Source organism: Papio anubis, chromosome 4 (assembly GCF_008728515.1).
Source record: "Papio anubis isolate 15944 chromosome 4, Panubis1.0, whole genome shotgun sequence".
NCBI lineage: Eukaryota > Metazoa > Chordata > Mammalia > Primates > Cercopithecidae > Papio > Papio anubis.
This window is the reverse complement of record NC_044979.1, coordinates 99,796,223-100,013,207: the sequence shown is the minus strand read 5'-3', so window position 1 is coordinate 100,013,207 and position 216,985 is coordinate 99,796,223. Positions and strand designations below refer to the sequence as shown.

Here is a 216,985-nt window from a genome sequence, read left to right as displayed (position 1 = left end):
GTTTTTCCTTATATTATTTTGGCTAAATTTTATAAGGTATATAATCTTTTACAAAATGCCATGTGCTTTCCTTGCCACATACAATAATAGTCAAGGTTTTTGGTTTTGTATCATAATCTTTAAAGAAAACTAAGCAGCCTACTAAAGTTAATTGATTCTTACATTAAGACTGTGCAGTAAATCAACTCACTCCTTGGATTTTTTTTCCTAATGCTTTATTGCTATGGCAATAATATCTTCAAAACTGTTAACTCTTTACTTCTTACCTGTTTTCCTCAGCTAGTGAGTGTTCAATGGTTATCTAATATTTCTTTTTTAGGGGGTGGGGTTATTTTATTTTTTTAAAGTTAATATGTAGTACATTTTTTTTTTACAGTTCAATAAATTTTGGTATATTCAGAGTTGTGCAACCATCAACACAATTATTGTTAGAATATTTCATCACCTCAAAAAGACATGCCCGTGCCCATTAGCAGTTACTCCTCACCTTCCCTTACTTCCCCAGCCCTAAGCAATCACCAGTCTACTTTCTCTATGGATTTGCCTAGTCTGGACATTGTCTAGTACTTCTTTTTTTTTTTTTTTTTTTTTGAGACGGAGTCCGCTCTGTCACCCAGGCTGGAGTGCAGTGGCGTGATCTCGTCTCACTGCAAGCTCCGCCTCCCTGGTTCACGCCATTCTCCTGCCTCAGCCTCCCGAGTAGCTGGGACTACAGGCCCCCGCCACCAGGCTGGCTAATTTTTTGTATTTTTAGTAGAGACGGGGTTTCACCGTGTTGGCCAGGATAGTCTTGATCTCCTGACCTCGTGATCTGCCCCTCTCGGCCTCCAAAAGTGCTGGGATTACAGGCATGAGCCACCGCGCCCGGCCTGTCTAGTACTTCTTAAAACTCAGTCCCTTCTTTGTATACAGGGTAAGGCTAAACAGATTATCTGATAAATTCATTTGATGGTAAGATAATTTCCACCTTTAATTTTTATTTTAATATGATAGGTGCTTTTTGAAATTCAAAGGTGAACAAGACACTGATTGCAGCTCTACAGGATCTAGAACCAGCAGTACAAGGGATATAATAAAAATAGTAAAAACCCAGGGCTAGGTTTATGATTAGGGGTAGAAAGTCCATGAAAAGGAAAGTGAAAAATAATCAGGAATTTAAATACTAAAATATTTTCATGTATCTAGATTATTCCCAATTCTCTTAAAGTCAGGCGATTCATCTGACATGAAATAAACTAATATTTTTCCATGGTTCATGGAAAATACAAGGATGCCTCAAACAAAATATTCTTTCTCTAGAGTCAGAGAAATTTCATACATGGAATCACTGGGGATTTTTGTTTTGTTTGAAACTAACAAAACAAACTCTGTCTCCCAGGCTGGAGTGCAATAGTGCAGTTATACCTCCATTCCAACTTCTGGGCTCAAATAATCTGCAGGCACGCGCCACCACGCCGGGCTACTTTTAAAATTTTTTGTAGAGATGGGGGTCTGGCTATGTTACCCATGCTGATCTCAAATTCCTGACCTCAAAAGGTCCTCCCACCTTGCTTTCCAAAGTGCTGAAATAACAGTTGTGAGCTACCATACCTGGCCAGGAATCCTTTAATCACTCATAGCATGAACGAAGACCTCCTTTAACTGAACGCCAATCTACAGCAATTTAAGCAGACTTTGTTTAGTTCTCTGAAGAATTAGAAAATTGCAACTTTTGTTTAAAGTTTTATATTATTAATATTTTAAGTGAGCAGTGGTCTTGCAATTGCAGATACAAGAGAATCAACTTTTACAATTCTGGATAAGCCTTCAACTGTTAAAAAGTAGCTTCAGATGTCACTAGAATATTAAAAAGCCCAATTTAAAAACTGCATAAAATGAAGTGGGCCTTTTCCACACATATAAACTAGAAAAAAAAAAAAAAAAAGAAAGAGTTCGGTTGAAATTCCCAAGTCTGACTCCTCTAGGCGGCTCTTGGATGATAACTAGACCAGGTCTCAGCAATTCCCCTTTAAATTATCCATACAATTGGCTAAACCCACAGATGACTCCTAGAGGTGTAGGAATGAGTGTGAAGCATACATATTTGGTTTTAAAGCTAGGTCTAAAACATTCATGAACTCTATCTTATTTAAAATGTATTAGGAGTCATTCATTAAGATGACATATTTGAATTATTGAACTTATAAACCCATCACCCAATAATAATGAATAGGACCTTACAACTTCCCTTTGCCAAAATACAATTTATGGTTCTCTAAATTATATATTTAAAGGGCTTGATGGATCATTTCATTTCTAAAAATAATTTAAAAATAGATGTTAACAACCTAAAACCTATTTGTGTTGCTTAATATGAACAGTAATTCTGTAAATTGATTTAAGGACATTCTAAAGGTCTATTACTATGGTAACCAAATTCAGAAAACTAACCTCCTAAACACAGTTGTCACAGGATTAAGGCAGGTGGCTGACTAATCTTGACTAGTGCTTTTCTTTCTCATCTTTCCGTGGCTTCTCTGTCAGCTTCTTTGTTTGGTTCTCATAAGATTATACATAAAGCAATTATGCAGGCTTTCTTACCCATACATAAGTGCCTCATTCACACAGCACTGTCTGTGGTTCATTCCCGTGAGGTTTGCCCAGTGACAGGTCTTTTTTCCTCCTCCCATTATTATACACTGAAAGAAGTACTAAGTGGAAAATACCTCTATATGCAATGTGTTAAAGGCATTTCGCAATTACACCTACGGCACTTAAGCTCCTCAAAATCTATGCATAGGGTTCTTTAGTCAATCAATAACACTGTTTAGAAGACAAGGCAAAATTGTCATATATAATTTTTTAATGGTCTAGGTTTGGGTAACCCTCATTTATGACTATTTAAGAAAATATTTTTAATAAAAGGAAGTTTTGAGAGAGATGGCCATCTTTTAAACTTGCTTACATTTCCTAATATGTCAGATCCGTGTATTTTTTTGTATAACCTTTGGTTACCCTGACAGCAACATATAATCAATGTCTACTTATATTACCTCTATACTTTATTTCCTTGCTTGTTTCCGACATCTTGAGAGGAGAGGCTATGATGTTCCTTTTATTTTTTATTTTTTTGAGACGGAGTCATGCTCTGTTGCCAGGCTGGAGTGCAGTGGCATGGTCTCGGCTCACTGCAAACTCCGCCTCCTGGGTTGAAGCGATTCTCCTGCCTCAGCATCCCAAGTAACTGGGATTACAGGAACATGCCACCACGCCTGGCTAATTTTTGCATTTTTAGTAGAGACGGGGTTTCACCATGTTGGCCAGGCTGGTCTTGAACTCCTGACCTCGTCATCCACCCACCTCAGCCTCCCAAAGTGCTGGGATTACAGGCGTGAGCCACCGCGCCCGGCCCCCTTTTTTATTCTTGTAGCAAGAGTGCAATTTTTGGTACATGTGTCAGATAAATGTTTCTTACTGATATGTTGAAGAGGTTCTACAAATAGACTGTGCATTTGTATTTCCTAAATAATGGGTCTAGTTGAGTCTACACCAGGACATTTGGTTCCTTGGAGGCAATAAGATTTGTGCTCCTAGACTTTCACATCTGCCTATGAAGGAAAAACTGCTATAGGACTTGCTGTTCTATTGTGAACAACTAGAAAATGGAGCAAAATGCACGAAACAATTGTCAGACATTGGACAACAGGCACAGCATTTGTTTCCTTTCTCTTGTGATCCTCAAGAGATGGGAAACAAATGAGACAAACAACCACCCATCTTTCTGCTTGGAGGCAAAGAGAAGGGACAGTGATATGGTTTGGCTGTGTCTCCACTCAAATCTCAACTTGAATTGTATCTCCCAGAATTCCCACCTGTTGTGGGAGGGACACAGGGGGAGGTAATTGAATCATGGGGGCCAGTCTTTCCCTTGCTATTCTCATTACAGTGAATAAGCCTCATGAGATCTGAAGGGTTTATCAGAGGTTTCTGCTTTTGCTTCTTCCTCATTCTTCTCTTGCCGCCACCAGGTAAGAAGTGCCTTTCACCTCCCATCTTTCACCTCCCATCTGTGGCCTCCCCAGCCATGTGAACTGTAAGTCCAATTAAACCTCTTTTTCTTCCCAATTTCAGGCATATCTTTATCAGCAGCATGAAAACGAACTAATAAAGTAAATTGGTACCTATAGAGTGGGGCGTTGCTGAAAATACACCTGAAAATGTGGAAGTAACTTTGGAACTGGGTAACAAGCAGAGGTTGGAACAGTTTGGAGGGTTCAGAAGAAGATAGGAAAATGTGGGAAAGTTTGGAACTTCCTAGAGACTTGTTGAATGGCTTTGACAAAATGCTGATAGTGATATGAACAATAAGGTCCAGGCTGAGGTGGTCTCAGATGGAGATGAGGAACTTGTTGGGAACTGGAGCAAAGGTGACTCTTGTTATGTTTTAGCAAAGAGACTGGCAGCATTTTGCCCCTGCCCTAGAGATCTGTGGAACTTTGAACTTGAGAGAGATGATTTAGGGTATCTGGCAGAAGAAATTTCTAAGCAGCAAAGCATTCAAAATGTGACTTGGGTGCTGTTAAAAGCATTCTGTTTTAAAAGGGAAACAGCATAAAGTTCAGAAAATTTGCAGCCTGACAATGCAGTAGAAAAGAAAAATCCATTTTCTGAGGAGAAATTCAAGCCTGCTGCAGAAATTTGCATAAGTAGCAAGGAGCCTAATGTTAATGCCCCAGACCATGGGGAAAATGTCTCCTGGCCATGCCAGAGACCTTCATGGCAGCCCCTCCCATCCCAGGCCAGGAGGCCCAGGAGGAAAAAGTGATTTTGTGGGTCGGGTCCAGGGTCCCCATGTTGTATGCAGCCTAGGAACTTGGTACCGTGTGTCCCAGCCACTGCAGCTGTGGCTGAAAGGGGACAATGTACAGCTCGGGCTGTGGCTTCAGAGGGTGGAAGCCCTGGCTTTGGCAGCTTCCACATCGTGTTGAGCACTAGAACAAGGCCCAACACCAACACTCTTTAAAGCAACACAAAAAATAAGTTAATCACTCAACAACATAAAATTCACAAAGCCTGACATCTGAATTGTAAGACTGGCACAGAAACAGGAGATCAATCAATCATCAATAACAGACTAAAAATGGACAGAAATTATGAAGTTAGCATACGTGGTCTTTAAAACAGCTATTAAAATATTATAAATATGATCAGGGATTTAAAGAAAAATACATATGAAAGGAATGTGTAATATAAAAAGAACCAAACTGGCGGCCAGGCACGGTGGCTCACGCCTGTAATCCCAGCACTTTGGGAGGCCGAGGCGGGTGGATCACGAGGTCAGGAGATCGAGACCATCCTGGCTAACACAGTGAAACCCCATCTCTACTAAAAAAAAATACAAAAAATTAGCTGGGCATGGTGGTGGGCGCCTGTAGTCCCAGCTACTCGGGAGGCTGAGACAGGATAATGGCGTGAACCCGGGAGGCAGAGCTTGCAGTGAGCCGAGATCATGCCACTGCACTACAGCCTGGGTGACAGAGCAAGACTCCACCTCAAAAAAAAAAAAAAAAAAAAAGAAAAGAACCAAACTGAGCTTCAAAAAGGAAAAATACATTACTGCTATAAAAATTTCACAGATGATAGCAGATTAGAGGCTACAGGAGAAAATATAACTAAATTTGAACAAATACCAAGCAAAATTATTCAAAATAAAGCACAGAGAGCAGAGACTAAAAGCAGAAGAGCAGACTCTCAGTGATGTATGGAACAATATGAAGTGGCCTAACATATGTGTAATCAGAGTTCCTGAATTTGTGAGGGGAAGGATGCACTGGATAAAATATTTGAAGAAATAATGGCCCAAAATTTAAGGGGAATGATAAACCTACAGATCCTAGAAACTCAATAAAGCCTAGGTGGGATAAACACAGAAAAGAACATACCAAGATACATCATAATCATACTCCTCAAAGCCTGAAATAAAGAGAAAAATCTTAAAAGTAGCCATAGGAAAAAAGATATAAGCAGGGGAAGAAAAGTAATCAAATACAAACTTTTCTTCAGAAATTATGCAAGCCTTATGGCAGTGTCTTATGAAAACTGAATGGTTCCTTTAAAGTGCTGAAAGAAAAATGTTCTCAACCAAAAAATTACATACTCAGCAAAAATATCTTTCAAAACTAGAAATGAATCAGTGAGGTGAGAAGACAACCCACAGAATGGGAGAAAATATTTCCAAACTATCCACCTGACAAGGAATTAATACTCAGAATATACAAGGAATTCAAATATCTCAACAGCAAAACAAATAAACAAACAAATAATCCAATTTAAAAATGAGCAAATAATCTGAATAGATATTTTTAAAAAGAAGACATACAGATGGCCAATAAGTATATGAAAATATGCTCAACATCTCTAATCATTAGGGAAATGCAAATCAAAATCACAATGAGGTATCATCTCACCCCAGTTAGAATGGCTGGTATCAAAAAGACAAAAAAATAACAAATACAGGCAGAAATGCAGAGAAAAGGGAACTCTTCTATACTGTTGATGGGAATGTAAATTAGTACAGCCATTATGGAGAAGAGTACAGGAGTTTCTCAAAAAAACTAAAAAAGAATCACCATATGATCCAGCAATCTCACTATTGGATGTATATCCAAAGGATTAAATCAGTGTCTCAAAGAGATATCTGCACCCCCAAGTTTATTGCAGCACTGTTCACAATAGCCAAGATGTAGAATCACCTTAAGTGTCCATCAACAGATTAATGGATCAAGAAAATGTGGTAGGGGTTGTGCACAGTGGTTCACACCTGTAATCCCAGCATTTTGGAAGTCTGAGGGGGGTGGATTGCTTGAGCACAGGAGTTTAAGACCAGCCTGGACAACATGGCAAACCCCATTTCTACAAAATATAGAAAACTTAGCCAGGCATGGTGGCACAAGCCTGTAGTCCCAGCTACTAGGGAGGGTGAAGTGGGAGGATCACTTGAACCTGGGAGGCCCAGGCTGCAGTGAACCATGAATGTGCCACTGTACTCCACCTGGGAAACAGAGTGAAACCCAGTCTCAAAAACAAAAAATTGTTGCTTATAGGAGGCTATCCTTTGCACTGTAGAATGTTCAACAGCATTCCTGGTCTTTATAAACTAGATGCTAGTAGAGACTTCCTCGGCCTCTGCCATTGTGACAACCAAAAATGTCTCCAGACATTGCCAAATGTCCCCTGGGTACAAAATTGCCCCTATTTGAGAAACACTGATTAAAACACTCCAATTAAAATTTTTTAAAAGTCATATTGAATGAAAAGCAAGATCCAATTACATTCTATCTACAAAATCCCACTATAAAGACAAACATAGTTTAAAAGTAAAAGGATGAAAAAATGTACTATGCAACCACTAATCAGGAGGGTGACTTTGTTAGTATTAGACTAAGTAGACTTCAGGACAATAAATATTATCAGAGAGAAAAAAGAGACATTTTAAAATAATTCATAGCAATTCTAAGTATGTATATACTTCATAACACACCCTCAAAATACAAGATGCAAAAACTGACAGAACTAAAAGAAATAGAAAGATCCACAAATACAGTTCAAGGCTACAGCAATCCTCTCTTAGTAACTGATAGAACAAATATGGAAAAAAAAAATCTATAAGGAATAGAAGACTTGAACAATGCTATCAACAAACTTGATCTAATTGATTTTTATAAAACAGTACCCTCAACAACAGCAGAATACACAGGTTTTTCACACACACACGGAAAATTGGTCTATAGCTGGGCCATAAAACAAAAATACCCATGGGGAAAAGAAATATGAGAACTTAGAAAATATGAAAATGAAGTGAAATAAAATGAATGAAAATGAAAATACAACATGTGGTATGATGAAAATGGCTTCCTAAAAGATATCTACATCCTAATTTCTGAAATTTGTGATGTTATCTTATATGGCAATAAAAAGGACTTTATGGATATGATTAAGTTAACGATCTTGAGACGGGAAGATTATCCTAGATTAGCAGCCAGTCCCTAAATGCAATCATAGGTATCCTTATGAGGGAGACACAGGCAGATTTGATCACAGAGAGTTTTGAAAGCTATGTGAAGACAGAACAGAAAGAGAGATTAGAAGATGCTGGCCTAGAAGATTGCAGTGATGTGGCTACAAGCCAAGGAATGCTGGCAGCCACCAAATGCTGACAGAAGCAAGGAACAGATTCTCCCCTAGAGCCTCTGGATGGTGCCAGATCCTGTCAATACATTGAGTCCATCCCAGTAACACTGATTTCAGACATCTGACTTCCATAACTGTGAGGAAATGTTTGTGTTGTTTTAAGCCACCAAGTTTGTGGTAATTTGTTACAGCAACCAGAAGAAACTGATACATAACATATCAAATTTGGAGGATGATGCTAAAGCAGTGCTTAGAGGGGAATTTATACCTTTATATACTTATATAAAGTTTATTTTTAAAGGCAAAGGTTTATTCCTACATATACTTTGAAAAGACAAAGAATCTAAGATCAATAATCTAAGTTCAAAGAAGCTAGAAAAAGAAAAGCAAATTAAACTCAAAGTAAATAAAAGAAAGTTTAAACAATAGAGAAAATCAATGAAACTGAAAATTGGTTCCTCAAAAAGATCAAAGGAATCAATAAATCTCTACTGGACTAATCCTTAAAAAGAAAAAGACACAAATTACCTGGAGAAATGCAGAGGAGGAGACACTGCTACAGATGCTATGAATAATAAAGGGATAATAAAGAAATACTATAAATTATTTTTCCAATAAATTCACCAACTCACATGTAATGGACAATTTCTTTGAAAGACATAATTTATTGAAATTGACTTGAGGACAAAGGAAAAACCTGAATAACCATATATCAATTAAGAAATTTATTCATAATTTAAGATATTTTCACAATCAAAACTGCATTCCAGGTTGATGAAGTCATTGGCAAATTCTATCAAATACTCAAGGAAGGAAAAATACCAGTCCTACAAATACTCAGAAAACAGAAGAGATGGGCACACTTACCAGCTTATATTATGAAGTCAGTATCACCTATATACCAAAACCAAAAAAGAATACTACATATCAATCTATATGCCAATATCTCTCATAAAAATAGGTACAAAAATGTTTTGCAAAATATTAGCATATTCAACCTAGAAATATATAAGAAAGATAATGCAGCATAACCAAATTGAGATTTATCCCCCAAATGCAGTTAAACATTTAAAAATCGATTACTGTATTTTACCATATTTACAGGATAGAGGATAAAAAGCATTTGATCATCTTAATAGATGCAGAAAAAGCAGCCGACAAAATTCAACACTGATTCATCATTAAAAACAAACGAAAAAACAAAACTCTCAGCAAAGTAGGAAAATAAGGAAACTTCCTCAACATGATAAATGGTATCTATAAAAAAACTCTACAAATAATATCATACTTAGTGGTGAATCACTGAACTTGTTTGTTCTCACTGTTCCTCTTTAGCATTAAGTAGGTCCTAGCAAATGCGATAAGATATGGAAAAGAATTAAAAGGCTTGAAAAGGAATAACTAAATAGATTGAAAAGGAATAACTAAAAATGTATTTTTAGTCAACATGATTGAGTACAGAGAAAATTCTAATGAATGATGAAAAAGTTAATAGAATTCGTAAGCATATTTAGTAAAGTTGTAGGATATAAGATCCATATACAAAAACGAATTGTATTTTTATATTCTAGCAATGAACAATTGACAAATAAAATTTAAAATGATTAGTTACAATAACACCCCAAAACATGAAATAACTATTAAATAAAATATGTCCAAGACCTGTATGCTGAAAACTCTAAATATTTGCTGAGAAAACTTACAGACAACCTAAAAAAATGGAGAAATATATCATGTTCATAGATTGGAAGACTCAATATTATTAAGATGTAAATTCTCAAATTGGTCTATAGATTGAATGTGATTCCAGTCAGCATTTTGTATAGGAATTGGCAAGCTGATTCTAAAATTTATGACCAAGTGCAGAGTACCTAGAATAGCCAAAACAGTTCTGAAAAAGAACAAAGTTGGAAGACTTAAGCTGCCTGACTTAAAGACTTAATATAAATCTACAGTAATCAAGAGAGTGTAGTATTGGTGTAAGAATAAATACATAGCCAGGCACGGTGGCTCACGCCTGTAATCCCAGCACTTTCGGAGGCCGAGGTGGGCAGATCGCCTGAGGTCAGGAGTTCGAGACCAGCCTGACCAACATGGAGAAACCCCTTCTCCACTAAAAATACAAAATTAACTAGGTGTGGTGGCACATGCCTGTAATCCCAGCTACTTGGGAGGCTGAGGCAGGAGAATCACTTGAACCCAGAGGGTGGAGGTTGCAGTGAGCCAAGATTATGCCATTGCACTGCAGCCTGGGCAACAAGAGTGAAACTCTGGCTCAAAAAAAAAAAAAAAGGATAATTATATAGACCAATAGAATGGAAGAGACAGTTGAGAAATATACCTACATTTATATGGCCAATTGACTTTTGTCAATAGCAAGGTAAATCCTGGGAGAGAACAAATGGTGCTGGAATGATTGAATAATCACATAAATAAACTTGGAATTTTACCTCTCTTTATTCAAAAATTTACTTGAAATGGACCATGGTCTTAACATAAGAGCTAAAAATCTATACATCTCTGGATGTAAACATAGAAGAAAATCTTTGCAACCTTGGAGTAGGCAAAATTTCTTAGATAGGACATAAAAAGTATTAACTATAAAAGAAAAAATATTGATAAATTGAGCATAACAAAATTAAAATCTTCTCTTCAAAAGACACCACTAATAAAATGAAATGGTGAGCCATATGCTGAAAGAATATATTTGTAATACATAAATATGATAAAGAACTTGTATCCAGATATAAGGAATTCTTAAAATGTAATAATAATACTAATTAAGAATACAAAACTTTTTAAACAGGCAAGACACTTAAACACTTCCCAAAAGAACATATATTAATGGCTAAGAAGTATAGGAAAAGTTGCTCACCATCATTAATCAGCAAAGAAATATAGGCTGGACATGGTGGTTCATGCCTGTAATCCCAGCACTTTGAGAGGCTGAGGCAAGTGGCTCATGAGGTCAAGAGATCAAGATTATCCTGGCCAACATGGTGAAACCCCATCTCTACTAAAGATACAAAAATTAGCTATGCATGGTGGTGTGCACCTATAGTCCCAGCTACTCAGGAGGCTGAGGCAGGAGAATTGCTTGAACCCAGGAGGCAGAGGTTGCAGTGAGCCAAGATCGCACCACTGCATTCCAGCCTGGAGACACAGTGAGACTGTGTCTCAAAAAAAAAAAAAAAAAAAAAAGAAAGAAAGAAAGAAAGAAAGAGAAAAAAAAGGCAATATAAATGAAAACCACCAGGAGATGCCAATACACATTTGTGAGAATGGATAAAATTTAGACGACTGACAATAGCAACTGTTGATAAGGATGTGGAGCAACTGGAACTCTCATATATTTCTGATATAATGTAAAATGGTAAAAAACCACTTTGGAATACAGTTTGGCAACTTTTTATAAATTTAACTATACACCTGACATATGACTCACCCACTTCACTCTTAAGTATTAGGTTGGTTGGTGCAAAAGTAATTGAGGTTTTTGCCATTTTAAAAACAGTAATGGCAAAAACTGCAATTACTTTTGCACCAACCTAATGTTTACCCTAGAGAAATGAAAACCTACACTTACATAAAACTTGTAGACAAATATTATTAGCAGCTTTATTCATAATTGTTCCAAACTGAAAACACTATTAGTATCTGTGGTCATCACTGAGTGTACCCTCCAGACCTGTTCAGCAGACAGCCTCTAGCTATAATCTCCTTCTGCCTCAGCTGCAGAGTAACCTCTGTAGAGAGCATGTCCTTCTCAGGGCAGAAGAGAAAAAAGGAAATCTGTTATACTCTTATTTCTTAGCTCTTAAGTCTCTGAATATGACTATATACTCTTATTTCTTAGCTCTTAAGTCTCTGAATATGACTAGATGGAATATAAATGACTGTGTAACAGTTGCAAGTCATTTAAGACATTTTTTCTTCCTTGCAAGCTAGCTCACGGAAATCTTATAATTTACTCAAAGTTAAACCTCACATAATTGATAGAGGCCAATGATTAAAGCCCTTATTGATATTTCGTGGTGTTCCCTGCATTTGTTGGACGGTTCTGTTCTCTTATCTCTATTTATGCAGCTCAAATAATAGTAGGGACTGTCTCTTGGATACAAAGCAGAGACAAAATAAATGTATTGCTGCTGGTTTTTCTTTTTTTAGACGGAGTTCTCACCCAGGCTGGAGTGCAATGGCACGATCTTGGCTGACTGAAACCTCCGACTCCCTGGTTCAAGCTATTCTCCTGCCTCAGCCTCCCGAGTAGCTGGGATTACAGGCACGCACCACCACACACAGCTAATATTTGCATTTTCAGTAGAGCTGGGGTTTCACCATGTTGGCCAGGATGGTCTTGATCTTCTGACCTCGTGATCCACCCACCTCGGTCTCCCAAAGTGCTGGGATTACAGGCGTGAGCCACCAGGTCCAGTCATCGTTACTGTTTAATAAGCGTTCATAGTGCCATATAATAAGGTTCTCCATGCAGACCCTGGGGAAAGCAGGTGTCTTTCAATCTCAATGTGTTCCTGGGCTCCTGGCCTCACAGCTCCTGTGGCTGTGTAGGGACAAACCAACAGGCTTCAAAGATTTCAGGCCAGGCAGGCAGGTTGGCAGTATCCCCTATCTGTGTATTGAGCATATGGCTGCCTCCAAGGGAGCACCGTGGGGTGCAAGTGCCATCCTTTACACCACAAATGACATATACTGGCTACAGGAAGGCATAGGATTGCATTTGCCTTTCTAGTAGTGGTGTACTCTTAAACTAGACATTTAAAACTGACTCTGGCTGGGCACAGTGGCTCACGTCTATAATCTTAACACTTTAGAAGGCTGAGGCAAGAGGATCATTTGAGTCCAGGAGCTTGAAACCAGCCTGGGCAACATAGTGAGACACCATTTCTACAAAAATATTTTTAAAAGTAGCTAGGCATGGTGGCGCATGCCTGTAGTATCATCTACTCAGGAGGCTGAGGTAGGAGGATCACTTGAGCCTAGGAGGTAGAGGCTGCAGTGAGCCACTTCCCTTGAGGCTGGGTGACAGAGCAAGATCCCATCTCAAAACAAACAAAAAATAAAACAGCGACTCTCAGACGTTTTTTAAAAAAAATTATTTTTATTTTAAGTTCTGGGGTATATGTGCAGGATGCGCATATTTGTTATATAGGTAAACAGGTGTCACGGTGGTTTGCTGCACCTATCAACCCATCACTTAGGTATTAAGTCCAGCATACATTAGCTATTTTTCCTAACGCTCTCCCTACCCACACCCCCACGGACTTTCAGACTTTAATGTGCAAGAGAAACAACTAAAGAGCTTGACAAAATGCGGGTTCCCTGGCTCCAGCCCCAAAGACTCTAAATTCCATAGATGTGGGCTGGAACCCAGGAATAAGCCCGCTAGAAATTTCTAATATTGATTATTTAGACTCATTGGCTACAGTTTTCTTGGCTAAACTAAATGAACAATAAAGTACCTTTGTGCTCCAAGAGTCTATGAACCAGTACTCTATTCTGCAGTACCTACACCAACTTCCTCAGCCCTTTCCCACTATCCGTTCACTCATATGTCAGACTGTAAGCACAGGCTCAGCATATAAAGGGCGTGGTTTAAAAAAGTCTCCCCAGCACCCAGACTCCCTGTTCTGCTCCCTGGTGGCATCTACTATTACAGTTTCTTACCTACTCTTCCAAAGATATTCTATGCATTTACAAAAATAAGTACAGACTATATATTTTTTTTTCCCCACAAATAACACACACAACGTTCTGCACCTAGCTTATTTTTCTTTAGTTAGTATAGGTTGGAAATAGTTTTGTATTAGCACATAAAGATCATTCTCCTTTTTTAAAGGAAGCTGGATAGTAGAGGCAGGCGGATTGCCTGAGCTCAGGAGTTTGAGACCGGCCTGGGCAACATGGTGAAACCCCATCTCTACTAAAAATCAAAAAAATTAGCGAGGCTGGTGGCGCGGGTCTGTAGTCTCAGCTACTTTGGGAGGCTGAGGTACGAGAATCACTTGCACCCGGGAGACGGGAGGCAGGAGGTGGAGGTTGCAGTGAGCCGAGATCTTGCCACTGCATTCCAGCCTGGGCGACAGAGCAAGACTCAAAATGTTTTGATTTTTGTTAATCTGGCTGGTGGAAGATGCTACCCCACATGTTTGATTTGCAGTTAAGAGAGCCTGAATATCTTTTCATGTGCCAGGGTAGAATTGCATTTATTTTCCTGTGAACCATGTCTTCACATCTTTTGAGACAGTCTTTTCTTATTTACTTATAAAAGATGGAGTTGACGCTGGCATCAACACACACACAGACACACACACACACACACACACACACGTCCCTGTACATAAATGAACCCAGATATGGAATCTTGGCTTTGCTACGTGCTGTGTGACCTTGGACAAGTTACTTAACCTCTCTAGGCCACAATGTCCAGGTACCTGGGACAGGGTCTGGCTTACCAACATGGTACAGGACGGCACTTTTTAAACCAGGGACTTGACTTGGACGTGCGAGTCAACAAGGTACGGGACACATTGCTCCCCTGGGAAATCTCGCTTGGGCGCCGAGGCCCGGACGTAGCAACCAAACGTCGGGAAGAGGCGCCGAAAGGATGCTGGGCCTGGCTCCTTAAAGCCCAGGTTCTCCCTTTTGAGAGCCACAACCAAGAAATAAAAATCTAGCAAAGAGGGGGCCACTTTCTGCAGCGAGATCCGCCCTCTCGGCCGCTCCTCCCGCTCCCAGGCCCCCTCCCTACTCCGCGGAGAGCAGCGCCGCGGCCCCTGCAGCCAGACGCGCGGGGTGCGGTGGGGCCCCGGGGGCCGGGGTGGGGGAGGTGGAGGGTGGGCCCCGCGGTCACGTGAGTCGGGCCAGCTGCTGCGGGGGGCGGCGGGCCCCAGCGCCTGGAGTCTGGGTAGGGGGAAGCGCCCGGCGGCCGCCTCCGCCACTGCAGCTGCAGCCCCCGATGTCGCCGCAGTAATCCGGCCCCGGCAGCACCCGCACCCTCGGCGGCCGCAGCCTCAGCACCGCAGAGCAAAGAGCGGAGCCCGGAGCCCGGATCTCGCTGCCCCAGGTGAGCCGCGTCTCGGAGCGCAGGGCATTTGCAGCGCTGCTTCCCCAGCGGTTTCACCCCCACCCGCCATCGCCACCTCCCGCGCCTCATCTCCTCCCGCTGTCCCTCCGAACCCGCGGGTAGCGTTAACCCAGGCCGATTCTCGGTGCTGGCCCGGGCGGGCTGGGAGCCTGGGCGGGTGGTCAGAGGAGAGGTGGCCTCGGCCTGAAGCCGGGGTGACTCGGCTCGGGGACTGCGGGGGTGCAGGGGAGGGATGCCCGCCCCGGGCTCCCGCACCGCAGCCGGGTTCCCCGCGCTGCTCTTCCTGGGTTTCCTTTTCCTGGCAGCCAACCTGCTGCCCGCTGGGATGTGCCCGTGCGCCCCTGGCCTCGCCACCCTCGGGTCCGGGGCGAGCCAGGCACCTTCCCCGAGGTGCCGTACCTGCTGCGCGGGCCGGCGCCGCGAACATGGCTGCCAGGAGACGCCCGTCGCCTTCGGCCCGGCTCTGCCCGCGCGTCCAGCTGGCCCGCGGCCGCTGCACAGTGTCCCGGGACAGCCCTCCCAGCTAGGCCAACGCGCGCTGGCCGCAGCTGGGTTCTTCGCGGGCCGAGCGTGGGACTTGACACAACTTCCCTCGAGCCGCACCCGGGCGTTTTCTCCGCGGGGCGCCGGGCGGGGCTGCCGAGAGGTCGGCGCGTGTTCCCGGGATAGGGATTGTCCGGCTTGGTGGGCCTCTGCCTCCTCGGCTCGCTCTTGAGGCGTCGAGTATTTGGCGACCTCACTCGTGAGGGCCGAGAGGAATGTGGTCTGCAAAGCAGGAGGGGCGCCTGAACTTTAGAGAAATGAGGAGAACTCGGATTTGGGAATAAAAATGTCCATGAAAACATCGAAGGAAACTGTTATCTGCCTTGACTCAAAGCTGACCTTGTAGGGTTCTGTTAAATAACGTGGTTTTTCTGGATTTCCTGTCTGATTCTAGCTTGCAAGTGCTTTGACTTACGCTCGCGTCCTGCAGCCCGGTGGGGTGCGTGCGTGCGTGTATGTGTGCGCGTGTTGTGTTCTCAGCCTGGTTAGAAGATGCATCAGTTGCAGAGGAGACCTATGCTAATTCAAAATGGCAGCATGAAAAATCAGGCCAGACGGAAGCAGCACAGACCACAGCCATCAGCCGCCCCCTGATTTAAGCCTCCGGGAGGGAATTAGTGTGAGTCAAGGCTCATCCGGGTACAGAGTAGGGCGTGATTCTTGGAGCTGGCTAGATTTTAAGGTGCTGCAGGGTCCTGGGAGATGTTAAGTGGTAAGTTTGGATAGCTGTAATTATTTTTCCTAACTTATCAAAAGCTGATACAAAACCTAGTTAAAACTCTACGGTTTGGGTCTGATTGTCTCCAGGCTCAACTAAAGTTGACTCTGTGGCTGCTGATGTCTTTTTGATGCACAACCTGGAGGTTGTTTGATACCTACAAGCTCTTAAAAGAGATGGGTGCACATTATAAACATCATCCAAGAGCAGTGCACATAACAAATACCAGGTTCTTAGAGCGTGTTTCATTGGAAGAACTGATTTAGTGACACGAGCAAGCACCCAGGCATGAGGAAATGGGAAATTCTTGAGAGGTGACTCATTTTAGAATTTTTTTTTTTAAACAGCCTGCCTTTCCCTTTTCACTTCCGTGCTGCCAGCCATCTTGTCTTTTGGTAGGAGGAGATGCATGAGGAGGCAAATGCTTCAGGGATAATGGAAAAGAGGAGGATGAGCTAAGGTCAGGGGGCAGAGCTGGAGGCAGCCTGAAGGAGCATGCTGTCAACCCCCTTTTTACAGCAGGAAGGCTGAGGCCAGCAGGGCGAATGGACGCCAAGGTCATATAGCTGGCTGGCAACTGGCAGTGAGGACCCAAATCCAGGTCTCATAACTCCCCAGGGTTCCACATGCTACCTTTTAGAGCCTGGGGGAGAAGAGCAAGTCTCATTATTAGGAAGGCAAACTTCGAGCAATGGGAAACCAAACTATAATATGAATTACAAAGTCTATAGGTGTTTAAAGTCAATGACAACACCTTAATTTCTTAATTCAAGACTTTTAACTTCTTAAGCTATACCTACCTCATGTTCACATTTTCTAGTGGTGAAACTGTTTCTATAGTTAAGAGCCAAAAACATTATTTTAGTAAAGTCTTCGAGGCGAGAAGTACATTTTTTGATTAAAAATTTAGTTGCTTGTGTTTGTGGAGAACCATTAGACCAGTTTATTTTGAAAAGGAACCAAAGTGGGCCATGCATTTCATTTTTTTTGACTGTTTCTAATTTTAAGTAAAAGTAAATAACAAGCCTATTTTAAACATAACTTTGAAGCAGTGAAGACAGGCTTTTCCTGTGATTTGCGTTTGACTTTTCTGAGTCATGAGTCAGTGACCTTAGATCTACTAAAGCAGAGCTAGAAATTGTGCATGGGTTAGTGTGAAGAGGTGGTGAAGGTATGGAAAATGTTTCTTCTGGGCATCTGAACCTTCACAGCCAGTGATGTGCAGAGGGAGAAGGTGGCAAGAGGCAGGGAACAGGGAGAATGTCTTGAGGCAGTGGAGCAGATAGGAGCTAGGTATGAATATATATGTAGAAGTGAAGACAGATGCTGATGCGACGTGTGCCATTTAGAAAAATAATTTGAATTAGAGGATGAATGTGAAGATATGCCAAAGATATTTAAAATAACAAGTTGTAAAAATACAGAAATGCATGCAATTTGTGTCTGTTGAAGAATAATAAGAAACAGATAAACAAAAGTTATTTTTTTTAATCCATTTTCATTAGAGAGTCTAGATCTGTGCTGTTTCATCTGGTAGCCACCAGCCTCATGTGGCTGTTGAGCACTTGAAATGCAGCTAGTTTGTATTGAGATACGCTGAGTGTGAAATACACACACAATTTCAAAAATTTAATATGAAGAAAGGATTTAAAATATCTCATAATTTTATATTGATTTTATATTGAAGTAGTATGTTGGATATATTGGGTAAAATACATTACTAAAAATAATTCCACCAGTTTCTCTTTACTTTTAAAAATGTGGCTACTAGAATATATAAAATTGCAAATATGGTTCGCATCTGTCTTGCTCTTTCTTTCTTTCTCTGTCTCTTTCTCTTTCTTTCTCTTTCTTTCGTTTGAGACAGGGCCTCCCTCCATCACCCAGGCTACAGTACAGTGGCACAATCTCGGCTCACTGCAACCTCTGTCTCCCAGGTTCAAGCGATTCTCTTGCCTTAGACTCCTGAGTAGCTGACATAACTGCACAGTGCATTGGAAAGTAACTTCCCCATTCTGACACGTCTGTGTTCACATATCCAAATGAGATGAATGCATCCCAGTACAGAGAGAGGGCCCTGGGACCTAGCTCTGGTCCCACCTGTAATTAGGAGTTTGGCCTTGAGCACACCACTTATCAGTCTCCTTCCCTTTTATTTTATTTTATTTTTATTTTTATTTATTTATTTTTTGAGACAGAGTCTCACTCTGTTGCCCAGGCTGGAGTGCAGTGGCCTGATCTCAGTTCACTGTAACCTCTGTTCCCCCAGTTCAAGTGATTTCTTCTGCTTCAGTCTCCTGAGTAGCTGGGATTACAGGCGTGCACCACCATGCCCAGCTAATTTTTGTACATTTTAGTAGAAATGGGTTTCACCATGTTGGTCAGGCTTGTCTCAAACTCCTGACCTTGTGATCTGCCTGCCTCAGCCTCCCAAAGTCTTGGGATTACAGGCATGAGCCACCGCGCCCAGCCTGGTCTCCTTCCTTTTAAAATGAGATGAACAAGAGCTGTCTACCAACTTCACTGGTCACGTTTAATTTGTTAGATTTAGCCAAATTACCCAAAGCTACTTTCCCCACACAAGTCAAGACTAGATATTATCAAATTTTTAAATCTTTGTTCACCTTATGTATTTAAATGGCACCTTATTTTAATTTGTAATTCCTTTTTTTTTTTTTGAGACAGAGTCTAGCTCTGTTGCCCAGGCTGGAGTACAGTGGTGCTATCTTGGCTCACTGCAATCTCCGCCCCAGGTTCAAGCAATTCTCCTGTCCCAACCTCTGGGATTACAGGCGTCTGCCACCACGCCCAACCTCAAGACCTCAGCCTCCCAAAGTGCTGGGATTACAGGTGTGAGCCCCCCCGCCCGGCCCTTTAATTTATAATTCTTTAATTGTGAGTGAGAGAAATATTTCTAGTAAATATTTTGGCTGTTTATATTTATTATTTTTTTAACTGGTGCTTATATATTTTGCATATTTTTCCTTTGGGGTGGTCATCTTTTTCTTATTGATATGTAAGAGCTCTATATATATTAAGGGAAATTATCTCTTTTTCATGTATAATGCAGATGTATTTCCCAGTTTCTCATTAAAAAAATTTTATCCCACAAGAAATTTTAAGTTATTTTATAATTAAGTCTATATTTTCCTTGGTGAATTGAGTTTATGTTTTTGCTTGCTAATGTTATTTTAAAAATTTATCCATATGATTTATATTTTTGTGGTTTTAATTGTAAAAATTTAAAATTCTAAACTATAATAATTTATTTTGGCTTAGGAGTGAATTGGGGATCTCAACAGATTTCTTTCTTTTTTTTTTTTTTCTTTTTTTTTTTTAAGAGACAGTCTCATTCTGTCGCCCAGGCTGAAGTGCAGTGGTGCGATCTCAGCTCACTGCAATCTCCGCCTCCTGGGTTCGAGTGATTCTTGTGTCTCACCTTCCCGAGTAGCTTGGATTACAGGTGTGCGCCACCTGTAATCTGATTTTTGATTTTTGATTTCTGACTGATTTTTGTATTTTTAGTAGAGATAAGGTTATGCCATGTTGGCCAGGCTGCTTTTAAACTTCTGGCCTCAAGCAACCCACCCACCTCGGACTCCCAAAGTGCTGCGACTACAGGCGTGAGCCACTGCGCCTGGCCCATCTCAACAGATTTCATTCTTCCTTTCCCCATCCTGTTATAGTCAGTTATTCTGGCAACACTTATTCATCTCAGTTTCAAATTCAGTCTTCATCATATGCTAATTTCCTACATTATATGACTATATTTCAGGACTTTCTACTTCTGATTCTATCAGTAACAAACTGTCTTAATACTGAAACTTTATAATATAGTTTAATTCCATGCAAGTCTAGTAATTCCTCGTTAATTTTCATTTCTGAAACTTGGCTAATCCCACATATCCTTTGCAGATGGACCTCAAGATCATTTTTGTCAGATTTTCTCCAAAAGCCCTATTTATATGTTGATAGCTGTCATATTGACTCCACAGATTAATTTAGGGAGGGCTGACTCTTTTACATAACACTGAATTGTTCTAGCAAAGAACAGGAACATTCTCTGTACTTTAAATCTTCTGCCATGTCACCATAAAGTCTTAAGAGTTTTCTTCATTGAGGATTTGTGCATCTCTGTCTAGTAAACTGACATAAAATGGTAGAATCCCTATAAAGAAAACTATAGAACTCTAATGATGAACTTATAAAAAACTTCACACCAAAGAAGAGACACTGCAGGGCGCGGTGGCTCACACCTGTAATCCCAGCACTTTGGGAGGCTGAGGTGGGCGGATCGTGAGGTCAGGAGTTCGAGACCAGCCTGGCCAATATGGTGAAACCCCGTCTCTACTGAAAATACAAAAATTAGCTGGGCCTGGGGGTGCATGCCTGTAATCCGAGCTACTTGGGAGGCTGAGGCAGGAGAATTGCTTGAACCTGGGAGGTGGAGATTGTGGTGAGCCGAGATTGCCATTGCACTCCAGCCTGGGCAACAGGATGAGACTCCGTCTAAAAAAAAAAAAAAAAAGAAGAAGAAGAGACACTTCGACACTTCTTGCTCTTGATCGGGAAGATAGAGTCAGGGCAGCCTGGTGTTTAAGAGCATTTTGGAGTCTGAATTTTCACTCCACTACTTATTACTGCTTATTTGTTATACAACCCTGAGCAAAGTACTTCACCATGTCACCAGTTTTCGTTTTCTTTTTTTTTTTTTTTTGAGACAGGGTTTCGCTCTGTTGTCCAGGCTGGAGTGCATTGGCATATTCATGGGTCACTGCCGCCTGAGCTCAGTCTGTCCTCTCACCTCAGCCTTCTGAGTAGCTGGAACCACAAGTGTGCACCACTAAACCTGACTAATTTATTTTTATTTTTTTTGTAGAGATAGGGTCTCCCTGGGTTGCCCAGAATGGTCTTGAACTCCTGGACCCAACTGATCCTGCTGCCTCAGCCTCCCAAACTACTGTGATTACAGGCATGGGCTGTAGCACCTGGCCACTTCACCATTTGTAGCTTCCATTTTCTCAGCTGTAAAATGGAGATAATATCTGTGTGATGGGTTATTGTGAGGATTAAGTGATTACACACACACACATATGTATATATATGACTTAGCATGTTATTAAGCACATAGTGAATGCTTAACGTTCTAACATAAAATTTTAGATGTTATGATGGTGATTATTTTAGCTACCCCTGTCAAATGAATCTATAAATTCAGTATAATTCCAATCATAGACCCAGAGGAACACTGGAAACACTTTGTCAATATTTTAAAAGTTTGATTTGGGAAACAAACCAATGGAAGAGCCCATAAGTGTGGAAAAGAGTCAGTGGGGGTGAGCTAGAGTATTGCCTGCTTTGTATCAGAGCATATCAGCCACAGGCCTCCAAGACTTTGTGCCTAGCCTGTACTAGTGACAGGCATGTCCTTTCCCGCCATTCTTTGCCTCCTTTCTACCCTCACTCCCATACCTACCCGCAATCTGAGCCTTCTATGGAATGTTCTACTCAACATCTCTTAGGCATGGTTATGAAGCTCTCATAGGTGGAAGGGATGGCAAAGACCACATACTCTCATGAATTTTTTTTGTGATAGGTGAGGTTCTTTATGTCCAAGAAGGTAAGAAGCAATGTATGTGTTAGTCACATCTACCTGTCTTCCTTTCCTCAGAAGCTCCCAGTGTCATGAGGGCCCTCACCCAATCTTGTATGGGGCTGAAGGGAACTGGGTGGAATGTCAGTTCACTCAGTCAGTCTAGTGGGTAGGGAGCCTGGGGCCTCCCAACTGGAACTTCACCTGAAGCTGGGAGAAAGAGCTTGAGATGGTTCATGATCCCTTCTTCTGGTCTTAATGATTATGTATTTAACCTAAATCTCCCAGTGCTTAATTTACTCCCCTGTCAGCTAGGCATCTTTGAAAGCTCTCAGAAGCATTTCGGATCAATATCCTAAGTTGGGTTACTACCTTTCTCTGTTGGTTGTATACATAGACAACTCTTCATCCAAAAGATAAAAACCTTGAGACATCTTAGCTCCATTTTCCCTGCAGTTGAATATAGTGCTTGTAGGTGGTTAGGGACTCAAAATATATGTTAGTAACTCATCTGGCTTAAAAATCCTAACTAAAATTATGTAGTGATCAAAAGCTTTTCTGAGTGTCTTTTTCACCTCTTTCTTAAGGGAAAGCTTTAGTGTATTTTTTTTTTTTTTAATTGCACTTAGCAGTGCCCTAATGACCTGGAAGAATTAGTGAAATGTCTTAAAGTGTTCTTCTTAAGCACTGAAATGATCAGATTTTAGAAAATAATTAAAAGACCAATAAAGCAATATGAGTTGCTGTGAAGAATTTGAAAACTATATAACTAGATAAAGTAAAATTTAAAGTTTCTATCTCCTTATCCCCATCTTTACTCTCACTCTCAATTCTCAGTTAGATATTAATCCTTCTGGGTCTTTTAAAATCTATCCATCCATCTATGTGCCTATCTTTCTATCTACCTACCTATACTTATATTTACATAAATGTATATGCACGCATATATAGCTATATACATAATCATGTATTCATAGATGTATATAGATTCCTTTTTGATAATAAAATGGTTTACATTTGATAATGATAAAACACAACAAATAGCTCTAGAATTAATGGACATTATTAATGGACTTTTACAAAGTAGTTTTAAATTCCACTTTGCTAGACATAAAGTAACCCTTTGTTTTTGGACCAGGAAAATTTACTTCTTATTACCTTATTTCTTCTGTAGGAAATGAATGTTTGGCTAATTTTTTAGTGATGGAGAGTTAAATGGCTAACGACCATTTTAAGGATGACTGGGAAATTTTTTTTTTTAAACCCCAGTTTACAGAGTTAACAAAGTACATATCAAATCACATTAATGGGAAAAGATCAGAATAGACAATGCACTGTTTTGATGGGAGAGGAAGACAGATGGTGGGAATAGGAAGGTCATAATTCAAAGCAACCTTGCCAAATTAGTGGACACAATGGCAGCAATGTCAAAAATAAGAACAGAAGGAAATGAAAGGACCCGAGATGTGGCTTGCTCAGTACCTCCCTATTTCCCACAGAGAATGCTTTTGGCAGCTAACCACAGCCTGCCTATTTCAAACACATCCTTCATCCTTTGTGTCCATCATCATTACAGTCCTAGAACCCTGTTCTTTATGATCAAGTTAAAGGAACAAACCTTTCTTGAATTTATCTCTATTCCAGACACTCTACATATATTATCTCATGTAATCCTCATAACTGTACATGGTTGACATGGCACCATTGTACAGATAAGGAGCTTAGTAAGTAGAGGAGTAACCCTGGAATCTGGGTCTATCTGACTTTTTAAAAAAGCCATAATATAACCTCTTAGAGTGATTATCCTGACTGCATAGGTCTAGCCTGTAGGGATAATCTTATGCAAATCATTTTCTTCCTTTCTTTATTTTTCTATGAAAGAAGGAAAATTGTTTTCCAACCTGCCATGTATAGGAAAATATCTTTCTTACAGTGAACTTGATCTAACTATATTTTTCTAATTTGGTTAGCTTGAGTAAAAATGAATCCTACGTAAGTTATCTGTTCCTTAATGCATTTTTTAAAAAAAGTATCCAAGAATGGATGCCATTCAATTAATCTCTCCTCTTTCCTTCACTTACAAAATCCATAAAAGAGTTCTTACATGACAGATGTGCATGAAGACTGCTTTTTTTTTTTTTTTTTGTGACGGAGTCTCGCTCTGTCGCCCAGGCTGGAGTGCAGTGGCCGGATCTCAGCTCACTGCAAGCTCCGCCTCCTGGGTTTACGCCATTCTCCTGCCTCAGCCTCCCGAGTAGCTGGGACTACAGGCGCCTGCCACCTCGCCCGGCTAGTTTTTTGTATTTTTTAGTAGAGACGGGGTTTCACTGTGTTAGCCAGGATGGTCTCGATCTCCTGACCTCGTGATCCGCCCGTCTCGGCCTCCCAAAGTGCTGGGATTACAGGCTTGAGCCACCGCGCCCGGCCGAAGACTGCATTTTTAAAAAGTGGGATCATATTTTAAATGCACACAGAGGTGGGTAGAGAATCGCTGGGTATGGTGAAGTTCTTGTAGGTGGTCCTTGAATTCGCGTGTGTCCCAGCATTGAATGTGCACAGTATAATGAGGCATGTATCTACACTATTATTTTTCAACTATGTAAGGACTCCTGTCATTGCATGCATACAGATTCATTAAAAGTGTTACTAAATTCATAACGTATATTCATCATGTATTTTCCCCAGCAAATTACAATGACTTTATGTGGAAATGTTCATGAATTTTTTTTTTCTTTTTTTTCTTTTTGAGATGGAATCCTGCTCTGTCCCCCAGGCTGGAGTGCAGTGGCGTGATCTCGGCTCACCACAACCTCCGCCTCCTGGATTCAAGCCATTCTCCTGCCTCAGCCTCCCGAGTAGCTGGGACTACAGGTGCCCACTACCATGCCTGGCTAATTTTTTGTATTTTTAGTAGAGACAGGGTTTCACCATGTTGGTCAGGCTGGTCTCAAACTCCTGACCTCGTGACCCACCTGCCTTGGCCTCCCAAAGTGCTGGGATTACAGGCGTGAGCCACCGCACCCGGCTGAAAATTTTTGACGTTAAAAAATTGGGAGCCAGGTGCGGTGGTTCACGCCTGTAATCCCAGCACTTTGGGAGGCTGAGGCGGGTGGATCACGAGGTCAGGAGATCGAGACCATCCTGGCTAACATGGTGAAACCCCATCTCTACTAAAAATACAAAAAAAATTAGCCAAGTGTGGTGGCGGGCTCCTGTAGTCTCAGCTACTCGAGAGGCTGAGGCAGGAGAATGGCGTGAACCCAGGAGGCGGAGCTTGCAGTGAGCCGAGATCGCGCCACTGCACTCCAGCCTGGGGGACAGAGCAAGACTCCGTCTCAAAAAAAAAAAAAAAAAAAAATTGGGAAACATCATATAAAAATATTTTGCATTATAGGTAAATTCTGAAGTGACTTGAATACTTTTGTAAAATAATTAGTTACCTATGAATAAATGTAGATTTTGAAGCACAACATTCCATTTAACTCTATATTTCCCCAGTTACTAATCTGCCATATGAATCACGACAGTAAATTAGACATTTTGCTTTAATTCATATTTCTCATTATGACTGTATCTTGCAAATGAGGCAAAATCAGATGTGGCCAAAAGGTACAATTGGTTTGTTTGCCATGGCTGAGCTATGAGGTTCTCCCAGAGTCTCTGCCCTATTGCAGGGCCATACTTTTTAGCTGCAATTAATTGGATAACAGATTATTTTCATGCAACTCTTTCTTTTCTTTTTTTAAAAAATATTTTCATTACAAATTCGACATTTTCATGTGGAAAATTTGAAAATGTCTGAATACATAGAGATTAAGAAATTGCTGGGGAGGCACAGTGACTCACACCTGTAATCCCAGCACTTTAGGAGGCCGAGGCAGGTGGATCATGAGATCAGGAGATCGAGACCAACCTGGTGAACATGGTGAAACCCCTTCTCTAGTAAAAATACAAAAAAAAATTAGCCGGATGTGGTGGTGGGTGCCTGTGGTCCCAGCTACTCGGGAGGCTTAGACAGGAGAATGGCGTGAACCTGGGAGATGGAGCTTGCAGTGAGCCAAGATCGCACCACTGCACTCCAGCCTGGGTGACAGGGCGAGACTCTGTCTCAAAAAAAAAAAAAAAAAAAAAAAAAAAAAGAAATTGCCCAGAATTCTGCAATCCAGAGATATTATTATTCTTAAAATTTTAATTGCACTTTTTGTTTAAAAAATCTTACTTATTTTTGAGACAAGGTCTCACTGTGTTGCCCCACGCTGGAGTGCAGTGGTGCGATCTCAGCTCACTGCAACCTCTGCTTCCCAGGCTCAAGTGATCCTCCCACCTCAACCTCTTGAGTAGCTGGGACTACAGGTGTGTGCCACCATGCTCAGCTAATTAATTTTTTTTTTCTTTTGTAGAGATGGGGTCTCCCTATATTGCCCACGCTAATCTTGAACTCCTAGGCTCAAGCGATCCTCCTGCCTTGGCTTCCCGAAGTGCTGAGATTACAGGCATGAGCCACTAAACTTGGCCTGCATTTATTTAAAATCTTTTTGCAATTTATCTAGATAATGTGCACAATTTCAATGATACCATGTATACATTTGTGTGACCTCTTTTCATTTCATCAGCTTTTCTCTATGTATTTATGTATTTCTCAGCTTTCCATGATATATATAGGTAGCCAATTGCATATTATAAATACGTGTTGGTTTTTTTTTTTTTTATTCTTACGGTCATCTAAATGGCTCTCTTTGGTGTGTCGGTGGGGGAAAGGGAGTGTACCGTTAAGTAGTCCATTAATTTGTCAAGTTATGGTCAAGTTGAGTAGTCATTAATTTCCTAGAATTTTGGTTTTTCAATTTTTAAGTAGAGGCTGTTTTCATTTTCCTACCTCTAATCACCTAAATTGCAGTGTTTTGGGGACAGAATACCAAACTAGTTTGTGATAATTTCCGCCATTAAGAAAAAAGTATTCAAAGGACAGTTCTTACCAGTTTTAGTGAATTAGAAATACTCAGTGGATATGATACACCAGTCTGAACTGACTGGATCAGAATCACCTGGGCGTTTGTTAAAAAATATCCTTCCTGTGATCTCAGGTTGGACCTACTGAATCAGAATCTCTGAGGAGGGGGTGTCTAGCCAAATCTGCCATTTTCACAAACTCCCCAGACCACTGTGATGCTTGGCCAAATAGCATGGATTGAACCACAGCGTGGGAGGACCTTGTTGAAAGGAGATTTTGCTGATTTTTTTCCCTCATTGAAGACAAAATATGCATATCCCCTTTCCCTTCAGCTGCTCAGCATACATCTATTGAGATCTTATTATGTGCCAGTCTCTGTGTTAGTGCCAGGGAAATAAGGATATACTTGAGTCCTTGCCCTCATGAGACTGGAAGTCCTATGAGAAGAGACTGATGTTTTAAAACTTGAGGAAAAGAAATGAAGCAAAGGTAAAGGGAACTGGACTCTTCTCTTCCCCTAGTGCCTGAACGTACCATGCCAAACTAAATTCCCTCCCCATTCTTCGTGCCCCAGGATTCCTTCCTCAGGGAGGTACCTGAGCCCTCAAGTTACATGTAGAAACTCCAAGGAAACATTTGTTGTATCAGTCTAGTGCTATTTCTAACCTTAAAGAACTTTAAACACCTTGTGTGCTTTGCTTTTCACAAGTTATTTATTATAGAAAATTCAAAGCATCTACAAAAGAGAACAGCAAAGCAAACCCTATGTACTCATCACCCAGTTTTAACAATTTTTACTTCATAGCTGTCTTGTTTCATCTGAGCTCTCACCCTATTGCCCCACTCTGCGTTACTTCTATTCCATTATTTCACATGGAAATATCTGAGCCTAAATCTCTAAAAGAAATGGACTCTTTTTATAGATATAACCACAGCACCACCAGGATCATATCTAAGACATTAACAATCATTCTTTAAGTATCATCAAATGTGGCATCAGTGTTCATATTACCCCATTGTGTTATAAAATGTCTGTATAGTTTATTAAATCAGGATCCAAATAAGGTATGTTCATTGCAATTGGTTGATACATCTCTTAGGTAACTCCATCTCTTAATCTTTTTTTCTTGTGTGTATGTTTGCTGTTGTTGTTGTTGAAGAAATCAGTTTTGTCCTATAGAGTTGTCCGTAGTCTGGATTTTGCTGATCATATTCCCATGGTGTCATTTGTATTTGTTATAAATCGATGGTTAGATCTAGAGATTTGCCCTGTTAAGTACATTTTAGTTACACTTTGGGACATGAGTGTGTCTTCTATGCCAGGTGAAAACCGTTGGTGAGAGGTTGAAGGAGCATAGTAAGGATTGGTGCAAACCTGGCAAATGCATCATGAGTGAGTAGTAGCAGGGAGGAGAGTCAACACTGAGTGCCCGCTGTATATAGCCACACTACTAGGTGCTTTCTGCATGCTTCATATAAATCCAAGTGCCATGTTGTGTATGGGGGGTTAATTCCATTTCTATACGAGGAAACTCTGGTTCAGAGTTAGAGGAGTCAGGATGGGTACTAGGGCCTGGTATTTCTAAAGTGTGTCATCCTCTTGTACCTATACACATGGGGCTGCAGGACTAAGCAGGCAGTATCAGTGAGTGCAGTTACACAAAGGTGATGAGAGGTGGCCCTTTCATTGGCCTCTGTGTCAGAGAGTGGAGGGGACAATAGGAAATACAGGCCCTGGATAGAGGAGCCACTACCGAACTCCCGTCTTGGCGTCATGCGGGAATATGGATTCGGTGTTGCCAGATCTTTGAGTTTTTAGCAGAAGCCACATATCTGAGTGTCTATAGGAAATCTCTAGATCTTAAAATATTAGCTGCTAATTCAGATTTCTAAAAACACAATCTAATGCAGCACTCTGGGCCAAACCGACCAAATCTGCAGTCTGTCACCCCTGTTCAACACCACGCTGCTGGGAAGTATGTCAGCTGCAGGCTGGCACTGAAGACCACAGAGTTAACTGTCAGAAGTAGATATTGCCCTTGAAATTGGAGAAAGAGACTGTTAAGCAGCTCTTAAAAGACGTGAAATGACAATGAAGCAAATCTTCAAAAGGTGAAGAGGAAAGTGTCTGAAGTCTGAACAGAGAGTGTGACAAAAGGACCGCTTTCATCACGTATCCTTCTCTTGTTCTCACAGTGATTGAGTCCTTGCTGTGTCCCAAATGGTATTCTGAGCACTTTGTAAGTAGGTACAAGCATTATCTCATTTAAATCTCACTGCAACCCTGGGAAGAATGAACTACCTATCATTATCCCTGTTTTATAAAAGCTTGGAGAAGTGACAGGGCTGAGATTTGAACCCAGGTGGGCTTCAAAGCCTGCTTACTCACTTAATAGCCCATACAGTTATTCTTCCATTACATGGTTCCTCATTCAAGGCATTGAATATTAGGAGCTGGAATTCCCTGACTGTGGAGTCCCAAAGCTTTATGCTCTACTCTCATGAGCTTTCAGTGAAACACTTAGTAAAAATCTTTCTTTCTTTTGGCCAGAGCTTGATGAGTCTGAGCTAATTTATATAGATGACTTTCATCAGCTGGCATTTACATCCCAGTTTTTAATTAGATAATTCCTTTCCCAAACACTTCATTTATTCCTATTTCAATAGAAGGTTTACAACAGAAAAATCAATTTATAAATGAGTATCATTTGTCCTATTTTCAGTTCAGCAGGAATGCCAATCATTTAAAAATGAATTTATTAATGAAGAGTATAATAAAATAATTTCTCCTTTGCTTTTCTGGAAGGTGGTAATTCACGGACATTGAATTTAAATGTATTCAGTCTGCTCAATAAAGCTGGCAGTGTGGAGAATAGGGAAGCCTAGCTGGATATTTGAGTTTCATTCTTTACATAAGTAAAGGCAGTTTGTCATCGGTACTTACAGGACGCGTAATAAACCAATAGCTTATATAGACAGTTGTTTTCTTTTTCTTAGGCAGCTCAAGGCTTTCTTTTTAATGGGTAAGGTAACTGATGAGGGATACTGTGTGCATCACTGAGATAAAGGGGCAGGGCGGGCTGGCAGTCATGCAAAAGAACCCTTGCCTTGGCTCAGAGCATTCGCGCCTTCAATAACTACTCACTGAACTTGAGGACAAAGACCTTTTCTCCCACACAGCTTCCTCCCTCCTCAGCTAGACATTCTGTATGCGGTCTCCTAGTTACGGGAGTACAGTACTCCAGTCCCTCAAGCCTGAACTTGGGCCTCCTGCCACCAGTCAGAGGATGAATGTTGGTACACGCAGCTCCTTTGCAGTAAGCTCCAGGGAAGCACTACTATCTTGTTCCCAAGAGGAAGTCATGAATCCTGAAAGAAGTTTGTTAAGGAGGACAATGGTGGTTAGAAAGTAAGCTTAGGGATGCTTTACCATAGCCAATAGCACAGTAGCTAAAGCTGGATGGTCTAATATGGTAGCCTCTGGCCACATGTGGCTCTTTAATTTTCTAATTTTTATTTCTAATTGTGGTGAAATGCACATAGCATAAAATTTACCATCTTAATCATTTTTATATTGTTGCACAACTGATCTCCAGAGCTTTTTCATCTTGCAAAACTGAAATCTGTACCCAGATTGTAAACAACGCATTCCCTTCTGCCCAGCCCTTGGCAACCACCATTCTACTTTCCATTTCTATGAGTTTTACTATTCTAGGTGCCTTACATAAGTTTTTTCATGACTGGCTTATCTCACTTAGCCTAATATTGGCTGTTTAATTTGAAATTATTAAAAATTTGGTTCCTTCATTGCACTAGCCACATTTCAAGTACCAGATAGCCCATCTGGCTGGTGGCTACTGTATTGGACGGTGCAGATAGAGACTATTTCCATCATCTCAGAAAATTCTCCTGGACAGCGTTGGTCTAAAGGAAAGCTGGTGGCTCGCACTGAGAACCGATTGGAGGAGGGACTAGGAGAAAAAGTGGCAGATATTTTTTCATGCTCTGCCAACGTAAATAATCTGACTTCTTTTCTCTACCACAAAAATGATACCAGCTACATGATACCTTTACATTTACAACTTCCATCCTTATCCTAAACTTCAGTCTTCAATATCTCCTCTCCTCCCATAGCATGCAACATTAATCAGTTGGCAAACACACAGAACATAAATGTATAGTACAAACTACAGACAAATGCACTTTAAAATACTCTTAACAAAGGCTTCTTAGGAAATGCCTGTCAGCCTACCCATCTATGGGAGTTAAATTGGAGTGTTTCATTAATTAGAACTGTCAGTGTATTGCTAACCTGGCAAGAATCCTAATGGGTATTTGCCACAAAGAAGCCTTATTCAGCAGACCTGCCCTTTTAGCCTGTTGCTTTTAAGTTTTTTCCTTAAGACTCACAGTAAGAAATGTTACATCTCAACTTAATACCTATAGACACTTATATGTGCATGTGTATGTACCCAAACTTGAAATTACAGTTTCTTGCATCAGTACTTACCCTTACTGTGTGAGATGCATAAATTCTTTCTAAAAATGCTTTTCTAAAAAAACTTGCTCCTATCCGCTAAATTGATTTCGTAAACCACAAAAAGGCCACAACATACAGTTAGGAAAATACTGCTTTGGACACACCCGCATCCAGTTTCAGGCCTATAGCGTAACACTGAAACCCCACTCCCATTTCTGGGTCCCCATGGCTCAGAAAGCAGCTTCAGAATTATGCCTCAAAACAAGTAAGTTTTTTAAGAAGCCATCAATTATGGCTTTATTTCTGGACAAACTGTTCACTGATTTTAACACCGGTTTAAGTAGAATGTAGTTATGATGGAAAACCCCATATCAAATGCTTATATTCTACTTTTCAAAGCTGAATTAAATAAGTTTTCTCATGTTCTAAGTTTTTGTATTTGTGTATGTGATTGGGAGTTAATTGAATTTTAGACTCTTTTTTTTTTCTTTGTGAAGGAGAATATACATTTCATAACATTGTATGAGGTTATAAAGGAAAAGGAGAAAAATCTTAAAGCCAGTTTCTGTGTCATACATTAATAATTTAACAGTTTTTAAGAATCATGTAGGCTGGGTACGGTGGCTCACGCCTGTAATCCCAGTACTTTGGGAGGCCAAGGCAGACGGATCATGGTGTCAAGAGTTTGAAACCAGCCTGGCCAACATGGTGAAACCCCGTCTCTACTAAAAATACAAAAATTAGCTGGGCATGGTGGTGTGCACCTGTAATCCCAGCTACTCAGGAGGCTGAGGCAGGAGAATTGCTTGAACCCAGGAGGTGGAGGTTGCAGTAAGCCTAGATCACACCACTGCACTCCAGCCTGGGTGACAGAGCAAAACTCTGTCTCAAAAAAAAAAAAAAAAAAAAAAAGAATCATGTAAACAAATATTTAAAAATCCATGTTTTATGTAATATATAAATGATGTAACTTGTCAGATTTTTTTTTTTCTTTTTAGTGTGAATATCTGGTATGTTACCCAACATTTTGACAAATAATAGGAAGATAATTGAGTTCCTTTGAACCACTTTCAGAAGGGTTTCATCTCAGGTTCATGAGAGCTCTGGCTTCCAGATTGGCCAGTTTTTCTTTTCCCACATGGACAACTGTAGGAGGCCAACTCACTTTTTGTGTGAAACATAGTAATGAAACTTTGTGTGCTCTCTGAGCAACTCTGAGTTGGGCAGGGTGTAAAAAAGGTAAAATAAAGTATCAGAGAACAATGCCAAATAAAATAATTCATCCTAGCTATAACTCATATAAGAATTTGCCCCTTTTGAAATTTCAGTTGTATTAGGACATACAAGCAGAACTAAAATTTTTCTTTAAAATAAAATTCCTAAATTGCTTTTCTTTCCTGGGTTTACTTTAAAAATCATTTCTGGGATTATATCAATAAAAATACTTACAGGAAAGTTGGAAATTAGAGGAAAAGATGAAAAAGCAAAGAATATTTCATTGCTGGGCTCCCACTGTTAATATTTTGAGTACATTTCCTGGGCAAGTGTTTGGGCATAGTCTTTTTCTACGTATATTTTAAATAATTAAGATAATTTATCTTGTCCCCTCAAATCATTTCTTCATGCAATTAAAAACTCTTCACAAACATATATTTAATGGGTTTATAGTATTCTACCCGATAGATGTAGCAGACATTTTCAGCCAATTCTCTGATGCTGGACAAGTAAGTTTCAGGTTTTCACCTGTATGAATACCACTATGTGAACACTTACGCATACCCCTTGCCCATATTCCTGATCGTTTCCTTAGGGTAAGTACATAGAAATGAAATTACTTATTCTGTTTTCATCATTTCCATCTGCTTTGTGGTTTCCTTCCTATCACAGGCAACTTCTTTGACATTGTCTGTATGCAATTGTCAATCTAAAACCTGGCTTAAAAGCCTTCAGTGCTTTACTGTGTGTTGTGAAATAGACACCAAAGTCCTTGATGTGACCTTCAAGGCTCAGTGTGGACCTGCCCATCTACTCGCCTCTCTAGGCCTCTTCCCTCCTTTCTCTGGACTCAGTTGCATCAGCTTTTTAATTTCTTGGCTCTGTACCTTTTCCCTAGTTGCAGGACCTTCAGGCCTACGTATCCTCTCTCTGAAGCATTCTCCCTCCATTCACCTGTCTTTTGTGGAATAGAAAGTGAGACTTCTGCTTAGAGGAGGTGGGTGGAGATTTGAAGAACAGTGAAGGTGTCAAAAATTCATTTAGGAAATAGAGGAATTGGCCAGACAAATACACAAAGGATTCCCAAACAGTAATGAGGGCCACTCTCATGGTGTTTTCAGAGTCAGGATATGAGATTCACACCAAGAGAAGTGTAATTGGCATCTAGAACTATGATCACCTTTAACTTACACAATCTAAGTCAGCCTGGTGAGTTCCGTAGCTGCTTCCTAATGTTTGTTTTCTTCAGTCTTCCGGAAGTGTCCCACCTCCTCTTTGCTAATTCAATTTACGTGGATGATAGCACATTTTATCCTTAGAATAAGAGGACTTCACAAATAAGTACTTCTGAGATCACTGGAAGGCTTAATATGAAAATCTTCATTTCTGGGTTTCTTTGGGACACTGTATCACTGTTCTGTCCAATGGAGTTTCCACTAGCTACATGTGGCTATTTAAATGAAAATTAATTAAAGTTTTGAATAAAATGGAAAACTCTGCTCCTTCGTCGTTCTAACTACACTTCCTAGCTGCCTGAGGCTAGTGGTCACCACATTGAAAAATCTTTTGGAATTTTCTACAGAAAATTTTCTTTTCGGAAAAGTCATCTCTGGCCGGCGCGGTGGCTCAAGCCTGTAATCCCAGCACTTTGGGAGGCCGAGACGGGCGGATCACGAGGTCAGGAGATCGAGACCATCCTGGCTAACACAGTGAAACCCCGTCTCTACTAAAAAATACAAAAAACTAGCCGGGCGAGGTGGCAGCGCCTGTAGTCCCAGCTACTCGGGAGGCTGAGGCAGGAGAATGGCGTGAACCCGGGAGGCGGAGCTTGCAGTGAGCCGAGATCGCGCCACTGCACTCCAGCCTGGGCGACAGAGCGAGACTCCGTCTCAAAAAAAAAAAAGAAAAGTCATCTCTGAAGCTACTCAGTGCGCACATGGTGATTCAGGAAAAATTAATGGACAGTTAGCCTGGGCTAGTTTGCTCCTAGATGTGATGTACAGTTTGCTGGTTCATCTAGCTTTTTAATTATTAAAACAGACGTTGAAATTCTGCTCCCTGCTGGCATTCCCAGTCGTTCACAAAATTCAGTGGAAAAGCTGGCCTCCCTTGGCCCACATACCCCTAGGCTTCTGTTGCCTATATCCTCCTCATGATCATACGACCCAGATGACTTGCTGACTAAGCAGGTGCCTTGGCCGAATAATAGGTGCTTGCCCAAAACCCCGTGGGTTTTATTTATATTCTATAGATAAATCTCATAAATGCAAAATTGGTGGATTTCTACCATTTTTAAGGATCAAATAAAGTAAGGTTCTGCTCCTAGGCAAGACACCAGCTCTTTTGAAATGGCCCAATGATGGGGAGAAAAGGAGCATATAAGATACTCGAGGCATCACACAAGAGAAAATGCATCCTTTCCCCATCTTATCTTCCTCTGGGTCTGCTTCACTTTATTTGTCTCCACCAGCAATTCCCCCAGTGATCAGATTCTAGTAGCACTCTATAAAGGCATTTGATTTCATAATTATTCTAGGTCTTTCTTGTGCATACACATTCTTTGTTTATCTCTCTCTACTCCTCCAGTCTGAAGATAAAGCCGTTTTTGTGAAAATGGGAAAGGTTAAGGGGAGAAAGAACTGGAGCCTCTTTATCTTTCTGGCTTTTCTTTCCCAGAGGGAAGGGGTGATATTTTTACTGAGCTAGGAGGGAATTATTTTCAGAATTGTGGGGGGTCCCCCATTTCTCTGCACTCTGGGGAGGGGCCTACCATAAACAATGCAGGGAAGAACTCTTGAGTGTGCATGTAGACATTAACCTGAAGTAGACTGGATATAGAAACAGCAATACAGTCCCGTACAAAGAGGTTTCTAAACATAGAATATTGATGACTCTGCAATTTGATAATTGCTCTAATTAGGAATGAGGCAAGTAGATTTTGATTGGTTTGCTTAACAGAAAATTTTAGATACAGTTCTATTTTAACAGTCAAACCCAAAATAAAGTTTTGTGGTTTTTTTTTTTTTTGAGACAGGGTCTCACTCTGTGCCCAGGCTGGAGTACAGGGGTGTGATCTCCACTCACTGCAGCCTCAGCCTCAACCTCTCCAGGCTCAAATGATCCTCCCACCTCAGCCTCCCAAGTAGCTGGGACTACAGGTGCACGTCACCACACCCGGCTAATTTTTGTATTTTTTATAGATACAGGGTCTCTCCATGTTGCCCAGGCTGGTCTCAAACTTCTAGGCTCAAGTGATCTGTCTGCTTTGGCCTCCCAAAGTGCTGGGATTACCGGCATGAGCCACCACACCCAGCCAGCAAATAAAGTATCCTATACTTATGCGGCCTCCACAGTTTGCAAAATATCTTCTCAAGCATCATTTTGTTTGATACTCATGATAAACCTGTGGGCTGGAGCAAAACATTTGCAAAAGGGAAACCTAGGCTCAGAGAGGTAAAGTAACTTAAGCAGGTCACACAGCTAGTGGGTGGTGGAGCTGAGTTTTGAATCCCATTCTAGTGCTTCTCTGAAAACATTGCTTTACTTCTCACTTATATTTCAGACTTCCAAAACACATGGAAAAGTTGGATAATTGATGATACAAATACAATAGTTGGTACACTAGATAATGTTTCTTGAGTACCTGTAATGCCAGAGGTTGGGGAAAGGGCTACTATGGTTGGATGGCATGAGTCCTGCCTTCAGGGAGCTTTCTTTGAAACAGGTGAAGAAATATACAAGCAACAAATGTACATTATTTTTAGAACAAAATGGATGTATTAGTGCTTGTGGATGCTGAATAAATGAGAGTCCTTTATAGAAGTCTTTATGAGAGAAAGGGGTTTGAATCAGATCCTGAAGGATATGTACAAAGACTAAGGGAAGGGCATTCAAACCAGGTGCAGAGGCATGGCGGGAGAAAAGAGAGATGTTAGAGAGTCAGCTTCAGTATGGTGGACTATTAATAAACAAGAAAAGAACACTTGTTTATCACTTATTTAAAATCTACTCTGCACAAGACATAGTGTAGAGCTGCGGTTCCAGCGGTGTGCAAAAGAGAAAGGTCCTTGCTTTCATATTGCTTTGATTTTGCTGGGAGAGGCTAAATATTGATTGTTGGTAATAAAATAAGCATTTCAGATTATGATAATTACTTTGAAGGAAAAGGACAGGATTCTATGAGAGTGTATAGTACAGCAACACAAATGAGAGTACTAGAGTGATATTTGAGCTGGTACGAGAAAGAGCAGGAGTTAACCAGGCAGATAGTTTTGGTACAGGAAGCAGGGAAGGGAATGGTTAGGACAAAGGGTGGAACATGTGCAGAGGTCTGGCGGGCACTGGAAGAACTAGAAAAAGGCATATGTGCCGGCATTGTGAGAGTGGAGGGGTGAGTGGTAGAAGATGGGGCTGGGAAGGGGGAACAAACTTGATCATATTTTGGTCTTTATTCCAAGAGCCTTGGGAAACTGCTGAAGTATTTTAAGCAGGAATGACGTGATCAAATCTTCCTTCTAAAAGGATCACTTTGGCTGCAGTGTGGAGAATGTTTTGGAGTGGGGAGTAATAGAGGTTTTGAAGCAACCCCTCAGGAGGTTACCATAGTGGTCCAGGCTGGAGATGATGGTGGTTTGGTGCAGGGTGGTGGCAGTGGAGGTGGAGAGGAGTGGGAGGTTTCCATAGAGATTTAGGAGACAGAATGTACAGGACTTGGTGACATATTAGATAATGGAGAAGCAAATGGCAAGGATGGTTACCTTGGCTACCAAGATAAAGAACCTTGAAAAGGGAAGAAGACGAAATCAGCCTCAGATATCAGGCAGGCAGTTGGGTCTGTAGGTCAGAGGCTTAAGATGAGAACCCGGCTGCAATTAAATGTGTAAGTCATCAGCGTGTAACTGACAAGGGAAGCTCTGAGCATGGATGCATTTTCCCAGCTAGAAAAGAGCATTAAATGAGGAAAGAAGGATGAAGCAGTGAGAATGTGCACTGGCCAGGTAGAACAAGCCAGTCCAGGAGCAGCTGGGGAGGTGGACAGAAAACCAAAAGGTGTTTGAGTGTTATGTCATCGAGGTGGAATAAAACTACTAAAAACAACAAAGCAGGGTATCTTTCAATTGATCTCTAGACCCATTTCCACATCACACCCCAAATCTGTTATGTGGTGGCTATGCATCTCTGGATCTGAGGCACTTGTGTAGTTAGTATTAAGGTATGTTTATTTATTATTTTATTACTGCGAACAGATTGCAGTGTGTGTATATGTGGTGTGTGTCTGTGTCTTCTGCCTAGAACAATAACCTCCTTTCCTTTCTCCCACGTCACTGCACTTTTGGCTGCCGCCGTGGTTTGTTGCAAATCTGAGCTCATTTAATCCCACAGAGTATTAAACAATATCTGGTCTTGGTGGCTCTGTCATTCCACTGCAGGCGCCCCACCTTCATTTGGCAGCTGGGATCTTTTAATGAGCTAGCTGTGCACAGTCGAATAGTAAAACCCTTTTAGCTGGTGAAATATGTTTGAAGAACTCACTGTTGCAATGTTCCATGTGAGGCCTGCTTCCACTCTCGCTGGCATTCTCTTTTCAGGATGGCTGCAGCTCCTCCAAGTTACTGTTTTGTGGCCTTCCCTCCACGTGCTAAGGATGGTCTGGTGGTATTTGGGAAAAATTCAGCCCGACCCAGAGATGAAGTGCAAGAGGTTGTGTATTTCTCAGCTGCTGATCACGAACAGGAGAGCAAGGTTGAGGTACGTCGTGCATTGCGGTCTCGTGAGTCACACTTACTCTCTTTTCTCTTTTCTTGGAAGCTTGCTCACAAGTCAGAGCTGTCATGTCAGTTCTGCTGATTCCTGTTTCCATGCAGGTTTGCTCATAGCCTTGAAAACTAGGTCATGGGAGAGCTCTATGCTCACTCCTATGGCCGTTGTTTTGTAATTAAGTAAAATATGTACATAGTTCTAAAGTGAAATCTAAAAAACAAGATTTATTCACAGAAGTCTGACTTCTATCCTTGTCCCCTTTACTCCATGATCTTTTCCCCTATAGGTAATCAAGTTTTGGAAGATCTTGGTTTATCCTTCCATTTGCAAAATTACACATATATATGTAATAAATCACATACACATGTGTGTATTCATCCTGGTCCCTTTCCTCCTTTCTTTGATTAACAGCAGCATGCCATGTATACTTTTCTCTACTTTGCATTTTGTTTCATTTTTATTTTACTATTTTATTTTCTTCAATCAGCTTTCTAAAGTTGAATCTCTACTTTGTATTTTTCAACTCAAAACATATTCTGGAGATCACTCCCTACAGTACATGCAGGTCATAATTCCTCATTTAGAACTGCGTGGTGTTTCATTCTATGGATGTTATCATAGTTAACCAGCCCCATATTGCTGCTGGACATTTGGGTTGTTTTCAGGCTATTGCTATTACAAACAACACTGAAGTGGATAACAGCCTTATGCATCTGTCATAGTGTCTGGCCTCAGTTTATATATTTTTATCATGATAAAACATTATCCATTAATTCTTATTTTGAGTCTTTTAAAAATACTATTTTTGTCAGTATTTCTTTGGGATACATGCCTAGAAATGAAATTGCTGGGTCACAGGTAAATAAAAATGTAGTTTTATTAAATATTATCAAATTTCCTTCCATAGGTGGTGTACCATTTTGCATTCACATCAGCACTGTATGACAATGCCTGTTTCTTCGTATTCCCAGAATGTGTTGTCAAACTTTCACGATGGCTATTTTATGTTAATTGTACTTTCTGCCATTTTACTAAATTCTTTTATTGGTTGTGTCAGCTTTTATCATTGATTCTCTTGGGGTTTCCAGGTATATTGTTATATCACCTGCACATAGAGACTGTTTAGTTGTTCTTCTGTCTTTAATTGTTTTCTTGTTTTATTGCTTTGGCTTAATATCTCAGGTTTTATGTTAAGTAGTAGTAGAAATAGTGGTTGTCCTTGGCTCTGCACCTGACCTGAGTGGGGCTGTCTCTAGTGCTTCCCTATTAAGTAAGCTGGTGATTTTGGGATTGAGATTTATGTAGTTTTATGTGCCATTGCACCTGGCTTATGTTAAAAAGTATACGTAAGCCGGGTACAGTGACACATGCCTGTCGTCCCAGATACCCTGGAGGCTGAGGTGGGAGGATCACTTGAGCCCAGGAAGTTGAGAGTAGCCTGGACAACATGGTGAGACCCCATCTCTTTTAAAAAAAAAAAAGTATACATGAATTTCTATTTTGAGTATTTCTAAAAATAACAACTCAGGAATAGATATTAAATTTTGTTAGGTATCTTTTCAGTACTCATGGAGATAATCACTTATTTTTTTCTTTATATTTATGTGACAAATTGAACCATCTTTGCATTCAAGGCATAACCTTCTTGGTTATATTTTATTTATAAGTATATTTACCTGTGTGTGTTTCTCTGTGTGTGTGTGTTTAGATGGTAATTTGAAATGAAAATCTGCAGAAAATAAATTAGGGCTAGTAAATGAAGAAGCTCTTTTCACTGCATAACCTCTCTTCTTTGGTGCTCTGTGCTTCACAAAATAAACTGATTTTTCTGATGTTTGTGCTTGGTTTCAAATAGGCATTCATCAATTTGTATTTTCTTTTTTTTTCTTAAACTCTTCCATTATGTCCAATGTGTATTTTATTTTCTTATCTAAATCTTAAATCACTGGCTCTGTTTCAGTTCTTTAAAAGCAGTAATCAGCACCAAAGAGGAACAGAACTCTATGAGGGGCTGCTTATTTTACATGAATTTAACAAAGGCACTGAAATGAACAGACAGGTGGGCAGGACTTCACATGGGCTGTCTGGATGATCCGGTGGCAGACTGTCTCCTACTGGGCTTTCACCAGACCCACTTTCCTCTCTTACTGAGCCACTAACTTAATAAAAACCCCTGAAACTTTAGTGGAACTTTCCTTTCCTACAGTTGAAGAAGAGTGCTAGGTTCCCTGGTAAGCATGTTAGGTTTTAAATGGGTATTCATCAGTGAGTGAATGTTCACGTTATTTGGGTTCAAATATTTCTCTCTTTTCCTGGAATAGAGTGGACTCTGTGTGGATAAAGTTTGCTGGTTTGAGTTGTTACTGACCTTCCCTGTCTGTCCTTCCTGAACATTTCTACCCTTTTTTTCCTGAGAGACATACAAACTAAAATAATCTTTGATTTTTACATGGGCAGATTTAAGTTCCCAAAGGTGGCTGCACCAAATCCCATCCCACGTGCCCTTCTTCCAGTGCAAAGGGCACTCCTCCCATGAAGAGGGAAAGGTGAGTCTACGCCCTTCACTCTCACTGTGAATCTTTGAGGGCTTGTGATTGCTCTGACCAGTGGAGCATGGTGGAAGTGATGCTCTGTGACTTCCAGGGCTGGGCCATAAAAGGATACAGCCTCTCTCTCTCTCTCTCTCTCAGTCTCTCACTCACTCTCTCTCTCTCTCTCTCACTCTCTCATTCCTCTCTCTCTCTCTCTCGCTCCTCTCTCTATCGTTCCTCGGTCTCTCAGATGATTCCAGGCCCCAGACACTGGAGTGGAGACGCATTATCCCTGCTATTTGCTGTTCAAATCCATGAGCGTTAAAAAAGTTGTTTTATACCACTAAATTTTGGGGTAATTTGTTAAGTAGCCGTAGTAACTTCAAAAATCACACAAAGCAATTTATAAACATGTCTGAAATGAATATTTCAAAACATTTTGTTTTCTTTTTTGGTGGATAGGCTACATAACTCTTATTTTACTCTCATGGTTACAATTATTTTAAGGGCGAGGCTAGATTTCTTTTGCTAGTTAACCAATAGTATATGATTACTCAGATATGTTTAGGTTAAATTCTATCCCCTTCCATAAGTACAGTGTGATATATACCATAATTAGCCTCTAAGGCAGCTCTGACCTCTCTTCTGAGTTCCATACCTGTGTTTTGAGCTTCCTCTTTGCATTCCCACTTGCATATTCTGCAGGTGAAATAACCTCACAGGTAAGAAAGCAAATTCATTTCCCCCAGCTCATATATCCCTGTTGCTCTAACAGCACCATTGTCGGCCACGTTTATGCTAGAAGCCCACAGGAAACATTGACCCTCACTTCCCCCTGTCCCCATCCCCAGTGCACAGGGACATCTGTCACTGAGTCCCGCTGCCCCCTCTCTTGTGTGTCCATCTCCTCCCCGCTGCCCCTGTCTCGTTCAGACTGAGTCCATCTCTCTTCTGCTACAATCTTCTTATTCGTCCCTGGGCCTCTTTCTCCTGTTTCTTCTCCGTACAGGGTTACCAAAATTTTCTTCCCAGAACATAGCTCCATCACTCCCTTGCTGAAAAGTATTTCGTATTGTTTAAAGGATGAGAGTCCAAGCTGATTTGTATGCCATTCAGAACTCTTCCCAACTGGCACCCTGCTCTCTTTTCCTTTCTTTTATTCTCTTTCTTTCTTTTCTATTTTAAATTAATAGACTATTTTTAGAGCAGTTTTATGTTTACAGAAAAATGAACGGAAGGCACAGAGTTCCCAAACAGCCCCTTACCCTGCCCCCAGTTTCCCCTGCTAGTAACGTCTGGCATCAGTGTGGTACATTTGCTACAATTGATGGGCCAGTATTGACACAGTATATATATATATATTGTTTTTTGAGACAGAATCTAGCTTTGTCACCCAGGCTAGAATGCAGTGGCATGATCTCGGCTCACTGCAACCTCCAGCTCCGGGGTTCAAGCGATGCTCTTGCTTCAGCCTTCCAAGTAGCTGGGATTACAGGTGCCCACCATCATGCCTGGCTAATTTTTGTATTTTTAGTAGAAACGGGATTTCACCATGTTGGCCAGGCTGTCTTGAACTCCTGACCTCAAGTGATCCACCCGCCTTGGCCTCCCAAAGTGCTGGGATTATGGGTGTGAGCCACCGAGCCCGGCCTGATACAGTAGTATTAACTAAAGTTCATAGTTTATACTCTTTGTGTTATATATCCTGTGGGTGTACCTATATGTATAATGACAAGCCATTGTAGAATCATAGAAAATACTTTTGCTACCCTAGAGGTTCTGCGCTCCACCAATTCACCCACCTTCCCCAGCCCCCAGAAATCACTGATCTTACTGTGTCCATGATTTTGCCTTTCCTAAAATGTCACATAGTTGGAATCATTCAGTGCGTAGCCTTTTCCGATTGGCTTTTTTAACTTAGTGATGTGCGTTTAAGGTTTCTTCCTGTCTTTTCCAAGCTTGATGACACATTTCTTTTTATCACTGAACAATATTCCATTGTCTGGATATACCAGGTTATTTTCCCATTCACTTAGTTCATTCTAAAGTTTGGCAATTATGGACATAGGTGCTGTAAATATTTGTGTGCAGTCTTTTGTGTAGACATAAGTTTTTAACTCATTTGGCTAAAGACATTTTAAAATGCAGTTTTTCATTTTGAATAGGTAATCATATATTTACGTGGTTCAAAGATTGAATGATATTTAAAAGGTTCACAGTAAGAAGTCTTCCTCCCTTGTCTCCATCCTGTATAACTTTTTATTAATTTCATGCATATCCTTCCAGTATTTTATGCAAACACACAAAAAACTGAATATCTGGCCTTATTTTTGTGTGTGAATGCAGCACCTTATGTACACTACTGTTAAACATGATTTTTTAATATGTAACTTTGAACTTACAGAAAAGATCTGCACTTTCCTAGTTTCACTTAATAACATTTTCTAAAGATTTTTCTATATCTAGAGATTGTCCTTATTTTTTCTTACAGGTACATAGTAATCCATTGTGGAGATATACCGTAGTTTATTTAATTAGCGCTCTATTGGTGGATGCTTGGGTTCTTTCCAGTATTTTGCTAGTCCAGAAAGTGCAGCTGTGAAGAACCTTGTACATAAGTCATTTTGTGCATGTGTAGAGATAGCCATTGGATGTACTTCCAAATGTAGCATCATTGGGTCATAGAGTAAAGCTTTTATAAGAATTGACCTCCATAAGTGTTGTATGATTTCCTGCTTACTTTTCTATTCTCATTCTTAGCTGAGCCCTCTCAGCTTGTACTCTAGGCCCCAGCTACACTGAACTGCTTGCCATTTCTTGAGCAAATAACACACTTGCCATTTTTCTGTGCTTTTGCTCTTTCTGTCCTTTGCTGAGAAGATCCTTCTTCTTCCCTCCTCTCATCTACTTGGTAGACTTCCGTTTATCCTTCCAGGCCTCAACACCAATATCCCCTCCTCCCTTTAACCTGACACTCCACTATGCATGTCAGTTGAAATTTACAACCACCTGAAACTAGGAGGATGAGTTCTGGCCCAGGAGAGAGGGGTCCTAGGTTTGTGTTTTGCCTCTCCCTTTATAGGGTCTTGGGCCTTCGAGCCTCTCTGAAACTCAGTTTCCTTATTTGCCAGATAGAGATTATAATACCCCCCTCTGCCTGCATTACAGGCTTTAGTGAGACACACGTGAGCTGATGCATGAAAGCACTTTGTAAAGCTTTAAGGAGAACATTGGGAAGAAGGATTTTTTTTTTTTTTTTTTTAAAAGAATGAACTAGTGTTGAGAATTGCTGTGACTCCAGGTCTCAGTTCCAAAACTATCTTTAGCACATCACATACTGCTGAATCTGCTTTTCAAACTTACTCTTACCCCTTTAGTTCCCTTACAGTTACATCTGTCTCCATCTCCTATACTTGTCCCAAGTACAGAATGATGGGTTCTCTCCATATTTAGGTCTAGGAGCCACAATTACTATCACGTAACTTTTATACAAGCAACTATTAAAATACAGACTTTTAAACTATGAAGAGTAAGAACTTTTCATAAAAACCCATCTATTCCTCAGCTATTTCATGACATTTTATTTTATTTATTTATTTTATTTTATGTTTGAGACGGAGTCTCACTCTGTCACCCAGGCTGGAGTGCAGTGGCACAATCTCAGTTCACTGCAACCTCTGCCTCCTGGGTTCAAGCAATTCTCATGCCTCAGCCTCCCAAGTAGCTGAGATTACAGGCATGTACCACCATAGCCAGCTGTTTTTTGTATTTTTGATAGAGACAGGGTTTCATCATGTTGGCCAGGCTGGTCTCAAACTCCTGAGCTCAAGTGATCCACCCACCTTGGCCTCCCAAAGCGTTGGGATTACAGGCGTGAGCCTCCACGCCCAGTCCAGTTCATGACATTTTAAACACATATCCTGAGGTTTCCCTAGAAACCTCATACTTGAGTGTTGAGGTCCCAGGAAATCATTTTCTGAGAATATAACCCTCTATTATATAATTTAGTATGTAATAATTTAATTATATAAATTATTTAATAATTATATAATTTAATTACATATACATAATTATATTATTTAATAATTATATTGTTTAATAATTATATGAAACTAATTATATAATAGATGGTTATATTTTCAGAAAATGATTTCCTGGGACCTCGACACTCTCAAGTATGACGTTTCTGGGGAAACCTCTGGACACATGCAAAAATCATGCAAAAAATCGTGTGGACTCCTCATTCTTCCACTCACCCACCTGCCAACTGATCCTCCTTTCCAGGTGGCTCTCCCTTCAACTTGTCCACTTAGCCACCCTCTATCCCCCTGTCAGTCAATCCCATCCAGCCATCATCTCCATATATCAAATTCACTGTACTTAAGACTAGAAGAGTAAGAAATAAGATCCTCCAGCACAGAGTTCCTCAGTTTCCGAAATTACACTGGATATTTTTTTTCAGCTGCAGTTTGCAGATTGGAACATCCTAATTTTATATTCTTTAGTCTTTCCCTTGTGTATTCTGGGCTTTTAATAACGTCTCTTTTGGTTGCAGGGTAGGATGGGTAAATAGGTATCAATATTTGAAAGCGCCTCTGTCCTCCCTGAGGATGCATCAGAGAACTCATCTCAACTTGACCCCAAGTCCTGCCCTCTCTCTAGGTAGACGTGTTGAAGAAGGAGAGGAATAACTTCCTGGATTATGGTGTGCAGGTGTGTGTGTGTGTGTGTGTGTGTGTGTGTATGTGTTTGTGTGTGCCTGTGTATGCATGCATGCTAATGGATGATACAGGTCCATTCTTACATGGTTGAACCTTCTATTTAGGAAAAAAAATGGATCCAACATTAGACTTCTTTTCCAGAAAAACAGTGGGATTTTGGCTAAGGTTTACATTACTTATACTTGGTGTCCAAGAGGCTAATTATACCAGAATTTATGGAGACAGAATTCTTTATAACAAAGTTAGATTTGACACATAATATTTTTTAAAAGAGTCTTTCTTTGTTAATAAATATTGTCTTCATTATTTCCTTTTTAAAGTCTTTATCATTTCCTCATTTTTTTTCAAATTAGCTTAAATTTTTGTCTGTTTTCCACTACATGAAATACTGTATGGATTCAGTGTCATCAATGAGTTTATATAACTTTCATGATTTGTGTCCATTTCCCTATCATTGGCTCCATTTACAGGCCTGGCCCTGATTCATGTTGTTGTGCCGTATTGTCATTATCCAGATAAAACATGTATTTGTGGTGTGTGGGGTATGTGCTACTTGGGGTGAAAGCTGGGTAAATTCTAAGTATTTCTTACAATAGGAAAGTACAAGTCATTCTACGTCCAAGGGGCTGGCTCACTTCACTGACCACTGAACAGGTGCACTATTCTTTTCCTTCTTCCTTCCTTCCTTCCTTCCTTCCTTCCTTCCTTCCTTCCTTCCTTCCTTCACTGGACAGATTTGCACCCTTCCTTCCTTCCTTCCTTCCTTCCTTCCTTCCTTCCTTCCTTCCTTCCTTCCTTCCTTCCTTCCTTCCTCCCTCCCTCCCTCCCTCCCTCCCTCTGTCCCTTCTGCCTCCCTCCCTCTGTCCCTCCTGCCTCCCTCCCTCTGTCCCTCCTGCCTCCCTCCCTACTCCCTCCCTCCTTCCCTCCCTCTCCCCGCCACCTTTCTTTCTTTCTTCCTTCCTTTCTTTCTTTTTTTGTTTTCTTCTAGCCAGCTCCAGAATCTGGAGTCCCCAGTCTTATATGGAGTCAGAAGTGTCTCCCTCACTTCCAAGAGAGCATGGCTTAGCAGAGGACTTCCTTCCATAATGTCCCCTTTCCCAAATGCATTTCTGATCTCAGACCTTTGCATTGTTCCTCCCCAAAGATCTTATGCTTCAGTGAAATAAAAAACAGTTCTTCTAAAGTATGGTTGAGGATGTTGTCCTCTGATCTCAGCACCTTCTTTTGTCTTTATTTAAACGTATATGAACCTTAAGAATACATTTCCTAAAACCAGTCAAACAGCAGGCAAGACACTGGGGTAAAAAAATAAAATAAAAACAAACACGCAGGGCATGGTGGCACACACCTCTTGTCCTAGCTACTTGGGAGGCTTAGAGGGGAGGATCGCTTGAGCCCAGGTGTTGGGAGGACAGCCTAGGCAACATAGTAAAAGTTCATCTCCAAAACAAACAAAAAATACACACACACACACACACACTCACATATGTAATTAAAAATAAATTAAAAACCCTCAGTGATCATTATCAATGCTCCTTTAGAGCTACAAATTTTTAAAAGCTACAAACATCTCTCCAAAGCATCCCATTTTCCTTGCCATCTTCCCCCACCCTGAGAAGTTTGGCTGACTCATCACCTCATCTCACAGTGGTTTTTGCTGGTGGTGCCAGGGTTGTGTTCACCATCTGAGTACAGTACGAAAGGCACAATGGTTGTGTTTCATTAATTGAAACGTCTATTGTGTGAGTGTCTCTGTTTCCCCTTTCACTGGGTGGTATCCAGAAATAGTGTGTGTTGGAATGTGGATGGGGTGAAGTGACGGCATAAAGCTGATCTTGCTTTTCATTTCCAACGTAATCACACAAAATAGTGAAGGGCTTGCTCTGCAGAATTGTTTTTGTCTTTGGCTCTAGGGTCTTTTCGAGGCTCATGTTTTCTATCCTCCAACCTAACCTGGCGGGTGGTCCCTGAGAGAGTGGCAAGCTCAGGACAGGCGGATCCTTGGGAACCCCCTGATTAGCACTGGGCATGCTGACATTTAGAAGTATGCTTCTGCACACTCCTGCTCTGGGCATTCTTATATTGTTATGTGACTTGGGCACCCAGAGGTCACACTAACTGACAGATTTGTTTTATGAAAGGCTGGGTGGGAGTGGCCGTGGGGCAGAAAGATCAATTGCTCATCTCTTTCCACAGTTCACTTTAATAACCAAAGCTGAGACCAGAACCATCTCTGTAAAGATCCATCTTTTAAGTGGTGAAGACTTTCCTTTTTTCTTTTTCTTTTCTAATAGAAATTAAGCTAGGAATTTTGACTTGGGGAACTAAATTGTTTTTGCCACACAGAAAGAAGATGTCAGGTGCTTTTTGGCTATTTGTACCTGGAGAAACCTCTTTTGCTTCCTCAAATCTGACTTCTCTGGCTCATTAATAATGTGGCAGTTGTAAAGGTGGGTGGATTTTATATTTAAAAATGACTGTGGAGTTCATGTTCTAGATGGCTGACTTTACCGAGTTTAGCTAATTAAATTTTGCGTAAGTGTTCCTGATTTTGTGAGATTTGCTCCCAAAGTGGGATTTTAAGTAGCCAGTCTATCTACATGAGACAAGTGTGTTTACCCCTCCCCCAGCTCACCTGGTTGTGATTAGCCAGATTTAAAACGTAATGGAGCAGGTGTGAATGGCTGTCATAGAAGAGCCCTTATGAGGCCCATGCTCTGTGGCCTGTGACAAAGATGCAGCAAGGGGCATGTGTTCCAGGCTCGGGGCCTGGCTGCCTGGCTGCCTGGCTTTCGGTCTGGTGCTTAGGAGGGCTGATTGGGCCCATCTGGCTACTTGGGGATCCCCTTCCTTCCTCACCATTCTGAGTTTGGCCTGAAAAGCAAGTTAGCTGCATATATTCTGAACTCCTACGAAGACCATCTGGTCTTTTTGATTCAGTTGTCAACATTTTTTTAATCAGGCAGTCCGTATTAAGCCCTTGCAGTTCTGTGCCTTAATGACATCATGGCAGCTCCCCCACATGGCACAGCAGACACCTCTCTGGACTATGGAGACCCTTGGCATGCCCCTTCCTCTCTTAAGTCCTTAGCCACCTTGATGGCTGGCCCGTTTTTTAAAGTCCACTCAGATTTCTCCCACTTGATCCAGCCTCTAGAGGACCATGCGGATGTGTTCCTCATTTCTTTGAACTTTTACCTTCTATGCTCCCTTAGATCTTTGTAGTTTCTCCATCCATCCACTCAGCCACCCATCCAAAAAAAGGCTTATTGATGCCTGATAGGTACCAGACTTGGGGTATGTCAGTGAATTAAATACCAAGATATCCCCTTTCCTTCTTGGGGCTTACACTCTAGCTGGGGGAGATAGTATACATAAACAGTACATGCAATAAGTCCGTCAGTTCTATAGTATTTCAGAAGGGGATAAATGTAATGGAACAGGAAAGAGGAAAAGCAGAGCAGGATTGGGTGGATCAGAAGAGCAAAGCAGGAGGCAGTGGCAAGATGCTGCAGGAAGGAAGCAGGCAGGCCTTGGAGACCCTGAAGCTGGCCTGGGCTCATAGGAATTTGTGTGCATGCCTTTGCCTTCCTCCCCAACCAAAAGGACAGGGCCTGGGCCTCCTCACTGATTTCTGCTTGCAACATTTAGCACAAAATGCTTTGCGTGTTGTTGGTGCTCTGTAAATAATTGAGAAAATAGAAATGAGTGTGTAAAAATGAATTTGAGGAAAAATAAACCATTTCCTAATTTTTACTTCTTTTCCTGCCCTTTTAAAAACCTGTATAATAAATCTGTGCTTAAGAAGCTGAGATTAGTTTCCCATTTACTTGTTGCTTTCAAGACAAAAGTTGTCACTGGCACAGGGGTTTTGGAAAGTGTTGGTCAATACCTGGACTACTTTTTGACATAAAGTGCAATGTTAAGATGTAAACGTCAATTCCATTTCAGAAGAGCACAGAGGAGCAGTTTGATTACTGCTGTGGCCAACTTTGTGCTCTACAAGCATCATTATTTTTTTTTTGAATAACTTACTTTTGGGAACGGCATAGGGGACAAATCGTGAGTATATTTTATTGTCAGTTTGCCATGAAAAATTCAAGAGTCTCTTGAAAACCTCTGGATATAATTAGCTTTCAGTTTGCAAATATTTATTGAGTTAAATGACATTATCCCAGTGCAGAGCAACACCTAACATGAATTGTGCAGAGCCAAAGTCACCTGACCAACGTGTGTGCCACACGGGTTTCAGCTCTTACATGAGGTTTAGCAATTATGGGAAGTCAATACAGAATAGCTTTGTGGGCTGCATTCAGTCGATATAGCTGGGTCTTGAGTTAAAAAAAGAAAGATCTAAGACTGCTGTTGCTTTCAGCTGCCCAGTTTAAAACGTAAATGACTCCTGCAGCTGATAAAATTCTCCCTTGAGAGCGCCAGAGCACTGTGTAACTTAGAGACTTGAATTCAATACAGCATCCACCACACAAAGAGTGTGTCATAGGCTCATAGAATGTCAGAGTCAGGAGGCCCCTATGGGGAAGCTAGTTTGCAGGTTCCTCTGCCGTGGGTCACAATGTGGGGAGGGAAAAGGGAAGCACAGGAGGGCGAGACTCTGAGGGTTACCCACACCCTGGTCCCAGGCCTCTTCCTCCCTTTGCCTGGACATACTTGGCCTGATTTTATTGTGCTTATGATTCTGTGTAAGAGTTTGTATGAAGAAAGTGTTCTGAGGTTAAAAATACTTGGGAAGAAATAGTTTGACTCAAATTAGCTCCCTCATTTTCCAGGTAAAGCCACCGCAGCCTGGAGAAGGTAAGATGCCCCACTAAGTTGCATGTTCTGCAGTTCTGAGAGCAGCTGGAGATGCACCTCCGTGGGACTGTTTCCTTCTGTGTCCACCTTCTTTGTCTTAGTGTGAGGATCAAATGGGACAGACAGGAAAGCCCACAGTGTAATGCAGTAGTTAAATGCAAATGTTATGATCCTTTTCTGTTTTCCACCACTAGAGCAACCATGTAAGTTATCAAACTGTGTTACAGGAAACCCCGATGGTCCTTGCAGGGGGACTCAGGGTTCTGCTTTCTTTAGACAAAGATCTTCCCTTTTATCTGCTTTCTATCTTAGGCTTCTAGATAAAGTTTCTTTTGAAGGTAGGGCTCGTAAATAGCTGTGTTCAATATTGGTGAATGCTGGCAGCCGCCTGTGCCTGTTGAAATGGGCAGGCTTAGGATGTTCAGGATGATGACTGGCTGAATAGCTGGTTCAAGATGATTGCCCTATTACGTGAGCACCAGGAATAGATTGGCATGAGCCACACAGACTGAAACTCACCATGGAGACTTTTGAGCTGCGTTGTGAAGATTTAAGAATCAGGGTATTCCCAAGGCCTTTTATTTTTTGGCTCTGTTTGTAACTGATACGATGGTACAGTATAAGTACCCAGGTGGAAATGAGGTAGTACCTGACAGGTGATGCCGTTTTCTTTCCTGTGTTTGTTTTTCAGTGCACTTACATTTCAATCGACCAAGTTCCGAGGACCCATGCCATAATGATAAGCAGACCCGCCTGGCTCTGGGGGGCAGAAATGGGAGCCAATGAACATGGAGTGTGCATAGCCAATGAAGCCGTCAACACCAGAGAGCCAGCTGCCGAGATAGAAGCCTTGCTGGGGATGGATCTGGTCAGGTACTGCACGGTGATTCTTTGAAACAACTTCCCAGAAAAGGCTGGAAATGGGGACAGGATGTATTTCTTCCTAAACTTTGCATTTTTTAACATAATCCTTCCAAAGATGGTGTGTGCCTTTTGATAGAAACTTTAAGATGATGGGGTAAATGAATGGATTACAATGGATTCAATACATGGAATGTTGGAATGTTATTTAACAATAAAAAAATAATCAAGTGGCTGGGCATGGTGGCTCATGCCTGTAATCCCAGCACTTTGGAAGGCCAAAGCAGGTGGATCACCTGAGGTCAGGAGTTTGAGACCAGCCTGGCCAACATGGTGAAACTCCATCTCTATGAAAAATACAAAAATTAACCGAGCGTGGTGCTGGGCGCCAATATCCCAGCTACTCAGGAGGCTGTGGCAGGAGAATTGCTGGAACCCGGAAGATGGAGGTTGCAGTGAGCCGAGATCACGTCATTGCACTCCAGCCTAGGCAACAACAGCAAGACTCCATCGAAAAAAAAAAAAAGAATCAAGTACAGATACACACTAAAGCATAATGATCATGAAAACATTATACCGAGAGAGAAGCCAGACACAAAAGGTCACATATTATATGATTCTATTTATATGAAATATACAGAATAGGCAAATCCATAGAGGCAGGAAGTTAGATTAGTGGTTGCCTGGGGTTTGGATGTGGGTGAGAGAATGGGGAGTGATTCCTAATGGGCATGAGCTTTCTTTTGTGGGTATTGAAAGTGTTCTAAACCTTAGAGTGTGGTGATGGCTGCACAACTTTGTGAGTATACTAAAAACCACTGAACTGTATAGTTTAAATGGATGGATTTTATAGTACTTGAAATATATAATATATATATAAATATGAAAAACCATAAACCAGAAAAGAAAAATTGAACAGAGATCACTTCCCTCCTTTCCTCTCTATGTCTCAGTTGTTTTTTCCTCCTTTTTCTCCTCTCCCAGCCGCTATACAGCAGAAGGAACCTGCTGTGCGAGCTGGATAGGGCAGGAATCTTTGTCTGTACACTCCTGTGTTATAAGCACTGAGAACTGTGTGCCTGGCCTGTAATGAGTGATCAATAACTGAATTTTGAATGAATGACTAAAGTAGAAGGTAGGCTGGAACAAAGCAACATTCTGAAATGCCTTGTTTTGTCCCTGAAATAGTGAATTGAAATAAAATCATGACATAGTTGAAAGAAGATTGGGCTGGGAGCTGGAGTTCTTGGCTTTCAGTGTGGATGTACCGAGTTACATCACCTCTCTGGGCCACAGTTTCCTCATTTTTTCAATATGAGGTCTAGACTGGATGACTTCCGAAGAACTCCCAAAGCTAACATCCTAGAAAAAGGAATGGGGTTGGACTTTGGTTTTGCAGGGGAAATGGCACATTTAGACAGCGGCCTCAGAAACTCACTCCTCTGCCACCTGATGGAGAGGTTTGCCAGGGACACCCTTTTGGCAGCACAGTGACTTCCTGCCTTTCTTACCTTTCCTTACCATTCCTCATTCTTATAAACTCAGCAAGAGCAGCTTCCCTGAGCTGGGGAAAAGGCAGAAAAAGCCAGTTTTTAAAAATCAGTTATTTATAGCTAGTCTTCTCTTGATTCGCAAAATGAAATGTATAGAATACCAAGAAGTTTTGAGCTTATGTTTTGACAGCTCTCCAGTATTTTTTATTGTATTTGCAGTATGGGACTTATAGAACAGGCAAAATTACCATTTTAATAGTTGATTTCTAAGGGACAGTGGAAGAGGATTTTTTGTCTTTCTTCAGAGCCCCTGATGTATCTTTTTAAGATTATCAACCAATAAAGCAACAGGAGTTTACTGAATTCTACTTTGTGCTAGACTCTGTGGGCACATGAAGCAGCTCAAAGCTTCAAAGGGATTTTAGTCTGGTTGCAGGAAGAAGAAAATTGAACAATGGAAATTGTAAGAGTAATATAAGAAGATAGTGGGAGAGAGGTAACTCAAAGTAATCTGAGATTTGATGCCACGTGAATGGCACAGAATTCCATGGTGTGGCCTTCAGCAAACACTGCAGGATGTTCACAGATTATCACAGACTGGTCATATTTGTGAATGCTTTGAGGGGGAGGTTCATTTGACCTGAAGCTACAAGGCTGAGGGAGGTAGACAGAGAAGATAGTTTGTCACAGACTTGGCATTGTGATAATTAGCAAGGTCCGGAGTAGATGACAGGATGAGAGTTTAACCTTCACCATATAACTTTAACTCCATCTTGGGCTAGCCATGTCCAGCTATTGCAATAAAAAGGGTGTGAAGAGGACCTGTCACTGGTAGATTCTTCAGGGTGGGGATGGACAACTGGAGAGTGAGCAAGGTGGTGAAGAGCTTCATTGAATGACAGAACAGCTCTCAGGAGACCCGAAGTGGGTAGCTCCATTCTGCACCTTAAGTGGATCTTTGAGTTCAGGGTCTGGTTTCATCTTTAAAGCAGCTATGATCAGTTCAGCCAAGCATAGCCAGATTTTGAAGGGTCATTTCATACCAACAAAATCTTAAAAGTAACTCATGCTCATTACCCAGCATTCTCTCTCTCTCTTTTTTAGACAAGTCTTGCTCTGTTTCCCAGGAGTGCAGTGGTATGATCTCGGCTGACTGCAACCTCTGCCTCCCAGGTTCAAGCGATTCTCCTGCCTCAGCCTCCTGAGTAGATGGGATTACAGCTGTATGCCACCACACCCAGCTAATTTTTGTATTTTTAGTAGGGACAGAATTTCACCGTGTTGACCAGGCTGGTCTCGAACTTCTGACCTCACGTGATCCGCCTGCCTCAGCCTCCCAGAGTTCTGGGATTACAGGCATGGACCACCACATCCAGCCCCAGATTTCCTTTTTAATGATTTAATTCCTGTATTAATTTTTAAGAAACTCCAGATGATATTGATACTGCAGGTCGAAAAACCACAGTTTGAATGGCAAGTTCTAGGGTAGTGGTTCTCAAAGTGTGGCTGGTGAACAAGCATCGCCTGGGAACTTGCTAGAAATGTAAATTCTGGGTCCCTACTTCACACCGAGGGGCCAACAACCTGTTTTAACAAGTTCTCCAGCTGGTGCTGATGCATGGTTATGGTGAGAACCACTGCTCCAGGGGAAACTTTCTGTCAGTTGGTTGCATTCTCTTAATTTGGGGCTCAGTGCCTCCCTAGGTATTGCTGTATAAGGAACCACTACTTTCTCTGGCCTTGCTTGCACTCTGCGCCTAGTGCCAGTTCCTCCCTGGACAGCTCCTATGAGAGCAGGCTATATCCATTTCATGTGCTCTTTCAAGGGCCTGCTAGACTGTGGTTAATTATTCAATGAATACAGCACTTACCCCTATACTTATCCTGGTACTTTGTACTTTCCAGCAGCATGTGAAATCCAACCTCAGCTCAAAGAGACATAAGGGAATGACAGTAGTAATGTAATAGGCAGTGATTTTAAGATAAAGGTATAATTTGTGTATGTTTCCTAGAGGCTTATGGGAATGTAAGCGTTAGGCAATACTGTTTTTATAATGTGTTTTCAGTGACATTTATCTGAAAGCTAAGCTTCATCTGTTATTTTTGATTCACTGTTCTCTGACCACTAGTCCCTTTCTCCTGAGGAAGAGGCACATAAAGACACGTACACATTTTTGCATGTTTCATGAAGTTGGTTCCAAGTAATGAGTAGCCAGTAGAAGCTAACATAAAAGTGGGAATTTGGCCAGGTACACTGGCTTGTGCCTGTAATCTCAGTGTCACATGATCCTTAGGGTGTTGCTTTTCCAGCCAGAAACCTCTGTGGCTGGTGGCACCTTTGCCTGAGTTTTGGTCAGGCTGCTGGGTTTTTTCTACCACTTGACCCGGCACGCTGTACTCAGCTCACGCTACTGGCCTGGATATCATGCCTTCCAAGGGCAAGCCAGGCGCAGAGGGATAAGGGGTATGTGAGCAAGCATGGGGTCCAGCCACTGCACACAGCCAGGTGTGCCAGCTACAGCAGGATGGGCAGTTCTAGGCATCGGCACAGGCGCTGGCACAGGCGCTAGCTCTGTGCGAGGCTGCAGCTGGACCAGGCATACTGCAAATGGCTTCCACTGCAGTCACCAAGGAACATGGTGGTGCCTGGCAGCTTGGAAATGCCAGGAACTGCAGAGCCCCAAAGAGGGTGTCACAGCCCTGGCTCGGGGAGCCCCTAGGTCTGGACTCCCCAAAAGACTGCAGCTCTTCTCTCCTTGTCATCACCTGCAATGTGGCAAATGGTGGGGGATGGAAGCATGCTTCAGCACTGTTTGTATTATAGCTCTTTCAGTTCCACCATTTGGCAGGTCCCAAGTTCTTGTCCCATGTTCAGGAAGAATGAGATACATGGACAGCTGGAGAGTGAGCAAGGTGGTGAGGAGCTTCATTGAGTGACAGAACAGCTCTCAGGAGACCCAAAGTGGATAGCTCCATTCTGCAGGCAGGTCATCCTGACGAGTATCCAGCTCTCAGCAGAGAGGAGACCTGTAGTGGGTAGCTCCCTTCCACAGGCAGGTCATCCCAATGAGTCAAGGAGGCCCAAAGTTGGTAGCTCCTTCCTACAGCTGGTAATCCCAGTGTCTGTGTGAGTCTGGCTGAGTCTGGGGTTTTTATGGGCTCAGAAAGGAGGAAGTGCTTGCTGATCGGGTCATGGGCAGGCCCGGAAAAAGCACCATAAGTTCTCACTCTGAGCTGCGTACTCCACCCGGAACTGGCAGTCCAGGCTTCAGGCCGTTCCTGGCTTGAGGGTGGGGTTTCACTGGAGACCTGCTCTTTTCCCAGGAACCTGTCTGCCTCCTGCCATTAACATGCCATCCATGGTGCCTAGATTTTTCATCCTGGGGGGCACTGGCAGGCTCACACTGAGCTGCCCTCAGCCCTCCCAACCTCCCTCCCGTGCTTATTGGTGCCCAAAGTCTGGAGAAGCCCAGGGCGGCAGGGGGCTGGTATATCAACACCACCTGAGCATGTGCACACCCAGCCAGGTTGCGATAGCACCTGGGCTCAGCCACAACTGTGCTGTGCACTGGAGCAGGCGCTGGGAGCAGGAAGAGGTCAGGGAGCAGGAAGCAGGTACTTCCAAGCCTATAGGGGCAAGGGCTTCCTGGGCTCCTGACAGCACAGGGATGCCCAGGTCCAGAGCAGCTGCAGCTGTGCCTGGGAGCATGGGGCTCCCACCCTGCCAACTCGGTAGGGGTCGGGACTCCCACCAGCCTCACAAAGCACGCAACCCAGGCCCCGCCTCCCCATTGCAGCTGGCATCTTCACAGTGGCTCCTCCAGATGGGCCACCACTGCTATCACCAGCACTGTAGGAGGCGAGTCATGAGGATCACTTGAGCCCAGGAGTTCAACACCAGCCTGGGCAACATGGCAAAAGCCTGTTTCTACAAAACAAATGCAAAATGTAGCTGGTTGCACTGTTGCATGCTTGTAGTCCCAACTACTTGAGAGGATGAGGCGGGAGGATTGCTGAGTCCATGAGGTCAGGGCTGCAGTGAACTAGGATTGCACTACTGCACTCCAGCCTGGGTGACAGGTTGAGACCCTGTCTAAAAGAAGGAAAAAAAGGGCCTGACATGGTGGCTTATGCCCTGTAATCTTAGCACTCTGGGAGGCCGAAGCAGGAGGATTGCTTGAGCCCAGGAGTTCAAGACCAGCCTCAGCAACATGGTAAAATCCTCTGTCTACAAAATATACAAAATTAACCCAGTATGGTGACCCATGCCTGTGGTCCCAGCTACTTGGGAGACTGAGGTGGGAGGTTTCCTTGAACCCAAGTGGGGAGGTTGCAGTGAGCTGAGATCATGCCACTGCACTCCAGCCTGGGTCACAGAACAAGACTCTATCTCCAAAAAAAAAAAAAAAAAGAAAGAAAAAAGGGAAGGAAAGAAAGGGGAATTTATTTTCTGGATGTTAGGGTGCATTTTTTCTTTTCTTTTTTTTTTTTTTTTTGACAGACTCTTGCTCTGTCACCCAGGCTGGAGTACAGTGGCACCATCTCGGCTCAGTGCAACCTCTGTCTCCTGGGTTCACGCCATTCTCCTGCCTCAGCCTCCCGAGTAGCTGGGACTAACCACCACACCCAGCTAATGTTTTGTATTTTTAGTAGAGACAGGGTTTCACCGTGTTAGCCAGGATGGTGTCGATCTCTTGACCTCTTGATCCGCCCTCCTCGGCCTCCCAAAGTGCTGGGATTACAGGCGTGAACCACCACACCCAGCCTAGGGTGCCACTTATAATCCAAGGTCTGTCAGACATGATAGGTCTGGGCCTCAACATGGATGAGAACTAGGAAGCATTTGGAACCTGTTTGTCAGAAGTATGCTGGTAAATGTTTAATAACCAGCCTGGTGGAGGGAAGGGGCAGCGCTGTTTGAGTCCTTTTTCAATTTCCTTAGTGTAAGTACTCCCACCGTAATGGGTTTCAAGCTACCAACAGTTTCACAACTGGCTCAAAATCTCTAAAATTTAACCATCTGCTCTCCAAGCTGGTAGCAACTGGCTCCAGCAGATTGCTGCCTTCTTTGAGTGTTTCTTGCCCTTTCTTCCCTTTGCATAACTACTTTATTCTTTTTTTTCCTGCACACTGACTTTTGCTACTCCCATTTGTGTTTAACAATGGCACTAAAACCTAGTCAATTCCAATATTTCAGAACATCTTATAATTTTGGACACATTCCATCAGACCTTCAGCATGTTAAAAATGACAAAAGTCCTTGACAAAAGGCCAGTGTGAAAATTTGGAAAGGTCTGTAATTTGTCTTTAGGTTGTTGGTGAATGTGAGGACCCAGGTGATTTAAAAGGAGGCTCAGTCACCATTTGTAGGCAGGAGGAACCTGTGTAATCAGAGTTACTATTTCCTGAACACTATGGTAAGACATGCTTTGCACATATTATTTCATTTAACTCTCACAGTCACCCAGTGAAGTAGGTCTCCTCCCTTTGAGAAGTGAGGACACTGGAGCTTAGGAGGATTAAAGGAGTTGCCCAAGGCCCCAGAGCTAGAAGGCGGCTAAGCCAGGGATCCCAGGGCTTGCTAACCTCAGAGAGGCCACTCCTCTATGTGGTGGAACACATTTTACTTCAACTGTCAATGACACAGGAATTTCAGGACACTGAGAGATGGAGATAAGTCAAAAAGTTTCACACGCTCTTTCCCTAGATCACTTTCACATCCATCACCTGTGTTATTACTCGTCTTAGTCCATTTGGGCTGCTACAACAAACATACCATAGCCTAGGGGGTTTAAACTACACAAATTTATTTTTCACATTCCTAGAGACTGGGAAATCTGAGATCAAGGCGCCGGCAGACCCAGTGTCTGGGGAGAGTCTGCTTGCTGGTTTGCAGACGGCCATCTTCCCCTGTATCCTCACATGGCAGAGAACAGAGAAAGAGGATGTGTTCTGGTGGCTCTTCTTTTAAGGACACTAATCCCATCATGGTGCCTCCACCCCTCATGACCTCGTCACCTCCCAAAGGTCCCGCCTGCCATACCATCCCACTGGGGATTAGGCTTAACATATGAATTTTTGGGGAAACCAGGGGGACAAGCAATCACTTCACAGCATTACCTTCCTGCTTCCAGCCCTCCGGCTGAAGGCTGGGAATTTCCAATTTCCAAAAGGTCCTGACCCCAGAAGGGCCTGGCAGACTGCTTGATTGTGGGGTGGAGGAAGATTATTTGCACCTGAGTCCGGTAAGAATACCAGGCCCATCTCTCCAAGGGGACAGTGTTGCCTCTTTTTATTACTTTTCCCAAGTCAGTGATTATATGTCCATGGCAAATCTAGTTTTACCTGATTTGAGATAGAAAGGGACAGGGGTCTCCTAATCCATGGAGGCACAGATGTTGAAAAGATAAGCAGTTTCTAAACAAAGGGGCTTTAAGCAGGGGAAGTACAGGTGTGACCCATCTTTCTCAGTGAGATGTGTTAACTTTTCAGGAACGGGCAGGGTGAGCTTGACATACCTGTGAGAAGGTCATGGGCTCCCAAGGAAAGATTGTCCCATAAAACTAGGAATTGAATTCAGGAACATCTAATTCCCAGGCCCAGAACAAGCTGGACAAAGCACACACTTTGGAAGGATTTGAACTGCACAGAAGATAGATGTTACAGTGGGACTCTAACCTTGGCCCATTGAGTTTCTTCCCCTTCCCTGTCCTGGTCCTGCCCATGCGGAAGGGTAGCAGCCAAAGTGAAATTAGGCATGGGGCCAGAGAGCACTGCCCTCTTCTGGAATCACATGAATCTGCCCCATGTAGGAGGTGAGACTGCTGGGAATGGCTTTAACATAGGCCTCTGGATGCCGTGTGACTTGCAGCCCCAGGTCTCTCTGGCATCTCTTCTGCACCCAGTGCCATGGGATTCATCTGCATTTCTCAGTTGCAGAGGGCGATGGTGTAACCCTGGTGTTATTCACGGCCCTTGTCCTATGGAGCAGTAGCTCTGTCCTCATCGCACGGTAGGAAGAGCAGGTGGGAATAATCAGGTGGGACAAAGGGGTATCTCTGACCCACGGTCCTGGCACAAGGGATAGGAGGGTGAAATCAGAATTAGGTCTGTGGATAGTGCTGAGGTCCTGTTGCCAACTCTGCCAGAGGACATCAAAGTCAGCATGGGAGGGCAAGTGCACGTGCTAGGGCCTCAGTGTGGAATGCACACAGGCAGAACATCAGAAGAGTGCACTAGAAATCAAAAAAGATAAGTCACAAGCTCCGAAGACGGGGCTGTTACAGCTGACTGTGTATTCACATGCTCCTACCACATGTTTGCACGGGCAAGTTGGGGCCCTGCAAAGGCCCTGGGAACAGGATTCTGCCTGGAATGTCTGCATGAGGCATTGTGACCAGGGGGCTACCAGGGACCTGTGGAAAGGAGGAAGGAGGCCTTTGAGTGTGCACAGCTTGGGCTTCCAAGAGGCACTCACAGCACCTTTGTTTGTTCTGGAGCCTCAAGATGAGTGCCTGCTTCTGTTCCTTCTCTTTGGAGGAGATGACATTGACCAAAGGAAAAGTCAGCTGAATTCAATCTTCTAATGGGTTTATTCTTTTATCCCTCTCCTAAGGTTTTAGGGTTCAGCTCTGTAAATCACTGCCTTGTAACCGAGTCTTGCTACATAAGCTTAAAATGAGAAATGTCAAATGAATTGTCATGTAATTATTTGACTACAAACACAAGCCTGTTATAATATTCAGCCTATAGATTAGTTGTATTAGCTTTTCTTCTCCCTGGCAGCATAGTGAAATATCCCTTTAGGAAGCATCAAATTAGATAAATTTGAATAGTTGTTACTTTTCAAGTTGAAAATTCACCAAGAACTGGCTTGTACCACCATTGTAGTAGTGCCATTGCCCGGGTTCTAAGACTCCTGTGTTCCTGCCACCGGAATTATAATTCAAATGAACAGATGAATAAATGGACACTTCCTGAGTACATGGCATGTACCATCCTCTTTCATAGCAGCCATAGAGGGAGGTGGTATTGTTTTCAATCTGCAGATGAGAAAAATCAAGGTTTGGAAAGGTCACATTACTGAAGATCATAATGCCAGTGAGTAGCAGAGCCAGAACTAGAAGCTGCGTCCATTTATCTCTGAGTCATGTTTCTCTGCCACAGTGTTCTACCTCCAGAAATTTACTGATCACTTTCCTGCTCACAGGCACTAGCACTGCATATTTTCATGGATGTTATCTCATAAACCTACTCTTATAGCAACTAAATGATGTGGGCATTCATTTTATAGATGACATAAGACTGAAGTTCAAAATATATAACCTGCCCAAGGTCACACAGAGGGAAGTACTGTGCAAGAGAAAATGAGGAAGAAGCAAAAGCGGGAACCCCTGATAAACCCATCAGATCTTGTGAGACTTATTCACTATCACGAGAATAGCATGGGAAAGACCGGCCCCCCAATTCCTTTTGGGTCCCTCCCACAATAAGTGAGAAATCTGGGAGATATAATTCAAGTTGAGATTTGGGTGGGGACACAGCCAAACCATATCAGTGCCCTCTTTAAAGGGTTTATTAATTGGAAAGGCTGGAGGGAGATGGATGTCTCACTTCAAAGGGAATACATATTCTTTTGATGACTGAAGCTGTAAGCCATACCAATAGACGTAGGCTGATAGGTAGGAGGAGATATATGTAGAAAAGACTGATTATGTCTCAACCAGTTGCCCATTCCTAGTAAGGTCTCTGAGACAGAGACAGAGGACAATGTCCTCTCTGGACACAGGATAATGTCTGGCATTTGAACACTTTTAATAAGTAAGCAAAATCCCTGGTGTAGAATAATAGAGATCAAGGCCGGACTTGGCCTTGATTTCCTTTTGCCCAGGTTAGAGTCAGGAGGGAGTACATGCCACAGAGAGGTGGTTGTGTAAGGGCTAGAGCTGAGCCGGCCAGCTCTGTGGGAGACACAGTCAGAAGAGGGGAAGACAGGCAGGTGCCCAGGAAGGCCTTTCAGGTTTGATTTGTCTGTCAATGGAAGGGAAATGGCGAAAGACAGAAAACACCCCTATGATTTATTCTTTCTTTCTTTCTTTCTTTCTTTTTTTTTTTTTTTGAGACAGGGTCTCACTCTGATGCCCAGACTAGAGTGTGGTGGCATGATCATGGCTCACTGCAGCTACCCTCGAGCCTGGCAGCCAAGCTCAGTACCACCTCAGCCTTCCAAGTGGCTGAGAGACTGCCAAGGTGTGTCCCATGCATGCCTGGCTAATTAAAAAAATTTTTTGAGGAAGAGGTCTCACTATATTTACCCAGGCTGATCTTGAACTCCTGAGCTCAAGCAATCCTCCTGCCACTCCCAAACTGCTAGGATTATAGGCATGAACCACTGCGCCTGGCTATCCCATTTGGTTTTTAAAGCAAATATGTGAGAAGTGTATTCTGAGATACAGTGCAGTTAATCAGTTTGCTTATTGTTCTGCAGACTTAGCATGTTTACACATGTTGGCATGCTTCATAACTCGGCCTTGCCCAGTCTTTGGTTACTCTAGTAACAATCCTGTGGTATGAAATGACTGAAGTATAGTTCTGGTTTCCTTCCTGCAGGCTTGGTTTAGAAAGAGGGGAAACAGCTAAAGAAGCCTTAGATGTCATTGTCTCCTTATTGGAAGAACACGGACAAGGTGGGAATTACTATGAAGATGCAAACTCCTGCCACAGCTTCCAAAGTGCATATCTGATTGTGGATCGTGATGAAGCCTGGGTGCTCGAGACCGTAGGGAAGTACTGGGCTGCCGAGAAAGTCACAGGTGAGCAGGTGTGGATGGTGGAGAGTTCTGAGGACAGGGAAGGCCACAGAGATGGGGGTGGCCTGCACGTACAGTGTCAGACCTGGAGGAAAGATGTGCTGTTGCGGGTCCTCTCTGTGTGAGACTGTCATGCTTTGGCATGCCTCTCATTTCTGGGTACCTCCAAGAAGAGAACCTGGAGTCTCCTGAACCTGGAGTGAAGCAGTCTTCTAACATTTCGTATTTTCTGTTTGCTTTCTGGGAAGAGCCTGCTTTTGACTACCAGGAATTCCATGACTTAAACTATTACTCTATTAATTGGCCAAGAGAATGGTGACTCTTCTTGTGTAATAGGCCAACAAGTCCCTTCCCTGAACAGTAACCCCTTGTCACCCCCAACCCTGTAGATCTTTGTGCTTGCCATGGTTCTCTAAAATAGGAGTTTAGATCTGTGTGAGGACCGGTGTGTGCTGCTCTGGGATTTCTCTGTGAGTGAAGTTCATCTCTCTCACAGTGAGACAGTGTTTCTAGAAGAGCAGAGGATTAGATGGTCCACCCAGAAGGATTTAGTGCCTGTAAAATTGCTGCTCTGCGGCCCTTGCAGCATCTTGCTTCTAACACAGCCCTGGGGAAGGAAGTGTTAGGGGTGGGAGCGGTAGTTTTGTATCCCCACCTCAGCATCCTCATTTTCTGGACAGGATGAGATCCCAGAATGGGTTAAAGGGCTTCCAAGAGGACTAAGTAGTCCTAAGAGGGAATTGACCCGAGCAGCTCCTTGGGACTGGGTGGTGACCACATGGCGTGTGCACTGCCATTCTTCCCTCCTATGCTGGTGGTGGAGGAGTAGGTTACAACACTCTTCTTTCGTTGAACCTATTCTTGGCCTATGTATTTTTCTTAACTAAATTTACCAGGAAGTCTCTTCCAAGTAATCCAAAATGATGTTGGGGATGAAACTTGTGTGCCATCCCTATCTTAGGGGTGAATTGAACCAAATTTGACCCGAGTTAGAAGCAGAAGATCTATCACAGTAGATGGGAATCAAGCCTGTTTTCTGTGCACAAAGTTAGTTCAGTGTTCAGGGCTTCTCTGGATGATGGGTACATTGTACTCTATACAAAATTGCCCCAGTGAGGCAGTGAATCTAGACTGTGGCTTCCTGGCCAAGCTGTATGAAGGCTGTGTCTGTCTGGAGGTGGGGGTGGCCTCTTTCTATCTCACAAGGGTGCAGAATGGGCTAGTGGTGTCCGTCAGCAATCATGGAGAGTTTCTCCACCTCATATGCCCAGCATGTACCCACCCACCAGGGTGTGTACCTACTCGCCCAGCTCTTAAAGTATTTCTAGAACTAAGGCAGCCAGTGCAGCTCACCAGGTCTCCAACTCTCCTGCAATGCAGGAACTTAAAACTCCTTGATAAAAATCCCTCCTGAAATGAAGTCTTACTATTGAATGGTTCCATCAAGAGTGCTAGTAATCCATGCTTCAAAGCAGTCATATTGCTTTTAAGTTGAACCTAACACTTTTTGATCTATGACTACATTTCAAAAGCCGAGCGTCTCTTCACAATGTAGCTTTAAAAATTACACACAATGAATTCTGCCGTTAGTTAACTAAATATTTAAATAAAGAAGAACCCCAGCCATTTCTTGGACTCATTGACTTCATGTCGTCTGATCCCAGCAGCGGTGTGATGGATTGCAGTAAGATTTAATGCACTCTGTCTCCCAAAGGCTAACATTCTTGAAAGCAAATGCCTGCTATAAATCTGCCCACTGGGAAACTAATATCTGTAGAGTCACTTTCAAGAGTATTTTTTTAATAGCTTAGTATGAATGATGTCAAAATTACTTGTTTAGGCCAAAACTGATTTTTATTTTTAATTGTTTATAATTGTACTTGTATGGTCCTCTCTGAAAAGATAAATGACAAAGGACCAATGCCCACCAGCCAGGAATGCTTATTTTGGAAGTGTAAATCAGTGAAGCAAAACATACTGTAAGAACTTAGTCCAGCACTGATCCTGCCTCTAAGAACTGGTTTTCAGGCAGTGATGGCTTTCCTGTAGCTTGTAGTTTAGGTTCTTTATCTCACTTCATTCTCCAAGAATTTGGAAAATCAGCATGCTCCCTGGAAGCAGCAAACAGGAATGGCCCTTTTAAGCTAGCGCTGATAACTTCCTAGTGTTTGTGCCCTAGACAGCATCTTGAAGCTGGAAGGCTGAGTTGTCCTGTGTGCATTTGCAGCTCAGGCTTCGAAGAAGACATAGCAAGCCGGCCAGCTGGTAGGAGAGTTTCTGGTCTAAGCCCTCATTCATCAAAGTGGAATATACTCAGAATGCAGGCATTTGTGATTCTAGACTTATTTAGTCACAATTCTATTTTTATAAGAAAAAATTTCCCATAGATTTTTCAAACACATACACACACGCACACACACACTTTATCTCACACACACACACGTGCGCACGCACATGTACCCAGACATACATATATTCATGAATATATTCAGTTATTTTAAAAAGATTCGTTATCATTGCCATGTGGTTTTCTAAATGTTGAGACCTGAAAAAAAAGTTGAATAAAGTATTTGATTTGTATTTTTTTTAAAAAAAACCATATATATTTGGGCAAGGAGTGGGGATGTAAAGTGTTTTTTCAGGGAGGGGGCTTTCTATAGATGCGATAGAGCATTGCTGTAGAGGAACAGCCTCTCTATTATAGAGGACACTCTTATGGATGGCCAAGTCTTGTTAGCTCAGTACCTCTTTCAAAGCACCTGTCCCTTTTTTTGTGTGTAACTAATGAATGCTTGGGGCTTATTTAGCCAAAATGAAGAGCCTTACATATTTCCTCTTGATTATGCTTTTAAGATGGGTAAAGTGACTGTTGCTCATTTAAAATGTGATAATGCCCAGTCAAGACTGGTCAGACCTTTTAGGAGGTCTCCTAGAAAGAGGCTCAATGATTGTCTGCTTCTCTCTTCAAAAATTAAACGGATTCCTCCCTGTGGTTAAAGTCAGTGTTTCAGGGAAAGGATTCCCTATAAATTTCCATTTCTTGATTAAGTCTTTATAAGTATATTTTTAACTAATGGGGCTTTGCACTCTCTGCAGAGGGAGTGAGGTGCATTTGCAATCGGCTTTCGCTCACCACTAAGATGGATGCAGAGCATCCGGAACTCAGGAGTTACGCTCAGAGCCAAGGTTGGTGGACAGGAGAGGGCGAGTTCAATTTTTCCGAAGTCTTTTCTCCAGTTGAGGATCATCTAGACTGCGGTGCTGGCAAAGACAGCTTAGAAAAACAAGAAGGTGAGTTAGTCTCTCCCTCACAATTCTCCTTCTCATAACCCTTTCTCTTGCAGCTGTTTCTGAGAACTTGTCTGAGCTTAGAAGGGTGAACAAAGAGGAATACAGAATAGCCCTTGTATGTAAAGACCAGCTTGTGCTAAAAGTCCCTGATGTGCAGGCAAGAAAACAACTTGTATTTATTTTTACATGGTGCTTCCTCATCCCTGGAGGTTTCTTGCTCCTACCCATGTTGTTCTCCTTTAATCTCTGATGTCATTGTGTTGCCTTTTGTAGTACTTATTGCAGCCATCCTCTTACATCACTATGATGAGTTATATATTTGACTCATCTTCCCCTGCTGCACTAGCCTGCTGGGTCTTAAGGGCAGAGGTGTTGTCTCTTACTCATCTAAGGGCCCCCTGTATAGTTTTTTGTTCCATGGACACTTGATGAGTTGAATTGTTGCCACTCCATCTGCCAACTAGTTACTAACTTTATTTATTTATTTATTTATTTATTTATTTATTTATTTATTGAGACAGGGTGTCACTCTGTTGCCTAAGCTCAAGTGTGTTGGCACAATCTCGACTCACTGCAGCCTCCACCTCCTGAACTCACGTGATCCTCCCTCAGCTGCACCCCTGCTGCCATCCCAGTAGCTGGGACTACAAGCATGTGCCACCATTTCTGGCTAATTTTTTTTTTTTTGTAGAGACAGGGTCTCATGTTGTTGCCCAAGCTGGTCTGACACTCCTGGGCTCCAGGGATTTGCCCGCCTTGGCCTCCCAAAGCGCTGAGATTACAGGCCTAAGCCACCACACCCAGCCCCTAGTTATTAACTTAATCAGAATCCATATTTAGGTATATGTATGGTGACTAGATAGCTTCTTTCTTTTGTGCCTATGCGGAAATCCTTCCAAAAAACCCGCAACAGTCATTCTATATTTGTTGGTGATGCATGTATTTTATAAGCCAAAGTTTTGGATCATTTAGAACAGGGGTCAGCAAACTATGACCTGTTGGCAGCTGCCTGTTTGGAAAATAAAACTTTATTGGACTGTAGCCACACCCATTTATTTATATATTGTTTGGGGCGGCTTTGTCACTATAATGGCAGAGTTGAGCAGGTGCAACAGGAAAGTTTCAACAGAAATTGTATGGCCCATAAACCTGAAATATTTACTGTCAGGCCAGGTGCATGCTTATAATAACAGTACTTTGGGAGGCTGAGGCAGAGGATCACTTGAGGCTAGGAGTTCAGTTTGAGACCAACCTGGGTAACTCAGCAAGACCTCATCTCTCCAAAGAAATGAACAAAATTAGCCAGACATGATGATGCGTGTCTATAGTTCCGGCTCCTCAGGGGGCTGCGGTGGGAAGATTTTTTAAGCCCCGGGGTTCAAGGCTGCAGCGGGCTGTGATTGCACCACCTCACTCCAGCCTGGGTGACAGAGTGAGACCCTGTCTCTTTAAAAAAAAAAACAAAAGGAAGGAAAATGTTTCCTGGCTCTTAATCTAGAACACTTTTAGGACTTTTGCTATAGTACTTATGTAATATATTCTGGGTAGGAAGGTAAGAAAATATTCACTTTTAAATGGGAGCTTTAAAAAAATCAAAATTGTTTTAATTTAAAAAATCTAGCTGGATGAAAGATATTAAATAATGTTGCCAAAACATCAGCTGTAAATCTGATAAAGCCTTTAGGTCTAGCTACTAATTTACAGGAAATACAGAGGATAGAGGAACAAATACGCTATTTAATATAATAATTGCCAAGACCAGCTCGGTCGGGGAGAGCCTAACCCAATGGCGCCAGAAGAATTAAAGACACACACACACAGAAATATAGAAGTGTGGAGTGGGAAATCAGGAGTCTCACAGCCTTCAGAGCTTTGAACAGAGATTTACCCATGAATTTATTGACAGCAAGCCAGTGATAAGCATTGTTTCTATAGATTATAGATAAACTAAAAGTATTAGATTAACTAAAAGTATTCCTTACGGGAAACAAAGGGATGGGCTGAAATAAAGGGATGGGTCCGGCTAGTTATCTGCAGCAGGAGCATGTCCTTAAGGCACAGATCGCTCGTGCTATTGCTTGTGGTTTAAGAACACCTTTAAGCGGTTTTCCGCCCAGGGTGGCCCAGGTGTTCCTTGCCCTGATTCCCGTAAACCCACAACCTTGCAGCGTGGGCGCCATGGCCATCACAAACATGTCACAGTGCTACAGAGATTTTGTTTATGGCCAGTTTTGGGGCCAGTTTATGGCTAGATTTCAGGGGGCCTGTTCCCAACAAATAATGCCATGAGGATGCCATCTGCAAAGCTTACACTGTGCGCAGCTACAGGAAAGATGACTCTGACAACTAAGATGCAAGCTGAGTGGGTGCAGTGGCTCATGCCTGCAATCCAAGCACTTTGGGAGGCCCATGGAGGGTGGATCACTTGAGGCCAGGAGTTCAAGAGCAGCCTGGCCAACATGGTGAAACCTCATCTCTACCAAAAAAATACAAAAATTAGCCAGGCGTGGTGGTGCATGCCTATAGTCCCAGCTACTGGGGAGGCTGAGGTGGGCGAATCACTTGAACCTGGGAGGTGGAGGTTGCGGTGAGCCGAGATTGCACCATTGCACTCCAGCTGGGGGGACAGAGCCAGACTCCGTCTCAAAAAAAAAAGATGCAAGGGGAAAAAACAAGAGGCAGACGTTTCCAATTCTGATTGATTCCAATTCAAATCAATAGGCTCATTTATAAGACAATGAGGAAATCTGAACACTGGACAGTTGAAGCAATCAAGGATTTGTTGTTAATATTTCTAGGTATGACATGTAAGTAGAGATTTATAAAGAGGATGTGAATGTGCCAACAAACCTTCTCTCCATGTGATGCTTCAGTTCCATCATGGTGAACACAGACTGAAATAGTGTTTTAACAAATTATAACCCAGGGGAAGTTGTAGAAATGGGATCTCATGTAATCAAGGATTTGTTTATCTGTTTATCTGTGGTCACAGCCAACAGTCCTAATGGCTCTGAATATTCTAAATGCCTCTCTGTGCGTATATTTCCCACTGCAGAGAGGACATTCTCCAAATAGAGTATTGACTCTGACCAGCAAGAGTTTATGGGAGCGAGCTTGGTGGACTGTGCCTAGTAGATTGTGCATACTTTCTTGTGGATGTCTATTGAGTTATTGTACTGATTGAGGTACAGCTAAATGCTGTAACAAAGACACCCCACATTAACGTGGCTTAAAGAAAATAGTAGGTTATTTCTCTCCCATTTTACAGTTCAGGTATATATGACCAGGCCATGGCTGGTTACTGTGACTCAACACAGGAATTCCATTTGTGGTCCACTTGTTTGCATCTCCTAGTTGGCAGGAAGGGAGAAAATACAAACAAAAGGCAAACATACCTTGTTTTTAGGTGTGATGAGGAATTGCACACATTGTTTCTGCTTGCCTCCTATTGATCAACATTTATCACATGGCCACATATAGTCACAAGGGAAGTGGGGAAATAGACTCTGTAGTTTGGTAATTACAGTCCCAGATATAATTTCAGAGTTTTTATTACTAAAAAGAGAACAGAGTGAATGGATTTTAGTTAGTGGCCCGCCACAGTTTTGTGTTGTATCTGCTCTTTCCATTTGTCTGTCTTTCGTGTTTTTGCAGAAAGCATCACAGTACAGACTATGATGAACACCTTACGGGACAAAGCCAGTGGAGTGTGCATAGACTCCGAGTCTTTCCTCACCACAGCCAGTGGAGTGTCTGTCCTGCCGCAGAATAGAAGCGCTCCGTGCATTCACTACTTCACTGGGACCCCCGATCCTTCCAGGTTTGTCCGAGGCCTGGTCACATAGGGAGAACATGACTGCTTCCCTTGAAAGCTCATTCAGCAAGTGCGTAGTAAGTGCCTGACCATGTCCTCCCCTTGGATAACAAAGTCACATTTTTCAGTCAGCCTCATTGTGGGCAGTGTAGCACCAAGGGGTTTGATTAAGTGAATTCCTTGGTTTTAGTCATGTAGTATTTATGACAGTCAGGGAATCTAGTAGTTCTTTTAAATTTATTAGGTTGGTGCAAAAGTAATTGTGGTCCTTACCATTACTTTTGCACCAACCTAATATCAAATATTTACTGAGTGTATATCATGGGCTAAGCATTGTGTGGTACATGAGGGATACAGAAATGAACAAAACACAGTGAGACAGAGAGATGTGGGAATGCTCATGATTTATCAGAACAACCAGTTCTTGTGAGTTAGAGAATAAAACAGTTCAGAGGCAATACAGATGGAAGTAACTTCACGTGTACTGGCCCCTCTTTAAGACATTGTGGTTTAGGGGGTTGCTTTCTGCCCTTGTACTTCAGCAAAAAGGCAGCATTACACGGGGATAAAGAACGCAGCCTCTAGAATGGCCTGCCAGGATTTTGAATCCAACCTCTGCCCCATAGTAGCTGAATAAGTTATTTCACCTCTCTAAGCTTCAGTTTCTGTATTTGTACAATGGGGATAATACCAGCTCCTACCTTTACATGCTTGTTGGGAGGATTAAATGAGATAATCCAAGTCAATACACAGTAGATTTTACGATTATTTATGAAGACAATCTCTGATCTCCCAGGCAGACAGCAGCACCTCTCCCCAGGAACATTCTGTCATGTATATCAGGAATCACGTCATCAGTAGCTTAGAACCAGCTGTCCAGTGGTTTCTAGATCTGTTCATTGCTAGAATCACTTGGAGGAGTTTTCAAAAAATACAGGTTCCTTGACTGAAACCTACTGTATGAGAATCTTTGAGGTGGACCTAGGAATCTGTCAGGTAAGTCTGGATCCTCAGCCTGGAAGGCTCTAGAAGGCTGCCTATTCCAGTAGGTTCTCTGGTGGTTTTTTGGGTGTTCCATTGGCTGATCGTCATTATCACTGTCTGAAAGTCAGCTTGTTAAACCTTTGAATCTGCTTCCAGGGTATTTGCTGGTATTACATTTCATTCGTTTTGCAGCTGAAAATATTTATTCTCCTTTTACTGTTTCAGGAATATAAGACAATGATTGCATCTTGCTAGGGACTGATTCTTAGATGCCTCAGGGGAAAAGTGAAGCGCCTCTTGTGACTCTTTGGCCTCATTTTTAAACTACTGCCAACGTCAATAGATCTTTCTAACCAGACCTGACTGGGGAACTCAGTATTAGCTGTTCTTAGTTTTTCATTCACTCATTCATTCAACAAACGCTAAGCACCTACTGTGTACCAAATATTATGTTTGTTGTATACCATGGATGAAGTGTGTACAAGGAAAATGGTGGCACAAATGAGATGATGAAGGGGAAAGCTTCACAGAGGACGGAGCTCTTGAGCACTGGGCGTTGTGGGAAGAGTAGGGGTTCGTTAGGTAAAAAGCAGGAAGAGCAGTCTGGGTGGAGAGGACGGCACGTGCAAAGGCAGAGAGGCATGAAACCACATGACCACGGGCTAGAGCCGTGCGTCCTCCCAGAGATGGTGCTGGTCACTAGGTGCCCATTGCTCCTCTACCCCCAGCCCCTCTGTGAAACAAACCCAGCACCCTCCCGTGGCACCCCTGTCAGCCTTTGTCAGTGAGCCTCAACTGCTCGACGCTGCTCCTGGCAGCCTCTCAGGAGGCTCCTCCTGTGTGAGTCCAGTTGCTATTCTCTTGATTTTGTCTCCTAGTTCTGAATCCTTGGGCTCCATGGCTGTACCTTCTACCCACTTTTTGGCCCAGCGGATTTGGGGCTCCGTCTTCCCCTTGTGTCTGGGCCTCCCTCCTCCTGAACTGTGACCTAGTTTGCTCCCCTAATGCTAGTGGCTCAATAGCCCCTTGTGAGGACCCTGCTGGGTGACAGGGGTACATACAGATATTTGGAGTTCTATTTTCAGGTGTCTGGAATGCTCTGCGAAAGTATTTGGGCATGGCTTTTTAGGGAACAGGAGCCTTTCAAAGAGTGGGTTGAGCTGAACCAACTCCTGTTGTTCCTGATGTCTCAGATACTGGCTCTAACTGTGCTCAGGAGACAGGGCCTTGTGAGCCCAGGATACTGATGTAAAGGAACTCTACTTCCTAGGCTGAAGGACACAGCCTAATCCAGTTGTAACAATGGCTGGGCAATAGCCTTCTGATAGTTAAAATGAAAAAATTTTAAGTGCTTTTAAAAGAAAATTATTCATGGTTAAATTAATTTCAAAGACCTTGTGTTATAGAAGATTAAGACCCTTCTGGAAGACATTCATTATTATCTTCCATGGTAAAAGAGCTGCATTTCCTACCGTGACTGTAGAACTGTCATACGTTGTTATTCTTTCTATTCAACATTTCAGTGTTTCTCTGTAATTGAGCATGCTCGACTTACTGTGTTTTGTCAGCAAGAAACATAATTACCTTTTCTTAGATTTTTAGGCAAGAAAATTAGGGAGATTTTGGCTTCTGTTAATGCTAAAAATGTTAGAAATCGCTTCATAGTAGCGGACTTGGAAAAGAACCACACTTTAGTCTTTACCCTTCCCAGTTAATGTTAAAACCAAAAAACATGATCTTCCTGTTGTCTGCCTGCCTGGACACTTCTCTGTCCTTTTCTCACTGTATTAATTATAGATCTTTTCCTTGAAATGATTTGCGCTCACATCCTCTTTTCCCCTCCCCTCCCTCCCTCCTTCCCTCCCTCCTACTATGTGCTAGGTACTATGTAAGGTTGAGAGGTGGAAGGAGATGCTGAAGGCAGAGTTTGAATGCTTGAGGGAGATGCAGAAGTTCTTCACTTAATAATATTGAGAAGGCAAATTCCATCACATCAACACTGTGCGGAGTCAGTGTGTGCCACAGTCATTCAAAGAGTGACACCGATTGGCTTTAGTGTACTGGTTCTGACCTTTGGAAACCATTTCCTAGGAAGCCAGCACTTGTTAAGGCTTCATTGATGTGAAGAATTGGAGGGGGGAGGAGTAGAGAAGTACCTTAGCATTGTGAGACAGTGTGAAATTCGGAGTCTTACAGTGTGCTGGAACCACGGAGAGCTGATTGTGAAGAGAGCCTCTCTTCCCAACTCCACATGTGGTGATGTCATTGGCCCCTTGAAATGGGCCACAGTGGGGGTATTTACACTACAGAAATTGGCAAATGCCATAAATCTGAGCTAATTTTTTCAGAGATGTAGTTGTTAGACCAGTACACCACTGAGAGGCCCCCACATGCAGGAAAATACACAAATAAATACTCAAAATACAGGCCAGGTGTGGCCGCTCACGCCTGTAATCCCAGCACTTTGGGAGGCTAAGGTGGGTGGATCGCTTGAGGTCAGGAATTCCAGACCAGCCTGGCCAACATGGCAAAACCCTGTCTCTACTAAAAAAAAAAATACAAAAATTAGCCAGGCGTGGTGGCGCGCGCCTGTAATCCCAGCTACTCTGGAGGCTGAGGCAGGAGAATCACTTGAACCTGGGAGGCAAATGGTGCAGTGAGCTGAGATTGAGCCACTGCACTCCAGCCTGGGTGACAAAGTGAGACTCTGTCTCAAAAATAAAATAAAATAAATACTCAAGATACAGGATGGGTAAACCAGAAGGCGGGGAGAACGTAGAAGTTCTAAGAAAATAGCGTGTCTGAGCCACTTTAACTAGTGGCAGGGTGCTGGAGAGATGCCAGGACATTCCCCTCCACCCCACCTCCTTACTTATGTTTGCGTTTTCTTTGTTTCTTCCTCTTCTCCTCTCAGTGTACTCATCTTTTTTTCTCTTTTTTGAGATGGAGTCTCACTCTGTTACCTAGGCTGGAGTGCAGTGGCGCGATCTTGGCTCACTGCAACCTCCGCCTCCTGGGTTCAAACAATTCTCCTGCTTCAGCCTCCTGAGTAGCTGGGACTATAGGCACCCACTACCACACCCGGCTAATTTTTTATTTTTAGTAGAGATGGGGTTTCACCATGTTGGCCAGGCTGGTCTCGAAGTCCTGACCTCAGGTGATCCACCTGCCTCTGCCTCCCAAAGTGCTGGGCCACTGTACTAATCTTGAGAAGTTAAATTGAGAAGTTAAAATGGCCAAGACATTACCATCTAGATAATTCAAATGTCAGAAACAGCTTTTTATTACTGGAGCAAACATTATGAGCCTTGGTCAGCATGACTGATGCAGCCTTTGGAGCCACGTGGGGCACAGCCTGCACAGATAGACACAGAGCTGAAGGCCCTAGGCTACGTGGTGGCTACCCCTCCAATTCCATTCTGAATTCTTCCAACACCAGTCGTCTCCTCTCTCTGTCCTACACGTCTGACTTTTCGAAACTTCCCAGAGCCTCTGAATCCAGCCCACCATCCTTAAGGCTGTTCAGTGCTTCAAAAGTACTGGTTCTCTTTCCCTTTAAAATGGAAACTCCCTTCATGGATTAGTTCTGCTTTCAGCCAGGTGTGACTTTAAACGTTTTTTTTTTTTTTTGGTTTATTTTAATTTTTGTGGGCACATAGAAAGTGTGTATGTTTATGGGACCCAGGTGTGACTTTGACTCTATGATTAAAGTCTCTCACAGTGAAGCTGGAATAAACATAGATGAACCACTCTGAGGGGCACCTGCGTTTTTGAGAGAAACTTGGTATTGCAGGTTTATTTGAGATTGGTTCAAATGTAGGCAGCTTCCTCTGAACAGGGGTTTATGTGTTGTTCTTTCTGTGCTAACTCTCCTCGGTAGATTTGCCAGGAACTCCAGGTCACAGGATCAGCCTGTTTGTTGTTTAGAGAATTTCTGCATCTTCAGTAAGAGCAGAGCCATGTTTGAGGACAACACTGTTGGCTAGCCACTGATATTAAATTATAAATTCTAAAGCACAAGAAGTATTTTATTTTTCTGCAGTAGTGCAAGGTGTATGGAAAAACTAACAGAAGAATATAAGAGTGAGAGGTAGTGGGGAAAACTGACCTTGCATTTAGATCTGAATTTACTTCTAGATCTGCCACTTAGTAGGAATGTGATTTTGGACAAAGCACTTAGCTTCTGTGAGCCTCAGTCATCTCATATGTAAAATGGGACAGAAATGTTTGCCCTTCTTTGTTCACTGCTGTATCCCTAGTACCTAGAACAGCATCTGGTACTCCGCCAGGACTCAACACATATTTGCTGAATGAATGAATGAATGAATAAGAGTACCATGAGAATTGAATGCAGATGCTTTGAGAATTATGCTGTGCTATAAAATGTTAGAGATTTTCATGATAATATTGCTGTTCTTCCAAAATGAGAAAACAAATGATTGGAAAATAGTTTTTTTGCATTGGCATGCTGCCTCCCTCACAAGGCTTTAGAGGGAAAAAGGGACAGATGAGGGAACGGTGTGTCCAGTGGAGTATGTTTCTTGGCTGTGCCTCACATTGTCACTCAAGGCTAAAATTCTGCAGATCTCTGCAACGGAGCTTGCAAGGCCACGCTGTGCATCGTGTCATGGGACTGTGTGCCTCAGCCCTTAGATTCGTCTTCGTGAGAGCTGAAGGCTGAAGGGAGGCTTCCTTTAGTGTTGCTCGTGGTCTCATTAGTTTAACTGCACCTCACAAGGTCCCTTTAAAGTAGCTCAGCCAGCTCTGAACCTCCTCATGAACTGGTTGCTGGGCTACGCCTCGCCATTGGAAGCACTCTGTCCTTTTGGGCCCATCAGCTTGTATTCCTGTCACACCACACCACAGAAGGCTGAGTGACTGGGGCAAATTCCCAACCCAGGGTTTGGTGACTTTTCCAAAGGTCGGTCTGAGAGTCAGCCCTGAGGACAGAGGCGGAATCAGCCTTCTGGAGCCTTTTCAGTTGTGTTCCGCATCCAAGCCGTCCGCGGGACACTCGGGGGCATCCCATGCGTGTGATGAAGTGGGCCTCATCCTGGTCAGGTGGGCTGGGCACGGTTGGGTGTATCTGCTAATTGTACGTGGTAGAGACAGTGGGTGTATCTGTTAACGGGCTTTTATTAATTCAAGTAGCATTTAAGAAGCTACCATCTGTGGCTCACCTGTGGGAAAATGTCAGAGTATCTCCTTACCTATTTGGAATTCTAAGTGTGTTTTTCTGTAAAGATTGCCAAGAAATCAAAACGTTTGGGAACCACTGAGTTACCCCCGTTCCCCTTTTCTGGGTACATAGACACAAATGATAAAACCTGAATTATAGATAATTTCCACATCCTGGTTTAAACAAATATTAATATTGCAATTATTATCAGCAATAATTTTTGTTAATATTTCATGTAGTTATTATTTTTTAGATATCCTTATTTATTTATTCAATCTCAAGCTTTTAACCACCTCAATACATTTAGGCTTTATATTTTTTATTAGTTGAATATACTAAACTTTGAAAAAATCTTTGGAGAGCTTTGGCTGCTTTAGAATATTTTGGGAACCTCCTCATATTTATTATGTATTCTTTTTAAACTAAAATGGCTAGATGAGAGGGACAAACTTATGGTATCTCTTCTCTTAGAAAAGCCACCAGACACCCTCATTGATTAACTTCTCCATTCCAGTGAGCTTGGGGTGGGTTTAAGGTGACATCACATAGGGCATTCTGAGTTTTTACTAGGCATTTATCCTCTATTGGATACAGAAGACCGTGACTGTGGTCAGCATGAGCTTACTGAAGCTGGCATCACCAGTTTACAAGCTTCATGACAGAAATAGAAATAAACTAGTTGAAGTTGGGAGGGACTGTTGAGATCACTGTAGTCAGACGAGAGCCACAGAGGGAAAACCATGGGCCCACAGTGGGTCGGAGGCAGAGCGGGGACTCACACCCCCCTTCCAAGTCCCAGCCCAGTTACCTGCCCTGCCCTGCGGGAGGTGGCTCCGCCCAGCGGTGCTGCCAGGCTGTTCCCTTCCCTCACTTCTTGGCATGGCTTTCCCAAGGGGTTCTGTGTCAGAAGAGACCTGAGATGCGCAGTAAGGGAAGCACTGAGGTTTTAGGGGTGAAATGGCAGGTTTCCTGATAAAGATACCGCTCCCATTGGGTTTGGAGTGGGCTTTGGAGTGGCATGGGGATTGAATGAAGTAGCATTGCATGGTGCCTGCTCAGTGGGCTCCGCTGGAGGGCGTGGTCGCAGTTCCCTTGGCTGCCAGGTGTTGAGCCTGCACCAGCCCCACTGTGAAGCCTACCAGCCCAGGTGGGAGTCTTGGCTCTGCCCAGTTCTGCCCAGCGCAGGGCCCTGGAGCTGAGAAGATGAGAACCAAGCTGACTGGGCTGCTGGGCGGGAGCCGCGGGCCTGTCCACCACTGAAGGGTCTCTGTGCCAGCCAAGGAGGCTGATGCTGCTGGTGTGACATGCACTGACTTCCCAGGAAACCCCTAGTGCTGTCTGGTCCTGAAGGGTAGGATGCCTGCCTATTGTGAGGCAGTCCTGCTGTCAGAGCCCAGAGGTAGCCTGGAGGCAGCTGGTTGTGGATGACTAGGCGTGCTCTCTCCTGGCCCTCCTCCTCCCCACTGCTCCATTGCCCTCTTTCAGTGAGCGCTCCATCTGCAGCCCTTTTGCAGAATCAACTGACTCACCAATTAGAGAATTCAATTTCATGTAGTCAAAATTGGTTTAAACAGTTTTAGGTTTTGCAATAATTCCTTTTTCATATTCAACAGCCATTCATTCAACACTCAGTGGAGGGGTGGAGCAATCATTTATTTTCAAGGGCTGTAGGAAGTGGAAGTGTGTGTTCCTTCTGTGCAAGGATAGTTCCCCTGTGTCTTTAGGGGGGACTTCTTTTGATGATGGCTGGGGAGGGAAGGTTCTTGGCAGGGCTTGACTTTGAGCAGGTGGGCGCAGCCTGGCATGCCTTGTGCTTCCCAGTGGATTGGAGGATGGGCCCAGTCTCCAATTATATTTACGTCACCTATAGAGAACAGCAGAGTACTTGACACTAGTCCTCAACTAGTACCACTCAGTTTACCAACTTGGGGTACGAAGGTCTTACTGCTTTTAATACTGAAATTAAATTAGTCTGGGCCCCAATTTTGCATATTGTGATCAGTGTCTTTCTTTTCTCACTTGAGACTCCTGTCCCATGGCAACATCAGAAAGCTAACCTAAGAGGGTACATCTCATTACTGTTGTGTTTTTAGTAGTGCTCTTCAGACTTGGATATGTCATGAATCCACAGGGATCTTATTAAAAATGCGGATTCTGATTCAGCAGGACAGGGTGGGGCCTGAGGTTCTGTAGCCAATACTGTTGCTGCAAGTCCAAGAACAAAATTGGGTAGCAAGGGTTACTGGCTTCCAGTCCCTTTTCAGGTCATGGCATACCTGAATATAGTTTTTGTTTGTTTGTTTTGTTTGTTTTTGAGACAGAGTCTCGCTCAGTCACCCAGGCTGGAGTGCAATGGCATGATCTCGGCTCACTGTAGCCTCTGCCTCCCAGGTTCCAGCGATTCTCCCATCTCAACCTCCTGAGTAGCTGGGATTACAGGAGCACTGCACCACATCTGGCTAATTTTTAAAAAATTTTTAATAGAAACGGGGTTTTACCATGTTGGCCAGGCTAGTCTCGAACTCCTGACCTCAAGTGATCTGCCTTCCCCAGCCTGCCAAAATGCTGGGATTACAGGTGTGAGCCACCACACCTGGCCCATACCTGAAAATATTAATACCTGTGTGGCACACTGGCAAGGCTGCCTTGGCTTCCTCAAGCCCCAGATGCCCCAGGGCTGAGGGAATCAACATCATAGCTCACCTCTAGCCCACTTGAGGTACCCAGGATGAGCCACAGTGCACCTGTTGAGAGGAGAAAAAAATGTCCAAATCTGACAAATCTAGCCTGTACATATGGGGCACGTATGGGGAGTTCCTTCTCTCCTGCTGTTATTGCAGGTGCTGCCGCATGGTACAGCTGAAAACAGGCAATCCTTGGGACCCAGAGGTGCCCATGCCTGCCGGGTGCAGCCCTCTCATCCAGCAGTGTTTCCTCTGGGTGTAGGGAGGGTGGGATAAGGCTGTCTCCCCGGTGTTACAGTCAGCTGTATTGGCCCCTCACCCTGTTGGCCTGGGATCCCAGGCCACAGCTGTTTATATGCGTGGCTCTCGTGTGTGTGTGTGTGTGGTGATGTGTCCTAGACTTGCACAAGTACACACACATGCAGGCATGCGCACAGCCATTTTCCTGAAGATAACATCCATCCTGCTTGAGAACTGAATTGAAGAGAGCCAGAGGGCATTAGCTACCTGCTGTGCCCTGTGCTAGCTCTCTCACACAACCGGACTTCTGTGTGGTGCGCACCCTCCAAGGCCTCTTCTGTCATCTTTCTTACTCTGTGCCCTCCTTGGGTCTGTCAGAGATAGTCCATAGATTTTTCAGTAAGGTAGAACCTCAGAAGAAACTAAAAACAAATCCAAACCAAAAGACCCTTCCTTTCCTAGAGGCTGCTTCTCAGACCACGGTTTAAAAAATAAAAAAATAAAAAAAAAGGCAAACCTCTTGCTCAGCTAGATGGCTCCTTGCACCGTGTCTCAGAACACTGTTTGCCTCACTTTTTATTGCTAAAAGAGTCCTCTCAAATGGTTCAGAACAAAGGAAGTCTGTTTTGATGTCTCTTTACTGTAAGTAGAGGAATTTGCAGCTTGTAAATGACTGCTAGTTTTACTAAAATAGCGACTAAAACATGCAGTTATGTCTCTCCTGGCTCCCACCCACCCACTCATCACCCACACCCACCACCCACCACCCACCCACCCATCACCCACACCCATCACCCACCACCCACCCAGCCATCACCCACACCCACCACCCACCACCCACCCACCCATCACCCACACCCATCACCCACCACCTCCCACAAGTTGGCTTGGGCAATGTTTGCTGAATAAAAGGATAGTCTCTGGCTGTTCCTGGGCCCTAACCTCTGCCTGGCTGAAGTGCCTCTCCTTCCTCTCCAGATCCATATTCAAGCCTTTCATCTTTGTGGATGACGTAAAACTTGTCCCCAAAACACAGTCTCCCTGTTTTGGGGATGACGACCCTGCCAAAAAGGAGCCTCGGTTCCAGGAGAAGCCAGACCGCCGGCATGAGCTGTACAAAGCCCACGAGTGGGCACGTGCCATCCTCGAAAGTGATCAGGTGAGCTTGCACGAGGGCCACGGAGGCGGAGGCGGGCGGGCGAGGTCAGCGAGGAAGGAGGCAGGGAAGCAGATGACAAGCGAGACCCCCCCCCACCCATCCAGTGTGGCCAGGCTCCTCCCAGAGGCCAGGTTCCTGGGGCCTTTCCTAGAAAGCTGGTGTTCATTTTCCTGCCCAGGCTCTTGAAACCAAATTAAGACAAAGCTTCTCCTTCTCACGTTACTCTGGAACTCAGCAGGCTGAGTATCTTACTTACATTTACTGTTTACATAGGAATAATAGGAATATGCAGTACAGTAGGGATAACTGTTACATACTGTGTAAAATTATTTATGTACTTTCAGGGGTAAAAAGTTGTATTTGCTGGCAACATTTTATTTAAAGATACAATGATATGTTGTTTCAAAAAAGTTCTGGAGATGGCTGGTGGTGCTGGTCATACAACATTGTGAATGAGTTTAATGCACTGAACTGTACGTTTTAAAGTTTTTAAATGGTAAATTTTATGTTATAATACAAAAGTAATATTATAGTCCAAACTCAGTTTTATAAAATATTCTTTTATTTTTTTTTTTTGTATTTTTAGTAGGGACAGGGTTTCACCATGTTGGCCAGGCTGGTCTTGAACTCCTGAGCTCAAGCGATCCGCCTGCTTCTGCCTCCCAAAGTGCTGGGATTACAAGCATGAGCCTCCACGCCCAGCCTCATATTCCTAGTTTTAAAAAAGAAGTAGTAATCCTTCAAAGTGCAGCTCTCCCCAGTCTCATGCCTTTTGTTAATAAAGTGATAAGTCATCAGTTCAAACAAGAAAACCCCCCAAAGCACGTTCCACAGCACCCAGTGTGTCCACAGCAGCCACCCCTGATGGACTTGATATAAAATTCAAGCCTGTATTTTGCTGAAGAGAGGAAGAAGGAATGTGTTTGTTAGACACTCATCAGTTTTCCTGAACTATTTATGTAACCGCTTTTAATAGGTAGGTCCAAATTGGCCTGAAGGGCCCAAAAGGAGGACTTTTTGTATAAATTGGTGCTGTGGATGGGGTGAGCCTCTTGCATTTGACATGGTGGACTATAGAAAAAGGGTATCAAGAGGGAAACCCAAGCAGTCCATCCAGATGAATGCAGACAGCATCTCTGAGAAGGGCTGTCTCACTTTTCTGAGAGCTTGGCCTGCTCTTCCACAGAAGAGACCATTAGACTCGTAAAGGTCGCCCAGGTATTTTACATCTCTTCTCCCCACCAGCCTGCAAAGCCTGGCAGAAGATCGCAAGCATGCATGCTGCCACTGCATTCAACTGCGCTTTCTCCAGGGCTGTCCACAGTAGCTCCTGACGGTGCTTATGTTCTTGGTGGATGGCCGTAAGCCCCCCGTAGATGAAAACTGTCGCTGTGTGGTGGATATTTGGTTAATTTGAATGAAGAGGTAGAAAGGGCTGTGTGTTCACAGAGATGAGACTGCTGAGGCTGGTGGGTTTTGAAATTTAGAAACGACTCTCAGGTGGAGTCACGGGACGCTGCGTGGCGCAGTGGTGGGCGGGTGGTGAGAGCAGCTTCTCAGTTCTGGGACTCGTGGGGCAAATGGAAGCTTTCACTATCATCTGCTGTAAATGAGTGAGTCCCATGGAAGAAGTGAACTCACCATCTCAGAAAAAGAGTGAACAGGGGAGAGACATGGCACCTGTTTATTCATTGATCCATGTTTTTTTTTTTTTTTTTCATTCAATGAACATTTTTTGAGAGTGCCCTCCCAGTCACTGGAGGATAGAAATGAGCCCGGTTCCCATCCAAGGGACCACAGCTGCAGAGGCAAGCCAGCACAAGGTGGGAGACAGCGCCCATGGCAGGGGGAACGGTGTGGCACTGTGCGGGGAAGAGGAGAGGCTTTGCAAGGAGACTGAAGATGGGTGCACGTCGACCAAGCGCTGAGGAAGGGGACGGCCCTCCAGAGGGCAGGGCCACCTGTGCAGGGGCGAGACAGCATCAGAGGCCAGAGGGCTGCAGTGAATTCAGTCCAGCTGAGGAGTAGGGAGATGCAGGGGAAGCATTCCCTCAGTGTCACTCTGGGATCTGAGCTTTGTCCTAAAGGCAGCAGGAAGCTGTGCAAGTGTTCTAAGTCAGGCAGTGACATAACCACACTGGCATTCTAGAACAATCCCTGCAGCAGTCGTGTGAGAAACGGAGTGTGAGGAGGACAGGACCTTGAGCAGGAAGCCAGCTGGCCCCCTAGAGGCTTTCAGTGTCTGCTGCAATGCCCCCCGCTGTTTTGCTGACACCTAAAGCCATCGTGTCCTTCCTCAGGAGCAAGGTCGCAAGCTGAGGAGCACCATGCTGGAGCTGGAGAAGCAAGGCCTGGAAGCCATGGAAGAAATCCTGACCAGCTCCGGGCCCCTGGACCCTGCAGAAGTGGGGGACCTTTTCTATGACTGTGTTGACACAGAGATTAAGTTCTTTAAGTGAAGTAAGCGCTCCCTTTCCCCTTCTTATTTAAGACTTCCCACCTTACTAAATTACCAGCAAAACAAACCACTCTCCTGTTTGAGTAAAATGAGAAAGTTAAGATGTGGCCTCCTTTTCCGAAGCCAGATCAAACTGTTACCTTGTGTTCCGCCTTGAATCTCACAGTGTCCCCTTCTGCAATGTAGGTCTCCTTCCCGTGCAGTGTAACATGTATCCCGTTGCCTGTTGTTCGGTTGTGTGACTAATTGTGGATTTTAAGCTGCTATTATTGTATTTCAGTGGCAATGGACACATTAGCCTTTTACAAGAGGACTAGAGTTCATCAAGCCTTGAAAGGCAGGCTCCACAGTGCCGAGTTCGCGGGAAAAGCAAATTCTTTTGAAGTCTTAGTCTTTCCCTCAGTAGCGATTTCTTTCAGGTTAACAAGAGGCATTTGTGCACACACACAGGGCTCTCGTGTGTGTTGCCCAGGGGAACCTCCCTGCCTCCCGTGAGTGCATGCCTATGGTGCACAGTGTCTCCACAGGTGTCTTCCGGGGGACAGGACCAGTGGGAAGGAAGAAAGGGACCCCTCTCCAGTCCTGGCTCCTTCCTACATCCTGGGCTTCTGAAGAAGCTGTCTTCCCATTTTCCGTGCACTGTGCTTACGTGTGGTGGACTGCAGAGCTGCTTCCACGCACAGGAGAGCTGATCATTTATTAGCTAGAACCTATTCACTTCTGAGATTCAGAGGTAGCCATGCTGGTGGCCTTCTGAATCCCTGCATGGATGTCCCAGGAGGCAGCTCTCCCTACACAGCAGCACAACCACCGCAGGATTCCTTGTGTAGAAATGATTCCCAGTCTAGTTACCAACAGCTAGTCCAGGAGTGATTGAATGGCCTTATGGCACAGTTCCACCCACAGAGCGGTGACTCACTCTGCTCACGAGGGAAAGAAAAAGAGGAACTCTTGACTATTTAGATTCTAGTTAAATAGCTGGAATCCTAGCAGTCACTACGTTATCTCAGCAGAGAGACTTTAATTAAACTGATTTGTTTCCAATGTCGGGTTCACTTAAAGGATTTGACTTACCATCAGAGCATAGAAAAGCATGCAAGGAAGACCAGATGGGCTTAGCACTGGGAAGACAGAGGGCAAGGAGGTAACAGATGGATATAGAAGCATTTCTCTGCAGGATACCAGTTCAGGCCCCACCCTTCCTGCCAAGCCCATTACATCCCACAAATCCAAATACAAAGCAGCTGACTTCCCTGGATCTTCCCCCAACTCCTCACACCTCTCATGTCCCAGGAGCTGCCTTCATTCAGGCGGGTAGCTGCACTGGGCGCGGGGTGGTGGTGGGGAGCTTACGGCCACCTATTCAAGCTCTCAGCCACTCCTGAAATGGGCAGAGATGATGAACAGAAGTGTACGTAAATACAGCAGCTAGTGGGAGAGCACCGGTGGGGCCTAATCCTGCCGCCTCATTCTTGGCAGGAATCTGCAAATGGAAACATTGTGAGTATCAGCAATCTGGGAAGTGACAGGGTTAATAACTCCTTCCCAGAAGCTGTATCATGAGATTTTGAGGGAACCCAGCCCCGTTACATGGATGTGAACAGTGAGGCTCAGAGGTTTTATCAGAACCCATTCTTTTTTTCTACCACCTCTCCAAGAGCATGAGTATAGGAGTGCCATGAGCTTTTTGCTCAGCAGTTTTGTAAACTCTGTATATAAAATCATTAACCACACATTGTGGGCGATGGGAAGATGATTTCAGCTGACAGAGTTAATGGCAACCAATAATGGTGGCCTGTAGCTGCTAAGAGCTTCACGCAGGTTTGGCCTGGGCTTTCACTGTTGGTGAATTTAGACTGTCCTTTTAGGTGGGGCGGCTATTCTAAAAGTGTCTTTCTATCACTGTTAAGCGGGGGGAAGTGAGGTTCAAGGGTGACGTAGGTCCCTCTCCCCTCCCAAGTCCATGTTCCAAGTGGCTATGTAAAGCAAGATGATGCAGAAAGCCGCTCTAAATTTCACTGCGTGATTTCACCTTCGCCTACTATGAAATGTCTCATCAGTTTAATATGTCTGAGATAACCAAGGTGATTCAGAATTTGACCGAAAGAAGTCTAGTGAGAATTAATTACATAGAAGCCTCGTTTCATTTCTATGGGCCAAAGGCCATGGATAACCCTACCCGCTTTGTGTCATTACCCATTGGGAAACACAATGGCTACTTCTGTTAGGGGACATGGACCTTGGTCAAGCTTCTTAAAGATTTAAGGCAGCCCTAATTGAGGGCTGTCTTGGCTAATGCTAATACTCTACACCACAATTGTGATGTCCTAGTCCTACCACTAGAGGGCATGGCACAGCCTGGCAAAAGTAAAAAGGGGCGTGGCAGCTCCCATCAGGTCTGGAGGTGGTCTCTAAGTGCGGTGGACAGTTGTGCATTGGAATGGGTGGAGAAAGAGAAGAAGAGAGCAGAGAATCTGCTGATGTGGCTGCGCTTACTTTTAGGGATTTTATGTACTTATATTAACAGCTGGAAATAGGTTGTTGGGTTTCGAGCGGGCTGTTATGGTGAGGAATGTTCATTTTTAAATGTTCCCAACAGATTTTGCTTTGGAAAAATGCTTGTTACATGAATAATTTGTTGACCAGGGATTGTTTTTCTGAAGGCAGTATGGGCAACATGAATATTCAAGATGAAATGCAAAAATTATGTTTAAGGGTCACAGTGTATAAGTAGCTTCCTAGGAGACCCTTTGTGTATCTTTTCAGACTGGGGTGGGGGCTGAGCATGCTTGTGCAGAAAGAAGCCATGGCCAGAAAGGACAGAATCTCTCCCCCACTCCCTTGCCCTATAACCAAACATAAGCTAGCTAGTCTTGTCTAATAGATGGGATTGACTATAGGTGAAAATAGCCCTCATATTCAAGGACAGAAGCTCTGGCAGGAGTAAATTAGCAAAGCAGAAATAGTACCCTTTCATTCTTGGAGGTGCTTTGAAACTTTAGGTAGAATAAAGATATAATTGAAATTATGGAGATTCCTTGGTGCCCAATAACATAAGACCCGGTGTTATTAGAACGAGTCTTTCTTATAAACTAACAGAGCAGGTATTTGCCCATTAGATCTTAGCTGTGGGGATCCTTACTACTGGGTGAATCATTAGGTATACAAAATAATCATCAACCAGGCAAATTACTTTGCTTCCTAGCTGATGTCATCCCACATTGGTACAGGTGTTATACAGGTCTGGCTGGTTCTGCAGGGAAGCCGGGTGGTACCAGTGTGTCTGTCATGAAACCACTAACTGCATTGCTGACTGAAGAGCCCTCTGTCGTTTATTGAGGAAGGTCTTCAGTTGAGCTCTCAGCCTTAGGAAGGAAGCACGTGGAGGAGGGAGGGAGGAGGCGCCCTCGCTGGGCATGCCCCGTGGAGGGCCAGGAGTGGCAGGTCATGTGCACGTGCTGTTGCAGCACAAGCTTATGCTTCCCGTAGCCGTGGCTTTTCATTCTGCACAGTCCCAGGTCCCAGGTCCCAGCTCCCCTCTTATGGTTTCTGTCATAATGTGCTTTATCTGATTGACTCCAAACATGCCCAAATGTCACCTGCAGATTTCTCGTGGGAACCAATATGTACATGTTTGCAATTATGTTGTGAGAATTTAAATGTGTTAGACGGAAAATGCTATTGGCAGGGAATAATAAAAAAAAAAAAAAAAAAAAAAAGAAAATCATTCTGTTTCCTGCAGTGGGAACTGCCCATGTAGTCTTAACAGTCTTTTGTACAAATATCTACAAAGCAGATAATATCCCTATCCAGTGCTTGCCCTTGGAATTGTCTCTAAATGCATCAAGCATACAATAAAAAAAACCCTGAAATTAACATCCAGTGGAGTGGCCTCTTCTGTTTTGTGTCTCATAAATAAATGTGGGCCTCAGTCACAACATAGAAGATGTATGAGAAGAGATATATTTTTCTGGCTGGAATATTCAGTAAACAGTCAGTTCAGCAGTTTCTTGCATTATGTAATGTTCTGTGGGTAAATTCAGTCTTTAAATATAAAACCACAACAAAGTATCACCTCACACCCATCAGGATAGCTACTATCAAAAACAACAACAACAACAACAACAACAAAAAAAAAACCACAACCAGAAAATAACAAATGTGGGTGAGGATGTGGAGAAATTGGAACCCTTATGCACTGTTGGTGGGAATGTAAAACAGTGCATCCATCGTGGGAAACAGTATGGAGTTGCTCAAAAAACTAAAAATAGAACTACCCTGTAATCGGGCAGTCCCACTTCTGGGTATACACAACAGAGCTGAAAGTAGGGTCTGGAAGAGAGGGTTGCACACCTATGTTCATAGTAGCACTATTCACAGTGCGAAAATCTGGAAGCAACTCAAGTATCCACAGATGGAAGAATGGAGAAACAAAATGTGCTATATCCATACAATGGAATATTATTCATCCTTTAAAAAAATGGAAGCAGATTCTGACATGCTACGACATGGATGAACCTTAAGGATGTTATGCTCTGTGAAATCAACCAGTCATGAATATTATATGGTTTCATTTCGATGAGGTACCTAGAGCAGTCAAAATCATAGGGACAGAAATTAGAAGGGTGGTTGCTCGGGCTGGTGTGGGGGAGAAATTGGGAGTTACTGTTTAATGAGTATAGTGTTTCAGAAAGTTTCGCAAGATGAGTTATGGAGAGGGATGGTGGTGACGGTTGTACAACAATATGAATGTACACAACACAAATGAATTAAACACTAAACATGGTAAGGATGGTAGACTTTATGTGTATTTTACCACAGTTACTAGAATGGAAGTCTAGATCATCAGAGTGGCTGGTACTCTCTGTACCAGGCATCTTGATTCCAAGGCGTTAGCAATGCCACAACAGGAGAGGATGCCACTTAGGGAAAAAGCCAGCTCTCTCCACTCCTGTGACCCAGAAATGCCAGCTTGCTTTCCATGACTCTCTCTCCACTGTGACAGGCAAAACGCAACTGAATGTCTGGCTCGTGAAGATAGGACTTAGTCACCTGCAGTGAGTGACCTGTTTCAAGGTCAGGGTAGATGACTGCTCTGTTTACATGACAAGGAACTGCTAATTCTGAAATTTTATTCCCAGTTCTCTTTTCATAAACATTGTACCCTCCTGCACAGCTCTGGGTGACAGAGCCTGTATTCCTTTGCCGGGGCTGCCGTCACAAAGTACCACAAACTGGGCAGCCTAACCAGGAGAAATTTCCTGCTTCCCAGTTCTGGAGCGCAGACGTCCCAGGAATAAGGCGTCTGCAGGGTTGGTTCCTTTTGAGGGCCGTGAGAGAGAGTGTGTTTCATGTCTCTTGCCACCTTCTGGTGGCTTGCTGGCAATCTTCAGCACTTTGGGGCCCACAGAAGCAGCATCCTGATTATCTCTGGCTTCATCTTCATGTGGCGTTCTCCCTGTGTCTATGTCTGTGTCCAATTTCTTCATTTTATAAGGACACCAGTCATATTGCATCAGGGGCCCACGCGGATCCAGTATGACCTCATCTTAACTAACGGAATCTGCAATGGGCCTATTTCTAAATAAGGTCACATTGTGAGGTACTGGGGCTTAGGACTTCAACATATTGATTTTGTGGGGACACAATTCAACCCATAACAGAATGGGTGGATGGAGGATGCTGAAGCCTCCCGGGGCACCGTCTGAGAATTTGGAACTTGCTTCTGGAGTCCACAGCCCTTCCCATTAACTTGCTCCCTCTCTAGGAACCATGTCTCCCACACTTAACTCCATAAAAGGCGCTTACACTTCTAGCTACTTCACCACTGCCACACTCAATGTGACTTTGAAGTTCATCATCCACTTTGTAGACTGTCTTCGGCCCTTACTTTTTCTTCCCCACTCAGACCGGCCCTTTTGGCCATGAAAGAGCCAATCTGTACCTCCACCAATAAAAGCGATAAAACAGCCCCTTAACTAATTCTGATGCAAAGTATGTAGTAACCGGCTTTGAAATTAGTTTCTAGATGAGATTTATTTCAGGAACATCTATGAATTTTAATGACTGCTCTCTCATTGTTATCCAGCAGCAGAGTTAGTGAAGTGTGGTCTGAGCGGCTCAGCAAATACTGAATGGAGTGAGTGCCTGGGATGCAGCCAGCAGAGCCCTGTTTGTGCCCAAGCACGGAATCAGCAAACTGACTGCTCCCCGGGGTGCAGGGTGTGCAGTCACTGGCTCCGTTGTGATCCAAGGGCTGGGCTTGCCCATGTGTATTAATTACATCATTGAATCTTCACCAGTATACACTCGGATACATATTTATGTTCCCTTTTGACAAAAGAGGAAGCTGAGGCACAGACTGTAAGAGGCAACATGTAAGAGGCAAAATGGAGATTCAGATCCTGGTTTGCCCTCCAAGCACTATCTCTGAGATAGCTTGCCTAGCAGATAAATCTCACCTCCCCTGAACCCTGTTCCCAAAGGTCCACCTTAAAATGCTACGGGGGGATTCAAGACAATTCTATTCCTACAGGAGGCTTTTTTGAGGGGTTTGCTGAGGTGGGAGTGGGGCTAAGTGCACCTAGGGTGAAGGTTGTTCTATTTCAACACAATTTAGCAGAATTTATAAGCAATACTCCGCCCATTCTATGTTAATCAAACTGAATATAGTGTTACCTACTTTTTAAAAAATGCACCTGAGAAATTTTTTTTTTCTTGCTTGGTTTTTCCAAATATCAGTTAGGCTAGTTATAGCTCAAGAAAGAAAGGCCCTGTTATCTAACACAGTATGTTACAGCAAGCACTATATCCATATAAATATCTATTTTTTTCCTGTCATTCTTAGAACTTCAACTTCTCCTGATCCTTAAAAATGTCTGGTTTAGATTAATATTGGTGAACATTGATGGGTTTTAACAAGGAAACGACTGGAAGCATTTCCACTTACTAAAGTTTATTAAGTACAAAGAAATTAATCTGCAGAAGGAGACATCAATAAAAATAAAATACAGGTGAAACATTGGAGGAGTCACAGACTGCAGTGTCAGTGAGAATATATGACAATGGTGGGGACGGTATGACCTAGATGTCTCTAAGTATGAGTTTACAGTCAAGGGGTTAAACCTTTACACCGCCAAAGGAACTCCGTGCACCAGCATGAGCTCCAAGGGTTGTGAATTCAGTGATAGGTCTCAAGGGGAGATGGGATGCCACATTCCTGAGATTTCTCCCTAATTGCCATTTTTGGTTTCTGCTCCTTCCTCCCCTCTGTCCTTTTTTTTTTTTTTTTTCTTTTTTGAATTAGGGTCTCGCTCTGTTGCCCAGGCTGGAGTGCAGTAGCACCATCTCAGCTCACTGCAACCTCTGCCTCCAGGGTTCAAGTGATTCTTGTGCCTGAGCCTCCCAAATTGCTGGGATTACAGGTGTGAGCCACCACGCCCAGCTAATTTTTTGTATTTGAGTAGAGACAGGGTTTCACCATGTAGGCCAGGCTGGCCTTGAACTCCTGACCTCAAGTAATCCACCCACCTCGGCCTCCCAAAGTGCTGGGATTACATGCGTGAGCCACTGCTCCCGGCCCCCTCTGTCCTTAAATAGTGTTATTTTAATTTCCATCCCAGCCACAGGGGACACGAATGCCTAAACACCTCATTAGGGCAGGCAGTCTACTCTGAAGGTGGAATTGCCTTTGTTTAGGGTCTTCTTAATCAGGATCATTAAAACTTTTATAATTATTTTATACAACTGTGAGGGCGGTAGAGTGGACAATGTTATAATAATACATTCTGGCTTTTTGGAAATCTTCCAGAACCAATAAAACAAATTAGTTATGCCCAGAGCTGATGACCTGCAACAACTTCTTTTCTATTGATTTAGCTGTTACAGTTTTGGCTTGATTCATTCCCCCAGAGACGGGAATTTGACCCTGGCTCACTTGCTTCCATCTGGAATGAGAAAGCACAGCACTGCGGCAGGACACCACCTGGGTCTTTACTCCAGACAACAGTGGGGCAGATGCAGTCATGTTTGCCCACACCCTCCTGACCGGCTGCCTTTCTGGATGGCTTGGTCTGGACACGATATCCTTCGGGGGTGAATGTGTGTGTGGGGTTTTGCAAAGCAAATTTCTTTTTCACTGGCTTCCCTCCCCTCCCTGCCTGATTTCCTTTAAAGGGCAGCTATTTTGAGCACAGCCCAGGGATCAGTCTGTTTCCTTCTATTTTTTCTCCTTCCTCTGTCACAGTCTTCCCCGACCAAGGATGGGGAACATCAGGGATCAGGCACACACTTCCCCTCCCTGCAGGATCAAGAAGAGGGAGTGAAGAGCAGGCCCAGCCCGGCCTGCCCTTTTCCATATTCAGAGTGGCTGAGCTTGCACACATCTCCCCACGGACAGGTGCTCACCACAAGGGGATGAATGTGGAGTTGTCAGGCAGGGTTCTCCTTTAGCTCAGAAGGGAGCTAGGTTTTGCCCGATGGGTGGCTCCAAGGGTCCTAAGAAGGGGGCGGTGAGGCACCAGGTATTTGTGGCGGGTATTTCACACGATGTTTCATTCTACACTTTTTCATGTCATATTTTCCATGAAGTCCACACTTGAAGCCAGGGCAGAAGGGGAGACCTCTGAGATACAATGGGTAGTTTAGCATAATGATGAGTTGTGTATGTTTTTAATCTGCAGGGAAGAAATAGCAAAATCTCGTAAAGCTGGCTACCGGGATGGGACTGGGAACTTGGAGGGAACAGAAGGAAAGTGACGGAGACTTGGGCACTAGGGACACTGTAAACAGTAGGAGCATTGGCTACTTGGAGGATTATTCAGTTACAAAAGGGGCCCTGTGGTCGGCATCTGAGGGGCCAAGCCCACTCTTGCCTTTACTTTGTGATATATTTACATTAAGCAGAAAAAAAAAAAAAAAAATCCCTGTACTGCAAAATGAAAGCGAGACATGGCATCTCGTTCCCTGGAGGCTGCACGGCACTGTCTGGGTGTGGGGAACACACTGTTTCCTCTGAGCTGCGTCATTGATAAGGCATTGTTTGGTTTGATTTTGCAGTTAGTGTGATGAGAATATAAAATCATGCCAATAAGAAGCCGTTGTGGATATTTATAACTTTGGGGCTACCTGCAAACGAAGGACTCTCTACAAACGGTTCAGAATCTAGGAAGGGCCAGCCTGCAAGCGTATTCACAGTCATGGAGTGGGCACTAGGTGGAGGGACAGGGCTCTATCTGAGCTGACAGACAAATGCCAAGATGCAGTGTAAAAAAACGGAAAAATGAGGGGTGTTTTAAAAAATATTACTGAAATAAAAGTCCATTAAAATACTGCTTTAAAGCCCGTGCAAACCACATATTTACAATAAATAAATTCTCAATTCCAAGCCTGTATGCCAACTGAATTACAGCTTGAGCATGGAGTGGGCGGGGTCTGACATGTTCTGCAACCTGGAACCCCAGGACCTTGGCTTCATCTGTCTTCTCACCGAAGAGTCTTCAGAGATAACTGTGGAAATGTAACAGAACATTACCAGGTGGAGTTAGAAGACTCTTGCACATGAAAGCCCTCCTCCTCCACCTCCCCCAAACAGGCTGGGCACCGCAGCTTCTCATTCATGCAAGGCTGTCAAGTTTGGGGAGATGCTTATGCAAAGAGCTGCTTTTTACCCAAGGGGCTGTGGGTGGAAATGTGATGAAATGGGATATATAGTTGATGGTATGTGAGGACCTAATACTGTCTTATAAGCATTTATAGAACCGATCATCAGCAATTCACTTGACAGAAAGCTCAGGGAAATCAAAAAACGTGCTGAAGATCCCAAGTCAAGGCAGTGGAAAAGCAAGAAACAGATTTAGGCATTCAGACTTCCAGCCCAGGGCTCCCACCCATCATGCACTGACCACTCTATCCATGCAAAAGAGCAGTCCCTGGGGTATTGTTTGCAATGTCTAGAACCCAGTGATTTCTCTGGGTGATTGTTTTGTGTCTCACTGCAAGAAAATGAATTAAGATGGTATCCAGTGAGATATAAGGATCTTTTTGACTGTGGAACGCCCAAAGGAGACATTACAATCCACCTTGACTAGACTGGCAGGCGGAGATCAAAACCACCAGACTCAGGTGATCTGGGTGCACGCCTGCCATGAAGCTGGGAACCAGATCCTGCACAATGTCTGACACATTGGTAGTGAGGAGGATTCTTGTCCCTGGAGATTCTAACATGCCAGGAAAAGCAGTGAGGCCTTATGGAAGAAGCACTGGACAAGAGGTCAGAAGGTCTGGGCATTGTGACATGGGCAAGTTCTTCAAATTTCTAGAGCAGTTTTCTATAAAAATGGCATTAAAGGTATCTCTCCAGCTTCCATCACAGGGTTATTAAAAGGACTAGATGATATAACTTATGCAAGCTAACTGAAAAATGTAAAGAGCCATACAAATATGAAGGAACATGATTATGATTATTACTGTATTTTCCTGATGACGGGAATAGTATAATCATTGTAGAAAACTTGGAAATTGCACAAATGCAAAAAGAAGAAAGTAGAAATCAGCCATAATCTTCCAGAGTGAATGCCTATTAACGTTTTTTCTCCATTTTTATTGTGGTAAAATATAAATAACATAAAATTTACACTAGTAACTTTTTTTGCGGGGGAGGGGGACAGAGTTTCACTCTTGTTGCCCAGGCTGGAATGCAATGGTATGATCTCGGCTCACTGCAACCTCTGCCCATGGGTTCAAGCAATTCTCCTGCCTCAGCCTCCCAGGTAGCTGATATTACAGGCATGCGCCACCATGCCTGGCTAATTTTGTATTTTTAATAGAGATGGGGTTTCTCCATGTTGGTCAGGCTGGTCTCGAACTCCCAATCTCAGGTGATCCAACTGCCTTGGCCTCCCAAAGTGCTAGGATTACAAGCATGAGCCACCACACCCAGCTGACTAGTAATCATTTTTAAGTGTCTAATTTAGGAGTATTAAATACATTCATAATGTTGCACAACCAATCATCAGTACCCACTTTTGTTTAACTCTTTTCATCTTGTAAAACTGAGACTCTGTACCCATTAAACAATATCTCTCAATTTTCTTTTTCCCTCTAATCTCTGGCAAGCACCAGTCTACTTTCTGTCTCTACTACCGTAAGTACTTATGTAAATGGAAGCATATAGTGTTTGTCTTTTGTGAGTGGCTTATTTCACTTAGAATAATGTTCTCAAAGTTCATCCATATTGAAGCATATTTTAGAACTTCCTACTTTTTAAGCTGGATAATATTCCACTGTACATGTGTATATCACATTTTGTTTATCCATTCATTTATCTATGATACTTGAGTTGCTTCTATATTTTATTTATTTTATTTTACTTTTCCAAGTTCAGGTCAGATGGGTAATGTGCCAAGGTTGTAACAAGGTTCAGAGGTGGCACATCTCACATATGCACATGAATACCCAATCATCGCGCTCATGAACTACAAAAGGATCAAGCTGCTTCTACATTTTAGCTACTGTAAATAATGCTGCTATGAACATGGGTGTACAAATACCTCTTCCAGGCTCTGCTTTAGATTCTTTTGGGTATATACCCAGAAGTGGAAGTGCCAGATCATATGGTAATTCTGTTTTTTATTTTTTGAGGAACTGCCATACTGTTTTCCACAGCAGCTGTACCATTTCACATTCTCACCAACAGTGCATAAGGGTTCCATTTTCTCCACATCTTTGCCACCACTTGTAATTTTGTTTTGTTTTGATAGCAGACATCTTGATGTGTATGAGGTGTTGTCTCATTGTAATTTTGATTTGTATTTCTCTAATGATTAGTGATGCTGAGCAACTTTTCCTATGCTCATTGGCCATTTGTTTATCTTCTTTGGAGAAACGTCTATTCAAGTCCATTGCTCATTTTTAAATTAGGTTATTTGTTTTCTTGTTGTTGAGTTTCATAAGTTCTCTACATATTATGGATATTAATCTCTTATCAGATATATGATATGCAAATATGTCCTCCCATTCTGTGGGTTGCCTTTTCTTTTTTATATTGTCTTTGATATGCAAATTTTAAAGATTTTCACAAAGTCCAGTTTGCTTATTTTTTCTTCTGTTGCCTATGTCTTTAGTGTCATATCCAAGAAATCACTGTCAAATCTAATGTCATGAAGTTTTTGCCCTGTGTTTTCTCCTAAGAGTTTTACAGTTTCGTGTCCTACATTTAGGTCTTTGATTCATTTTGAGTAAATTTTTGCATATGGTATTAGTAGGGGTCCAACTTCATTCTTCTACATGGGGATGTCCAGTGTTCCTAGCATCATTTGTTGAAAATACTACCCTTTTCCTATTGAATGGTCTTGGCATGCTTGTTAAAATCATTTGACCATATATGCAAGGGTTTATTTCTTTTTATTCTATTTATTTATTGCTTTTTATTCTATCCCATTGGTCTATATGTCTGTCTTTACACCAGTACCACACTGTTTCAATTATTATAGTTTTGAAATAGGAAGTATGAGTCCCCTAGATTCTTCTTCTTTTTCAAGATTGTTGTGGCTATCTCAAGGAGTTCCTTGAGATTCCATATGAATTTTAGGATTCTTCTTTTAGGATTCTGGGTTTTTCTATTTCTGAAGACAATGTCATTGAGATTTTGGTAGGGTTTATACTGAATCTGTAGATTGCTCTGGGTAATACTGACATCTTAACAATATTAAGTCTTCTAACCCATGAACATGGGATGTGTTTGCATTTATTTATGTCTTATTTAATTTGTTTCAGCCGTGTTTTATAGTTTTCATTATACAAGTCTTTCACCTCTTTGGTTAACTGCTAAGTATTTCATTCTTTTCTATGCTATTATAAATGGAATTGTTCCTGTAATTTTCTTTTCAGATTGCTCATTGTTAGTATGTAGAAATACAACCGTATTTTTGTATATTGACTTCATATCCTGCTACTTTGCTGAGTATTTCTAACAGCTTTTTTCTGGTGAAATCTTTAGGGTTTTCTACATATAACAACATATCATCTGCAAACAGAGATAATTTTACTTCTTGCTTTCCAATTTGGATGCCTTTTATTTTTTTTGTTGCCCAACTGCTCTGGATAGACTTCCAGTACTTTGCTGAATAGAAGCGATGAAAGCAGGCATCCTTGCCTTGTTCCTGATCTTAAAGCAAAAGCTTTCAGTCTTTCACCATTGAGCATGTTCACTGTAGATTCTTCATATATGGCTTTTATTATGCTAAGGGAGTTTCCTTCTATTCCTAGTTTATTGAGAATGTTTTTAATCATGAAAAGGTCTTCAATTTTGTCAAATGCTTTTTCTGCATCGATTGAGATGATCATGTGTTTTTTCCCTTCATCCTATTAATGCCATATATTGCATTAACTGATTTTTATATATTGAATAATCTTTGCCATGCAGGAATAAATCCAACTTGGTCACGGTATATAATCCTTTTAATATACTACTGGATTTGATTTGCTAGTATTTTGTTGAGAATTTCTGCATCAATGTTTATAAGGGATATTGGTCTGTAGTTTTCTTGTAGTGTCTTTGTCTGGCTTTGGTATTAGGATAATGCTGGTCTCATAGAATAGATAAAAAATGTTCCCTCCTCTTCAATTTTGTGGAACTATTTTAGAGGGATTGGGTTAGTTTCTTGAACGTTTGGTAGAATTCACCAATGAAGCCATGAAGTCCAGAGCTTTTCTTTTTTGGGAGACATTTGATTAATGGTTAAATGTCCTTACTAGTTATAAGTCTATTCAGATTTTCTATTTCTTTTTTTTGGTGGGCACATAGTAGGTGTATATATTTATGGGGTACATGAGATGTTTTGATACAGGTATGCAATGAGTGATCATCACATCATGGAAAATGGGGTATACATCCCCTTAAGCATTTATCCTTTGTGTTACAGACAATCCAATTATACTCTTTGAGTTATTTTAAACTGCACCGTTAAATTATTATTGACTATAGTCACCTGTTGTGCTATCAAATAGTAGGTCTTATTTATTCTTTCTATTTTTTTATACCAATTAACCATCCCCAACTCTACTCCCCCACTAGTTTGTAACCATCCTTCTACTCTCTATCTTCTTTTTCTTTTCTTTTCTTTTTCTTTCTTTCTTTTTTGAGACAGGGTCTCACTCTGTCACCTGGGCTGTAGTGCAATGGTGCAATCCATAGCTCACTGCAGCCTCAAACTCCTGGGCTAAAGTAATCTTCTCTCCTCAGTCTCCCAAGTAGCTAGACTACAGCCACGCACCACCATGTCTGGCTAATTAAATTTTTTTTTTTTTTTTTTTTGTAGAGACAGGGTTCACTATGTTGTCTAGGCTGGCTCAGACTCCTGGCCTCAAGCAATTCTCCCACCTTAACCTCCCAAAGTGCTGTGATTACATGTGTGAGCCACCATGCCCAGCCAGACTTTCTATTTCATTGAGATTTGGTCTTGGTAGGTTTTGTAATTTTAGAAATGTGTCCATTATATCTAGGTTATCCAACTTTTTGGCATAAAATTATGTATAATACTGTCTTATAATCCTTTTTATTTCAGTTGGATTAGTAGTAATATATCCACTTTCATTTCTGATTTTAGCAATTTGAGTCTTCTCTATTTTTTCCTTAGTCTATCTAACTAAAGGTTTGTCAGTTTTGTTAATCTTTTCAATAACCAACTTTTGGCTTTGTTGATTTTCTGTATTTTTTTCTATTCTCTATTTCACTGATCTCTGTTCTAATTTTCTTCATTTCCTTCCTTCTTGCCAACTTTAGGTTTGGTTTGTTCTTCTTTTTCTAGTTCTTTACATTGTAAAATTAGGTTGCTGATTTGATAACTGTCTTGTTTTTTAATGTAACAATTTATAGCTATAAATCTCCCTCTTAGCGCTGCTTTCATGTTCCATAAATTTTGGTGTGTTGTATGTTCATTTTAATTAATCTCCAGGTGTTTTATAGTTTCCTTTCTGATTTATTCCTTGTTCCATTGGTTGTTTAAGAGTGTAGTGTTTAATTTCTACAAATTTCTGTATTTTCCAGTTTTACTTGTGTTCTAGATTTATAATTTTATTCCACTGTGTTAGGAAAGATATTTTGTCTGATATCTATCTTTTGTTTTTGTTTTTTAAGATGGAGTTTCACTCTTGTTGCCCAGGCTAGAGTGCAATGGCACAGTCTCAGCTCACTGCAACCTCTGCCTCCTGGGTTCAAGCAATTCTCCCGCCTCAGCCTCCCAAGTAGCTGGGACTACAGGTGCCCGCCACCATGCCCGGGTATTTTTTGTATTTTAGTAGAGACAGGGTTTCACCATGTTGGCCAGGCTGATCTGGTACTCCTGACCTCAGGTGATCCACCCCGCTAGGCCTCTCAAAGTGCTGGGATTACAGGCATGAGCCACCGTGCCTGGCCTGATATCTATCTTTTAAAATCATTTAAGACACTTAATTTGTGACCTAACAAATGATCTCTCCTGGCAAATGTCTCAGGTGCATTTAAGAAGAATGTATATACTGCTGTGTTGGGTAGAGTGTACTGTATATGTCTGTTATATACAGCTTTTTTGTGTTCTCTATTTCTTTCCTTATCTCCTGTCTGGTTGTTTCACCCATTATTGGGAGTAGAATATTTGATTCTTCAACTATTATTATAGGTCTATTTCTCACTTTATTTCTGTCAGTTTTGTTTCATGCATTTTGATGGTCTGTTATTAGGTGAACTAATATCTGTAATTGTTATGTCTTCTTGCTCTGTTGAACCTTGTATTAACATATAATGTCCTTTCTGTTTCTTGCAAACTTTTTCATTTAATATCTATTTTGCCTGATGTTAGTAGATCCACCCCTGCTCTCTTTTGATCACAGTAGGAATATATCTTTCCATCCTTTCACTTTCAACCTATGTGTTTTATAGCTAAACTGAGTCTCTTGTAAACAGCATACTGCTAGATCAGATTTTTAAAAATGCATTCTGCCAATCTCTATCTTTTGATTGGAAAGTTTAATCCATTTACATTTGAAGCAATTACTGACAAGGAGGGATTTACTCTGTCATTTTGCTACTTGTTTTCTATATAGTTTTTTTGTACCTCATACTCTTTCTTTTCTGTTTAGTTGACTTTTTTTGTAGTGAAATGTTTAAATTTGTTTCTCATTTCCTCTTGTATATATTTATAGCTATTTTCTGTGTTGTTACCATGGTGTCTTAGTCTTTTCAGGCTGCTATAACACTGAGTAATTTATGAAAACAGCAGAAATTTATTTCTTAAATTTGTAGAGGCTGGGAAGTCCAAGATCAAGGCACCAGCAGATATGGTGTCTTGTGAGGGCTCGCTGTCTGCTTCATACATGGTGCCTTCAAACTACAACTTCACATGGTGAAAGGGATGAACAAGCTCCCTTAAGCCTATTTTATAAGGGCACTAATCTCATTCATGAGGGCTCTGCCCTGATGATTTATCATCTCCCCAAAGGCCCAACCTTTTAATACTGTCACATTAGGGTTTAGGTTTTAGCGTATGAATTTTGAGGGACACAAACTTTCAGGCCATAGCCCATAGGAATTACACTTAACATCCTAAAGTTATAACACTATAATTTGATTTTATAGTAGCTTAGATTCAATAACATACAAAATATCTGCTTCTTTACAGCTCTGTCACCACTCCTTTTAGTTGTTGATGTGAACAAATTACATCTTTATATATTGTGTGCCCCAAAACATAAATTAATAAGTCTTTTAAATACACTAGTCTCTTAAATTATGTATAACCCTAAATATATAGTTACAAACCAAAGTTACAATAACACTAGCTTTTAAACTAAAAAATTTAAAAATGTTTTATCTTTAAATCATGTAGAAAACAAAAAAGTATAGTTACAAACTGTTGTTACAATAATATTAGCTTTTATACTTGGCCATATAGTTATCTTTAGTGAGGTCATTGTTTCTTCCTACAGCTTCAAGTTACTGTCTCATGTCCTTTCATTTGAGCCTTTAGGACTCCCTTGTGTATTCTTGCAAGGCAGGTCTAGTGGTAACAAACTCCCTCAGCTTTTGTTTATCTGTGAATATCTTAATTTCTCCCTCACTTTTTAAGAATGGTTTTGCCAGATACAAAATTATTGCTTGACAGTTTTTTTCTTTTAGCATTTGGACTATATGGGCTCACTACTTTCTGGCCTTCAAAGTTCAGATGATAAATTTACTGACAGTCTTACTGAGGATCCCTTGTATGTGAGGAGTCACTTCTCTCTTGCTGCTTTCAAGATTTTCTCTTTGCCTTTTGAAAATTTGATTATGGTGTTTCTTTGGTGTGGCTTTTTAGTTCATCTTACTTTACTGAGCATCTTGGATGTTTATATTCATGCCTTTCAACAGATTTGGGGAGTTTTGATCTATTATTTCTTCAGAGAGTCTTTTTTACCCTTTCACTTTCCTTTCTCCTTCTAGAACTCCCACAATAAGCGTGTTAGTCTGCTTGATGGTCTCCTGCAGGTCTCTTAGGCTTTGTTCACTTTTAATTCTTTTTCCTTTATGTTCTTCTGACTCAATAATTTCAGTTGTCCTATCTTCAAGTTTGTTGATTCTTTCATCTGCCTGCTCAAGTCTGCCTTTTACTCCCTCTAGTAAACTTTTCATTTCATTTGTTGTATTTTTCAGCTCTAGAATGTTTTTTTCCTCTTTATTGATACTTCCATTTTGTTCATACATCATTTTCTTTACTTTCTCCACATTTTCCTTTAGTTCTTTGAGCATCTTTAAGACAGTTGTTTTAAAGTCTTTGTCTAGTAGATCTCCCCTCAGGTCTTTTTTAAGAGCAGTCTCTATTGATGTATTTTTTTTTTTCCTTTGAATGGGCCATACTCTCCTGTTTCTTTGTATGATGTGATTTTTGTTGTTGTTGAAAACTCTACATTTTAATCTAATAATGTAGTAACTCTAGATATCAATTCTCTCTCTCCCCCAGGGTTTGCTGGTTTTTCTTATTGTTTTTGTTCGTTTTATTTTTTTGATTGTTGTAGGCTGTCTCTGTGCTAAGAATCAGCCTGAGGTGTAATCTTAAGGTCTTCTTGGTCTTTTCTGAGCTCGTGCCTTTCCTTGGGCATATGTGGTCACTTTCTAATTTTCATCATATATGTAGTAGCCTTTGAATGTTCATCTTTAATGTTTAGCTCCCAAATGGGAAAAAGAAGAGAAAGGACAGGAGGAACAAAATGGTCACCAGCCCTTGAAATCCCCAGGAGGTCACTTCAGCCAGAGGGAAAGGGATTTACAACAATAAGAGGAGGTACAACAATAAGAGGAGGTGCAACAATGGCTGCCCATCTCTTTATTTGTACCTCTGTGATCAGAAGCAGCAATAAGCAATCAGAGAACAGATTCCCCAGTATCTGGAGGACAGGGATTTTTTTTGTGCCCACCTTGGCTCCGCAAGCTGTGTGCAAGCGGCTCCAGGAACACGTGCCCAGTTGCCTGCCATGGGCTGGGGGGTGGAGGATGAGTAGTTACTATTGTACTAAGAGCACAATTTACTGTCCAAGCTTTCACCTGGAAGTTGCAAGCCTTTAATGAATCCTAGAGTTCCAAAATACATGAGACAAATTACATCAGACAGATTCTGCCAATGCAATTGTTGTCCACAGATTCCTGGTGCTTTCTCCTCTGCCATCTTCTCAGAATGCTCTCTACCTGTTAACAATATTGTGTATATTCTTCCTGTCTTTTTTCCTATGTATATATACTTCTTCCTTAACTACAATCATATGCACAGTTTTGAACCTGTGATTATCTGAGAATCGTTACTGCAATTCTTACATAATCTGTGGTTAGAAAAGGGTAATACTTATCTGCTAGAGGATGTACTTTTTCCTCTGAGGAACTCATCCTAGCTTCCAGGAACCTAGCCTCTTCCTTCTCAGGTCACTTTCCTTGATGTTCCACACAGCTGCAGAATTGCCTGGTTTAACTGCAAGTGACTCTGTAGTCTGTCACATATGATTCAGAAATGGGGGGACTATTGTTCGACTGAATACATGTTTTCAAAGAAACAAAGGACTTTTAAAGATGTGCAGGGAGACGTCGTGTCCAGGTTAGGAAATATTTCTGTTTAAGATGCCCTGGGTGAGACTAAAGGTGTTTCTTCAAGGACTGTCTTATCACAAAAGCAGCTGTCTGGCTTCCCTTCTAGTTCTGTTCATTTCTTGTAGGTACTAGTACTTGAATTGTGACTAAATTTGGCCAAAATCAATTATAACATTGGTGGGGGAAAAAAAACTCCAAGTGTGCTAAAAGAAACCATGTATTCTATAGATGAGAGAGAATGTTGAATTATATTTTATACATGTTATTCAGTTTTTCTCACAGGCCATCATAACTGAGGAAGAATGAGAAGTGATTGGCATGATTGTTGTAGAATGTCAGAGTTGCTAAACTTGCTTCTGTATGTAGTGGTGATTCCAGGGAAGCCCTGCCTTTTGTCACACTTCAGACTTTGAAATGGTGAGTGTTTCATTCTAGCTTGGAACAAAGGTCCACCAAATGGCTTTCCCTGAGGAAAAGGAGTCTGAGGAAAAATATAAAACTGTTAAGGAGAAAGCATACCCTTACCATTTCTGTGCCCCCTAAGGATAATTCCTGGTTTTACATTCAGAGACATGAGTCTTCTGTTACCTGAGAATTTCTGCCTTTGATGTCATCAGAGCTCTGCCCGACTGCCTCTGCTTGGAGCCAGGGACCAGGTGTCCGGCCTGAAGGAAAAAAGAACAATCTCATTATCTATTGGCCCAGGGACTGGGTGTGCATGCTTCACAGAGAAACTTTCTCTAAACCAGCACCTAAAGCAATGAAACCTTCAGGATCCTGGCCCTAGACTGTTTCCACCACTACCATCTTCTACGTCAAAGACGATGGATGCAGAAGAGTCATGTCTAATACACTGAGAAGAGAACAAATTATTAAGGCCCATCATCTAAATGCATGTTAGAACTTCTTTACCAAAATATACCATCTCCAGGGATGCTCATCCATTATCCACAATGTGCCCAGCAATACTAGGGCTGGATAAAAAAGTAAAAGGTGAGTAACTGCTGACATAAAATCAGGCCTCCCATCCATGAGGATCCAAATCATTCTCTCAAGTGTATTGTGCTTAAGTATTACACAAGTTACATATGAATATATTCTTATAGTTAAGAATTCAAATAGTAAAGAAGATAATGGAAAAAAACCCCCAAAGTTCCTCTTCTCTTCTTGTTCCTCCCCCAGTCCCAATTTTCTATCCCAGAGTCACCATGGCTAAAATCTTGGTGCTTATCTCTTCAATTTTTGTTTCTTTTTGGTATTTCCATACATACATCTGTATATATACAGATACATGTTTTGGTTGGTCTACCCAAGTTTAAATCCCCATTCCTAGGTGTTCCAGAACTCTCCCTTCAATTGGTTACTCCAAATGGTGTTTCCTCTGCTGCACTGGTAGGACACCTATCTATTCTGTTTCTGTCATGAACTAGGCATTAAATAATCATGTCCCAAAGTCTCCAGGACAATCCAGATTGCTGTGCTATTTAAAAAGCAACCTGAAAAGCATGAATGTTCATTATAGATTATTTATAATAGTGAACAATTAATGACCTGTGTTCAACACAGGATTTTAGGTAATGTAGGGTTCAGTATTACATGATGGAGTACTAAGCACCTGTTTTTTTATTATTTTATTTTTCATTTCATTTTATTTTTGAGACAAGGTCTCCCTCTGTCTCCCAGGATGAAATGCAGTGATATGATCATGACTCACTGCAGCCTCAACCTTCCGGACTCAAGTGATCCTTCCACCTCAGCCTCCTGTGTAGTTGGGATCACAGGTGTGCATCACCACACTCAGCTAGCTTTTAAAATTTTTTGTAGAGACAAGGTCTCACTATGTTTCCCAGGCTGGTCTCAAACTTCTGGACTTGAGTGATCCTCCCGCCTTTGCCTCCTAAAGTTCTGGGATTACAGGCACGAGCTACTGCACCCTGCAGGAAACTGAATATTTACAAAGACTCATTTTGGAGAAATGAATTTGTGTAAATAGAATGGTAACTATTTTAAAAATTCATTGAGAAATACACAATAATATTCTGAAATGTTTCCTTCTAAGTGGTAGAATCATCATTTAAAAAAAAAACCTCTCTCTCTTTTTTTTTTTTGAGACAGTCTTGCCACAGGCTGGAGTGCAGTGGTGCTATCTCAACTCACTGCAACCTCCGCCTCCCAGGTTCAAGCAATTCTGATTCCTCAGCCTCCTGAGTAGCTAGGACTACAGGCACTTGCCACCATGCCTGGCTAATTTTTTTAAATATTTTTAGTAAAGACAAGGTTTCGCCATGCTTGCCAGGCTTGTCTCGTACTCCTGGGCTCAAGTGATCCTCCCACCTTGGCCTCCGAAAGTGCTGAGATTATAGGCATGAACCACCATGCCTGGTCAAAAAACTCTCTTAAAAAACATTTTTTCGACTTTTCTACAACATACATAATATATGTCATTATAAAAACCTTTTAAGGTAAGGTACAATTTTTTAAATTGGACTATCATGATGAAGGGTCTCTAAAACTTGTAACACATTAATCAAATGGGCACTGTAACTTTCATTAAAACTTTTTAAATTAATGAGTGCACTTGTTCTAGAATAAAGATATTTTAGAGCAAAACATATAGTAACTGCTAGATTTTTAGCTAGTTTATTAACTGAACAAAAAGTAAAAAAATAAAAATAAAAAAAGAAGAAAACACTAATATACAGCCCTTTGTCTAATTCCATAAGAGAGGGTAGACTTGGAAATGATTCTTCTTAGATTTAAGAAATTCCTGTCCACTACAGAAAGACCTTCTAGGCCAAGGGTCTGCAATCTTGGCTTTATTGACATTTGGGCTATATAATTCTCTGTTGTGGGGGTGGTCCTGTGTATTGTAGGATGTTTAACAGCATCCCCAGTCTCTATGCACTAGACACCAGTAGCACACCCTAGCCCCCTGCTCATGGCCACTTGTAACAACCCAAAAATGACTCCAGACATTGCCAAATGTCTCCTGGGAGGCAAAATTTCCCCTGTTTGGGAACCACTAGGCATAAAATAGGCTTCAACATAGGTTAGCAATTCCCACTGGTTTTCTTTCTTTTCTTTTTTTTTTTTTTGAGACAGGGTCTTGCTCGGGAGTGCAGTAGCATGATCTCAGCTTACTGCACCCTCTGCCTCCCAGGCTCAAGCAACCCTGTCACCTCAGCCTCCTGAGTAGCTGGGACTACAGGTGCACACCACCACACCTGGCTAATTTTTTATATTTTTGGTAGTAAAAAATGGGGTTTCAAATAGAAAAATAGAAACATGTAAATAGAAACATGGGGTTTTGCCATGTTGGCCAGGATGGTCTTGAACTCCTGAGCTCAAGCGATCCGCCCACCTCAGCCTTCCAAAGCGTTCGGATTATAGGCATGAGCCATCGCACCTGGCTCTTCCCACTGGTTTTCATAAATATGACAAGAAACAATATCAGAGGGTTTAAAGGGGAATCAGTTTCTCCCTAAAACAGAAAGGCAAACTCTATCTTGTAAAAAACAAACAAACAAACAAAAAAATCACTGCTGCTAGAAGTGAGTAACTGGGACTTAGTCAGGGTTTGTCAGAGTGCTTTTAGTCCAAATATTCCCTTAAAGGGATTTTCCCTTATGAGATGCCACCAGAATCTCAGAATTCAAAAGCAGAGTCATTCTGCTGAAGTACTCCTTCACATGGGCTCCCTTCCCACAGAAGGGCTTTGCAGATTCACCAGATCAGGGGTTTTCACACTTGGGATACTGTAACTCATCAGGAGAAATATCGTTTACTTCTCTCCTCAATCTCAAGCACCTACTGCACTTAAGAGCAGGTTCAGTGGACACTGCTTCTGTCTCGTGTCCACAGATGGTTCCTCTTCCCTCCCATTCATAACCACCCAGAATAACCACCAGCCCTGGGCTGCAATTCCTGCAAGCCAGGGAGGGGGCTTTGAAGCAGACCTAACTGTCAGCTCTGGGCCAACACCGTCTGACTAAGCTATGGGCTGCCCTGGCATCAGAGTGGAGAGGCAGTGCAACGTGGTGCAAGGAGTGCTGGACCCCGAGGCAGAAAACCTGGACTCTAGCCCCAGCTTTGCCACCAGCTGTAAACAGGAGCAGGCCACTTTACTTCTGCCTTGGCTCCTCTAGCTATACAGGAAGGAGTTGGGCTGGCTGACCTCAAAGGGCCTTTCTTGTTCTTACATTGGAGGCTTCTCATGATCTCTAAGTGAAGGAAATGACAAGTGTGATTGGAAATGATCATTCTAGTATCTTCTAGGTTTACACCTTAGAGACCGCGTATCTGGCCTTTCCTCTCATCCCCCACTGTTGCTATCATTGTTCTGGCTGGTATGAGAGCCTCCATCACTCCTTCCTCAACCTCCTCTCCTCATAGAGAACTGAGCCCCCTCAGTCTCTGAGAGAGGTCACCCTACGTACCAGCAGACCTCACTTCCTGTCCACAGGTGCTCGGGCCAGAGGTGAGCTAATCATATTCTCTCTCCCGACAACTTGCAATTTAAAAATTAGATTTCAAGATCGTTAAGAGCAATGTACATGTATTATAAAAACTTGAACTAATTAGTAAAGAAAATGGAAATCACTCGACATTTCACCATTGAGTGCTAACCACTTTTAATATTTTGGTGTACAGGCTGGGCGCAGTGGCTCACACCTGTAATCCCAGCACTTTGGGAGGCTGAGGCAGGCACATCACTTGAGGCCAGGAGTTGGAAACCAGCCTGACCAATGTGGCGAAACCCTAAAATACAAAAGTTAGCTGGGCATGGTGGTGCATGCCTGTAGTCCCAGCTACTCAAGAGGCTGAGGCAGGAGAATTGCTTGAACCTGGGAAGCGGAGGCTGCATTGAGACAAGATCACACCATTGTACTCCAGCCAGGGCAACAGAGTGAGATCTAATCTCTAAATAAATGAATAAGTAAATAAATAAAATATTTTGGTGTGCATATTTCTAGTCTCTTCTCTCTTCTATTTGATCTTCTCCCTTTCTACACAGATATACAAATTTATTTATTTTTAACAAAATGTAGATTTTATTTTATATACTTTTTTGTATACATTTTTTGGTATTGTTTTTATGTAACAAAGTGTTTTTACGTAAAAAGGTAAACATTTTCCCATGTCACTAAATATTTGATAGCACCATTTTTTAATGGTTACATAGCGTTCCATTGTATGGCTCTGCCTGCATTTATTTAACCCGAATACTGGAGATGTGTGCTATTTCCAAATTTTTTATTATGTAAATGGTTCACCAATGCATATATAAGTGAACGTTTTAATTTATTAATTCAACAAATACGTAAGGAGTGTCTGTGTGCCTCACTTTATTCTGAGAGCTGGAAATAAGCCAGTGAATAAAAACTGCTGCAGTCACTGCCATTCAGGGCCTTACACTGTACTGTGGAGGCAGACAAGTAACAGGTAAATAATGTCTGGAGGTGATAAATGCTTTGAAGACAATTAAAAAACAGTGTAAAGAGAATAAAAAGTGATAGGGCAGGAAGAGCTTCTATCTTATACAGGGTAGTCAGGGGAGACCTCTCTGATAAGTTACTGCCATGGATTGAATTGTGTTTCTCCAAAATTCATATGTGGAAGCCCTAGCCCCAGTGTGATGGTATTTGGAGGTGTGGCTTTTGGCAGGTCATTAGGTGTAAGTGAGGTCATGAGGATGCGACCATCATGATGGGATTAGTGCCCTTATAAAATAGGACACCAGGAAGCTTGTGTGGCACCAAGTGTGCACACAGTGAGAAAGTAGCCCTCTGCAAGCCAGGAGGAGAGCCCTCCCCAGAAACTAAATTGACATGCACCTTGATCTTGGACTTCTCAGCCTCCAGAACCATGAGAAAATAAACTTCTGTTGTTTGTGCCACCCAGTCTACAGTATTTTGTTATGGCAGCCTGAGCTAAGACAGGTACCATTTGATCAAAGATCAAGAGAAAGTAGGGAGACAGTCATGTGGATATTTGGAGAAACTATACCAAAAAGTACATAAAATAAAATCTAAATTTTGTAAAAAATAGTTTGTATATTTATGTAGAACAGAAGTTGATCAAATAAAGAGAGAAAAGACCAGAAATATGTACACCAATGTATTAAAAGTGGTTATCGTCACTCAGAATCAGATATCAGAAGGAACAGCAAATGCAGAGCCCAGGAGCAAAAATGTGCTTGGAATGTTCTGGCAGGTGTTGTTAGAGCACAATGAGGTAGGAGGAGAGTGGTGAAAGGGGAGGGAGGCAGTTCACGTAGGTCTTATGAGCTATGATAGGAATTTCCAATTGACTTGAGGCGAGATGGGGATTCCCTGGAGGATTCTGAGCAGAGGGTAGTGACTGGACTTGGGCTGTAGACAAATCACGTGGGCTACAGTGTGAAGCAGTGGAGCCTGTTAGCAGGTTCCAGCAACAATTCGGGTGAGGAATAACAGTGGCTTAGGGCAGAATGGGAGTGGCAGAGGAGGAGAGAGTGATCAGATTCTGGATGCATTTCAAGGACAGACACCCGAGTTCGCTGGTAAGTTGGATGCAGGAGTAGAAGAGAGAAGTCAAAGACAACTCTGAAGTGTGTGGTGTAACAAAAAACTGAGAAGGAGTCAGTGTGCAACGGAAGGAGAAACGAGACAGCTGTCATAAAATCTAAATGAAGAAGTGTTTCAGAAAGAGGGAGTGACGGGCTGAGGCTAGAGCCTCTGACACTGTAGTTGGCAACATGGAGATCCACTGGTGGCCTTGGTAAGAGCGCTTACCATGGTGCAGAGGGGAGAAAGCCTGGGAGGACTTGGCTCCAGAGAGGACAGGGGGCGGGGAAGTGGAGACAGTGTTGGCTAAGAGAAGAGCAGAAAAATGGTTCAGGGACCAGAGTAAGTCCAGGGAGATACTCTGTAGACATTACAGCACATTCATGGGTCACCTTCCACCATGACTGGAAGCTCCTGGAGTCTTCCCAAGAAGCAAATGCTGGCATTGTGCTTTCTGTACAGCCTGCAGAACTGTGAGCCAATTAAACCTCTTTTCTTATAAATTACCCAGTTTTAAGTATTTCTTTATAACAATGTGAGAACAAACTCACACAAGGTTCATCCATGTTGTAGCAATGTATCAGTGCTTCCATCCTATTTTTTGTTGAATCATATTGTATGGCCACACCACATTTTGCTCCTGTGTTCATCAGTTATTTCCACCTTTTAGCTATTGTGCATAGTGCTGCTATGAATATTTATGTATAAGTTCTTGTTTGAACACTAGTTTTAAATTCTTTGTAGCCTATACCCGGGAGTGGAACTGATGGCTCATAATGGTAATTGTATGTTTCACTTATTGAGGAACCTAATGCATTTTAAAAACATTAGGAAAAATAAAACAAAACTAGGCTGGGCGCAGTGGCTTATACCTGTAATCCCAACACTTTGGGAGGCCGAGGCAGGAGGATCACTTGAGGTCAGGAGTTCAAGACCAGCCTGGCCAACAGGATGAAACCCTGTCTGTACTAAAAATACAAAAATTAGCCGGGTGTGGTAGTGCATGTGCTACTTGGGAGACTGAGGCAGGAGAATCACTCGAGCCCAGGAGGCAGAGGTTGCAGTGAGCTAAGATTGCGCCACTGCACTCCAGCCTGGGTGACAGAGTGAGACTGTCTCAAAAAAATGAAACAAAACAAAACACACACACACACACACACACACACACAACAAAAAACTAAACAAAGCCATTCAGTCAATGGAAGAAAACAGCAAACACTTGCAGAGTGGAGACAGTGATGATGGCTAGTGGAAGAGCTAAGCATGTGTGCTCACGTGTGTGTGTCAGAGAGACAGCAAACAAGCAGGCAGGGACAGAGTGCACACAGGCGACCACAGTGCGCGAGAACACACTCATCTGATGGAAACAACACTGTGTCCCAGACCACAAAGAACTCATCTTGGGGAGCCAGGTCAACAGTGAGCAAGAAGAAAACTGGTAAGGAGAAATGTAATCAGACAGGCATACGCCAGATCTGATTCACACTAATATAATTATCAAGGTTCTGCATTAGGGCTCACAGGGATGACAGGAACATGCATATTTAATTTCGCTGGGAGGCTGGTGGAGTACTTCGTGTCCACTGATGCCGCATCAATCTAAAACAGTATCTTAATTTTGAAATTGCACTTGCCCTTTCAAGTCTGTGCAATGTCAGTTCATTTAATAGGCTTTTTAAAAACCTGCTCCTTTGTAAACATCAGGAGATTATTTTTGGTGCACAGACTGCCAACTGCACCCTCCTGGCAAGCTGTGTGCGGTGAGGGGGTATAGCTTTTCTTCTCTTCTTGAGGGTGCCAGTGAGCACCATGGGCATAAAATGCAGCTAGCTGTAGATTAGAACTGACTGAATCTGAAGGTTGAGGGCCCCCACAGCACATTACTGAGAAAGACTGAAGAGCAGAAAGAGGTTTTTAGGAATCTGTTTTCTGGAATGTTTTAGGGCAGATCAGCAAAACATGACCAGCAGACCAAATCCAGCCCACACCTGTTTTTGTAAATAAAGTTTTATTGGAACACAGCCATGCCCATTCATTTATGTATTGTTTGTGGCTACTGATTGATTTAATAATCAGCAGAATTGAGTAGTTACAATCGAGACCTGCATTACTTCAAATATGTATTCTCTGGTCCTTTACAGCAAATGTTTGCTGACCTCTGGTTTAGGGTATAGGTTACAATTAAAAAGCCTTCAGGGCCAAGTGGGTGCAAGGGAAAGCTGTGGGGCTTATGGCATGAACGTGGCCAGTCAGCAAACCCTACCTCAGGGGAAGGAAAGGAGCCTGAATGAGCCAGTAGCTGGGATTCTGTATATGTGCACAGTTATTTCAATACTGCCGATAAGTATAATGAATTAAATTAAGAAAAACAGTATACATTCTTGATTTACAACTTGGTGACAGTATAATAAAAGGAATTCCTTACTTCCCCCCTCAGCTGTCTGTCTAGGTCACCAAGGTCAAATCCCATTTATTAAATGCTTGCGTGGACCTGGATGTCTGGGAGGTACTGAGTTGACCCTGTTCATTGGCAGCTTATAGCCTCCCGTCACACAGACTAGACCTACTTCACACACCCCAGCTGACATCATGGCCATGTCCTTCATTGTTCTATATTTCCATCTCCAAACTAATGGCCAGCAAATCAAGTCCTTGCCCTTGCTCCACCCCATCAGTCCCAGACCTGTATACCCTGCGCTCCACCTGCCACATGGCATTTCCCCCTTGTAGCCCTCTAGCCACCTCCCCTCACCATGAATGATAGGAATCCCATCACCTCCCCCGAAACCTCCAGTTCCTTCTTGGTGTCACATCCTCTATCCAGCCCAAGGCAGGCACTCCTGGGACCCCGGCTCCTCCACCTTTCTTGATCCTATCTGGGCCTGGTTCTCCAAACCCTGATCACTCTGAAGACCTCCTCCATCCATCCTCCCCTCGCACAAACTCTTTTTATTTTTTATTTTTTAAGATGGAATTTTGCTCTTGTTGCCCAAGCTGGAGTGTAATGGCACGATCTTGGCTCACTACGACCTCTGCCTCTCAGGTTCAAGCGATTCTCCTGCCTCAGCCTCCCGAGTAGCTGGGATTACAGGTGTGCGCCACCACACCCGGCTAACTTTGTATTTTTTTAGAGATGGGGTTTCACCATGTTGACCAGGCTGGTCTCGAACTCCTGACCTCAGGTGATCCTCCCGCCTCGGCCTCCCAGCACAGGCTCTTATAATGGCTGGCTAACAGGTTCCCTGACCCTGGTCTCTACCTCCTCTGATCAAGCCACTGGTTAACTGTCTCAACCTGCATCTCATTATGTCTGTTTTCAGAGTTCACCACGGCCAAATGGAACTGGCCCTGGTTCAGACAGATGTGGGTTCAAAATTCCTGGCTCTGGCTTTAATCTGCTGTGAGGCTTTAGACAAGTCACTTGGCCTTTTCCCTGTCTGGAAACTCTCTGCATTAAGGACAAATGATAAAGTATGCAAAGCACCTAGAACAGTGCCAGGCACAAACATCCACAGCATCCGCCGCAGGGTCCATGACGGCCCTGGAATTGTCGTCTAGTGTTTTCACTGACAGTTCTTCCCTGCTTACAGGTTCACGCTCCAATGCCTTAGGCGGGACACAGACTATTAGAAGGCACATTTATCTCCTTGTCCTCGCAGGTTCATGTGCAGGCAGCCCCGTGCAGCCTGGCTCCTTCTGGCCCACTCTGAGATCTGGCTGCCTGTTGATGAAGGGGGTCCCTTGGCTCTGCTCTCCCTGCCACGTGGAAAGTCCCGTGAGGCACACTCTGTGACCACAGGGGGCCAGGCTCAGTTTCCTCATGTGTGAGTCCTGCTGCCTGAGGGAGTAAAGGAGCCTAATTCCGGGTGCAGTATTAGGAGGTCTGCTGCTGGGGAACCTAAGGTATGTCCTCCAATAAGAACACGAACACTTAGGTTTTTATCAAGCTGATTCCTGTGCATATTTCACAAGATGGGAAAAGCGGTGTTGTATATGGACACATACACAACACTCCCAACCTTGCACCTCCGGCAGCCTGTATGGTCTTACCCAGCCAGGCACCTTGGGACATATGGTTTGTACATGCACCAAGCACAATCACGCTCTCTCCTGGGTCTGTCCTGTCCTCAGCCTGGATGCCTTCCCACCCACATGGAACTGTGACCCTCTCTCTCTGACTTTCAAGCCCCCAGCATCCACCTGCACCCCCATGCCCACTGAAGTGCCCTTGGCACTCTAAACAATCACTGATTAAGACACTCTTATGGGGTCTAATTCTCATCTATCTCAGGAGTGTGTGTGGTGGGTGCGTGGTGGAGGAGACCTTGTTTCTTACACTCTGCAGCCTCTGGTGCCTGTAGGGTGCCTGCTGTATGACAGGAGGTTCATGTGAGCATGCTGAACTGAGCAGGGATGGGAGATGGACACAGCACTTGTCTTCCTCCATTGCTGGCTCTTCATGTTCTATTTAACCTTCGGTGGGTGGGATTTACCTCCATCCTCCTTCACACTGCTCCCTTTCTCTCTCTCTCAACTCAGAGCAGTTGGTATTTACATATTATTACAAAGGGCACACAAGGTTGTATCTCTAAATGCACAGCCACACAGGCCAGCAGAGAGATGCCCCAGTGGACCCAGAGATGAACATCCACATGAGCACAAGGCAGGCCCGTGTTCCCCCCACCCGAGCACAGGGCAGGCCCACTTTCCCCTGACCAGAGCACAGGGCAGGCCCGTGTTCCCCACACCTGAGCGAAGGGCAGGCCCGTGTTCCCCACACCTGAGCGCAGGGCCGGCCCGTGTTCCCCCCACCTGAGCGCAGGGCAGGCCCGTGTTCCCCGCACCTGAGCGCAGGGCAGGCCCGTGTTCCCCGCACCTGAGCGCAGGGCAGGCCCGTGTTCCCCCCACCTGAGCGCAGGGCAGGCCCGTGTTCCCCGCACCTGAGCGCAGGGCAGGCCCGTGTTCCCCCGCACCTGAGCGCAGGGCAGGCCCGTGTTCCCGGCACCTCAGCGCAGGGCAGGCCCGTGTTCCCCCCACCTGAGCGCAGGGCAGGCCCGTGTTCCCCGCACCTGAGCGCAGGGCAGGCCCGTGTTCCCCGCACCTGAGCGCAGGGCAGGCCCGTGTTCCCCCGCACCTGAGCGCAGGGCAGGCCCGTGTTCCCCGCACCTGAGCGCAGGGCAGGCCCGTGTTCCCCCCACCTGAGCACAGGGCAGGCCTGCGCCCCCTCCACCTGAGCACAGGGCCCTGGGTTCCCTCCACCTGAGCACAGGGCAGGCCTGCATTCCCTCTGCTCTGCAGGAAGCTGAGTTCTGCAGAAGGGACTTCACTAAGGTCCCTCTTAAAGGAGATGGGCAAAGAGCCTGGCTCATGATTCCTGGTCTCAGGCTAACCCTGGACACTGATTTTCCATCTGGGGCCACAGAGGTCTGGAATAGGGGTTTACTTAGGATGTGGGGTGGGAATGCATTTGACACTCACTCCATAATGTTGACTCTGGCTCCTTCCCAATCTCTTTGGCCCAGTACCAGACAAGAATTGGCTCCTCCACCTCATCACCTCATTTTCTCTGTCTCTCTCTTTTTTTTTTGGATACAGAGTCTCACTCTGTCACCAACACTGGAGTGTAGTGGCACGATCACAGCTCACTGCAGCCTCCAACTCCTGGGCTCTTCCCACCTCAGGCTCCCAAGAAGCTGGGACTACAGGTGTGCACTACCACACCTGGCTAATATTTTGTAGACATGGAATCTTGCTATGTTTACAAGGCTGGTCTTAAACTCCTGGCCTCATGTGATCCTCCTGCCTCAGCCTCCCAAAGTGCTGGGGTTACAGACATGAGTGACCATGCCTGGCTTATCTCTCTACTCTTAAGGTTGAACAGTTAAGCTGGGTTAAATGTCCTCTCTTAAAGTCTGACCACACAATGAAATCAGGAGGAGGTAGGCCCTTACTGGGCTATTATTCTCAACCTTGGCTGTACGTTGGAATCACCTGGCAGCTTTTAAAAATCCTGACACCTCGATATTCTGATTATATGGTTTAGATGTAGCCTGGCCTTCAGGATTTATAAAAGCTCCTTAGGTCATTCTAATATATAGCCAAGGTTGAGAACCATTGACCTAAGGACATTCTCCATGTCATGATTTGCCAGAGTTCTGTATTAGGGGTTTTCAGGTTCTTCCTCAGCGGTTGATGCAAAATATCCTATTTTGCTGTTGTCTGGGTTTGTTAGTTTCCCTTATCAAACGCTCCAGAGAGAAGAGGGATGAGTGGTAAGTTTAGGCATCCAAATCTGATGCCAAACAGTTACCCTTGGGGTTCTGTAAAAATCTCTAAATGAATACTTAGGTATCAGGAGAAATCAATGTCCTGAAAGTTCCAGAACTATGCACAGCACTACATCCTTGCAGCAGTACAGTGAAATCATGATGTCATCCTTTAGACAGTCTGTGACCAACTGATGCACAGCAGGCGCCTAATTTTGAAGGGTCGGGAAATGCCAGGAGTCTTATCCAGGTGGTACTTACTTCTGGGGATCTTGCTGGGGTAAATCTTCTGGCATGGTTTATATTCATCCGGAGGGGGAAAGTCTTCCACAGAATGGAACGTGAATTTAGACTCAAAGTCATCTGCACACATGTGAAATGGAAAGAGTTACTCAGGTTACTGTCACGACCCAAGCTTTGATCATTTCCAGGAGCACAGAGATTACTCTGACTGCATCCACCATTTTCTGTTTGCCTGCTCAGTGCAAGGATTTTAACGATAGGGCCATTCTCCCTAAGACATCTATTCACCTCTCAAGTTTTACTGGTTGGTTGGGATGGAGGGAAGCTGGAAGAGGGAAATCCAGTCACTCCCTGTCACCCACCCGAACATACTCCAACCAATAACACCTTAAGGAGGCTGCTAAAGGGGTGGAAGTGGCACGGAGCTCTCCAGGGTCCAGAATCAGAGGTGGGGACCCTGGTGCCAACAAGGAACTGGCAAAGCCCCAGCAGTCACCTGAGAAGCTCCTGGGAGGGTTTCGAGGGGAGGGAGAAATGGGCAGAATGACTGGGGAATGGAGGAGCATGGCCTGTGTCTAGGGTGGGACCTGAGCTCCACAAAGCAAACAGCTTCTGCTCTGAGATCTGTTGGCAGGAGGGGAGGGCTCCTGTGACCCTTTCATGGGCTGAGCCCCTGCTTTGTGATCTGGGCCTCTGTCGGACACTAGCCCAGCACACAGAAGGGATCCAAAGATTCCATGGCCGTGATCACATCTGACCCCAGGTGACTTTCCTTCCTACCTCCATACTTGTACTCGAAACGTCCCTCTGCCTGGTGGGCCTTCTATGTATTCTTTCTCTTTATCCATATCATTCTACTCTTTCAGGCTTATGCACTGATTTCTCCATAGACACACAGACATACACACACACACACACAGTTTAAATGTTGCTTCTCTTCCCTTTCTCTAATCTGAATTAGAAGGCTAGAGAGTGAGCCTTGAAACTATGCAGAAAGCCTTGAAAGGAACCCTATTTAACAGAACCTGTGGGCTGGCTGGTGCTGGAGGGAGCCTGTGTTCATGAAAGAAGCATGTACCCTGAGATGGCAGCACTGTGGCCAGCAAACTCTCTCTCCAGAGGTTGGGAGAATCACATTCCTACTGGCAGCCAAACCAGCAGAGGGTGCACCCCACTTACCGATGATGTGCAGGCTTCCATTTCGCAGCTGACCTCCAGGCTGCTGCGTCGGGGTCCAGGCTGTGACCTGCTGGCTCTTGCTTGAAAGCTCTGTGGTGGGTGATCTCGCAGGGGGTGCTGGAGGTGGATTTAGCTTTCCCCCACCGGCCCCTTACAGAGAAGATGATGGTGTATTCAGACACACGGATGGGCACGGTGGATGCTATAACTTTATATGAGATGTTAGGCATTTCCATCTTCAGATGTAATGTGATGTAGTGAGTAAAAGGGCAACCTCTGGAGCCAACCTGTTTGGCACCGAATTGCAGTTCTCCCATTGGGATAAGTAACATAGCCTCTTTGTGTTTTAGTTTCCTCATCTGTAAGATGGGAGTAGTAATAGTACACCCACTTCCCAGGGTTATTGAGAAGATTCAATGAGTCGAATTTAAGTTGAGTGGCATGTAGTAAGTCGTCAATAAATGTTAGCTGCTGCAATAATATTAATGATGGTGATAACCTTCATCATCGGGTACAGCCCAAAGCAGGGAAATCACTGGAGAGTGGTAAGAACAGGAAGGGCTCACTGTAGAAGAGGCCCAGAGGGAGGCTTGAAGAGGGAGCGGTCAGGGGCTTGTTTTGCCCCTGTGTCCCTGCTCGCACTGGTTCTCCAGCACTGCAAATGCTCGTTTCTCCTTCCGGTCCACCTAAATCTTACGTGCCCACCAGGGCCTAACTTGAATCCAACCTACTTCCTCCAGCCTTCTCTGATCATGCCTGAGAAAGGCTCACTATCTCCTTTGCCAATACTTTCCTGTATGGTTCATCTGGTAACAAAAAAATCTGCTATCCTGGCACATCAATGCAGGGGGTCCACTCCTGCTTATTTCTTCAGTGGCACTGCACACATCACTTTGCTTCTTGAAATGATGACAATAACATTATTACTATCTGTGCTAAGATGTTCACAATTACTACCTCTCTCTTTTCCCCCCAAGTTGGGCTAAAGTAGAAATTGCCCTTATTTTGAACATGGACCAACCAAGTTTCACATCCAAAGATGCAAAGAAGAAGGCCAGATATGTATCTCCATCCTGGCCTGGGGCTCACTACTCTGGAGCAGATGAAGGGGCCCCAGCTGCAGCAGGCATTCTCAGTCACCAGCCGCCATCCTCGCGTCTCATGTCCCTTCATCTGCCCGTCTTCCTTTCTCCCTCCCAACTGCCTTCCTTTCCCTTTCTGGTCTTCCCTTTCTGGGCACAAGGATCTATGAGGAATTTACTTGCTCCCACATGCAGGATAAAAGGACTGCAGCCCCTCTTCTGGGTGAACAGCTGCCCCACTGTGTGGTAAGGAAATAATGCTGCTGGAGCTGAAGTTACATGCAAGCCCTTTATGCAAATATCTCATTTCATATTCTTAATAATCCTATGTGAAAGGTGTTATTAGTAGGCCCATTTGTCAAATAAAAAAAATTCAGTATTAAAAAAAACAAACCCAAGTGGTGTGAGTTTCCACAGGAGTGGGTGGGGAACCCAGGATTTGAATTCATAGCCCTCTGAATCAAAAGCCTTGTTTTTGTTGGCCAGGCGCAGTGGCTCACACGTAATCCCAGCACCTTGGGAGGCCGAGGTGGGCTGATCACTTGAAGTCAGGAGTTCAAGACCAGCCTGGCCAACATGGTGAAACCCTGTCTCTACTAAAAATACAAAAACTAGCCAGGCGTGGTGGTGCACGCCTGTAACCCCAGCTGCTCGGAAGGTTGAGGCATGAGAATCACTTTAACCTGGGAGGTGAAGGTTGCAGTGAGCTGAGATCCTGCCACTGCACTCCAGCCTGGGTGGCAGAGTGAACTGTGTCTCAAAAAAAAAAAAAAAAAAAATCTTTGTTTTTTTTTCATCACATCATAAACATTTGAAAATAACAAATATCAAAAGGGGCTTACGAGTACAAATGCTGGCCCTCATGGTGACCAGTCAATTGAAAAGAAAATGACTAAAATCTTACCTCTTGTAATCAAGAGGCTTAAAAATATCCTTGCTCTTTGCACCAGGAATTCCCTTTAAGAAACCAATACTTTTAGAAAAATATCAAAAATGTGGACTAAAATTTCTACGAAAGTATTTCTTGCAATATTATGCATAATAACAAAAAATGGAATCAACTTAGATATCTAACATGAGGAATATGGAATATACTGAAGGTCATTCTTCTAAAGACATTTTAACAATTGGATAAAATTGTTTTTAATATAATATTAAATTAAAAACAGAGCACAAAACTGTATGTGAAAGATGGTACTAACCATGTAAACATGTACATATATTCAGAAAAAAGAATTAAAGAAACCTATCCAAATGGCAGTTTTCATCTCTGGGTGATGTTATTATGGGTGATTTAATTACTTAATTTACTTAGAGACAGCAGCATCTGGCTCTGTGATCCAAGTTGGAGTACAATGGCACAGTCAAAGCTCACCACAGCCTTGAACACCTAGATTCAAACCATCCTCCTGCCTTAGCCTCCCAAGTAGCTGGTACTATAGGTGTCTGCCACCATGCCCACCCAATTTTTTATTTTTATTTTCTGTAGAGATGGGGTTTCGCTATGTTACCCAGGCTGGCCTATAACTCCTGACCTCAAGCCATCTTCATGCATGGGCCTCCCAAAGCAGTGGGATTACGGGTGTGAGCCATCCGTACCTGGTTAATTTCAATTTCCTTCTATTTGCTCTGCAACAAGCTTGAATTATTTTTAATTCAAGAAAACACTTTTAAGAAGCTTTCTGCATCGAAAGATTTTCTAAAAGACACAGGAATATGTGTGTTGTGGTGTGCATGTGGATGTGTGTGTTATGAGTGTGCATATGTTTGAGTGTGTCTGCGTGCGTGGATGTGGGTGTGTCTGTGGACGTGTGGAGGTACTTCCCATTCACAGGGGCACTAAAACTGAATGAAGCCTCCTACTAGAGGGACCAAGGAAATCAGCCATGGGACATGCACACTCAATTCAAATAATCTGTGCTGCATATGTGAAGGAAACATTTTTACTATTTGGCTCAAAATACAGGCCCTCAGTTTTCTTGAGTCAGCTGGAGAACCTGCGAAAACTAAGGCAGAGTGGGAATCCAGTTTACTGAGGGCCGGTGAAGATTCTGGAAAACGCCGGCAAATATAAAAGGAGGCCTGGTTCTGGAAACAAGCCGCACTCATGCCCTGTCCACCTCAGGGAGGAGATCTGGAGTTGGAGGATGGTAGTAAGAATAAATAATCCCTCTCAAGCTCACTGTTGCCAGGCCCTGTTCCAAGCACCTCCAACCTAAAAACTCACTTAATGCTTAATAACAAGCCCAGGAGATAGCAACTATTGCTATCTATCCCCATTTTACAGATGAAGAGAAGGGAGAACAGAGAGGCCAAGTGGTTGCCCAGGGCCACAGAGCTAGAAGGGCAGGGGATCAAGGCCAGGATCCCTTGGTTACAGGCAGCATGATTTTGGGCAAATCTCCCTGCCTCCCTCACCCCTGGTGTCCATCTCTGAAATGAATACCTCCAACAATAAAGTCCTGTGCAACGACAAGATTTTATTGCGCTCCACCAGGGGCAATGGGCCAGGGAGCGCTCCTTACCTGGTCGGCCGTGCCTCTTCTTCTGCAGGAACGTCTGGGAGCCCGGAGGGGCAGGCGGGGCGGGCAAGGCCTGCGCACTGACCTTCTGCGGTGGGGCCTGGAAGCTGGGGGATTTGGGGGGTAGCGGGGGTGGGGCTTCACTGCTGTAATTAGCTCCTGGCAAAGGGGGCGCGGGCAAAGAAGCCCTCGGGGAGCACGAAGCGTAAGTGGGGAGCGGGGGCGGCAGGGGTGGCGGGGCTGGAGGCTCCTGCACATCTTGCGCAGGGCTGGCGGGCTCCGCTTTGAGCCCAGGATACCCGAAAGGTGGGAGGAGAGGGAGCGGGGGCGGGATGGGCGGGAGGTGCAAGGGAGCTAGCTGAGGCTTCACTGCCTTGTCACTAAGAACCGAGGCCGGGGGCAGCGGGGATGGCGTTGGGGGAGGTGGCGGAGGTGGAGGTGGTGGCGCACAGGGGACAGGGGGTGCAACCACCGGGAGGTTCCCTTTGGTCAGTGGGCCAGGTGGGGACACAAGCGGAGTTTTGATGGGGGAGGAAGAGGGAAGGGGCGGGGGTAAGGGTGGCGGCGGAGGGGGTGGGGTGGGAGGGGGCGGGGCAGGCACGTTGGGGCGAGGCGGGGCTGTTCTGGCAGCGCCATGCGCCTCGGAGGTATTGCCTAGCCTGGGAGAGGCAGGCGGGATAAGCGGGCCGCTGATGGTTTTGTTGGGAAGCCTGGGAGAGGGCGCGCGGGAGCCAGGGCCCTGCCCTGTCTTGCCACCTGGAAGTGAAACAGATTCTGGGTTAGCTCGGCAATAAAGAAGGAGAAAGCCCCCGCAGGTAGGCGGCACTCAGGACACTCAAGCCTGCCCGCAGTGAGCTGCACTGTAGACCGCTTTTTCTGCACGTGTCCACTGAGAGGCCTCAGGTACCGCAGCTGTCACACAGAAGGACCAACTGGACCAGCTCCAAGGTCCTTGCCAGCATTAATGACAAGCCCAGGTCAGGCCTCCCGCCCTCCTATCCATTGCCACCTCTGCTGTCATCTGCCTTGGGCCCCTAGTATCCAAGCCGAGGGCCAGGACTGCCCGGGTGTCTTTTGCCCTTCCTAATCAAGGCCCCACTCACACTCATTCACTGACACCTGCTAGGTCCATCAGCCCTTATGCTCTAATTTGGACCCTCAGGTGTACCAACCAGCACTCCTGGCTAGGGAGGTTTTCTTCACTCCCAGCATTCTGTGAACAATGACTTTCTTCGTTTCTGTGTTGAGAGCAGAAAATTCATGATTCCCTGAATACATAAGATAAGACTGGAGGGAGACATTTGCCCTTGACAACCCAGGTCCAATGACCTTGAACCTCGCAGTTCTATGGCCTCTGAAAGTTCAAAACCTCCTTTCCGAAAGACTTACGCTAATTCCCAAGGGTTTTGGCTTTCTCAGCCTATAGATCCTTCATTGCATCTGCCCCAGCTTGAAATTCAATTCCTCTTTTAAATTCAACAACAACGATTTGCTCTTGTAAGCATTTGCGTTTGGTTCTCATGGAAGACTCTAGTGGAGCATGCCCCAGGAGAGGCCTCTATACTCTGCACAATCTTGCACCATTTTGCTAGTTCTCACCCTTTTTCGTTCTGCCTCTCTCTAATAAGAAAAAGTTCCTGTCGCTGTTTACTGCCTTGAAGTTCTGCAATTACTGCTTAGAGATGTCCTTGGAGTATCACTGTCTACTCAGGAAGCAGATTAAAATATTTCTTCCAGATTTAGTGCTCTTTTTATAAGAATTCTGGGGAGTATGTTTTCCCCTATATTTTATAATCACCATGACAACATGTGGACAACACTTGAAAAATGATGTTTTCTCACACCCACTACTTCCTGGGTGCTGCAGCATGGGACCTGCAGCTTTCATTTCAGATTAGAAACCCCAGCATCTGTTGGGGGTTCTGATCTTTGCAGTACTTGAGTCTCCTGTGTGTTTACCTCAATCAGGTGCTAAGTCATACACTTAAAGTACTGGATTTCAAAAGCCAGGCCAATCAAAGCACAGCCTAGCAGAGGTGACTCAGGGGAAGCTAAGTAGGCAAGACCTTGGTATCTGGCTTTCCAAATATGAGCCCCTCTGGCTATAATGTGACAGTCACCTAGACCATAATATTCCAACCACATTATGGAATGGCTGTTCTTAAGGTAGGGTGAGGATGGTATTGCAGGTGTCAGCTCAGGCATTCCTGCCTAGAAGTTCTCAAACCTGTTTCCACATAATACATAAAGATGACGAGGAGAACCTAGGCAGCTGCCTAAACAAGGCAGAGCCTACCTACATGCCCAGTGGCTCAATGAAATTGAAAGGGATAATAAAAGTTTGCAAAACAGAGCAAAACCTACCCTTAAATAGCCTATCTAAACCTTTTAAGTAACCGAGGACACCATGTCTCAAAGATTCAAAAACCCTTAAAGTGAGTCAGTTAAAAGTAGGGGATCCTGTGCTGATGAAGCCACCAACCACATGAGAAATGTGGGCATACTCATTTTTATCCTAACATGCACAGCAGAAGCGAGGGCGGGCAAATCCCTGCCCAGCTTCTATTCATGCCCCTCAGGGAGAAAGGTGAGACTGCAGGGGAGAGAGGGGCTGACGGTGTAAGTGCAGGCAAGTGAAGGAGGCAGACCTGGGCTGACAGAGAGCTCCGAGGGAGTTGAGGGAAGTAAGGGAGGAGGCTGTCCTTCACAATGGAAATGCAAGCCCTAGAAATCCAAAGAAAACACAAAGGAGGCCAGGAGGTGGCGGAAAGGCCAGCTTGAGGGCATCAGGGATGCTGTGCCCATAGGAAAGGATTCAGCTTTTATAACCTGCAGGTTTATCAAAAGATGAAATATTTCTTCTTCCTCAAATCTGAATGTTTTCCAGAAGACCCTGGACATCTCATTACGTATTCTATTCAACCCAGAAATAATGTTTACTCATCATATCTTATTGTAATTCTCACTCCCTTGGAGCTCTAAGCTGGGGCTGCATTATGACTCCAGGGTCCGTAGGCACTTTTGCCTTTGTGGGCCTCTTCTCCATTAAAAATATATTTATATTCATGACTGCATTGGTACAAAGACAAATACATTCTTTGACCCTAAAAGGTCATATATTTTCTTCTGATTTTAAAAGAAATTTAAATATTTTCATGAGTCCCTAGAAGTACCATGAGCCCATGACACTGTGCTATGGTCCCTATTGAATGTCAGCCACCACACTACCATTCACACATGCTAGTCAGCAAGTATTTACTGAGCACCTGCCATGCGCCAGGCATTTCTATGGCAGTGAACAAAACATAGTCCCTGCCTTCATGGAGCTTAGCTTTAGATGGCTAAGACAGACAATAAACAGATAAACCAGTGGATACATGATATGTCAGATGGTGCTAAGTAATACAAGAAAAGTAAATTAAGGAAAAGGAGATATAGAATGAAAGGATGGAACTGAACCTTTATATGGGATGATAAGTGAAGACCTCACGGACACTTTGATCAGCTGCCACCTGAGGAGAGACCTGCAGGAAGGGAGAGACTGAGTCACATGGACACCTGCAGATGAGCCTTTCAGGCCAAGAGAGAGTCAGTGCAAGCGCCCAGTGGCAGCAACATGTTGGTGTGTGAAGAGCAGCAAGGAGAACAGCGTGAGTGGAGGGGACGGCATGAACCACCAAGAAAGGTAGGCCAGAAGCTCAGAGAGGGAGCAAAGGCTCAAGTCCCTTCCTCTGGTGAGAAGGGGGCTGCCGGGAAAGTGCTGGGAGCAGGGAGCCACGACCTGCCTTGCCTTGACATGGTACTCAGTCCATGTGTTTATCTAGTGGCTTTCTCCTTGAGTTTCCATCCTGAAACAGGCATCATTAGTCACTTCTTTATGGACCTCCATCTCTAAAGAGATAAATTCTTGTCTTCCCTATTACAGCAGCTCAAACATCTGACACTTATGTCCTACTGGAGACAAGCAGACCAGCAGGACTCCTGCTGGCTATTTTTGGCTGCTTCCTATGAAAACCTGACTGGGGCCTATTTCTCCCATCTTCTCTGAAGAGAAACTGGTGGAAGCCTTCTATTCCAAAGGATATTTGTTTGATAGCACTCAGAAATTTTGAAAAAGAAGAGGGCACTGAAGAATATCCACTGTCTTTATTGAGGAAGACCTTGTGCTCTACCTTTCCTGCTAACCCCTCAGCAAAAATGACGAAATGAACATGGCCCTTGAGAAGGTTCAAGTTGGATCTCAAAATATCCTAGCATCTTTTTCTTTGCTGGACTTTTATTGGTGAGTGAGGCAGCATAAGCATCCCATAACATTAAACAGTCACAGAGGCCACTAAAAAAGTTAGCAAAGTCACATAATGGAACATCCAGTACCAGGAATGTTTGGGCCTTTGTATTTGCTGTATTTATGGTATTCCTGGAGTTTATTCAGCTTGGTGGTTAAAGAGAACAAGAATAGGAAAAACAGGTGTTTTTTTTTTTTTTCCTCAGAGTAAATTTGTATTTGTTCAATTTTAATGCAATACTTTCAAAACTTCTGATGCCCACTGAAACAAAAGTCACAAAAAACAAACAAACAAACAAACAAACAAAAAACCTCTGATGCACACTGGAAAAAAAAAAGAGGTAGACTGATTACAGATACGACCTTCATTACCCACTTATGCTTGATTCCATAATCTTTGAAATATGATTTTACAGTTCCTCACATCAAGAGGCAAAGTCTATTTCTCCATCCTTGTGACTTGTTTTGGCTAAGAGAATGTGATAGGAAGTGATACTTCTTAGACTTCCAAGTTACATCCTAGCAATACTTCCAAGCCTAAGCCTCAAGAGGCTTTATTTATACTTCTGTCTTCTCTCTTGGAACCCTGCTGCTGGCATGAAAACGAGGCCCGGACAGCCTGCTGGATACTGAGAGACCATGTGGATAGAGGTGAGTCAGGCCAGTGGTTATAGCTGAGGCCCCAGAGGTTGGAAAAATATGAGAAATATAAGATTAGCAAAGCTACCTACATGACCTGCAGTTCTTTATAGATGCAAGAGGGAGCCCAGCCGAGACTACTCTAAGCTGCTAACCCACAGAATTGTAGGCTAAAAAACGATTGTTTAAAGCTTTTAAGTTTTAGGGTGTTTTGTTACACAGCAGTACCTAACTGATATGAAAACTGAATCATTACAACTCATGCATTGCTAGTGCATCCACAGTGATGTCACTATGAGGTTCTATTACAATTTAGACCTGTCGATATACACTTTGCAGTCTGGGCTACCATCACGCCATCACTAAGTATTACACATTATTACAAGTCATTTTTCAACTATTACAATGGAATAATTTAAACAGGATGATGATGTAAAAGATTTCTCAAGAACCATTTTGTACTTTGGAAGTTTCCAGTGCTTAAGGTCCCAAGAACATGATCTTCTATTCTATCATGACTGTTCAGTAAAACCATTGTTGCTTACTGGCATGTGTAGATTGCCCTGATGGTTCCACAAGTTAAGGAGATACAGACCACAAGGGAGCCAGAATGAATTCTTCCTTACCTGCTACATCCCGCTGGCCTGCTGGTCGCAATACAGGAAAGCCACCAGCAAACAGATCTCCCAGGGTGGGAGGTGTGCTCGCACCTCGTGTGTTTGCAGAACCTCCCCCTTCTTTGTTGGTTCCTTTAGAACCTTTAGAGAGAAGACACAAATAGGCAAGGACTTGAGAGCAGAGCTGAGCAGCCAGGTCTCATTTCAGACCATGGTCTAACACTGGTCTACCACTGCCCTTGTCCGCCTTCCCATTCTCCCACCTCCAATGTCATCCTTTCACTCAGCATCTTCTCCAGGCACCCTCTGCCTTGATACCCTGTAGACTCACATGCCCTGCCCTCTCCAGTTCTACCAAAGAACTAACCATTTGTGCCCAACTCCCCTGAAAAGTGACCAAAACAAAGGGACCTGAACACTGCCATTTTGTAGATGCTAACAGAGCAACTGGCAGCACCTTTGAATTAGAAAACCCAAACGTGGTAGATGTAGAGCTGCTCTTATTTTCAACCTGGCTATGGAGGACTAGACAAAGAAAACCCACAGATTTAATTCAGTCAGTCATTTTAACTTCTTGTCCACAGAGCGCTGACCAGAGCAGCAAGCAAGAGGTAAAGCCTGCAATGATTGTGCCTTGGCAGTTTCCTTCCTGTCTCTCCAGCCCTCACGCCCCCAGCCCCTCATGCCTCCCTGAACCTTTTCATCTATGGAACGGAAAGATCATGGGCCCCTGAGGAAAGGTATCACTAACTCCAGCCTTCCAGACATGTGTGGTTACTAACTACAGAAAATGAGAAGATACTCAGCTTAGACAAGAATTCCTGGCAGAAAATATTTACAACCTGAAGCTAATATGCACAGAGAAATTAGGGCACAGTGCCCACTGGTGGAGGAAAGTGGCCAGATTATTCTAAGTGTTAATATTATACATTACTTACTCATGAGAATGATTAGGAAGTGAGTGTTTCGATGAAATTGATTTACCTGTTAATTAGCCTTAACCAATTAGATCATGGGTTTAACCAGAAACTAATTTTTAATGTACTCCATGTTGAAAATATTTCTTTAAAAATTTGTCTATCCTGTGTGTTGACATTTATAATTGCAGATAGGAGATATAATTATATTTTTAGGACTATCTTTAAGAATTACCATCATGCATATCATAGCAGAACATAGGAAGACATAACAACACCTTACATTACAGGGGGAGTATCCCTTATCCAAAATGCTTGGGACCAAGTATTTCAGATTTTTTTTTTGAAATATTTACATATTCATAATGCGATATCTTGGGGAATGGGACCCAAGTCTAAACATGAAATTTATTTGTTTCATATATACCTTTACACATAGCCTGAAGGTAATTTCATGCAATATTTTAAAATAATTTTGTGCATAAAACAAAGCTTGCATTCATGGAGCCATCAGAAAGCAAAGGTGTCACCATCTCATCCTCCCAAGTTGTCAATCTGTGGTTTGTCCATCACCATCATTCCTGACAGTGACTTTCTATGCTACCAATAAGCAATCATTTTCCTACACTTCTTCACACATAAGAACTTAGCAGTTAAAAATATGGCATACCATTAACATAGCAAAAAAATAATGTGTTCAAGGTAACTAAGCAACACAGTAGTATCACCAGAAAACCCAGATCAGCTGTTAGACAACAGCAGCAACAAACAAAGGCAGGCTTTCAGTCTCCTGCAATGCTGTGTTTTGATTAAAGGTTACTGTACACTGGATCTCATTGTTTTAGGTGAGAAGAAACATCAGAAACCACTGAGAGACCAGGAAGTAGGTCCTCTAGATTTGAGGAAGCATTCTGCTAGCTGTCTTTTAAAAATGTTTCCTCCAGAGTCATCTGCCTCATTAAAAATGGTTTTTGTCTCAGAAGCCTCTCTCTGATTTTGTAAACTGACATGATTTCTTGTTCTGTTATGAATGTACGCCGCTCTTGTCCTTCAATAAACTCATCATACGTTTCCACCATGTCACCTGGAGGCACGTTTTCTTCAGGGTTAACAACGTCATCTTCATCATCCATGTGAGGCATCATGTCGATATTCAAAAAGTTTCAGATTTGGGATTTTTGGATTAGGGATGCTCGACCTGTACTAAAAAGTTCTGCATATATTATTTCAACTTCCAACAATCTTGACCAAGACAAAAAAGGAGCCAGGTATTGTCTCCCCATTTCACAGATGACCAAACAGCCTCAAAGAGGCTTCCCGATTTGTCTGGTTGCAGAACCAGAACTCAATGTGGGTCATCTGACCTGAGCACAGGACTCAATTTACTCTGTCACATTCTAGCAGACAGCGAGCTTCAGTCATATCCTCTGAAACAGAATTCTTAATACATCTTTCTCCTTGTGAAAAGTGAAGCAAAAATTTGGCATTTTAAAAAAAATGTTGAGCCCTTCACTTTCTATCACTGAGTTTGAGGACCATGTTGACACAGGGTGAGTGATCTTTAAATGTTACCCTACAAAGAATACACAAAACGTGGTGTGTCCATACAATTAAATATTCAATGATAAAAGGAGTGAAGTACTGATACATGCTCCAACATCTATGAAGCTTGAAAACATTATGCTAAGTGAAGGAAGCCAGCCACGAAAGGCCATGTATTGTATGATTCCATTTCTTTGAAATATCAGAATAGGCAAATCCAGAGAGACAGAAAGTAGATTAGGTTGGCAAGGGCTGGGGACTAATGGGGAATGACTTACTAATGGGTATGAGATTTCCTTTAGCGGTGGTGTAAATGTTCTGGAACTAGATAGAGGTGATTGTTGCAACAACATTGTGAATATAATAATTGGCACCAATTGAACACTTTAAAATGGTTAAAATGATGGATTTTATGTTATGTGTATTTTATCATAATTTTTAAAAAGTTGTCCCATTGCAGAGTTCTTTTTAGCTTTTGAAAAGGATGGAAGATATGCTCTAAACCATTTGCAGATTTGGAGGGAAAGCTCTCGTTCTCTCGCCCACTTGGCCTGTCCAATGAGCAGGTCTGAGATGGCTCTGTATGTGTCCTGGGAAGCAGCTGTGGCCCCAGCCAGGGGTGTCTGGCTGTGTCTCACATGCCTGTCCTGTCCTTGGCTCACAGGAGGCCTGGCTGGGCTGCTCACTTACTCTCGATCTGCGGGGCGCTGCGGTCGTTGATCTGCGTGACTTTGCGCAGGCGAGTTCCTTGCTGGATATCAGCCAACAGCGCACTCCGGCCTTTTGGATCTGCCCTTCGCAAGCTGGAGGTGTCTGTGCTTACCTGTAAGGGAGTAAGAAGGATTTGACTCTAATAGCATTTTCAGATAAACAAAATGTCCCGTCTGCTGTCAGTTTCTCCTCTTGCAGTTCTCTGTCTTCCCCGTCCCATTCCCAAGGCTGATCTCGGGTTACCTACGGGAGAGACACTTTTGGGTCCTGCTCACACCTCTTTAACTGGTGACCTAGAAGGGACTCTTTATTTTAGATGACCCAGTCCCAAGTGCCTATCTTGTGCACAAGCTCCTGGAGGTCTTAGAGAGCCCTAAATCATAGCCCCTCCTTCCTCTCTCTTACACTCCCCACCCCAGGGCTTCTGTCCGTGAGTACCTGGCCCCTGCTCTCAGGTTTTGAATGATCATCCTGCTTGGTGCCCCAGGTCCCCTCCTGGACCAAATCCTTGGCTGATTCCCCACTTGACGATGGGAGTTGCTCCTGTGCCCCGTCATCCCCTGGATGTTCTCCAGAGCAGGACTGAAGTCTTGCTCAGTCCTTAGTAACTCACATCTTCCTTGCTATTGGGTCCTAGATGGCTCATGCTGGGCCCATGGTGCCTCTTAAGGGAAGCAGAATCATGCTCTAGGAGCTGGCTTTGAATGGGGGATGGTGGCCTTCATGTGATCATGGAGCAGATGGCAGAACTGGGGAGCTCAGGGGAAACTGGGACCCATAGAGGTCAGAAAGTTGTGGAGAAAGGGAATGCAGAAGATGACAGTGAATGTCTGGTGACTACCTTCTGTGCCTGGGTGTGTTACATTAGTCCTCACAAAACCTTGTGAGTTTGCCTCATCTTACAGATGAGGAAACTGAGACTAAGAAATCATCTGTTTGAGGGTGCAGGGCTGGGGTTCAAACCCAGATGAGCTGAATCCCAAAGGCCATGTGCTTTTCACTTTGCAACACTGTGACTACCAAGGACACATGCTCTTTTATTAGGATAAGTGTCTAATGGACTGCTAAATGCTTCATAAATATATTTGCAAGAAAAACTTTTGTCCTAATTCTGCAAGTAGGCCTGAGATACAACTGCTTCACTTCAGCTGTAGCTTTAGCTGACATGGTGGAGGTTTCCATGGGTTATTAGAGCCAGGGAACACCAGAAAGAACATTGGGGAGGTTGGTGGCAAATAAAGGTGGGAAGGGGTTGCCCTGGAAGCCACAGCCAGGAGGATTCTCCACAGTTAGAAGGTTCATACCAACCACGTGACCTTAAAAATGGCTGATCATTTCTCAAAGCAAGAAATACTTGTTAGTCTTACTGTATGGGGATACCATGTATCTTTGGGTTTCAGCTTAAATATCACCACTTCAGAGGCCTTTTCTGACCCAAAATCTAAATAAGGCCATTCACTGTTTTCTCTGAGTGTACCATATTCCTTTTTCCTCTGTCACATTTATCATAGGGTATAAGTTTATATTATCATTGTGGAAAATTTCAATTTGTGATTATGAGTTGAATGTTCATCCATCCCAAGGACTCCATATCAGGAAAAAAGATTCTGTCTGTTTTGTTCACAAAAATATCCCCAAAGAGTAGAATTGGATCTGGTTCAATAACTACTGTATGAATGAATGAATAAGTGACTTGAGTGAGCGAATGAATGCACTAGACCCAGGGTATCAGAGCTGTCTTTGCTCTTAAAGGCATATGCACGCACCAGGCACAGAGGCATAACTATAGTGAGTTAAGCCACTGTGCAACGCGCAGCACAGGACTGGGCAGCCATGCTGGTTCCCCAGAGAGGAAGGCCACCAAGAGTCCAGAAATGACCATGTTCTTCAGGCTGAGCAGGCTTCAAGGAAGACATGAGACCTTGGAGGGTCCCTGGAGTATAAATAGTATTTATAAATCCTTGCTATTGCCATTTTCTGTTTAAAAAAGGACAAACCAGGTTGGCTGACTAGAAACTCATGGGCTCTCTTGTGTCACAGACTAGAAGCAGAGGCAGTTGTGGTTTTGGCTAAAATGTGCTGAGTCCACATTTTCACTGGTGAACTCCACTGCGTGGGTTATGAACCTTATGCAGGCTTTGAAGGGCATAGGCTTCAAAGTCTGATTCTTGTCCCCTGGAAACAAGCTTTTGAACCCTTAAGAGGGACTTATGAACGATGGTCAACAAGAAAGTGGTGAGCAAGGAGCCTCAATCCTGATTCATTGGAGATTTTATTTATTTATTTATTTTAGAAAGGCAGGGCATTTCCCATACAATATGCTTTTAAAAACCCCATATAAACCATTAATATCATGAGTTCATTTTAAGCTGCAAAATTTTAACATTTTTAAAGTTTCCTCTCATTTTATTTATAAATAATGAATGACAAATTAAGGGACCAAAGGAATATCACGACTGTAGCTAAGAGGGTATGAAAATTTTTGTGTGAATTTGACATTACAACTTCAGGTATGCATTATGGTCAGGGATTTTGGGGAAAAAAGCATGCTTTGTAATTTTCCTTCTAGGTATAAGAAGATAACCCACCGAATTATAATAATATTCATGGCCCAACTCAGAGCAGCCTTGGGGAAGGCAAGGGTGAGATTGGTGGGTTCTTTGTTTTAAAAAAGCAACTGGAATGATGAGCAAATCCATCCCTTACTAGCCCTTGGGGATTGGAGGGGAGGGTCATGTCATCCAATTTAGACTGTTTATTACCAAAATGTATCCCCCACCCCTTGACCTTGCCTAGGCCAGGCATTTCAGGTGAGGGCTATGAAGAATGTTGCATGTCCTTAAGATGAAGATTTTAACTTTGGACATGTCTCAATAAGTTCTTGATAATTCTACAGGGCAGATTTGTTAGTAAACATCTTCCAAGTCAGCAGGAGGACATGGCAAGTCACAGTGTGTTTATTTACACGGTGCAGTTCAACCCTGTGGGCTAAATTTAACATTCCCTCTGACTTCTTGGCTGTCTTCTGCTCCAGCGTCAGCCCTGATGAACGCCCTGATGATCTCCCGCTAGAGGGCTCTCTCACCTGATCTTTTTTTGTTTGTTTGAAACGGAGTCTCTCTCAGTCGCCCAGGCTGGAGTGCAGTGGCGCTATCTCGGCTCACTGCAAGCTCCGCCTCCCGGGTTCACTCCATTCTCCTGCCTCAGCCACCGTGGTGCCCGCCACCACGCCCGGCTAACTTTTTGTATTTTTTTAGTAGAGACAGAGTTTCATCGAGCCAGGATGGTCTCGATCTCCTGACCTTGTGATCCGCCTGCCTCAGCCTCCCAAAGTGCTGGGATTACAGGCGTGAGCCATCGCACCCGGCCTCACCTGATCTTAATATGGTGTTCACCAGTCCTTTCCTCTCCTGTGTGGCAGGAAGGAATTAACAATTCTGTGGCAAAAGTGACCATATACAGTATATTTAGACTTAATTGGTTTTGCACAAAAGGACATATCCATTTGCATATTGAAGACCACATTACACAAAGCCAGTCATTTCTACTTCATCTGCAATATTTATTGACAATTCAACCATCATTTGCTGTCTTAAGAAACCTCCTGCCACCCCAAGAATTCTTGTTACTGTGGTTACAGGATGCAGAAACAGGAAAGAAAGGATTTTCAAATATTCACTGAACATTTCATGTTGCGCAAATCCTGATCATAGGCAACTTCACTAAAAACACAGTCAAGGGAGAGAAAGCCATTCCTGGACACTTTTCCCATGGCAAAACTATGCACCAAAAACTAAAACACACACAGACAAAACAAAACAAAAAAGAAACCAACAAAACATTACTTCCAAGTTCACTCTTATTTTGTCTCATTAACATGGTGCTTAAGTAGTGACAATTTGTTGGGTTTCACACAAAGCTTTTGTTGACTCAATTCTACAGCAAGCTTCAAAAGAGATAGCCCAGAATCCCCAAAAGATGAACCATCATAGAATAGACGTGCACCTTAGCTCATCCCCTTGGTTATAAAGGATGAAAGCTTGAAGTGTGCCTGTGAGATTAGAAATACAAAAATTGAACAACAGTCCTAACAAAGCCAAGGATAGAATAAAAAAATAGTGAGGGGCCTTTTCTCTCACCTTGATACATTATAAAAGCTTTCCCATGTCCATTTGTCATTCCAACAAATGAGTCAACTGCCTTATGGCATAGTTTGGGGAAGGGAGATGACAGTCCAGCCCAGATCAAAACTTTGACATACACATTTCCTGCTATTTGTCACCCTGTCACCATATGCCATCCTCACCTTTCCAATACTCGTAACTGTGAAAAATGCTAATAAAAATCTTAGCTGGTCGATTCTAATCTAGCAGGTCATTTCTCTCAACAAGGATCTAAACCCTATCATTTTAATACAATTTCAGCCTTGTAGTCTTCTAAAGGTAGCTTCTCCAATGTGGCCATTAAACCTAAAATTAGTGTTCAGGTTTCCAGGCATATAAGCCTGCTCATCACCCCAGCCCTCAGCCTACCCCGTCTCCTGAAACTTGGGGGCAGACAGACATCAGCAGCCAGGGTATTTGCAGTTAGTTACCAAGTCTGAATCCCAAGGACAGCCAGAATGGCAATGTCTCCCTTCTACTGTTGCCATCTTTATGTAGGAGAACACAGAGAACCTGGAATCCAAAAGAGAGACATGAAATATTTGCTTAAAAAACTAACTTTTTCCTGTCAGGTCTGACACAATGTTCCCTGCACCCCATATGTGCACAAGTCAAGTTGTTCTAGAATGAGGTACATTGAGATCTAACAGTTCCAAGTCTCATTTTTAGAAACCCAAATATCCAATTCCAATCCATGCTCAAAAAGAATGTACCTGCTAACCTTCTTTTCTAAAGCCTGATTTTTTTTTTTTTTTTTTTTTTTTTGAGATGGAGTGTCACTCTGTTGCCCAGGTTGGAGTGCAGTGGCATGATCTTGGCTCACTGCAACCTCCCTCTCCCGGGTTCAAGCAATTCTTCTGCCTCAGCCTCCAGAGTAGCTGGGATTACAGCAGGTGCATGCCACCATGCCCAGCTAATTTTTGTATTGTTAGTAGAGATGGGGTTTTGCCATGTTGGCCAAGGTCTGGTACCTTAAACGATACTGTGTACAGACCTGTGACTGTTACCTAGAGTACAGAACTGATTCACCCTGTGCCCCTTTGCTTCCTTGGAGGTAAAGCAGAACGAGGGGGTCTTTTGTTGGGGCTATGAGTTATGAGTCTGGTCCTTTTCTTTACATCCATAAAACAAGCCTACCCATCAAGGTTATCTCATCCGCTTTCATGACTTGGTTATTATCTGCGGCTGTCACCTCCTCGCTTAGGGATGTAAAGGTCACCTCATACTCATCCCTTTTCCTTATTCTTAACAGTTAGTCCATTGCAAACTCCTGTTGTTTTTCCTGATTTCTCAGAAATCTGTCACCTCTTCTCCATCGCTGCCATGATGTCTTAATGCAGGCATTCATCACCTCTGGATTCCCTTACATGGTTTTCACGTCTCCTTGCCCTCCTCCACACAGCAGTCAGAGTAATCTTTATAAAAGATGTATCATTAATTGTGTCATTCATTGCTGGATCCATTTGAATTGAATCCTGAGGATTCAAATCCCCTCACGTTGCATAAGGCCCTTAGTGACCAGCCCAGACTTTCCATTCCTTGAGCCTTCCACCACACTGGTGCTCACCTCCAAACTTCGGCTTGAGTTGATCTCTGCTCTTTTTACACTTGTCTCTTGGCTGTCTCCCAAGAGGCGTCTTGATCTTGGAAGGTCAGATGAAGAGCCCTATCTGTGTTCCTAGAGCAACATGCTTACCCTTAGCAGAGCATCTGCTACCCGGATCATGTTATTCCACTCAAAATCTGCAATGACTTTCCATCTCACCCAGTGGAAAAAAATCAGAGGCCTCATTAGTATTGCTTGCTGAGCTTGCTCGGATTTCCACGGGGTACCATGAGTTTATGTATAAATGCCAGCTTTTTCCTCCCCAAACCAGTGTTATCAAGCAGTTTTATTGTGTGTCTATCCCTTCCTAACTACAAACTGCACATCTGGCAATACATTGTAGTACTAATTTTTAGCAACAATGAGAATTTTGATTCCAGTATTAATTCTAAGTCTCTTTAGTAGGGAATAATCAGAAAAATATAAGAATAAATGTTAGGGATGGAAAGAGTAGAAATGAAGAAACATGGAGAAAGAGAGATTTGGGACATGTGTAAATTAGGCAGATACAGACAGTTTTCAGAGGCAGGGATTAGAGAGTCAACTACCCCATAACTATCAATTCAAAAGGACATCAAACATATAAATGGTGGATCAGACACTAGACAAAAACATGTCTTTAAATGTACATGATGATTACTTTAACTGATAAAAGTAGTTCACAGAAACTGCTGGAAAGAAGGGGCTTGAAAAGACGGTAAATAGGAATCAGTAAAGCGAACCCCTTGAATATTAATGTAACCCAATATTATTTAAGATTTGAGTGCTAACTCTGTGCTACACATGGTGTTAAGAGTGGGGATACAGGTGGGGCACAGTGGCTCACGCCTGTAATCCCAGCACTTTGGGAGGCCGAGGCGGGCGGATCACCTGAGATTGGGAGTTCAAGACCAGTCTGACCAACATGGAGAAACCCTGTCTCTACTAAAAATACAAAATTAGCCAGGTGTGGTGGCGCATGCCTGTAATGCCAGCTACATGGGAGGTGGAGGCAGGAGAATCTCTTGAACCCGGGAGGCAGAGGATGCAGTGAGCCGAGACTGCACCATTGCACTCCAGTCTGGGCAACAAGAGTGAAACTCCGTCTCAAAAAAAGAAAAAAAAAAAAAAAAAGAGTGGTGATGCAGCATGGGTAAGATTGCCAGGATGTTTTGCTTGGGGTGGAGGGGTGTATGTACATGTGTGTGCATGTGTGCACATACCCCGCATAATGACTTATCAGTCAGTAATGCACCACACATACGACAGTGGCCCTATAACAGTATAATACCATATTGTTACCATACCTTTCCTATGTTTAGATATGGTTAGATACACAAATACTTACCATTGCGTTACAGTTGCCTACAGGATTCATTCAGTACAGTAACATGCCATACAGGTTTGTAGCCTAGAGCAACAGGCCATACCACATAACCTAGGTGTGCAGTAGGATCTACCATCCAGGTTTGTGTGAGTACACTCTATGATGTTCACATGATGACAAAATCACCTAACAATGTATATGCTTTAGAACATATCCCCTTTGTTAATCGACATATCATTGTATATATGTGCATATACACACACATATATGTACATATATTTTATATATTTGTGTATGTACATATATATACACACACACTTCTCATTATTTATTTTCTAGACCCAGAGCCTCCTAGCTGGTCTCCAAAACTGGACTCTCATCTCTCTTTGAGACAGCCTTCAAATGATCGTTTTTAAAGTGCTAATTGACTCCTCTATCCCAAAATGCTTCAATGGCCCACTAGTCTCTACCGAATCAAGGAATTCAGCCATACTGTCCCAAGATATCTTTCCTTGGCCAGTTGGAGCCTCATTCCAGCTGCTCTGGGTTTATCCTGTGTCTCTTCTTTCCCACTTCCAAGCCCGTCCTCTTCTGGGGATGCCCCACACCCGGCTCTGCCATATCTGCCAAACCTTTCATCTCCCCGTGAAGCTGTTGACATCAAATACAGTTTACTTTAGAAAATGTATTTTTTGAACTTTCTCAACTAAACTTTTCCTTGTGTGATCTGCTTTTCCACTGCCGAGGCACATCGTTTTTAATTCTCTGCAGCACTGCTCTCATCTTGCCCAGTATTATAGCTTCTACATATTGGTCTTGCTCCTTATTTTTGAGTGCAAAAACTAAGCCACTCCACTTTCTCCTACTAGTGAATCCAGTTAAAAACAAAAACTGTGGGAGCAACCTATCAGTATTTGTTGACATGAACTCTATAGAAACCTTAGTCTCCGGATCTTTGACTCTGCTTCCCCTAACATTTATCTGCTCCCACAAAGCAAGCAGGTATGGGAAGAGAAGTGATTGTTTTTTGAGGTCACATTTCAGCCCTGATTCTTCCTAATGTCTTCACCCTTTTTATCCTTTGGCCACTGTGTCCCTAGAGATGTGAATTCAATTCCGCACCATTCTCTCCTTTTCAATGATGCCAATATTCTCAGGCTTTTAAGAATAAATTTTAAATTATGAGAAAATTTGATCTTCAAACCTAAGTTGGAACTAGAAAGAACAATCTCATGAACTCAAAAGAAAAAAAAAGATGGGGGGCTAGAGCAAGGAGTCAAGGGCATGGCACCAGGAATAACTAATAAATAATACATAGTTGTAACACTGTCAGGTTTCATATCTTCTATTTCTTCTAGACAAAAAGTACTATCAAAAAGAAACATGCCCCCGCCCGGCAGATTAATCTCCAAACTAATGAAATAACATTATTGTTGTTATTTCCAACTCGTCGTGCTACTGACCCTCGGTCTCTGTTAAGGGCTTCTCCCCATTCATCCAGGCTTGAAACCTCAAAGGTCCCTATGGCTCCTTCTTCTCTTTCTCATTTGAAATAATCAATCTTTTACAGAGGCCCAGCTCCTTCTCTCTACTTAACAGTGCACACAGCAGTGACTTTGGCATTTGGGTAAGGGAATTAACAAGAGGGCTGCAACATGCAATGGGTGACAATGACAATAGCAATAATAAAAAGAAATGGGAAGGCATTTGTATGTGCCAGGCACTGTCCCAACCGCTTTGCATGTATTAATTCATTTCAAAGGCCCTGAACAACCCTATAATGTAGGTACTAGTTATGAGTATTATGTCCAGTCTACAGATGAGGCACGAGGGTGAAGCAGACCATCCGCTGCTACCAAGTACAGAGCGGAGCAGTGAGTACAGGCAAGTTTGACTCTCTTCATCACAACACAGCCTCTTATACCCAGCAAATACAAGACAGGCCTGCAGCTGGGAGGAGGGTGGAGTGGTCCCACTGCTCTCTGGCTCAAGGACAGGGTAGATGTTGCCTTGCAAGCAGTGTGAGAGCCAGAGCAGGAAGGAGTGGGCAGGAAAGGGGCATTAGAAAAGGAAAAGGGAGGATGGGTTGAAACAGACAGTGAGTGGAGCGTCGAAGAAGGCTGGGGTCAAAGGAGCTAAGTGCTAGGCTTTTGCCAGAGCCAGAAAGGACGGCCAAGGCTGAATGACAGGCTCTGAGACGAGCCTGGTGAGTGCATTAAATGCCAGCAGCCACCTTGGCAGGGGGACTGAGAGGACTTAAAATGGAAAGTGCACGGAGTAACCCTACGCTGTGTGGCTGATACCCTCAACTGTAAATAAGCTGTACCTGAAACTCCTTTGTCAGGTAACAGAGAACCTCTTATGGGCCAGCCCTGCTGATCCACCTCTCTCTTCTGAGTGTTGGGCCTCTTCTCTCCTTGCTTGTCTCCCTATTGGCTGCAGGGCAACAGGGTCTTTGGCATATGGCCTCCCTTTGTTGACTCTAAAATAATAGTGGTTATGAACACTACTCACATATGAAAGGAGACAAAGGTAACAAAAATAACTAAGCAAGGGAAAATTCCAAAATTTCTAGAAAGTTCAAGATGTTTCCACAATATTCTCTATTATAGATGATAATGTAAGTGAATCTAGACTTCCTTTTCTTTTTTTCGAGACAGAGTCTTGCTCTGTCACGCAGGCTGGAGTGCAGTGGCATGACTTTGGTTTACTGCAACCTCCACCTCCCTGGTTCAAGCAATTCTCCTGCCTCAGCCTCCCAAGTAGCTGGGATTACAGGCATGTGCCATCACACCTGGCTAATTTTTGTGTTTTTAGTAGACACGGGGTTTCACCATGTTGGCCAGGCTGGTCTTGAACTCCTGACCTCAGGTGATCCGCCTGCCTCAGCCTCCCAAAGTGCTAGGATTACAGGCGTGAGCCACCACGCCCAGCCTAGACTTCCTTTTCTTACTGTCAGTTTCTAGGACCTTTGCATGAAAAGTCCAGACACCTCTGGGTCCAGACTTGGATTGAATCCTAGAGAAACAATGACTCACAGCTAGCCCAAGGACAATACTGAAAGGGTCTCATTGCTGGATTTGATGAAATTCTCATCCATTCCAGAACCTTTTTCCAAATCTTTCTGGGTTGGGCCCCTAGGTCACCAGACGGGGCTGCTGAGCATATGTGTTCTATAACTGTGTCATCCCTGGGCCTCACTCCAGTTCTAGGCCCTGTCAATGAAGAGTAGAGGCCTTTCCTTCCCTGTCTGCACCCAACAAGTCCTTCTTTGGTTTGCAGTGATCCTCCATACCCCTAGCGTCTCTGTGGTTCATGCGCTCAACATTCCTGGCTCTTCTCTGAGCCACTTCTTCCTGCTAGTTGCACTGCCAAAGCATATTTATCCACTCATTATTAAGAAGGCAGTGTGGTACAGTGGAAAGAGCTGAGTTCAGGGGTCTGTTCCTCAATTTACTATTCTGTTCTGGCTGTCTGTATTTCAGGAAGCATCTGGGTCCAGTCTGCCAGTGGCCAAGTGTGCTTCGTGGAGTAAGTCACCCCTAAAGACACCCGAGACAGCCCCTCTTTGCAGTTAAAAATGAGGGCTCCAGAGTCCCATCATCTTGGCTGGGATTCTGGGTCTACCATTTATTGTGGCAAAACTTAGGCAGGTTACTTGACTTTTGAAGCCTCAGTTTCCTCATCTATAAAATTTGGGAGAGAGTAATAACTACCACATAAGTTGTAGTGCAGATTAAAGGAGGTAATCCCTATAATGAGCTTAAAACAGAGCTTTGGACCTGGTAATTACTCAATAAATGTTAGCTGTTAATATCAGTTCCCTCTAATAATTTTCAGCAGACTCCACCTTTTCCTGTTTTAAAGCTTGCATTCCCTGGAATAAAGCCAGAGATCCAATAAAAAGAAATCCCCAGATGACAGCTGTGTAGCAGGTCTAGAAAACAGCCAGTTTAAATTAGGAAAGAATGGAACACATTCTGAGCAAGAGAACGTCTAAGAAGTTGGGTGATACTGGGCATCAAGGGAAGAAAGAATATGGTTCCCTTTCCCCAACTACTCGTAAAAATAAAGAGAATCTGAAATGTGGGAAAAAGAGAAAGTTGGCCAAGAAAGACATTGATTCTGAATAACTTAATAGAGTAAGAAACGAGTTACCATATCTTAACCCATTAAAACGTTGAGAGTATTTCAGTCACGAAGAGAGAGAAACGCAATCATACAATCCTATTTGTTTCCTTACAGACAGTATTTGTTCTTCATAATCCTAAAAGTATTGTCTTTCAGAGATTTTCAACTTTTAGAGACACTTGTAGAGACAAAGCAGGAAACACTGAATATGATTACACAACTGAAGGCAAACGTTATCCTTAGCTATGAAGAACAGACAGAGTCCAGCAATATGTAGAAATAATAATAAACTGCAACTAAGTGGGGCTTATTCTGGGAATACAATATAATAAAATTTGGTTCAAAATCAATCAATAAAATCTACCATATTAATAGTCTAAAGAAGAAAAATCACATGATCACATCAATTGATACAGAAAAAGCATCTGACAAAATTCAACATCCATTCATGATAAAAACTCTTAGCAAACTAGGAATAAAAGGGAACTTCGACAACCTGATTTAAAAAAAAAAAAAAAACTATAGCTAACATTACACTTAGTGGTAAAACATTTTCTCCCAAGATCAGGAACAAAGCAGAGACATTCACTCTCACCACTCTTACTAACCATCATAATAGAAATTCTAGCAAATGCGAATAAATAAATGGCATAACAGATTGGGAAAGAGGAAATAAAAATTGTACCTCTTCTCAGAAAACATTATTTTCTATGTAGGAACCTCCTAGAATTGATAAGTGAGTTTAGCCAGGTCATAAGATACCAGGTCAGTACACAAAACTATATTCTGTACCAGCAAAAAACTGGAAATCAAAATTTTAAAAATATCTTAAAATAGCTCCAAGTACAAAGGAAATACTTATGTATAAATCTAACAAAACATGCACAGCATATGGATTCTTAAAACCAAAAAAATGCTAATGAAAGAAAGTAGACCTAAATAAATGAAGAGAGATGCTATGTTCATGAATTGGATAACTCAACACAGGAAAGACGTCAGTTCTTCCCAGGTTAATCTGTAAATTCAATGCAATTCCAATCAAAATCCTAGTAAGATTTTAAAATAGATATAGACATACTAACTCTAAAATTTACCTGGAAAGGCGAAGGAACTAGAATCATCAAAACGATTTTGCAAAAGAAGAGTAAAGTTGGATAACTCACATTACCTGATTTTAGGACTTCCTATAAACTACAATAATCGAGATGGTATGGTCTGGTTATGATAGAGAAATAGAGATGTATGTTCATATGAAAACGTATGCATGAATGTTTAGATCAACTTTATTTATAATAGATCAAAACTGAAAACAACCAAAATGTCCTTCAGGAGGTGAATGGATTAATAAGCTGAGGACTACTACCCAGCAATGGAATAATAATGATAATAAAGGAAGAGCAGTGGCTGCCATGGATTAGGGGTGGAAGGAAGGTGTGATTACAAATGGGTGGCACGATGGAGTTTTTAGGGGTGATGGAATTGCATTGTGTCCTGATGGTGGTGGTAGTTACATAAATCTATGCATTTGTCGCAATTTATATAGTTGTTACCCTCCCCTGCAAAAGTCAGTCTTACTATATGTTAATTTCAAAATAAACAAATAAAAACAAACAAAATTAAAAATACAGTTGAGAAAAATTGGGACATGGAAGATAGAAAAGAGATGTAGCAAAGGGGAGAGACACCACAACCTCATTTCACAAAACAGAGGGTGAAAGAATGCTGTCAAAAGCTGACCAAAAGCAACAGAGGCTTCAGTGTATTATTTAAAGTTACAAAGGTAACCACAAAAGGAAGTAAAAATAGTGCCACAAGGACAAAAAAAAATAAGGAGGAAGGTGGGGAGGAAGAGAAGAGGGGTGATTCAAGGAAGCTAAATCCTCATCACTCATAGTAGTGAGTCAACAGATGATGGCTCAGTGTGATAAATAAAGAAATAACAGGGTTGGCATATTGTTTAGAGATTGCAACTTAAACTCAACACACTGCAATAAGCTTATTATCTCTCCCACTCCCTGGCCAAAACAGTGAGCCCCATTAACAGACACAAACTACACTTGCAACGTTGCTCCTTTCACTACCGTCTTTGCACAGCTCATTTTTAAACCATGGACACATAAAAATTTGATATGCCCACTGGGCCACTTGCTCAGTTCTAATTTCTTTTCATTTTCAGGACAGAGTTGATAATATATCCCCAGGCCAACAAATAACCAGGCCTTTACCAGCCCAAGTGACTATCCTTGCCGACTATCCCATGTCTCATTGACCTTTTATCATTTCTCGGCCCTACAGTATCTTTTATCATATGAGAAAGTTTAGACATCTGGAAACAACCATGTCTGACATTTTCCCTAGGAAAAAGAAGGAGCATCTCCCCCAGCCTCATCTTGAACTCAAGTTGAGTTGTCTAATGGTCTAGTGTGTGTGTGTGTGTGTGTGTGTGTGTGTGAGGCCTTCACAGAATAAGGTAAGTGGGCCAGGAGGTGCTGCCAGCAAGGAAGCTAAATGAATGTGTTCTGGGAAGAATATAACCCCTGAATTATATGCCCCAGAGGACCCATGGACACCATGGAGTGTCAGAAAGACCTCCTCTCCCATGTCAGCAACCACGCCAGGCCTTCCTGCCACTGCATGGCTGAATTACTGCAAAACACTTCCAGATAAATCTTCCCCAAACACCATCAGTCCCTCTTCTGAGGAAGAATGGACAATGACTCTGTCTGACTCAAATATATCTTTTCCATGAAGTATGTTCTGAAAACTCTGGTGACTCTTTCTTCATTTACCTGATTTTCCCCAAATAACGATGACAACAACATCAGTGTCCTATAATTGCAAACATTTGCAGCTTATAAGTCTGTCGCTAGATATGATGACATGTGAGTCTCCCAACAACCCTGAGGGGTAAATGTCAGTTCCTTCATTTTTCACCACATAAGCTCAGTGACCCTGCACGCCGGGCATTTTCAATCCGTATTTGTTTGACTTTCTTCTTCTATGAAGCACAACCTTTCTGGTCTAAGTTCCCTACAAAAACAGACTCAAGCTGCTGCTCTTTAGAGGACAAATATCCATAATAAAGAAACAATAAACAGGCAATATATTACTAAATAAATAAATGGCAAATAGAAAGTAGTATAAACTACTATGCTAACAGGTCACAGCAAAGAGAAAACAAAGGAAAGGAGGCAGGAATGCAGGACTAAGACTGTGCAGTACCCCGCCACCACCCCTTTTGCCCTGTATATTTAAGAAAAATCTCTCTTGTAAAGTTACATTTCTCTTCCTAAGAAAATATTTGTTACATCCATATGTTCATGGACAAAAGGTCAAATATAAGCAAATATAGTAAATGAGTGCTTCCATACCACAATTTGCAAGTAAAGTATGAACTCTTCCATTCCCCCCAGAATCACCAAACTGAGGGTATTGTTCCAACTCACACAACAAACATTCACTGAGAATCTCCTATGGGCAGGGACAGAGTAGGGGGAATTCAGACACTTCTATATATTACTTCCACGGTGACGCTCAGGAATGAGCTGAAACACCTAGAATCTACTCGGTCTACCTCTGGGCTTTGCTGGCATTTATGCGACATAGATAAGTCATTTAAGAATAAGCTGAGTGTGCAGCCCCAGGCCTGCATTTCCAACTGGCTGCTGAACATCTCCATGTAAATATCCCACTAGTACCGCAATCTTAACACATCCAAAACCAAACTCATAATCGCTGCCCCATCCCCACCCCTCCCCGCCATGCACAAACACAATCCTGTGCACCTCTTGCTCCTCTCCTGATACGGAGCTCAATAATATCTTTCAAGTCAATCAGACCTAAAAGCAACAACTCCCTGTATCAATAATTTGTCAATTTTACCACCTGTCAACCCCGCCTTCTCATGTATCTCTGATTCCTACCATCCTTTCTAGTTCTACTACAATTTCTTGTGTTCACTCTCTTTACTTCTCATCCATACCACTTAAACCATGGCTCCAATCTTAGCCATGGGAGTAGATCATCCTCCAGGGATTATCTTAGTCTGTTTGTGTTGCTATAAATGAATACCTGAGCCTGGATAATTGGTGAAGAAAAGAGAGGTTTATTTGGCTTACAGTCCTGCAGGCTGTGCAAGAAGCATGGTGCTAGCATCTGCTTCTGGTAGGGGCTTCAGGCTGATTCCACTTATGGTAGAAGGCAAAGTGGAGCCAGTGTGTCCAGATCACATGGTAAGAGAGGAAAGAAGAGAGACAGGGGGAGGCACCAGGTTCTTTTTAACAACCAGCTTTGGAGGGAACTAATACGGCAAGAACAAACTCATGGGGAGCTATCCCCATGACCCAACCCAACCACCATCCATTAGGCCCCACCTCCAGCACTGGGGATCACATTTCACAATGAGGTTTGGGGAGACAAGTATCCAGACTATAGTAGGTGTATAAGTGGGAGGTTTGACAGTCGTGGATTTAAATGGTCTCCTAATGGGACTCTTGCTTTCAAAACTTTTCCTTACAAACTTTCATGTTGTTTCTCCAATTTGGTTCTCTAGATACAGATCAGACATCCACAGACTTAGGTCAGAATTCACTAAGCATGGAGTTGAAGGCCTTCCAGAATCCAACCACAGTCCATGTTTCTACCCACCTATACACTATAGATGCCAACCACACATGCCTATACAGTTGGTGTCTGTCCTGTCCACGCAGCTGGTTTCTCAAGGCCAATTCTCAGGCATTCCCTCTACCTGACACAGCCTTCTCCAATTCTGTTTATTGAAATCACACTCAGCTTCCAAGGCCCAGCTACGAAGGCTCTCTCAGGGAGCCCTAAATTAATCTGAGTCAGAATTAACTATTCCCTTCTGTGCATTTCCACTCTTATAAACTTGTGTAAAATGGCCGTGCATTTTAACAGTTTAACCCAGACAAGCAGATATCAGCTGGGGCTTCCCGAGTCCTTGAGACTGAGAGGAAACTGGCTCAGACCTCCTGTTTGACGCCCTCAGGAAGTACAACGCCTGCCAAAGACTTCTGCAGTTTCAGGGGAGCTTGTGTCTCAGGGTCATATTTGCTTCCAGGTTCCCACTTTCATACATCCTGTCTCTGCTGTATTCCTCATGCCTCAGAAATGCAGCTCAGAACCTTCTGGGATAGTCCCCACACCCAAATAAAGCAAAGAAACCCCAAAACACTCACATAAAACATTCCTGATAAGCACAGTAGATGTTATGGAAATGTGTTAGAGAACAGAAAGGTTCTCCCTCCCAAGCCTCATCAATACCCTCACACTGGGCACCGGGCATCCCTGGCCCTCAAATGGCCTTTGATCTTCCCAACATGGAACATCACCTGGTCCAGCGATCCTTTACTCCTGAACCTCAAACCAGTGTTCTGGATCTTCTCTCTCAGCTCCCTGCTCAACCGTCTTCTCCCTCTGCCCAGCCTCTTATGCATGGAGAAAATTCTTCCCCTTGTCTCAAGTGGTGTGCTTTATCCATTCTTACCACTACCTTGTTCCTGCCCTCAAGTTCCAGCCCTACCCCCATAGTTCATGAAGATATTTCCCCAAAGACAGCTCCTCAAAGAAGTGCCAGCTGCAGGCATCCTAGTTTCACATCTTGACATGTATCTGTCTTCCCCAAGAAAGTTCCTTGAGGCAGGAATTTTGTCTCAATCAACCCTGCCAGTACTGAGCATAATGTCTTAAACATAATAAGCACTCTTAAAACTTCATTAAAATAAAATAGGTTCTTCAATGTGAAAAATACAGTGGGAACTGAAAATAAAAACAAGTATTTTTGTCATGAGAATCACAGAAGGGGCCCGCTGGTATAATTGAAGTGTGACTCATACAATATACCCTCCTTAATGACGCTCTTTGTATATTAATAAAATGGGGCCACCTCAAACTCTCCCTGAAAAATACAGTAGCATCTGTTTAAGTGAATGCCAGCAATTCTCAAAAGGAGCAGAAATAAGTGGAAGGTCATGACAGCTGCAATGAATCAAAATAAAAATGTAGGCTTTCATTGTTCTTAATCATCATCGAAAAGTCTTTATGGCAATTATGACAGGCAGAGAATTTTGCTTAATGGAACAGACCAGCTATCGGAGGAAGTACATTGTAACAGAATAAGGGGGGTATATTTTTAGTTCACTTCTCTCGACTGTATTTTTGTCTTGCACCTCCTAAAATTAGGCCTGCTGATTGAGGCTATATGTAATGAGAGTGGTGTGGGCTGATGTAACCATTGCTCTGAACCTAAGATATATCCCTATATACTGTCCTTCTTTTGTGCTGATGAGTCTCTGCCTCCTTGGTGTTTCAGTGAAGTTAACCCACACCCTATGGAAGAGGCTACAGCCTTGTTGAGGGTGGGGTGAGGGGAGAAGCCATTTAAAGATCACGAAGCATCTGGAAGTCATAAGACTCTCTGGAATAGAATATCAATGTAGTTTAACAAACATCATCAACTGCCTTTGATGTGTCAGCTACTATTCTGATCTCTAGTATATTCCATTTCACTTTAAGAACCAAAAATACTTGTACTGGCAGAAAATATGGCTATGTAATATGAGAAAATATGGCTATGTAATGTGACTGTAAGACACCATAAAAATTAATACATAAACATTGTAAAGAAATCACATTAAAATGCCAATAATCTCTGGTACTCACTCTGTTCATTTTGTGTAACAATAGGTTCATGCTGCAACAACTATGAAAAGGAGAGTTTTAAAGATGATGAATCTTTAAAAAATACAGAATGTAAGTCTTGATGTGCACAGTGGGAGAGGCTGTGCATGTGTGGGGGCAGTGGGTGTACAGGAACTCTCTGTACTTTTTGCTCAATTTTGCTATGAACCTAAAACGCTCTAAAAAAGTCCATTTAAAAATTAAATCACATATACACACAGAGATATATTCAATGTTTACACAGAATAGTTTAAAGAAAATCATACTATTAAAGTTCCACAGTCACCAACGTCCCTGGGAGAAGTCATTGGGTAGAAGGTGGGAGAATGTGGAAACCCCAGGTAATACCAACGGCCAACAGCAGCTGGGCCACAGGAAGCAGAGCTCTGAAAAGTGTGTCTTTTCCTTGAAATGGTGGACACCTGCACTGAGCTTTCTGGTTTATTTTGTCAAAAAATAAATCTGTAGAAAAAAAAAATCTGTAGAAGCCAAGTACTATGGAAAGGGTGTAGGAAAATTCTGCAGGAGAATTTTTAAAATCACTGTCTCAACTTTTTGTGGAATGAATTGGGGCATAATCTACTAAAAATCAAGAAAAATAAATTCATCGATTTATATTTTCCAAAAGAATCAGGGACATATTACCACGATTCTTTTTAAGAGAAACGACTTAGTTTATCTTCTGAAATGCCAGATTATGGGGGAGCAAAGTTTAACTACCCTACGTTGCAGGTTGGGGACAAGGTGAGGTCAGGGAGGTGGTTAGGGTGCAAGGTGAGGGAGGTGTGTGAGTGCCCAGTGAGCGCCCCAGCACTGTCTGCTCTGTGCTTCACGCTGGTGAGGAGGGCAGCCATTTTCACCCGATCCCTTAATCACCAAGGTCTCTTATCACCCAGTTCCCCCAAGCCTACATTCTTTGCTACGGTGAATATATATTACTTCCTATTATCTCTTCATATGTCTTATCTGAGGGCAGAGACAAATAAGGCTCCACTGATTTGGGTCTCCCACAGCTTAGCATAGTGATTTGCAAAAAGTAGACATTAGAGTAACTTGTGCCTATTGACTGATGGATTTTGAGATTTGCTAATAAAATATGACAAGAGTGAAAAAATATTTATTCCTTAAACTTTCCATGTTGCCCAGAAGGTTCTTACATGACATGTACTCTACCCCACCAACCTTCTCTCTAAGGGTATCATCCCATTTTTGATGAAGAGTCATTGATCTGACAAGGTAAAATCAATAAAAACAAATAAGAATGATAATAAAATGCAAGTTCGGTTTTTAAAGAGATAACTAGAAAGTTTTTTATGGTCTTTCTTTTGAGACAGGGTCTCATTCTGTCGTCCAGGCTAGTGTGCAGTGGCAAGATCACAGATCACGGCAGGCTCAAGCAATCCTGGGCTCCAGCAATCCTCCTGCTTTAGACTCCTGTGTAGCTGGGACAACAGACACCATGCCTCCATGCTCAGCTAAGTTTTTTTTTTTTTTTTAAATTTTTGTAGAGACCAGATCTCTTTTTGTTGCTCATGCTATTCTCGAACTCCTGGGCTCAAGCAATCCTCCAGCCTTGGTTTCCCAAAGTGCTGGGATTACAGGTGTGAGACACTGTGCCTGGCCTGAAGATTTTTACTTCTCAGAATTTTAAAGTAAGAAGGAAACTTAAAGTACTTACTACATATGACCAATATTTAGGAGGAAATACCATAGTTTTTAAGGATAGATTAGGGAGATATACAACAGGGAACAGAATGCAAAGGCATGAACAAAGGAAGAAGAAAAGCTATGTATAAAAACCCCTATATATATGAATAAAGGTGGGAGATATGTAGGGTGGGGTAGGTATACAATGGAAAAGGAGAGAATAGCAGTCTGTGAAGAAGATAGCTATGTCTCTGTCTATAGTCCTATCTACGTATATACATACATATCTAAGAAACACACAAAAGTCATGTTGAGAGACATAGAGTTGCCAGATAAAATACAGAATTCACAGTTAAATCTGAATTTCAGATAAACAACAAATAACTGACTTAGTGTGAGTTTGCTACACACTTATACGAAAACAATTATATGTCGTTTAATTGAAATTCAAGTTTAACAGGGTGTCCTGTACTTTGATTTGCTCACTCTGGCAACAGAAACAAAGTAATAAAGGGACAGTAGAGTGAGAAAAAAATGGAGACAAAGAAAGGGCAGGAGTGAAATGATTTGTAAAAGGTGGGTTAACCTTCACTTCTTGTGGTTTCTTTGGTACATGTTTGCAACTATCAGCCTACACTAACAACCCCTGAGGCTAACACTGGGTCTGCTCGTCCACTCCAGCCATAACTGAGCCCCATCACTCCAGCACGAATCAATGAGAACAACAGTGGCCCCCAAAAGGGAGCCAACAGCTGCTGCATGGCATGCGAGAGGGACAATTTCTTTTGTGATTACTGAAAGACTGTCCTATAATGAATGCCGAGACCATCCAAGGTTGCAAGGAATTGACACAATTCTCCATATAAGCTTCTAGAAATAGCAGTTATCTGTCTATCGATTCTAAATGCGTTGCTACTGCAGCACACTCAGCAATTTATGTCATTAGAAGCAAAGCCCTAAAAGGCTCCTTCTAATCAGAGATTCTGCATTTTTTCTAAACAGTAGACAGAACAAGACAAAACAAAGCAAGTACGACCAAAACAAAACAGCACAGACACTTGGGGGAAAGAAAGTGCATTCACATTCATGTATGAGCATGGGGTGAAGATCCAAGTGCAGATTCTGTCCAGGAACGCTGAATTCTGCCTCAAGAGAAATAGGTTTACCCCTAAAAGCCTTTCCTCAGGTTAACGGCGGCATCTCAGAGGATGGAAGCTGGGACTTCATAGAGCTGAGGGAGCCTCAGGTGGTTTCTGCACACGCTTGTTAAGAAAGACACTGTGCATTAGTTTGTTAGGGCTGACAGAACAAAGTACAAAGACTGAGCAGCTTAAACCACAGACACTTATTTTTTCAGAGTCCTGGAGGTTAGAAGGTCAAGATCAAGGTGTTGGCTGGCTGGTTTCTTCTGAGAGCCTCTCCCCTTGAGAAGATAGCTGTCTTTTCCCTGTGTCTTCACATGGTCTTTCCTGTATGTGTGTCTTTGTCTTATTTCCCTCTTGTTATAAGCACACCAGATGTATTGGATTAGGTCCCATCCATATGACTTTACTTTATCTTCTATTTTTTTTAAATTTTTATTTAATTAACTAAGTTTTTTTATTTTTAGTTTTGGGGTACATGTGCGGGATGTGTAGGTTTGTTACATACATAAATGTGTGCCACGGTGGTTTGCTGCACCTATCAACTCATCACCTAGGTATTAAGCCCAGCATGCATTAGCTGTTTTTCCTAATACCCTCCCTCCTCCCACCTACCCCTGACAGGCCCCAGTGCGTGTGTTCCCCTCCCTGTGTCCATGTGCTCTCGTTGTTCAGCTCCCACTTAATAATTCTCGTTGTTCAGCTCCCACTTAATAAGTGAGAACATGAGGTTTTTGGTTTTCTGTTTCTGCATTAGTTCACTGAGGATAATGGCTTCCAGCTCCATCCATGTCCCTACAAAAGACATAATCTCATTTCTTTTTATGGCTGTGTAGTATTTCATGGTGTATATGTACCACATTTTCTTTATCCTCTCTATCACTGATGGGCATTTGAATTGATTCCATGTCCTTGCTAATTGTGAATACGACTTCACTTTATCTTAATTACCAGGAAGGGGAACATCACACACCGGGGCCTATCATGGGGAGGGGGGAGGGGTTAGGGATTGCATTGGGAGTTATACTTGATGTAAATGACGAGTTGATGGGTGCTGACGAGTTGATGAGTGCAGCACACCAACATGGCACAAGTATACATGTGTAACAAACCTGCACGTTATGCACATGTACCCTAGAACTTAAAGTATAATAATAATAATAATAATAATAATAATAAATCTTAATTTTTAAAGGTCCTCTCTCCAAATACATTCTGAGGCACTGGGGGTTAGGATTTCAACACTGGAATTTGGCCAGAGAGACAGAATTCAGTCCACAAGAGGCTGAGTCTACGACCAAGTCACAGGCTGCGGAGCCATCACCCACCTCCCTCTACGGGGTGCCTCTGACATTTATCAAAGAAATGTGGTAATTGTGAACAAGCGACCTGACCCAGGTAACTTCTGCTGCAGGGGAGTCTGTACAACTCAGTGGAAGGGAGTTCATCATCTGTTAAATAGGACTTCTCAATTTGGCTCTGACCCATTTTAAGAGTGTGTCAAAGTCAAACAAGTGTTAACTGTAGTCCACCTGCTGGCATGTACTGCTATCCATAATAAAACATTAATACTGATCATCAGTGGTGGATGCTAATAGTGCATATCAAAATGCCACACTCCATATTTTAGCTTTCAATTTCATCCTACTTGGGATTAAAGAATCAAGCCACAGCTGAAAATGCTTTTGAGGGCCTTATAATAGCATTCTATAAATACAGAGAAAATTCTGGGAAAAGTGCATCTTTTGTGCAACCTTTTAAATTCTTCTTACATTAATGCCAGCAGCAGCAGGTGGCTCGGCTGTGTAACATGAGCTTTGGTGTCACCGGTGAACCCATGAAAGGATGTGCTCTTCTCACTGAGTGCGTATTTCCTGAGCAGCTCCAAAGACCGGGTGCCTCACTGATTCATGCTGCTGATGCCGGGAAGGGCACGGCAAGTGCAGTCCCCTTCCTTAGGGAGTTTACCAGCGTGCAGTGAAGACAGGTGATAAATAAATCGTCTGAAGTGTAATGGTGTTTAAACTTCGTGAGATCCCTATCAGACATAAACGCTGCAATGAAATGCGAGCTTTTGTTTTACCGGTTCACATTAATTCCAAAGCCAGGAAAACAGTAGTAAAGGAAAAAACAGCATTGCTATGCCCAACCACACCACCACCAGTGAACACTTGGATGGTCCTTATTCTCTACTAAGCTCTTTATATGTATTAATTAAATTAGTCTTCACATCAGCCATAATGAGATAGGTAGTATTTTAATAGAGAATGAAACTAGGGCACAGAAGATTTAAGTATTTGCTCAACCAAGGCCACAGAACTTCTGGGATGGGAACACAGGGGTCTGACTCAGGAATCTTAATCACCATGCTCTAAAAGAGCCTCTAAAAGAAGCGGCTACACCAGCCATGCAGGGCCCCTGTGTGAGAAACACTGTCAGAGAAGGCCATTGCTACTGGCCCTGTTGCTAGTTTCCTAATACTGGCTGCCCTGGGGCTTTAGGGGATGCACTGTGGTGGAGGGGAAAGAGGGCAGGGGATGGAGTCCTGTGGACTCTGAGCAAGCACTGGACCTCACTGTGCCTGTTTCTTCCCCTGTGAACCTGTCCCTGTGAGAAGCATAGCCATAGCAGATGCTGTGGGTCTCCCATGCACACCTGCTCAGCCTATTCCAGAGGATGACTTCAGCTCCCCTCTGGGCTAGCTGCCCACTGGACTCCGCCAGGGGAACTCCTAGAGGAGAATGCACACCCCTGCAGGACAGATGGGGAAAGTGCCTGAGAGTCACAAGAGTTGGTGGAACGACTTGAGGCAGGCTCTGCAGTCTCTCAGGGGTTCAGCCCCAGTTCCCCGTACACCCATTACTGGTTTTCCTCCCTCTTCTATTTCACTTCCTCACTCTCTTATCAGGACATCCAGGAATCACCTCCCAAACAAACTACTTGCCCCCAAAGTCTTGTCTCAGAATCTACTTTTAGGGGAACCCAATATTAGACCTTACCTATCTCATGAAGGTGTTGAAAGATCCAGTGATATTCTATGGGGAGATGTTTTTTAATTTGTCACACTGCTGACAACAAAATGTTAGAGGATTACTATTATGAGTAAGAACAGGAAGGTATGATTATAATTGCTGTGGAAATGTCTCCCTGTCAATAAGTGACTTTGGACACACACTCCTTCTTTTTTCTAAACTTGTCCTCCCAACCTGAAACTCAGCCATCATCACTGGGTCTATGTCAGAAATCCTGAGTTCAAGGTAGGGGGCAACTACATTTGGCAGCAAAGAGAACAAGAGGTTTAGCGAAATGAACCTGTTTCTTGGGAAGGGGACAGCATGCAAGAAGTTCCAGCGGGTTGGGTGGCCCTAGGGCTACTGCTCCAGGTGTCAAAGCAGTGAATCAGGGAATTGAATGGTACGATGATTCTTGTTGGTCTTGATTCTCTTGGTGTCTGGCTCTGAATCTGATGTGGTATGGTCATGGCACCTTCCACTTTTGGCCAGCCTTTCCCTGTTTTACACTTGAGAACCCAGCCTTTGAAGAACATGTTTAAAGCTTTAGGCTGGGCATGGTGGTTCACGCCTATACTTTGGGAGGCCAAGGCAGGAGGATTGCTTGATGCCAGGAGTTTGAGACCAGCCTGGGTAACAAAGCAAGACCCTGTCTCTACAAAATAAATAAAAAATAAATAAAAAATAAACTAGCTAGGCATGGTGTTGTATGCCTGTAGTCTCAGCTATTTGGGAGACTGAGGCAGGAGGGCTGCTTGAGTCCAGTAGTTGGAGGCTGCAGTGACCCATGATTGTAGTACCACTGTACTGCAGCCTGGGTAACAGAGCAAGACTCTCATCTCAAAAATTAAAAATTAAAAATTAAAAAATTAAAACAAGTAAAAATTAAAATAAAATAAGTTTTAGAGGAGCGTTTCTCTTCAGGCATTGCCTAGCAACACTTAAAATGAAACAAAAGCAACATGAAGCAAAAAAGAAAATCAATAGCACGCTCAAACCTCTCCCTATAGGACTTTCCCCACTGTGGGGCCTGAAGGGTGAAAGGCACAGAAATCCAAGGTTACCAAGAGGGCATTGATGAGGCAGATGTGAAAGAAGCTCAGCTCTTGGGGCACCCATCCAGTCAGCCCAGCCTGCACCAGCATGCGGCCCTGCAGCTGGTCTTGCCAATAGCCCTCACCATCAGTGCCAGCATGCAGCAGGAAGGAACGACATTGAACTTCATAAAGTCCACCGAGCCTTCCAGGTCCACTGCTTGACAATTGCTTTTATCTAAGCCAAACAGGCCAAGCCTGTTTGGAAATTTTGTGTGCCTGGAACACAAAAGTATACTGTTACTTTGAACATAAGTCAATGGTGAGGAGGGAGTGGTCTTGTATGACCCTGGTGAGGAGGAGCAGCCAGAGTTTTTCCTAGATGAGGGTCAGGATTTGATGATTCTATCGAAAAGATTTGGTCAAAAAAAGAGGAGAAGGTGGGCTAAAAAGTGACAACCCCAATAATGTAAAGAGAAGCTGATGTGTGACTTTGCTTGTGGCCGAGCCAAGGAGAACATCGCAGACACCAGGAAGTGAGCTTCACATTCTGCTCTGCAGAGCCCTGGGAAAAGAGGGGTTCAATCTCCATCCCCCACCTCCAGTTTCAGTACCCTCCTGAGGACAGTCTCTCCTGGCACAGAAGCAGAAGGCGACATGGCCAACAAGGTTGGCCTGGCAGGAGTATAATATGACACGGGAGGGTTTGCTGTATTTCCAGAGAGGACAGTGCGAAACTCAGTGAGACTGAACCCCATCCCAAGATGCCGGGGACTGTGGGAGAGGGGACTGCCACTGATATAACTGAACACTTAGTATGTTCCAGGATCTGCGCTGATGCTTTAAAGCATCATTGCAGTGAATTCCTTTACAACCCCATAAAGGTATTATTATTTCCATTTCACAGATGAGGAAAGTGAGGTTCAAAGGAATTGGCCCAGATATCAGAGATGACTAAACTCGGGAGCCAGGTCCACCTGACACACAGGCCTGTGGCCTTGTCTTTCCAGCTCAGGCATCCCTCCAACACATGGGGAAGGTGAGTGTGTGCCAGGTAGGGCATGGTGCTCTCTGGCCCTTTGGAATCATGTTTATTGGTGAGTCTCCATTGTCCCTATTTCAATCCTCACTTTCTGTAGTGGTTCTCAATGGGGTGAGCAGGGGTGGCATGTTCTCCTGTGTGAGTCTGAATCTCTGTGGTGGCCTGTGAGGTCTGAAGAAGTCCCCGGGTACCCATGTTGTGGCATCTTGAATCACTGATGGGGCGCTGCCCTGCCCTGTATAACCACAAAGAACCAGACCTGCTGTGTTCTTCCAGCTCAGGAGAGGCCCTGGAGTTTGGCTCCTAAACCTTCTCTTCCATTCTCCTTCAAACTCCTAATTCAAGACTCCTAAACTTTCTCTTCCGTTTTCCTTCATACTCCAAAGTCATGGCTCCTGAACTTTCTTCCATTATCCTTTATACTCCAAAGTCAGTCTCTCTAATTTTACATCAACCATTGCATTTGGTTTTTCCTTTTAGGAATTACCTATTAATAAAAATGTACTTTTTTAGAATAAAAGCTAGATGAAGTTATGGGGAACAAGCATGGTGCCTCCTCATGAAATGAAGTTTCACATTCATGGGAAAACATGCTCCTTTTAAATGTAACTATCTAAGCAAGCATTAGTAAACAGACATGGTTTCTGATGACCCAAAAGGCATATGAACGAGTCTTGAGACATTTTACATTTCCAATTATTCTTTTATCCCTAAAGACATACCCTTCCCTCTGACAAAAATCAACCCCCAAAAGCAACTCAGAAGAAAATACAAACAATTGCTCTGATGATGCTAAGCCCTTAAATAATTATTCCACCTCTGTCTTAGATTTTATTTCCTAGAAAACTCCATCATCTGACATGTTTCTGTTCTAGAACATACATTGACCTATGCTAAGGTCTAGCACAACCAAAGACCGCTTTTCCCTTTGTCTCTTAATAGTTCAGATGATGGTCTTTAACAAATATGTATATATAAAGAAATACACACACGTGCGTGTACATACACACACAAATTTGTTTTTTTAAAGCCGCAACACACACTTTGTATGCTGTCTCTATGACCAGAGGCTTTTCTCTTAGAGTTGGCTTTAAGGCTCCTTCCCCCTCACCACCTTCTGAAATTCTTCAACAATACAGTCACGAGAGGCATTTAGTCAGACTACAGAACACTGAAGGTGAAAATTCTTCCATATCTGGTGACCTTGGCATCAAGAAGAGTTGCCAACTGGCAACTTTTGATTCGATAATTGCCCCAATGTCCTCTGTGCTTTGTGGGAGAAAACACCAGCTAGTGATAGATGTCCTTGTACCAGGGCAGAGAACAGTAAATGCAACAGTTTCACAAAATATTGTTTGATATCTGGTGTTCCCATTTGGTCTGTGGTTTATTTACATAAAAAGTAGCAAGGAAGATTATGATGGCAAGTCCCATAGCTTCTCTGACATTCCTGTTGTTTGTATCCATTTGTGTTCTTAGGAGAAAAGACCCAAACCATTGCATATGTCAACTCAATGATTAGGGCAGGAGAGCTTAAAAACAAAACAAAACAATAAAACCTTAATGTTAATCCCTAGAAAAACAGGAGCCAGATTGGGCTAGGTTGGGGTCAAGATAAGGGGAATAAATCACAGTGACATATAGAATTTCAAGCAGATGACTTATGAACTTTTATTTTTTAAAATTAAAAAGCATATAACATTTGATCTCAAATGCCCACCTGAATTAGTGAAAGCATGCTACATAACTCCTTCCTTGGTCCTGCCAAATCACTTATATTTTGCACTAAATGTGAGGTTGTTGATGTCCACTAAAGTTTTTTACTATGAAAAATTGTTAGCATACATGATGGGAGTAGTACAATTGAGCCTCCAGGCATCATCATCCAACTTCAACCATTATCAACTCCAGCCCATCTTGTTATGTCTTTCCACAACCCACGTTCCCCTTCCAAATCCCTGCTTATTAAAAACATATCCAACACTGTACAAAATCACCCACAAATATTTCAGTGTACAGCTGTAGAAGAAAAGAGCTCTTAAAATATAACAAGCATATTATTAAATAAAATTAGCTGTAAAATTATCTACAATTCCTTTATATAAACCAGTATCCCATCAGTGTTCAAATTTCCCCGGGCAGTAGAGTTTTAAATGAATGTTTGGCTCAGGTAGAGAAAGACCAACCCACAGCACTAGAATCTCAGCATCCCAAAGCTGCCACAAGGCCTAAAGAACTTCTTTCTCTGCTTTGGAGAGAGGCTTGGGGCCAGGTGATCCAGAATTCTTGCACGAGCATCACGATTAAACCTTCTAGGGAAACACATGTCCCTCCCTTCCCTCTTGGTCTGCTATTGGTGAAGCTGCTTGTGAAATGATGAACCAAATGGCAGCTGAGAAAACAAAGTCCCCTCCAAATGTTTAAAATGTTTGAATGGAACTGCCATCTCACTGGAGTGGATGCTCAGGATGCCCCCGCATCTTTGTGTATTTGTTGCTAGCTTTAGCAGTCACAGTCCTACAGCTGCACTCATGTAGGTCTAATCTGTGGCTGCTTCCAGGTACCTCCTGCTACACCCGTGGGCCCAGGTCCACTCAACTCAGCAAAAGAGGAGAGAAGACAAACCATTCCACTCCTCAGAATCATGCTGCAGGAGCAAGTACTGGCCCCATGGACTTGGAACCCCAGATGACCTAGAAATGGTAACATCTGCACACTGCTTGGAATCAAAACAATCCCCCAAAATGAAGGCCTCAGAAGCAGCCTCTGAGGCAAAGGTTTTCCTCTGACCTTCACCTGCCCTCTTGTCGCTCAGTCCCACTCTCCCCCAAGGCTAACCACAGAAACTAGAACCCCTCTTCCCCAAGTTGGGTCATAGAAACCAGAGCCCCTTTTCCCCAAAGCCAGCCATAAATCTAAAAATACTACTCTAACTCTCCACCACCTTCAGTGTAAAAACTGGCCATAAATAAACTATCTGACCTATTTGGTTTGATTGTAGGTCATAAGACCTCATTCCAGAGAGGGTCTTGTCCCACACCCAGAAGGAAGGAACGCAGCTCAGGGAGGCCGAAAGAGTCTAGACAGTCACGCCTTGCTGGGTTTCCCCTGTTCAATCTGTTAGCATTGGAGCTATCCTCTTTGTCTAACCATATCTCCACACAGCTGTCAATAGGCTGTTCAACCTAAACATAAAAACAGATAATTTCCGCTACATCATTGGGTCTTTATTCCGAAGACTCCCAGGTACACATTAATAAAATTGATATGCCTTTTCTCCTATTAATTGACCTCTTTTCAGTGATTTTTAACAAACCTTCAGAGGGCAAAGGAAAAACTTTCCCTTCGTCTCACACCACCTATTTTTGGGCTCTTTTCAGACTGCTGGCCTGACTTTCCACATGGATAACTCAGGTTCTCAATTTTGATCTTGGCTTCTAGTGTCTGACCTCCTGCCCTGTACAGACCACAAGGACTTTTGACCTGAACGTGTCAGTCCAAGATCTGGTTATTTATCCAGTTGTTTTCCAGTCCCCAAAATGAAAGTAGGTACTATCTACTAAGGAGGCTCTTGGCAAGCAACAGCTGCTACTGCTATCTTATGGGGTCCTCACAATAACTCTATGCCTGCTATACTCCTGCTCAGGGCATTAAAGATGCATTGTGAGCAAAATAGACAAAAACAATCCCTCTATGAAGTTTCCATTCTAGGAGCAGTGTACTCTAGGAAGTGGCAATTATTAGTCTCATTCACAAACGAGGAAACCGAGGCTTAGAGTTATTAAGTAATTTGCTTGACATCCTATGGCTAGGAAATGGCACAGCTGAAATTCTGCTTCCAAGGTGTATGACTCTAAAATCCACATGTTTTGTTTTAAACACACCAGGCTGCAACATTACATGATCCTTACTAAAGCTGACAGCTTAGTGCAATTCTCCTGCCTCAGCCTCCCGAGTAGCTGGGATTGCAGGTGCGCACCACCACGCCCCACAAATTCTTGTATTTTTGGTAGAGATGGGGTTTCACCATACTGGCCAGGCTGGTCTCAAACTCCTGACCTCAGGTCATCCACCTGCCTGGGCCTCCCAAAATGTTGGGATTACAGGCATGAGCCAACGTGCCTGGCTACCATTTTGTTTTAAATACTTTATGTGGTACAGGTGGAATCCTGCTTTAACCAACTTGAAAACACATTCAAACTCCTCTATTGTGAACAGACCTTATTAAAATGGAAATCTATTGCTAGCATGTACAAAGTGGGTACACTGTATTCCTTTCTGTGAATTTAAAAAAAATCTTCATGCAAAGCAAAAGGCACAGGATCTATTCTCTTTGAAAACAATGAGTTGGAATGAGAAAGGCTGTGCCAAAAGATACTTTATGGCTTTTAAAATAATACCCAAGTATTAAAATTTTGCTGTCCCTGTATTTGTTACTTCTGATATAACAGCATTTGCTTTATAAAATATTCTTACTAAAATTTGAATGCATTGAGTGTGTTCTTTTATAATTTTATTTTTTCTTTAAAAAATAACTTTCATATCACAGCCAGGTCCAATGTTGATGGTGTTCTCATACAACACAACACAGAATGTCGTTCTGGCTTTCAAAGCTTAATCTCACGGCAAATGGAAAATCGTGGTTGGTTAGCTCATAACAGGTTTGCCTGGTGAGTTACAATGTCTGCACTAAACTCACTAGATCAGGAAGAAAGGCTAGGAACTGAGTCCCTACTACGTCCTTCGGACTGAGCTAGGCACAGACTCTCTGTCTTCAGATCTCTCATTAGCTGCTTTGTGACATTGGCCCCAAGATCCTCCCTCATCCCTCACCCGACTCTGGTCTGTTTAGGAGAGAGCTCACAACATTACCTAGGCACATCTAATGTCTGATATGCAGAGAAGCAAGCTTAGGGATGAAAGGTGACTAATTCAGAGGGCAAGAGGGCTCTTTAAACATGAGACTTCAGGATCCCATATTCAGGAAATACTTAATGAAGAGGCAACATATGGTACAAAGTTTTAGTCTAGGAATAAGAAGCCAATTCTATGCTCATCTTTTTCATGACCAAGCAGTGACCAATGTCACGCCCTGGTTTCTCTGGATTCAGGTTCTAAACTCTTCAGAGGCAGACACTTCGTAATTTTGTGTGGCCAAAGCTCAGTTAAATTTGCATGATAGCCTGATCAAGGTTAAGAACACAGTCTGCTGTCACTGAGTTACAGGGGCACCCACCGTCCCCACTATGTGGCCCGCACTGCTAGCAGCAGACCCTGTCCTTCTGAGCTCATCTGCCATTGGCTGTAAACCAAGACAAAACAAAGCCGAGTTCCTTTGCACTGCATCTTCTTTCTTCATGCCGATTCTCTATCAGCATCTCTCTAAACCATGAGTTTTATTCCGAGGACAATGTGCAATATGTTTTTTTTTTTTTTCCTATTAAAAGGGCGGAAGAACCAAAAAGCGAGCGGGGGAAACAATGGAACCACAGAGAAAAAAAAAGGAAAGAAAACAGAATCTCAGGAGGCAGCTTAGAAGAAATGTGGAAGCTCTGGCCAAGGTATGGGGAGCCGAATCCATTAACTTCCTGGCTTTTTGATTCAGAGAAGTAGAAGTAATCCCTGAGAAGGTCTGCATCGAAGGACTTTTGGCTTAGTGTTTCAGAGCACAGCCGGGAGCTGTTCTGCCAGAGTCCCAACAATAGCCCTGCCCAGTGAGTGACTTGCCCCCAGTGCCTCAGTTAGCTCATCCTTAAAATGAGAACAACAGTACCTGCCTCAAAGGGTTACTGTGAAGAATAACTCAATTACTATGTGCTAGCCCATAGGCCAATGCAAAGGTCATAGTAAATGCTACATAAGTGTTCACTGCCTAGTCATCAGTACCACTTATTGAACCTGTTCATGCAGCTGGAGGCAGTCGAGCACACAGCAGTTAGGCTCAATGGTCAGAAAGGCAGGGGAGGAATTCATCCTCCACCCAGGACTGGCTGTGTGACACAGGCACATAAGTACACTTTCTGTGCCTCAGTTCTCTCATCCTTAAAATGGCACTACTGGTACCTACCTCATTGGATTGTTGTACATATTTAGATAATTTAGACAATCCATGTTAAGTGCTTAACACAATGCTTGGGGCACAATAGCTACTTAGTGGATGCCTGTTAATATGAAGCATTATTGTTACAGGATCCAACTCAGCCAATGGGTAAGTGATAATTCATTCCTTTTTAAAAACCTTTTCTTCTAATTATAAAAGAAGCAAATGTTCCATGTAAACATCTGAGGAGATGCAGATTCATACAAAAAAGAAAATAAAAATCACCCAACCCTTTTCCACCCCAGATACCCAGTGATGACACATGTATTCCGTGTCCTTTACAGCCTTTATGTGAGTGCATAGGCGAGCATGTGCACACAGTTTTGTTTTACATAATTGGAACTACACTGTCTACATGTATCCTGTTTTTCTCACTTCATGTTACCTGTCCTTTTATTAAACAATCTAGGAAACATGACTTCCTGGCTGCCAAGGCAGCCCTCCACTGCAGAGATGTGGTGTGTTGGCTTGGCAGCCAGGAAGTCACGTTGCAGAGTCCAGCACCACCAGATGTGGAGCTCAGCATGGGCCACCCCTCCTCACTCCACCTTATGACAGCTTTTCCACCCCGGGCAGGGCTGGTTATCTAACCACCAGCAACAACCTGACGTGGGTGGAGTTTTTTTTCCCCTTCTATGACAAGAAAGGTTAAAGAAGGAAAGAGCAGTTTGGGGGAAGAAGTAAGGGGCTCCAAAGATCCCAGCCTCCCATCGATGGTGGCCTTTGCAAGCACAGCAGTGTACAGATGAAAAGACAAACCTGGTGGAGGGAGGAACGGTTCACTGGCAGTTTTCTAGGCATCACTAGTTACCCTGGAATCTTAAAAGATTTCCAAGGCAAAGAGCCAGAAGATTTGGGTGTAACAGAAAGCTCCAGTTAGGAATCATTGCTCCACAGACAAACCCCAGGGTCACCCTTTGGCGTTGTACCCCGTGTCACCTTCCTGCCATAACCCTCAGCTCAGATGCCGCCTGCGAGCGGCTTGGCTTATGCTCCAGGCTCCTATGAAACTCGACAAAGGCCCTTAACAAGCACTCACAGGCTTTTCTTGCCAAGTCCTGGGCATTATGAGTCTGTAATCACTGCCTCTTGCACACCACTGCAAGCCCTCTCCTCTTTGTTCCTGCCACCCCTCCTACCTCACAGCTGTGAAAAAAGAAACACATTTAAATACCATCCTGAATGGCCCTTTGGAAGTATGAGTGGCAGGTCCTGCCACACCTCTTTCTCTTCCAGACCAAGGCAACCTGCTGCCAACACTGGCTCCTTTTTCACTAAAGCCATGTTCCTGCTCCTGGTGCTAACCATCAAAGAAGAGAGGGAAAATCAAGTTTTTAAAATTGCTTAAAGACAGAGGTATCATTTTGCAAACTGTTAAGCAGCAATCAAATGTCAATACTATCCTAACAGCTTGGCCTGATGCAAAAGGCTTCTCCTTATTCCAGTGGCCACTATCAGTTCCTGGTAAGCTTCCCCAATCCCTCATTAGTGACACTAATCAAAGTACCAGAGTGTCAGGGGAACCTAAGTGAGTGACAGTGTGTAAGAATTTTTAAGCCTTTCATTATTCCAAATGCGCCAGCAGACATGCAAATTACGTTTTCCAGAATATGGCATAATATGCAATTCTACTAAGCACTCTTCCACCTAGCGACCCTCCGCCCCTGCATTTTTTTTTTTTTTTTAACAACAGCAAACACAAAATTCCAAAAAAAGCTCTCATGGGACTTCAGAGAGCACTCCATTTTCTTTCACAGATTGGCATGCTTTTCTACACCGCATGCACCCCAGCATGCTAAAGACGGTGGGAAAACCTTCCAATATATGTCACAGCTTATATTTCCTACTGGAAAGCCTACTTTGCCAAGGAATCATGCAATCCTTAGACTACAAGGAGAAAAATCATGCCACCGAATTTCCTGAAAGCAAAGACTCTGGCAAACAGGAACAAGGGAGGAAAACAACTAGGGGTGCGATAAGCTCCTCACTGTAATCTCCCTTCAGCATCCTATGAAACATCACTCCCGAAACGGGCAGGCAGAAATATACGGCACCTAAGTGTCTTCCTACTTAGAGCGTTGCTTTTCATGGTAAAAAGTGATTATCAAGCCAGTTTCCTCTTTGTATTTAAATAATAAGACATGGCCTGCCCTAGGTGAACTGTTTCTTCCTTAGGATATTGAAACTTGAATGGCAACATTAAAAAATAATGGTATAAAAATCCACATTCTACTTTATAAATAAACACAAATGCTGTAGCCATAAACCCTACTGTCAGGCTTTGCCTGGGCAACCCAACTGCAAAGAATTTCTCAGCTGGTCGGTGACATGTAGGGAGAGTGCACCACTCACGGTTAGGGACCGTGGCAAGAAAACAGAAATCACAGGCCCCCGAGGGGCTTCTTTGCTCATCTTGGAGTCTACCAAGGGGTCAAAGTACAGTTGAAATCAAAAGTTCAGTAAAATTCTGACGCATTTCAAATATCAAATCCATTCTATTTCCTTTAGATATATTTTTAGGTTACATCTTATAAGTAAAGCAACAGTAATAATTTAAATTTAAGTGGACCAACACACCATGTGGGCAATTTTGACACTGATAATGGATTTTATTTTTTATTACTATTTTTTTGAGCCAGGCTGGAGTGCAGTGGTGTGATCTTGGTTCACTGCAACCTCCGCCTCTTGGGTTCAAGCGATTCTCCTGCCTCAGCCTCCTAAGTAGCTGGGGTTACAGGTACTCGCCACCATACCTGGCTAATTTTTGTATTTTTTAGTAGAGATGGGGTTTCACCATGTTAGCCAGGCTGGTCTCGAACTCCTGACCTCAAGTGATCTACCTGCCTTGGCCTCCCAAAGTGCTGGGATTACAGGCTTGAGCCACTGTGCCAGACAATATTGAATTTTAAAGAGATAAGACAAAGGAGCTCAAAAACTGGGGAACCAGAAGCAAGAAATGAGGGAAAGGAGACAAAGAGAGCCGTCTGGCTTTGCTTTAAGCCTGCTTCACAGCTTCAGCAGGCCCCATCAGCTCTTCTCTCCGTTCCACACTCTTGAAAAAAGAAAAGATGCTCATCAGGGATGGAGATGGGGAGGAGCAGGAAGGGGTGAGGGGAGAGGTAGAAGGCTGAAACTAAAAAACGTTTAGCCTAATTTCCCCCTAACCTACTCCCCAGGTCTTCCAGAGCTGGCGTGAAGTTTGCATTTCCTTACAGAGGATCAGACATTCACACAAAATGATCCCCATCTTACAAAGATTACATATAATAAAACCTGACATGCTGGTCTATGCACACTGACAAAGGCTCTCTTGACCAGAGAATCCTGACCTCCTAACCAAAATTTAATTAAGCTTCCAAAGCTTCTCCCAGGCCCACCTGTGCACTCCCTTGTAAAATCCAGTTTTGACAAAACCCCCTGCTAAGTCGGTTTAGCAAGGACCACCCCATCTCGATATGTGATCACCCTTGATATACAATCAGGTGCCTCATCCCTAACCAACCCCCAGGGTATGTCTGATCACCCTGGCTTGTCTTCAGTAAGAGTCTTGTTAGCTCCATTCACCCAGAATCCCCTTTAGCCCTGATGTTTCTTTTTAGTATATTTACTGACCCCACCCTGCTCCTGGGCTATATATTCCCTCTTGCCCATGTTGTATTCGGAGTTGAGCCCAATCTCTCTCCCCTACTGCAAAATCCTATCCACCTGTTATGACGGTCCTAAACAAAGTCTTTCTTACCATGCTTTCTACCTTTGAATATACTTTTTTCTTTCACAACATAGATGTTTAGAGTTCTGTACACTGATTATAAAAAGTTTTAACTCCATTTCTTAACCCAATTTACACAAATAATTGTTCATTCATTCATGTATTCATTTATTCAGAGAGTTGAGTACTTATTTCGAGCCAGGCATGAGTGACACAAAACATGAAATATAGACCCCACTCAAATTTTTAAAAAAGTTAAAAACTACTACCTGCTCTGAAGCAGGGGGTTTGCAGATATAAAAGCCAGCAGCGTAGGAGGAAGGGACACCTGAGCTGGGATGAATGGGAAGAGCCTTTCTGGGCTCTCAATGACTACGCAGAAGACTTAAGTAGGAGACTCCAGGACAGAGGCACAGGAGGAGGTCTTAGAGACAGGCAGGGGCCAGACCATGCAGGATGGAGTGGGCCACAGCTCAGCAGGGTCCAGGAAGTTCCGGAGAGGAGAAGCAGAGGATGTGCGTGTGCAAGATCTCTGGCTACTGCGGTGGGTGGGTGGTGGGTAGTGGGAATGGGAGGCTGAATGAGCCCAGCTGACTGCGGGACAGGTGTTGGCAAATTTTTCTTGGAAGGGGCCAGGCTGTAAATATTTTAGGCATATTTGGGCCAAAAGGCAAAAAATCTAGAATACGATGTATATACTCATATAACAAAAGAGAAAACAAACTTCCACAAAATATTTACTGACAAAACTCAGAACATAGTAATAATAATTGAGGAAAATTTTTAAAATTCAAGCCTACTAGTGAGAAGAATGGAATTCTTTGAGGAATAACATTTTGCTTAATTGGTGTTCGCTGCTGTAGCATAAAAACAGTCATAGACAAAATGCATGAGTGTGGCTGTGCTCCAATAACACATTTATGGATTGAAATGTGAATTTCATATACTTTTCATGTGTCACAAAGTATTACTTTCCTTTTAATTTTTTTTCCAGCCATTTGAAAATGTAAAAACCAGTTTTAGCTGGAGGATGATAAAAAACAGGTGGTGAGCTGGCTGTGGCCCAGAGGCCCTGGTTTGCCAGCCTCTGTTGCAGAAGGTCCCATATTCTGCATGTGTCTGATTGCTTGCTCATGAGGTCATTCATTCTGGGCAGATTACCACAGGGTGACGCTCTGTGCGCCTCCTTGTATCCAGCAGAGGCTTGTGATAGGAGGTCATTCCATTACACGTGACGGTAAGTTTGATGCATTTTAAAGAGACGTTTTCCCCTTTGCAGTAAGAAGCATCTATGGGTGATACTTCTGACCCTGAGAACATCTTTTTCCCCCACAACCTTTCACTCTGGTTTTAGCTTTCATGGATGATCCTTGTCTGAATCAATCATGACACTGGAAGTTACAAATCAATTTGGATATGATTTTTTTTTTCTCTTTTAACCTTTTAAATTGTCCAGTACCACAAATAGAAAAGCACATAAAATAATTTTGTGTAGTTTAACATGTTTCTATAAAGTGATACTGTATGTCATCGCCACCTATGTCAAGAATTAGAGTCTTGCCAGCACTCTAGAAGCACCCAGGGCCTTTCTGATCCTGAGTCCCCCACTCTCCTCCCAAAGGGTGCCATCTCCTGATTTTACGGTGATCCCTTTCTTGGTTTTCCTCATAATTCTACCAGCTTGTCTTGCATTCCTAAACACTGTAGTTTATTTTTTTTTCTGTTTTGGAGCTTTATATACATGGGATCATACAGCATGTATTCTCTTGTCAGGTGGCTATTCCTCCATGTTGTTGCATGTATTGTTGATTCATTTTCACTGCTGTATATTACTTTATAGCATGACCATAACACACATTTTATCAATCCATTCTGCCGTTGATGGACACGGGGGGTTGTTTCCAGTTTTGTGCTATTCATGCTGCTACAAACGTTCTTAACATGTCTTTTGGGTCATGCAGGCACACACTTCTCTTGGATATCTACCTAAGATGCACATGTTTAACTGTGGTAGGTGCTGTCAAATTGTTTTCCAAAGGGTTTATATCAATTTACACTCCCACCAGCAGTGTATGAGAGTTTCCATCACTCTGCATCCTTGCCAACATTTATCATTTTCTTCTTTATAATTCTGAATGATTTTAATGGCTGCTTCATATACCACTGAGAGAATATATAATACATTATTGAATCTCCTATCATAAAAAATATGGGTTGTTTTTTGTTTCTTTCTTTTTGGTTATTATTACAAGTAATACTTTCATTAATCTTCTATAGCTATATATTTCTGTATATCTATGATTAGTTACTTAAATAAAAATTACCTGAAGTGAAGCCACATCAAGAAAATTACTTGAAGTGAAACTAGGTCCGTTTTTTACTGACAAATTGTATCTTAGGGCATTTCACCAAGTTTTGCTTCCACCAAAAGTTATAAGTGCCTAGTTCCTAATACTCCAGCCAACATTTAAAAATTATCGCACTAAACTGATAGATAAAAATGGTTTTTCATTATTTTAATTTGTTCTTATTAAACTGTAGTGAGGTTAATATATTTGTATTTCTTCAATCTAACCATATCCTGTACCCATCTTTGCATTCATCATTTCCATAGTAATCTGTAAGAGCTCTTTATATGCTAAAGACGTTAATTATTTGCCTTTAACATGTATTGTAAGTATACATGTTATTTTTCTACATAAATGTAGAAAATATGTTTTAAGAAAATATTAAAATTTACGTGATTATTTTACTCCTAAATTGACCTGTTCTTCAGAAAGAGAGAGAGAAATGAAGGAGAGAATGCAAAAAATTTAACCAAAGGTAGAATTATTTTTTATTACGTGTTTAAGCATCTTTAAAGAAGGAATTCCCTAATGAAATATTAAATGTTCTTGTCAGCATTATCGAATTCTCTTCTGATCTTTGTTATTTATCACATATATTAAGTACTTGATTTCATTATGCACAAAATATGTTTTTTGTTGGTTTGTTTGTTTTGAGACGGAGTCTCATTTTGTCGCCCAGGCTGGAGTGCAGTGGCACCATCTCGGCTCACTGCAAGCTCCACCTCCCGGGTTCACACCATTCTCCTGCCTTAGCCTCCCGGGTAGCTGGGACTACAGGTGCCCGCCACCATGCCCCGCTAATTTTTTTGTATTTTTAGTAGAGATGGGGTTTCACCGTGTTAGTCAGGATGCTGGATCTCCTGACCTCGTGATGTGCCCGCCTTGGCCTCCCAAAGTGCTGGGATTACAGGCGTGAGCCACCACGCCCAGACAAAATGTGTGTTGTTTCTAATCCATCATTTTATACCTACTTTTCCATATTAGCATAGATGTAAATTGTTTTTTTTTTTTTTTTTTTTGACAGGTATCTCACTCTGTCGCCCAGGCTGGAGTGCAGTGGTGCAATCTTGGCTTACTGAAAACTCCGCCTCCCAGGTTCAAGTAATTCTCCCTGCCACAGCCTCCTGAGTAGCCGGGATTACAGGCGCCTGCCATCACACTCGGCTAACTTTTGTATTTTTTAGTAGAGATGGGGTTTCACCATGTTGGCCAGGCTGGTCTTGAATTCCTGACCTCAGGACATCTGCCCACCTTGGCTTCCCAAAGTGCTGGGATAACAGGCGTAAGCCACTGTGCCTCGCCAGATGTAAGTTTTAATTACCATCACTGCATAATGCAATTTTTAATTAACAGTATGACATAATACATTTCATTTATTTCTTGTAAGTCATTTAAGATGTATTTTTTCACTAGAATAAATAGCATTGCTTGACATATCCTTTGCATAAATTCTTTTTGGCATTTTTAGGGTTAAATTCTTAAATCAGTCTCAAAAATAAAACTACCTGATTATCAGGGGAAAAACTATGATACATACACATTTACTGTTTTCTTAGAGAAGACTCCAGAAAGACCTGTTTAACTTTTACTGAGTCCTAGACATTTGTCTGTCACCAGCAATGTTTAAAAAGGATTATTTTCTCAAACCTCCAATAACATGGGTTTTGTTCAGTTTATTTACTCTGGCTAAATTTATGGGTACATCATGTATTTGCAGTTATTCTAAGTTGTACTTCTTCAGTGCTTGCAAGATCCATATGATAGCTTCATGTGTGTTTACTTACAAATCATCACTTTGCGGCACTGACCTTGAATTTGATTTTGGGTCAAATTCAGCAGTGAAACTTCAATACTTATTCCTATTCTTTGTTTATATTGGTCAGAAAGCTCTCAAATGTAATTTATACTATGTGCTTTCTTTTTACTCTCTTGCAGGGCAAGTGCCAAGGTCCAGGCAGGTCTACGCCCTTGGCACCTCAGATAGGGTCGGAATACAAAACTAACGTCACATGGGGTGACATCTCAGGCATACTCTCACTCTCACCAGGGCCTGTGGTCATGCAGCAGGGGCCACAGGCTCTCCCTTCATAGCCAACACTCCTCAGGGTCATGTCATCTGCGCATCTGAGGGAGGGCTGCACCTGGTGAGGAGGAAGGCAGGGAGGTTCTGTTCCTGGCTTCTGCTGACTTGGCTCACACCATCCCTAAACAGCCCTGTCTCTGCGTGCCGTACCGTCATCTCGTTCATTTTTCCACTGAAAACAGAAGCTGTGGAGCTGGTGCGAGACGTCCCTCACTGAAGTGGTGTGAGGAATGGAGAATGAGTGTGAGAAGTGCTCCTGGTTTTCTTTAGAGGAAAAGTTTGCTGTAAGCATTAAGCACTAGCATTTTTCTGAAACTGTGTGTGTGTGGTGGTGATTTTTGCCCCACAAGGGGACATCTGGCAATATATAGGGCCATTTTTTTTACTGCCACAATTGTGGAGGGGTGCTACTGGCATCTAGTGGGTAGAGACCAGGGATGTTGCTAAATATCCTACAATGCATAGGATAGCTCAAACAACAAAAAAAAATCTGACCCCAAATGTCAGTGGTGCCAAGGCTGAGAATCCATGTTCCAAAACAAAATGACCACCCTCAGTGGCCCCCTTCTAGATCCAAACCAAACTATGAAACCAAGAGAAAGCGTTCAGCAACACAAACTGAAATAGCCTTGATTCAATCTTGTGTAGATAGGGAAACTTCATGTAAGGATTTTATATTTCGTTGTGGCATTTCCTATTACACCTAGCTTACTAGAGCCTAGTACAAGGGGATGGAAGCTCAAGCTATCATCATCACCATCCAGATTCCACACTGGAACTTGACTTCACAATGCCTCACTGGCTGTGCACTTTGGCATGGCCCCTCACGTAAGGTTTCCAGTGAGACAGAAAATCACTCAGACTCGTGAGCCTGTACCAAGCAGCAGGCATGAGAAGGGAAATGAGGTAGACATCAGTAGACCAATGAGGTGGAGGTGGAAGCTGCTGAAGAATGGGGAGAGAAATGGCTGAGCCAGGCTGGTTTGGAATCAGACTCTAAACTGCCAGATCCAGCTACCTAAGATGCCACCTGCCACAGGGAAGGTAGGCAGAGCTGCTTCTGAACATTTAAAACCTTCTGCTCAAGTGTATTCAAGCAGTTTATGCTCCACAGCAAATCAATCAGAAAAAAAGGTCTTACCGGGGGTGCTGATGGTGGGGGAGGGGGAGGAGCCCCCAGAGGCGGGGGAGGTGGAGGCAGAGGAGGTGGTGGCGGCGGTGGCACTGGCATGTGTCACGGTGTTGATATCTCCTGCTTATGAATGGTCCCAAGAGAGTGGCTTCTGCTCTGAAAAAGAGAAAAAGGATGGCTTTAAACTTGGATTTCTTTACTTATATGCAGGAAATGCATATCTTGCAGATATATGCATATTATAGGCAGCTTGATTCTTTCACCTGTTCATTCATTCATTCATTCATTCACTTGTTCATTAATTTATTCATGGAGTGCCCACTGTGAGGCAAGCCTTGTGCTGAGTGCTGGAGATTGACAAAAGCAGCCAGATTCTAGAGACAATTAGGTGTTAAAACTGATAGAATTTAGCTATTTGTGTCGCAACACAAATAGAATATATACATATATATGTATATATATAGCAATTCTTCATTCCATAATAATTTTTCCAGATAACTGACTTCTACCTCTTTAGCATTAAATTTTTAGTTTTATCATTTTCAATCATTCTGCATAGACTCCCATTTTCCTAAGCAGAGCAAATAGAATGAAATGTAACCTTTTCTGAATGTCACAGGCTCCACATGAACTCAGGACGCCAGCTTCGAGCAAGGCTTAGGGCGTTAGTCATTTTCCTGCCTCTTTCTCTTCTGTCAGCTCTTACTTTCCCTGCTATTCCTGTGTCATCATTTCTACACAGCCATCTGGATGAGGATGGGCCACCCCTCTCCTCTGCCTAGACTTTCTATCTGGTATTTGCTATGCAGGGGGCTTTTTGGCATGATTCTACAAACATGATTCTGTTTCAAATAGTTAATATTATAGGAGGTCTGATCTCCAGATAAATGTGTGGAGCCTGTATGTGTGCATGCATGTGTGTGTATGTGGGTGTGTGTCTTAGAACCCATAGCAAGGCACATTGCAAGGACTTAAAATCTGTATTAAAGAAAAACCCCATTAGTTTACAAGAATTGGAAAAACCTATATAAGAACCTAAAAGCAATCAAAGCAGAAACTGAAATAAATCTCACACTTGGGCAGGGGTGATTTTGTGTTCCTGCTGTCCCTTTAGTCACTGGAGGACCAGAACAAAGCCTGTCCCTCTGTTATTTCATCTTTAAAATCCTGTGGCATTTATATTTTTTCATGTTAATATTCTTGTCTCCACAGAGGCCAAAAGCATTTATGTAATGTGATGTTTTCTTGTTAGCATAGTCCACTGAATTTTGCTCACCTAATATGTTAGTTTTTATCTTTTTATCAATGGCAATCATGTGACACACTAATCACACTTATTTCTATAATAATCTTCTAAGGTCAGGGCTTCAACGCCCTAGCATACCCCTTTTTATAGGTAAAGAAAAGGATGTTCAGAGACATTAACTCTTTTGCTCAAAGTCACCTATACTATAACTAAGCCTTGGGATTGGAACCAAGGCTTAACAGGTTCTAAAGTCCAAGAACATCAGATTTATCATTTTAACCCCTTTTAAGTACACAATTCAGTGGCATTAAGTGCATTCACAATGCTGTGCAACCAGCACCACTATCCATTTCCAGAACTTTTTCATCATGCCAAACAGAAACTCTGTACCCAAAAAACAATAACTCCCCACTGTCTCCTCCCCTCAGCCCCCAGTAACTTCTGTTCTACTTTCTGTCTCTATGAATTTGTCTAGTCTAGGTACCTCATATATGTGGAACCATACAATATTTGTCCGTTTGAGTCTGGCTTATTTCATTTAGCATAATCTTTTCAACCTTCATTCATGTTGTAGCATGGATCAGAAATTCATTCTGAATTATTCCATTGTACATATACACCACATTTAGTTGAACCATTCATCTATTGGTGAGTGCCTGGGTTGCTTTCACCTTTGGGGTGTTGTGAGAAATGCTGCTATGAACATTGGTGTACAAATATCTCTTCAAGACCTTGCTTTTCATTCTTTTCAGCGTATATGCAAGAGCGGAATTGCTGGATCTTATGGTACCATCTTTTTTCCCAGCAGGGTTAATCTAAAATTGTATAAAAATTGCAAATGGCATAAAATATGTGTCAGTACAACTTTTTTGGGGAAAGAGTCCATCATAGTTTTCCTAAGAGTTCCAAGGAGGTACATAAGCTGATTGTTGTACACAACTACACTTTTCTTACGAAGTATTTCAGGTTCCTTGAAAAAAGGAGCCTGATCATCACTGTGTTACTGCCTCATTCCTTGATATTAAAACAAGAATGGAAAGACAGAAAAAGAAAATACTCATCAGAGTCCACACCATAAAACCGTAGTGAAATTGAGCAGAGATCTCATGGGGTAGTACGTGTTTCTTTCAGGTAACATCTATGTTATTTTATTACTAAAACTAAACTAATGGTGTACTAAGCTAATACACACAATGACATAGGGTCAGACACAGTTAGCATTTTACAGGCTGATGCTAAGGCAACTTGGATGCAGGCCCACAATTTAGTTGGAACAAGCATAAATTATCAGATATTTGTATTTTAACAGTTTCTTTTACAGGAGGCACTGGGTCTATTTTTTTATGATCTTTTATTCAACGGCAAAATATTTTCAGTCAAAAATTTATAGCAAGGATTAAAGAGTTGGTTGAAGTATTAACAGAACAAGAGAATATAGAGAGGTCTCATTATATAAGGATCTCATCTTTTAACTAAGACACATGACAGGAGACAGAAATGCTTCCCCTGGTGAAAAACCAGAAAGGGTAGGGAAGAATAACCTTTAAAAACTGAAATACCACTTACCTAAGGGTTTTGTCATTTACTTAAGAAAAAATAACTGTATAGAGAGACTTTAAGGAGAACTGCGGCAGAGCTATTCCTTTAATCCCTCAGCACATGGCTAGATTACATCTCCCAGTCTCCCTTGCAGTTAGGTGTGACCACAGACTGAGTTCTGCTTAATGCAATGAAGGTCGAAGTGATGTGCTATTACTTCTGGGCTGGTTCAGAAAGACCTTCTGCCCATGACTTTTCTCTTTCTCCACCCATTGACTGGTAGCAAAGGTCCTATGTGTTGGCAGAGTCACAAGATGAAAGGAGTCCGGGACCCTGACTCACCTGTAAGACCACCTGCCAAACACCTGATTAGACTTTACAAATGTGAAAAATAAACTCCCATTGTGTTAAGCCATGAAGATTTTTGAGTTAATTTGTTTTATCCACTAATATTGAACCTATCCAATATAGGAACTAAACAAAATACAGTCAATTCTCATTATTCACTATAGTTATGTTTAGAAAGTTGTCATGAACACAGAGTGTGATGATTACTTTTATGTGTCAACTTAATTGGGCTAAGGGCTGCCCATCTGGCTGGTAGAACATCATTTCTGGGTGTACCTGTAAAGGTGTTTCCAAAGCGGGTTAGCATTTGAATCTGTAGATGGAGTAAAGGTCTCCCTCACCATTGTGGGTGGGAGCCATCTAATCCATTGAGGGCCCGGATAGAACAAGACAACCCATGGCCAACGGCACTAGGAGTCATGTCTGAACAAATCCTATTGAACACTTGTATTTTCTCCATAAGGCACAACGCAGCCTTCTTGGGCTTAAGAATACTAGGCAGCGCTTCAAGCACTTTGCTGGAGGCCATTTTAAACTGCAAAACCACCAACAGTAAGTACAAAATTTGGAAAAAAACGTGGCATTACACAGACTGCGAGAGGGACACTTGTTTATAGGATGAGAGCTGAAGCAAGAAGGCAATGTCCTATTATTTCAACTCAGCTGGGAATATGCTTGTCAGTGTCTACAGTTTTTCACCACTTTTCACATGCCTGGGAATGGCCACAAAAGCACCGTGAGTACTGATTTTGGAGTTGTAAATATACTTTAGTGAGTACACGTAGGTGAATTTGCAAATGTAGAATCTGCAAGTAATAAGGATTGGCTGTATACCTTTTTGACTCTCCCACCCAGTAGGTGCTCAGCACTGCACTGGGGACTTGTAAGAAGTTTTATGTAATTCTCTCAACAACCGTGTGGTAGACGCTGATATTTCCATATGACAAATAATCCAACTTTGCCTCAGAGAACTATGCAATTTCTACTAAATTTCAGAAAGATCAGCAGAGCTGAGTTTAAAGCCCTGGTTTTTCTGATCTAAAACCCCATTTCTTTTTTTTTTTTTTGAGACAGAGTCTCGTCACCCAGGCTGGAGTGCAATAGCGTGATCTCGGCTCACTGCAACCTCCACCTCCTGGGTTCAAGCGATCCTCCCACCTCAGCCTCCCAAGTAGCTAGGACTATAGGCACACACCGCCACCCCTGGCTAATTTTTGTATTTTTTGTATAGACGGAGTTTTGCCATTAAAACCTCATTTCTACTGCACTGCATTACTTTATTAGCTTGATATGATTCAGGTCAAGTTACATCCCTGCTTCCATTTTGCAAAGATTTAAAAATATTTTTGAGACCATTAAATGAAAGAAACCCCATAAAGGTGACTGTAATTCTTCTGCTTGCTCCTCCCTCACCTGAGCAGCCTTGGTTTCTATCTAGTTTTATCTTCAGGAATGTGGGAATGCTTAGGTGCCACCCAGATGCCGCCTTGCTGAAGTTACAGGGAAGAATTTTTCAAAATCCAGGATTGGAGGATAGTTTTATATGTAGTGTTTGATGGCTGTGAATGGCTTTTTTTTTTTTTTTTTTCAGATACAATAATTAAGCAATTATCTAAAGAAGTATATGTTAAAATCTGACAGTTGAGAATGCTGAGCTCCAGGAAGTCAGGGGCTGCACCCAAGAGCTCTTCAAGGCTTTGTGTTCTCTCAACCCATTTAAAAATGTTGTTTTGCTCTGAAATGTATTTAAAATGTTTAGGATTTAAAAGGCCAGATTCTCAAAGGCTTTCATACTTTCTCCCAGTTCATGAACTATCTGAAAAACAGCATTGAAATGCACATACAAACACCATTAGAGGGTGGTGAGGGAAACAGAACTGACAACGACTTCCATGGGAGGCCCAAATACAGGAGCTGGTCTCAGAACCAGACGGCCCTGGGTTCTGCTTCCACCTTTCCCTTTTCCTGGCTGTGTGGTCTTGGTCAGGTCCCTTTACCTTACTGGGTCTCCTTTTCTTCATTTGTAAATTAGGAGCTATAATGCTTAATTCTCTTTGTTGTCACTATTAAAACAAACACTGTATATGAAGACACAGTACACGTCCTGACACATACATGGAAGTGATACTTATCATCATAACTACGTTAAAAGCAGGAGTCAGTTCAGGCCCGGTGGCTCATGACTGTAATCCTATCACTTTGGGAGGCCGAGGCGGATGGATCACTTGAGGTCAGGAGTTCCAAACCAGCCTGGCCAACATGGTGAAACCCCATCTCTACTAACAACAACAACAAAAGGTGTGGTGGCAGGCTCCTATAATCCCAGCTACTTGGGAGGCTGGCTGAGGTGGGAGAGTGGCTTGAATTAGGGAGGCAGATTTTCAGTGAGCCTAGATTGCGCCACTGCACCCCAGCCTGGGCAACAGAGCGAGACTCTGTCTCAAAAAAAAAAAAAAAAGCAGGAGTCAGATAAATGCCCCAGGAGAGGTAGAGAGTGCTAAGGGATAGCATCATCCATTCAAACTTAAGGAGGAGGCACAATAAAGAAACACTTGGTAGAAGTGATCTTATTTTTCACCAGGCAGAGAGGTGAATAGAGGAGTCTGTTCTAGTAAGCAGGAGCAGCAAATACTCAGAGATTCGGAAGTGGGAGAACACAAGCAGCTTGGGAGGCTCTGCATGTGTCGGGGAGAAGAGGAAAAGGTTGCCATGATGGAGGCTCTTCAATGACACTCGGCTATCCTGCAAGCGTCTTCTGCCTTGGGCCGGGGTGCTCATCTGTCTTGTGGTTGCCCACCGTCTTTTGAACATTTACCCTATGCTGGAGGAATTTTCCACATTGTGAGTCTCACCTCCTCCAGCCAGAAGCAGGAACTCCTTCCCCAGCATCCCTTGCCAGTAGGGAGCAGGCTGTGACCACCCACTCAGAGGTGGGCTAGATAACAGGTGAAAGGGCACGGATGGGACATGGCTACAGGACGCGAGCCTGGGTCTGCAGTGGGAGCCCCTGTCAGCATGGATTGGGTGATATTGCATGGGAATACGAGCCCAGTATTGGCCAGAACCCCCTACTTCCCTCTTCCAAAAGCCCCATATCTATCTAGATTTTCGCACAAAGTTCAATTTTGAAATCTGAGTATATAATTTAAAAAGCATTTTTAAAAGCCAGTGGGCCACAGAGCACAGAGCACATCTGCAGGTCGCAGAGGACCTGCATGGCAACCTTTTTAGCGGGAGCTATTCCAGGGTGAGGGTACGGGCGCCCTACTTGATCCCTTTCTTTCCCTACATGATCAGCCTGTCTGTACCCTTCAGAAGTGATGTGGACTGAGCTTGCCTCTCTTTTAATAAAAATTTATATATGTCTGTGTTCCAACCACACTTTGTGAGTTATTTCAGAAAGAAAGAACTCATGGTAAGCAATTTTACACACTAGTTGCTCTCGTCAAACTCTTTTTTTTTTCCCAAGAGTAGCCTGTGAGAGTACAGCTGTTCACACACAGAAAGTGTGCTTACATTTTAAAACATAAACAAGAAAGATTACTGCTACTGCCTGACAAAAGCATGTGGGCTGGGTGCAGTGGCTCATACCTGTAATCCCAGGACTTTGGGAGGCCGAGATGGGTAGATAGCTTGAGCCCAGGAGTTCAAGATCAGCCTGGGCAACATGGCAAAACCCCATCTCTACAAAAAATACAAAAAAAATTAGCCAAGTGTGGTGGTGCACACCTGTAGTCCCGGCTACTCAGGAGGCTGAGATGGGAAGATCACCTGAGCCTGGGGAAGTCAAGGCTGCAGTAAGCTGTGATTGTACGACTACAGTCCAGCCTGGGCGACAGAGTGAGGCCCCATCTCAAAACAATAATAATAATAAAATAACACATTTGACTAGGAATATGCAAAGAAGGTACTCTGTGCAATCCTAACTTTGTATGTTTTGACACTGTTCCTCTTTCAAAGAAACACATCCCTTGTTTCTTTGGTTATAAAATGGGGCAGAGGGAGAAGAATAAAGATTTCTCACTTCTGAATGAATGAAGGCTAATAAACCCCATGACACAATATATATCTCATATTATGATCTCAGTAGGGTCCTGCTACCTCTAAGGGTCCATCATTCATCTATTAAAGGTACCTTGTGGCCAGGAAATAGCAGCCCACAAGCCTACATGCAAACGAGATACAAATAAAGGGGTTCTCAACGTAAATGTAGTAAAGTTTCTAAAGCTGTAAGTAAAATAATAAAATAATTTTAGTTTTTAAACTTCTCTCCAGGTGATGATGAGAACGATTTATGATGGTCACTTTCTGTTGTCACTTTCTTGTCACTTAATGAGCAAATTCTCTGGCCACATCTCTCTCCTTGGACTTCCAACCTATGAGATCTCATGCCCCACCTACCACTTCTGTCAGTTAAGACTGTCCTCTTTTTGGCCAAATGGAAGTTGCTGCTCTCACTCTTCTCAATGATATAAAAAATCTGTAAATATTTAGCTTTTGATAACAGTGAAGCAAATTAGCCCTGACACAGCCCTTACTATGTATCAGGCACTGTCCTTAGAGCATTTCATATATTAGCCCTTTTCTAGGCACCACGACACCCCAATGAAATAGATACCATTATTATCTCCATTCTCCAGATGAGGCAATTGAAGGAAGGAGAGGTCAAGGAACTTGCCCAAGGTCACACAGTCTCAGTAGTGGAGGAGTTGGTACTCAAACCCAGAGTGTCAGGCTCCAGAGGCCAGGCTCTTAAGCACCATACTAAGTAAGGTCACTTGTATACAAATGACTTTCATGGTTTTTGCAATAGCCGCATACCACCTAAACTCATATTTATTCAACATTTACTATATATCAAGTCATGCTTTCAGTTAAATAAGTTTATTTTGGAAAATAAACTTTATTATCATAAATGGAAAACCAATACCACTTGGTTTGTAATAATGGGAAGTAATAATAAGAATAAATGGAAAGTAATAATAAGAATAAATACAGGATCTCAGGAAGAATAAACACTTGGAAGGTAATAAAAAGAAAGAAAGTAATAATAAGAATAAACACAGCCATTATTTAAAAATGTTTATATACTCTCTAAACTCATCTCCAGTTTCCCCAGCAACACCTAAACCAGGCTTTGGGGAACAGTGATCTAGGTGGTATTTACCAAACTCCAGTCGAGGGTGAGTCACCGGAGATCTTGTTAAAATGCAGATTCTGGTTCAGCTGATTCAGTAGGTCTGAGTTGGGGCCTGGGATTCTGCATTTCTAACAAGCTTCTGGGTAAGGCCAACACTGTGCATGTGGGGCCACGCTGAACAGCTCTCCAATGTGGAAGGTTGTAAGAAAGGCACCATCTCCGCACAGACCTACTGAAGCAGAATCTCTGGGAGCATCTTATCTACAGGGGGGTTTTATGCTCGCTAAAGTTTGAAGAACCCTGCTCTAGAACATCAAGGATGATGAAAGCATTCTGTCTCCCATTGAGTCAGAAGTTGTGGCCTCTACTGAAAAGGCTCATTTTCACGTAGATTCATTTAATTTCAGCAGGCTGGGTCCATGCAAATAGCTACTGTACTTGGAATTGATTATGACATACAAAGTGAAAGGGAAACCATCGCTCTCACACAGGCGATATGAAGGACTTCTGACACCTGAGAAACACCAGCCCAGACATTGGCTCCAGAATCTGAATTGGCTCAGCCCTAACTGGGTATTATAGTTAATTATCTGCTGAAGTGTTGAAAAGATTAATGTGGGTTTGTGAATGTGAATTCTAAAATGGAAACATACTTTAACCACATCTAATATGAAACCTAGTATGTCGCACATTCTAAGAAGAGCTCATAAATTGGTTTTCTTTTATAGGACTCTTATTGAAATGCAGATTTGTTCCCAGATCATTCATTGAATTCATTCTAATTTTTGAATAGTATTTGGTGAAAGGAAAAATGAAGATATTAATGATATTTATCACTGACTCAGGCATTTAAATTAGGGCTGAGTTCCATAAAAATTGTTATAAGTGTGGCTTCCAAGGGTGAAAGGAGAAAATATTGATTTCCTGTCTTTCTTTTCTTTCATCCTTGAATTAATTAAGATAAGAACTGGGCTTATTAAAAATACATAATATTAGTCACACATTCACGAGTAAGCTTCATTTTATATAACAGTTATGCTTCTAAAATAGGGTATCTCTGAGTTTTGGAAAATCAAGGTAAGCCTTAAGCATAAATAAGGAGCTTAATATTTTTTTCCTTCAACTTTTAAGTTCTGGGGTACATGTGCAGGGTGTGCAGGTTACACAGGAAAACACATGCCATAGTGGTTTGCTGCACTGATCAATCCATCATCTAGGTATTAAGCCCAGTATGCATTAGCTAAAGGGAGTTTATTGTTCAACAGAAACTTACAATTAGTATCATAAAATAATGAGCCATCTTACAAAATGAATGAGCACCTCTTTATGTTATGATGCTAGATTTTATACTAATGGTGTTTTTTTACTTTCTTAAGGCTAAGGTGGTAACTTTTCACGTTGTACGTACTCCAAAAATGCTATTATTCCAAAAATCATTGAGGAAATAATGTGCAGATGGGAGGTGGTATGGCGTACAAGAAGAAACAAATCCTTTCTTTCCAAGTTTTGGGTGTGACTTTAGATTAGTTTAAGTACTTTAACCTTATTCCTACTGCTCCAGGACAAGCAGATTCTGATGCCCTGGCTCCCTCGTCCAGTTTGAAGTTAGGCTAAAAACTCAAACAGCCTGCAGCAAGGAGCCTCCCTCACCTCAGCTACCAGGCAGATTCCTTCCTGAGGCAGCCAGTACATCACTGACAGCCAAGTCTCACAAATCGACTGGCAGGTGTCACCTCTCAGTGTCCATGACATCACTCCCAGATTTAACACGTACTCCTCTCTAGACTACTTACTATGAAGTCAAACTCCACATCTCATCCTCCACTGCGTTCTGGGCCTTCTCCATTTTACCCACATCCCACTGTTGACATTTTCTTATGTCCTTTTTTTTTTTTTTTAAAGAAAAATACATCTCTAAGTCTTTGCCCATGGTATTCAGGCTGCAGGTCAGGGCCTTCACCATCTGGAAAATACCTACTAACCTGCAAAACTGTGTTCAGGTGCCAGCTTCTCTGCATTGACTTTCTTCTCCCTTTGGGAGGGCTAACTGCCCGTATAGCACTTTGCACTTTGGTCACACTTCTATTATGGTACTAGGCACTCTGGCAATTTTCTTCTTTTTCATTTTTGTTTTGCTTTGTTTGAGACGGAGTTTCGCTCTGTCACCCAAGCTGGAGTGCAGTGGCATGATCTCGGCACACTGCAAGCTCTGCCCCACCAGGGCCAAGCAATTCTCATGCCTCAGCCTCCAGAATAGCTGGGATCACAGGCATGGGCCACCATGCCCGGCCCTATTTTCCTTTTATATGTCTCTGTGTCCCCCTTCACTGGACCATGGGCTCCTCAAAGGTTCAAAGATAGGGACTATGTCTTTGGGATATTGGTATTGCCAAGGCCAAAAGTAATGCTGAATGCCAAATACCATTGCCTTGGTGTATTAGTCTGTTCTCGCGTTGCTATAAAGAAATGCCTGAAACAGGAATTTATAAAGAACAGAGGTTTAATTGGCTCACAGTTCCGCAGGCTATACAGGAAGCAAAAAGGCATCTGCTCCTGGGGAGGCCTCAGGGAACATTTACTCATGGCAGAAGGTAAAGTGGGAGCAGTGTCTTAAATGGCAGAAGCAGGACTGGGGTGGGGGTGCCACACACTTTTAAACAACCAGATCTCGTGAGAACTCACCATCATGAGAGCAATGATGAGGGGATGGCGCTAAACCATTCATGAGAAACCGCCCACGATCCAATTACCTCTCACCAGGCCCCACCTCCAACACTGGGGATTACAATTCGACAGGAGATTTGGACAGGGATACAAAAATCCTAACCATATCAGTTGGTACTGAGATTTTTTTTATCAAGGCAATGGCATATAATTGGCAGGAATCAGGCTCCCGCAAAAGATGGAGACAAACCTTGTTAGCAGAACATTAAGAAAGTTCTATGTGAATCTAGAAATGAGATATCATCCTAATGATTGTTAAAGAAAAATATTACAAACTAAAAGAGGGAAGAGAAGTGTCAACGTTTCTGTCCAATGGCAGACCTCAATATCGGCGTGGGAATAACATATATTCTGAATGTTGGGTTCTCCCAGGAGATGGAGGTTGCAGTGAGCCAAAATCATGCCACCACACTCCAGCCTGGGTGACAGAGTAAGACTCAATCTAAAAAAAAAAAAAAGGAATCTTTGGTTCTCAAAGCTTACAGCGCTCACTAGAAAAGCCTTTGCTGGCATGATGGAAAGCAAGGCAATCAAAGAGAAATCATTTGATAGTTGGAAAACTGGTCTCTAGTTCTGGCTTTAATTCCCATCTATTTCTTCATCAAGAAAAAGGTAGAGTGTTTATTCTTTCCTAAGTTGTATAAATATGAGGAGCAAAGGAGTATTGCTTTAAGACAAATATTAAAGAAATTAAAAATTGCATATGATCCTCTCCAAAAAACAAAGTTCTTCCAAATGTAATTTTTTCAAGTAAGGATATGGTGGCTTCTTGGAAATGGAAGTGGTCTTACTAAAGGGCAGCAGAGAGGAGGCAGCTTGCTTTTAGATTTCTAGATTTAAAAACCCACTTTTCAAAATAAAGTTCAAGAAGGTCTTCCAGTTTTAAGATGGTAAAAATATCTGTTTCTTCCCTTTCTTGGAAATCATCTCAAGATAATAAAGAAAAAGAAAATTTTCTTTGATAAAACTGTATCTCCATAACTCTGCACTTTAATGAATGAGACAGGATGGTTCATTGCCCAGGATGGTCTAATACAGGGTGTGGATATGCTGTAGAGGATACATTTGTGGCTGTAAGCCTCAGACAAAGCCTGCAGAGCACTGCTCTCCAAAGTGGGAAGCATTAGCTCCTTGGAGAAGAAAACTCATCAACTCTTGTTTAGAATAACAGAAAAGGGTGTGTAGGATGGCAGCAGGACTGATCTTAGACCCTAGACCCACCAGGGAGCAGGGAAGATGGCAAAGGCAAGGCGTTTCTATAGGAGCATTCTAGGAATGAGGTAGGCCAAGAAGACAGTGAGTCTTGGGCAACCTTAAAGCTACCCACCTCTATTGACTGGGGAATGGAAGGTCCAAAATTATTTGCAGGCACAGATACAAATGTGCATTTCAATGAGTCTTAGAACACACATACTTCTCTCTCTCTCTGTCATAAGGAGTTCCTCCCTAAGCCAAAAAGAATTCTTGCTGGTCTGGAACTTGCCATGGTCATTTCCTCAAGTAAATCGGAAAATAGTTGGTCCAAGAAGAGTTCATCTCATTTTAAGATGAATAATGAAAAAGAGAATCAATATAAGATCTACACAAAAAAAAGAAACTAAGAAAAAAGTAGGGAAAGGAATAGGAAAAGAATGATGATAAGTGAAGAACATTTACTAGAAAAAATACTGCTGTAAAGCAGATGAATGCTGTGACAGGAAATACAATTATTAACTCAAAGGATTGAATGAAATAATTAACCTTTGAAACAAGGACTCAAAGAAAAGAGATAAGGACTCTGAGAATATCTAGCAAAATAATAGAGGATGAAAAATATCATGGCAGAAGTAAAAGAGAAAAATGAAGAACACACTAGAAGAAGCCCAAAGAAAACAGGTATTGTTGAAAACACACTGAGTACCATGGAGGATTGAGACAAATGAGCAGAATGAAATGTAAATGGACAAAGAATTTAAAAGGATTAGAGAGAAATTGCTAGATATGGAAGACAAATGAAAAAGATAACTGGTTTTCCTGAGTAAAAGACATAAACAAATGGAAGAGAATAAATATTCGAACACATAATACCAAGCATATAATTTAAGAAAGCTTTTCAAAACGAAGATTTAATTCTATACATTTAAAGGTACAAGGCAAGGCACAGTGGCTCATGCCTGTAATCACCACACTTTGGGAGGCCAAGGTGAGAGAATCACTTGCACCAGGAGTTCATGAGCCTGGGAAACACAGGGAGACCCTGTCTCTACAGAAAAATTAAAAAATTAGTGGGCATGGTGGCATGTGTCTTGTCCCAGATACTTGGGAGGCTGAGATGGGAAGATTGCTCGAGGCCAGAAGGTGAAGGCTGCAGTGAGCGGTGATCAAACCATAGCACTCCAGCCTGGGTGACAGAACGAGATCCTGTCTCAAAAGCAAATAAATCAATTTATTAATAAATAAAACAAAGGGTCTATGATATCCAAAGGAAAATCATATAGTTTTGGAGACATATTAGCCATGCCATCATATCCCAGAGTAACAATGTGTGATGTAAAAGTTTATATCCAGCCAAACTGTCATTGTAGTAAGAAGGCAAGCGGCAAATGTTTTTAAACACGCAAAATGTGTGTTTCTTGAATTTGTATTGAAGTTACCACTACAGGAAAAATGTCAGCCAATCAAGAGCTGAGGAGAGAAAGTGGGACAAAGAAATGGCAGTGAGTATTGAATTAACGGCTGAATCAAGACTGAAACAGCTATGGAAATATGCTATCGGAAAGGAAGGGAACTACTATTAATCAAGGAAAAATGGAAAAATGTAACTTGCAAAAGTTATCAGGTAAAAAGGAAGATAAAGTGGAGATATATGCATGCTGATTACTTAGCTATTATACTGAAGCATAATACCTTTAAAGTTAATAAATCAAAATATCTTTAAAGAGAATAAATTGTGTATATTTCTCACAGGAGTATAAGTCAAATATATTAAAAGGTTTAGTTTTGGAAAAACTAAAAAAAAAGTGATTATATCAACTAGAATTGAATGTTAAAAAGGAGGTTTGGAAAGGGATAGAGGAGAGGTGGGAAGAAGTGGATATTCAGTATGACTTCTGCTGGGGAACCACTGGGTACTCTCTAAATTAAAAGAAACAACAACAGAGAATTATTATCATTATAAAGGGAACTGCTAGAAGAACTAAAGATAGGACACATCTCCCAAATGAATTACATGGGCACAAAGTAAGGAAAAAAATAGATCATTAAGTGACATGTAAAAAAGCAAATTAAGCAATAAAAAATAGAAAACAGAATACATAACAAAAATGATAACAAACATATCTGTCATATCAATACACATAAATAGGTAGAGCTCACATATTAAAAGAAAAAGCCCTCAAACTGGACCAAATTCAACTATATACTGTATAAAACATACACACTTAATTTCAAACACAGAAAATTAAAATCAGCATAAAAACCATTAAACAAGGCAAAGAAAGATTCTTTATAATGGCAAAGGGAATAATATACAAAGTTTGAGTTAGCAGCCATGAATATCTATGTTCCAAATAGCAGTAACAAAATTAATAAAGCAAAGCTACAGGATATTATTCAAGGAAAAGCAGGCAAAACTATATTTGGATCAAGACCTTCATGGGTTATCTCTCTGTCCATATCATACTTAGTGGACATATCTCTCTGTCCATATCACATTTACAAAAAAGTAAGGTTTTAAAATATATAAATAAAATAATTGCAAGGTAGGGGGAAATATGTGACTATACATTCTAAATACAGAAGACACACATTAAAGTGTCCCTAAACTAGCCATGGAAGGGACTATATATTAGCTGTAAATAGTGCAAAGAAAATCTCAAAAATTCTAAAACATAGAAACAGAACAGACAATATTTTCTGTTCACAATCCTATCAAATGACAAAAATACAAAGAAAACTTTAAAACTCTATTAACTAGAAACTTTTAAGCTTTATTTAACAGCTCTTGGAACAAAAAGATATGAAAACCAAACTTAATGTGTACTGAGAAAATAAGGATAATGAAAACATTGCATATCAGAACCTATGGAATGCAGCTAACGAAAAATTCAGAGCAAAAGTCATAGCTGTAAGTAACTATATTTATAAAACAAAGAATAAAAACTCTCGAGAAGCATGAATAACAATAATATAAATCTAAAGGAAGCAGAAGGGAAGGAATTCACATTTATTTGTGAATTTTTTAAAACCAGATATTTAGGAATTAGAAAAAAAGATAAATTTTTAAATGAATATATCTAAAAGCTTAGTCTCCGAAAAACAAAAAACAATAAAATAAGTAATCACCTTACCTTAACTAAATGAGGGGAGGGAGAAAGAGAAAGCACAGATACACAAAATAAAACAAGAGACAGGGAAAATAATGATAGATAGAGAAGACGCTAAAAGATTTTGCTGAAATCTCGGTAAAGAAATCTGAAAACTTGGATTGAAACAGACAACTATTATGAAGAGTTGAATATGAAAATACGAGTTAATCAAGTGATCAAGACAAGAGAGAACATCTAAACAGAAGAAATAGTGAAAGTTGTCAAAGATCCACCACAAAGAAGTGTGAAAGATAGATGACTGAATTCTGCCCAATCTCTAAGAAGCAGTTAATTACCACGTAGCAGTCAGATCCAAACCTGAGAAAGACTAGAACAAATAAAAAAGAAAACTACTGACCAATCTCATTTATGAATATGGAGGAACAAAATAATAAGCATAAATAAACAGAATTCGGCAACACACTAAAAATAATACATGCCAACCAAGTAGGGTTTAAATGCAAAGATGTTTTAATGCTAGAAAATCTATTGATATGACTCACTATACTAGGGGCATGAAACAAGAAAATCGTACAATCATCTCCATAGCTGCCTCCAAATAGCTATAACATAACTTAAAATACATTATGGCAAATGGAGAAAGACTAAACAAATTCCAATTAAAGTCAGGAACAAGACAAGAATGTCCACTATTGTCACTACTAGTTATCATTATCCTAGAGCTAGTAGTCAATTCAATTAGATAAAAGAAAGAACTAAATTGTATAATAGTTGAAAAGAAGGAGGCTCAATTATCATGTTTCCCCCCAAGTAATATGGGAATATACATGGAAAACCTAAGAGACTCTGTAGAAAAATTATTTTAATTATTTTTTAATTTTTTGAGACAGAGTCTTGCTCTGTCTCCCAGGTTGGAGTGCAGTGGTGTGATCTCAGCTCACTGCAAACTCCACCTCCCAGGTTCAAGCGATTCTCCTACTTCAGGCTCCCAAGTAACTGGGACTATAGGCACGCACCACCACACCCAGCTAAATTTTGTATTTTCACTAGAGATGGGGTTTCACCATGTTGACCAGTCTTGAACTCCTGACCTCAGGTGATCCACCCACCTCGGCCTCCCAAAGTGTTGGGATTACACGCTTGAGCCACTGTGCCTGACTGGAAAATTATTTTTATTAATAAGATAATTTAAAAAGGTAGCTCTTCAAAACCAATACACTCCAAAAAGTATCCCTGTATTTAAACAATAACTGCCAGAAAATATTGTGAGGAAATAATTGTGTACACAATAGCAACTTTAAAAAAGTATACCTAAGTGTAAACTTAACAAAGTATGCACAGACATGAAATAAAACTTCAAAACATTACTGAGAAACAGTGAAGACATGGAAAAACACATTTTAGTCTTGGGTAGGAAGACTAAATATCATACAAAAGTTGATTTTCTCTATATCAATGTATAAATTTAGGGTGATCATAATGAAAATACTAACTTGTTTCCTTTTTATAAGTACTCAAGGTGACTTCAAAGTTTACATGGAAAAATAAAATCATTGGATAATAAACAAATGATAAAGCCACATTCATTAAAACCATTTGGTATTGCTATATGGAGAATCAGTAATGGTAATAGACCTGAGAGCCTGGAAATTGACCTAGGTATTTTTGGAAATTTTGGTTATTATTTAAAAAAAAAATCCCATTGGATATCAGTGGGGAAAAGATGAGTTATTCAACAAAAAGTATTGAGTAAATTGGTTAGTAATCAGGAAAAAAATAAAGTTAGGTAACAATGTAAGGATCTCATGCCTCATATTAAATTCCAAGGAATCAAATTTTTAACTTCTAAAAAAGGAAATTATAATCATACTAAACATATGACAGAATTTTTAAAATCAACAGGTCAGAAAGACCTTTCTAAAAGGTATAGAAGAAAAGGTTTCTGCAAAGCAATAAATACATATCTATATACATAAAACCACATTAAATAAAGCCCAAAGTCATACTACAAATTGGAGGGAAATTATATTAAAATAAGTCATATTATAAACTGGGGGAAATTACAGTAAAATAAAAATTACAGTAAAATGGCTGTTTTATCTTCTGTATAAGGTGTTCCTACAATAAAAATCAATAACCTAATAGAAAATACACAAATGGGCCTAAACAGTTCACAGATAAGGAAACATAAATGGCAATTAAACACATTCAAAGACCCTCAACCTTATTCCTCATGAGAAAACGCAAGTCAAAACCACAATCAGATACCATTTTCACCTGTCAAACTGGCAAAGATCAAAAGTTTGATACGTATCTGTTGGAGAGAGTGCAGGGAATCCGACAATTATTGGTAGGAATATAAATTCGTACAACTTCTGTGAAGGGTAATGGGCAAATGTAGCAACATTTAAAGATTCACATTTCAATTCTAGGAATTTATCTTACTGATCTTTCTCACGTGTGAGAAATAATTTGTACAGTGACAAAAATTGCAGCATTTGTTTTAATAGGAAAAGGCTGGAAATAGTGTATATACCTGTCAACTGAGAACTAATTATTAAATTATGGTTCATACATTATACTGACATACTAGGTAGCTGTCACAAAGAATATGGCAGCCCTATATGTATGAACCTGGAATGATCTCCAGGTTGTGTTACGTGAAAAAAAGCAGGCAGCAGAAAATGTATATAGAATGAGTTTGCAGCTGGGCATGGTAGCTCATGCCTGTAATCTCAGCACTTTGGAAAGCGGGGGCAGGAGGATTACTTGAGGCCTAACATTCAAGACCAGCCTGGGCAACAAAGCAGGTCCCTATCTCTACTAAAAAGGAAAAAAAAAAAAAAAACAAAATTAGCTGGTGTACCTGTAGTCTCAGCTACTCAGGAGGCTGAGGCTTGAGTTCAGGAGTTGGAGGCTGCAGTGAGCCATGATCAGGCAGGCCACTGCACTCCAGCTGGGCAACAGAGAGAGACTCTGTCTCTAAAAAAATGATGATGATGATGATGATGATGATGCTGGGCAACAGAGAGAGACTCTGTCTCTAAAAAAATGATGATGATGATGATGATGATGATGATGATAAAAGAATGAGTATGCCTTTTCTCTGGAAGAATGCATAACTAGGTGGTCTGAGGATAGAGTATAGGAAATATTTTACAGTGAATATCTTTTCTACCCTTGTTGAAGTATCATGTGCATTATTACTTATTCAAAAAATTAATAAGCAAAAGTTTAGGATTACCACCTCAGAGAAACATTTTAGTTGGGACAACTGTGAAGAAGTATTTTTAAAAGTTTTTTGAACTATCTGAATTAGGAGATCTCTTTACACCTAAAAGGCAAATATAAAGAAAGAAGAAGATTAAAATGATCTTGACGATTTGGTCCAAATGAGCAGCTGCTGGAGCCATCGAGAGTAGGACTCAGCACTGAGGGTGGGATTTGCTGTGCTGGCCTTGCACACAGACTTCCTGGGACAGCTGAAATCACCACTACAGCCATCCACAAGTTAGAGGCAACTGACCAGGTGCACTAGGAAAATAGGCAAGAGCAGAATAAAATAATTCCCCCCAAACCAGCCATAACCCCTATGGTTTAATTCTTCTGTTATCACATGGTTAATGCACAACAAGGAATGGTTTTAAGACATGATGCTCTATTAGGCATGGATCATTTGTAAGTTGGTTGCAGCTGTAACTGACCCTTGTCATTCATTACCTGTGAGAACACAAGCATGCTGGCGAGAAGGTGCACATGTCTGAAATAACATGTGGGGACTCTAGTCCCCCAGCCACAAAATACTGCACCCATAGATCCTATGGACAGGTATCTTGGCCCGTCTTTTTTAGACATATGTAGTTCATACAGATACTGTCAAAATAATTGCAGATCAAACACCATCCCTTAAAACTCACTGAGCATGCATGTATGCCAGGAAGGACAAGAGGCATAAAACCAGGCCACTCTAGCCTTCCTTCTATATCTGCAGTCAAATTTCTAACCTCAAGACATACACATTTGGGTGAAAACCAGGACAACAGCAACAAAGAGTGAAGCAAAAGCCTTTAAAATGTGGGAAAAGTGAATTTGAAACTCAGGAAAAAATGGTTGCTCACTTGTCTTGTCTTACTGTTTTTGTTTTGTTTTGTTTTGTTTTTGTTTTGTTTTTTTTGTCTCCTCTGACTGTGTATTTCCAAATAGCCTGTCTTCAAGCTCACTAAGCTTCTCTTTTTCTAGGTAGTTGTCTTACCTATTTCTGAAGCTACTTTATTTTTTCTCTGAATCACTGGAGAGAAGCACGACTGAAACAAAAATGTTTCATTGAAACGTTTAAACGAGTGTTAGAATAAACGGAAGCTTTAAGGGACACCAGAGACTTAAAATTGACTCCTGTTGTTAAAAGGAAGAAGAAAGTACACTTCTGATTCTTTTCCTTGGTTCTACCATGTGAGGGGAAAATGTCCCTTCTTCTAATAGGGTGGTAATAACTTACATCAGCCACATAGGAAAGGGGCCAGTTTCATTTTTGACTACCACTTAATTCCCTGGGCAGTCATGGTTGGTGCTTCAATACTGATGTACATGGTTGGGAGGGTGCTCTGTTAAACAGTTCACTAAGAAAAACAATAGTTCACATGTACTGAGCATATTCCCTACACTAGCAATTCTGATTGTCACTTACACAACTATCTCTCATCCCCTAAAACAACTCTTCACAACAGATGTTATCATCCCCATTTCACAGGTGAGGAAATGAAGACTCAAAGACATAACGTAATCACCCAAGATCAAATAGCTACGATGTGACAAAATCAGAACAAACCCAAGTGAATTTGGTCCCAAGCCTGTGTGTTTTCCATGACTCTCCAGCCCTCGACAAGCACATCAGTCTCTGCACAGTCCATGCAATGCAGCAAATACCGTACCGAGCTTCTTCTACCTGTTAGGCACTAAGCTAGCCATGCAGCGAAACTATAAACACGAGTAGCAGGTAGTCAATAAATGTTTGATGAATAAATAAATCCATAGCTACATGGTTCCTGCCCACAAATGATAGCTTGTAACACTTACTGAGGGTTACTATGTGCCAGGCACTTTTGTAGGAGAAGGCAGAAAAGGAAGGGGGGAGAAAAAAAGAATAATAAAGCACAGGGTATACAAGAAAACACAAAATAAGTTCCAGTATATGAGTAATCATAATAACTGTAAACAGATTATTAAATTCATTTTGGGAGGTGGAGGTGGACGGATCGCTTGCCTAGGAGTTCGAAACCAGCCTGGCAAACATGGCAAAACCTCATCTCTACTAAAAATACAAAAATTAGCTGGGTGTGATGGCACGTGCCCATAGTCCCAGGTACCTGGGAGGCTAAGGCAGGAGGATCACCTGTGCCTGCGTGGTCGAGGCTGCAGTGAGCTGGGATAGTACCACTGGACTCCAGCCCGGGTGACAGAGCAAAACCCCGTCTAAAAAAAAAAAAAAATTCTCTTACCAAAAAGTCCACATATTATAAGATTCCATTTATAGGAAATGTCTATAGAAATAAAAAATAGATTAGTGGTTATCAAGGATTGAGGGGAGGGAGATGAGAAGCTACTGTTAACAGATTTCTTCTTGGGGTGATGAAAATGTCTGGAATTAAATAATGGCGATGGTTGCACAACTGTGGAAATTCTAAAAGCCACTGAAATTGTGTATTTTAAAACGCTGAATCTTATGGTATGTGAATTATAGCTCAATAAAACTGATTTTTAAGAAAAAAACTGTTGTAGCATTATTAATATCAGGACAAAAGAATCCAGGGCAAAAAATATGAATAGAAATACAAAATAGTTTGGAAGCATACATGAAAATTGACTTAATTGTGCCATAAGTTATGGATAAGTAAAAAGTGTCAGAAAGTCTGAGCCAGGCCTTCCATGACTGAAGCAGAGGAGGGTATGAGCAGAGTCCTGCCCTGTGTGAGTGCATGGGCGCTGTGGCTTGGGAGTTGTGGCAGGAAGCTCACAAGGCCAGGTTGTCAAGAGCTGGGCTTTTGGACCTTATTTTGTAGGTTTTTAAAGACAGGAAAGATGTTGTTAGACATTTGTGTTCTAAAAATAGCACCGTGGGGCTATATGTGGAAACTGAATTGTAGGGAGAGGAAAGAGCAAACAGGTATATCAATTTGGGGACCCACATGAGTAAGGATGGGTATTTATTTAAATCAGAGTAATGGCAATGGGATAAAGCCAAGGAGGAAATCAGATTGGATGTCTGGGATGGGGAACAAGAGAGAGCCTGGGGTGACCCTTTTGCTCCTTGGTGGTCAAGACAATGTAGTGTTAAACAAGGAGACGGAGGAGAGAGTGGGAAGTGGTGATCAATGAGCAGAGATAATAGATTTTAATTCGAAACATTTTGAGTTTGAGGTACTTTTGGCAAATGGAAATTTAGATCTGAAATTGAGAGAAGCAACAAGGCTGGCAATAGCGATTTAAGAATCTTTACACAGGCAGTTGGGTGCATTTCATTCTCTAACACTAATGCCATGAAGATCTAGAAAAGTACAACATTTAAAATTACTGAGTCACCTTCTGTAATTTCTAATTAAATCAGAGACATGGCTAACAATGGAAGTCAGTCAGATGGCTGATACTGCTAGCTGCCTACTCAATAACCATTCCCTCTTCTTCCTCACAGCAGAATCCCTAGTTTGAGTGATGGAGTTGCAACTTACCCAGCTAAAAATATTTGATTTCTCAGACTCTAATATATTTAGAACAACCCTGTGACACTGTTCTGGCCAATGAGATGTAGGTGGAAGTCCTAGGGAGTGCATCACTTGCTGAATAACAAGGTAAAACCTCACTAATAGAAGGACGTTAATTCTTTTATTTATTTGCACCTTCCCTTGTCTTCTTGCCTAGACTGCAGATGGAAGCCTAGAGATACCGCAGCCATATCATCATCATGAGGCAACCAGATTTAGGATGAAGTCCTATAGGCTAAGTGTGGTGAAGCAGGAAGATGGATGGACACCGGTCTCAGATAGCTCCTGCACAGGCCCCAGACTGTCTTTCTTGGGAGTCTAATTCCACAAGACAAATAAACAAATCTGTTTAAGCCAGATTCGGATGCGTGCACTGGTTTGGCGTTGTTTACTTTGGCAGCTGATACAATTCACATCTGGATATATATATGGGAGTGGGGGAGCTAAAAAGACATGAGCACGATTATTTCAATAATAAAAAATGTTTAAAAAATAAAATATTTATGCTTTCTAGCACTGGATTTTTCTTTTTCCAAACAGGTGATAAAATTTTGCAGCTAAAGAGAAATTATGGACTGCCAGGATTAAGAAAATTCATGAATACATAATCATCTGTTAATGAGTACATGTGCACAATGACACCCTTTGGACTTTTCCTGGATGAGGTAAACTGATCTGGCTCATTTAAATGACTTCAGCCAGAGCCAAAGTTCTTAAAGATGAGATTGTTCACTACCTAACTCTCACAAGAATTACAATCTTTGGAAGGAAGACTCTGGCTCTTCCAGGCACTCAGCAAGCATAGCTAAGAATACAGAATGTCCCTGAACCACAGTGTTTTGGCCCTGCAAAGAGCTTTTACTGAGCCGTGTGGGATTATGCCTCCGGAACTGCAGTCAATAAAGTTCTAGGAAACACTTACTTTTGCCTTCTACCACAACACTTCCATTGTCTTTATGGCAGGGATGATGTTGAAGACTTAGGTCTCTATGGCAACAGTGAGTGCATTGAAGACCTGCCAGGAGAAAGTTATCCCAGGTTTCAGGACCAGGAAAAGCTGTGTAACTGATCTGTTTTTATCTCATGGTCACTGTGGATCAGGTAACTATTTATGTTTTCTTTTTTGTTTTGGCTGCTGGGAAGCTCTGGCAAACTTTTACTCCCATTTCTGGAAACTATCCACAACTTATGATCTATTCGGGTTCTGTAAATTACCTCTGATTTTATCTCACTTTCTAACCCACGTGTTCCCTTTACCTCAGTTTCATTATCTATTAATTTTATGTTGTTTACTATCTATTTTTGTAAACTCCTTGAACACTTTATGGAACACGGAACATTTAAGGCAAACAATTTTTAAAAGCATCAGATCATCATCATAATAAAAATAATAATGGCTAACTGACTGAACATTGCTATGAATGAGGAACTGTCCTAAGTACCAAATCTATCTTACGGCTGGGCAAGGCAGATCATACCTGTAATCCTAGCACTTTGGGAGGCTGAGGAGGGAGGACTGCTTAAATCAAGGAGTTTGAGACCAGCCTGGGCAGTATAGTGAGATCCTGTCTCTACAAAAAATAATAAAAAAAAAATTAGTCAGGCATAGTGGCATGTGCCTGTAGTTCCAATTCCTCAGGAGTCTGAGGTGGGAGGATCACTTGAGCCTAGGAGTTGGAGGCAGTAGTGAGCTGTGATCAAACCACTGCACTCCAGCTTGGGCAACAGAGAAAGACCCTGTCAAAAACAAACAAAACAAAACAAAACAAAACAAAAAAATGGAATAAATCTATCTTATTAGCCTTAAACATGAGATAAATACTATTATTGTCCTCATTTTGTAGATGAGAAAACCAAACCACAGAGAGGTTAAGTAACTTGTCTAAGATCATACAGCAAATAAATGATGCATGTAAGATTCATACAGAATAGTCTAGGGATTCTGACTTATGTAAGTTATACAAAAGAATAAATAATTTCTTAAAGAAGCAGAGGCTTTCTGATTTTATAGGCTGAGCCCTAAAGGAGATACCTATTGTAAATCTCATTCATACAGTTATGCCTGATGAGCCACATTAACAAAAGGGAACGAGACAGTGAAAGTTAAAACAACAGATAAAACACAACAAATAACTGGCTTTTGATCTTGGAACATACTTCCAGATATTCAATCATTCATTCACTCACTCATACAATTACTCATTCCTCCACTTACACAGTCCTTTAATTCATCCAACAACCTTTAGGGAGTACCCATCACTTGCCAGGCATGGGGCAGGTGCTGTGCTGGGAATGGAGATGAACACAGTTCCTGTCTTCCAGGAGCTCAGGTGCAATAAGAGAGAGTCAGGTAGGTTGGGGACACCTTAGGGTTATGAGTGGGCTGATAAAAGACCAGAGCAGGGTGTGACATGATCATTCTGAGAGTAAGTCAGCCTTCGGCCTCTGTCTCCCCTTTCATAAAGAAGCATGAAGAATCAGCTCCCTATAGGGCTGTTGTAGTGATGTCCTACATATAAAGCTCTTAGCTTAGCCCCGGGCAGGGCTAGCTAGCTATTAGCTCTTAAGGAGCAGTGGATGGCAACCTGGGCATCTTGCTCATACATACACGTGCACTCACACAGACGCACGTCCTCAGAAACTCAAGCGCTGAGACTGGCTACTGCCTCCTCCTAGCTAACCAAGAGCTGACTCTCACAGTCCATGGGCAGGCCTGGCACTCTCTCTTGGATGCCACCATCCTAGATGCGGTGTTAGCTGGAAAACACCACCCACGGAGGATGAACATTCCTTCAAGATGCACTTGAAAATCTTCCTCCACAGTGCCTGGCCCACATAATGCCCGCCGGGCATTTTTGTCACGTTTACTCTGCTTCAGTTTATCTCCCTGGCACTTGAACACCACAGTTCACTACACAATTCCCCTGCTGCGTAATGGTCGGGTTCCCTCTTGAACAGGTCTAAGGAAAGACGCAGCTAGAATTGCAAAAGGGGAGTTTCAAGTGCACTACTGGCTGAAGCCAGTGAGAAAACATGTGTGATGCCCCTGCCCAGCATCGGCTGGGGAAAGGCATGTCTCTTCGGTTTTGTACAGTGGCTAAATAAAAAGCAATTAATCACTTTCTCACCAACCCTAACTCATATTTAATAGTTCCCCTCGAAGTTTGTTTTGTCATGCTGTCAGCAAAGTCAGTCAAACATTATGATTCTTTTCTAAGTATTCCAGCAGGCAGATGGAGAAGCACCACTGTGACAAGGCAAACTTGCCTAAAGACAACTTTGTGATGCAGAACCATGCTCGATGGCACTGGGCTGAGGGGACTTGCCCAGAGATATTTCTAAATTGCTCCCCTTAACCCACGTTCTTTACACCAAAACTTCCTAAAACAAACATTCAACTCTGCAACTTGAAACTGGTGGTAAAACACACACGTTTCTACCTCTTTAAGTTCTGAATATTAGGCAGAAATATAAAATCACTAGAAGACTACACATTAGGACAAAAATCTCAGGATTTCTCCATAGATCTGAGGCTACTGTACCTTAATGTTTCAAATATTTCTGCACCAAAGTTCATATATATTAAATATTTATAACACATTTGCTAGAAAGCACATTTCCTTCCTTTTGCTGAGTTATTTGTGTAGGTTTCTTTTTTAAAAAACTTCAACATTAATAAACATATTTATAAATTCTAGAATGTAAAAAAGTTGACTGTGCCTCCCTGGTGAAAATTCTATGTTTCCCTCTACTGTTAATCACATTTTGTTTTCTCAGATCTTTCCTATGTTATATTCTTTATTCTTTGTGTATGTGTTGGAGTGACTGCAAACTCGCAACCTGTACTATATGGTTTCTGAACAATAAGTCTCCTAAAAAGAACATTGCCAGGCTAGACCAGCTGGTTTTCCCCTGTTCTCATAACTGTATGTTCTTAGATACACACACACACGCTTCCTCCATTCCTTCTGCTGCCGGCTAACTGCAATCTGTGACGCAATGTCACACTCACAATTACATGAAAACAGAGACTCCTAAAAGGAACAGAAAGGGGGCAATAGCAGGAAGCCAGCCTACAAGTGTCTGTCACCCTGACCGCTCTGCCCCGATTCAGGTGGCCACAAATTGCCTGTTGAAGGTTGCCTGTCTAGAATTTGAAGTCTGTGTGCCCAGGCTCTTACTCTGAGTAAGTAATTTAACCTCTGTGACCTTTTATTTTCTCATCTGTAAAAAAGGCACAATAACAATATCTCTATTAAAGAACTGCTGTGAATCACAGGAGGTGATGCACATAAAGGCATCTGTAGTGTATGTTTCATTTCCAGTTACTTCTTAACTTTCTTTTGCCCCTGCCCGCCACTTCTTTTCTGATTTGGTTTTTGTGGTTTTTAAATGTATCTTTGAAATGCATTAGCTGGAAAACTGCAGCAATCTGTGTGCTACCACAATGAGTGGACTTTAGCATCACATTTTTATTTACTTTTTCATTGAGGTAGAATTTACATAAGTGCACAAGTCTCAAGGGTATAACTTCAGTAATTTTTGTATGTGTACACCTGTGTGACCACTCCTTAGGTCAAGGTGAGAAGCATTTCTAGCGTCCCAGAAGCCTCCTTCATGTCCTGTCCAGGTATTGACCTGGAGTTTATCTTCTTGCAAGGCCCAAAAACAACCTCTCCTCTGACCTCTTCCGTAATGATAAAGTTAAAAAAAAAATTAAAGGGAGGCAGGAGTCCCAGTGATAACTATTAATGCTGGCCACAAGAAATGCACTCCCAGTCCTCTCTCCAAAGTGACAAAAGATTCTGGAAAGGAGGAGGCGGAGGGGCACAAACCTTCTAAATCACACAGGTCATGCCAAACAAGGCCCTCATTTACAGCCAAGGACCCGAGGCGCAGAGGCGAAGAGACAGCCTAACTTCCTGCTACAGAGTAACTTTCCTCCCCAGTGCAGCCAGTTACAATGTACCCTGAGTGTCAGGGATTGGCCAGACTGTCCCAGCGCGCCTGTAATCGCTCTCCTGGCCTTTCCCTGCAGAACTTCTTTCTAGACCGCACGCACGGTCCCCACGCCGCCCCGGCGCCCGCCACGGGCACACCCACGCGACTGGCACGCCACCCTACAAAGGCGCAGTTCCTGAGAGCCGGTGCCTGCCTGGCCAAGGGGCCCGGGCCGCGCTCCTCCAGGTCCAGGGCGGTCGGGTGCCCGCCCTGCCCGCCACCTTCAGAGAGTGCGTGTCAGGGACTGGGGGAAATCGGCTCTGCCGCCTACCTACCCACCCCCAATCCTCCAAAGGACCCTAAACCCATTTGTGGCCAAATGTACATTGCTGGAGCACAGTCTGACTACTGACCCCAAGTCAGGGGCTTGGAGATGAGCACTGGGAGGGGCGTCCAGAGACCTGCGCTCTGTCCCCATGAGCTGTGTGACCTTGGACAAGTCACTTCACATCTCTGGAGTTGGCTTCCTCACTAGGGGGCTCCTTCTGTATCCTCCAAGCCACCTCCCGCTCTGCAATTTCCTAGGTCTCTTTTACTCCGCCCCAACCCTTCCCGCGACAGCCCCTTCCCCAGCCAGACCCCAGCCTTTTGTTCTGGGGGTGAAGCGGAGAAGACAGAGCATCGCGAAGGACCAGGCCGAGGCGGCCTCGGTGCCAGGGGCTGCTCACCGGAGAGTCCAGTCCGGAGAAGTCACCAAGCAACCCCGCGGTAACCTCGCTCCCCACCCCGCGGTGTCGTTCCGGCCCAGCCTGGCTGGGGCGGCGTGGCAGCGTGCGGGTGGGGGGCGTGAGCGCCGCGCTGTACATCGACGACCTCCGGGGCCCGGGGCTGCAGCCCGGCGGGGGTTCCCCGGCCCTCCCACGCGCGCAGGATCTCTGTCCTGGGCCGGGCCACTCTGCTCTGGGACCGACCAGGGCGGCCGCCTCTACACTGCCCGTTCCTTCCACCCTCGGGCACCGACCCGCACCCGCGCGGGGAGCCGCTACCTGCAGGTGGCGGAGCCGGGGGCTGGACTGGACTCGAGCTCCGGCAGACGTCTTCGCCGCCGCCGCCTCTGGCTCCGGGCTCCGTCCCGCAGCGCCCGTGCTCCAAGCGGCGCCGCTACGGCCGAGCTGCGCTGGGTGCTGCGGTCGGTGCGCCCGGCTCGCTCCCCGGCCACCAGCTCTGGTGCTGCCGGGACGCGGAGGCGGGGCCGCCGCCCCCACCTGCTCGCAGTCTCCTGCCTGGGAGCCGCCGCCGCCCCGCGGTAGGGACACGGCCCGGGCGGGCGGGGTCGCTCTGGGACCCTGGAGGCGGGTCCCAAGTCGGCGGGCGCGCCTCCCGGGTACAGAGTTCCAAGTCTCAGCTGCGGAGAGACTGAGGCCTAAGGCTGGAATTCCCCAGATAGGAGCTGTTGTGCGGGCGACACACGGCCCAGCACAGCTACTCTGGGGACACGCCACTCCTTGAATTTATTACAAAATGTTGAGCCCTTACTAAGCTCCAGGCGGCGTCATAAGCGATGGGGACAAGAGAACAAGATTACCTCTTGCCCTCGTGGAGTTCACAGTCTAGGAAAAGAAAGCGACCAATGGGCGATTACGACACAACTAAGAGGAGGCAGTCAGAGGCCTCCTGAGCCGGCTTACAGAGGGGTCACCTGATCCAGACTTGGGGTGGGGAGTAGGTCATGGAGGGCTTCTTGAGGAGCTGACGTCGACTACAAGAACTGAAGAGTGAGTATGAATTAGCTGAGTGATGACAGAATTATCCGGGTAGCTTGGGGAGGTAGATTAATGTCCCAGGTGGAGCCGAAGGGAGGAGAAAGCAGACTGAGAACTGAAATATGGCGGGCGCGGTGGCTCACGCCTGGGATCCCAGCACTTTGGAGGGCCGAGGTGGGCGGATCACTTGAGGTCAGGAGTTACCAGCCCGGCCAACATGGTGAAGCTCTGTCTCTACCAAAAAAATACAAAAGTTAGCCGGGCATGGTGGCGCTCTGTAGTCCTAGCTACTCGGGAGGCTGAGGTGGAAGGATCGCTTGAGCCCAGGAGGCAAAAGTTGCAGTGAACCACTGCACTCCAGCCTGGGCGATAGAGTGAGACCCTGTCTCAAAAAAGCAAACCAAACCAAACCAAACAAAGAAACAACAACAAACCTGAAATAAGCCTGAAGAGCGAAAAACCTTGCTTCTGTCACACTTCTTGTTCAGGCCCTTGGAGGATGCAGAAAGCTTGTGTCCGAGGCTGAATGCATTGCTGTAGGTGCCGTGATCGTTTGATGAGGATTCTGTATTTCCCATGTCCTGGGCATTCCTGTTAGTGGAAGAAGCTAAGCGAGTAGTCGTGGACTGTTCACTCAGCCTTGGTGTTTGAGTATCTGCCATGAGCCAGACACTCCGCAGGGCCTCAGGGCAAGGTCTCTAACTCTAAAGGAGCTGCTGGTCTGGAGCAGAGGAGAAACCCGCGCTCAGCGCTGTGCTGAGGCTTGTGTGAAATGTTGGAGACCCAGGTGAGGGATCTGTTAATGCTAGCAGGGAAGATCTCCCACTTGGATTGCAGCCTGTCTTCAGGTTCAAGTTCTGTAGCGGCCGCTGTCAAAGTATGTTCCCCAAGCAGCCCTTAGCTGATCTCTTAATTACTCGTGTTTGTAGCTGGGCAATGTGTTGGTTTATGTTTATAGCAAGGTTTAATAATACAGTTTTGATGTCCTTCACTCTAGTGTCGTCAAGAACATGGTTTTCTCCTTTGATTCAGGTGAAGAAGTGTCTATGTGTAGTGAGTGGAAGCTGATGAGGCACTTGCTTTCCACCTGTTTGTCTTGAGTTCCTCTTGCCCTTTCCTCCTTTAGAATCATAATAGATGACCACAGGTGTGAAACCTGAAGAACAGTTTTCCAACATAAAATTCATAAGCCCTCTTACATGGGTGATTGTTACTAAAAAACAAAACAAAACCCCAAACCGCAAAACATGACCCAGCCAGTGCTCAAGCTCACTAAATATATAACCACCAGTGTTCTAATTCAAAAAGGAAGAAAAGTCAAACTATTAGAGAACACGTTGCCATGGGCCTTGAGAGTTTCCATCAGATCTCCTGAGCAGCCCAAGCATGAGCCAGTTGGATGGAAAGCCTGTTATTTATCTTAAGAGATGCTGGATTGGATCAAAGAATTTGTTTTTTAAAATGCCTGGTTGTAGGAATGGGGAGGTGGTGAGTGAGGAATCAGTTCGGACATTTGGGACTGAAAGCTTCAAGAGGCATTCCATTCAGGTGCCCAATGTTTTCTATCCATGTGAAGTAACAATACCATTAGCATCCTGTTCCTACGGACATTAGAGAGGGATTCATTTCCACCTAGCTCCACTAGGACAAATTGACTTCAAGAAGGCACTAGCTATTCCTGGTAGATGACACTTATTCGGTGGTAGACACTGAATTGTCTTCCCAATTGCCAACCTATTCTCCACTTCTTCCCCAGTGACAGAACCCAGGATTATGATTGATCCAAGATGACCATGACAATCCCCTTCCTGAGGTCCCATTCTTTCTTACAGCTAAGGAAGTCATTGACCCAGTTCTAGCCAATGAGTTGAAAGAAGGTCTGGTGGGGAGACTCTGAAAATTTTTTTTCTGGTTCTGCCTTTCCTTTTCCCTCTTTTTTTTTTTTTTTTTTGAAACAGAGTTTTGCTCTTGTTGCCCAGGCTGGAGTACAGTGGCACCATCTTGGCTTGCTGCAACCTCTGCCTACCGAATTCAAGAGATTCTCCTGCCTCAGTCTTCTGAGGAGCTGGTATTACAGGCGCCAGCCACTATGCCCAGGTAATTTTTATATTTTTAGTAGAGCAAGAGATTCTCCATGCCTCAGCCTCCTGAGCAGCTGGGATTACAGGCACCTGCCACCAGGCCCAGGTAATTTTTGTATTTTTAGTAGAGATGGGGTTTCACCATGTTGGCCAGGCTGGTCTCGAACTCCTGACCTCAGGTGATGTGCCCACCTTGGCCTCTCAAAGTGTTGGGACTACAGGCGTGAGCCACCGCACCTGGCCCATTTCCCACTTTCTTTATGCTTTGAATGCAAATGAAATGCCTAGTGATACTACAACCAGACTGCCACCAGGTCAATATAATTGGGACAATATACTGGAAAATAGAGTCAGTGTGGTATTGCTGCCACTTGAGCCAGAGTGTGCAACTGTTCACCTCTGGATGCACTATATCCTACATGAGAAAAATAACCCATGTTTGTTTTGTTTAGCCTCTGAGAATTAGTTTTCTAATTCTGCAGCCAAATGTATTCCTAACTTATACAATGACCTGGTAAAGAGCAAAAATCTCTTCTCGTCGCTCACCAAATGCCTGCAATAGCTCACCTTTCACACCTTCTGCTTGCAAACATATATTTATATCTGTTCTGTAACTTCTTGAGCTCTTCAGGAGAAAGGCACTACAGAAATACTAAATGTTTCGTACACATGTGCTCACTTCAATCTCTCAAATATGTACAGATCAGCTATTTTATAGTGATACCGCACTGGTGCTAGGGGTGCAAAGATGAATTCACAGCCCTGCCCCCAGGGAGCCAACAGCTTAGTAGAGAACACAGCTTGTAAAGAGAATATTGCAATTCTGGGTGGAAGAGGAGCTTGTCCTGGAGAGAGAGCTAATACAGGAGAAGAAATGATGAACTATCTGTAGAAAAGGAGGGAGCCTGTGAGACCTGAGCTGGGCATCCATTAATGAATGGAGTTTCTCCTGTCAGAAAGTGCAGAAGGGAGGGCATTTCAGGGAAAAGAAAGTCTGAAAGAGCTTGGTGGTTCAAGAGCCTCAAATGCTACAGGTCTGGAATCACACGTCAGGTCTTCCTTCCAAACCTGACCCACTCTATGTTGCCCATCCCCCACTCCCCTCCCCCCCACCATCCAGTTGGACCACCTAGAAATTTTGTAAAGCTACTTTTCCCCCATCAACCCTCCTTGAGGTTGAGCCTGTTGAATCTGTCCAATTTTGCCCATCTGTACCACCACCTGAGACCAGAGCCCATCATCACCTCTCTCCAGGACTTTCCCAGGAACTTCTTAGCTTTTCCCTCTGTAATCATATGCCACTTCTCTCTTCTAAACCATTCTCCCCAGTGTGGCCGGAGAGGGCGTCTTGAAACCCAAAGCTGATCTTATCAATTCCCATTATCTGTAGTTCAGTGAATTCTCATTGCTCTGATGATAAGACCAAGATCCCGAGCTTTGTCTGAAGGCCCTCATGGCCTGGTCTGACCCACTCTCCAATGTGCCTTTCTCAGTCCTCCCCTCTATCTCTGTCCTCCAGCCATGTTGCCCTGCTTTCAGATCCTTCAACAGCAATATTCCTTCTTGTCACAGGATTTTGAATGTGCTCTTCCCTCTTTGTGAAGAAGACCCCAAGCATCTACTCCTCTCCATCTTTCAGATCTCAACTAAACTTGGCCACAACTTATCTGAATCTCAACTAGGTCACCCTCTTCTATAAGCTCTCAAAACCTCATGTACCTTTCCTCTGTGCATTTATTACAGTTGTAATGATGACAATATCTGTTTAATGATGTAACATTTGTCCTCCGGACTAGACTGTGGTATTCATGACCTCAGGAACCATCTCCGTCACCTTTGTATCCTTATCTCACAGCATAGAGACTAGCACATAGTAGGTACTCAATACACATTTGTTGAGTTCTGAAAGAAATGAATAAATTAGGGTTGGAAACTGGAGCTACATATTTGAGGGTTTGTAACATTTCTCAAAAAAAGTTTATATCAGCTTTACTAAGGGATAATGTCATACAATAAAATACACTCTAAAGGGTACAGTTTAATGAATGCTGACAAATGTTTACTCTGATATAACCACCACCTTTATCAAGGTGTAGACTATTCCATCTCCAAGAAAGTTATCTTATCCCCCTTTGCAGTCAGTCCCTATGCCCAGCCCCATGCATCTGAAATGAGAGAGCTCCCTGACCCCCTTGTGGGATGTGAGGCAGGGGTGTGGCTCATTTGTTTCGCCACCGAACGCTCAAACCTGTTATGCGATGGGGAGCAGATGGGCAGGTACAGGAGCCAGGGCAAGTGCTTTTGGGCTCTGGCCCTATAGTGGCATCTAGGGGTGGGTGCCTGTGACTCCTAAAGTCCCACTGGGCATATTACAGTGCTCTTTTAGCTCTGTCTGCAGATGGCCTAAGTATTAACCAGCTCAGTACCCTCTTGGTACCCAGGTTTTTGCCCAGCATCCAGGAAGAATCATGTCACATGGACAAATTGAGGGACAGTAAATGTGGGAGATTGTATTGCTGGATGGAAGTGGCTCTTGGTGGGATGGATGGAGCTGGAAAGGGAATGGAGTGGGCAGATGATCAGCCATGGAGTTTGGCCGTCCTGCAGCCGATCTCCTCTCCAACCGTCCCCAGCTGAACTCTCGATGGTCAGACCCTCCTCTTATCTCCTCTGCTGCTCTGCTCTGTCGCTCTTTTGATCCTCTGCTCTTTTGCTCATGGAGCCCGGGGTTTGGGGTTTATATGGGTACAGAAGAGAATGATGTGGCAGGCCAAAAGGCAACATTTGGGCACAAAACCAGGAAAGTCTATTCCCATTTAGGGCCGCAGGTTTCCAGGCTTGAAGGTAGGGCCTTTGCTGGGGAACTGCCCTCTTTTATCCAGTACCTCTCTACCTCCTATCAGTATCACAACCACAGAGCTATTACTGTGGATTAGTTTTGTCTTTTCTGGAGCTTTTTGTACTGGAATCATACATGAAGAACTATTTTGTCCTGGCTTCTTTCACTCAGCATATGTGATTCACCCATGAGTTGTGTGTTATATGTAGTTTATTCCCTTTTACTGTTGATTGGTATTTCATTGTATGGATATGCCAGTATTTGTTTAATCCGTTTACCTTTTGGTGGACATTTGGTTTGTTTCTAGTTTTTTGGATATTACAAATGAAGCTGCTTTGAATATTTGTATATGAGTCCTTTTGCAGATAAACGCTTTTATTTATCCGTGGTAAATACTTAGGAATATAGTTTTAAGAATCATTAACATTTAAAACAAAGATAAAACCTTAGAACCACACTGAGATACTACTTCACACCCACTAAGATGGCCATAATTTTTGAAAGTGTTGGCGAGGATGTGGAGAAGTTGGAATCCTCATACATTACTGGGGAGAATATAAAGTGGTACAGCTGCTGTGGAAAATAGTTTGGCAGTTCCTCAAAAAGTTAAACATAGAGCTTCCATAGGACCCAGAAATTCCACTCCTAGGCATGTACCCAAAAGATTTGAACACAGGAATTTAAATAAAAACTTGTATATGAATGTTCATAGTAACACTACTCGTAATAGCCAAAAGATGAACATAATCCAAATTTCCATCAACAGGTGACTGGATAAACAAAATGGGATATATCCATACAATGGAATATTATTCAGCAATGAAAAAAAAATGAAGTACTGATACATGCCACAGCATGGATGAACCTTGAAAATATGCTAACTGAAAGAAACAGACTAAAAAGACCATATATTATGTAATTCTGTGTATATGAAATATACAGAATAAGCAAATTCATAGAGATAGAAAGCAGCTAGGTGGTTGCCAGGGGTTGGGGGAAGAAAAGTGGAGAGGGATTGCTTAATGGCTACAGGATTTCTGTTGAGGGGGATAAAAATGCTCTGGAACTAGGTAATGGTTATAGTGGCACAATGTTGTGAATGTATGTAATGCCACTGAACTGTACACTTAAACATGGTTTAAAGATTAAATTTTAGACCAGGTGCTGTGGCTCATGTCTGTAATCCAAGCACTTGAGGAGGCCAAAGAAGGAAGATTGCTTGAGGCCAGGAGTTCAAGACCAGCCTGGGCAACATATTGAGACCCATTCTCTACAAAAGAAAATTAGCCAGGCGTAGTGGCATGTGCCTGCAGTCCCAGCTACTCAGGAGGCTGAGGTGGGAGGATTGTTTGAGCCGAGGCATTTGAGGCTGCAGTAAGCTATTATGGTGCAGCTGTACTCCAGCTGGGGCAACAGAGCAAGACTTCATCTCTCAAAAAATAATAATTAGGCTGGGCATGGCAGTTCACGCCTGTTAATCCCAGCACTTTGGGAGGCCAAGGCAGCAGGATTGCTTGAGCCTGGGAGTTTGAGACCAGCCTGGACAATATAGTGAGACCTTGTCTCTACACAATTTTTTTTTTTAATTAGCCAAGTGTGGTACAAGTGTGTATAGGGGCAGGCCTGTAGTCCCAACTGTTTTGAAGGCTGAGGTGAGAGGATTGCTTGAGCCTGGAAAATGGAGGTTGCAGTGAGCTGAGATCACACCACTGCACTCCAGCCTGGGCGACGGAGCAAGACCTTGTCTTAAAAATAAATAAATAAATAAATTTTATGTTATGTATATTTTACCACAATAATTCTAAAAGATAAAGCTTTAGAGGGGTGTGAGAGGCTGGGGCAGTGTTTCCCACCCTCTGTAAAAGCTATTCCTTCATGCATTGCAACTGAGGATGGGCATGTCTGTCAGCCCGAATGTGGCCCTGAGCCTTCTATGCAAGTCTCTGTGTAGAGAGGAAGCTCCATCTTGCCATGAGAAAAAGTTAAGAGGCATCACTCCATCACTTAACATCAGGCCAGGGCCGTGCAGATTCCTGGGTTGAGAAATTTGACTTCACAAGTATGGTACATAAAAGAGAGCAGGAAGTTCTATTCAAACACCCACACTGTGCCAAAAGGCAACCAGGGTGGCGATAGTTCAGTATATCTGTGGATGCAATTTAATCCCATCAGGCTGCCTCCAAAATTTCTCCTGCTCCAAAATGTGTTGCCAACACTCAGAAAGGCTGAGATCTACTTTCTTCATTTTTTGGAATGAGAAGAGAGGATAGTCAAGGCCTGTGGAGAATACAGGGCTTTACTGAACAGGCAGAGAAAGAGGAACCAATCCACAGGGCAGGTGGGAGAGAGGGGCAAGAGAAAAAGGAAAGAGCCCAGGAGAGTGAGGACACAGAAACCAAGGAGAGAGAAGACATGGTTGGTAGTGTCATGCTACACGGAAGTCACATTCAGTGGCCAAAACACGTGACAATGGGAGGTCATCAGTGACCTTGGTATTTACAAGGTCAGTGCAGTAGGCCACACAGAAGGCTGGTCTTACTGGGCTGAGATATGGGAAGTACCTGAGGAAGTAGAGACTACACCTCGAGTGTATTTTTCAAAAACCTTGACCTAGAAGAGAAACAGAGAGACAGGGGCATGTCTAGAAGAGGAGCAAGAAACTAGAGAAAGTCAAGACCCTAACATGTTGTAGGGTAAGAATAAAGAGCCAAGAGAGAAAAAAGTTTCAAGATTTAGGAAAGCAAGAGAATTGTAAATGGAGCAAGGAATTCTCTGAAATTCCTTCTTAAACCTGTTCTTTGAGAAACTGAGAAGAGATTTGCTAAAGAATATTTTACAATGTTTTCAAGACCTTTGATCCTTCTAAGTAAATAGCATAAAGTAGTATAGAAAGCCTGGATCTTGGAGACAAAAGACGTAGATCCAAGCTGATTTGTCTACATCCACATTGCCAACTGGCTGTGTGATTTTCATTCTTTTAGTAGTTTGTTAGATCCTCAAATCTTAGTTTTTCGAGGTGCAAAACAGGTGCAGTCATTTCTGCTGTGCCTCAAAGTCATTATCAGAATATCTAGAGGTGAATTCTATGAAATTATTTAAAGTGCAAACACGGCATTTTACTATGAAAGGCCACAGAAATAAAAGAAACTACCTTTTTTACTGTACCATGTTCTTAATTAATCTGCACTCCAAAAACTCCTACTGAAAAATAATTATTATTTAAAATAAGGACTGTAACTGCCAACTATTCTCACCTTGCAACCTCCAGCCTGTTATTTCAGAGTACTTCCCTTTATCTACACAAGGGCCACCTTTTTGCACACTGTGAGTACACAGGACTGTCAATGCTATGTAGGAACAAGGGGTGATGCGCCTCCTGAGGCTGCTCCCCACTTCTCTCCAAGTCTGTTGCACTGCTAAGATTGCTTTTCTTCCCCTGTCTTCTCTTGTCTCTTCTTTGCCAATGTGCTCCATTATCCACAAGGCAAACTCTGTTCTCAGCTTCGTGGTGGAAGTGGCCATTTGGTTTACAGTGATTGACAGTTTTCTAAGAGCTTTCCCCTCTGTTGTCATAATGATCATCATCACAAGTGGAGGCCTTAGTCACTCTATTTGAGATGATGAAATGGGGGCTTAGAAGTGAATGGGCTGGCAACAGTCCCAGGGCTGGTGAGGAGTAGAGCTGTGAATGGAGATGGATCCTACTGTCTTGCCACTATGCCACAGGATGGTCATCTCACTGCCAGCACAGGGCTTGTTGCAAGGCACCTTCATTTAATGTGTGACTGGACAAATGACTCATGAACATTTCAGCTTAGTCGTGCCCCCTGCACCCTCCATCCTGGTAAGAGCTATCCTGTCCTAACGAAAGCTCTTTTAAGAGGATTCTGTCCTCTTTCTGGCTCACTTGTTTGTGGTAATAGCACTGACACTCACTGATTCTCTCAAGCCAGGAACCTGGGCCGTCCTAGTCTTCTCCTTGATTTCTACCACTGCTATCTGATCCATCACAAAACATTGACCTTCTGCCTCCCAGACACCTTTTCCTGTTGTCCCCTGAAGCCACTGCTTTAGCTCAGGCCTGGTCTATGGCTGTCATCTCCAACATGATGTTATGGGCTCCAATGTTATGTTCCCTCCTCCTAACTCTTCTCCACCCTGCAGCCATAATCATCTTTCTAAAGCAAAATGTTAATCATCTAACTCATCTGCTTAGAATTCCTCAACCACTCTCTTTTGAGCTCAAGATAAAGCCTAAGTAACTTAGTATCATCTACAAAGACCCCCAACATTGGCTTCATCTCATCTTCTGATTCTGCCTCCCTACAACCACACTGTGCTGCTGCTATCCCAGAGGGCTCGGAACCCCTCACATTCACCTGACTCTGCCTTCCCCAAAGCCATTTCTTGTCCTGGAATACCTTTTCCCTCCTTATTTCCTGGCGAACATCTCATCCTTCAGTATCGACACTCACCTATTCTGAGAAAGTTTCCTGAACCCTCAAGGAAGACCAGGGCTCCATTTCTCAATATTTAACATCGTCGTCCCCTTTGTTCTTAAGCACTTAGAGCATGGCATTGTAACTGTCTCTTTATTTGTCTATATCCTTAAGGGCAGAAATGGTGCCATTGTCTCAGTACCATCAGCACTAAACAAAATAGGCGTCACATGATAAGTCAGCACTCAATAAATCTTGAATTGATGAATAAGTTAACAAGAGTATCTAATCCTCTTTTTCTTGCCTGTCCAGGAAAAATTCTGCACCAGAAAGACCACAGCTTAGAGGCGATAAGTCAACAAAAGTAGAAGCTTTACTACTCTCTTGGTGAGAAAGGACTGTAGCTTCAACCTCATGGTGCGAAGTCACAGAGCCCTTTAGAACAGAATGATAGAATAAAAAAGCAGACAGTTTTTGAGCAATCCTGATTTGGCTGTCTTTGTAGCTTTGCTTTTTTTTTTTTTTTTTTTAAATAATGGGGCAAACTTCTGAACAATCGTCACACACATTTCAAATATGAAAACAAGAAGTAGTTCAAGGTTAAATAGACATGCTTTAAAATTTTTTTGCCAGTTTGGGCTATCTGTGCTCATACTCCCTAAACAGAGTCACATTGTTTACAGGGATGATCAAGGATAGATTGTTCTCAAAAGTCTTGGAGTTCTGCACATTAGGATAACACGAGGTGGCATGTTACGTGGTGATAAATTGCTACTTACTGGCAACGAGTAACAGTGATGACTTCTGTATCTGAAAGGTTAGTCAACCAGGTGACATAGCCGGGCCTTGGTCAGTCAATTCTCAAAAAAGAGAGACTCGTCTTCTACCCACATCCAGTGGGTAACAAGTTCAAATACAAGATTAGCCGTGTTTCCCTGTCATTAAAGAGACTATTTCTTCTTGTTTTTCAGTGCTGGTGTTTCTTGACCAAAGAAAGGTTGAAGAAAGACATTGTGTCATGTAGAAAAAAAAGAACAGCATGCTTGTCTAATGGCATTGCCTACCCGTTTTCTATAGCTTAGTAAGAATAAAAGACTTGGTCTTGAAAACACTTGAAAAGGGATGATCATAAATCAAAGTACACCTTAATCAGCTTAACGTATTAATCCTTCTTGGCTATTCAAGAGAAATAGTCAGGAAGCACTTAGTGAAAATGGGGGAAGGAATGAGCCTGGAAAAGCTTGCTGAAGAATGAAACACCAGCAGGATTACCAAAGGCCATGTGATCCAGCTCAGAAAAAAAAAAAAAAAATGCATATAATTTTAGGGTGTGACTCCCATATATCTCCACACAGCCAAAATCTGCATTATAATATAGAAGACATAAATGGGCAGAAAATAGACTTGCAACTTCCTTAAGGACCATAAAGAATTGCTCATTGTCTTGGAGAGGAAAGGAACTGGAGGGGTGGGGGTGTCAGAAGCGTTTGAACCAGAGCAGCTCCATCTTGAATAGGAGTTGGTTAAAATAAGGTGAGACCTACTGGGCTGCATTCCCAGATAGTTAGGCATTCTAAGTCACAGGATGAGATAGGAGGTTGGCACAAGATACAGGCCATAAAGGTGGCCAAAACCCACCAAAACTAAGATGGCGATGAGAGTAAATACTTGTCGTCCTCACGGCTACACTCCCATCAGCGCCATGACGGTTTACAAATGCCACGACAATGTCAGGAAATTACCCTATGGTCTAAAAAGGGGAGGCATGAGTAATCCACCCACTGTTTAGCATATAATCAAGAAATAACCATAAAAATGGGCAACCAGCAGCTCTTGGGGCTGCTCTGTCTATGGAGTAGCCATTCTTTATTCCTTTACTTTCTTAATAAACTTGATTTCACTTTACTCCGTAGACTTGCCCTAATTTCTTTCTTGCCTGAGATCCAAGAACCCTCTCTTAGGGTCTGGATTGGGACCTCTTTCTGGTAAGAGGGGGAAGCTACTATCTCAGAGTAATAATAATAATAATAATAATAATAATAATAATAGCTAATATTTATTAAACATTTTCTACCTATGCTTACCAGTGCCTATAGGCACTGCTCTAAGCACTTTACTTGTGTCAATTCACTTCATTCTTACAATAACAATTAATCTTACTTTCTGGCCTCTGCTCTCAGCTACCACCCCACACTATCTCTGAGACCAGAACTTGGTGGGATCTTCCAGGTGTGGGCAAACAATTGCACTGTGGCAACTCCATTAACACCCCCCTTTCCTTTTGATTTAAATAGAAAAAAGAAAAAAGGTTTATTCAAGGTTTCTTTTATTTTGCTTTTAATGCTAAAGGAATATATGGTCCTTGGTTCCCTGTCGAGATAATTTACAAAATACAGAAAATTACCAAGAATAAAAGTACAAACCATTCACAATTCTTCTACAACACAAATAACCACAGATAATACTTCAATGCATTTCTCTGAAACACATGAACACAGACGCATCTATATGACATATGTATACACACATGTTCTGCTTTTTTCACTTAACATCATATCATGAGTAAGTTTCCTTGTCATTACACAGTTCATCAGGAAGAGTGAAGGGACCCAGGAAGCTGAAGATTTGTTGTATGGTTCACTCCTCCTTTGATGGTTCAACCTGGGAGTGACATTACTTTTGAGGGCACCTTGATTTCAAAATCTAGCGTTTATTTGTTAGTGAGATTGAGGACTAGCACCCATTTGTGAATGGAAAGTCTGCATCTGTAAAATAAAATGACATCTCACTAGAGGTCAAATCACAAGCAGACAAAGTGGGGAGGGGCATGGAGTTCAATTATGGCAGAATTGAATTTGCCCTGCTCTTTCTCTTGACTGACATTACTTTTGAGGGCACCTTGATTTCAAAATCTAGTGTTTATTTGTTGTGAGATTGAGGGCTAGCACCCACTTGTGAATGGAAAGTCTGCATCTGTAAAATAAAATGACATTTCACTAGAGGTCAAATCACAAGGAAGCAAAGAGGGAATGGGCATGGAGCTCAGTTATGGCAGAATTGAATTCGCCCTGCTCTTTCTCTTGACTGAGGGACAGCACTGAACGCAGCTGAGCAGCAGAACGTAGGGGGAAGGCTTGATTTAGCTCTTGTTTTGCTCACCTCTGTTATCTACACTTTAAAGGCCCATTAACTGCCTTTCAGTTGCTATCTAAAGGAGAGGGAAGCTTATTGAGGCTCTTCAATCAACTCCTCTTTCAGAGAAAGAATGAAAGGGAACACCTGGGTACTTTGACACATGTAAAATAACGGTGCATACATGCTGTCCTGTCTTTGTCAGCCCAGTAAAATGCTTTTTGAGTAGCTGGATTTCTTAGTGACAAACTTACACAAGGAGTTTTCAAATAATACTTATCTTGGGAGAAATATTATGTTAGCTGTCTCCTTCCTTGTTTCAGTTTGACAGATTCCTTCACTCTACAATTTATCTCATTAATGCATTTTGCGTTAAACTTTTTTTTTTTAATCAACAGTTAAACTGGATTTCTAAGGACCCAGGAATTTAGCAGTCTGGTGCTTGGTAAACCGTTCCAGTGGATCTTTGGTTCTAAAGGCTTCAAATTGAATCAGTGAAACATGGACAGAAATACTGTGTGTGTGTGTGTGTGTGTGTGTGTGTGTGTGTGTGTGATACCTGCTGACTTCCTAAGATAAAATGTCATTTATTGTAGGTGCTGAGATTGAGAAAGATAGACCTTGAGCACAGAAACCTTGATTTCTAGAATTCACAGAACTAGTTGATAGACTTATTGAATCATAGATAAAGATAAGATTAGTCCAGATCAATCTATTAATTTTTTTCATCTACTGTTTTATTTCTCTAATTCCAATGGAAGATGTCACTGAAGTAGTTTGGATAATTTAGTGAAGGAACAACAGGATTGTTTTCACTTTTCAAAAATGTATTTTTTATTTTTTATTTTTGAGACAGAGTCTCACTGTCACCCGGGCTGGAGTGCAGTAGTGAGATCATGGCTTACTATAGCCTTGACCTCCTGGGCTCAAGCAATCCTCCTACTTCAGCTTTCCAGTTAGCTGGGACTACATGCTCACCATGTCTGGCTAATTTAAAATAATTTTTTGGTGGAGACAAGGTCTCACTACATAGCCCAGTCTGGTCTCAAAACTCCTGGGCTCAAGCCATCCTCCAGCCTTGGCTTCCTAAAGTATTGAGATTAAAGGCATGAGCCACCATTTAAAAATTGATTTTTAAAATATCAAAGATAATGCACCTATTTTAACCATAGTGCTAAAATTCTTATATGAAAAACAGAATTTCCTTGCTTCGGTTTCCCCCTTCCTCTTCTGCTGAGGCAACCACTCTCTATTTTTGTTTTTTGTTGTTGTTGTTGTCTGCATCTATGTGTTTATAAATATGCATAAACTTCTATTTGTCAATCATTTCTCAAACGTTTTAGAGGTTATCATCTAACTTGTATCATGGTAGATGAAGATTTGCTTTTGTAATTGCTTAAATTTTTTTTTTTTTTTTTTTTTTTTTGAGACAGGATCTTGCTCTGTCACCCAGGTTGAAGTGCAGTGGTGTTATCATACCTCACCGTAATCTTGAATTCCTGCGCTCAAGCAATCCTCACACTTCATCTTCCCAAGTAGTTAGGACTACGGGTGCACACCACGACAGCTGGCTATTTTTTTTTTTTTTTTTTTGAGATAGATTCTCACTCTGTTGCCCAGGCTGGAGTGCAGTGGTGTGATCTTGGCTCACTGCAACCTCCATCTCCTGGGTTCAATCAATTCTCCTGCTTCAGCCTCCAGAGTAGCTTGGACTACAGGTGCACACGATCACACACAGCTAATTTTTGTATTTTTAGTAAGATGAGTTTCCTCATATTGGTCAGGCTGGTCTTGAACTCCTGACCTCATGATCCGCCTACCTTGGCCTCCCAAAGTGCTGGGATTACAGGTGTGAGCCACTGTGCCCCGCCAGCTGGCTAATTTTTTAACTTTTTATAGAGATGAGGTCTCAGTATTTTCCCCAGGCTGGTCTCAAACTCCTGGGCTCAAGAGAGCCTCCTGCCCTGGCCCCCCAAAGCGTTGGGATTACAGGTGTGAGCCTCTGCTCCCTGGCTTGTAATTGGTTCATTTATTTAAATTGACTTAGTTTTATTTGGATCTATTGTTAAATTTTCTTAAGCCCTTAGTTTTACAGTGTAAATTTCAAGTAATCTACCCATTATTTTTTCCTACTCTAAACTGGGCTGGGTGCTCCGTAGGCCTGCTAAACAGCTGCTATCCTGGTGGAATGGGAAATTTCCTAATCCCCCTGGCAGAACACATGACAGGGTGTGGCTCTCTTCTTTGGTGCCCCCCGGCTCAAACCCCTAGGGGGAGCATGCAGACAGGAGGTAATGGGAAGCATGGGCTCCAACTCCACGGCAGTGTCTAGGGTTGAGTGTTTACAACTTCCAAAGCCCCAGTGGGCATGTGTTAACTGTGTGCTCTTTCAGTTTTGCCATCCATAGGCAGCTTGTATTAATCAGCTCAATTAGACCCTCTGCCTTATTGCAAGGACAGAGGGCTTTCTGTGTCCTGGGTTTTTGTCCTAGTGTACTGGAAAAATTGAATCACACGTGGGTTTGGAGGATGGGTGCAAGGTTTTATTGAGTTTTATTGTCCTTTACTGGTGGAAGTAGCTCTTGGTGAGGTGGATGGGGAGGCCAAAAGGGGGATGGAGTGGGAAGGTGGTCTTCCTTGGAATCGGGTGGACCAGCGGCCACACTCTTCTCCAACCGCCCCCCACTGAATTCCATGTCGCCTGCCATCAATGGCCTCCAAGTATCTGCTGGTGCCTGTTGGTGTGCTCTTCTGCTTCTCTGCTCCTCTGGATGTCCAGGTGCTTGTGTCTATGCCTGTTATCGTCTTGGGTTTTTATAGACACAGGATGGGGGGCATGGCGGGTCACAGTGGTCTTGGAAAATGCAACATTTGGACACAAAAACTGGAGTGCCTGCTCTCACTTAGGTCCGTGGGCACAAGCCCAAGGGTGGAGCCCTTGCTAGGGACCCCACCCTTCTCTACCCAGCACTTCCCTGTCCCCCTCCCATATCACTGGGAATTCCCTCATCCTTCCTCCCATGTTGGCTCCCCTGTTTCCTAAATTCCACATTCTCTTTTTTTCTTAGTTTCTTCCCGAGAACGTTTTTCAACAGTTGAGATTCTCTATAAACTTGATTATTCATTTTTCCAGGTGTAGAACTCTGGGATGAGAATCATGTTCCTGAGAACTTTAACGGTGCTGTTCCACTGTCTTCTAGCTCCCAGGGGTGCTGTTGAGAATCCCTTGCCATCCTTAGTCCTGATCCACTGTTTGTGAACTTAGCCTGGATCTTCTCTTTGTGTCCAACAATCTGAAATCTTACAAGGATGGGCCTTGGTGGGATCCTTTCTCATTCGTTACGCTTGATCCTTGGCAGTTCATCCATCTGGAAATATATTTTCCTTATATGAATTTTGAGTAGTTTCCTCCTATCCCTTTTCTCTAGTCACTCTCCACAGACTTCCTATTAACCAGAAATGGGACCCTATAATAAAGACTTCTATTGCCTACCTAAATATATTTATATCCCCCCTTTCTTCCTTAGTAGGAAAACACTTATTAGTTGGCTGTGGTAAAGTACCCAGATAAAAGAGTACATTTCCCAGACTCCTTTGCAGCTAGAGGGAACCAAATTACTGTTCTGGCCAATAGGACATAAGTGGAGGTATTGGTATAGGATTTCTTGGAAAATTGCTTTTGGCACTGACTTGGCCAGTTGTCCCTCTGTCCTGCCTGGCTTCCTCTTTCCTGATACTGGAATGCAGACACGATGGCCAGAGCTCCAGCATACTTTAGACTATGATGTGAATTTGAGGATAGAAGCCACATGCTGAAAAAGGCAGAATAAAAAGATAGAGGCAATCTCTCTGGAGCTGACATATTAACCTTAGCTTGCCTATCTCCATTTAAGAGAGAATAAATCCTTGTGCATTTAAACCACTATTACTTTTGGTTTTCTGTTATATGTACCCAAACCTAAGCTTTCTGACACAGACCTCCTAGACCGATACTCTAATTTTAATATTGTTGGCTGAGCACAGTGGCTTATTCCTGTAATCCCAGCACTTTGGGAGTTTGAGGCGGGAGGATCACTTGAGCCCAGGAGATTGAAACCAGCCTGGGCAACATAGTGAGACCTCATCTCTACAAATAATAATAAAAAAATTAGCTGGGCATGGTGGTACATGCTTGTAGTCCCAGCTACCTGGGAGGCTGAGGTGAGAGGATTGCTAAAGCCTGGGAGGTTGAGGCTGCAGTGAGCCATGATTGTGCTACTGCACTCCAGCTTAGGTGACAGAGTGAGACCCTGTCTCAAAAATAAAAATATTAATAGTTTTAATATTGTTTTCTCTGATTTGCTTTTTGGTGAACTTTCTTGGAATCTTACTCGACATTTTCTTTTTTGGTTTGGCTTTCAGTTTTATAATTTTCCAGAGTTCTTTCTTGTTTTGTGATTGCTCTTATCTCATAGATGCAATATCTTCTCTTACTACTGTTTTTTGTTTGGAGAAGTTTTCTATTTCCAGCATTGTTTCTGGCCTCCAACGCCTTTTTGTTATTTGCTTCTATCTGTGTTTTACATGTTAGAAGCTTTTCCCAAATACCAGGTAATCTTTCATCGCCAATTATATTGAAAAAGTCCGTTCTCCAGTTGGAAGCTCCATGTCCCTGGATGAGCCTTGTTAATTGGTAGGCTCCTAGCGGGGATCAGGAAGTTGACAGTCCTTTACTGCATAATCCCCTGATGTCAACATTTGAAGATGTTTTTCTCTAAGTCTATTGAGTTTTTCCAGAGAAGAATCTTCTAACCTCCCATGGGAGTATAGTCAACCTGATTACGGAAATTCTGGGATCTGATTAGGAGAGTGATGCCTTACTGTTCAGTATGCAGATTTATAATCCTGCAATTTTCAGTCCCTCACTCTCTCCTCACCCCTCCATGGGGCCTGTTGTCCCAATGCTAAAATTTCTCTGGTTGACTTCTTGGTTACTAAAAAGCAAAAAATAACAAAATTGGATATTGTTTACTGCATTCTCTTGACTTGGCTCTGGAAGTAAGTGAACAATGATTTAACATGAAATTTCTAGAGTGCACTTGGTAGGTAGAATGTGGACAGGTTTTCTCTCCCCACCCAAAGATATAAATAAGCCATGAAATAAAGAAATTGGGACCAAGACCCATAGCGAAAGGCATGTGTGCCATCTCTCCATCTGCCATTGGCACATGCCAGATGGGCTGCAGGCAGTTGCCTTCTTTCTTCTTCCATATAAGTATAGGCTCAGCAATTCCCTTGCTGCTTCCTTTGTGGGTTAAGAGAGAAGGATGGAGAAACCAAAGTTCTAGTTCTCACATTTCATGTGTGTAATGCTACTGATGTTTGCAATTATAGTCAGCTTTCCATTATATTTGCCAATGAAAGTAGGTCATGGTATAGTGATACTCAGGTCACAGAAATGTAAACTGGGGAGAAATGACATGATGACAATAGTAAGAATAGCTGGCCAGGCATGGTGGTTCATGCCTGTAATCTCAGCACTTTGGGAGACCAAGGCAAGAGGATCATTTGAGGCCAGGAGTTCGAGACCAGCCTGAGCAACTTAGTGAGACCTGTCTGTACAAAAAATAAAATAATTAGCTGGGTGTAGTGGCTGTGTGCCTGTAGTCTTGGCTACTTGGGAGGCTAGGTCGGGAGGATTACTTGAGCCTGGGAGTTCAAGGATGCGGTGAGCTCTGATTGTGTCTGGGCAACAGAGAGAGACCTTCTGTCTAAAAAAAAAGACTAGCTAATTGCTTGATACTGTATACCCATTACTCATTTAATTAGTACAGCAATACTATGAAGTACACACTATTATAATTATCCCCATTTGTCAAGTGACAAAAATGAGGTGCAAAGGGATTAAGTAACTTGCTCAAAACCATACTGTGGACAGTGGAAGATCCAGGATTTAAAAAAAAGTCTGGGCCGGTGGCGATGGCTCACGCCTGTAATTCCAGCGCTTTGGGAGGCCGAGGCGGGCGGATCACGAGGTCAGGAGATCGAGACCATCCTGGCTAACACGGTGAAACCCCGTCTCTACTAAAAATACAAAAAAAATTAGCGGGGTGTGGTGGTGGGCGCCTGTAGTCCCAGCTACTTGGGAGGCTGAGGGAGGAGAATGGCGTGAACCCGAGAGGCGGAGCTTGCAGTGAGCCAAGATCGTGCCACTGTACTCTAGTCTGGGAGACAGAGCGAGACTCCGTCTCACAAAAAAAAAAAAAAAAGAAAAAAAAATTATGTTTGTCTACACTCGCTGCACACTCTGTAACGTGTTTTATTCTCATTCATTTTGTTCTTTTTAAATCATGTGTCAGATATTAAAAATCTATTGTATGTTTTTCTAGATTTG

The 216,985-nt window shown here is 42.7% G+C and overlaps 2 protein-coding genes, 2 long non-coding RNA genes and 1 other non-coding gene across 9 annotated transcripts; 3 read left to right on the top strand and 2 right to left on the bottom strand.

Annotated features, from left to right (window-relative positions):
- Positions 1–15,083: 15,083 nt before the first annotated feature.
- SCRN1 (secernin 1) lies at positions 15,084–86,446 on the top strand. 5 transcript variants are annotated; one of them, XM_003896153.5, is made up of 8 exons: positions 15,084–15,253; positions 38,363–38,522; positions 51,290–51,471; positions 62,562–62,764; positions 65,858–66,052; positions 69,707–69,872; positions 79,932–80,112; positions 82,413–86,443. In XM_003896153.5, the coding sequence occupies exons 2-8, from the start codon at positions 38,364–38,366 to the stop codon at positions 82,569–82,571; spliced, it is 1,245 nt and encodes a 414-aa protein (XP_003896202.1). In that variant the 5' UTR covers positions 15,084–15,253; position 38,363; the 3' UTR covers positions 82,572–86,443. The 5 variants fall into 5 exon arrangements, with proteins under 5 accessions (XP_003896202.1, XP_017812309.1, XP_009201433.1 ...); XM_009203169.4 differs by lacking the exon at positions 15,084–15,253 and adding an exon at positions 16,511–16,529 and having other exon boundaries at positions 82,413–86,446; XM_017956819.3 differs by lacking the exon at positions 15,084–15,253 and adding an exon at positions 37,633–37,653 and having other exon boundaries at positions 82,413–86,446.
- Positions 86,447–91,101: 4,655 nt separating this feature from the next.
- On the bottom strand, positions 91,102–134,094 carry WIPF3 (WAS/WASL interacting protein family member 3). The gene is made up of 8 exons (XM_031665861.1): positions 134,065–134,094; positions 128,185–128,344; positions 125,045–125,176; positions 119,498–120,250; positions 115,891–116,040; positions 114,730–114,831; positions 102,246–102,322; positions 91,102–92,077 (listed from the first exon to the last, which is right to left on the bottom strand). Exons 1-8 carry the CDS (start codon positions 134,092–134,094, stop codon positions 92,054–92,056), a joined length of 1,428 nt encoding a protein of 475 aa, XP_031521721.1. The 3' UTR covers positions 91,102–92,053.
- Positions 93,953–94,056, bottom strand: LOC116274794. Its single transcript, XR_004183566.1, has one exon. It is a non-coding gene; the product is annotated as a small nucleolar RNA U13 (small nucleolar RNA).
- Positions 134,095–169,185: 35,091 nt separating the features above from the next.
- On the top strand, positions 169,186–191,776 carry LOC108585032. Its single transcript, XR_001900824.3, has 2 exons — positions 169,186–169,270; positions 191,575–191,776. It is a non-coding gene; the product is annotated as an uncharacterized LOC108585032 (long non-coding RNA).
- A 12,999-nt stretch (positions 191,777–204,775) lies between these two features.
- Positions 204,776–208,792, top strand: LOC116274524. Its single transcript, XR_004183240.1, has 2 exons — positions 204,776–206,885; positions 207,793–208,792. It is a non-coding gene; the product is annotated as an uncharacterized LOC116274524 (long non-coding RNA).
- The last annotated feature ends 8,193 nt before the right edge of the window (positions 208,793–216,985 follow it).

Excerpts from the sequence above, each read along its gene's own strand:
- SCRN1 (XM_009203169.4), top strand. The coding sequence starts at position 38,364 with ATGGCTGCAGCTCCTCCAAGTTACTGTTTTGTGGCCTTCCCTCCACGT. Across the intron at positions 69,873-79,931 it reads GGGACCCCCGATCCTTCCAG|ATCCATATTCAAGCCTTTCA; the intron begins GTTTGTCCGAGG and ends CTTCCTCTCCAG. Across the intron at positions 80,113-82,412 it reads CCATCCTCGAAAGTGATCAG|GAGCAAGGTCGCAAGCTGAG; the intron begins GTGAGCTTGCAC and ends GTCCTTCCTCAG.
- WIPF3 (XM_031665861.1), bottom strand. The coding sequence starts at position 134,094 with ATGATCCGGGTAGCAGATGCTCTGCTAAGG. Across the intron at positions 125,177-128,184 it reads CAGCGCCCCGCAGATCGAGA|GTTCTAAAGGAACCAACAAA; the intron begins GTAAGTGAGCAG and ends TTCTCTCTAAAG. Across the intron at positions 116,041-119,497 it reads GAAGAGGCACGGCCGACCAG|GGGCCGGTGGGGGAAAGCTA; the intron begins GTAAGGAGCGCT and ends CTTCTCTGTAAG.